Source organism: Indicator indicator, chromosome 23 (genome assembly GCF_027791375.1).
Source record: "Indicator indicator isolate 239-I01 chromosome 23, UM_Iind_1.1, whole genome shotgun sequence".
Lineage (NCBI taxonomy): Eukaryota > Metazoa > Chordata > Aves > Piciformes > Indicatoridae > Indicator > Indicator indicator.
This window is the reverse complement of record NC_072032.1, coordinates 16,025,951-16,314,308: the sequence shown is the minus strand read 5'-3', so window position 1 is coordinate 16,314,308 and position 288,358 is coordinate 16,025,951. Positions and strand designations below refer to the sequence as shown.

At 37.0% G+C, this 288,358-nt stretch overlaps 1 protein-coding gene across 3 annotated transcripts; it reads left to right on the top strand.

Annotated features, from left to right (window-relative positions):
- The first annotated feature begins 75,860 nt into the window (after window positions 1-75,860).
- SLIT2 (slit guidance ligand 2) lies at window positions 75,861-275,474 on the top strand. 3 transcript variants are annotated; one of them, XM_054391584.1, is made up of 37 exons: window positions 75,861-76,036; window positions 77,889-77,960; window positions 79,186-79,257; window positions 90,883-90,954; window positions 194,283-194,354; window positions 199,844-199,915; window positions 203,803-203,874; window positions 206,584-206,747; window positions 208,946-209,084; window positions 221,135-221,206; window positions 221,495-221,566; window positions 222,481-222,552; window positions 223,646-223,789; window positions 223,919-224,082; window positions 224,833-224,856; window positions 228,278-228,428; window positions 232,377-232,451; window positions 235,800-235,943; window positions 237,353-237,496; window positions 238,449-238,615; window positions 239,454-239,586; window positions 240,810-240,878; window positions 243,246-243,317; window positions 243,550-243,621; window positions 244,956-245,027; window positions 247,369-247,532; window positions 250,394-250,518; window positions 250,643-250,740; window positions 252,054-252,193; window positions 261,963-262,056; window positions 263,921-264,058; window positions 264,153-264,393; window positions 264,723-264,853; window positions 268,373-268,527; window positions 270,115-270,403; window positions 273,888-274,099; window positions 275,233-275,474. In XM_054391584.1, the coding sequence occupies exons 1-37, from the start codon at window positions 75,861-75,863 to the stop codon at window positions 275,472-275,474; spliced, it is 4,587 nt and encodes a 1,528-aa protein (XP_054247559.1). The 3 variants fall into 3 exon arrangements, with proteins under 3 accessions (XP_054247559.1, XP_054247561.1, XP_054247560.1); XM_054391586.1 differs by lacking the exon at window positions 224,833-224,856 and adding an exon at window positions 207,225-207,236; XM_054391585.1 differs by lacking the exon at window positions 224,833-224,856.
- Window positions 275,475-288,358: the final 12,884 nt, after the last annotated feature.

Sequence of the window (288,358 nt, the reverse complement as noted above, 5' to 3'; positions counted from 1 at the left end):
GTAGGATGTGACTGGTAAGGGATCTCTAGGCAAGAGCAAAAGAGCATGAGAAGTACCCAGATCTTTTTCCCAGTGAAATGCAGAGCCAATGTAGATGACAAAGAATTTTCTTCCATCAAATTTTGGGTCACTTTATTGATTTGATATCACCCTAGTTCTTGTAAAGGCCAGAAGGAGCAATTTTTCCCTGCTCATTTTCTCCATGCCACTGATTCTCAGTCAACACACTCCAATCAAGCTCTTACAAAACTGAATTTGTGTATAGGTATTCCATCAGCACTTCTCCAACAAATAGAGACTCTGTCCCTAACCTGAGAAAGTTGTTTTCACCTAAGTTATGTATTTGGATGAATCTTAATTTACTTTGTCATGAGTGAATCTCTGTTCACCAAAGGATGAAAAAAGATGACATTCTTGCCTTGAGTTGCCTTGCCTCTTTCACTCATACACAGCTATGAAAAGTCCTGTTTCATTATGAAAATATGGAGAGAAATGGATCCTTTGAATAGAATGTCAAGAATAAATCTTATGTTATCAAGGGCAGCTGTCTCTTGTTTGTCTGTGAAAGTAATCTTCCTTCATATCCTGATATCTCAGACATAAGGAAATGATTCACCTTTGACACAAGAGAAAAATGTGTTTAGTTCTAAGGCTGCATTTTTTTTTTTAATACTGGGATATATGACTGAATCATAAGCACTGGTATTCACACAGCCATATGGGTCAAATAATAAAAGTGATTAACATAGCAAATATTTATATAGCTCATTGCTTTTGTAAGTGTAAGTTTCACAAGTACGTATTCTGGTTTATTTCAAATTCATGCAGTCTTCCTTCCCCCTCTGTCAGGATCTAAAATAAACCAACAATCAAATATTTTAATAATAAAACTTGTCAGAGAAGTGGACTGATATGTATTTTCTGAAAAAGAATACTGTTTAAAAGATAAATCAAAGCAGAGCTCTCTGTCAGCCCAATGGCAGTGTGCTGTCTTTGATGCTATCCACTCCCATCATCATACTAAGGCAGTGAACTGAATTTGATCTCTAAGTCAATAAGCTTTTATATTTGATACATGAAAACTGAAAGAAAATTAATGTTATAAATTGGTCTGTACAATAGCTCAGTTTTCTGTGCTCTTGCTATCAATTAATTTGGAGAGAGAGAGAGAAAGATTTAGATATTACTTTAACGTCACTTCAGGGAACATCCAAGATAGATGTGAAAAAATCCAATAATCAATGATTTTAAGGAAAACATTAAAAAAATACATTTATAGATTGACTTGCAATAAAGACAAAGAAGCATAAATTAAGCATCTGGAGTAAAAACGGTTTTCTGTTCCAAACCAATCCCAGAATGCCTGATAATTTGAAAAAAGCATCAAATGCAAACATCAGAGTTGATTCAATCAGTTATTCATCTTCAGTTCCATGTGAAGAATGTCTCAGGTCTACAGTGTCCAGTTCAGCAAAACAGTCCCCAGTGACCTTAAGTGACATTTTTGGCTGGAGAAAAAATTTATTTAACTGAATGATAATGACATTTTACTGACATTTCATAAGCATTAACCATAAGTCACCAATTAGATCAGAGCAAGAAGTAAATAATGAGATAGTCAGAAAAATATTAACCCTAGGGACATTTTAATGAGGAGTGTGTATTAACAGTGTCATATAGCCAGTCATGGTACAGCAAGAAGCTTCTGGCTGCTGAGGATTGGCAGCTGCATTTCAGCTACAATCATGCTGGTTGATTTTTTGGTTGGTCTCATACAGGAGAAAGAAAGTGAGCATTTCACCAGCTTCCAAACTTACAGCCGTTGTCTATGTTCCCAGCTGATGCTCCCGAACCATTCATCCATGAAGGAGGATATTGGTATTGCCCATTTTGCTCTCCCTTTCCATTAAAAATGTTAGGACTTGTACATTCAGGGTGTGATTTTTTTTTTCTTTCATGTGGCTTCATAAATCTAGATCTAGATTTTTAAAATCTTAATATCCCCTTTTCCAAAATAATTACTGTTTAGGAAATGGTATTCTTTCCCCTTTCTTCATCTGTGCAAATGCAGATTTGCATGAACAGAAACCCAGTGTCTGTAGATTTAATTATTATGTCCTAATTAGTCACACTCCATCAGTCATTACACTGCTATCAGTTGTATTCACACATATACAACTCAGTATTTTACTGCTGATGTCAACAGCAATGCCAACGTCAGGTGAGGGGAAAAAAAGTAGGGGAGGGAAGGAGCTTCATTGAAGAATCATTAGAATCAAAAATATGTTGGGTCCTCCAGAAATGTGAAATCTACTCCTTTCTAATCACTGTTACTTAACTGAGCTGATGGTCTTTTCACTAACCATGAATTATTTTGTAGAGTTTATTTCAAAAGCTTTACATAGACATGCCATCATTCCTGGTGATAATCCAATCACAGAATCACCAAATCACATATTTAAACACACAAACCCCATTGCCCTTAATCAGAACACTGCCAAACCTCATGTTTATTTTCATTAAGTACTTCTGGAATACAATATTCAGTACAGGGACAGGGCAGAGATTCTGTGATTTCTTTTTCCTAAAATCAGACATTATTTAGAGAAAGTCATTAATCTGAAGAAATTATTTAAAAAAATAGACAAGATCAACAGCATTTATTGGATGTAGCTGTCATAAAGCTTAGAGAATGGAAATTATATAGTTTGGTTTAGCTTTTTATTGTTGCCATAGTGCAGAATAGGCTGGAAGAAAAGAATTATTTTCCATGCCAAACAAGTCTCTCCACACTAAACTGTTATTTAGGTTTTGGGAGACATTTTGCCTCCAGTCACACTATTATTTGAATGACTTCACCCTCTCCATAAATGATTAGAGACTGGAACAAATTAACATCCAGCTTCATATTGTTCCTTGTCAGAATATTCAGCCTCTCTAGCCATCTTTCAGTCAGAGAGCTCACACAGCTCAAAACTATTCAATGATGCAAGATACCCTATCTTCCCTAGCACGGTATTAACTAATGATCATAGTGCTCCCTTTTAATGCCCATCTGGAGGGTTTTCTGGAGTCATTAGGCTGTATACTTTCCAAAAGGCATAAAGCTTAAGTGTGCATGCCCTAATTTATTACAGAATCAAGTCGATCTATCTCAGAGTTTCCACATTCCAAATAGCACAGATTTCTTTGTTAATGAATAGTTTCCAACTACAAGTACTTTCTTTTTTTCCTTGTTATTCTTTTTGCCTCCACTTTTTAAGATCATGACCTTTAGAAGCAGAGGGATGCCACAGCTCCTTGCCCCCCAGCCATCAGATCATTCTGTCTTTCAGAGCAGCCCACATTTGCCAGCAGCTCACATACCAACTCATATCAGTATCCCCACCTTCATTCATCTTTACCTCAGCTTTTCAGCACCAGCAGCCTAGACATACCCTACCACTAGCAAGGAAAGAGAGAAAAAGAAAAGGCAACACATGCATACCATGAGACCAGAATTTTTAAAGTGAAAGAAAGAGCTATTCATACAAAGTGAGTCTTGCTGCCACAGGATTTTATGGATACCGCAAGAAGAAAAAGGATACAAAAGCAATTACAGAATTCCAATGAGAAATGGCATATTCAGAGTCTATGTGTGGTAAACACAAAGTCGGTAGTTCACCAACTCTGATAGACACAGATTGCCACAGCTTACACTGAAAGAAATACTGTACATTTTCTTTACACTATTCACCCTGTTCTTTAATTATTTCTCTGAGTGTCTCCAACTAATCCTGCTCTGAGACAGTATGTCACCAGGCATATAGGATTAATTATTTTCTGTGTCCACTGAGGCCTCCTATAATGGAAAAAAAAAGCAGATTTTTGATAGCTATTTATTATAGGACTACTGAATGCAGAATAAACTATTGTCAGCTTCATTATCTTAGTAGAAACAATGCAATGGTACTGGGAATACATCAAAGTATAAAAAGCCACTTAGAACACATACTATAGGAGAATATGCTATAGCTGTATCATCATTTGAACTGAAGACTGAGAAAAACAGTTTTCTTCTCTTTGCAACCAATGCCAAAGAGTTTCAGAATTATATTTCATTTTGTCAGGCTTGCATGGAAATGTTGAGAAATGTCTCTATAACCTGCAGATGAAAGGATCCTAAAGTCTTTTCCAGCTATTAGAATTATTTTCTCAACTGCAGCTCTGGATTCTTTATGCATGACAAAAATGGGGATCCTACAGGAATATTTTCAAGGTTCAGTATTTAACTAATAGTCTTTATGGGAAACTAAAAACAAGACCAAACCTTGCACTATTGAGTGCACTGAAACCTATCTGGTCATTTTTTCATAGAAGGAAAACGTTACAAAAAACATTTTGATGGCATATACTGTTGTTTGTCATAAGTACAACTAACTACTAAATTAAGGATATGTAATATCCAGGGAGTAAAATATAAGTAATTTCCATTCAGTATTACATATTACTATCCAAATATCTGACTTTAAAAGAGGGAAGAAAAGGGACAGTCCTATTATCAAAACTGTATGACAATTTCACCTCTGTCTCAATTGCACATATCATTAATTAGAGATGTGATTGATCCCTGGGGCAATTTAATAGGGACAGAACCTTTTAACATATAAATTGGAGTAATTGATGGGTCAGAGAGTATTTAAAATTTTGTAAAAACAACAACCACCAAACAAACAAAACCAAACAACAATAATTGCTCAAACCATCAGATGTGCAATTCCACTAGGTTTCCTATCATACTCTTAGCACACACCAAGTCTGTGGCAATTTGACATGAGTAATGGGAACAGTAACAGTGCTCCTTGGAGCTAAGTAGGATCTTTTCAATTAAATACATTTATCGTAAAGAGATCAACCAATTAAAACAACAACAAAAATCCCTGTTTTCCTCAAAAATTTAATCATAAAAGGTTCGTGGTACCTGTGATGGAGTCTGTCATCAAAACCAATTTCAACCAAATTACTGGTCAGTTCTTCCCACATTTCATGAGGAATATGGATATCCCCTAGTGCTGCCTTCTCTAACCATCCAGTAATCTTATGCTCTTGGAAAATGAAAATGATGCAAAAGGATGTACTGAAAAAAATAGGTCATAATAGCTAAATCCAGAGTAGTTAGAATACATTCCTCTTCTATTTCCCCTACCATACACTTCCTCTGCACTCTGGTATAAAGCCTTACTGTAGATTTTATCAAGGTCAGAATTCAGGCTGGCACAACTCCAACAAACAACTCTGTTAATCTGACAGGAGTGAAGTGTCATTAAGGATAACACATTCAAAATGCTCAAAAGCACCCTCCACGTTAAACCTTTCCTTGTGTTCCTCTTTTCTTCATCCCTTAGCCACAATCCTACTGTGTAAAAGTTCAAAGTGCAAACTCAGATTTGTATGCACTCTGTTCTTCCAAAGAGCTTAGGCTGTGAAGTTACCATTTCTCTACCAGTATAGTATTTTATGGATTTGCAATGTCTCAGTCTACCAATAGAAAGTTTGAAGAAAAAAAAGCAGGACTTCTTAGCTGTCCAACTTTGATTTTTCCCATGGAGAAGTAGCAAAGGTCTTCTCTGCCCAGACAAAAATCCTCTAATAAGTCAGTCTCAGGGAACAGAGATGAGTTCTGTATCATTCCTGTCTGTGTGAGCTGAGAAACGTATGTCCATTTTAAACCATCAAAAAAAAAAAAAAAAGGAGAAGAGGATATAACCAGGCAGTGTGTACTTAGAAAATCTGTAACGGATGGTGGAAAGCAAAATCCATAACAGATAGAACATTTTACTACTATCTTACTAAAATCCACTCACTTGCAATACAGCCTAAGATATTTCAATTCCTTGGTTTAGTTTCAAATAAAAATATAAAGGCATAATAATATTGTAAAATTTATTTTTACAGGGATTCTTGATCCAGTGCAAACTAGTAAGTTCACATCCCATGGGCATGATAGCACTTTGGTATATAAATTCATTTTTATACGTATGCCAGAGACTGTCCTTTCCCTGAGTCACTAAATATATTTATTTAATAAAACACTTCTATTTCATGAGAGACAGAGAAGATAATTATTTCTAATAATAAATGTAATACAACATGATGAATCTACCAAGCATTAGACTTGCACTTTGGGGTTTGTTTGTTTAATTCTCTACAAAACTAGGGGTCAATAGGAAGGCAGCTGACTGGAAAAACACAGCAGCAGCTCTACCAGTCAGGATAAGACCTGAGAGAAGGAGAGAAAAAGAAGATATTTATGAGGAAGACAAGAATGAGCAGCAGATTCATGACAAAATGTGCAAGTATCTAGCCTGGAGTCCTTCACACAGACATATAAGATATAAGGACCAAAATCAAAGCTAATGAGCTAATTTACATATGACCATTTGTTTATGATCAATACTCTTCAGCAGAACCACAACATTGGCAATAATTAAAGTGCATGTCCAGCCATGCAAGGTCAATGGCAAAGTCATAGCTTGTGTTACATCAGGGAATTATTTGAGTGAAAGACCAAGCAACATAAGGATGTTGAGGAGCAGATCACCTCGCTAGGAGTAGGTAAGGACTTGGAAATACACAGCAGAAGGCTTCTGAAAGAGACTACGCTGAAAGGGAAAAGACATTACAGCAGCTAGGCTTGAGCCTGGTGCTTGGGCCAGTTGTTAGCAGGGCAGAGGAAATGAAACATGAGGGGATGAGTGAAATCTTCATCTTGTGTTGCTTCTGCTGTCCTTCAAGGCAGCCACAGCCGTAACTTGGGTGCTCAGGTGTGCCATGAGCATACATGTAAAGCAGAAGGAAACAGAGCCTGAGTTTCTGGATGTAAAAGAGAAGTGATTTAATAAGGTAACTGGAATGGTAATATAAAAGGGAGGAACTTGTCCTGCAAAGACAAAGAGTGAAAAAGGAAGAGACAGGGACATGTCAATATATATGTATTCTCTCTTAAGAGCACACTGTCTCTTAAGGGCAAAGAAAAACATAGGTGATGCCAAAGGTGAAAGTATTCAATTGCTGTAATGGAACACATGCAGTGTATATTATCAGAGCCAGAAGTGAATGAGTGTTTTTATAAGCAACAACAGAAGTCATCCAAAACACCAGGCTACCAAATAAACAGCCCACAAAACCATGAAAAGGAAAATTGCAAAGGCAGTGACTTTCTGATAACTCATATGCATCAGTAATTACTTCTAAATATAAGAATTGGAAACACCTATGAAAAGGAAGGGCCTCAAAAGGCAAGGAGTGGATAAAAACATCTAAATAGAAGATATTTTGGAGAGAGTGAAATGATCCTTAGGAAAAGAATGAGAAACTATAACAAACCAAAAATGAGGCGTTTATAGAAAGTAGACTCTAGCAACTTCATAGAACTTGTAAATGAGTAGCCCTAGGAGGGAAAAAAAGAAATTAAACTGTCAGTTCTGTAAGGAAACAATATTAAGGTCATGAGTGCAAAGTATGCTATTACAGAGGATAGATTAAAGGTGCAGTGAGAGATGAGCTTGAAGAAACCATAGGCTTTTTGTGAGTTTCAGACAAAAAGATAATGGAAACTAGGTCTGGTTACTAATGCCAAATACAAAAACTCAAATGAGTACAGAGGGGGAGAGTGAGGAGAAGAAGGTGCAACACAAACCTGAAAGTCTTTCACTGGGAAGCCAAATTATAGCAAGAAATCTTTCCATAAGTGGAAAGAATTGATTGACTACATGTAGCAGGAGACTGTTGAAGGCAGAACCAGGAAAAGCGAGGAGCTCAATACTTTTTTACACATCACTACTGAAAATGTCATCAGGTTGTCATAATTAATACAAGTCACAGAGGGCAAGACTTCCTTCTTTAATAAGGAAGGAACAGATCAAACTATATCTAAATGTTAGATATTCTCAAACCATTTGAAATTGTTGGTCTTCACTGCAGTGTAATTAAAAAGCTGGCTGATGAAATTGCTGTATCATTAGCTGTTATCTCTGAGAAACTGGCAAGAACAGGGAGAAAGGCAAATGTACAGTTCGAAGAAATAGGAATGGGAAAAGGAGAAAATAAACTAGCTTAGCATCCACTTCTAGAAAAATATTGGAAGAGCTACCAAAATTGTTTTTAAAAACCTAGAAAAAAACCAGAAAAATGAGTAACAGCTGGCATGTTATCTGCAAGAAATAAAATGCCAAATTGGTATAATTCCTCTCTCCCACAGGACAGCAAACTGTATGGGTAGAGGAGAAACAGCTGATACATAGCTTGATTTCATCCAGTTTTCAGCACTACTAGTGAAAGCTTCAAGAGAAAAACATGTCCTTAATGAAAATATCAGAAGATACAAAGCTCCTTGTGTCACATTCTGAAAGCAGTTGTAATGAGTCCCATGTCAAAACCAAAGTAAGTAATTAGTGACATTCTGCTGGGGCCTCTTCTCCAATCCTCATTACTTAGGGGGTATAGGTTTATGAAATGTGTAGGTCGGATGTGGATGGGAAGACTGCCAGTGTAGCTGAGGATACACTTGGATCTCAAAACAATCAAGACAAATTGGAGGTGACATCTGAAATAAAAACAAGGTGTGCAATAACGGCAAGTAAAAGGTATTGATTCAAGTGGGAAACGCCAGCTCGGCAGGAACAGTAATTAGCTGCTTGCAGCCATTTTTAAACGTACAGAAGTTTGATGTAGGGTGCAGCAGATTTGGCAGTATTCTGTATTCACTGCAAATAGAAAAGGAGTTAATAAAAAAGGAGATTTAGACAGATACAAATAACAAAGTATGGAAATTGAACTTCTCTGAGAAGTTTATATTTTTACATCAGCAGCAATATCTTTAATTTTGACAAACATCTGTCCTCACTGACTTATACAATTTTGCCTTGGACAAAACTATGGGCTGAATGATTTCTTGGAGTTGCTTTCCTACAATTCCATGATTCTGTATCTACTGAGAAGCTATTGCAGCCACCCTCAGCAGCTAAAAGGCAAATGCATACTACTTTCCTATGTGAGAATCCAGCTGAGATGCAGGAATGCATGAAAGGATCACCATATGCTCTGCTCTCTCACAGTAGTATTGACAACAGTTCCTTCCTGCCAGCTCTAAAGTATACTTCACCCCTTCTGTATAAACCATATGCACAGGGAGAGTGCTGATAAGGAGGCACCCTACAGCTAGTGCCAATAGATTTCAGCAGATGATGCTTGCAGAGCTTTGGATTTACATTTGGGATTCTCTATCAAATCTGCAAGTATCAAATACAGGAGCCTGGCTAGGTAAGTCCACACAGACACAAGGGTCCATTCAAAAATTGAAGACAGAAGATTATAGTGACAAAAGAAAGAGCAAGTCTGATGCAAACACAGAGCTCTCTCATATAGAGAGAATGTTCCAATAGGCACAGCATGCATTTTACTTGGCATTTTTATATTCTTCAAAACACCTTTTAAAGTTATTAGAAGATCTGTAGCTATTAGCTACGGATGCAGTAACATGAGAAGACACTAAAAAAAAAAAAAGGAATATATTTGCATTTCTTTTAAAAAACAGATTTGTATGCCAAATCTAACAGAAAATACATGCTATTGCAAGAGATATATCCTTCAAGAAATGTTCTAGTAATTAAAAATGTAAAGGTCTTTGTTTTTTTCATAGATCTCTTACAGGCTACCAGTTAGTGTGGGTACACTTCTAAGATCAAGTAATTAACAAGCCCTAGTATGTCTTTTTCTTACATCCCTCTGATATCTGAAAATTAATAACAGCCAGTCTTAATTTCCTGTGTGAAGAAAATAAACCTCTCTTTCCAAAGGTACTCTGATTTTGAGCTTTAATCTGTTGAAGAACATCTGAGCCCTTTTAAATGAAGAAACCTACAAAACAACACTCAGTCTAGATAGAATCTCTATACACGTGTTGTGATAATGGTAACATGTCCAGTGGGAATATAAATTCACTGCCTGTGACTTTGTCACAGGTAGAAAGATCTTCTGGAGAAGGTAGTACGTCAGGCCTAAGGATATATGACATTTCTTCACCTCTGCAGGAATCAGTTTGTCAGATAATCTGTTCAAGGAAATTCCAGCACTGTAATTTGCCATTTTACTTTTAAGCAACAATGTGATAATGCAGAAGCTACGTTTAATGATTCAGAATGATTTAGTTTGCAGGAAGCCCATTAATTTAACCATATTTTCCCATACTTTTCAGCACCATGTCCTGTCATCTGGAAACAATAGAAGCCCTAGTAGTAAATTCTCAAAGCTAAGAACAGACATTCAAGTACAGTTCACGTGGTATTTACTGGTGTGTTAATGTTAGCCTAGCCTAACCAAAATTAGAGTTTCTTGGTAAACCTGGATTAGCTTTCTAGTGAAAAGGATACTGAAGTGACAATCAAAAGCAAATGTGTTGTAGTTCTATATTTATTTCTATAAGAGCATGAACATAAGCCATGCATCTTGAGTCAAAAATACATAGTAACTGGGCATTTTCTTTTTGCTGCAAAGATGGATAATACTAACTCTGAGTGCAAAATGGAAATAAGAAGAAAGAAAAAAGGGAATTATATTTCAAGTATGACTGAATTTTCTTTACCGCCAACTCTTAAAAATTGTTGCTCAGACAACGTTCTTTTAAATATATGTAATTACTATGCTTTTATTATAAATTTGTCTTCTCTGTATTCTGAAAGGAAAATACCCCATAAAGTATTTGGATCTGCCACTTCACTCTCAGCAAATTTAGTTTCCTCACAACATTTTTCAGTCAGAATATCAGCCTTAAATGAAGCAAGACTTTTTAGTAAAACACATAACAAAACTCACATGTTCAATTCCATAGCTTAGTTAAAAGCAGTAAATATATTTTTAGGTTTTGACCATAGGAATGTGTTTCAGATGGATTTAATGTTCTCTAAAGCCAGTTCTTTTTGTTTCAGATTAGGAAATGGTCAATTAAAGTGAAAAACACTAATCTCTTCCAATTAAAAAAAAAAAAAAGGTGAAAAGAAAATAAGAGAAAAAAATCTTTGCAAACTTCAGGTGCTTCCATTTAAAAATATTTGCAAACTTCCTGGGCCAGTGCTGATGCCCTTTATTTAAGTGAAAGTTAAGTGGCTTCTTGCATTCTCTATGTCTCTGCAAAAGGAGATAGATATATATACATATATACACACACACAGATTCATAGACAGATATGAGTAGATTTTTGTCTAAGAATAGAAGCAGGTCCTAGTTTTCATATGCCAAATGTTTAAATTACATTTATATCTTTGTTTCCTGCTCAGCAACAGGAAGTTAGCTAAAGAATTACTTTTAATCCTGACAGCCATCATGTGTCAGTCTCAGACTCTGAGATACTGGGATCATAGGATTATGTTCAGCTTCAGAGCTAATTACCAGGACTTTGAGCTGGAAGTACAGAAGCAGGCACTGTGTTGTGCTTGTTGATTCACCTACTTACAAGATCAGCAACCCTATTCCTGGGCAGCTCTCAGTAGCTACAATTCCCTGTTTGGTTGTTTTTTTCTCACCCCCTGAAGTACAGACATGCTGATTCTAACCAGCAAAAAAATCAGAAAAGACACTTGTGTATGCAGAACACAAAAACCTAGGCAAGCTCAGTAACTTACAGTAAAATCTGCAAACACTCCAAACAGACTCTGAAGTCAGAATGCCACATGCAAATCCTTTGTCATATACAGTCTGTAATTAAATTTCATCTGGAATTCCTATATGTGCATTAGTATGCCTGGAATATATCTCAGTCCCAGTGCACAAAACTGTTGTATCAGAAAACCTTTTGATCAAATCTCAGAAAACATTGAAGACAGAGGCCAGGTACATTAAAGAGGTGCGCCTTAACACTTTGGTAGACTTCCTTTTAGCAGTCTGCATTTTCCCAGTGGGTTTCTGTGTGGCCCAAGCAGTCCATGAGTGTGGGTGAATCATAGCACCACACTTGCTTAACTGAGTCATTAAGATGTGCAGCTGATTATAGGTTTTAGCCTATAACAGAATTTGGCTTCTTTCTATATCATCAGTAATTTCATTAGCTGTTATTGTTCAAACCTCTCATTATTAATGGACTTCTGATTAGCTAAGAATTTGTACACTGCCTATTAGGAAAAGGCAACTTTTGAAGGTAATGAATGCAAGGCCCCTGCCAGTGCCACTGACTATAGATTCACATGCAGTTTTTCCATTCTGAAATGCCGTGTTCTGATGAAGAAGAGCTCTGTAACTGTATAGTGACAGGAGAACTGGTACCAGGGAAAAAATCAGACTTTTCTCCCTCACACGTTCAGAGTGAAAAATAGAAGAGATTTCATAGCATTTTGTAATGTTTACCAAACCAAATGGCCTCCTTGAAACTCCAGAAAATAAGATTACTTCTACCAGGGCCCAGATCACAGGCTGATATAAAACAAGTGGTGTTGATCATTATTACAGATTATCACTGAAATACTATAAATTTCTTTCAGCTAGGTTTGTCTCTTTGAAAGAGATACATGTGTGAATTTATAAAGCAGCATAGGGTCCTTTTCATTCTTCTTGTGATCAGAAGGAAGAAAAAAGACTTTTAAAAGGGGATATCAGTCTGAAAGCATATGACACTGCACATTATATTTTAAATTAATCAGCTTGGCTAATATGATAATGCCTGCAGTCAGTGTGTCATACAGTCAAGGACAGGATTGTTTTCTGTTTACAATCAATCTGATTTTCCCAGAGTTAAGAATGGTCACAATTCATCTGCAGGCAACTCAGGCCATCACTCCTTCATCCGTCTTTTCTGAACTGTGATTGAGCTTTTATCTGGCAGCAACAAAGAGGAATCATCACAGGGATAATCAGAAGCAAAAAATGCATAATCAGTCTAATGAGAACAGCACACATGAATCTAAAACACACATAGCACTTTGCTGCCATATTTGGAGTCAAGACGTACAGCTATGTAAAATGTAAGGGAAGACTGGGGATCTAACTTGGTTAGCTCTAAGGGAGTAACACCGGCAGAAAATGAGGTAAGAACTGACAATAAAATTAATATTTGATGCAGAAAATTTAATGAACACACTACAAAGGCTTCATAAGTGCCATGGCCTTGCAAATATAATTCCATTATTTTTTATGTGCAGCAATAAAGATTTTGACAGCTAGACAGAGTCAGTGAAAAATACGTATTCAACCCTGAGGTAATTTATATTATTAAAGCACTGCCTCTGATAGATATTTAAGAGGTACAATGGTAGTCACACTTTTCAAGGTAATATATTGCATCTTTGCTGGGATGTAATTACAGAAAAACAACTTGAAGAGCTTCAAATAAAGGAAGTTTTAAAGTGCCTGTGATTATATGTATGTGTTATTATCATGTTCAGAAAATTTCATGATTGCTCTTCACCACTGCCATATGTCCCATTTCCCCATCTGTATACCCAAATACTGCTGATGTGTCTAGCAAAACACTTAAAAACCTATTATTACAGACAGCTGTTAATCTGTTTCCGGCTTTCAATCTAGTTTAAGTTCAAATTTAGGGAAAAAAATGCACAGATTGTAGTGTTCCTATGGGAAGATATCATTTTAATTAACAGAAGTAGTATAAATATATAAATTATATATATAAACATATAAAATAGTATATTAATTTAACATAGGGAATATGAAAGGCTCATTGAAGTTCAATGAAATGGGAAAACTCAGGATTCATTGAAAAAGAAGAAAGGTATGTACTGGAGTAGGCCTCAGAGGAGCAGAGGGTCAGAGCAGAAGTCTGAGGTCCTAATGAATGGCTGCTCTTCTTCCAGCTTGGAACAGAGAGAGTGTCTGGATTCTCTGGGACCATGCTTGCAGGTAATACACAATGTTTTGATCAACTCAATGAAAAAAATAACATGATTTTTACTCAGAACACGGGACTGAATTTAATCACAAATAACATGATGCCTCCTACCGGCTGCCCAGCCTATAGCAGAGGATGGCTTTGATCTTGGGTGAAAATTTAGCATGGTTTGACTTGTTTGCAATTTGCTGCTTCTGCTTTCCAAAAATATCTATTCTAGTTTTCCAGATATATGCTCCTTCTCTGGAAGATGGCAGATATTTCTTTCCAACATATAATTGATGTAGTATTTTCCCTGACCCTTGGGTGTTCCAGCTGGATGCACTTGACAAGCTCCAGGAGTACAATCTATTTGCATGACCTTAGAACTTGATATGTCGAGTGTCTGAACTTCCCCATGATACCGACAATCACGTTTTGATGGATAGGACTAATGAAACATAATTCTGCAGTTATGAAGCCCCCTTGTGCTAATAGTTGGGTTAAATCTCTTTGAAGCTAGGAGGCATAATAGCTCCTCCTTAGAACACATGTAAAGAGATACCGAATGCTTTAATGGAAATAAATAGCTAAAACAACATGAGCCATGACCAAAATATGGTTAAAAGAGAAGATTTCTGTGGAAGCTAAACTGTCTGTCAAATGGTCAACAGATTAGAGAGATAGTTTGGTGGAAAGAAATGTAAATTTGCCCAAGGACACTATCAGAAAAGATTCCTTGAAACTATTGTGGTTCTCAGGGAAAAACTATTGCAGCTTTGGAAGTTAAGCCCTAACTTTAAAGAAAAATTTAAGTACTAAGGAAGAGAGCATAGAATGATGAGAACATAAAGGTTTCCTGCTGTTTTGTTCTTGGGAAAAAACAACAACAAAAAACGTAAACAAGGTCCAAATGGATCTAATTCTATCTAATAGTTCAGCTCAAATTAAAATACCCAGAAGCTAACATAAACAAAAGATAAATGACATGCTAGTATTTTATACTTTTCACCTAGAACAACTCATAGCTAAAAATAACCCCCCAAATAATTTCCGCACTACCAAATGAGATGAAAAAACAACATTACAGATTTTAAGATATAAATAACACCAAATTAACTGATCTACTATGTTGCCAGCTAAGCTTTAAAGCTCAATTCCAGGGGAAAAAAAAAAGAAAAGAAAAAAGAGAGAGAGAGAGATCACTGTTTATTTTACTTTCAATTCTGTCCTTACAGTTCAGTAACCTTCCAAGACTTCTCCTTTTAAACAAGTAGTATCTATCAAAAGATTTACTTTAGTATACAGTTACATCACAAAATATTTGCTAAGTATTTTTATTCTAATTTACCTAAACTGTTAACCTTTAGTTATTGAGTTGCTATTCTGAATAAAAAAATATAGAGATTATTTCCTCTGCAATTGTCTTCAAAATTCTTAAAAGATGAAAACAACAAAGTCCATATTCATCTCTGTCACACAAGAATAGCTTAGCCAGAATAAGGCACCACCTACTTCAAGGTCACATCATGTTTTGGGATTCAATTTACAAGGGTGTGGGGATAGATGTCTGCCATGAATAAATGAAGAACAAGAAATATTCTTGAAGATTTCTCAGTGTTTCAGTTACAGGGAGTGGCACAGAATGGCTACAGTTCAGCATTTTAAGTTTCTTTTGTCTTTGCTGGTAGAATATCCACTGGCAATATTGCTGTTTTTTGCCCTTAGAGAGATGATTTCAAATACAGGATTTTTTAAATGTTTATTTTTATTGTCATTCATTTCAAGTACTAAATAAAATAGAAGCATAAACTGAGCACTAGGCAATCAGCCCTGCTGAGGAAATTCCGACATACTTGTCTCATTAAAAGCAAAGACTTGAACGTGTTCTTAGCTTTTCCTGTAGTGATAAAACAAAAACACCACAACTCACTTCATTTTGCATTGAATTTGTCCACAATACTTTATTGTTGCCTTTTTTTCTCTTGAGAGGCTTGACTGAGAAATGGAAGCTCTGATTCAAAACTAATTACAGCATCTTTTTCAGTCGTGATTTTTGCAATGGAGTGAACATGCCCAAACACAGAAGTGAGTAAATGTTCTGACCCACCGCTGATTTAAATACATGCCTCTACTCACTAGGCTTTGAAGCCTAGACTCTGTGAAAGAGACTCACTGACATTAAGTTTAATCTACATTAAAAAAAATAATTAAGAATCTTTGGATTAGTATCCCTGAATTTATGTCTGTTTCTATTGAACTAAGAGCTCATTTAGGACAGGAGTATGTTGTAGATATGGATGTGCTTCTTGATATGCTAAGCCCTGATCTAGCCTACACAAAATGGCCACGAGGAGGTGGGTGCACGTTCACATCATCCTCACAGAAAGCTGAGATGTATCCAGCTGTCATAAGCTGAGAAGAAGAAGCTGTTAGATCCTGCACTTCAGATACCAGCTTAGCTTAATGATTAAAATGGTTATATAAAATGGAAGGGTCCACCACAGTTGAAAATACAAGTGAGGAAGTGTTCCACTCTGTGCCAGCGTGTCTTAAGTTCTTTTACCACAATCATGTAAAAGCTGAACAGGTCTGATCAGACAATGAGTAAAAGAAACAAAAGGCCTTATTTTTCTTTGGTAAGAGGAGCTGAAGCACTGTGTCGAAATGAGTAAAGAGAACAAATTTGAACTATCTAATTGTGCAACGCTTCTGAGCTGCAGTTTGTGAAGCCTGCAGTAATTTAACACATGTCATGGAGCACTTAGAAATGTAATAAAAATCCTGTTTATTACCAGTGCAGCTCTGGACCAAAGCATTCATGTGAGACTCATATGATACTTATAGTTGACGACTTTAGAATCTCTCCCCATCAGGAAGAAGATTTATTCTTCCAGGGATTTTTTATACCTTGCAATACTTTCACATGCAGATTTTATATAAATATGATTGTTTAGTAAAGCTTAGACTGCTCTGTGTGTCTCAAAATAGCCCTCTGGAGATCTAATATTCTTTTAGAAAATAAGATTCCACTGCAAGCACCAATTCCCCCTCATTTTTCCAGATGGTTACCCTCCTCCTGAGGAGCAGAGACAAAGAATGGATAGGGTTGGATGCCTTCATTCATAGATTTCAGCACAGAAAATTCAGCTGTCAGGTAACACAGCTCTTGCCCTTTGTTCTGAATCTCCTCTTAATTTGTCTTCACAAGAGGAAGATATCTAGCCAGTGTAACATGACTGAATACAAGTGAAAAAACAGACAAATAGAATGGCAGGGGCTTTAGCATGAAGGACTCGTAGGTGAACATACATAGAAGGATCTGCCATCTCTCCACTGTAGGAGAGGAACCACTATAAGGGTCCCTATGTGAAGATGGAGAATACTGATGCAGAATGTACCTGGAACCCATATTTCATCTTCCCACCCATTGCAGCACTCCAGTCATATGAGCTGTCCTTCCACACAATTCAACATCACAGTTGTGTCACTGTGGAGTCTAGTTCCTCATGCTTGTTTCCCATGTTGCATGCATTCATGGGCACACACTCAAACATCTTCACCTTCCAGTTAAGTGTAAACCCAAATATAGCTTAGTACACCACTGAAGGCTGAGTTTCAGCATCTCTAGAGTAACACTTTTTCTTAAAATGCTATTTGATTTCTTCTTTGGTATTTTTTTCCTTATAATGATGGTTCTGTTCAGCGTGGTATGCTAGAACCACTGCTGTACTTGCACTTTAGCTGGAGCCCCAAGTGACAAAGCCTGTTGAAATCAACTGGTGCTATAGTTATTCAGCTATAAAGAAGAAATCCCAATAAACAAACCTATAACTAAGTAATTTGTTGACCCTGAAATGCTCCCTAATAGTGGAACTGATGATTTTTAAAATCAAAAAAACTGGTTTTTGCCTCCTTCCCTGCCTAACTTTAATATAGGACAAGAATCTGAAAGCTTTACCTCATGGGTCTTCACAGAAGTTGCAGTAAGATCAAATTTTAAGCACTCCACTTCTGAATTCTGCCACATATCTCCTTGAGGGGAAGTTTCTAGAGCCTCTAAAGCACATTTTGCTATGCCTTCTATCTTCTGTGTTGCGTTTCCCAGTATAATTTCCCAAAAGAGATATCAAGATGGTGGATGCAGACCTTCTTCCTAGTGACTTTGCAGCTCTGTAAGCATGTCCTCAGGTGTTCCCAATTCTCCTGATTTCCCTCAGCTGCTATAAGGGGTGGTCTTCATCAGGTGCACATTGTTGGGACAATTATGATCAGAAAGCTTGTTTACCATGTTAGCTGATACAAGGGAGTATGGACATGTTGAACTGTTGCTCAAACCTACTAGACAATAACGTTTTGCTATCTCCCATGGAATGTGCAAGAGTTGGACTTGTGCAGCACAGAAGTGGACTTTGACTGGGCCAACTGATGAGCATACAGTTGAACCTGAGACACACTCCAGAAAGCCTTGTGATCTGTTAGGGATGAAAGAAGACAGAACTGGGACAGAAGAAAAGAATGGCAGAATATTTCAATCTATATGATCAAAAAAGGTATAGAATAATCAGTCTTTAAGGTCATAAAAAGGTAGAGCTTCACTTCTCCAATAAAATGCATTGCTTTTTTAAAAGAGAAGCTAGTATCATCAGCTTTTATTGACAAACATAAGCCAGTTTTCTAGCAGCAGTGAAGGACAATCTCAACTGAGAGAAATACATCTTCAAAATCAGAAAAGTATTAGCAGACTTTCACCTTGAAAGGTTACTATAGTGGTCTACATGTTCTAACACATAGAACACAGATAAAAATGAGATGAGTCACATTCTACAAAGGTCCAAATAATTAAAAAACCCCCAAGTTTCATTGCTTTAATAAGAGTGTACAAGTGCAAATACTAAAAGTTCTGAAATTAAACAGGTCAGACATTTAGCAATCTTATATCACTTTCAAGAATTCATCTTTGATTCTGCTTTCCCTCATTCTAAGGTTTATAAACATATATCAACAAAACGCCAAAATAACAGCCGAAAGATCATTTTCTTAAAAAGAAAAAGGCACTGGAGTCACTTGTATACTGAGGAATGCATTGCAGTGATGAGGAGATAAAACAATGCTTGGGCGCTCTATCTGGGTTGTCTGTACCCGTAGACTGTGACCTGCATCTTTCAGTGTCTCCTTGTGTTCTCCTTGCAGCCTTCTTTTATTTAAATATGCCTCACTGGCTGAAGGAAATAAACTGTTATTCTTTTGAATGAGGCAGAGGAGACTCTTCTGTAAGTTCATTACATATTTGTATTTCTACAGTGATGCTGCAGAGTTAAAGGAAAACTTTGAAAGAGACAGAGCTGCACGCTTCCTTACAACAAACTATTTTAGGACAAGAACAACTTTCTTAAGAGATACTACATGTCTTTAACCTATATTTGTTTGTCAACCTACAGTTTAACTCATTTTTTTTTTAAGAAATATCAAGCCTTGTTTCTATGTCAGAATTCTAGTTACATTCTATATCTACAGAGGAAAAAGTGTCCCTTCCTACACCTTCTCTATTCAACTGGTAAGGGTTTTTTTCAAACACTATGTTTAACATTTCTATATTAGGTCATTCCTCTTCCTAAACCTGTATTTTTCAAACTTTAAGTATAGTACTTCTGCAAATGTCTATTTAACCTTTGAAGTAAATTGGTTTCTGTCGGGCTTTGCATATTGTTTTCAGGGAAGCAGCTTAGTCTGGAATTTTTGAGTGTTTTTCTAAAGCTAACATTCAGTTCCTAATCTCTCTTGATTGTTAAATATTAATTTATTGACAGACCACACTCAGCGTGTCATAATATATCTGATACTTCCTGTGCCCAGAGGACCAGCAGAAACTCAGGTCTCAGAAGTAATGCATGCTGAGCCCTGCAGCTACTCTTTTTATATATATGTATGTATGAGTGTTTATATAACTATTGTGCCTAGCCAGGTCAGGACCAATTACATTAAGTGCTATATAAATATTAGCACCCACTTCATCCTTCACAAGGTTCTTGACCACAATGAAAGGTGTGAAAGATCATAAAAAAGGGTAGATTAATTGAGGACCTTGAAGTGATGTCATCATGGTGGCATGCATAATTTACTGAGTAAAGGCAGCACAATATATATGCATAAGATCTAGTCTAAGGGTTGTCCAACTCTATTTTTCTCTTTCTTTTTTTGTTTGTTTAACCATTGTCTGTCATATTAAGACTACATCAAGTGCTATAGCATCACACTAAAGAATTTATTTCTTCTTTTTGCTAGAATATTTTATTAGCTTCTACCATGAATTTGATTCACTTATTGCAATAAACTGTTTTTTTCCACCATCCAATTAAAACCAGCTCTAGTCTGAAAATAACAGTGTTCTTGCCAGGCAAAGCATATCTAAGCCTTTGCTAAGTCTTCCAGATTTACAGGAATTCATAATGCTTAATTAAACTTGAGACACAAACATGAAGTAAAGAAAAAAAAATAAAAAGAGACAAGGAAAAGCGAAGAGCCCAAATTGCTTTTTAATCTGAAAACTAAGGTAAATGCAAAAAATGTTTCTTGTGCACTGTTTATTCTTATTATCTCACACTCCAACTATCCTATGTATTAACTGAAAGGTCATGTAGTTTCACTGCAGCTTTCAAAGTATGACTGCACTCTGCTGAAACTTCCTATAACAACACTCCTCAGTGAATGACAGTATTTTGTTCAGCTGCAGTAACACAGGGAGACCACTTTCTTACTTTTCTTCAGACAGTGGAACAACATTTTCACAAACAGCTGACTGAAGAAGAAAGCTACTTCTCACTGGAAACCACTAAAATTAATTATGCCTTGCACAGTGCTTTGAAAACTTCAGATTGGGCAAAGTTATCCAGAACAGGTAAGTCTCTTTCATGAAATTCAGGGGCAAAGGAGTTATTCTTAGGAGCCTGATCTTAATTAGCTCTCTTCTTTTTCTTTTCTCTCTCTTTCTTTTTTTTTTTAGTTTCAAAATGAATGAAGGTTCCTCAGCTTCCTGCAGTGAAAAATCACTGAATGCATCAGTATATATAACATGCAGTATTTGAAGAAAGCAAAATGTGTTTTATTCAATGGCCAAAAGATTCCAACTTGAAAATTTAAGGTTGTAAAGTATAAATGTTTGATATATTCACATTAATGTTCATGGGGTAAAATAATGGATTTTCGGTTAACTCTTAATAATCACTTCATAGCGCTCCTGTTTCTGCTAGGCTGCTGCAATACCAACTGGAAGATACCAAAGAGAAGATCTACTAGACTACTCTTTTCCAGCCATATGGGCTTTTCAAAAGCTCCTTGCCTCTGCAAGCCAGCCTTCTTGCACAAAGAGTGACTCTTACAGCACTAGGATCCAAACCACAGAGAACACCACCAAAAGAATTTTTCAACTGCATCTGCATGAAACTATGGAGAAGTGTTGGTAGGATTACCAAGGGTGCCGTTCTTGATAATCCTCCTCATTCATGAGAAATAATATTTCTAATATTTCTAATAATGATAGATGGGAACGGTTGCTATGAAGCATTCTTCAACAAATCATGGATGGGGAAGAGCTGGTGTTGTTTTCTGAGTGAGCTACTTATTCTGCTTGCTTGACTGGTTGCTATGGTTCAGAGAAAACAGCAGCTGCTCAAGGAATAGGAGGGGAAACCTCTAACAAAAGGACACAAAACCATTAGTCTAAAAAATTGATTAACTGTTAAGGTAGTGGTATCCTGGGTATATTCCCCTGGCAAAGTTGAGAGAAAACAGAAAAGATGGGGGGAAATAAAGGGCAGAAGCACTTCATTCTGTTCTGATACTAAAACTTTCATTAATGACATTATATCTCTCTGAAGCTTATATGAATAATCAGAATGTGACAGTGGAGCAGTTTGTCTTTTTATGTCCATATTGCTGATAGTTAGGAGCTAAAAGTATTTTGGACAAAATTGCCAATTCCTGTTCTAGCACTAAGAAAGATGTATGGTATTTTAGATGCTGCTGTATGGTCACTGTAGGGAAATGCCATTTGCTTCACAGGTAAATATATCTCTTGTAAACAAATACCCTTAATCTTCTCTTCCCTTCCCCTTCCCTGTATTAAGGCATAGGAACATGAAGCTTCTTTACAGAGCATTTATACCTTTAACATAAAAAAGATCACTCTTTTTCTAAATAACATCTCTAAATTACCTGAATTTTATTCAAACTGAATGAAGTAAAATTTGTCTTACTCAAAGTATTGCTAAGGTATTAGAAATATAAACAATAACTGTCAGTTCCAATATTTGTAGAGATTATATTGTTCAGTATATGCTAGTTTTACCTGTCAATCTTTCAAAATAATTCATGACCTTTGATGGTCAACTGAAGACAACTTCAATCATCTTGATTTTAAAAAATACTCTGAATATTCATATCCTACCTACTTTGAAAGTAGCTTGAGTATATCAAAAGTCAGATGTCTAAATGTCTTCATTTGGGAAATCAAAAACTAACAAAAAAATTACAGTTCTTAAAGTACTGGGAAAAGTTTACTTGGCATTTTTCATTAATATTTTTCCTTAACAAATATTTTAAAAGATTCTCTAATTGTCAAAGTGAATCACCCAGCTGTCACTGCCCAGAATTTGCTCAGTACTTTCAAAGTATTTTTTACAAACAAGTTTGTAATTGTCATGCTGTGTATCATGTTCATTCCACCAAATAACATGATGTAACAGAAGTCCAAGATGATTTGCAGGCTGGCATACTTGCAACAAAATTAATTAGCAACAAGACTAATTAATAATATCTTCTGTAGAAAAGAAATAAACCACAGAAAATTAAGGCCTAGAGTTGTGTTTCTTCCCCTTTTGATTACCCACTCTTTTGTTTAAATTGTTTTTAAAAATATGTTTTCTGTATTTTACAGTTACTCTTGGTGCATTAGCTATTCATGCATATAGATATTGTATCTATTCTTTCTTCTGTGGATTCTAGCACACTTACATTCAAAAAAGGTCTGAACATCTTTGAGGAAGATATTTTTCCTGAAGTGTCTGTCAGAAAGTGGGGGAGGAAGGGGAGAGAGATGAGGGAGGCTTGTTCCCTTCCACATATAGATCTGAACAAATGGGTCCAGCTGCAGCTGTAACATTTGCACAGTATTATGAAAACTAGCAAATCTTTTGTCATTTTTCCAAGGACTCTGTCTGTGCTGTTCTTGCTTCAGTGAAGATCAGCTTTCAGTAATAATTTTTGAGCATTTATAACTGTACTGGCCAATTAAGCTATTTTACTAGATTATCATGACCTCATCCATTCTGGTAAAGCCTTTGACTCTTTACAATTAAAATATTTTAAAAGATATTTTACTTTAGTTTAAGATATCCATATTATGTGAAGAAAAAAAAATGGAATTCACATAACTTGACAGAAGAAGAAAGCACTCACACGTCCTTGCCCCAAAATTTCCAATAAGCCTTCAGATTGTCTTGACGTTTTTGGAGTTTATGTTGATCAGGTGAGATTAAATCTGGGGTTTTTCAGTTCTCAGTGGGGAGAAGCCCTTTGGAGTTCACAGTAAAGACACTATTGACCATAGTGATAATAAAATCAGTTCTTGTAAGTTCTTATATTCTGAAAAAGAGAAACAAGATTTTAAGGAGTCTGCCCACACTGTGATGAAATCCTGGTTTTCACTGCTACTGCTCAGTTATCACTTTTCATTTCTGTGAGAACCATTATCTAAAATGTCAAACCAATTGTGGGGAAGCTTTAGGTAATACAAGTTAGCATGCAGAAGGTAACAACTGAATGGGAAAGGTGTAGAAGATAAATATTTGGTTTACCTTCTAAATGAAATGATTTCTCAGGAAATACTTTTCTGAGCCATGTAATGCTTCAAATGGTTTTGACATTAACCTAAAGCATCTTATTAGAGGAGAAAATAAAGTATTTGGACATACTAGAAATGTTATACTAAGATAAACAGCTTGAATCCTCCTTTTTCTTCACAAGTGTACAGTACACTATTGCTGAGGTATGATAGCTACCATGACTGCCATGAAACTATGGAAAAGATTTTTGGAGAAACTGACCCTGAGAGGAAAAGAAGACGAAACATACAGCTAAAACTCGGGTGGTTTAGCAAAAGTTGGTAATGCACAGGTTCAGAAATGTTAAAGTTACTCTTCAGCTGCTGTAGAATGAAAACTCTGGAAGGACCAGCAGTGTGTTCAGCAATAGTGGTGAAAACAGAAGAGCAAGTTTGAGCATCTTTGAGAACCTATCAAAACCAGACCCATAAATCTGACTTTGAAGAGTGCACTATTTTTAGTCAAAGAGAAGGTTTTGAAGATTTTTGTTTTTCTTTCTTTTTTTTTTTTTTTAACCAGATGTAGTGAAAACTGAGATTACGCAAGACCATTTACAATTATCCCTGGTTAGGAGATGAGAACCTTCTTTTTAACACCAGTAAGGACTGCCAAAATTACTTAGGAAATATAAAAGGGAAATCAAAGATTGTTAAAGTCAAGTGGAGGCTCTGATTTGTGTGCTTGTAATTAGGCTCTGTTTTTGAAGTCTGCAGAACTGTGTTTGTAGAATTTCAGTCTTACAGAATGCTTTTGTTTGGTTTGTGACTCCACACGATGCAACTGTGCAAGCAGTTTCTGCAGGTCTTGCTGGAGCTGTACATGGAACAAGGAAAGAAATCAAAATTTCTCTCGCTACGCTATGATATTAACACAGAGAAACTGGAGGAATGAGAGGTTGTGAAGTGTGAAAAAATTATTCAAAAGGAAATACCACTTAATAGTTAAGGAAGATGTCTCTCGTATTCTCTCCTGCATTAGCCTTAAAACAGTACCACATCATAGGAAACTATGAGAGGCAACAAAACTGATTATTAACTGCTGTTTTGTTCAAACGCTACTGCAGCCACAAAAGTTCCCTAATCTCTTTAGAACTTCTGCATTTTTTTTTTCATTCTTCAACAGAAGTACTTCAGCAAAGACAAACTCATCATCACAGACAGTGATTTATCTTTAGACTCAAATTGAAACTTTCTCACGTACAGTAAAAGTAGGGATTTTGAATCACTATTAAACGAATACACATTTTAAAATATTTTGTACAAATGCCAAATCAGTCCTTAATCATCTTTGTATCTGCTTACTACATTTAATACTGTGGATGCCAAAAGATGTGCCAAAAATGAGACTTAGGGAGATTGGCACCCTTGAGAGCTACATAAATTTAAATAATCTCTTTATATCCCAAAATATGTGGAAGTGGTATTCAGACCATTCAAGTGCAACTATAGTGAGCAAAGAAATTGGAGTTAACTGTGAGGGTGTCTCACAGCAGGAAGGATTGTTTTGATTAATCTGGCCTAGATAACGTTAAAATTCTGCAGAGATGTTTTATTAAATTACAAATAATCTGGGAGAGAAAGGAATTTTTCATGCCAGTCCACGTTTAGTACAGTTTTGCAGTTTCCTAACAAATTAAAATAGGCAAGCTTAAACCTTGTGGCCTGAACCTAATCTGCATTTAATTAAAGTGGAACAAATATGTTTAAAGTGTTAGAAAGCCTAAACAACTATGGTTTTAATTTTTCTCTCCCGTCAAAGGAATCCACATAGACTTCCTGTGCTAAATAAACAGTCCCTGGCTGAGGTGTTTAAGAATGAAAAACAAAAATAATAACAATAATAAAAACTCCTGCCAAGTTAATTGCAAACATCTGTAGTTTGATTTGTATTTCAACTCTTCAATAAACTTTGACAAGAAAAAAATATCCAGGGAACTAACACTTTGGGGCATCCTTTTATTGATGAAACTTGCATCTATGTAACAGTCAAAACAATTTCAAGTATGATTTTCAAATTTCAAGCAAAATAAAATATTGAGAAGAAATGCAGCAATGTCAAAGCAGATCTTCTCACAATGTTAAAGAAAATTTTTTGAAGAGGCAAGGGAAGTCAGGCATTAGAGAGTTCACGTGCATGGAGTAAAACCAGAGCAATGGACAGCAGACTCTTCTCACTGGGACAGGCTGGAATCTACTTGTCTTTCCATCCAGTTGAATACTCTGACAATTACATTGTACAATGTCATTCTTATTCTATTCCTGAATTAATATTTAGTTACATTAAGTGGACCCTCTTCCAAAGGAGACTGATATTTACTCATTCCAGAGTATCCTGCAAGCTAAGAGTTAGCATACTCTCCTGAGATGTAGAAGAGCCAAGCTCAAGTCTTTGCTCTAAATCAAGTGTAAAGAGTTTTGGTCCCAGCACTTCAACACAGCAGGTAAGTGCTCCAGCAGCTTTACAGGCTGTGGGTGGAAGTAGCTACTGCCTCCTCCAACTTTTTTTATGAATGATACTAGTATAAAATTGCTTATGAGGCACTACAGTTCACTTCATTCCACTAAGTTCTTGATTCACTGGGAAAAGAATTGGATATCACCATTGGAGAGTTTTAAAACATATTGGATCTGCTTATTGCACAATAAAATAGTTACACAGAACCATGAGTAAGTACTAACACTTCTAAGGAATTACATAGATTGCCTGGTGAATGGTGCATGAGTGAGGAGTGGCTGTTCCTGAATAATGCTGTGGTTCAAGATCATCACCACAAGTTTAGTAGGTATAATACACTGTTAAATAAGCTGAGTTTCTAAATATAATCCAGCAAGGTTTAGAGAAATTCAGTTAACCTTTTATTTTGAACAAATTAACCAGACATCTAAATTTGCTCATAAACAGAGTAAACACTTCACAAATCGTTTTCTCCTGTAATTCTCTGAGATAAGTGGGGTTGGACTAGATGATCTTTTGAGGTCCCTTCCAGCCCCTAGCATTGATTCTGTGATAATAAACAAACCACCCTAGCAATGAAGCATGAATTTACTCTTTCTTGACCACTGCTCAGAACTGTTTGAGAGCATGAGAACTGTTCAGCCTTTCATTTATCAAGATTGTTTCTTTCTCCTGCCAAGAGATCGTGAATAACTATATGGAAAAAGAAAAACTTTTCACTGAAGAAGAAAGGTTAGATGAGGCTTTAAAACAAAATAAAACAAGGCATTTAACGATGTTAGCACAGATTATATAGTTTGAGATGTTGACTTTCTTGGTAACGGTTGCTATGCAAGGTAATCTGATTTGATGCCTTCAACTATAATGAGTGAATATTTCAGGATTATTGCACTACATTAAAAAAAAGAACAACGCAGAGACTCTAAACAAGTAAGTACAATGAATTTCAAGATTCATATGGGAAGAAATACAATGGTTGCAGAAAGAGAAGCAAAAGAAAAACGTGTGAAAAAGCAAAGATATTATGCACTGACTGCACTTTGGAATGCATTTCAGCAAATTAGACATCGAAACCATTATGAAATGATTGATACTAAACATAAGAAACAAACCATGATTCTGTCCTCAAGCATTATTCCATTAACAAGAAAAAATTATTTGGTGGAAATTCACTGTTCTTTACTCACAGATTCCTTTTACAACATTTCATTGTTCATTAGCCTGTGGATATTAGACTAATATTCACTTCATGCAAGTTCATTAATAGTCTTCCAGTTCTCCAGCAGCTCTTTATGAATGTTCAGCAGATACTGGCTTGACTTTTACAGCTTGCATTTATTCATACTTACCGCTCTGCCATTTCTGTAGAGAACTGTAATTTAGTTACTTTTGATAAGGAGGCCATGATTCACAGGTGATTTTTGTAAACAACCTTCATTAAAGTCAGCTTTTAAAAATCTGTATACATAGCCAAGACAGGACATAAAAGACTCCCAAAACTGGTTGTGAACCTCATTCAACCCAGTATTACAAAATTATATACGAGAAATCTCTCATGAGTAAGCTTTCTTGCAAGATGTCTGTGTCCCTACATTGGTTGTAATATAAAAAAAGATACTACTTCAGAGTGTAATTTGATTCTGCAGATGACAAACCAGGATTCCAGTCATGCAAAGACGTGAAACTAAAATATTGACTGGAAGAAAAAAAAAAAAAGGAGAGAGATAAGCAAATGCTCTCCAGTTTTTTCAGATTGCTGCTGATACTACTTGTCAGCTTTTTTTTTTTAACCATGTCATTCACCTCTATACATTTTCAAATTACAATCTTTTAAGCATCTTACAAATTCTCAATACTTCAAATATTTAGTTTTCTCTAGTAACCTTTTAGGATATCTTAAGTCTAATGTTTCATCATCATTGACCATTCACATACCTATAACTTATCTACATGACTCCTTTCTTTGAAGTAAACAAATACAGCAGTGGTTCTCACTGCCTATTCAAGCAGTATGTATTACAGTGACTCTCAAATTATCCCCTTTCATGAACACTTCATGGTTTTCATATTTTGAAATGTCAGAGTAATGGAGATCCTTTGTTATGGGCATTGCAGTGCTTATACCTCATGCTTTAGATTGTCATTCAGACCTACAAAGTCTTCATAAGTTTCCTATAACTATTTTTTTGGCATTTCCACCTTTCACTTCAGTCCAAATGGCTTATGTTGGAAGGAGATTTGCAAATGTCATTCCTTCCTTCTTATATTCTCCTTTTATACACCACATGCTCCAGTCTTCCTGAACCACTCTTTTTAATAAGTTTTATATCTTTATATTTTTAGGTCTTTTTTCTGACTGAGCCAAAAGTAATTTCTATGTAATTCATCATGTCTTGTTTATTAAAAAAAAAGGAAAAACCAAAATATTCACTTTATACCCATGGTGCAGCTACTATGTTCTCATTATACCTTCTTGTACCTAGAAAGAAGCAATATTTCAAAATGCTTTGGCTCCTTTTCTTTAGGAAACCAACATGGTTTTCTTTCTACTTGTTACTTTTTCCTCCTTACACAGTTCTGCTTCGACAACACTTGCCTGCCATCAATTTCCTTCTGTTTCTTACTTTCTCATTCAGGTGCAGCTCCTATTCAATAGCTCTCAGCCTCTCCCTGTTACTGGCAGGAAATCTCAAAGTACAGCCCTGCACCTTCTTCCCCACAGACTCGAGAGGAGATGTCTTAACCACACTTTCAAAAGCTTGAATCTCCACTCTGTCATTTATACCCACATATACATTAGTTGCCTTCCCTTGCCATCTAAATTATCTTATCACTGAGCTGTCTAGGACTCTCTTTAGTGTAACAATTTCATTTCACAGCAAGTACTGCACTTTCCCTGTCAGCTCGTTAATTACAATGTCACGAAAATTGGGGGAAGTTGAGGAGGAAACTACTCTTTCTCTTTTGCTTTGAGGGTGGAGGTTGTGTGTGTTGGGACAGGGGGAGTGGAATATAAAGGCAGTGAATGCTAAAAACATTTAAAATAAATAAAGCCTGTGTTTTAAAAAAAAGGAGAAAACTTCTTTTTCCTAGCAGGACAACCTCAACATTTATTTGTGGTCTTTCCTGGACTTTGCAACTCTCAAACCCAGAAACCAGAAAAAGAAGTCTGTTTGTCTCTAAAGCCATCCATAGCATTGTTGACTATACAGGTACTACCTACAATTTTATTGACACTTTTTAACTTGTCCATGCAAAAGCAAAAACAAGGGGAAAAAACCCAACAACAACACCAACAACAAAACCCTGCTATAAATGAAAGAAGAAAAGCAAAAAAAAACCCAAACTAACAAACAGCTTCTGGCTAATGTTAATAGCTCTTGAAAATCATTAAATCTGGTCTTCCTTCTATCACACCTTTGGAAAAAAATATTTCTAGATATCAATACTTCATTAATGTTTATGCCTAGAGATACTTTTAATCTTTCCTCTCTTTTGCTTTTTTTCAGATTATAGAAGGGACATAAAATAGACTATTTTGGAAGCCTAAGGCAAGTAGCAAAGCAGTCCATAACTTTGGGGTGTTTTGAGAAAATGAAGCATATATTTCTTTCATCCATGTTTCTTTCAAAGTTTTATATAAACAAAGAACAACAGTTTGATTTAGTAACAGCCTAATATCAGATTGTGCCTGGGGATCTGTGGTAAATGCCTATTAAATCTGTAGATCTTGATCCCAAGCCAATGGAAAGACTCCTGCAGACCTGAAAGCAATTAAGACTGGTTCTGTTTACCTTAAAATTAGGGAGCAGGGAAATGTTTCTTTCGAGGTGTCCTTAAATCCATAAGGCACAAAGTAGGGAAACAGAACAAGCCCAAATAGCAGCTTTATACATGAAGAGCAGGGGGTGAGAAATAATCTGGGCATTCAGATACTCTGCACTCTTAAGGAGCAAGAGCGCTGTGTTACACCACTCAGTTACAGACAAAGAGGATTTGTGCACATCTAATTATACATCAACTCCATATATTGAGTATATTGGGACATGTTGACCTGGTATCCTGAGGTTCAGCCAGATGAAGGTCTGCAGTTTGCCTATTCAGTAAAGTCAGTCAGCAGCATACCAGACTATACTGACAAGAATGGAGCCAGTATGAAGGGGAGAGTGATTCCTCCCCCTCCATTTGGCACCCGTGAGAAAGGACCTGAAGTCCTTTGTCCAGCTCTGGGCTGGACCATGCCATACTGTACCCCATAAGCAGGTGATGGCACTGGCACACCATTTACAAGGATAGAAGGAGAAGCTGAAAGAACTTCATGCTTGCAACAGAGCACATAGGGAAGGCAAAACCAGTCTCTCCTCAGAGATGTACATTGACAGGACACAAGGCAGTAATTACAGGTTGCAAGACAGGAATTCTGGTTGCACGTAAGTACACTGTGAGTGCAATCAAATTTTGGGAAAATTTGTCCATAGAGGTTGTGGAGACTCTGGAAATACTGAAATCTTGAATGGCCTTGGCCCTATTCAGAACAGGAGCAATCTGATGTATGCAGGTCCTGGTCTGGGTACGAGGCTGGACTATGTGCCCTCTAGAGGATACTTTTTACTTACTCTCTATGATTAAATCAGTAGAGCAAGGGTTGAATCTGAGAGAAGGAAGAGGTCTTTTCTGATATCACTAAGCTGTTTGCTTCAAGAAAGGAGAAAATGGAATATTAAGCTTATTCAAAGATTTATGCACTGTCTCAATAGCATACTAGGAAGTGAGTTCATCAGCTATGATTTAGTCCATAAAAGATTTAGTATTTCCTTGTTTTACAGACCAGTGTCCCATTCTACTGGGGATAGATCCTCTAGATATACCAACCACATACTAACTAATTCTAATAAATACATAAGGAAAATAGACTCTTGACAGTTTGAGAAAAATTTGTTGAGCTCTACAATTAGCCAGTTCTAGGGTCTTGCTGTAATATTGTGTTTAAACTACAGCACTGCCTAAAAGGAGTGGCACTGGATAATGGTTTCACATTCTTCCTCCCCTGCAGTTTTTCACCATTTTTCTAGAAAACAAAATATTTTACACCTCCAGTCTGATTCTTCAAGAATTTTCTGTCAGAAAACTAGAGAGTCTTACCCTTTCTAGTTGCAGGATGTTCCTGCTGTCATCCATGTGTGATTTTAAATAGTATACTGTGTTATGTCCTTCATGCTGTTTTCTCTAGTGTAGTACAGTTAAGGGAATATTGGTACCGAGCTTCCTTTTGTAAAGAAGTCCTCTCAAATATGCACACTATTTAAAATCCTGAAAGCAACTCTGCTGGTGAAAGACCAAGATCAAATTGCATAGAAAAAGACTTCTCTGGTCAGCCTCAGTACAATGCTTGGGGAAGAGGGAAAGCAATATTAATAGGCTGGTTATTGTTTTCATTACAGTTCATATTATTGATTGCAGTAGCTTTTTGTAGCATAATAGCGAGCAACGCAACCTAAACGAAGAAAAGCTTTGAAAACAAAAAGCATAGCTAATGCATATAGAAGAAAATACCTACCATAAGAACGTTTTCTTCCCATCCATGCTCATTATATTCATAACATATCTGCTTGATTTATAATTCATTCCTAATGGACTTTACGCTGTCTTTTCTCACATTCCTCAGTTTTGGGAATCTCAACTTGGAATACATCTGTAACTGACCAGAGCAGGCAGACTGGGTGCACTGATGTCTGAATGCTAACACATATGTAATGGAACAGATGTTGTGTGAGTCTATGTGCAAGTGTAACTTAAAATTTAAACCAATGCCACTGTATGCATGAGTATCTGATAAGTGGTGGGGTTTGGGGATTTGTTTTGGGTTTTTTGTTTTGTTTTTTTTTTTTGGGGGGGGTGTGTTCTTTTGGTTTAGGATTTTTTATGTAAACAAGTGTTACTTAGGAATCAAAAATAAGCTAAAATGTCAGAAATAACATTGCATAAGAATAGCAACTGTGGTTGCCTTAAGGCTCTAGTTATCCCATCCCCTAGAGTGAATGACTGGAGTTTAGGCAGCTATGCCAACAGGTAGCCATCTTCCACTTTGTGATAGTTATTCAATATCATCCTGAAAAATGCACTACATTACTCAGAGTAGTATCTGTGAGTTAACTTACTGTGAGAATTACCACTGCCTGTGAGGTAGCTGTGCTGAGCTGTGAGCTGCAAAGAGACTTGCTGTACTCTACAGCACCATCCAGATAGAAAATCTTCTGTCTGTGAATACGTCATTTTCTTCACTTAGTGCTGAATTGGTTTTGTCTCTTGTGGACAGAAATGAGAAGATGGCACAACATGCTTCTCTGACATATGTATGCATCACTAACTTCCTGGAATAACAAGTGCACTGCATGTCTTCACAGGAGCAATGGATGGTTCTTAAAATACACATACATATTTTATGGCCTCATTATAGCAGACTGGCTTTATTTTTCTCTTTTAAAGTCTTGTATTTTTAGTAAGGTATTTCCCCATTGTGACAGTCAGTCTAACAAAATTATGATAACTGGATTTAGCAACAAATCATTTGTTGCCCTCTGGGTGAAATTCACATGCTCTCTAATGAACTGATGAGATCTGAATGGATCACATATTTGTTACATGTGACAGACTCAAGTATTTTCCAGTGGCATAAGTATATACAGTTATAATTATTACACATGATTTTATCTGAAATGTGGGAAGAGTTTAGGTAGAGAAAGAAAATAACTCCACGTACCACTGCAGTTTAAAATATATAATTGCAGTATAAGAAAATCAGACTTACTATGTTGTAGTAGTGGAATTTATGAATGCCGGCACATGATCAAAAAGGTTTTCCTTGAAAATTTGTATCTGAATTTGCTGTCATAACATTGGCACTGCCTTAGGTGCCTTAAATCATATGCTAAAGGTAGAGCTTAGTAGATTCATAGAATGGTTTGGGTTGGAAGGTACCTTAAAGATCATTTAGTTCCAACATGAATTACAAGAATTAGCTTGCTATATCAAGGGACTGACTTCTCTGCTTTAACTCAGGTAACTTCATCCAAGCTGTGTCTGTCATAACTGATAAACAATGATGAAAGAAGAGGGATAAAAATTGATTACTAGGTTGGTGATTTACAGCACCTCTTCTAATTCATAAGGCAGTGAACATGATGTGGTCCTCTAATATGCTTTCTAAGTATAGATTTTTCAAGTATATCTTCAGACTTTTATCACAAGGCAAGCCAGAAGAAGATATCAGGGAAACAGAGAGGAAAGAAACGCTGATATGAAAAATGACACAGAAGTGGTAAGCCCTTTGTCCATGTCAGATATTCTTCAGTCAGAAGCAACTAACTGAGACTAACTGCACCCATTTTTAACCATGAAGTAAATCATGAAACTGGTACAACTACTCAATATATTTCAGCAGTGTAGTTCCATTTTAATGACAAAAAGATAAAACAATGTTTCTATCTTAAAACTGTTTCTCTGTGTTTCTCTGACACTGATAGTTTTGCTTGCAGATGTTCCCATCTGCAGGTATAATGAAATGCTTCGTTAGGACTCTGAACCTTGCCTTGTTTTTTCAGTAGGCTCAGCATCTGAATTCTATACGACATTAGGACTTAGAAATTTAGATTTTTAAGGTTTGTTTCTCCATAGTAAATTCTTGATTGTTGTACTGCATGCTTTTTTAAAACATCATTTGTATTTTAATGCTCCTTCTTCAAGATTTTAGCAAATTTCTTTTAAGCGAACTAATTTTGAATAGATTGAATACTTTGAGCAGGTTCTTTAAACTTCCCTTCTCTAACTCAGGGCCCACAAAATCAGATTTCTTTCTCACAGGACTCCGAAATTCTGTCAGAGTTTCATTTCTGTGCATCTGACCATAAATGGTCAAAAATGCCCTCCATGAAAAAGTTGATGGCAGGGCTGATTACTAACAGCAAGATAGCTGTGTAGCTGCAGGTAGCCACATAAGGACTTAAGGATGAGTGGTATGATAAATCACAGCTATTGCCCCAGAGCTGTCATTCTAACTGCGTTAGAGGAGCAGACAAGCACGCACTTCCTGCTAGAGCTGAGCTGACAAGTCTTATAACATGCCCCCAGTAAATAACTATGGTACCTGATGTTCCCTTACACTTGCTTTTAGAAAGAATAACAGAGCCTTTCCATGAGAAGCTACTTCCCATTGCTGTTCTAATATCACAAAGCTTAAAAAGTGACCCTCAGTGTAGCTGTCTGGGATAAACTCTGCCCTGGGACAGGAGTATCCAGTTCAGACTCAGGTCAGCATCTTTTGAGTTTTAAAAGTGATGATGGAATGTCTTATGAACCCTGAATTGAATCATCTCATAAAAAATGGATTATCAAAATCATCATTTAGGAACATTAAAATCTGCTCTTGAGGAGTACTGGGACAAGCAGAAGTCCAGCTTGCCAGCAAGTAATTGTTCAGGAAAGCATTGTTGTTTAGTTTATTTCATTTGGTATCAGCATATAACTGTCAGATGAGCATTTGCCATAAGTAAGTGCCAATTCATGGTATGAAAAAAGCATTGCCTGAACTACATTATTTTGTATTTTAATAAGATGGGACACACGATGCAGTGCTGTTCAGTCTTAAAATACTCTAAGCATTAAAAATTCATCTAAAATCCAATATCCTTATTCACTCCTCAAAAAAAAAAAAAAAAAACCAAACCAACCTACTCCTGTGAAAATTTGATCTTTAACTGCTTCACAGGAAGAATAATGGCATTTTTTCCCCCTAGTCAGTCCATACAGGGCAGACAGAACTTTGGCTTTAAAACCTTATTTTTAGTAATAAAAAAAAACCAAACAACTTCTTCAAAGCGAATAGGCAACACAAGTCATTAGACACTTTTCTTACGTCCAACTCTCTCTCACAGATAAAGCTGCATGTGCATGGGTTAATACATTCTAATATTTTGTACTTTTAACTTAGTGCTCTGTATAAGTCAAGTGTTGTATACAGGAGGGAGCTATTATCTCTATATATTCTTCATATATTGCAAGGAGTTTCTCATATACCCAAATGAAAGCCTTTTATTAAATGAGGTGTTCTTTTTAGTTACTTTTTTTTTAGAAATGTGGCAAGTGTTTAGTTACTTTTTTTTTAGAAATGTGGCAAGTGTTTCCATATCTAGGTAAGTTTATTTGTTTAAATAGCACCCATATGCAGATGAATGATTTAAAAGGAAATAGGAATGCTTGCTTGCATGATGGGATATGGTTGCTGAGTGATGTCTGAGGGGACTGCTAAGTGTTGATAAATAACTAAGGAATTTGTCTATCAACATTTTGCATAAATGTCAGTCATAGAACTTGTGGCTGAGTTGAGGCAGCCCTGAATGACAATGTATTTCTCATTTATTACAAGCATTAAAGGAGAATAGGGAAACAGAAAACTTATCTCAGAGCAGCATATGCTTTTTTTAAATGTGGGTGTCCTCCAAGCAGAGTATTCTCTAACTGCATTCTGCGAGAATTTGCAGAATCCAAATAATACTCAGATGAACTTAGGCCTTTGGCAGGTTAGCAAAGTAATATAAATGTTTCATGCCCAAAATATTATATTTCAGAGAGTTCTTTACATTAAGTCTGATACCAGAGTTGTCAAGTCTATAGGCTCTCAAAAAGAAGTCTCTGGTTCCAGAGAAACCTAGACAGAAAATACACTAACAGCCTTTTTTTTAGTTTTACACTTACTCAGACAATTAACAAGACACAAGAATCCAAAATTCGCAGACACCTCCACAGAGCTGAAACAGTAGCAAGAAATAAATACTATAGGGGTGGAACAGATATTTTGAACTGTATTTCTTCTAGCTTATATATGTATAGATAGATATATTAGAGGACTCTGAATCAACTCACCCCAAAAGCTCATAGTGTAGCTCTGTTACCCTCCCAGTACACTAAGCCCGCTTTGTCTTAGCTCTGTCTCCAAAGCAGTTAGGAACATGCATATAATGTTCACAAACAGGCCATGGTGAGTTGATAAAGCACAGCCTGATATCATTGCAGATTAGGAGGGCCTAGAGAATTTCTTTAGTATTCATCTTTTCCCTAATTAGTCAATTTAAAATAGCTTGAGATTGGTATGCGAAATAGCTTCATAGCAGCCAACAGTCTCTTTACTTTCAAGATCCCTGGTCAGTGATACATATGGGCTTATCTCTTCTCTCTTTGAAAATGCTGTAAAGCAGGGATAACTGGAGGTCATTTCTTGGTTTACACAAATACAAGCAAGAACCAGGACCAAAGGTCTTACAAGTATTGCCTACCAGACTGCAAAGCTACAAAATGCAGCCACAAAATCACAGAAACTAGGCCCTGCTGTGCCTGAGAAGCTTCAGGAACCTGGGCTATGAATCCTTCTTTCTTTTAAATTCCAAATGTCTCAACACTCCTCTTCTTCAGGTGAGCCCCACCATTTACAAATCCTCAGAAAATTAGCTCTCTGTGACAGTTTGAATCTAATACTCTAGATAAAACTGCACAATCTGCAAAAAGAGACGATGTCAACTTTTGTCAGTTTAGATTTTACTTTGGTTATATTTATATGTCCTAAAATCCCAATACAAATAAAGTTAAATCTATATCATGTGTTAAATAGGGATGGAGGATAATAACAGAGAAGGTGACTACAGGAAAAATAAATGCTGGAGAAATGGCAGTGATCTTATATGACAGGGCATCTTACCTGTTGAGGTAATCACTACTTAGTGCCCTGTTGGATCATTGGAGGATGAGCTTTGCTTTATTGAATTTGCTGGGACTTCAGGAAAATCTGACAAGGGCAGTATATTTTTGGGGGAGGATTTCTGAAAAATTGCAATTAAAGAATTTCATATTAATATATTGCAGACGTCTTCAAAAAATGCTCTTCATCTTCTTATACAAAACTTCAAACTGGAATGAAGCTCTCAGAATAATTTTTTTTTATTAAATGTAGAGCTATAGTGGGATTGATACAGACAGTACTCACAATACAGACTCAGATACACTAACTCAATATAGAGAAAAAAATTATGCCTCTCTGCTTTTCCCTGAACTTCTACAAGTGTTTTATTTTTATTATGTATCCCAACTTCAGTAATTTTCAGCATCTCTAAACTACTTTGTTTCACTGATTGTGATGGAACTATTGAATTTGATACAACAATGATATCTACAGAAAGCTTTTACTTTCATATGCATTACCTGAAGGAACACCTTGGATAAGGTAGTGTTCAGTAACAGTAATGACTCCTTGTACCCCACAGTGAAACAGCTACGAAAGGTAAACGTGCACAAACACGTATGCTTCAGTTTGGCATGCACATCTTAGCCTGGGGAAATTGTGGAGTAATCTGAAGCTTTTGGGAGCAAAGCAAAAATACAAAATTAATTACAATGGAAAGAATAGTTTCTTAGGGTCAGATGCAAAAACTAAAAAAAAAACAAAACCAAAACCAAAACCAAACCCAACCTGTTTTATCTGGCTTCAGTACCATGCAAAATAAGACAATAGCTTCAGGAATTGTGTATAGAAGTAAGCACTTACTGAGACTGAGGAGATTACTGATGTACCTTTGAAGAATAAGCAACGATGTTCTTCTTACGTATATTTTAATATCTCTAGTACAGAGATAAGCCCTAAGCCTGAAAATACTGAGAACGCTTCATTTACTCTGTTCTCTACTTAACACTGTTAACATACTTAGTACTTTTCTGTATTCCTGTCTCTCCTGAAACTCAAACAAACATCAAAGATGAAACAGGAAACCTCTGGAAAAGAGATCTCTTTTTAACGAAGTTTGTGTTCAGGTTTGTTACATTTAAAATACTGAGTCTTTCAGCTGCAGCCAAAAACCCTCTTTAGGAAATGACAAATCACATCACTCTGAAATATAAATTATGATATAAGTATAGTTGAACTTAAAAGCAATTCCTTGATATCTGTGACAGATTAACTGTACATACACATATATAATGCTATTTCATGTCACATATGCTTTCTCCCTCCTCCATTCTGTAGGTCTATATCCCTATAAGTTTGAATCTAGATGCCTTTTCCACTCTTATCTGATTAAGAATTCACATCATCTCATCGGAAAATTGGCCAGGGAAGGAATTATCATTTTCTTAAAACATTCCATCAATGATTAAACATGTCAGCTAAAATACTTAATTATAAATAGACTACTATTTTAATTATATTTGCTTATCCTCAGTTATTTTTTTTAAATCTCTTTTTCCTTTTTCCTTTTTCTTTAATATTCTTCCCTAGACACTGTTCATTGTTCAAATTTGTATTAGCTGTAGTTTTTATCCATTTTAAGTTTTTGGAAGAAAGCCATTCTAAACTAAGAAAAAGAATTCTGTTCTGATCTGAAACTGCAAAATGTTGTTATTCCAGTTGCCATATTCAATATCAAGAATCACAAAGCCAACAGAATGTAACTGGTAACAGCTAGCTTTAGAGAGCTCTTATTGTATTACTTAACCTTGCAGTGAACTAGAAAATGAATGTGGTCATTCCAAACTGGTTAAACCAGAAAATATGTTTTATACAGATGTGTGTTATGCAGTTTTCTGACAGAGGAATGGGTAAAAACAATTATACAAATGCATTTTTAAAATAGAGCAATGCTTTTAAATCTGTTCTTTTTTTTTTTGTCTTTTTATATTTTTTTTAGGTTATACTTATCATCTTTTATTTTAAAAGCTTTTATTTGTTTCCTTCTTTCTCTCCAAAGTCTTATTGTGGTATTAAAAAAAAAAGTATTTTGTTGAGAATTGGAGAAATTATTTTAATCTTTGTACTGATTCATTATGAATTTTTTTTTTCCATAAAGCCCTATGTGTTAAGTATTTTCTCCTTTTGCTACTGAAATCAGACAGAAAATGCCTTTGATTTCCACATGACAATACCCAGCACTTGAGCTATGTCTACCTGCTCCCTCAGAAGTTCTCCCTGTGAAGTATCCCAGGCTGAACTACCACAACTGTGTCCCCACGTCAAAACCTCAGAACACCACTGGAGCCCTGTGCTTGTGTTCATCATTCAGCAGAAATGAGGTTTCCATGTGGAGACAGCTAGCCCACAATCTTCACATATATTTTCACCTGATGTGGCCTTTAGCACGGGCACTGTGTGGGGCTTGTCTGCAGCACACACTGCTCATGACCCTGTGTAAGATCCATGAGGAGAGGATGTTTTGTGAGGTGCAGCTGGGGTCCCCTGCAGGCCTCCACAGCACTATTACAGCAGTATCCTGAGCAAAAAGGTGTGGACATTCATTACCATGACTGATAAATTTCAGTTAATATATCATCCTTAAATATTCCCTTACATGATCCTTTACCTCTGCTGAACCAGCAGTGTCTTACTGATCTGTCATGTGGTGTCCTCCATGGCGGTGGTGAGGTCTTGGCAGCAGGTGAGCTGCAGGGGTGGCCTCTGTGAAGAGAGACCAGGGGCCTGCCCCATAGCCAGCACAGTCAGTTCCACCCAGCTCTGTAATGGACCCACTACAGGCAGAATATTTAAGGAACAGAAAAAAACACCACAGAGAGAGAGAGAGGAAGAAGGAAGGAAGAAAAACAACAACACAAATCCCCAAGATGACAGGAGGGTAGATGGCACTCCAGGCACTGGAGCAGATATTTCTCTGCAGTCCATGAAAAGGACCACTCCAGAGCAGATATGTACACTGTGACCCATGGAGGAGCGCAGAGCAGAGCTGGTGGATATTTTCTGAGGGAATTGCAGCTTGTAGAAAGTCCATGTTAAAGGTGGCTAAAAGTGCAAAGAAGAAGGAGCTGCAGAGATGAACTGATTTATATTAGTAACGTGTCCCCACCCTGGGGGAGTTTTCAGCCAAGAATTAGTGTATTCTTGGTATTACAGAGTTTCTGAAGATGTTCCCTGGGCATAAAGGTAAGGTGATAGCAAGGTACAGAGGTGCAGGCTGTATTGTGTATTAGAAGCCTCTGAGATAAGTGGTGGCAGATTCAAGGCACATCAAACAGGATACATTGTGAAATGGAGCGTTTGCCTTATTTGTGCCACCTAAGGCTTGTCAAGGACTGGGTGCATTCAGGGCTTCTTTCCTTCCCAACCAAAATCAGCCAGGGCTCTTTCCTGGTGCCCTGGAAGGATGATACTGTTGTACATCATCCCATTGACAATGTAGACTGGGCAACAGTGGTTTTACAGCACCTGCCTTTTCACTCAGACTAGGTTCTCCTGTAATCAGGTGGAGTACTTCCAGATATTTCAGATGGAAAGCATCAGGCACTAATTTAGCTTTTGTTACTCAAGACAGCTAGAAAGTACTGAACCAGAACAGTTTGAATACACATTATGCTGTCCTGGCAGTTTAGATGTTGCTGACAGAAGACTCCCTATAAAGAAACATGGTGCTTTGGGGGATCCTGTTTCCTGAAAAGGAACAAGCAATAGCCCTGATGGTTGTATTTAAATGATTTCAAGAGTGGGAGTGTTCACTGGCTCATTCACAGACCTGATATTTGTCTGCCTACAAACTTCTGCCAAATTACATGTTTTATGAACATGAAGTGGAAAGAAGGACTTTATGACTTCCTTTTATCATTTACTCTTCTGGCACCTTGGAATCTCACCTGTCCCAGTCCTGCCCTGCAGACAATTTCCCCATTAATTTATTACATTACTTTCCTTTTTGAAAATAGATTGAATTTTCTGATGTATTTCTGTTGCCTACAATATTCAGCCCTTGAATTCATACTGAACTCATAGCAATCCTCAAGACTCTTGGAAAGATAGTGAATGCACTTGTAACTTTTTCTTATTTCAATTATCTTTTTGCTATATCAATTATATTTTGGTGCATTTTTCATTACTTTTCAGGTGCTACAGCATCAGTCTACCTATTTACATACAAGGAGTATTCTATACTGGCTGATAACAGTGTGCCCTTAGGATATATTTGGATATCAAAGTCAATACCAGAGGCAAGCTTACTTGCTTTTGGTGAGTGCTGGTTTTTAAATATTATTATATTATTTGATTTAAATTCACTGATAGATGAGAGTGTGTTATGATCAATACAGGCATGCTTTGATCTTAATCATTGATCCATTTCTCATAAATATGCAGATTTTTCAGCTGTCTGCTATAAATGATAATAGGAAAGTGCAGGAATTTTTTTCCTATGGAAAAGGAGAATGAAATTATTCCACATGTCTTCAAAGCATGATAAAACTGGCAGAGGTTTTATACTTGCATCACAAAAATATATTAATGTATTCTTGAAAAAGTAAAAATATATGGTTATAGATACTATTTGCTGTGAAGATGTCTATAGTGCCCCAAATCCTAGAGCAATAAATTATTTAGCAATTAGTTTGTTTCCATAAGTAAGAAACCACATCAAAGGCCTTGATGATGCTGTAAAGGAGAGGAACTCCATTACAGGTAATGCAGTTTTACAGTGGAATATTTAGGCCCAGCTGAATATTTTAGATCAAAGGAATCTGCCTACAGGTACGAATCGAGCACTGAAGTTAGTTAGAAAACAAATTTGTATGGGGTTTTATGTTGGAGACATGGATGGAATTACCTGCAGTGATGACAGGAGAGACTTGGTGGTAAAAAGCAGAGGAAATAACAACGAACAAGCCTTGTTTTGGCAGAGATGTGTTCAGCCAGGTTACAAAGTTACCAGAAAAGCTTACCCCAGTGATGACTAACCCCTCAACTGAAATATTCTCATATGGCTTTAAAATGAGATGTATAACAGGGAAGAAATTTCTCCTTGAAGAAAACTGAGGCAGTATCAAATTCTGAAAATAGTCTCAGAATGAAACTGCAAAAACACAATTCTGAAACTTTCAGAGGTGGAAACTACCAGATCTTACTTAATAGCTGTGGCCTACATAGAGAGAAAAGCCGGAGCCAGGAAGCCCCTGTAATGTCTTCATTTCATCAGTACAATCAAGATCTGGGATTTTTTTCCCAACTACTTGACATTTTTTCCTAATGTCTGTTTCCACTGGTGACTAGTCTCCTGTTGTCAGAGCCCTTCTTCTCACTCTTCTTTTCTAAGGTTCCTATGCATTTCACAACCCCCATCCACCCCGTTCTCTTAGGCTTTTCCCCTCTCACTTCAATCCCAATCATTTCTTTAATGTTCTACTCCTTCCATAAACACTCTAACCAAAACCTTCAGTTTACAGAGTTTCACATTATCATTGCCATTAGCTCACCAAAGTACCAGTGACTTTGTTGGTTTTATTAATTTGTTCTGTTGGTTTTATCCTGTGTTCTGGTCTCATTCTTTACACATATTTTCTTTTCTTTTTAAATATAATATTATATTTATTATTTTTTAAAAGAATTTTTACAATGTTCCACATGAAACATTAATTATTTTATTTAGTAATAATAAATAAATATATTAATAATAAAATATCCACACCATTTAGATTTAAAAAAAAAAAAATTCAAACCAATAGTAAATTTAATTTTTTCTCAGTTTTGTAATTTGGAAAAAGACAAATAATGGAGGTTTTGTTCCAAGGAAAATCAGTGTTCAAAGTTTTTCATATATTCCAAGGCTTGAAAAAACTTTGTTACAAGCCAGTATGAAATCATCTATGAATGTTTGACAAGAGCTGGAAGATTTTTTTTAATGAATTGATGTTTTGACTGTATGTTTTTTAGAGGGTAAAGCTTCAAATCTGCTTTTTTAAATGTGTGGCTCAAATGCACATACATCTTATGATGTTCTAATTCTTAATTACTCTCAGTGCTAGAAAAAAAATGTGGCCATGCTTTTTTCTGGGCTGAACTTATCTATTTTAAACTATTAGATATAGGATTTTTAAAAGCATTTATCTGAGAATGAACACTCTAATCACATTCTCTTCCCTGTTAAGTATTTTTACCTTGCTATCAGCTCACCTTGTTAACTTCTCCTCGATAAACTTCAGCTCCTGTACTATTCTTCTGTAAAGAAAAGATTCTGCAGTATCCTTTCCTCCTAACCTCTTCTTTGCCAACCACTTAATTTTTCCCTTCATATTTTATCCACCCATATGAATATTTAAGCTCTTAAATAAATTACTTGAATTTTCAGTATCTTTGAGAGGTCAGTACAAGGTATAGAGACTTGCCTCTTTTCTAGATCAGGCCAGTTATTGTCACTAAGTTTGGCCTTAGGAATTCAACCTGATTCACCCATTCTGAAGAGAGAAGTTGTAGCTGTGTGTTACACCTACAGAAAGCCATGTTCTCTTGTGATTTCACCTGATTTGCATGGGGTTAATTAAGATTTTTTTAAGCAAACTCTAGTTATTGGTCTAATCTCATTATAATGTTCATATTTAATTCACACAGACTCTTCTCTCTTTCACTGGTCTTTCTGCATTACTTTCATTTTTTCTAATGAGGAAATAATAGATCCTAAATTACTTCTACAAAGTAGAAGAGAAATTGATATTAAATATTTTTTCTCCCCTAAGGCTGCTATTTTACATCTAACTCACATGGAATGCAACATTCCAGTTCTAATCCTAATGACGTCCTCTGGTCCAGCTTTGTTGATTCTGTTACTTCATTGACCAAAGATAAATGCATAACTCTCAAGCACTAAATGCATAAGATTAGAACAAGTTTACTTTATTTTGGTGACATCTTGTATTTAGAAGCCAATCCTTGTGTCATCAAGTTAATCTGGAGGGGGGGGCAGGGGGGGGGGAAGAGGGGCAGGGGGGAGGAAAAGAAAAGAAAAAAAGGGAAAAAAGATTCATAACTCCTCTCAGGGAATACAGCTCCAGGACTTTCTCATTAATATGCTATTTTTAAATTCTTTCTATTCAGATCTATAATAGTTGATATTATCTAATCTGTTATCTATGCAAGTCTTAAAACCTTATACTACAGATCAATAAAATTTTGGGCATAATTAAAGCTAGAGAGAAACAAAAATGAGATACAGACATAGCAACAAAATCAAGAACTAATTAGAGCACAAGTGCAACAGCCCAGCAATAGGCTGTGGAGGAACAAATGTTAATCATCTCTTATACATCATTACAATTGTTTTTATGGAGTTCTTCTCATTGAGTAAGTTACCAATATACTCAGGGCAAATGCCCCAGTATAATTTTTCTGTACATATATATATCCAATGGAGGATTGGCTGTATATAAGATACTGTAATTGGATTGGTTTGTTACACTGACACAAGATGACAAAATAGTGCCGTTAAAACTTAACATAACTTAAAGTAATTTCCAGGCTGCTCTGGTTTGGACTGGGGAGACTAAATTGTTCCAGGGCCTCTGGAATCAGGAATGCAAAAGTAACTTACAGGCATTTGTAGCCCTCATCCTCAAATTCTGCATATGAGACTGATAGGACTCAGAGATGGTAACCTTGCCCTAAAGGCACCAAGCTCATGGGATGACTATTCATACCTGCATGCAGCTGGAAATGCATACACTGAGTGTTCTACAAGAGAACCCCCAGTTCAGAAACACCTTTGTATTTTTGTTGTGTGAGCTCTCCTCTCACTGAAATCCATGGATATTTCCCTTTCTTTTAATGATCTGAGCTCTAAAATCCTTTTTTTAAAAGCTTTTAACATAAAAGGAGAAAGAAAAACATTCTGGAAGGCAAGTTGTCTTCACTCACTTAGTCAGTCATACCTTGTGTAGCTTTTATAGTTGTTTGCTTCTAAGGCCGTTGGCTCAGTTCTACTATTAATGTTCTTCTATCAAACATTTAGAAGAATAATCTGCAGATAGACACAAAGCTCCTCTGACACATTATAGTGCCAACATAAGGTCACTTTAGTAATGAACAGCATAAGCAATTTCTGATTATTGTTGGGGTTGAAGTGTGGCAAAAAGAAAAAAAAATCTTCTGCATGTTGTACACCATTAATGACTGATATTTCTTAATTTAGATTTATTTCTGGGAAAATTTCTAGAAATGAGAGAGTGAGGCAAATATCATGAAAATATCTGATAAAACTGTAAGGATGTGAGATTATTGTGTATTGCAATGGCAACCTGACCAGCACTGAGCACATCTGTGTTCTGGAGCCTTCTCCCTGTGTGCCAGAGGTGCCAGTTTCCTTTTTACTAAACCCTCAGCTCTTTTGCCCACTCCTTCTAGAAGCTTGCTTTACTTTGCATTTCCCCCTGCCAGTTTCCATCTGTCATGTTCTCCCTCACATGCCTGTTCCAACAATGGAATCATACAAATCATCAAATCATACAAATGAATATGCCATTGTGCTTCATTTATCCACATAAACCTTACAGATATCCATACTTAGAGTTATCCACATCTGGATTCCCTGCAGTCCTCCCTTCCTCCCTTTTTACTATTCCTTGCTTTCCTTCAACATCTTCCTCGCACTGTTTTCTCCTAGAAATAAATAATTTGGAGACTGATGATCTGTAAAGTGTACGGATAAAGAATTGCAACAGCATATACAATGCTGTTAAGCAACTGGACATTTACAATTAACAATTGATTAGCTGACAATTATGCAGGTAAGTGAAACAGATGGCTGTGCTAATTATGTGCAAGAGTTGAATACATTCTTTTCCTTTCCATTTCTGTTTATAACAAAATTGACTCGATTCCCGCCCCCCCCCTATCTAGAACATCCCCTGCAGCTTTAAAATTGATTAGATAGTTTACAAAATGCACCACCCTACTTCAAGAGAGAAAAAAAAAGGTAACATGGAGCTGAGCCTCATCTCATTTTGCTCTATCAGACTGGAAGGGTGAAAAGTCATATGTAAATAGTTTGATTATGTTTTGCCCTACAACTTGAGAATAGCTAGGCAGCTCCTTGATCTCACATCAATGAGCATTGCATGTGTCCTTATGAAACATTAAATTAATGTATGTACCTACCTAGCATGTGTCCCTGAAGTCAGTGAAGAAATTTCTGCCAAGTTCTGGGGAAACAGGCTCAAGCCATTAATATTATCCATTACAGTCATTGTTATTCATGGTTCTGTATTGATTAACCTGGTTTAAAATGAAGGAGAGAACAAAGTACAAAGAGAATTGTTATAAATGAAAAGCTACTGATTCTAGATTCAGAAATGTGCCTGTGCTGTTGACCAAATCCTGACAAGAGCTGAGTAGCTGCAATGAAGTAAAAAATTCCATCATGAATACCTGTTTTATTTTTTAAGGAACATGGTTGATTTAATTACATCTAAACCTTACAGACACAACACCTCAAAATTAGCTGTCTGACCACTATTCAAAATTATTCAAATAGTGGTTTAATAAGTTCTGCTTTTGTCATAACGTCGATGTGCTGGTTGACTGAGTCATGGAAACCTCTTTCCACCGAGCCAAGCCAGTAGTCTTGTCACACCATGCAATACATCAGATTGACTTCTGTAGTTCTTTTCTGGTTTTTCTATTGTACAACTAGGGAGGGAGGCAGGTGATGAAAAAATTCCTTTGAAGAATAATAAGAATAATGTGACCAGGAAATTACTATGTTAGATTACTCAATTCCAGGTCTTTTATTTTTTCTTGTCAAAATAATTTCTTGCAACAAAGGGTCCTGGTACTGACTGTGAAACAGCAGCATGCAACCTCTGCTTTTGTTTTTAACTCAACTTTTGTGGAAAAAAAAATCAACAAACCAAATGTCCCTTATGTTTGTTTAATGACCTATAACTCAAAAAGCTGTTGAAACTATTATGATGAAAACTTTTTTCAGGAAGATTTCCTTTCAGACTTGCAAAGCTGCGTTTTAGATCTAAATTTGTTCAGTACCTTGAAAACCTCCGTTTTGAATGGAAGTGATTACATGACTATTTTTCTGGTGAACATAATAGGGAGATGTCTCTCTGGAATGAAGAAAACAAGAACAGCACAAAAACTACTTCCACGATGTCCTAACATTTAAATATTAGTATTTCAACTAATCATTCAATTCAGATATTAACCAAAATTTAAAAACCTCCTTTTTTTTCCTGCAATAAATATTGATTTTTTGTAAGCTTCTTAAGATTGTTCTAAAATGTTTATATCTGTGATTTCTGTGTTTTAGAGAGGATAGCCTTGGATCACATAACTAGGTACCTTGAATAAAAAGCTTGTACTCTAATATTCTCTTGTGCAGGCTATATTGTCAGATAAGTGACCTGCACCTCCACACGTCTTCTTCGAATAAATATAAACTTTCTTCTTGGATTTCATTTGCTGACAGATCAGATATTTGGAGGGCAGTTGTAATTTATGGATCAATGGAAGTTTATGCCCGTTGAGCAACTGACCCTAATCCTCCATTTCTCATTTTATCTGAAAGTAAAAGGCTTCTTTTCACACACCAGTTAAGTCTACTAAGTGACAACAGTCTATTTATCTAGCACATCATTTACAAAACCCAAGTGCTTAAAATTGAGGAAATGAAATGTTAAGGATGTCATAAATCTTAGTGTTTACAAGCAGTCTGAACCAGCTTTTACTGAAGTCCTCATGAGTCTTTCCACTTATTTCAGTCAGAGCTGGACTGGGGCCATAATAAACTAGTATTTTGTCATATGTAGGGTCAGGTATGCCACTAAGGGATGCTGATCTGTGCATATGAATGGTCTAACATGTCTGAAACAGTAGCAAAATGGTGGTGTGTTCTAGACATTTGGTGCAAATACAGACTTCATGGAGAGCTCAGGAAAAACTGGTGTAGTCAAAAAGCACCTTTTTCCAAATGCAAGTATCAGCTATCTTTTTCTTCTCTGATTTATTGTTTTACACCAGTCACTTGGAGTAAAGAGTCTGAAACACAAGGGGAAAAGGCTGGCATTTGTTTCTTTTCATTCACCTGGAATCTTTATTATCAGAGGCATGAACGCTCTTTCCCTTTCAACTGCTTGTGTAATCTATGTACTTCATACCTCTTCAAGGAAATAAGGCTCTTTTTCAAATATTTGAGCTGATGCAGAAGTACATATTTAAAAATTGTGGGTACAAAAGTAGTTAATCTTTCTATTAAGTACTCAATTCATGGAACCATAGCATTCCTGTAATAGCTTTCAGTGAAACATTCAAATTTAGCAATAATGAAGCATACGTACTCTCTACAAAGCTGGGTAGCACACACACAAGCTTTGAGCTCTTACAGTAACTATCCTGAACATTTTAAACATTGGCAGAAGCCTTTCATCCTTACTCATTCTATTGCATGACAAACCCACATCAACAACATGATTAAGGAAAAGAGATTTAAAGGACTCTGAGCTTAGCTCTTCTAAAGGAATATAATTACTTCACTTTTTTTTTCTTATTTTTTTCCCTTCAAGAATTCTTTTTAAGATATTATTGACCTTTCTAAATTCAAATACTGAAGCTGTGATTAAAACAAATTACAAATACAGAGTTAGGACTCAGATTCATAGTTTGTCCTGTACATGGAGACTGGATTACTAGTGACACTCTTGAATGAAAACAGGAAATGGAAGTAGGATCTCTACAAGCATTGTTAAAATACAGCTGGTCTATACCTGTGGGCCAGTCAAAAAGTAGATCAAAGAAACTTTTATCAGCCATTGTTGTGGTGGAGTCTTCTTCTCTGGAGATATTAAAAACCATCCTGGGTTCAATTCTGGGCAACCTGCTCTAAATGAACCTGCTTTAGCTGGCAGGGTGGACTAGATGATCTCCAGAGGTCCCATCCAATCTATACCACTCAGTGATGTACAAAATTAGTCCACCATAACTCATATTGCACAGACCTAAAGGCTCTATTTTTCTACTGTCATTTTTCAAAATATCATGGCCTATTTCAAACTCATGTGGCTAATTTTTTTTTTATTCTTCTATGTAAACTGCTAAGAGGTTCAGCAGACTCAGTTTTCATGATTTCTCTTGGAGGAAAAGCTGATATTTAGGAAGGAAAATTACAGAATAAAATATTCTCCAGAGTGTAGTAACAGTAATAATGGTATCAAATGATAACAGAACTGATATTTTGCAGTAGCACTCCAAGTGGTTATATTTATCCAGACAGCAGAGGTGGCTTAAGGCTATGATCTTCAGGACTGAAGTATGTATATGCAGTAGAATAACAGACCCCAACACAATGCACTGAAGAATTCTTATTTTTCTCATGCAAATGATAGAGATGTCAGATACGGCTTATAACACAGGAAATCCAGCCATTTCCTTAAGAAATAAAATAAATTTGGTCACCGGAACTACTTCTAATCTGATTATAGTTTTGATACAACTAGTGAGACAAGAAGAGAAGGTGATGCAACATACACATTCATTATATTCCCAGTTTGTTTACCTCCCACTCATTTCCTGATTTTCTATATTCAGCATATTAGCTCTGGCTCAGTACTAGAACTTTCTAAAGTACAGTTGGCTCCTTAAATCCCTACACAATGTATAACTGTACTGTACATTTTTGGCTGAGTCAGAAAAATGCTAGGTTTTTATCTGCTTGAGCCCAAACAATAATCTTGAAGCACTCATTGGATACAAAGGCAGGCCTTGGTGCGTTGGCTTGGCTGGCTTTTGTCATGCATGTTAATGGTGAGAAAATTGCATCTGTTCCTAACTGCCTTTCAGCTGTTAGTCTCTGCTGCATAGCTGATACCAGAAACAGATGGAGGAGAGTTCCTCTTTTTGTAATCAGGTATTGAACTCAGCTGGGACACCAGTTTGTGGAATTAACAGCAATGTTTCAGTATGCTTGACCTCAGTCCCAAACTCAGCATCCCATAAAGAGTATCAGAGATGGCTCTGGTTGTCTGCACAGTTCTGTACTTCAGCTAATAAGCCTCAATGGAGGTGGCGTTGTTTTGCATAGTTAGTCCTTTTGTGGCAAATTCTGTACATATGGAGCAATTAATCTGCAATCCAGATACACTATCCATACTGACTTGATTGTGTGCATACCTATGAGGGTGTAGATAACCTCATTTGCATGAGTACCAGTATACAGCGGGCAAGATTGTTAGCATTATTTACACTCAGGTTTTCTCAGTTTTTACTGGATCTGATTGAATTTTTCAGGTATTGTGATGGATGATACTCATTCTGCTTGTAAAGTCAGTTTTGTTTAAAGAGATCACCTGGGAAGCAAAGAGGAAAGTTGTCTGTCGAATTTTTTTTAATGTTGTACTTTATAACACTCTGGAGGATAGAACCCCCTGAAAGGAAGAGAAGGATTAGTCCTCTGTGAAGAGTAAAAGAGCATAGAAAGTTACTTCTGGTAAAGATATTTCCAAAGCTTATTGTCCTGCAAGCCGGCAAAAGAAAAACTTTATCTAGGAGCCTAGAGAGGACTCTGTTTTTTGTTTTGATTTGGTTTGTTTATTTTTTTATTTTTATTTCTATAGCTTAGAAACCAATGAACAGTTTTCTGGAATGATAGTATATCTTCTAGAAAGGTCATAGTAAGTAAAAGGTAGACTTGGGTGTTCATTCTGAGGTTTATATTTTGTCTTAACATTATCTCAAAGTTCATTGTGCAACCTATGCTCACACTACACCTAGCTTTAAAGTCTATTGTATATTTTTTGTAAGAGAAAAGGTTATGTATCCTCTTCTAAAAGCACTACTTGATAACACTTTCCTATTTTCAAATCAGTAATTTAGCTCCATTGCTCTTCTGGTGCTGTACTAGTCTCTAAATAAAAGTTTTCCTAGTATCTGATCTGAATTTCTAAGGTTCAGTAACTGAGTTTTGCCCATTATTATATCAAAACTTTATACATGTTCAGAGCTTGACTATCTCATTTGAGTAACAGCCCTTTAAGTAGTTCCAGGGCAGTCACTAGGCCACTGTTACTTTTCTTGTAAGCAAGTCAAGCTTCCACAACCTCTCCTGTGAGCCCATGTGGTCTAAGACCCCAAAGTCTTTGTAGGCATCTGCTGGACCCTCTCCAGTTTCCAGAAAACCTATGGAGCAGGGGCCTGGAGGGAAAACAGGCACATATTCCAGATGGAACTTCACCATTGCCAAATCAAACGTGGCCATAACTTTCTCCAATCTGCTGGCCACATGCCTTCTAATACAGCCCATTATGGGATAGGCCTCACTTTCGATGAGAGTGTATCCTTGCCTTATGATACGCAGCCTGAAGGCCACTATATCCTCCAGGCCCTTTTCACTAAACCCTTTTCAGCCAGTCAGCTCTCAAACATGCACAGACGTATGGGATTTCTTCAGCTCTAGATGCCTGCATCTTGTTAAACTTCAAGAGATTCTTAGGTTGAGACCTTAGATTTCTCAGAAGAGCTCTGAATTGAGGCTCTTGTAATTGTCATGTTAAATTAAAATACTTCATGGGATGCATTCTCTGTGATCATCCAGGTAATTGATGAAAATGCCAGTATCAATCCTCAAGTACCTTGCTGATGGTCCATTTGTGTTCGTATTACTTCATTTGACATAGGAATTATATTTGATAACATTATCAGTGTCTTTGAAGATTTCAGTTACATTTTTGTAGGCATGTGATTATTAGTTCATGGATTTTGGTTTGGCTTGGTTTTTAATTAATTTATTTTTTTATTAGCCAAAGATGTTTTATTGCCAAAAATATTTTTTGTCTTCTCTTTCAGCCTGAAAGTGATTTCCTCTTCTATCACAACTCTCCTTTGTACAAGCTTTACTCACTCCCTGACCTGAGCAGTGTCTTTAGTTGTGTCTGTGGTCTTTAGGTCTTGGATAGCCTTGGGGAGAACAGTCTCAGCTTCTGTGTTACTCTTACTCTGTTCTATCTAAATTATGTCTTTCAGAAGAATGGTTGGCCATTTGGTCTGAGGGTTCCTTTCACAAAAGGACTAAAAGATATTTACTAATGACCTTTAAAATGGCATTGTGAAGTTCAGTATTCATGTGAGTTTGCTGCTTCTTTATAACATAGCTTAAATTTTCATTAAAGCCAAGGATTTCCCTTAACTGGTACCTCAGGGCAAATCACGACAGGCTGAAAAGTCAGGCTGGTTTCTTTGCTTATCATCCCTCAGTATTACCTGTGAAGGCTTTGACAATTAGACCAGACCTCCTTCAGAGTGGATGCTCATTTGTAACTCAATGGTTTTAACAATCCCATTATTAAGGTATTCATCCATTTCCCAGTAGCATTGGCTCTGATGCCCTAAAAACTCCTTAAACTAAAGTTTGAACAGTGTATGCACATATTGGGAATTATAAACTGATTTCTTAAAATCTCTGTTCAAAGTACGATAACATTTCAACGTATATCTGAATTTCTCCTGTGGCATATTTCTAGAAAGAAACCTTTGGATTAACATCAGTCTTCTCTCCTCCAAATGGCAAGCTGTATTGGCCTTTGTTCAAAGAGTTTGTGTTTGAGTGGGATGTTATGTAAGTGACTATAAAGTACTTTGGGAATTTTTGGATGGGAATTACTGTTTGCTAGCTCTACTTTTGAATAATTGGTCATGTTATCCATTGCTGGCCTTTCCTGCAAGTTCACAATGTAATAGCTTCTGGTGTATTTGCCTGATCATTTTATACAAAATTTGTAGGATTAAGTTTAGCCTAACGGTTTGCCTACACATTGAACAGATTTTGGTGGCTTCGACCTTGTCACCTTGATATATATGTTATTTATATACTACGAACGTAGTGCAGTCCCTTCAGATTCCTTCCATGCAGCAGCATTCATATTTGATTTAGGTGAACCATCCAAACCATTTTCCCTATTTTGTACAGCGATTCACCCAGAAACTTTGTATAAGCTTACAAAGAGAGTACTTAATCTACAGCATGGCTCTTAGATAATAGTGAAAAACAAAATATTTTTCTGTGGGATTAGTGCGTTATCCTCTTGGCCTCAGAAAAATAATTGTGAAAATAATTTTCAATCAATTTTTATTTGATTGCCTACTACTTTTTGTTTTCATTTCTACGGTAGTTTTTTATTTCAAGTCTTCAGAGATTTGAAGGAGCAAACACTCTTTTTACCATCTTACTTGGTAAATTTTCCCTTTCTAACAGAATTAATATGTTCTTTGGATAGTGCATCTTTATGCTTAACAAAAAATTCCCCTTCCTTCACCTAGCATTTGTTTACTGAGTGGCAAATTCTTTCTTTGGTAATAAGTTCCAATTTGCAATGAAGTCCCTTGGAGCCAAAATTGTATACAAGTACATGAGACTGTACACAGCTCAGCTGTAGTTTTTTTAAGATTGTGGTTTTTTAAGACGGTTGCATGAAGAAACACAATGAAATATTCTACAGAAAGAGACTTGAGGTTCCCCTCCTTGAGTTAAGCTTTAAAAATAAGAATTCCTGAAAAAATTAATATTGCTGCCTTCTATGTGTACTACAGAGAACATCAATGAGTTTTTTAAAAAATCTGATGGAACATGGCATTGACTTTTGAAGGAATGTTTATATCTGAAGAACATGAGTTCTTTCTTGAGTGTACAACAGGATTGTTTGAGTAAAATGTAGGTATGTGATTTTATGTTTAATTGAAAAGTAATTTTTAGATCCTTTAACTCCTATGCCTGTGAGAAAGTAGAAGAAGAAGGAAAAAAAAGCAACAAAGAAACCAAAACCCTCACATGCTGTATCTGAGCGAGATTACCTGCTTTAGGCTTTTAGAATACAAAAGAAAATAAGGGCTGTGGGTCAAACTAGCTCACTGTCAATGCATTGCAATTCATTGTATTTAAAGGTCCTCCAAGTAGTCCACCTTTAGGAGCATGTCAGAAGAAAACCATAACTAGTGTAAAAATAAGACTCCACTCAATGCAATGTTTATGCCCTGTCCTTGGATATACAGAGCTTCTGATTACATGTCTTTGAAAAAGGAATTTAAGATTGCTTGGATATTATCTAGCTTTTTTCCCTTAGTATTCACACTTCTATGGCTCTGGAGGGATCAAAAACATGCAATGGTGATCAAATTGCAGAGGCATTTAAAATTCTAAAGTGTTTTGGGGAAACTACTTGTTACTAGGAACCTAATTTATAGGGTCTGTTCCATTCATTTGCTTCAGTCTTCAAATGACAAAATGAATATAGTCTTACAGTAGTAGTGTTAGAGTAACACAGTGCTTTGACAGAGATGAGCGTCAACAGAACACGTAACAGAAGCTGTGCCTGTCTCTTCCAGTGGGAATTCTGGCCTATAAGCTTATTTGGGAGGATGTTGGTGGCTGGTTATTTTTAATTAGCTTTGCTGTCTGATTGACTGGATCTTCTGTGAGACTCCTGCCCCATCTGCAAACGCATCACTACAGAGAAGTCAGTGTCCTGGTAGCAGGGGAGGGTCTGAGATCTTTGTCCAACCAAGTATCAGGGTCAGGTGTGCCTGACCCAGGCAGCAGGGCCAGGAGGAAGCGGTGGGAACTCCAGTGAGAGACTCACTGTTGGGATGGGTGGAGTTGTCTGTCTGCCAACCTGACCTATAGGCTAAGGAGGTTTGCTGCTTGCCGATGCCTCGTATCTGGGATGTAGTGGACAGGCTCTCAACACTATTACCCTTGCAAATCTTCAGCTTGGACCCCATCAACATTGTAAGGATATACCTGCAGTATATTAAGTGTGACTGCACTCACCTGGGAGTGAGGGCCGGTGATAAGAGGACCCAGGTGGTCTTCACCTCACTCACGCTAGTGAAGGGGAATGGCTTCAAGAGGACTGGGTGGATCTTGTGGATCAGTAACTGGTTATTGTTGTGCAACTCATGTCAGCAGCAGGGATTTAGTTTTAACATATCCAAGGATCAAAAACCAAACGCTTCTCAGTGGTGGCCAGTGAATGGAGAAGAGGCAATGAGCACAAAAGCATAAGAAATTCCCTTTCAATGGAAGAAAATGATTTTTTTTTTAATTATGAGGGCAAACAAACACTGGAACAGGTTGCCTGGAGATGTTGTGGAATATCCATCCTTTGAGATATTCAAAACCTGACTGGACACCTTCCTAGGCTAACTGCTGTAAACATCCCTGTTAGAGCAGAGGAACTAGACAATGTCCAGAAGCATCTTTGACCATCTGCCACTTGGTGGCTTTGTGAGACCAATCTTTTGCAGAAAATGGCAAAATATGTTTTGACTTTTGGTTTATTTTACAAGCCCATGATCTGAAATAAATTTGCTGAAAATTATATTTGCTTCTCCAGAAAAACACAAAAACACAAAACAAAACAAACCCCACAAACTATTTGAAATTAAAATCATTAAATAGAATATTAAATCTTTATTGAAAAAGCTGTGAAATCATAAAGTAAAATACAAAGTGTCAGTTGCAGCTATACAGTAAATATGAGCAGGCTTTAGTGTATTTTCACCAAAGCATTATGTGGGTTACCATGAATGACTTCAGGCTGTGTCTCAAGATATAAATAAAGCAAGGATCTAGATTTGTTTCACAACCAAAACATTTCTCATTCCTAGGAGACTGTGTGCAGGGATTAAGCACCTGCATAATTTAAAGGAGAAGTAGTTCCATTCACTCATGTTGGTGTACTTAATTAAAGTCACATCTATGAATGTTTATAAATTAAAACTTCTTCAAAATTACAAATACATCATCTTCAACTTTACACCTTGCTGTATACAATTGCTGTATCTTTTTCTCCTGTCAAAGCAGTATCTTGTTGCTAATAATTCAAAAATTCAATTCTAGAATGTTTTTAATAAATCAGTCCACACAACTTTTATTCAAATATGCATCTTGATTTTAATAATTATGAATTAATAGATATGAATTTTAATAAATATTATTTCAAAATGTAGGCTTTTAATGAAAACCCTGCCATAGTTATTTAAGATTTTGTTGTCATAGCTGATTATTTAGCTTGTCTCCTTTTTCTCCATGTGTAATGTGCTCTAAAATAAAATACTGTGTAGAGTTTCAAACTCTATAGAATAGTAGAGCTCAAAATTACAGCAAGGAGTGTCATTCTTTATGTGGAAAAAGCAAATCACAGACTAATGGTGCAAACTTAAACAATTATAATATGCTTCATTGACAACAAAATGGTTTTGCCCTATAAGATAATTTAAATTTCTACAAGCACCATATGCATTTTTTTAGATCCTTTTCCAGTGATGTCTAGCACCTAATTACGCCTAGCAGCTAATCTTATGTACTAGACTGTAAGGTATTAATAAGATCCTAAAAAGCATAACAAAACTAGCTATAATATAGAAAAGTAAGAATAAAATAAGAACTAAAAATAAAATAAAGTCTAAGCTATCTTGCACTGGATAAATAAAGCTGAAGAAGCAATACATTGAATGGAAAATACTATGGGTGACAAATTTTTGTACTGAATTTTGTCACTTAATCAGCGGTGAGCCACATATATTTGTATGTGTATGTTTATATGTGCATGTATTTGCTTTAAACCAGTCAAAACAACTTTGTCTGAGGAAGGGGGGGAGAAAAGCTCCATTATGTTTCTCTTGCACTGAAGTCACAGTTATGGAGAATGTCTCTCCTGAAAACTCCTCCAGACCAGTTTTGACACTAAATTTCTGACCTGAACTAAACAACTCTACACTTTTCTCAAGTACTGACCACTTGTTGTTAGTAGCCCTCAAGGTGAAATGTAGGCATTCTGAGTGCATACATTAGACAGTAATGAACATAGATCTTATTTCATTGCCATGTATGGACCTTGTCACATCTGTTTCACTGTCCTTTAAAATCTAGTTCAAACCTAGTGCATATTGAGTAGTTTGTCTTGTTTACTGCTGCTTTCCTTGGAGCCAGTAGTTGTGAAACCCTGCTTTGCTCTTTATGGTGACCCCTGCCAAAAACGTGAAGTCTCTGACCATGCCAGGAGAGTGGATTTTCAGAGCAGATGAACTGAAAATCTATCTTTCTATTAAAAAGGAAATAACCGTAAATGCTGAACTCAAGGTTTTAAAACTGCTGTAATGAGATCATTACTAGGATCAAGCAGCACTAGTTTTCTAAACACAATAAAGTGCAGGAAGTCTTTGTAAATCAAATATTTTTCAAGAAGAAAAACAAGTGGAACACTCATTTTAAGTCACCTTTTTTCTACCAACTCCTTGTGCAGGAAGCTTTTGGGATAAAAAGAAGGAAATGAGGTTCCCAGCCACTGAAGCCCACTTCCCAACAAAGATTCTTGGGTAACAACAGGTTGCTCAACAGGAAAGGTATAAGGATAGTTTGCTTTGCACCAGCTAGTGTTGAACCAACAAAGATTGAACCTTGCATACTTCTAGCATCCTTATTGAGCTAGATGAGATTCCTAGAAACCTTATGTCTAACATAGGCATTACCATATGGCTCAGAGTGAGGTGCAAGAACTCAGTAATGCAGTGATGGAATAATCTGCTCGTATGAGAATCTTCCTCAGAGCATTTACAAGAGGATGTTCTTAGTAGCAGTTCCTATGTATTCTGTTAAATAATTTACTTTAGTGACATCATCTGGAAAAGGCTTCACAGCTTACATGAACTGGAAAAAAATCTAAGAACAAAAATCCTTTACAGAAAAGTATTACCTCAGTGAATGACTGCACCAAGAAACAAATGAGGTTTCCTGAAAGGACAAATGATGCTTTTATATGTAAGAGGAAATAGGGAGGGAAAAAAAAAAAAGTTGTGTAAAAGGAATAAACAATAAAGTAAGGAAGTATTCTTCTGTTCTTTTGTTTGTGGCTGGTCTCAGACAAACATAGTATAGTGACTATGTCATCATTCTACATGTGACTACTAAAAGATTTATATAACCTATAATTAGATATGAGCATATTTCTAATGGAATAAATGCAGTTTGACTTGGGACATCTGAATCAAGCTGCAGAGTTAGTTTGTTCTAATAAACAGTCATGTAGGAAGACTGCAAAAGGCCTCAAGAAGACAGTTAGCTGATGATTTAATTCATTGCTCTCTTAAATGCCTCTTCCTTCACTTGTCTGTTCTGACACAGTTCTCTGAATTTTATCAGACCTCTTATCCTTAAAATTTTGGAAACTAAAGATGAAAACAGTTTTGAGTAATTAAATTTTCTGCATGGAATTTAAAAATAACCTTTCATAAGAAATCCTTTTTACTCAACCATGCTCCAGTTTTTCAATTATCAAATTACTATAACCATGAGAACAACAGGGGACAAAAAATTCAACTCATTTTCTGGATCAGCCAGAGAATTTGGAAATGGCTTGCTTCACTGTTGCACCCAGAGCCATTGTTACAACATTTGTGATTTTTAGCTACTCAGTCCCAATTCAAATGGAAAATGATAGGATTAATTTGTTACAGTAGTAAACTACCTTGGGAATTTTACAACAATGAGGAAAATTAAAATTAGTTCTGTCATATACTCTTATTCTCTTTGTGAACAAAAGCTCAGAAAGGATTGCAGTATGGAACTCACTGTAACCTGGAGTACAGGTTACAAGCACTCCAGCAAAGTACTCAGGTTGCTGTCAAATGTCACATAAACCTTAATTAATCTCACATAACCTAAGCATTTAAATCAAATACCTGAGATAGAGACGACTCTGGCGTAGGAGTACTCCACTCCTACACTTCCTCTGTAGTCAATGAAGGAAGAAAGACATCACTGAAGCATGACTCAGGTATCAGATAGAGCTTCTCACCTGAAGACAGGTCTTCAACTTTTTATTAACTGTTTAGAAACGTCAGGCTTGTAAATTCTCTGTCTAAGTTTAGGTGAGCGAAATCTCTTAGAAATCGGGTCAGTCAGTAAAAAGAGCTGAACATCTTCACAGGGTGATTACTTCTGCCCTGAGAGAGCTTTCTAAAAACATGTTACTGAGATATTTCTCTCTTTGCAGTGGTGAAATGAAAATATAGATTACTAGCTCAGGCTCCAGTAATACCATACTTTAAATAGTTAAGGTTAGTCTTTTCCTTAGGCTAGTTTCTTACTTAAGTATTTAGGAACATGTTCTTTACCATAGGGTGGTGGAACACTGGAACAGTTTGCCCAGGGAGGTGGTTGGGGCCCCATCTCTGCAGATATTCAAGACAAGGCTTGAGAGGGCTCTGAGCAACCTGGTCTAGTTTAGGATGTCGCTGCTTACTGCAGAGGGGGTTGGACTGCATGACCTTTGGAGGTCCCTTCCAACCCAAATCATTCTACCATTCTATGATTCTATTTTGTTGAGAAAGCTAAAGCTAAGGAGTAGGAACCTCAAACGCAATACCTGTGCTAGAGTGGAATTACTTTATTGGAATAGGTTTGTGTCTTAGTCTAAGATGGTTTTTCACAGCAGCTGCTGATTTTCTGAAGGTCATGCATAGCCTTGCATTTTATTGAATATTCAAATATGTCTGTAATACTCACCAGAAAACTGAGAGGCTAAAAGCTGGACTGTTTAAAGTGTTCAGGCCTCTAAAAATACAGATCCTTTAAAAAGATATCCATAGTCACCTCTCTGCTGCCTTAAAAGTATCACTACCTTTTAAGAAGTGGTTCCATGTGGCCACTTGATACCCTTATACTGTTTCCTCTACTAACCACTTTAATTTTATAACTTTTGAGCTGTAGCTGAGTTTCACTGATGTGAGTAGTCAGGTAGCCAAGAAAGAAAATCTCCTTTGTACAAAATTATAAAGTGTATTTTATTTGTTTTTTCACTGAAGGCAACATTCTTTCCCCTTCTCAGCAAAACAGAGTACATAACCTCCTAACACAGCACTGTGACAGGTGTAGGGCTTCTCTGTTGTCACTTGTAATCCTTTATATGTCACACCTTCAGTCATGCAATGGGCCATGCATTTTAAAGAGAAGTCTGTTTTCTAGTCTGTAGCAACAGAGTGCCAGGACATACACTGTACAACCATATGGGTGCCTATTTGCAGGACATATGTTGTACATCCTTAGGCACTAAAGCAATTAACAAGCAACTGTAAAGTAAATGTGATCTCCTCTGAAAAGCTCAAGAGCAGCTTTCACTTTTTAAAAATATATTGCTAATTTATGCCATGAAAAGATTCAGAATGTCAGAGGCAGGTACAGTGGTCATAAACAAAAGCAACATTAAGAGATAAATAGAGGATTTTTTTTCAGAAGCAATCACAGTACTTTTCATGCTACTAGAGCATTATGAAACTATAGATATCATAAAAAGTAGTAACATCCAACATATAATTAAGCATAAGTAGCCAGAAAGGACAGCAAAAGCAGAATGCAATCATGACCAACAGCATGTTTTAGTTGTCAGTCAGTGTTTATACAGAACAACATGGCAGAAAATTATTTTTATTTTGGATTTTCTACTGCCTTTGAAATCTACTGTTGAATCTGTGAGTGGCTACCACATGAGGCAAGGCTTGTGCCCACCTCTTGTCGTTAATGTGCTGCTTTGTAGTTGCTTCATAAGCACACAGATGGAAATGGGTCTTCCTGGTAGCTGGTTTAGACCTGAGACCTCACTGATAGATGGCCCCAGGACAGTTTCTCCAGTACCTGGCTTGGACCTCCTACTTCCTCCAGTAGCCAACTTTCAAACCTCTTGTCTCTTCAGTATCCAGTTCAGTCTTGGGGCCAGTCCAATAGCAGGCTCTCAAGGTTCTTACCCTATTCCCTGCTGAGTCCAGCTTGGTATTCACCAGCAATCACACATTGAGGTACACATACGAGGCACATGCGCTCTGCTCTCTCTGCTTTTGCAGGGACACTGTGACCCGCAGTCCCCAGGCCAGCTGCTGACACTTAGGCTTACACACACACACACACACACACACACACACGCACAAGGGATAAGCAGATCTTCACCCAGAAAAACAGAGTTTAGCAAGAAGACAGGATAGACAGCAGCCATCAGGCACAGAGAACACTGACCAGTAACCTGTTTGCACATATAAAATTAGAGCATCGTTTTGCCTCTAGGAAAAGCATGGTAGAGACATCAGATCATGTGAAAGATGACAAATATGATTCAGTAGCTGATATTGCTGCTTGGTGATAAAATTAATATTATCAATTGACTTGCTTTACATGTTACATGGTTAGAAAATGCTAGTTTTCAAGGCTGTGAGAAAACAGAGAGATGACTTTCATACCCAAAATGTGCAGAGTACAAAATGTTAATGACAGGAAGGACGTGTGAAATAGGTGCTGTTCTTTTATGTGTTTGAAGCTAAAAAGATGAGAAGAGACTATTATTCACTAGCTTTTCTTCTGATGATGATGAATTTCATTTCCAAATACTAACTTTTTTCTCCAGGACTTCTGGTTTGTTTTCCTCAACCGCAGAGTATATGCAAAGCTCTGAAAGTTGATCCTAATGTTTGCTACAGCTGCAGCAGGACAGACAGATGAGGAACAATTTTCAAATGAAATATGTTCTTCTACATGTCCTTCTATGGATGCTTTTGTAGTTTGAGAGAGACCTGCTTTGCTTGTAGTGACTCCCCTGATGACAGAGAATACTGATATGTCTCCACATTTTATTGTCTGTGGGTTTATAATTATGGAATCTGAAGGTCCACAGTCAGTAGGTTCACAACTCCCAGTGCCCAAACATATGCTGATTAACAGTACTTGGAAAACTAAACCTTCCACATGAAGAGATTTCTGAGGCCTCACTTTATAAGCTTCATTTTCTGAAACATCTATTTTTCGAAACTTTTCACATGTAGCTTTGATTTTATCTGTGTATAATTCATTTTTAATTGCACAACAAAAATGCCCAACTTCCTCCCTGTTATGGGCTGTCTTATACTATTTAAAGAAAAGACTTCTGTATATGAGAAAAAAATATTTACTCTAAAATTAAAAACATGTTTCCACATGGGTGTTCCAGGGTTCTCGTGGTCTGCCAGTTTCAGAAATATTTTGGCTGAGAATTATGCTGTGGCCTTCATGAGGTTTTGAAATTATTAAGATGTTTTCACATTTTTCCATGTTTTTGCATTTCTTTTTATGCATTATTTTTCATTTAATTTTATTTTGCTTTGTGGTATTACTGTGAAAAATTTTCTCCTAGAGAATTGTTTTACGGGAGAATTCTGTACTAGTGAAATGTTTCAAATACACATGGATGTGAACAACAGCTAGACATTAAGGTAAGTACTCTGATGAAATCCTACCTCATGGAAGACAACAAGAGTTTTACCATGGGCTTAAGTGAGGCCAGGAACTGACTCTATCATGAGCTTACATCCTTCTGTGTTACAAGCTTTAAACATTTCTGCTGTGCCAAGCAGGTAAGAACTACATTTAATAACGAGAAACAGAAATATGTTGTATAGTATTTATCCAGTGTTGTATAATGAAGATTAAAAATGGACTTAAGCACTGACTCACATGGTTTTATGACTGGTTCGGTTGAAACCAGCAGGATGAAGTGTAACAGGCCAAAAGAGAGCTAATGGACATGAGCAGTCTACTCAGTACAACTCCTACAGCAGCACAACACTTGGTTCAGCTCTTTTCTCACCTCATGCTGGTCAGTTCCTCAGCTGAGCAGTCAGTTCCTATAAACAACCAAACCAAATCTAAACAAAAAAACCCAAAAAACCCCAAACAAACAAAACCAACACCAAACCCCAAACCCACAATTGCCTGTCTTCTATTCCAGCTACCTCTTGAGTCTCTCTGCCTTATCTTCCAGTTATTTAATTATTATTTTTATTCTTCTGTCCTTCTAACATCATCCCTTGCTTATCAGTCATGACAGCTGAGGACTTAATGTCATTGTTTTTGAAGCTACATTGAAAACAAAATAATTTATAAGCAAAAGCCATGGTATGGTTTACACTATACATCTTCTTTCACCTGAAGTCTACTTCTGTTCAGCAATTTGATGCCCTTTTGCCCTTTCAGCTGTACCCAGTCATCTGCCAGGACAGCTTGTAAAAGGAAAACAGGAGTGGATGAAGAGAGAATGATGTAGATCACTTCTCCATAGGAATGAGATTTAGATGAATACCAGGAATAGCATGTTGAAGTTTCTGGAAAAGAAAAAGAGCTGCCTTTATAAGGAGAAGTGAACACTGACTTTATTTTTATATTACAAGTAGGTCCAGTGGTACCATCTATCATTACAAGGTCTTCTTTAGACTGCCTTATTAACCTTGCCAGATTCCAGCCATGAAACAAACTCTATGGGACCATTTCACACTGCATTTTTGAGCAGTTTCAAAGCGATGCAGGACTTCAGGATTTGGGGTTATGGCTTTTTATTTGATGGAGGTGGAAATAAGGCTTGATCTATTTTGAAAGGTTTTGTCATTTGTGATTTCAAGGGTCTTGAATTTCAGTCTTGGTGGGAGCAGTCTTTTTTAGAGGCATGCCAAGAATATATGTTCTCTTCTGCCTGAATCTGGATGGGAATCAGACATGATAAATCATGGAAAATATCTCTCAGACGGCACTGGATTGCTGCAAACCTTGTCCACTGAGACTCCGAATGTCTAAATGGAAAGAAGGGCTAATGTCTTGTGTGGGACTGCAACCAAGTACAGACAATGTGGAGCAGAAGTGCATAATACTAACAATTAAAGCTTCAGGTCATAGGCATTTCAAGTTGGGCACCCAAGATTTAGTGAAAACTCCAGACCTTCACTTCTTTGTGCATATAGAACAGTAATTAAAACCCAGCTTTTCACATACTTGTAAGAATTGATGAAGTACATCAGATGTTAGAGCAACCAGTGAAGCACAAAAACTCAGGAAGAAATTCACCATTTTGTTTTCAGCATAAGATAACATTTGTGTACATACAAAGCCAACAGAAGGGCTAAGAAAGATCTCTGACCACACGACAAACAATATGGGAAAAGCAAAACACTGTTTAGCAACTTATTTTGTGTGCTGAATGAAGTGGAGCCCTGTGGAGAATGTGTTTGCTTTTATTATCACAACACATATACCTCAAGGACTGAAGTAACAGAGGCACTGGAGACTTTGCCTATGCTTTGAACAACAACAAAAAAAAATATGTGATGATTCAGATACTACTGATTGCAAGTAGGTATTTTTTTCCAGCTGTTAACCTCTGTACTGGTGATCTATAATTCATGGGTCCCACTGAGGTTTTCTGGGCTAGACAGAATATCAGAGTATTGCATTCAAATTGACTACAAAGTGCAGAATACTTTGTCTGTCTTCTGCTGGCTACTGACAGTGAATTTGTGTGTTCAGAAAGGCTTCTCTTTAAATCAACACTCTTGTACAATAATATTGCCCCAATGAGAGACTTTAATAATACAAGAAACCAGCACGTTTAAATACATAAACCCCACAGTAGGCTGGAGAAACCAAAACAACCCAGCAGGTCCCTGCAAGAGCAGCAGTTACTGTACTGAAAGGAGGATCAAGGTGAAGGCTGCCACATAAATTCAGCATTTAGTAGCTTGAGGAAATTATTTAGTATGGCTGAGGTTGCAAAATGAGAGTGAGAGAGGTGGTAAAGTGGAGTTTCCAAGCTGAAATAATACAGGACTCTTGGCAGTTTGAAAATAATTTCTTAAGGCTGTCTCACTCTTGTTCTAATAAGTGAAGTCCTGATCAAAGGAATTGGTTTTTTTTAGATGTTGAAAGACTGATTCTGGGGAAGGCAACTTTCAGAGAAATGGTTAAAAATGGTAGTAGGGGGACCAAATACTTTGCAGTATTTAATTTGTTGTTTACACAGAGTAAAGGTGTCTTGTATTTCATACCATTTTCTTCCTGTTTCAAATGTAGCTGTGAAGTGCTTTTCATTCCTCATCACTGTGTTAATAGAGACATTTCCCTGATGTGGCTGAAAAGTATACTGCACTGATGCCATGGACACTGTGAATTTCTTTGCAAATAAACTGTATGGTTAGGCTGTGCTTGCTTTTGACTGTACAATCTTTATGCACTGATCAAAAGAAGCATGAAGTATTTATTTTCAAGTTGTTAGACTCCTCCTTTGCATTTTATGTTATGTTAGAAGGACAATTACAGGATATTTATGATTCTGTAGATGTTAGCAGGAGAGCCAGAAGAGAAGCCTCTTACTCTGAAATGGAGTGGAAGTGATCTATTTCAGATGAGGCACATTGTTTTGCATAACTGAATTCTGGTGAATAGTACCCATGCTATCAGGACACTGTAGTATTTCAAATGCTGAGGGGAATTATTCAGTGATCTCTAATCCCAGGTGACAGGAATCAGATCTATCTTTTCAGGAAAAAAATTCTGCAGCTTTCAACAAAAATATTCCTATGTTTAGAGCTATAGAAGTACCTTAGTCTTTGAATCACTGAATAAAGTCTGTTTAGACCCTGCATTCTCACCTAAAACCCAATAATAAACAGTTGCAATTTCAAGTGAATGAAATAACCTTTGTTTTCTTATCACAAATTGCCAAAACTACTTGTAATCCACTTTGGCAAAATTTAAGTATTCTTTAGGTACACTTGCAAGTTATCATTGGAAGGAAGCTAACATATAGAAACAGTCTGATAATCTTGTTCATCCAAGGAGCACAAGAATTTTTTTTCAAATGACCTTTTCAAATGCACCTTTGAATCTTATCTGCTTTTTTTTTTGCCCACAGTGAATTGTGGTTCCATAACCATTCTGGCTCTTTTTCTAATATCCCATATTCTTATGTGTACCTAAATGTCTGGTTTCATATCTTTGTTAACCTTTTCTCTCTGATCAAGCTTGTACAAGCATAGAAAATGTGATCTTTTCCCAAGTGTATCTAGAATATATTCAGTTTCATTTTACCCTCAGTGGAATACTAGTACTTTCTCTGTTCTTCATTTTTGTTGATATAAATATTTGGCTCTTAGTTGAGAATTATAAAACATATTGAATTCTGACATCTTTGCTTTCATCTCATTTTTTCTTTCAGATGCTTGTTCATAAGTTTGGAACTGAAACCACTGTCCTTGCTCATTTTTGCATCCTTGGAATACAGACCAAAATGAAGCTGTTCACTTAAAGCAATATCAGGCCTTTTAAAGGGGATAGAGTTCTCAGAATTCAACCAGCTTCATGAACTAGTTTGCTGAATATATCAAATAATCGTATGCAGTTGTTTTTGTTTCTCTTCATCTGAGTTTAAAAGAGTCAACTATTCAATCTGGTGTTATATTCTATGACTATTTTTTTTCTGAGAAATATTTCATTAAACAGCAAAGAAATCTAAGTCTAATCACTGCTCAGTGGTTCAGAAACTGTTAGATGATGAAATCTGCTGCCTATCGTATTGAGGAATATCTGGTTCTCCCCAATACTAGTGGAAAACTACACTAGAATCACAGAATTCTCAGTAGCAATCCCTCTCATAATGCTGAATGTCTTTATCCATTTCTGACTTTCACGCTAGGTGACTGTTAACATGCTCCCAACATGAGCTTAATGAAAACTTCTTTCTTTACGTACTTACCCTAGGCATTATCCAAAGATTCTGCTTCTGGAAGGCTCAGGAAACTCAGTTTATGAACTTTAAATTCAGTGACTATACCAAAACAGGAGAAGATATTTCACATCAAAATTTTGGTTAGTGTGAGGCTTTTGCTTTCTGGATCTTTTTTATTAAATAATGATAACAATCATTAAGAAAAACAAGAAACAGTCAGCCAATCATAATTTCAAATGAAAAATCAAAACATATAGGTCTAGGCATGTCAAACTAAAATAAAGCATCACTTGTTATTTCAGTCAGTGCTGCTTATAAAATCATCTTTAATTCCCAGATATCACATTTTGATCATAAACTGCATTTTACATCGAGTGAACTGTTCATCTGAAAAAAAATCCTTGTATCTTTTTATCTTCACACTGCTCTGTTTTCTTAAAATTAGTTTCACAATGCTTGCTACAGTTGTGGAAAAAAATGTTGATAAGCAATATGGACAGACTAAATATCTTTCAACATGTATTATTCTAAAGGTCTGCAGTGGAATTTGTACTCCACATCCTTAACACATGCCATTAGTAATGGAGATTTGGGTAGTGAAAAATGTTACAGTTCAGAAATCAGTCTTTCTACCTTTCCCTTGGAAAATAAAGGTATACATTTCTGCCTTCTCCTCCACAGACTTTGTTTTCTAGTGTCGTCACATATATCTGGCAGGTATAATGGAGGGGGGGAAGTAGGGGAAAACAAAAAACCACAGTCTGTGATCCTTTCTCTTATATTCTTTTTTTTTTTCCAGACAAGATGAATACCAGATTGGCAGATCCTCTTCTTGAGCATCTTACTGTCCTTTGCAGGACATCTAAGTCTGCTTCATTCCTTTTGAACACAACCTGTTCACTAATGCAAGTGTTAAAGGGCAAGCATCCTAAATATTAATTGTTTTTAAATAAATATGGGCAAGTCAACCTCCTGCTCTTTTTAGAGGATCATTTCCTTTCCAGAACCCTTTCCTAATGGAACTGCTTCTACGGTAAAGTTTCCCCCATTGCTTGTATGTTGTGCTTCCAGACAACAGAGCAGTGTCAGGTACATAAAAGCAATGGAAGAGTGAGAGAGAAAAATATTTCAGTGAAAGCACTGAGTCATCAACATGACTTGGAGGAATGTATTTCATGTTCCTATTAAGCCATTTTTCTTCAAAGGTGGTGGCTAATGAGCCAAAATTTATTTATGAATAGAGTATACCCAGCAGAAATTACCTATCAGCCTTTATAGCTAAATGTTATTTCTCTAGAAAATGTCTTCTAGGTTATCTACGTCGTAGGTTATCTACGAAAGAAACTATTTCCTTCCAGAAAAAAAATGCTCTTACATACTCATTTTTAAGCAAGTGGAAAACAAATATTCGGTAATGTTCTCTCTAGGATTGATATAGTTTCAGTCTCAATGAGACACAATTGAAATGCATTATCTCACCCTATGTGGTGATAAAGAAACCAAAATAAACAATGTCTACATAATAAAAATATCATGTGCTAGAAAGTTTTTGCATGCTTAGACTAACATGGATTATAACATTTTTTCTTTAAGAAAAACTGCCAGAAAAGTTTGAGACATCTCAGCACTCAAAGTATCCTTATCAACTCAGATTTTTACGGTCTCTCCTCCCTTTCTCCCCCCAAAAGTACCCAAACACAACTTTCTTCTCTCCTTTCACATGATATATATGCTACGAACTCCAAACAAATACAGAAATGTCCAGTGTGTATTAGTTTATAGCAAGACTGGTGGGTAGAATTATTTCAACTGCAAGATTTCAAACCAGACTTTTTATTATTATTAATATTATTTATTTTATTAGACTAGAGTTTTCAGAGATATGACAGAAAGCAGTGCAGCTCTGGTTTCTTGATACAGAAGAGTTCACAGTGAACTGACTTTCCTTCACAGAGACGCAAGAGGGAATGACACAGACTGCCCATGTCACTTCATAATATTTCCCCCTTTTATATTTTAAAGAGAACCAGCCATCTCCATTTAAAATTGCAGAAAAATTCCCCTTTGTACTAAAATCAAATTCATCCATTTGATACACACCCTGAAAGGGAAGGAAAAACTATATGAAATCCAAGCCCTATTGTTTATATGTCTTCAGTGATGTTAACCATGAGGTGAACCTGGGGAAATCCTTCCAATTACTTTGGGACAGATGTTTCTATAAAAGTCTGAAGAGAAGCTGAGAAAGACTTGGAAAGGTCATTAAGAAAAGATTTAAAAAATATCAGTTGTGGCTTATTCACTTGTGCCAGGAGTAACTGTTCTACCTCTGCTGCTAGATGACAGTGAAAGCAAGTTGTGAGCTGCGTTGATGGAATAGGTAACAGTTAATCTCAAGAAGTAATGACATTTTTTCCTCAAATTCAGTTACAACAGAGGAAGCCTAACAAATTGAAAGTTGCAAGAAAGTATATGTCCTCTCTTTATAACTACATCAGGGTGGCAATCCTCAGGGAAGGAAAACAGCAATTTAACTTAAAGGCCACATATTAACACTGAAACAAATGTAGCATGACTACACTTGCTGTGAAATTTAGGCTTGTGTTTGCAAATAGCCAAAATGAAACCCAAACCAAATTATGTAAAGATTGAGTTTTCCTGCTCACTTTTGATGGTAAGAGACTAGATCCTCCACCCTGCAAGGACATGATTATCTTGGCACAAATTATCGGCCTTCATGCAGAAATATCAGCTTCAGCGGTCTGTCTCATGCAAAATGTCAGACCTGGTAATGTGAATGATCTTTTTACACTGAAGTGTAATGAATTCCTAGGAATTCACATGCAATAAATTGGGAGTTAGCATTCTCAAATACAAATTCTCCACAAATTACAAAAGTGGTTTTTTAGTTGAGATGAGAAAGTTCTTAAACTGCACAAGGTTGGATGAAGTCCCTTGTGCCATCCCATGCAAGATAATAGAGTTGTGCTCATTAATCTATGTAACAAGAGTATTGAACATACAACAGCTATCAGATTTTCTACATTTGATAGCACCTGAGAGGTCACTGATAAGGGTCAAAGACTGTTCTAGCACAAATTATGAGACTTCTACTGGTACATGAAGATAGACCATAATAAATACTGACTATAATCCACATAAATCTGGGTTTCAGGAAAATGTTGAAAGTAATTGATTTACCTATTGTGTGAGAACTTGAGGAAAGGATTGGCAATGTTGGACCAGTTTATCCTCTGTTGGTTTTCTCTGCTGAAACACTTCTTGTATTTTCCCTTTAAGTTTCAGTATTTCAATTATTTATTTTTGGCAGTTCATCTACTTAATACAGTTTAGGTAGATTTATCAACTTATGTAGAATAACATGACTATTGGACATGTTGGACAACCTTTCATTTAGCTCCTTAATTTGCTAGGAAGCATAAATAAAATTTACCCTGGCTATCCCATGCTGCCACACGAATTCTTAGTGTTAAATGAACAAATAGAGCCTGAATAAAGTAGTGTGCATAGTCTGGATTGTGTGATATATGTTCACCCAGCTCTGACATGAAGTATTGTATGGAGTACTTGGAAGTTCTGCTTGTTGGATATACTGGAATAAATCCACTCTATTCCATGATAATGATAATGGAGTGATTCAAGGTTTTCTTTTTCAGCTCCTAAAACCCAGGAAATTTTTCAAATACATTTCCAATCATACTTTATGGTAAAGCATTGTGAGACTCTAGATAGCTCCACAGGAGCCTAAGGGTTTTACATGTGTGAAATCTGTGACCTTAAAAATTTGATAGTGTCTCTTTGATATTGGATAAACCTCAGGTCACTCAGCTTTAGATTTAAGGACACACTTCTGAAATATTTACTACCAGTTGTAATGTTTATTATGGGTGCTGTTTCAGAGAAGTCAAGAAGTTTGATCCTTGGCTCCCTTGGAGAAGTTGTACAAACACAGACATGGTCCTATACCCCCTTCCTGCCAGCTAGAGTTTGCTTTAATGTTGCATTTAATATGGAGGCATTTCAGACCTGTTCTAAGCTTGTCTAGCTACCAACTAAAGAAGATAGCCAGCAACTAAATAAAACCTTCTCTGAGTTAAAGTATCATGTAGACACACTTACAATTTCCAAGTTGATCTTTAGGCTGCAGTCCATCGTGAAATACCAACACAATTAAAACTCAGAAAAGACAAGCTCTGATTCATCCAGTGACATTGTCACAAGTAGTAAATGTTCAGAAGGATTAAAAGAAGACTACTATTTAAGTTACCACAGTTTCCAGTGGGTTCCACCTATTCCTTTGTCTTCCTGTTGCAATAGATACTCACAGAAAAGGGCTGAAGTGTTTGTTTATTTGGGATGTTGCTTTTACCCCAGAAAAGTGTCCTTTTTTCAAACTTTTATCATAGTTCATGTTTGTTAAAATTTATATTCTTAGTTTTATCCCCTGGAGCCTCTCTGTTTTATTTACAGCATATTTGAGGAATGGTGTCCAAAACTGAACAATTTATCTTGCCCATAAAAGCTGACAAAAGCTTTTATGAAGCGTTAGGGATTGGTAAGCATTTAAGAATGCTTACCTCCCTTATGTAATATATACCTCATCAGAATGAGGTTTGCGTTTTTGTAATGGAATCTCCTTTATCATAAATTTAAGATAATATCTTTTCATCTCCACATCATTCTCTGGACTGCTGCTGCCCAGCTAGTCATTTTGCATTTATGCATCTGAATATTTTTTCTGAATGTAATGATATGTTCATATCTTACTTAAGATTTACTAATTTCATGTGTCTTCTCCAACTTATCAAAATAATTTTGAATTTTTGTTGTCCCTTTCAAACTCCTTATGTCCCTTTCTATTCTGGTATCATCTGTTAATAGTCATACTTAATTTTCCATCATTAATGGAATCATTTGGTGGCATAATTGTCTTAACAGCTTTTAAAAAGAGTCTACTTTCTTTACACGCTGAGACTGACCATCAATCATACTCTGAACACAGAGTTTGAGGGTTTTTACTCAGATAAGTGCCCACATCCCCAAAATTAGATTTTGACTATATTTAAGTACATTACTTAGAAGAATGTTAATGTGCATAGTGGCAAATGACCTGCTAATATTGCCATCTATCATACTTTCCCCTTACCTAAAAGCTAGCTACCTTGTCAAAGAAAGAAAGTAGATTAGTTTATACTGTTTTTTTCTTTATATACCTCTATTGATCATTTTTCTACCACCTCATTGGCCTTTAGTTATTTCCAAGTTGATGAGTCATTTGGTTCAGTATCTTTTAGGCGTACTATCCTTATAAAGCTTTAGTGAAGCTCACAGAGCTCTTGATGTTCACCAGGCTCAGTCAGCACTTAGCTTTGCACTCAGCTGTAGTCTTTGTTACCAGCCTCAGCTGCAAGCAGCAGCTTTTGCATTTCGGTGTTCTGGATCCCATTCTGAAGATGTTACTGATTTGATCTCCTTATACTACTAGTTCTGATCATCTTAGCTTTAGCCCTACAAAGAGTAGAATGTTGTATGATGAAATCTGGGGAGCAGGAAACTGCTTTTAGCTGCTGTCAGTGTTTTCTGAAATGGCTGCAACACACTCTTTGCTCTTCCACTGATGAATGTTTCTAACTGCTTTTAACATATCTTATTGTTATAATTTCCCCCAGCTTCTTCCTCTATAGGAATATTTTCCCTCACAACTTTGAAAGTGGCTTAGAACTAATTCTGCAGGCAAATGTGGCATCCACAGGGTACTCTGGCAGGGCAAGGTTCACACCCCAGCAGTGATACTATACTGTGTCTGACAGAAGGCCTCATCCTCAGACAGCTTCAGACATTGAGAGCTCTCCCATTGAAGAGTTTAGATCACAAAGAGAGTTTCAATGTGCTGGCAGGCAAGACACTCAGGAAAATCAATCTGAATGAATGAAAGGTATGCTTCAAAGGTGGGCATGTTAAAAATCAATGAACCCCCCAAATAGGAATAAAAATCGATCATGCTTGTACTTAGTACACTTCTTGTTGGGGAAAAAAAAAAAAAGACATTAAGACCAGTTTAGATTTCAAATCAGCCTAGCATAGAGTAGTTTTGCAATGATTAACACTTTAAGAATTGAATTATTTCTGAGAATTACTATATTACAAAGAATTATTCCTTCTTCTCATTGCATCTTCTGCAGCACTAGGCACATTGTTGATGTTTGAAACCAACAATGAGAAATATTGAATGGTTAACATTTGTGTTTTCTGGGTTTTGTGTGCCTGGAGTTATATGATAAAGAATTTTAGTAGACACACGAAAACAGTATGTTAGATTAAGTTCTATATTTTCTTTTCTGTTGCTTGCTAGAAACTTCCAAAATCCTTTCTAAATCCTTTTTAAAAACCTAAAACAATCAAATAGGAGAAAACAGTGAAAAGAGTTTATACAAGGAAACGGATGCACTCCCCTTACAGTCACTGAATTCTCCTTCCTGCATCAACCTAAAAAACTGGAGTATCTCAGAAATCTTATGGTTTCTCTGTAAGATATAAGATGCCATTATCAGCCTTTGAGAACAGTGCATCAATCATACTTATGGACTAATGGAACAAAAAATAAAAGATTTTTGTAGGTGTGTGCATTTTAGCATTTTTCATTTTGGCTCACATTCTGCATTACTAGAAGTCAGAAGTAACTTTGCTGGCTTCCATTTCACCAGGTTAACTCAGGTCTAGAAGAGTGTTTCTGCAAAGAGAATTTGTCCTCTTGATAAGGGGCGAAAAGAGACAGCAAGCCTCTTGCAGGGACTCTGCAGCAGACACCCCAAGGGATGGAGAGACTCAGCTGGATTCAGCCATATGGAAGAAACTACGAATTCCCTTGAGCATTTCCAAACTACACCTTGCTGAAGGCTTAATCATCCTTGCTGGGGGTTGCCATCTATGAAAGACAAATAACTTTCACCTATTCCTAGGGTCTCAAGAGCTGTCGTAAATTGCTTGAAACTGACTTCACAAGTGAGGAAAACTAAAACCAGTTAAAATTTAGTTAAGAAACCAATACACTTAGTATTTTCCTAAGAATACTGAAGACACACTGACAATAAACACCAGGAAAATCTATCCAGGCACGTTGTGCGTATTTAGAATACAGTTTTTTGAAATGGGAAGTGTTTTTGAAAGGAGTGCAACAGCGTTCGTGTTGATACTCGACATACTCTAACACAAAGAATACTGCTTGCCCATTTTATTTTATTTTCGAAAATAACTCATGAGAGACTCTAGTGTGTTTCATACTAAAACTGCATTCAACGAAAATCCAAAGAAAATCCTCTTATTCCCTCTGTAGCGACTGCTGCACAGACCAGACGAGACCCTCGGGAAGATGTTTACAAGTGCATCAGGGGATGCTGCAGCCCCCTCCGTCTCCAGGCCGAGCACGCAGAAGCACGGCAGAAGACTCCGGCCCCGCTCCCGCCTCTCCTCCCTTTCCCGCGGGGCGTTTGACAACTCGCGGATCGCGGCTGCGTAAGTAACTCCGCGCAAGAACTCCAGGCTCCGTGAGGAGGAAGGATGGAGAGGGCAGTTCTGCCGCGCTCCCCGGGGGCGACAAGAACCTGCCTCCCCAGCCGCTGCCGCGCTCCCTCAACTTTCATTCATTGTCGGCGTCGCCGCACAGCCTCCGCACTCCCTCCCCGCCTCCTTCTCCCCATGCTGGCCGGGCCAGGGCCGGGCCGGGCGGGGCGGACGGCGACGCAGCCAGTGAGAGCGGCGCGGGGCGCTGCGGGTGGGGGCCGGGGAGGCGCGGTCCCGCCGCCCCTATATAGAGCGGCGCGTGGGGCGCTCTTGGCTCCGTGAGAGCGGGGCGAAGCGGCCGCGCGGAGTTGAGCAGGTAGCGGTTCGGCTGGCGGCCGCTTCTCGGGAAACACTTTCTGTGGGCGACGGCAAGACACCTTGCAGCGGGGAGGAGAGCAGAGCCGGCCTGCGTGTGGCAGTACCATCCTATTGTTCAAGCGGAGAGATTTGGGGTGCGAGGGAAGGAGTCGCCTCCTTTCGCCCTCTTCTCCGCCCGCCCCCTTCACCTCCCCCCCCCCCCCGCCCCCAACTCCCCTTCTCCGCCGTTTGCTCCAGCGCCGGAGGAGTGTCGCCACCGCCGGGGAGCCGAGGGCCGGGCTGTTCGGCACCAGCACCGACCGCTCAGGTGCACCGGCGGGATCGGGGAAAGGGGCGCAAGCCCTTCCCAAGGTGCTGTGCTTTCGCCAGCTCCGGGAAAGGAATAAAGTTGCTCCCTTTTATGCTGCAATCCCAGGAGCTGCGGAAGTGGCTTCACCTGGAAGGACTGAGCAGTTCCTACCTTTCCATCAGGTGCCTTTGCCGCAGCAAAGCCACGGTATCCGGGAGACCACGGGGAGTAGAATAAGGCACCCCTCACCCCTTACGCTTTTGCCGCACATCGCTCGTTATCTGGTCTGTTTCACCGTGCTCCCGGGATCACAGGAGGATCTATAGCTGTGATCTGTCACCGAGGAAAAGGAGGTCGTGGATGAACTCCCTTCCAGCAGGGCAACGAATCACTTCTCGACTGCTTATTATCGTGCTCTAGGACCAGCCCTTTCCTGCTAAACTTGGCTTGGAGCTTACAGCAGGAGGGGGCGCGGGGGGTGGAAAGCCAAGCCTAACATCATCTCGTGTGTTTGACTTTTTTTTTTCTTCCCCTCCCTCCTCCTTCCGTGAGACAGTTTGATGAATGCCTGCGAGAGGGGTATGATTTGCTGAGGCGCCTCTGGCAGGGCGGTGTGTGCGCGGTGTCAGCCCCGCCGCCGCCCCCCGTGGGGCTGTGAGCGGCCCGCGGCGGGGGACGCGCGTGGGAGCGGCTGCTGTGCTGCGCGGCCCGCCGCGGAGGAAGCGCGCTGGTTGGGCGGACGGGGTTCGCCCGTGAGTCACGGCTTTGAAAGGGGCGAGGAGGAAGATAAGGAGCTAGCCCAACTCTATCGTACTCTGGGAGACCGTGGGTTTGCTTCGCTTTCGCAGGGAGCACGACCCGAGTGCCGTCTCTCCCCTCCATCCGCCAGGCTAGCGAGGGAGGGCCCGGCCGGCCCCCCTCTCAGCGAAGTTGCCTTCAGCCGCGGATCAGTGCCACCCACCTCACTTTGCTGAGGTTGTTTTCTTGACTCGGCTTTGGATAGCGAGGACTCCGCTTTCTCCGCACCCTGAAAGTTGCCCGAACGTTCCCCGCGGCCAGGAGGAGGGCGGCGCGCCTCGCGCCTCCCCGGGGCCGAGGCCGGCGGGCCCCGGCCGGGCGGCAGCGGGTGGTGATGATGTGCGGCTGGGGGAAGTTCACCCTGTCCCTGGGGCTGTTGCTGGTGATGGCGGGCGAGGTGGCGCCGCAGCCGTGCCCAGCCCAGTGCTCCTGCTCGGGGAGCACCGTGGACTGTCACGGGCTGGCGCTGCGCAGCGTCCCGAGGAACATCCCCCGCAACACCGAGAGGCTGTAAGTAACCCGGCCGGGGCGGTGGCGACCGTCCTGCGGCTTCCCCCAGGGCTCCCGCCGGCTGGCGTGGCAGAGGTGGTCTGCGGAGACAGCTCGGTTTGGGATCCCGACGCCCTTTGGGTTGGGAGGGGGTTTCCCATTTCCCTCCCCTGCCGCCGGCGGTGCCCGTTCTACGGCGATGCGCGGAGACAAGGGAGAGGGGGACTCAGCTCCCAGCCGCTGCCTTTCATCCTGGAGCGCCGCGGTGAGGAGCGCGGTTCCCGCCGCCGCGGGGAGCGGGGATGGCGGGGTTGGCAGCACCGCGGCCCCGGAGGCGGCAGCGGAGAGGCCTCTCCCCCAGCTGGTTCCAGTTTCCCGGCAAACTTCGCTATTGCGGCTTGTTTTCCCCGAGCCGCCGGGAAAGAAGAGCAGGGCCGCGGCGCCCCGCCGCGTTCCGCGAGAGCAGGCAGGCCCTGGGGTGAGTGGTGGAGCTCCGCGGGCGCGCAGCGCTCATTTCTGCCCTGCCGGCCGCGGGTACGGTGGAGGCTCCGCTCCGGGAGATGGGCGAGGACGCGTCACTGCCCGGAGTGAGGCTGGCGCCCAGCAGGGCTCTGCGGCTGTCGGTCGGAGAGGGCACGCTTGGGTCTTGTAGCCCTTTTCTCACTCCCGCGGCTCTGAGTTATGCCTTAACTGATCCCTCCCCCTCCCCCCCCGCCATCCTCTTCTCGAGACCACTTAGGTGCCCTCCGGCCAGGGGTTTTTCTTGCCTTAAGAGAGGGTAAGCGTGTAGTGGGGTATTTACCATACCAGACTGCCTTTCAGAGGGGTATAAGGAGTGAAAGAGATCAGCACGTTATTTCTTACTCTCTAGTAAGTCATTTAAACGTTGGTTTATGAACACTCGCCTCGACGGGTCAACTTCACCCAGGAGACTATCAGGGACAATTTTCTGTGGAGAATAGTGCACTTTCCTTAGGGTGGTATCTTTGCTGCATGGGATATAAACACCAAACAAATAGATGCGGGTGTGTGGGTTTGTTTTTTTTTTTTTCTTTTTTCCCCCCTTCTAACTCCACGGGAATGAGCTGTAATTGGTAGGGTAGTTTCTATGTAATACCACTTCCTAATGGCTTACCTCAGGAATCGCCAGTCTGGTTTTATTTGTAGTGATTGGACTTGAGGGAAAAACCTTTAAGAAAAAAAAGGCATGTAACTCCAGAAGAAAAACTAGTGCTGAAGTATGAATTGAAATGCTAGGGCCTAAATAGAGTTTTCTGTTGCTTCTGAACGTGCTTTATGTTCTGCAATGAGTATAGTTTCCTGTGCAGCAAGTGAAAAGTTTAATTTTCATAAATTCATGTTTCCCATCACATACCCTCCAACAATATTATGCATGTTTGATTTGAGAGCTAGTGTTTGCTATAGGAGGTTAAGCCCTATTCTGCCTTTGTAGCAGTACAAAAAAATCTGGAAGTTGCTTAAAAATGGTGAAAAGTATCTTGATTTCAGTCACTTTTTTGTGTGTGTGTCAGACAAACACTGTAGCATATATATAGTAGTTTCAATGATTTCCTAAGTGCAGCTATAACCACATTAAGACAGGTTTTGACTCTTCTATACTGGTAAAGATAAATGTATGCTTTATAATGGCAGGCAGAACTGACTTACAAAGTTTGAAGCTACTACTTTCAAGATAAACCTTCATTCACTCCCTTGGAAATCAGGCACTGACACAATGTTAGTTATAGGAATGGTTTACTGGGTTCATTTACGTCTCCTAATTTCTGAAAATGCTGTGCCCATGAATACAAAAGCATTTGAAGTAACTTCTGAATGTTATCATTTTACTGCTTATTAAATTTATTCTTCTTAGGGATCTTAATGGAAATAACATCACAAGAATCACCAAGAGTGACTTTGCTGGTCTAAGGCACCTTCGAGTTCTGTAAGTTTTCTTTCTGTCACTGATATCTTGGAGAATTCATGTTACAGTTTAAAACCATTAGACTAGTTATCTATTACTTGATAAGATGGTTGGGTTATCACTTTTTACCTATTGTGCTACTGCATCTGAATTTGCACTCCCTTTCCTGTGTGTTACACACTTGTATGAGTAACTTAGCAATTACCTTAATTGAGTTTTTTTTTTTTAAATCTCTTCTTAAGGTTATGAGAACTTGGGGTTTTAATTTGGAATGTAGTTTACACGTAAGAGTAGTTATAATAGGTTTATAACTCTTAGAGTGACTTCATTTTAAGATTAAAAGTTTTATCATGTATACTGAGAATGAGTATTCTCAACCTGAAGTATAAAGCAATTAATTCAGGAAAAACAAAGTTATTCCTTTACTGAATTTAAAAGCAAGTCTCAGAGGATGGTTATTGATTTTCTACAATTTATGAGCAAAAAGAAACACTTTAACAGTAAATTTGATTAAGGAATGGTTTGTTTTATTTTTGTTTTTAAATGCTTTTGTTTCAAGCATTATGAAGCTTTTAAAATTCTGTAGGGTTTTGCTTTTGGGGGAAAAAAATTCTAATGTCAAGTTTAAAATCATGTGGAATTTATTTATTCATTAATGCTATTTAATTTGATCAGGTAGCCATATAGAATATATCCCTATTTCTCCCTGAAACACATTGTACCACATTGTAGCAATTTGTAGTTTATTACAAAACTACTAGAGTTATAATCGCTGTGCAATCTTTCACCACTGCTTTTTGCCAGCACCACAGTTCAGTATTTTTGTTGCTCGTGTGAGTCCAATACAGCTTTCACACTGAGATGGAGTCTTATAACTTGCTGAAAAGCAAGGATGTATGTGTGTATGCACACAGCACCTATGCATGTGTATAACTTTCTAAACTGGGACTCTTAAATGCAATGAACAAATGTAATCTCTATTCCTGTTTCTTTTACCAAGGATTATTTGTTGCTTTTTGGCTGCAATGAACAAATGTAATCTCTATTTCTGTTTCTTTTACCAAGGATTATTTGTTGCTTTTTGGCTACATGAGCCCATGTAAAGTGTTCATGACAGGGATCCAGAAGGTTAAAGTGGATGTCAGTCCAGAATAACTGTTGCACTGTTTGCCTTTAAATGACCACTGACAATGCAGCAAGTTCTCAGAGCTATTAAAACTTACATGTACAAATTTCTGTATTTCAGTCAGCTCATGGAGAACAAGATTAGTACTATTGAGAGAGGAGCATTCCAAGATTTAAAAGAACTGGAGAGGCTGTAAGTATTTTTAGTTCTAAATACATGACAACTTTTTGTATCAAGTCAGTTTTGTGTTAAGGAACTCAAGTCTGATTTTTTTTTTTTTTTTTTTAACTTTTATTTGTTAAACTTGGGTTATCAATCCCTATTGTGACACAAGAGAAGTAAGAAATTCTCAAGCAGTATGTGTGAGAGTTGGGCTGGGGGGGAGCTTTCATGGTTGAATACTATCAAATATTTTCCCCTTGAATACAAAAGGGCTTTTTCAAACACAAATATACCTAATTAAAAAAAAAATCCAATCCTGTTTTCTGAGGTAGTGTTGGATGTCAATCTTGGAGATGTTGGATGTCTTATTAGAAGTTCTTGCTAGTTGCAAAGTGTTGTCTTGTTATGTAGTATGAAAGCAGTAATTGAATTCTACTCTTGGTTTTGTGATTAAAGCTTTTACAAAAGCTTTGAAAAATATGCACTGCTAACTTTCAAAAATTAACGTGTTTTGGACTTGGGGAAAAAAAAACAAAGGTACTGTGGGGCTTAGAGGATCTTGTCTGTTGAAGTTGAAGGGCAAACACCTGCTTGGTTACAGTAGGATGTAGAAAATAAATAATTCCCAAACTGTTTTAGCTCTTTATAATAGTTGCTTAGCTTCCTATATGTGCCTTCTTATTTTGTTGCATTTCCTCAAATGAAAATATTTTTTTAAATGTACAAGTTAGGACATCTAACTCATTGAGGTCAAGATTCTGATTGTTGGATATAGTTTTAGTCTGAAGCTAGGCAAGTTTAAGAATGTCATTGTATTATTGTATGACCATAGAAAACGTGAGCGGTGTCTTCTCTATTAGGATCTTAGTTGTTGCGTTTTCATTGTAGCATTTAAGCATGCCTCTGAGGTCTTGTTTAGTTTTTTGTTTGCTGCTGCTTTAAGCTTCATAAAGGTTTTTTTCTATTTCCCTCTATTGAAAGGCAATGCTGACCTAAACACTGTCTTACTGTAGTTGTACTCTGTATCCACAGCTGCTGTATGTTTAAACAAACAAAATTCCAAACAAGCCACAAACCATTATGTTTTGGTTGGTCATATAGACATTCAAGAGACTTAGGAAATATCATAATTACAATAGTGGTTACTATCATAGTGTAAATATCATATGCTTGAGTTAGTTACCTAATTTTTTTTAATTAAACCAAAGCAACTTTTTGACCTAACACCTGAAAGTGTTATTTTATAGTGCAACCTTTTTCAAATAAATTATTAAGGTTGATTTCTCTTAGAAATAATTTTTTTTTTAGTGATGTTAAAACTCTTAATGCATTACCTCTTTATAATGTGTTTTAAACTCTGTACAAAGTATAGGTATTGAGTACAGCCTGTCCTGCTGAGGGATAGATTGGGATAATATATGCAGCTTTGTAAATTTGGTGTTTGCAGCTAATAATATTAAACAGTATTTCATGTTGCCAATATGAAACATTAGTAGACATTAAAAGATTCATGTTTTCACTGTGGATGTGGTTTGACACTGAGATACTTACTAAGTTCTAAACCAGCATGTAGTCAATTTTATTTCTGCATTATTTTGAAGAGAAAACATGCTATGTCATTTATTTAACAATATTTTTTTTAAAATCACATTTTATGCCTTTTTAAAGACATTTAATGGGAAGATCTCTGAAGTACAGAATTGCAGTGCTAGAAAACAACCCCGAACATGTCTGTGTTCACATTTTGCCATTCCATTTTCTGTTTTGTTTTATTTTCCTCTCTTTTTTTTTTAAATCTTCTTTATTTCTCTCTTGATAAATCTGTAAAATCTATGGAAAACAATAGATGATTATTATTATTATTCCAGTTCATAAGATACTAGTTCTAAAGAGACATTCTGATATTTGTGGGGTTTGTTCACCCTTCAGCAGGCAGACATGACATTTGAAAGTTTAGCTATTTAAACATACAAAGTTTGTTTTGTCTTCAGACTTATTTAGCATCTTCTCAAGTACTTGTCAGTTTCTTTAATTTGCTGGAATTCAGTCAGTGTTAGGTGTGTGGGTGACTTGAAATTTGAATATATATGCAGGATGTCTTTAACCTCCCCCCAGCTGTTGGCTAAGAGCAAATATTTCATATTTGTGAGGAAAAGCTGAGAAAATTCCTCTTGTTTACAATTGCCAAGTCCATCTGATGAAGGTACTTTGTTATCTGACAGCCAATTCATCTCCTTGGGTTTGTGAAATTCAAAACGATTTCTCAGGAAACTTGTGGATACTTCCTTCAAGTATTTTCTTTTATGCATTAGATAGCAAGCACTTTAAAGTTGTTTTGTAGATTTTTTTTATTTATTATTATTTCTTCAGTGTGTACGTGTAGGATGTTAGTAAGTGTAATGTGCCAAGCTACTGTTTAAGTATACCAATGCATTGCTTTTAGCATGCCAAGGGAGGATATCAGTGGACCTTACTGCAACTGAAATGAACTCAGTTTGGTTTATAAGAGTATTTCCATATAATACTTGTGATGCTGTATGCAGGCTGAATTTTAAAATGTGTTTTTCTGTAGTTGAGTACTGTCTTTAATGTGAAGAACAGACTCGCACAGTAGTTTCCCTTTTGGGGAATAAATAAATAAAGCCATCTCTCTAGGTTAAGTGGTGCTTTAGGGGTTTGGTTTTGAACTGGAATTTTAGTTGCAAAGTCATTTCTTTGGAAATCAAAGTAATTGGTCTACAAGGAACTGTGGTTGATCATTGAGTTACTTGTTGTGAATACTCATTTATAGATCTGATGATGGAAAATACTGAATATCCTTAACTGCCTCTAAAGGAAGTGAAGACCTGAAGCACCTTGCAAAATTAATCTGAAGGAAGAAAGTCTCAATCTTAGCTTCAGAAGAGCATTGCTTAAGTTATAATGTGATTAAATTTGTGTATACCTCAGTCAGGTGGATACAAACAGTTTTCCTATACTTTAGTAAAGCAACAACAAATACCTAGTATAGTAGACAAATTTAGTAGTATGTGCATAAAACTGTTTAGGTCTTCATAACAGGAATTTGTCACACCACTGCAGTTGTAGAAGTGCAATGGAATCAATACTGCTGTAAACAAGTGATTGTTTCTAGGGTAGCCCTGCTGTGATTTTTAAAGTAAAAATGTTCAGTAAGCAATAAATGCTGGTATAGTAGTGTCTAATGTGTAAGAATTGAGAGGGAAAACAAGCTGGAAACTAGCAAATAGCAACTTACCTAATTAAGGTTTAGGTTTGTGGAAACTAGTTGCTGGAGAGATGAGAGTGAAGTTGAAAGTGATTTTGATGTAAGCCTTGAATTTGGATACTTCTCTGACTTTTCAGTGAAATAAATGTGCATATACTGCAGTGTTCACTTAGTTATGATCTCCAGTAGTCTTGTCTGAGGGCTCAGCTGGAAAGGGTGTAGTAGCTCTGTTCTAAACCTTTTGAAATTATTCCTTATGAGAATATGAAATTAAGCATCCTTTTTAATAAAATTTCATCTTAGGTGTGGTGTTTATAATAGTTTGACATAATATCTTAAAAAAAACAAGATGAACTGAAAAATCTCCATTTCCTGAAAACTTACACTATGGTTATAACGACACAGCTTTAAAAATGACTTCTTAAAAGTGTGGTCAATTGTTATACCCAAGACCACCTCCTTCTGTGGTGTGGCAGTTACTGCTCAAAGTATCCCATCTGGAAGGAAATAAAAAATTGGTTGAAGACAGCTGCTATAGGCTGTTGAATTAGTTCTATTATAAGCTGAAGTCTAAAATTTCCTTATAACTGTGTATTCCAGAAATACGAAGTAGTCAGGTTTTGAGTTCCTAAATATGCTCTTCAGTTGTTTCTGTAGCAGAGCAGGTTAAAAGTGTTTTTTGTCTGATCGGAACATTACTTTCATAATTTATCCTAATAACATTTCTATGTCTAGCAGCTGAGATGCCAACAATGATCATTCTAAAACTATGCTAAACATCCTAAAGATGTTAGGATAGGAAGAGTTTACAGTGATCGTTTGAAAACTACCCACACTTTTCTTCCTGCATTTGTGAATACTCCATTGAGGCAGCAACAGTATGCCCCTAAAATGCTAATTTGGTGTTTGATTCTGCGGACATTTGCCATGTGAATCACTTGGTTTGCATGAGTAGTCCTGCTGATTACTGTTGTGAGAAAGGTTACTTGTGTGATTTGGCCAAAAATGTGTTCAGGCCAAACCCTTATACTTTTAATTCTTGAATTAATAGACATTTCCTAAAATGTTTATTTATCTTAACAGTTCTGAAGAACTGTCAGTGTAGATTTAAAAAAACCCCAACAAACTAACAAAAACACCACAAACAAGCAAACAAAAAGCCCAAAAATTATTTCTGCTGAAAACTAGTGTGAAGGCTCCAGTACAAGTGCAATTTTGGAGTTAGTATCTGACCTAAATATTTACCCATCCCCATAATTCCCCCAAAAAACAGCCGTCTGTTCCCCTCCCCACTGCCCTGAGCTACATGGTGCAAGTAAGCCGAAATCCTGAGTTCAAGAAAAGAATGCTCTAAGGGTTGAACCTCAAGTTGGTACTTGAAATAGCTTTTAAACTGAAAGCTCTCTGTTGTATTTTTCACGCTTCTTACAATGTATTACTGAATGATGGAGAACGAAATAATAAAAAAAAAATGCTTTGTTAGAGTTCATGCATTCTTAATTTTTACAACACGACTCTAAAATAGCAAGCTGAGGAATTGTCTGTACTTGCTATTTGTCTTCCATCTCCACAAGTAGATTAAAACTTGAGGTGAAAAGAGTTTACACAGCAGTGTACTTAGGAGTGTTTGACTGAGTAGTACTGAAGATTATTCAAGTTTTGGTCATGTTAAGGATGAATAAACTTCCAGATGTGTCACAGCACAGGAGAAAGTCTATTTCGGGTTTCAAGGAAAAGTTTCTTTTAACTTAGTGAGCAAACTGAAGTACTATTTTGATTCTTTTTCTGGATATAGATGCTATGTTTGCAGCTTCTGCAACAGGGGTTGAATTATAACCTCAATACATAGGAGTTAATCTTGTCAAAGATGTTAATGAGCTTCTGTATAATAACGTTCTTTGTAGCTGCATTTTGCATATTGCAGGGTTAGAGTTATCCATTTGGGCTCTGACCTGGTCTAATATGTGTGGCAAACTATTAAGCTGTCTCAACAGGTTTTGAAATTATAAAACCAAACCACCATGGTCTCTGAATGTGTAGTGTTTTAGAGAACATCCCATCTTACGAAGGCATGGACTAAGAAATAAAGTGTTCTATCTAGGATAAAAACAAGTACAGCTTGTCTTAGGCAGTACTGCCTACAAAGCCTGGGAATCTGAGAGAATTAACAGTGATTTCAGAATACATTAAGATTTTTGGTGTTTTTGACTAGTGTAGGAAAGGGCCACACTTTTTTATATGTATTATTTTTTATATGCATTATGTGTATGTTATTCCTTAAGGTGCAAACTTACTGTATAGCTGACAAGGTAAAACATGCTTTCCAGCGACTAAAATAAACCTATAGGTTAACTTTTTGATATGTATCATGAGTTTTCAGTTTTATTCCACTAATTTGAGTAGTTCTATCCATAAAATACAAATTCAAAGTAGCAAAATGGTAACTTTTAAAAGCAAAAATAAAGATTTTTCTATGATTCTTTAAATGTGAGCTGTGTCAATAAATTAATTCCAGAATAATTAGTTTTGATCTGAACTTTTCCTTTCTGAGCTTTGAGTCTTTGATTGGCTTATAACCCTTTCAGTTGCAGAAAAGAAGTGTGAAGACCCCCGGACAGCTTTTACAAAGCTACATGGAGCAGGGAGTTCAGGAAAAAATGTCAAATCCTGTCTATTCTTATAATGCAGTTTTAGAGTTTTAACTGAAGTGAAATCTGATTTGCTTTCTTTTATCTTTTACTAATTTAAAGAGCTTTACATGTGATGTCTAAAGTCTATTGTGGAATTTTAGGACTTCAGGTGAAAAAATGCTGCATTAGCAGTGGACTTGCTGCTGCTGTTCAGGAATCATTTATTTCACTATGATAGAAAAAGAGCAGCCAGTAAACAAATGGTATTTCATCTCCTTGTGCTTGTCTAGATGTACTCTCAATGAAAGTAGCTTTTTTGGAACCTGTGCTGAGCTCTTAGAATGAGTTCTTAACTCTAGCTAGAAGTTAATCTCCCATTTCTTTTCTCACTGCATCCTGGTCTTCTTGGTCTCCAAGTTCATTTACTGAAGCCTGAGAATTTTTTCATTCCAGGTACAATCTGAACAGTTTCTGACTATTTTAGTCAGGAAGATCTAAGTTGGAACTGCCTACAACCTGAGGTGCTAATGCGTATGCTTGTTGTTTAAAGCTGACTGATGTTAAGATTTTCTTCCCCTTAAAGCATTGATACTTAATTACTTGTCTGGCTTCAATCTGAATATATGAGCATTTGAAGGGTTAATAGTTTCAGGTGTGTGATGGGTAGAAGAAGAAGAATGAGTTCAGGTAGAGAATACATTTTTAAACAGCCCTGAAGGGGATGAACAGTTACTCCTTGTTAATCATGGATATGAAAAATCCTTCTCTTAGCTAATCCTACATAGTTTAAGGGCAATGCATAGCTCATTCCTCATCTTAGAACAAGGAGGAAACCATGAAGCTTGCAATGCTCATCACTTACCAAAGCAATGTGAGACCTTCTTACATGATTTGTGCTGGGACACCTGTATTTATAGTTTCATTACTGTAGGTTGTTGGTTTTGTTGTTGTGGTTTTGTTTCATTTTTAAATTTGTGTTAGCAAACTTTTGTCAAGTGTCTTCTCTGAAAATGTCCGTTAAATCAGAAACAGACAAAGGCTGTCTTTGAAGACAGCATTTACAAAGAAGAATTATTCTAAGGGAGTTTCAAAAATCAGATTATAGCTCCATTTTGATTGAAGAATACTACAAAATGCTTGATAAACCTGTAAGTCCAAGAGTGATGTAGTTCTTTTAAAAGCCTTGTAAATGCTTGCTATTATTTTTAGGATATTTTATTCATCTAAGCGTTTTTTCTCATGGGACTCCTTTTATAGGTCTAGAAGTCAAATTGCAGTGAGAAGTCCTGTTTGCTCTTTGCAGACCTTTTCACAAATTCCAGGGCAGGAAGGCTGTTTATTTTTCCCACATCTGTTTTGTGCTCATCCTTTGTGACATTGTTTGCTGGATGCTCTTCTTTTTTGCTTCCTCTGAAATGGGTACTTTGCACTGTTGCAAAATGTTGAAACCAAATCTGATTCTACAGAACCGTTGTCAACGTTTCTGTTTCAAGTACTGTTTGGGAAGTTGTTATCAATTGATGCTATAGACCACTGATATTAAACTTGAAGCTATTAATTATAAAAACCATATTTGTCTGTTGCAGAGCTAGTTATGTTTTTTTGTAAAGCAGATTTAAAGTTAGATAGCCATAGGTGAAAACTGAGTTGTCATTCCATTTTAATAGATGCTCTTTGAAATATGCTATAAAATGCCCTTTATCTTAACTGCAGAAGCCCCAGTTCTATCTGGAATTTTACATTTGAATTCCACAATGTATGAGGGATCTTGGCTGCTGTGTGGCTGCCACTTTGGTGACTCATGCTGTTATATTACCTCATTTACTCTGTGAAGGATCTGGTTGAACGTTCATCGGAAGAAATGTTTTGTTTTCCTTTATAGTACATGGTGCATTGTGCTGGCGTGTATTTAATAATAGGCTAGATCAATAATCAAATGCAATGTGGCAAGGTCTCCCTCCCTTCATCTTTAAGATACACTAGCCTTTGTGACTTCAGTTTGGCAGGATTCCTCTACAAGTGCTAGAGAAAAATGCTTGAGTGAAGACTTATTGTGGTAACTTAGTGCCAGAAAGGTAGTTCAAGCCTATCTAGACTATCTGCAGGCCCTTCTTGCCTTTCTAAACAATCTGTCCAAATTTTAGCTGAATTCCACCTAATAGATCAACTTCCCCTCACCTCTTTCTTTTCCTGGTTTTTTTTTCCCCTTTGGAAGTAATCCCAGGTGTTGTCAAAGGTCATCCTTGCTTCATTTCACACTTGATCCTGTATTTGATACTTGATCCTTGTATTACTTTATGGAGGTTTTTTTTAACTTCCCTGTCCTTTGTGGTATATTTTATAGAACAAAATCCAGTGAATTAGCCTCACAGAATTGTGGAGGTTTGAAGGAGCCTCTGTAGATCATCTGGTCCCATGCAACTCATTAATGACTTCTGCTATCATTAATTTCCTGAAAAAAAATAGTGGTAGAATAAAATGCATCTGTGCCTCATGTTTAGAGTTTTAGAAGGTTTTCAGGCTCTACCCATACAGTAGAATAGGCTGTTTCTAATTAAAGAGTACAGCTGATTTATAATTTACTTGGAATAGCTCTTACCTTTCATCAGTTTTCAAGTTATCTTTGAGGACTTATGTTATTTTAGGGGTCTTGTGGCTAGAATTGCATCTACTAGATATAAAACCCATTGGAAGACGACTTGTGGAGAAAAAAAATAGCAGTGTTTCAGAACCTGGGAGGTGGTTATCAGAAAGCTCAAGCCATGCTTGTTGCTGTGGTGAAACAAGCATAAACTGAAATGAGAGATTATGATGAGACATAATGGGAAAACTTCCTCACCATGAGGACAGTTGTGGCAGTTTAGGCTGGATGCCCCCTGCCACTGCTACATGAGATACACCTCTGGTGTCCTGGGTGCCCACCCAGAGGGGTGGACACAGGAAATTGCGTATTTCTACCCATAAATCCTGCGCCCTATAAAGCCATCTGCAGAGTCATTCTCTTCCTCTTTCTTCCCTCTGCTCCCATGGGAGATGTCCTCTCTTATCGGGTAATGCCGGGGGAGTATCCTCAAGGCCTCTTAGGCCTGTCTAGGCCTAATGCCAGGAGGAGAATGGACGGGGAGGCAGTCTCAGACCTGGCCAGCCTGAGACTTGCCCAGCAGTAGGGGGGGGGGGTGGGGGGGGAAGGAAGAGCCCTGAGGGGTTGGGTAGACCCTCAGGTGGGAGGAAGGGAGGACTGGGAAGCTTTTGGGAATCCTGTGAGGGGATTCTGTATGCTTTAGGATGTTCTTTTCCATTATGCTTTGAAGTTTGTAGTTTTCTGTAGCTTCACCAATTCACTTTTCCATTTAAACTTTTCCATCACTCTCCAATCCGTTTGCGTGTGTCATTCTTTTGTCCCTTTCGGGGCAAGAGATGTTCTGGCTGGCCTCAAACCAGCACAACAGTCAAGCCCTGGAAGGACTCAGCTGGATAGAAAGGCTGTACAGTTTCACACAGCTTCTCTGGCTGCACATGATTGATTATAACTGGATCAGAAGCATGTTACTTTGAAAGCTGTAACAAGTCTATGAAATAAATATAGTCCTGCTTGGGAGTTACAGTAGTTGCAGATAATTACACCACAAACAATGTAAGTAAGATTGTTTTGTTTGTTTTTTTATTTTTTTTCTCCCTTCCTCCTCAATGCATGGTTTGTATGGCTCATGATTATTGTGGCCTGAAAACTTGAGAGAGACATCTGAATGGATTGGTGGCATGGCCAGACTGCAATGGGTTAGGAAATGTCACTGTGAGTGTAGTGTGTTCTCCCTGCATTTTACCTAGAGCTCTGTCACCTGCTTATTTTCTGGCTGTGTGCAGAAGACAAAACCCAGACAGGAACCCATTTCTGCAGAGTTAACTGGTTCTCTAGACCCGGAAACTCAAAGCCAATTTTTTTTTTGCCTACTTTACTGTTGTCTGCTTCACAGTATAACCTGTTACTTGTGCATCTACTTTTTATCTGCATAATGGTACTGAGCTTCCTTTAAAGATTTTTTTTTTTTTCACCTGCCCATCTGTCAAAGATTTTCCTTCTTTGTCTTCAGATTCTTCCATGATTTCATTTTGAAGATGCTTTTCATGGCTTTACTGTGTTTAGAAGACTGAGCTCAGGGAGCTTTAAGCTCAAGTATTTAGAATACTTTGTGTACTTCAGGTAGCATGTGGGCTTTGCTTGAATTTGTCATGAAGAGCTCAAAATTCTCTCTGTACCAGTCTCTTGGTTTTCCCATTCTCTTCCTAACTGCATTCAGTTACAGAAGAAAAAAGTTACATATTTAATTGTAAATGTGCCTCCCTTTTGTTGAAGAATTATATGATGCTAGACCCCCATCCATTTATTTCTAGCCACTATCAAGGGACATTACAGGCCAAAGTACTACCATGTTGGCAGAGATTCTCCAGAATGTTTTTGGATGCTTTTGCCACTAACACTTCATCTCTTGCAAACCCTCTGCCTGTGCTTGAGAAATGCAAATGTTCTAGGTCAGTTGGGAAGATGAACAGTAGCAGTATGGACTATCTCACCACTGTTTCTTCAGTGCTTCACCTTGAACTTCCTGCCACTGCTGGGAGAGCAGCTCAGTGGATGCAAATGAAATTTCACTTCTCACGTTGTCCTAGGGAAAACTCTGCCTGCTGCAGTGAGGTCTGTGCCAACACACACTGAGAGGAAAAGTGCTGGAATGTTTCTGGTTGTGTTTACTTAGCAGTAGCTGTAGTTCTTTGCAATCGACAGTTGTGAATTCTGTGATCCATCTGTGCTTACCTCACTACAGCTCCAGGGAGAAAGGGGATCATGCGTGTCTCACTCTTGTTCCATTATGTCTGTGTGTTCTGTATAGGTATTGCTATTTCAGACAAAATTAGGCATGAGATCACCTGAAAAAGTGGAAATATTGGAGAATCACATATATTATTGAACTGTTTTAAGTAGGAATGTGTTTTCTGGACTCCTTGAGAGGCTCTGTCTCAAAGACTGAAAACTCTTCATAGTGACTATTTAACTGGAAGCTGTTCCCTACTGTGATACTAGTCTGTGTATTCTGGATTTGCCCTGCATCCTTTTGTTCATGTTCACTTGTGTGTGAATTCACAGCATTTAAAAAAATGGACCATCTATTGCAGCCCTGAAAAATTCATTTCAGTCAAGTCCAGTTCATAAAAATCTCCTTGTAGGAAACTTAATAGCAAATTGACCACTTTGAAAGCATCTGTTACAACTTGTTAGATGTGAAGAGGAGCTGAAGTCTTCCTGAAGTATGATAAAGGCCATCATTCTCATTGCCTTTGATAATTTTGCTAATGTTGATAGGCATAGGTGATAAGGAATGGTCAGATTTTTGGTAGAGAAAGCTTAGTTCTAAGAGAGACTTCAATGAGTGAGATGAAATTATTCAAAGTAGGAGCTGCAAAATACAGGATTCATTAGAGAGAGTAATTTATTTCACTTGTGTATTCCTTCAGTTCACTTAGTGCTTGCTCAAAGAACAAATGTCTGTGATTGATTTACCCTAGAGATTCAAAATCTTTCATAAAAATAGGTAATGTGGTCTGCTGGGGAAACCAGAAAATGTAATTAGCCCATGGTAAATTCATTGCTGGACCATGTCTCCACTAATGGACCAGCATTGCACAGCCTTTCTGGTCTTCGAAATCAGCTTGTTACAGCTCTGGGAAGCCTGCTCAAAGTGGATGCATTGCATTGCTGTAGCACTTGTAATTTAACACAACTTTTTCTTTTTCTTTCTAAAGGCGCTTAAACAGAAATAACCTCCAGTTGCTTTCTGAGCTGCTCTTTCTGGGGACGCCCAAGTTATACAGGCTGTAAGTAGGCACAACCCAATAACTATTATGGAAAATTTGGAATTGGTCTGATATTTTGGCTTGCAATAGATTTTTTTTTTTCCCCTTCTTTAATTTTGCATTAAACAGGGCTAAAAAGGATGATTAAGTTGAGTATGTTTAAATCTAGATTAGATACTGCTAGTTGTGTGAGACAAGATACTGCTTCATTCATTCTCGCTTCTGTAATGAAGTTTCACTGAAAGGGTACTTTGACTTTCATTTTCTCCTGTGGTTTTGTGTTGTTGGTTGGTTTTTTTGGTTTTCTTTTGGGGGTTTTTTGGTTGGTTGTTTTTTGTTGTTGGTGGTGGGTTTTTGGGTTTTGGTTTCTTGGGGTTTTTTGTGTGTTTTGTTTATTTGTTTTGGGGTTTTTGTTTTAGTTTCCATGTCAACTAAAAACATGCCTGTAGAGATTCTGACCCAGAGCCAGAGATGTAGCACTGTATAAGTACTTTGCTTTTGTGACGTTCTGTGTTTGTGGCTGTACACACTTGACAGAAAAATCAGTGCTGTCACATGGTTGGTCTGTGGGGAATTTGCTCCTGTGTCCCCTCACAAAACCCTCAAAGGTGGTAACTTAAGCTCTGAGATGACAAAAATATGGAATGTTCTACCTTAAAAACAATACAAAATTGAGAAAAAGAGGGTTTGTTTTGATTGTATTTGGTTTGATCATGTTTTACTCTTGGCAATATTGTCCATTTTTAAGTACTGCAACAGAAATGAGTGGATAAAAACACAGAATTAATTTCAGATACTGACTTCTGTATTTGTACACATGGACAGTTATTGTAATAAAATCAGTTTAAGTTATAGTGTATGGTATGGAAGGGACACAACATGACGTGCTTAAGTAGGCTTTGGAAAGGTTGTACAAATTTAACCCTGTTTTAGATAAAATATTTGACACATTTCTTTAGGCTTCAGGTGAGATTTCTGCTGTTGAAATTGATGACTTTATTGCGTTTTACCCCTTATGTATTTGGAAAAATTGAAGGCAGAGGAAGGTGAGGTTTCTTCAATTAATTTCCAGTTTAGTCTATGGAAATATTCCTGAGAACAAATGGTATTATGAAGCTTTTATATTTAAGAGATGATTGCTTTAATATTGTAAAATAGCTCCTTTTGCCTCCTCTTACAGTGATACGAAATGGTAGACTGAAAATGACTCTTTCTAATGTAAATATCTAGTTGTGTGTAGTTTTCTTTCCTTTGCTCTGGATGTATGCTTTGTTTCCAGAACTACCCTGTAGATGCAATAAGTTGTTAAATTACTAGACCAGAAAGCTCCTGAAGGCTATTGTTCTGACAAATAAAAATATTTTACTCTGCTGTAATATTATAATACATTCATATGTGGTTTTATATGTTAACAATCGAGTCTCCTATAATTTCCATCATTCATGACAAAGATATTGCTTCCATCAGGAGGGAAAATGAGAGGGATTTATGATAGTTTTATTATTTGGCCTATAGTGTAATGGTTGTTATCTAAATTCATATAAAATAGAAATGAACCATAATTCACAGGTAAGAGATGGGTTCACACTTCAGGCAAAATCATATTTGAATGTATTTAATTCAGAATTGTGTGTTTGATAGATGCTAGTTTAAATCTATAATGTCCTTTGACATAAAGCACACAACTGCTCATAGCTTATATGATGGAAAGTAAGAGATCACTGGCTTCACAGTATTAAATTTCCTCTGCCTAAGGGTTATTGTTGATCAGACCATGAAAGTGAATGTCTGGTTATAATGTATTCATGTTTAAAAGAAAATATGAGCAATGCTGAAGATCTACAGTCACTTAACACTAAGTTATTTAGAAAAACGTCAGGCCAACAACGGGATTGATGCTGGTTAAATGCTCTTGGTCAGTTTTCAAGATTATATGTAGCTTGATCACTACAAAGACTATAAAATTTTTTAGATGTAGCACTGAATATGCTTACATGTGAATACTTCTAAGTAAATACATTTCTAAGGAGAATGCTCAAAATGTGTAATATGCTTTGCTTTTAGTATTTATTTTTGGCATTTAATAGCTAATCAAACAGTGTGTGTACTGAAAGTTTTCAACATACTCCTGAGCTTCTGTGAATAATAATTACCATTTGACCCTTGGCTGTAAATGAGATGCCAGGTGAAGAAGCACATATGCTTGTTGTGTAGCCTAAATGCAATATGAAAGAAAGAGGGTACACTGTATATGAATTATGATTAGACACAGTTGGTTGCCGCCAGCGGCTGGCTATGCTTTCCCTTTGCTGTCTGCTCCAATTTCTCTTTGGACGGGTTGAGAGAGCACTGCGTGTTCAGGTCAAGATGTTTGCCTAGAAATAGTAGTACAGTTGCAGCTGTGTTTGCTGGAGCAGGAGACTAGTTTAAATAGCATTACCATTTATCCAGTCCATTAACAGAACTCTGTAAAATAATACCAACTCTGCATAAACTACAGGACAGTGTAATAAAATTACAAGCACTTGTTGACAGATGGGAAGTGTAAGTAAAGGAAAGCGATAGGTTGAGAGTTTAAAAGAGACAGTGCATTACTTTCTGTGTCTAAAGACACTTGACTTTCAAAGGTGATTAAATGAATTATTTTCCAGGTTGCCTTTTTTTCTAATTCAGCAGCCTTCCAAGAAATCTCATGGAAGTAGTTAAAAAGGATAATTATTGTCAAAGCAGAAACAGATTTTCCCATTAAGAGTTATCTCCAAAGGTGTTTTGACATAAATATTTCAGTTGGAAGTAGTTAATGCTAAAAATAGTACGAACAGCACTGCAGGGTATATTAATCTTACCTTTGCAAGGTATCTCTCAAAGCACAATATACAGGAACCTCTGTTTTGATCCAGTACTGTTAAAATAAAGGTGCTGTTTTAAATCCACTGGGGGACTGTAAATCCTTGTTCAACAAGTACTTTTCCTACGAGGAAGGGATGTGTTGTTTTCAGTGACCCGTGTGCACTCGTGCTAACTTGCCCAGCGTTGGTGATGGCACTGTAATGCAGAGAACTCCGGCAGCCTAGGGAGTGCTTATCTGAGGCAAATAGATTTTGACTGCTTACTTTGGTTAGATCACAGTTCATTGATTGCTGCTTGCTGCAGGACACCAAGTGCTGGGCCCAAAGCTGTTTGAAAATTCAGTTTTAAAAGATACCTTTACAGCGGCATGTAAAGGTTATTGAATTCCATGCCCAAGGCTTGTCCCTTTTGATTTACATTTCTTGTGCTTGGAATGAGGTTAAGTTTCCTTGCAGACCAATATTTGCTATATAGGTTAGGCAATGTTGGCTTTGAAGAAAAAAAAACCACAATCTTTCTGGTGGATGTCGTCTGATATTAGATATTTTTCTTCTAATATATGCACATGAAATAGTATACACTGTGAATAAGTTTTTTTTCCTCTAAAGGAAAATAAAATCTTAACATAGTCTGATTAATAAACAGTTTTGAGATGTCTGCTAACAATTTAAAAAGATCTTAACAGTTAAATTAGAGGGAAAAAAAATCAAACAAAAAAACCAAACAACATCAACTCCCCCCCCCCCCCACCGCCTTAATCTTAGGCTTGAACAACAGCATAAGCAACAACAACAAAATATGCTGCATGGGGGGCCCATGCAAAAATTCCTCCTGAATTAATTTCTGCCATCTATGATTAAAGTGTGTGATACTAGATGTGTCAGACACCATAGTTCTCTGCTTCATTTTACTCTTGGCCTCTTTGGCCCCTGCCACAATAAATCCCACAATGGTTAGGCAGGAATTGCAGGTTACAGTTGCCAGGGTTACCGTTGTCCAGTCGGACCAACATCATTACTCATCCAGCCGCTCCCCCGAGTGCCGCTGCCTGCACCCAGCGTGGAGAAGGCTGCAGGCGGCTGCTGCAGCGAAGGAACAGGAGGAAAGTTCTCCAGGCAGCTAAGTCAGGATTTCGAGTTGCTGCAAGAGAACCTGTGATTTGCATCATTTGCTGTGCATTGTTTTTTACTTTTGCCAAGAAGGGAAAACACACACAAGAAGAGCCAAACAAAAAACCCCCAAACACCCCAAAAGACCCAACCAAAAAACCCCATACCCCAACATCAGACAGGGATAAAGAAAAAAGATGGTGTATGGAAAATGCTAAACCAGTGACTTAAAATATTTAAGTGTGGGACTCATTGTCAAGATAGCTGCATATGAGGCATAATGCATGGCTTTGTCATATCCCTTTTAACAGTAGTCATGTCAAGTGAAACTATAACTGTAATTTATGTAGATATTTATCTTCATTTTGAATCCTTTTTAACAACTCAATGGAGAAACAGCTCATAAGAAAAATACTTATTTTCCCAGAGCCTCTGAAATCTTACTCCTGCTGCAAACAGGTGGCTCTGGATGCTAAATCTAGTGAGGAGTAAGAATGAGTTTCCCCTTCTCAAAAGGCAATATCAATGAGTCTCCTTTCGTATGTGGACTGCCGAAGGAGCTGCTCTTGGATAAGTGTAATGGGTAGGTTTCCACTGTTATGTGCTGCAGTAACCAGTATAGTGTGCTCCACCTTACTGCAGTAGAGTGCTGGGTGAACAGCAATCGACTATTTTATTGAAACAGGAATTACGAGGCCACCTCGTTGCTACATTCTTCCCAGGAAAGTATGTTGAGCTTTTTTTAGTAGTTTGTTTCAGTTTTGGTCATTTGTTATGGGGCATTCTAGCAGCCTGCATGTCAGGCAACTTTTAATTTTTAATTTTTTTTTAATGATAAACTTGAATCTTACCCTTTTATGAATAGAAACAGGTAAGTCCTCCATACATTGTGTTCATCCTGCAAGTGTTTTGGCTTGGGTTCTTTCTACTGCAGTGGTTTAGCTCCAAGACAAGAATGTTTAAATTTTTTTATCTAAACAATTAATATAGCTGTAAAGTTGGTAAGAACATACCAGTTTCCGTACTAGTTAGTTTTGAAATACAAGCATTGTTTTATTAGCATCACATTTGAACATTGACTATAGTTCTTAGAAAATAACTATCTTTCAAACTTATTTCATTAAGACACACTGTATATAGTGTATGTATAAAAGCAATAAACTGTTTGGGCTTTATGGTATTGTAAGCCAGTAACTAAAAAGAAATATCTAGTTCAGCGTACTAATAATTACTACTCTTGCAGTGTCGAAGCATCATCATCATCATAGCTTTGCTATGTTGGTGTATTGTTGCTAATACAAGGTTTTATTGCCCCAGTCTAGGGGAAATAAGACCTATTTTCAGGGTGAACTTTGGTCCACTACCAGTTACAGTTCTGAGTGTTTTAATTTTTGCTGGAACTGCAATCTGTAGGTGCACATGACTATGTAAAAAGAAAAGAATTAATAGGTGTTTAAAATACGCTTATTAAAGTTCATTACCAGTAAGAAGAAACTAAAGTAACTGAATGATGTTGCCCTTGTGCTAGTGTTACAGTATCTCTTCTCTGGGATTCATTTCTGGTATGGAGGATCTAGGAGATGAACTTTTTGTAAGACTGATTGTTGCTTCTGTTGCCTGCTCATTTTGAATCTAGAGACAAAAGTGATTTAGGACGTTGAATGCGTTATGCAGCTTGGCTTGGATGTACATCTTGTCTCTGATCCTTCCATCAGTTGATTCTACCTTCAGTTCTTATGCTTTGCTGCAATCTTTTAAAATTGAAAACTCTGTCTTCCTTTACAACTTAGTAAGCAGAACAAAACTAACTGCTGTAGCTTTGTTTCAGACCTAATCCCAACTTATGTAGGGATAGAGATTTTTGGAAATGCTGCGAAAAAATTGTACAATTTATCAGGTGATTTTTTCTTTTTTTTTCTTGAGCACAGAGACAAGAATTATGTATGTGTGTTTGGTGTTCAACTTGCAGTAGTTATATCCTAGCAACAGCAAGTATTCAGCCTTAGATTTAGTTGAGTGGTAGTGCTGGTGGAACCAGAATGAACTTGTGAAGTGTACTCAAAAAAAAAGTATTATCTCTGTGTAATTATTGGACTTCAAACTTCATCACTCTTCCTGCCCTTTGTTTTAGAATCACTTAAATCTGTAGGCTTTTCCTGAGCTATGGTTTCTTTTCTGTTTTCACAGCACCTGCCATGATGCTGTACAGGAAAAAAACGGTGTAACAAATACACAAAAGTAAAATTCAATACTGTTACCTGAAGTAATAGGATGGGATTTTTTAAACTGGAAACAAGCTCTTTTTCTTGTGAAATGGGTCTCAAGATGGATGTTCCTATTTTTAATTTTAAAGGTAATTAGGAGGCATCTTTAAATCACAGCTAAATTTGCCTTTCTCTTTAATTATAAAAACAATTTCAGACATTTATTTACAAGCAATTATTACCTTTGCTATGAGATTAAATGCAAAGTGGATGGAGTTCTGGAGCTGTAAACTAATTCTGCTACTGGGCAGATCACTAAATCTGCATAACAAGTGATATAGTTGACTAATTTCAAGGAACAACGTCTGTGGGGTACTTACAACTATTGATTTTTTTCATTAGAACCAACACTCCAAAAGTGTTTATAGTCACTTCTAACCCTAATTAGAAAGTCATGTTAAACACCAAGCAAACAAAAATATGACTTAAGGCAGTTATTTTGGTCCAACATAAATATCTGTGGTATTCAAAGTTTTTCATTTTGTTAGCTGTTGATTGTGTCTAATGCAAAAATATGACTCATTAACAATTACTCAAACCATAGCTCTTTTAAAATAATGTAGTGGTATTCAGAGTAATTGAGAGGTCTACTTTAGCTTTGTTACCTTGACCTATTTGGCCCCAAGCGTAAATAATTATCTTCTGCAGTTTTGTTGATGTGATAGAGGTTGAAGCAGAGAACTAAGATAATTGCCTTTTTAATATAAAAATTAAAGTAGTTGATTTTGGGTCACGTGTAACTGTATATTCACATCCAGTCTGCATCAGTCCCTGGTTATTCCTGGAGGGTCAACCTTGAAAGCTTTGGTAAATTGTGATATAGGAAACCTTTTAGGCAGGAGTTAAGTAGGAAACTGAATCTCAGTGAAGGAAGTAATGAAAAGTAAAAAGGCATGTCAGAGGAAATGCCATTATTATGTGGTGCAGAAACATGGTGTGAAATGTTTTAAGGAGGACATCCGTAAGTCTCGACTTGCACAGAGTGGACATTTAAGTGCAGCCATGCCATCTTGATTAAAAAAAAAACTCCAAAAAAACAAAACAAAAAAAACCTAAGACTACAGCCAACCAACAAAGACCAGAAAAGAGGAATAAATAAGGCCAAGGTAAAATGTGAAAGTATAGAGGCTTGTCTTTATGATGATAGGTTTCTTCTGCAAGTGGAAGATTAAAGCCTAAAGTAACTGAATAGCTGAGGAGTCCAAAGAAATGTTGATTGCTTCCCCTCCAACAGTTCCAATTAATTGAAAAAAAGCCTAATTTAAAGTTCTGTTTGTTTTATGTCTTAAACCATCAGAATTTTCTTTTAGAACTGAGGGAATGCTCTGGAAGAGAAAGAATCCAAGGATAAAAAGTCATTTCAGGCCAACAATTGTTCCTAATCCTCACAAAATGCTGGAGAAATTAAATTTATTCTTTATTGCTCAAAGTGTTACCTAGGTCACTGGGCAGTGGGAAAATTGAACTGGAAGTCGAATAGGCACAATCTTTGTTTTGTGTCTAGATGCTTAACCTTAGACACGACAAGGCATCTTAGCGTGTTGTGGGAACTCGGCTCAGAGTATTAACACCAGGACGTTTATTACCCTGGATTTATAATAGGCTATGCTGTCAGTAGATGAAAATGTTGTGTTTACATTTCAGTGTTAAATGATCATTTAATTAACACCTAAGGAAAAAAAAAAAAAACAAACCAAAAAACCCCAACTTGTGAAATTCTTAGCAGCTTTTATTATTGGTTTGTTTGGAGGTTTTAATATCCAACTTATGCTGCAGTTGTTTCTATAAGTACAGCTAAAAAAGACATTTATGAATGTAGTCAAGAAGGACAGACAGTTTAACCCCTGTTGACCCTTCATCTTGAATGTTGATTTATATAGCATTTTAAATGCATTGAATTTGTTTTATAGCTTCTCTAAATTTATTCATACAGCATTCAAACACATGTATTTTTTTCCTTTTAAAAATATTTCCTGAAGTGTATACTTTGAAAAAGAATTTTTTTTTCCTCTTACAGGATTACTAACATATATCTAGAACAAAAATTTTACTCTAGGTAGAAAAAATAAAAATGTTTTGCCTGTATGTGTTCTTGATAAGAAATACAAGCTTTTATAAAGGAAAAAAATAAGTGGGCTTGGAACAGACAACATACTGTGCAGAGTGTAGGAGCTACTGTCTGAATGCTTCAAAAGGAATAGGAAATTGGCAAGGGAAACAACATTACTACAAAAATGCATATCCACTTTAGCCAGCACAGATCTACTTTCACATGTTCTGTTGTATCAAAGACAGTCAAGGCTGTCTAAAAGCTTCAATTTGCTCTCGATCCTTCGTAATGCTTTTTGTTGTAATGTTGATCTACAAATGGTTTTTGCAATCATGTTGCCCTGTAAAGCACGTTTGAATGAATATATATGTATATATGTTTTACATCTTAGAGCTAAAGTGAGATGAAATGCTCTTTGTTTAAAGAGCAGCTGCTCTTCATTCTTATAAACAAAAGTTACAGCTAGGTTTAGAGATTTTGGAGATTTTTTTTTTTGAGAGGGCTCTTTTTGGGTGTGTTTTGGTTGGATTTTTTTGGTGGGGTTTTTTGGATTTTTTTTTTCTTGTTTGTTTGTTCTAGGACTATGTTTTTCATCAGTCTCTGCTTAGATGATAAAACCTTCAACATTAAAGCATGTTAATAGATTAGTAACAAAAAAATCCCTCACAGATCAACTCAATTATGGATGACCAACATGTTTTTTGGTATACTTTTTGTTTTCACTGATGATCATATCCTTTACACATGTCAATAACTGAGCTGGATAACCTAGGAATCTGCTGATACAGTAAAAGTTTCTTTTCTCCACACAAATGACATAAACCATCCAACACTTGATGAAATAGTACAGCTGCAGTGAGAGTTCTATCTACCAGTGGGATCTCAATATTTTCTCTAACTTCTCTGAATATATTTATTAAGATGAAATTTAATATTCAGATAGAGACTTGTCAGAGGTATTTCCATTTGCTTTTGTCTGAAATATTTTACCATTTACAGTGTATTGCCATCTGAGTACATTCATCAGTGTTTTTAACTGAAAAAAAATAGTCTGCAATATCCATTTCTTGAACTGACATGTTAGATGGAGTACTTAGGATATGCTTGGAATAGATAAAACAGGCTTACCCTGTACCCATGCTTCATAATCTCTCTTCACTTCACAGTCCTGGCAGGGATTTTAGGTTTGCTGAACTGGTGAGTGACTCAGAGCGGTAGTGTCCAAGAAGACACAGGCTGAACTTCCTACATGGCAAGCTGACAGACCTAGCTGAAGCTGTGTTGATCTTTGTGGGACTCTTGAGTTCTGGTGGGCAGTTCACCTCAGTTATCTAAGTACCAGTTAAAGGGCCTCTCCTTACAGGAAGCAAAAGTGCCAATACACAGAGTGGAATATTTGGGCTCAGAAGAACTGAAGCAAGAGCTGCAGCGATGAACTCAAAATGTTGTCCTGATCCTTGTTGCAAGGATGCTGGAGCTGGCAATTTCTTTGGGAAAGGCTGCTTATGAATACTGAGCAGAGTTTATTCTCTCACTCAGACACTCGAGGGGCCTGCTCTGCTAATGCCTGTTCAGATCCACCTCTTGGGGAATAAAGCTGGGACTTGCTGAACTCTTTTCATCTTTACAGCCAAGCCCAGGTGCAGGCCCTTCCCAGCTCAAGGGTATTTAAAGGACCATGCTCTGAAGGCTTCTTTCCATGGCCCTTAATCTTTGGGGGAATAAAAAAAGGGGTGGAAATGGGGGGTGGGGGTGGTAAATCTTCTGGTTAAGTACTCCTTGAGGATTTGTGGGGTAATACATACAAGATACAAAATCCTTGCCTCTTTCTTTTTGTTTCCCCTTCTGTTCAGACAGTTCAATGACATTTTTATTTCTGTTGTGAATGTGTAATCCATATAGCTGTAAGGAAAGGCTACTCGCACTTTATAGGGTAGCAAGTATGAGGAGAGGCTTGAAGGTGGATGTTCAGTGCTTTTACTAGTTCAATACAGGGGAAATAGAAGAAACATTAACCTTTATTTTTTTTGTCCCTTTTGTACTTTTTTTTTTTTGTGGGAGTGGTGGATAGCTAAAGGGGATCTGGATAGTTGATTGACCTTGAAACTGAAAAGGTTGCATCTCAAGTTTGATAAGGCCCACAGGGAAAGGTTGCAAAGATAGAATAACAGTTAATGTAATGAAGGCATAGTTGCAGTGGATGCTTCTTAAAGATGTGGCAGGAAAGCTAACTGGAGAGAAAAGTGTAAATGTGTCTTAATGTGGGAGGAGAAGTTATCTGAAAAGCTTATAGCAGAACTAAAGAGAGAGTTACATGAAGTGAAGAAAGACTCTCAAGCATAAGCCTGTGCTGCAGGAAAGCAGTAATATTTTCTGAGACCAGAGAAAATTCCTGTTTGGTCCTTACAACTTTTGTATTAGTGTTAAATCTATTCCATGACTGATCCTGTCACATGCTGTTTTTTATGAATTGTGCATTCCTTTTACAAAGGCAAGTGACTGACTTCCTTCCTTGATTGTAGTAATGTTTGTGTAAATTCAATAGAGTAAATACTCTTGTGTAACTCTTCTGCACTATAATTTACCAGCATTTTTGCCCCTACAACACAAGAACACAATAAAATACTGCTCAAATTCTGAAAATGAAGAAAACAGAACTCTTACAAAGTGGAGAGTGCACCAGGTCTTCAGAGAAGTGCTTTGCTGGTTGATCTCCTGTATGACATTCATGTCAGGGGTGCAGAAGCCAAAACTTCTTATTGACACAGAGGCCTTGTGTCATGGCTGAGTTTTGGGATTGTATGTAGGTTTGTCAGATGCCAAAATTAAATACCTAGGAAAAAAATATCCTAACCATAGTGTTGTTTTTCCTTTGGCTCACCAATGAGGATAGCCAGACACAGCCATGTTTGAGGATCTAACTGCCATAGCAGGTCACTTTCATTGTTCCTGCTGATAACAGTGGGCTCTATCTGTGCAATAGACTCTTCCACCATGTTGTAAGACTTCTTGGGCACTAAATAATCAGGAAATCGTACATGTGGATCTAAAAAACAATCACTCTGAGTAAAATGTGTTCCACTACCATGCTGTGATAAGATGAAAGTTTTACAACATGTAAGGTACTGTCACATTTACTTTGAAATTTCACTACAAAATCAGGTTTGAAGCTGCTGGAGTGTGGCCATTTGTGGCACCTACCAGTGAAGATTTAGATAAGGCACTGGGGTGAATTATTTATTATTTGATCCATTGTTTTGTAGCCTGTTCTTTCCTGATGTCAGCTGTAAAAAGGAAACAATACTAAGGTGTTTATTTAAACAACGTATGCTGGAATTGTTTGCCCTGTAGATATGGTCTGGAGAATGTGGGAAATGCAAAATAACAACGGCCAGTTGGAGATTGTGATCGCTGGGCAGAAAACTAGGGCAAGAGATGTAATGATAATAGCAGCCACAAATGTACAGTGCAGCATGGAACAATGGATCATGGAATTTCATGTGTGTTTATCAAATACACTGCAGGAAACAGGAAAGAGAATATTTTTAATTAGGCTGTGTAGCTTTGCAAAACCAATGACAAGGTGGGTTTATCTTCTACCTAATGATGTGGGATGTTTACCTCAAATGCAATTCCATTTTACCGTGACATTAAAAACATTTCACTAGTGTTTTGGCTAAAATGATTTTTTTCCCCCTATTCTTGTAATCAGTTTGAAAAACCTATTGTGATTGATTTTTTTTTTTTTTTTTGGGGGGGGGGGGAAGGGGTTATTTGTATTTTGTTGTTTGTTTTGGGTTTCCTTGATAGAATGCTGAACTGAATTTGAGTTATAGGGAAGGCTTTAAAATAGGTATGTACTGTTGGGTTAGTTTTGTAAGGCTGGAATAGTGAGAGAATGGCAGTATTGTGTGCATATATATGGGGGAACAAAGAGCAAAACTGGGAGAAATGTAATTGAATTAGGAGGTTGATTGGTCAAGAAAAGATTTCTGCAGCAATTTGCAAGTCTTTGAGATGGATGACCTAAGAATGATCATTTGGCTTATATTCAGTACTCTAGTTAAAATAATAGTAATGCTTTCAGATACATGAATTCCTGTTAAAGAAATGCAACTTGATAGTCTGCTGGAATTACAAGATTAGGAGTAATAGTGGATGTTGGATTTTCACTGTGGTAGCAGAAAAGCAAAGCTTTTTCTGTCATTTATTCACTCCTGGTCTCTTAACCACTCTGTTACAAGCTCTCTTCATAGCAATTTTTATCCACAAGGATGCCAAGTGTGTTGAACAGCCTAATTCCATTTTGCAGTGTGACAGCTTGCACTACTGTCTTTCATGTAATAGATTTGACTAAGATGGTGATTTGGAGTCAGACAAAGCAAGCATTGATGACAAGCAGTGGTTCTCATATCTAGATAGACCCTAGACAGTGGTAATAGGGACAATACTCTGAAACATGAAAAAGGTAGCACTTACCTGAACCTGCCAAATACTGCATTAGGAATCTGCTGATTGATGATTTATCTTTTTGTCCAGAGAAGACTATTTGTCTTACAAGAGCTGCAGATCACCATGATAGTTTGTAATGTAAAATTCAGCTTTGAGTGCCTTTCAGTGCTGGCAGAAAAGGGTTGAAGTGTTGTCAGCATATTATTTCATGTGCTTACTCTAAAGAAATTTAGATTAAGGTACACAAGAATTGTTGCACACATTAGTAAACAAAAGTAGAAAGCATTTTGTACTGAAAAAAATCATATTGTTGTGTGATTGCTGCTGTAAAAGACTTCAAAGTTTCCTGAAGTAAAGCACTTACTGCTGAAGCACTTAATTTTGCATAATCCCTGCAATAGGAATCAGAGTGTTCATAATTCTGTCATTCACTGAGCAAGGCCTTAGTGTGTGATATTTGAGTATGCAGATGCATTAGCACAGGTAATGCTTTGGGCCTTCATTAGTGATGTTCAAGACGTTAACATATTAAAACAAGCAAAACTTAATCAGAAAAGCACACCCCACCCCCAAACAAACACGTACTACAAAATCAATAAAAACTCCAATCTTTGAGAAGTAGTCAAAGGGAAAATGCATTAAAGGTGGAAATATCTTGAAAAGATTTCTTTGACTTTGTCCAGTAATAAGTAATTAAGAAAAAGTCTGTTAAATGTTGCATTATTATTTAACTAATTAGAGGTGAGCATTTGGAATTTAATATCTCTGTAGTTCCAATTCCTATGGCTGCTTAGAAATGCAAACCTATTTGACTACTTTGAAAATGGAATGATACTTGAGATAGAGGCACTGACCACTGCTACAAGAACCTAATTTTTGCATGATCTAGCTGTGGGTGGGATTGTTTTGTAAGAAACTCTGCTGTTATTAATCTCTCATTTTGTTCACTTTACTTACTTCACTTAATTATGTTTGTGTGACTGTATTTGGCCATTGTGTGTTATTTTGGATTCTGAACTTGGGATGACTTTTCAATTTGCTGCATGTGAATGTTGCAGAAAGCTCTTTTTAATGGTGTAACATCTCATTCTGCACAATAATAATGCATGTCCCATGTGAATTTGGCAGTTATTTAAAGAAAAAGGGAGGGTAATTTTGCTATGCCCAAAGGAAGATGCAGATGGAAGATAATCAATGTGTCCCTACTGCAGAAGTGTTTGCTCATCATGATTTTCATACACCATTGTTAATGAATTTGCCTGGATCTGCTAGGAATATCATTCCTTTTAAATCAAAATATGGAAAACCCTGGGTGTATTTTCTGTGAATATAGATCAGACAAGAAATGGTGAAGAAACAAAAAGCTATGAACAGTAATGAAAAAAAACAACTAACAAAACCCCAAGAAGCACTCTGAAAATGTTCAGTTTAAGTTGGGTGGTCCAGAAGAGTTGAAAAGATATTCTGAATTTGGTTTTAGTTTCTTACCAGAGGAAAATATTACATAACCAGAAATCACATTTTAGTTAATGCCTTGTTTTGCTTTATCCTTAATTACAATATCCTGCTGGGTGTAGTTTTATCAGCAGTGCTTTTCAGATTGTGTAATGTTTAGAGAGGATTATGCTATGTAACATTTTCCAAACTTTAAAAAAAAAAAAAAGAAGGAAATGTGGTGTGAATTAATGGGAATTTTGAAAAGGAACATGGTAAGGGTTTTTTTGACAGTTTAAAACATTTATGAACAATGGGGTTTTGCTCTATATTATGATTTTTTTTTCTTGGATATTGGGTTGGAGATGCAAATCTGTAGAAACTGCTCCAGAAGGCACAAACTGTAAAGGGATGTTAAAGGAAATACCTAATTGTGCTGAAGTTTTATATAGAATTGGTACTCTGAAATAAACCTACGTGTTTGAACACATGGGAATTTCTTAAAATAAACACAGTCATGAAGGGAAAATGTGATAATGACTTGATGATGATGAGTGCCTGCTGTTACGAGTCCAGTGAGATGCAAGTGCCAACACCCCAGCTCTGCACCATGATCCAAATTGTAATGAAGGTATTTGGCAGCTCTGATGCCTTTATGTGAATGTATTACCATGGCTATGAAGATAAATAGTTCCAACTGGAAATACTAACAAACAGTCATTTCCAAGCAGATTAGAATTGAAACTAGGCATAATATGGGAACCCAGCTAAATAGGAAATATTCTAAATAGGAAATAGTCTATGTATATTCCATTGCTGTTTTCCTGGGCTGCTTCATCCTTCTAAAGATTAGTATTTAGATTATATGTAGTTGCTTTGTAAAGGTCACACCCCCGGTTCTTTCTACTTCCTGTTCTCTCTCCCTTTGACTTTTCTTTTACACAAACAGCAGCCCTGATTAAAGCCTAAAACTTGCTGAGAATTCTCTGTGCTGAATGGTAGGCTGGTGGGCTGGCCGGTACCCATGAGCTGTCTGATGAAGCCAAGAGTTCAGAGTTATCCTCAAGGGCCGGCTCCCTCTTGTGGGTGTTCAGTCACTTCCCAGCCTTTCATCAGTTTCCTTGCACTGCACTGGCTTAATTTATTTTTCTCGCTGTTTATTTTGTTGTTGTACTTTTTATCTGTATATAATTCTGAAGTGTCATGGAACACAAAGGTCTTAACTTTTTGCGGTTCGTGTTTTTGTTGCAGCTCAGTCTGCTGCCTCTAGGTATAAACAATTCCCATATAAATTTGATATGTTTGCTTTTTCTAAATGTATTGCTTAGCCTCTCTGCTAAAGAGGTTCATATCCTGTAGTGGATGTCTGCCGTATGGTACTGATACCTGTGGTGAATATCAGCCCTGGCAACCGGCAGATTATTTCTCCAGGATCCCCTGCCAAAGATTAAGGAGGTCTGCATTGCTTGGGTGGAATGAGGTGTCGTTTGTTTGTTTGTTTTGAAGGATGATGCAGAATTTTGCAATGGAATCTGGGCCATGGCAGGCATTAGCATTTCAGAATTTCAAGTTCAGAATTTCAAGGTGAGAATTTCAAACTGCTAAAAATGTTTGTACTTGTCATTTGGCTGACGTTTTCTTGCGAGGTATTTAATGCCGCTCACTGAGTTGACTTATTTACACGGGCTTACGAGGCTTTTCTCTCTGCTCGCTAGCCCAAGCTGAATGACTCATGTGAGATCAAGCTGTTGACAGAGGATATGCTTTTGGAGCTGCAGATGGCACTGCCAGCATCTTAATGAAATCTGGTGCCAAGGGAAGCATATGAAAAACGTAGGAAACAATACTGTAAATTACATGTGAATCTTGAAAAGTAGTGATATGCCTGTAGATGAAAAATGATGTGCATTTTTCATGATGTTGAAGACATCAATCTTCCCCACTTTTCCATTTCCGTCAGTGCCAGGTCTAGCCCTGAAGATTTCTTTATGGCTTTGCAATTAATTGGTCTGATGAATCAGTCAGTGCAATATCCTAATATTTGGACATCGTCTCTGAAGTGAATGACAGGATGGTTGCAGTGTGCTTTTTGAAATTCAGAATTCTTCTGGTCCTTCCAGATTTTTTTTTCCTTTTGTTTTTTGCTATCACAGTACTAGCCAGTACTGTTAGAATGTGCATATTTGGGATCCAGGCTAGGGGAGCTAATTATCTTCAGACTGGTCTCATCACCTAAGTCGTTTTCATGCGTTTCTCAGTGTGAAATGAGTGAGATTACTCTGTAAGGAGGAAGCAGGAGACTGTACCACCAAAGAGTGTATCCTGAGTTGTGAGCCAGCACCAAGAAACCTGGCAAACTATGTAACTCTCTTTGTTGTAGGTGATCATTTGGAAATGCAGATTATAGCTCTGGGAAGTGTTGTTAAGGTATCTGTAAAACATTCTAGAGATGAAGAATTCACCTTGCATGTTGGCATTATGACAGGTCTTGCTTACAAAGTCATCATCAGATTTCTATTTGGAGAAAACTGTGATGGTTTCTCCTGCTTTCATGGACAGATTTTGTTTGGCCAGCTGTTTGAGTTGCAGGGGGTTTTACTTCTTTGGGGAAGTGCCAAACCTGAACCCAGAGTCACAGGGCAAGGGAATATTTCAGTACAGAAATTTGTATTTCCTTACCAGTACAAACTAACTGCTTATTTCAGTCCAACCCATGATTTGACAGTGCTCCAGATTAAGTTTCCTGGGCAGTCTGGAATCCACTAGTCAAATTGTTGGTCAAATCCACTTTTTAAACACCATGGATCGAGGAAAGGAAAAAAATGTGTGCAAAGAAATAGAAGATCATTTAATGGATAAGATAGCACCAATGACACTTGTTCTTCTTGTATAACTTGTCAGAGCTCAGGGGATATCATGTTCAGTCATACTTTTCATTTTTCAGTTACCGGCTTCATCAAATTCTTGGGCACAAGGAAAGCTTTTTGTCTTCACATATTCTTCAGAATAATCTTTCTCATCCTGTCCTGAACCTTGGTGTGACCTTACCTGGTGGCTTTCACTGTAAGCTCAGTAGATAGATGTTCTGCTGTCTAGATTTCTGTCTCTTCTGGAGAAGATTTCCACCCCCCACCACCCCCCCCACCCTTGAACAATTCTATTCTAAATTCTTAATGGTTAGTCTAGTTTTCTTTACCATTAATGATCCTAAGATGCTTTATTTAAAATCGTATTTTCTTATTTATTAATGTTGAGTATGCAGTGGAGAAAACCAACTTACCTGCTGACTGTGAATACACAAATACTTATTAATACAACTATTTTTTAAAGCAAATTAAAATAATACCTGAAAAACAAAGATGTACTCTAAATGAATTGTAGGAGGTTTTTACATGTAAATTTCTTAATTGGAGAAAGGTAACCATGACATTGCTTTTTGTTCCTTGTGCATGTTAGTGAATTTCATTTAGTTGATTTGCTAAATGTGTCTATCATTGTGTTAAAAATTTTAATTACTGGGGTTTGTGAAACTGCTTCCAAATACAAGGGGTATTTGTAGAAAGCTGGATAGATTGACAAGTGATTGACAGGGTAAACAGTCTCACTGTGTTCTGATATCCAATGTTGTGGTGCAATGCTGCCGATGCTACATAAACCTCAGGAAGTAGTGGCAATCCAATTTTTATTAAACTCTTACTGCCAGTGTATCTCTGCATAATTGACTGAATGTATGTCTGTTGCCTTTTCCTTTATTTAGAAAGCTTTGCTGTTATGTTGCATTCCTATAACATCTTGGTATGACATAACTGAATAGTGAGATATTATTTGTATTAATAAAAACAGTGTTGGCAAGAGGTAGTTCAGACATTTCTCCTTCCTATTTTTCTGATAATTTCATTCTCCTGTTATTATAACGTGAAAAAAAGGAATTGCAAAAGCCTTGCTTATTGTAATGTCTGTAGAGTAACTCCTGTTGCACTAATCCAAGACAAGAACTGTCTAAAATATAGCTATCAACATTTCCTAACTATTGACTTTCTTGAACTGCAGCAGGCACAAATTAGCCTTCCTCTTGCCCTATCCTCCCTTCCTCCCCTTCTCTGCCATACATAAGAGAAGGAAAAAGCCAGAATAAAAACTCATCTGGAAACACATAGGTTCAGCTTTGAATGTCTTCACTTTGTAACATGAAGATGACGTTAGTAAACTACAGGATTCAAGGATCATCATGATAGGCTTTGCTTTGCAGCCAAAGATGATCATTGACTCTGGAGCAAAGAAAGGTAACTTGCATGTGTTGAAAGCTTTGCAGCTTTAATTTAGAACTTATATTTGTTCTAAAGTAAGTGAGTTTTGGGGCAATGATGCAACTTAATCTTGAAGTGTCACAAGTGGATCAGACAGACAGACATTTATCACATCATTCACATTTCCTGTTAAGGGAGCTGTTGATGTTACATTTTCTCTATGTATTTGTGAAGTCTGACCTTACTTGTTCTTGTGGATTCAGATGAAAAGGGCAAGGCTGGAAAGGTCATCATAAAAGCTTCTTTCTGACTCTTTAATAAGATTTAAGGAGATGGAAGGAGTGACTATCCCCTACAGTATATTACTTTGGCCAAGCTGTCTTTGCCATCATCTATCTAAATTGTGGTGATTTATTTTTAAAATTAATTTTGTTGCTCAAATACTCAGTGAGTTTGGTAGCTGTAGTCTGCTAACGTTTATATGTAAGTGTACATCTCTGCTTGCAGCTCAGTAGCGCAGTCAGGATGAGATTAAGGCTGCTGAGGACTTATGTTGCTTCTTTCACAGGTGAAATATTTTTAGATGGTAAACCTTCTTTTTCTCTGTTAGTTTCTTCTTGCTAAGCCATAAACTAGGTTATAGAAAAACTAAATTATTTATACTATTGTGACTCCATTCCCATTGCTCTTGTTAATAATGTGAAAGAATGACAAAAATATATTTCCTCATTGTTAAAGGGTCTTAACCAACCTTTTTCCCTCTCAATGGAATTTTTTTTCTTTGATCTGCATATAAGTTACAGCATCACTATATTAAGTGCTCTGATATGTTTCAACTGTGTTATTGAATACATGAACTACTATTCTCTTATTCCACCTGCTCAGTCAATTATATTTCTTTCATTGAATATAAATATGAAAAGCTATAGAATGGCTTTTGACAAAGTTAAAAGGTAGTGTTCCAGGAGCAATAGTGAAGTTAGGTGGCCTTTCAATCCATTCATCAAGCTTCTGCTTTTGAAAGAGAAAACATCCTTAAAGACATTTATTCAGAGTGGTGCAGAAATGCAGGCTTTCTACAGCACTTTAGTAGTGAGTGAATACTTTAAAAGAGGGTAAAAGTGGAAAGAAAGATTTTACAATAAAAAAGAAATGCTTAGAATTTCTCCTGAAATTCCTCAGCTATTCCTTGAGTATGAGTGCAAGTGAATGTCAAAACTTAGGTGGTCTTGTACATAAATGCTCCTATCATATGGGGTTTAGTTGTGTGAAGGATTATGTTGCAGCTGAGCAGGAAATTTGAGAATATCAGTGATATCTGAATATTTGGACCTCGAACTAATTCTGTGGATTTAGCTCTTGGTGTTTCTTATTAATAGATATTATTCTTTAAAGCCCAGCAGCTGGAGTCCTTTTGTACCTAGGTATCTTCATTATTTCATTATTAACATTAAAAGCTTTTGCAGATTGTCATGTTTAAATGATTAACCTGAAGGATGGTGCTATCTTAATATATCCTAGCTGTAAGATCCCCAGATTCCTGTCCTGTTCATATCTGTTTATTGAGATGGAGTGGCATTGGTATCTGTGGAGTTCGTGACATGAAAATGTTCATCGGATCTTGGAAGAATATATTTAAAAAGAAAAGAAAAAATGATCTAAGAATTTAGTGCTAGATTTGTTGTACAGGAAAAAGGGTTGCTCCTCCCCTTACTTAATAAGAACATTTTTCAAAAAAAACATAAAATTTATTTATAATAACATTTCACTCTGTTTTTTATACTACTAATAAAATGCTGGTATTTGACAGAGAGCTTTCAGGTGCTAGATTTATTAAGAACTTTTTTTTTTCTGAAGGCTAGTTTTGGAAGAAGGCCATCCTGAGTTTTATGAGGAGAAATTTGTTACAGTCAAGCCAAGATGTAATATCTGTGATGCAGTGTTAGTAATGGAACCATGAGATAAAGTGTCTTACTGTATTTTTTAGGAATTGAAAGGTTTGGGATTTTTTAAAACACATACTAGAAATAACTTTATCTGTGATTTTGTATGAAATTAAGTGTCTGAAGTTTTTTTTTTTTAATAATGTCTGAGGATTTACAGAAGAGCCTTAGAGTTTCCTTCCCCTCATCCCCCATCTCACAATGTTTTAGTACTTTAAAAATACCATCAGTAAAAAAAAAAAAAAAAAAAAAAATCGGAAAAGCACAGGGACCAGTCCTGACACTTGATTTGTGAATTTCACAGGTAGCCTAATCTGGAGGGACTTCAGAAGTAGGCAGCAGCTCCCATACTCACTCAGCATCAACTGTTCTCTCAGTATAGCTCTCCATGAAGTTTTGTCTTAATTGCAGTTCCTTCTGCTTATGTGAGTGAGATGGTCTGTATGAGTCTACCTTCATATATAACAGCTCTCTTCATCAATCTAAGCAGTCCTACCCAACACTGTGTCAATCTACTTTTCCTCCCAAAATTGGAAATACCATTCTTATGACAAAGGATAATGTTTCTGAATGTAAGTACTGTATCGTGTCTGGAATTTTTATGGCAGTGTGGGATGACTGTGCCGAGCCAGTTAATCCAGAAATGGGTTGACACTCACACGTTTCAAAGCAAATGATACCTTTTATACTGAACAGTTAATTATGCTACTACGACTTTGGACTATGCTGTGCCTTTCATCCCAGGATTTTCAAGCACAGATGCAACATTAGCCTCACAGCATCCATGTCGTTGATGTAGGTAACAGTAATAAATCACTTTGAGGCTCACTTTACTCTTCTTGTAAAAGTACAAAGATGTAACTATCTGATCAAGAACTGCATACAGTCCTGATTATTAGCTTCCATCTGTATAACTTCATGAAATATATGTTCTCAGAGAAAGATTTTTGGCACTTTCAGAGGCTGAGTGGATCTTCTTTTGTGTTTTCAAACTTTGGGTTATCTCTCTACTTTTCAAGTATTGAAAGTACAGCTTCTGGCACTTCAGCTTCCAGCAGTGGGAAAACTGTACTAGACTACACCCAGATGCAATGATTTTATCTACTTTTTTGATAGTGGAAGCATTTGTTAAAAACCAGTAACCAATTTAAGTAAGCCAGTTGACGACTTGCCTGCTCAGACCACCAGAGTTGCCATTGTTAACAAGCAGTCCCAGCGGGTTCATGCCTGGAAAATGGATACATCTCTTAGCAGGACTTGACAAATGGCTTGTCATAATATTGATTCTCTGGACTGGTCTCACTGAAAAGGAGCTTTCCTGTGAATTTAATGGTTGGCTAGCACCACACCTGAAAACTCAGAATTCATTTCATTCAGTGATTTATTCAGTTTTCCAAGTTAGATTGTAGTGATTTGCAGTAGATACTCCTGGATATATTGCATTGACTTGAACTGAATTATTTTGTTATCTTAACAGGAATTTTTTACATTGTATACAATGTGTATATGTATACAATGTACATTCTCATACTAATCAGGTATCCCCCTGCCAGCAGAGATGTGATGTAAACATCACTCTTACTGAGATCCCCCTCTCAGTGCCATTTGAATGTAGATTAGTTGCACATTTGAAGTGATTTGAGTTGACAGGAAGGCTGGGGACAGTGCCTTTTCAACATTTTTCTGGTTCCAGATAATATCTGAGTATGTTTTCTTGTGAAGTTGTGGTATTTTGCCTTAAGTAAGGTGCTTGTTCTCATTGGAATTGCATTGCAAATTCACCCTTTGTCCAAAAAAAAAAAAAATGTTTAGTAGGGACAATCTGAAATGGGATGTTGACCGTACACTTACTTTAGCTGATTCTGTTTCTTTACCTGGAGCACAAGATTTTAAAAAAAAAAAATTGTCCTCTGCAAAACTCTCCCTCAAAAAACCCCAAACAACCATGGAAGTCAGAACATTTTGAGGTAAAATAAGTGGTTTCAACATAGAAGTACAGTAGGTAGAAAAGATGTGCCCCAAATCCAGTGTCATGTACTGAGACAATCATATGCAAGAACATCTGTGTCTGGTTCTAGTCAGAGATGAGTGGTTTTGATCTGAGAACTTCTTTCTTTCTCTTCCTACTAAACAATTCACTCATGTTTTTTTTTTTTTTTTTTTTAAACTGATTGCTCAGGGTCCTGTCTGTCCTGACCTGGAATGTTTCCAGGGATGGAGCATCTGCTACTTCTCAGGGCAACCTGTTTCAGTGTTTGACCACCCTCAGTGTAAAACAAACTTCTTCCTTATATCTGGTCTCCATCTACTCTCTCTTTGTTTAAAACCATGACCCCTTGTCCTATTGCAACAAGGCCTGCTCAAAAATCTGTCTTTTTTATGGGTCCCCCTTACGTACTAAAAATCTGCAATGAGGTCTCCCTGGAACCTGCTCTTCTCCAGGCTGAACAACTCCAGCAGTCTCAGCCTGTCTTCATAGGAGAGTTCTTCCATCCCTCTTACCATTTTTGTCACCCTTTGGACCTGGTCAGGCCCCAGAGCTGACCGCAGTACTCTAGGTGAGGTGTCACCAGAGCAGAGCAGAGGGGCACAGTTGCCTCTCTTGAGCTGCTGGTGACACTTCAAATAGCTCAGGATATGGTTGGCTTCTGGGCTGCAAGTGCTGCCTCCTGTCCTGCTTTCTGCTAGTACCCCTAAGTCCATCTCCACAGGGCTGCTCTCAGTCTCTTCGTCCCCCAGCCTATACTGACGTTGTGGCTTGTCTGAGCTGAGGTACAAGAGCTTGCACTGTGAGCAGAGCAGACTTGTCCCCTGTGCATAAGCAGGTGCACTGGAAGATTGAGAGGTGTGTAGTAATTACTGTGACTTGGAGATAAGAATCTTTCTCCTGGCCTGTGTGGCCAGCAGCCAGATAATGTGTAGCCTCAACTGTAGTGCATAATTACTTGGAAGAGAGAGATGATTTTTCTTGCCAAGTTGAGAATTTAAAGGAAATTGTAGCCTTCATTGCATGACTAACCTCACTATTATAACCAAGATAGTGCCTTCACAGTTGTCCATAGGTGTGTGTGCATCCACACCACGTTCACTGGATTCTAGGGAACACGCAGTGTGTGCACAGGCCTCTTGCACAGTAGAATCAGCTACTGTGTGAACTAAATTTTCAAGAGCACTAATGAATATATTGCCATAAGTCAATGTGTTTTCAGATATAGCATGAAACTGTAGAGAGCATAGAAACAGGAAGGAGAGAGGTTATGATGATGTGCTTCGAATTCAGAGGCTAAGCAGCTCAAAACATCAGGGTAAAAAATAAAGGATGAGAAGAAAAGGGGGGGAAGGTTAATTCTACTATATGAATATGAAAAAGAAAAATCACAAATTTAAGTCTGATGTGAGCATGTTTGTTCAGATCTTCTAAGGGAGTACTCTAGAAATACTAATACTCTAAGGAAGTCTGGTCTTTTAAACAGGCAAATGGAGGCATTTTTGGCAACTGCATCCCATTTGAAGTTCAGAGGATCTTTGATACCAAGTAGTAGGTGCCCAGTTAGAATGGTTTAGACTTGGAGGAGTGTCGGTGTAAGCAAAAAGGGATCTTTAAGATGTTAAGCTATTTATTTTACTTTGTGTAATGTCCTGAAGCAGTACATGTCAAAGATGCGACAAATTTCATGAGGTTTTTAATTGAATCAATCCTAGCACAGAACATTAAAATGGAAATCACTGAAAACAAAACATGTGCAACTGTATGGACATTTATTTATGAAGTAATGATTCTCTATCATTTTCACATTACAAGATAAGCAATCTTGTTTTGTGATTAACTCTATGTATTTTAATTAAATGTTTACATTCTTATCAAGCTAAACCACACTTCATTTGTGGCTTATACAATGCCATTATAAAGTATGTTTGTAGTAAACTTGCTCTGAGAGCAGAGTAACTATTTTTTCACCATCACTGTGTAGTGCTCTGAGTACCATTAGTTATTCAGACAAGAACCATATTTTAGGAGTCATACTTTGCAGAGAGTGTCTGAGCTCTAACTTCATCTGTCTAGCTATTAATATCTATTTAATTTCACTTTATAATAATTGAATAAAATGGAATGAATTGCTACACCATCAGCAGGGAACCTTCTTCTTCCCCTGCAGCAGCAATGTGTCTATTAATGAATGCTGTATTTATTGATCAATTTATCATTTGGTTTTTAAGTACTGTGGAGTTTAATAAACTTGCACTGAGCATGAAATCCATTCTGAAATTTTTCTCCTGCTACTTTTCTATAGCTTGGTATTGAACTGCATAAGTTGGGTCTCTTGTTCATTTAACACTTTGGACTGCTGCTTGGGTTGTGATACGAAGTTCAAAGTTGTTATGAACTGAGAAGACTTTGTACCTTTGCCTTCAGATACTTCCTTACTTTGAACTGCATATTGAAATCATTTGAGTTTACCACCAACATAGCTGAGTTTCCTGGGCAGTGATTAAATGGGCTAATATGCCTTCTACTTTCTTCATTACTTCTTGTCAGTTGCATTTGTTGCATCGTTTGCTATTGTGCATGTAAATAACGATTTTGATACTTAAGTGCACTGTGAACCAAATCCTGAACTCATTCATATGTTGGCTGAATTTGAGATGAGGCAGCATGGAAGGCCTCTACTTCATTAATGCTGTCTTTGGATTTTTGGCTAGGCAGTTAACATCCAGGGTGGGGCAAAATTTTTGGTTTAGGGTGGGGAAGATAGCCGTTGTTCAATTGGTGATGGCTTCCTGATTCCCCTTCATCCAAGAGGACAGTGAGAATTCCAGCTTGTACTGGTGCCATCTGGCTTCAGTAGATCTAACTCCTTAGACTTTGGGATACTGGGGTTATTTCCATCTATTCTTTCTGTTACTAACTTGTCAGGAAGAATCAGACAGTAGTTGTTTCTGCTCAGTATCTTTATTGAGCTAATTTGGTGACTTGTGCCAAGGGATATATCAGTGCTACAAGGATTTTTTTGCTCTTCTGTCCTGTAATGTCTTGACTGATTTATACCTGTATTGTTTGTTCTCTTCACAGTTTAGTTTCTCATTTCAAAGGTAGTTTTGTCGTGTAAAACTTATTTTATTTCTCTATCCCAGGGCCTATGGAGGAGCTTGTTGCTCTTTCTCCTCTTGTTATGAACAACTTACTGTGCTGAGCATTTAACAAAGCCCATCTGGTTCCTTTTCACACAATTGCCAGTTCAGTGGACAGAACTTTCTCTAGTTCAGAGAATTAATATCAGATATTGATAGATATCTAAAATAATAGGCATTTTCAACAGAAATGTTTCTTTTTTTTTTCCCCCCCAACATTGCTTTCTACTATGTAAGTTCATTGTACTCACAGCCTACTAAAATGGGGTCATACTTCCCTAAATGCTAAAATTAAGAAAAGTTTCATTCTTCAGCAATAGAAGGAGGAAGTAAATGTTTTGGTTTTGACCTTTCTCCTTGCCCTTGTAAGCAATTAATGGTTCTGTTGATGTGCAGAAGAGAGGTCTGTACAACTGCTGCATCCGAGTTTTACTTCTAATTGAAATGGATTGATTAGGAAAGAGAAGTATGTTTATTCACATGAGTATTGAAGAAAATGGTTTTTAAAAGAATAATAGGAACACTTGAAGGAAAAACGCATTTTATAATGATGTGTTAAAACAGAGGAGTGGAAACTGGTATATAAATCCCTTTTTAATGCTTAATTTTAGACAACTTGATTTTTTTCATGTTAACAAATAATTAAAAGATTAGTGAATGCAGTAGAATTGAGGTAAGGAGGTGAAGAGTTAATAAATCTAATTACAGAAGTTTTCTAGAAAGATTTTTATCAGTTCATGTATTTTGACCCTTTTACATGTTACTTTGAGAAACTTAATATGCTGCTTAAAGACAAAAGAACAAGACTGTGCAGTTATATTGAAGAGGAGCAGTATGAAGGGGAATACCAATGAGGCAGGCAGTACCTGCACTGTCTCTTGCCATCAGTTCTAGCTCATCCTTCTCGTAGGAACATGGTAGCAAAAGCCCAGGGATGGCTGAAGATCAGTTCACAAGCATTGTGACTTACTGGGGAGAGGGGAATATTGTTGTAATAATTGTTGCTTGTTAATATGTTGGCTCTGAAAAACACAAATTAATTGTATTACCTCTCATCTGTGATGCATGTTTGTATCTAAAAAGCATCCTTGAAAACCCAAGTTCAGGTATTACTGATTTAGAATGATGTTGCGTTTCTGCTTCGCAGCTCCTGCTTACTGGAACACAGGCACCTTATTAATTTGTGTTTCCTTGTTACTCTTCTGAGCTGCTTCCTTGCAAAAACTGCTGTGCAGCTCTGCAATGGTGAGAGGGTCTGTAATCAGAAAAATGAGGGTATTAGGTCAGTGCCAGTGACATGTCTCGGCCTATTTGTGTGTACTGTGTATCAGATGTCAAAGTGGTCCACAGGGCAAAGAATTGATTGCATGTCAGAAAAAATGCTTTTGGCTACTGCAACCAATTTGCTCTAGTCTCAGCAGCTTTTTTAGAAAATGTAGTCAGAGTGAAAGGAAAAGAATACAATGCAGACCAAGTTTTTCGTAGTGTTTGTCCAAAACCTACTGGCTTTTAAGAAATGGCAAATTTTTATCTTTTTAAAAATATTTTTAATTTGTCTTCCATATGACTTAGTTTTCAGTTGAAGTGCTAGAAAAAAGTCTATGTTCTAAGCCAATGATATGAAGCCAAAAAAGAAAAAAAAAAAAGGAAAAAAGTAATACTCAAATTTTACAATTATTCTCACAGTTACTATTTATCTCATCAGTAGGTAGCCAAACATGTTATTTGTTTGTCCTACATGGATGCAATTTTAAGGAAATTTAACTGTGTGTGATCTTTCTGTAAATTTTTTTTTTTGGCTCTTATGAAGAATTTTCAAAATCATGGAAAAGCTAACATATTTGAGAAAGTACTGAAATATCAGTAATGAATCCTTTCCCCTCCCTTAAAGAAGTAAAAAAAACAAAACAAAAAAAACCCTACAAAAACCAAACCAAAACAAAAAACCCAGGCAAAGGGGAAGTTTTGTTATATACCTTGAAAGTACCAAGATAAAGACCAGCTTTTGAACTGAGAGTGGAAGAAAATGAGGCCATGACACCTTATCAGAAATGGGAGAAGGAAAACCTTTAGAAACTTGTATCTATTCTTACTTGCTGGAATATATGAGTTGGGGTGGGTGGGGGACACACAACGTGGAAAGATTTAACCTGTTCTGCCATCTCCTACCTATCCCTCAGAGGATATAAAATCTGAGATACAAAATGTTACCGGAGATACTAAGATCATCCTAATCTAAAATGTTTGGGAATTAAAGTTGGTGTAATGATCTTCCCCTGTTTAAATAAATTGCTCAATTTGCAAAACTGCTGTGAGTTCTCAGTAGTCAGTGTCTTGCAAAACCAACCTCTGAAAACTAACAAAATTCACTGAATTAATTTATCTTTTTCTGTGCGAGGAAAATTACTATTCCATGTGTGAACTTCATTACTTCTGCAGTCATAAAAAGTGTCATTTAAATAATGATACTCTTCTTAAAGTAAACACAGAAGACAAATGTCTTAAAGCCTGTTCCTGTTAACAGTTTAAAAACACTTCAGAAAAACAGAACTTGTCTGCAGTAGTCTGCTTCAGCTATGATTGATGCTAACTCTTAGACTTGCACAAATTTTCAGTAGCTGATCCAATTTCAATTCAGCAAGAGAGAATTAAAACAAAAGCAAGTTATATTTAGAAACCTAAATTGTAGAAGTGGTGGATGATGCTTTCCTGTCTAGTTGGATCTTGGAGAAGCTTAGTGTGGTGCTTATAATAAGCTGGCTAGTAATAGAAAATGATCTTCACTGCTGAAGCAGGTTAGAATGTTTCCTGTAATTTAGCTAGCGTGTGCAATGATTGGCTTCATGTATTCAACCTAATACCGACTGACATGAATTTAATTTCACAACATCAGAACTTTCCACTGCACCAAGGCTTTGTCAGAAAAGTCAAACTCTTATATTTGCAACTAGAAATAGTAATAAGCATTTCCGTCCATACAAGAGTGTTTGGGAAGGGGTTCTTGGGAACAATCTGGGATAGCATTCCGGAATACAAAACAGCCTGAGCCAGGCTCTGTTCTTTTCTGATTTTGCACAAGACGACAAATTTGGTGATGGAATCAGGGAGCATAAGAGGAAGTGCTGAATCCCCAAAGGGGATTCTGTTAGTAGTCTTAAACTTGAATTAATGAAGTTTGAGTCCTGACCGGCCAGATAATTGGGTATGTGTTGAGAAACCTCATATGCCACTGCCTTGAATAGAAAATTGCAGCATTTAGTGCCTTTGAATATCAAGCGCTTCAGGATGTAAAACCCCAGCTTGTTACAGGCGTGTTTGATTCTTTCAATCTTCATTCCTACATTCAAGATAATTAAAGTGGTTGTGCCTAGAATAAAAGAGAAGACAAAAGACTTCCTTTATACCATCTGATCACTTACAGTTATCTGTTCTATCCTTTTCTACAGGTTTGCTGATCTTGTTAGGAGTTCATGATGAACTTTTTGGGGACGCTATGTGTTCATTTTCATGTATTTTGTATGGCTCTGAAAATGTGAGTCTGTATGAAAAGCATGTAGTGTTTGCCTTGTTCTTACATCAGAAGAATTTTTTCTTTTGTCCATTTTATGCTTGTTTCCAAAGGCTTAAAATGCAAGCTTTGTTTCTGCAATAATGGCTTAGTGTAGGCTTACATTGTTGATCCCCTCAGTAGATGCAATGTAATCCACTTTGGAAATGTGAATTTTTAAACAATCATCAGCCTTCCCTATTAACCCTTCTATACTAATGGTAATACCCTAGAGGAGCTACAAAAGAATTTGGTGCTCGAGTTTAACATAAGACTTGAAGGACACTTAGCAGCATTTACATTCCTTAGTCTGGTCACAATGAATTGCAGAACCGCTGTTGAACTTGATTGGTACTGGTTCAATATTAAATAGTTGATTGTGAAGTTGATGCTGAAATACAACTTTGCAGGGGATTTCTTTGGGAAAATATGAAAAATTCTTTGAAAGAGGCTCTGTGTTTAAATGCTACTTGAAGACTCCTATGTCCCTTGTTTTTGTTGGCTGTTTAACTAGGTCAGCAGAGTACTTCTCTCAGAATGCTGGTTATTCTTTAAACTAGACACAAACACCTGCAGAAGGAGGATATGCAAGAAGTATTCAGCCATGTTTTTGTCGAGCTACTTGAGAACAATTTTAGGTTAAAAATAGGACAAATGCTTAAGGCATTCTTTTTTCTTTTTATTAGTCCTGTTGCATCATAGTAGCAGATTAAAAAAAATTGTGGTGCCTAATCAATTTTTTTAGTGACATTTCTCATTTTTTTTTTTTTTTTAATTATTCTTACTTGTTGACTCGTCTCCTTACCTGTCTCCTTGATTGAGAAAGCTGATTAACCAAATAAAAACTGACTTGATTACAGGGTGCATGACATTTATTTTGGAAAGAACATGGATGATTGGGTTTTGTGTAATAGCAATCAGAATTACTGCCCTGGGTATCAATAGTCCCACTGCAAAGACCTATCAAAATTAATCTGTGCTTACTGTTTCCCCTTGGGTGTATTTTGGGTGTCTCCTGTGATGCAGTAAAATGAAGAGCTCTGCTCTGTTTCAGCGCACTGTGCAAAAATCTTGCTGTCTGTTGAGACCTAGGTTTTATGAGGAACCACCAAAGGACTATTAATGGTGTCAGTAACTTCGCTAGCATCCTCCCTGCAAAATCAGGGGCTCAGTTTTGTATCTGAGCTGTCTCACCATTCAAAAGAAAAAGCCACCCACTTGGCTCTTACCTATTTTGAACTCCCAGCTTGGTATGCCTTTTGTGTTTTGGAAGGTAAGAGCCAAGTGGGTAGGATCAGTGTCAGAGGGAAGACTAATTCATCAAGGAACAAGCTCATGTAATGCAGATTTTCACTATGGTCTTACACTGTACAGAGCCACTCAAAACAACATGCACCTTAAACTTTAAGAACAAATGAGCATTGTTCCTTAGCAAGGACAATGCCAGACCAAGGAGCTGCAATCCCCCAGTACCTGAACATAATTAGGTAATTGAAAAGATAGACAAGGTATATGCTAGAAATAAAGCTGGCTTTTTTTCTCTTTTTCTTTTTAATTTTTTTCTCCTTCACACTGCAGTAAAAAGGACAGTCAGCACAAGATAATCAAGTAGTCTGCAACAGAGTTAACTAATAGGCTTTATTTTACAACCTATGTAAATGGGCTGGAAAGAGGTATTACATTGTTTAGGTTTTGGACCCTGTGAAAATGTTATATGTAATGTTAATAGTGTTATGTCTACCTCCTCAATTTCAGGAAATACTAAAATGATGAACTGGGGAATTATCAAAACAAGACCTGAAATTAAGTATAGGTAGAAAAATGTAGAATATTTTGAAAAGTAGTTCCCTACTCTTGCATTATTGCATATACAGTAATAATTAGGGTTTTGTTTTTTTTTTTTTTTTGAAACTTAAGAAAACTGACTTCTTTAAAAGGTAAATCGATATGAAATAAATTCCTTTTAGAGAATTAAAAGTTCTTTACAATAAAGGTGATAAGCATTGAAGTCAGTTACCCAGGGATGTACTGGAGTCTCTATCCTTGGGAATATTCAGTACCTTACTAGATCCGGTCATAAACAGTTTGCTCTAGTTGACCCTGTTTTAGGTCAACTTAGAGGATCTCCAGAGGTCACTTCTAACTTTAGTCTCAATCCTGTGATCATAAATGAACACCAATATGCCTTGTTTACTTTCCTTGTTACTTCCTAGACATGTTACTCTAAGTAGTCAGCCCACACAAACAAAAAATTACCTAATAGTGATGAGCTGGGGTTGCATAATGGCAGGAACTATAAGAAGTTTTAAAAGAAAGGGATAGTTGCTGTCTGTCTTAGAACAAACCAGAGACCAAATCCAGGTGTAGAAGGTACAAAGTTTTGAACTGAACTCACATATGGAAGGAGTAAAATGAAAAATAAAAAGCCGTACTTCGGAAATCAATCTCAAAGCATTAAGAAAAGAGTGAGATTTGATAGGAGTCTGAGAACCACAAAATTGCTCTGCTGCTTGATAAAGACCTCTCTTTCTTCTTCTGCCTGTGATTCTTCAGGAGACAAATTGATACACAAAATGATCTCATTAAATTGAAACTATCAATAATGTTTGCAAATGGGGGAAAAGTACTGTTAAGAAATACATTCCATGAAAAATGCTGTGTTTAAGAGAAAAATGTCAAATACACTTAAAATAAGAGATAATGATGTATGCAGCAACAGTATCCAGGATATTAGTGCATATTGAGCCAGGATGTTATGCAGAAGTGGAATGTTTTTTTCTGTAAATTGCTTTTAAGACTCCAGTGTACAGTATGTGTGTTTCAGACGTAGGCTGGACACAGTTGCCTGTTTATTCTGGCCAAGCTGATATTTGAGGGAGGTCAGAGTACTGTAATCGGTTTCAGTGCAGGTCTTGCAGAAGGATGTGCACAAATTAAAAGAGAAAAACATCTCTGGAGGTTTAGTAAAAGCAGTGAACAAGATACATTTTAAAGAATTACTTCAGAAAATAGAAGCTTCAATGGTAATATAGCAGCTTTCAAGCAAGAAGTCTTGGGGGAAGACTGGTACTTTATGAGATAAGGTAGGAAGGGTATTTGAATTAAATATAAGAGCAAATGCAGGTGATTGCTCGAATAAGCTGCTTATGAGGAGTGCCTACCCAAGTCTACTGAAGGTGGACTCCTCTCAGTAGAGCTGAGCTTAGAAGAGAAGGTAGGAAAACAGGAATTCTCTAGAATGGGTAAGATTTACCAGGATGCATTTGAGTACTTTCCACCTCCTTTCTTTGCATAGTTTTTCTTACTGTAACTTAAGAGTCATAAAGCAGCGTGCTGTTATAGTGATGATTTTGGATTATGAATTGTAATTATATGAATACATATTATGTGCCTGTGTAGGAAAGAATGAATTTTAAAGATATTACACTGGGAGGATATAAAAGTTTGTAGAGAAAATTGGAAAGAGGCCCTCTTAGCTACCACTGAAGAAGAATTATGATATTAGAAACACTTGCAAGGCTCTCTGCTACAGAACATATGGATTCAACATGCCTAGTGTTTTTCTGTCTGGGAGCCTGGCATACTTATTTTGAACTGTTCCTTCCCAAATGATCCAGAGGACCACAGATTGGTTGAAAGTGACTGCTGGTCTGCAGTGCCCTTTTTTTACTAAATGAAGCACTAGGAACAAGCACCCAGAGAAATACTGTCACCTTGAGTTGAAAAGACTCCAAACCCACATGATGACGTTGAATCTATTTGAGGGAATAGGAATCATCAGGACAAGTAATACGTTGGCTGTTTCAACCTTAGATTTTAGGGCTTCCTCATTTATTTCCTTTTAAACTTTGTTCTTTTTAGTTTTTTAATCTTTCTTCTCATTCTATTTTTGCTTCAGCCTGACTACCATGAGATCCTATCTACTATCTCTCTGCTTCTTTTCAAGTTGTACTTTGCTGTACAGATGCTGTAAGTTTAGTTAAACGCTGTGTGTTCTCTAGTGCTACTCTGGTCATTAAATGGGTATAGATTTTTTTCTTCACATGCCTTTGAGGTCAGTGTTCCAGTAGAAAAGATAGGGAACTGTAGCAGTTCAAAATAGGTGCCCATCACAGAATGCCATTGATAGGAATTTAACTTGGTTGAAAGTATTGATGTGCCACTGGTATTGCATAGTATAGCCACCATCTTCATCTGAGTAACAAATGGACCAGATAAGATTGCATTAGTTAAAAAACCCAAAGTATGTGACCCACATAGCTTGCCCAATGATGTGTTCTGTGCCAAAAGCTGGCAAGTTGCTGCTTTGCTTCACTTGCCATTCTTTATCTTGGGGTAGGTATGAGTGGCATGGAACAAACATGGTGGGGGGGAGTTGTTAATTTTTGTTAAGGAATTATAGTAAGCAACTTTTTGCTTTTGGTCTTCCTTGGTCTAGGTTGGAGAAAGTGTCAGTACATTGAGTGGTCTTAGCTTTTTTGTGTGCTTGGCCTTTATTCCCCATATACATTATACAGACAAAGCTTAAACCAATTTTTTTTCTGTGTATTTCCTGTGCTAAAGTGTTGTGTGTTAGCAATATTAATACACTGAAACATATAAATGTAATTAAATTGATAAAATGGACTTGCTGTACTTGTAAACCAGAAGCCTGTTAGGAAGGATGATCATCACTTCAGTTCATGTTTTCTGAATGAGAAGCATCACAGCAAACTTCAAGTAAAGTTGAAAAGGTCTTTTTTGTGATAGTGTGATAGAGTGGTTCCTTCAGGTGGTATAAACCAAACAGAGGAATATGGCATCACACTGCTTTGTACTTTAAAGCATTAAATGACTACCCTTACTTCTGGGTCAGCACGATTGCTTTCAGTAATGTCATTTGCATTCTTGTTTATTGGACACTGAACAATTTTGGATGAGTCCCAATTTGCCTGGCATTAATTTTTCATCCAACAGGAACGGTTTTTGATCACTTCTCTAATCTCTGTCCAAATCAAACCAGCTAATTTTAGAGAGAGAATCAGTGCAGCTGATGAAGCAGTGATCTGATACAGCAGAAACAGAGTGATGAATGACCACATCAGCACTTGTTATTCAGTGGATGAACACAGAAAAGAGAGTTAAGTCTTCACTAAGAAATACACTACTGTGATAAATTCTGTGTCAGGTGATGTACATTTATGATTTTTCTTAAAGAAGAAATAACTACTACAGAACAGCAGGTTCTGCATTTTCTCTTAGCATTGCCTATTAATTAATCATTTTCATGTCAGAAGTGTCAAGTGCATTTTCTGGGCACACAAATGAGAAAAAGCCTTATCAGATGAGTGGCATATGTACCTGAGACACAGGGAAGAGACAGGCATGAGCATCGAAGGCTTGCTAAAGCTGACTTCCATGTTAATGTTTTTAAACAGAAATTTAACTCTGACTACCAAAGATGTTCCAGAAAAGCAGGAAATTAATCTCTTGAGTATGCATGAGTTCTTGTATCTGCCCAGAGTGAGAGTTCATTTACAGGAGTAATTGTGTTTGTGGGTCTGAAAAAGAACCATTATTTATCTAGGACATTTTGCTTGTTCATAAATCTTAAAGAACACAGATGATACATTGTGACTGTTTATTAGAAAGCATAGACCCATAAGACAATAACTTATTTAGTGTGCTTTATGCCTCTGATACCCTTCTCTGGTCTGTGTTTGTCACTACATATAAATATGGGGTGATAAAATTGCTAAATGCCAAGTTTTCATAATACATTTTCAGAACAATGTTGTGATAATTTAAACAATTTGCTGGGAAGTCAATGCATATTTATATAATACTCAGAAGATTTTAAGCTATGAATTGCTAGGCAGTGTGTAGAATCTTTACTTTTAGATTCTGTCTCAAAAAGTAGGAGTAAAGCTGGTGACTTCTCACGTTGGCCACCAAATTTCCCAAAGAAAGAGATTCATCTGTGACACCACCACAACTGTAATAGCTGGATGATTTGGACACCACCCAAAAATGTTTCTGTCTTAGTGACATGCCAAAAGAGACTATATGTTGGTGACTTGTATTTGCATGAGTATTGCTTTGTCAGATGTAATTTATCTGGAGATACTGGGAATAACTCTCCCTTGCATTGCAAGAATGCAACCCAGCTTTTTCCCCCTCTCTTCTAAGCACATGTCCTTACTATATTATTTGTATTATACCAGAGACACCAGTGAGTTTTCAGAGAAATCCACTTTTCTGAGTACTTGGCAGCTATACAGCGAGACAGTCCGTGATCTCAAGAGCATGCATAGATAATATGGGAAGTAAGAGCCCAGGGAAATGTGTTGATTTGTTCAGTGTCGTGATGCTCATTCATGCTGGTCAGAAGTTCTTATGTTCTTCACAGTTTACTAGCCTGACAGTCTACTGTGTTGTCAGATTATCTGGCTGAAAATAATTTATTTCCTCTATCTGCATGAGTGAAACTTAAGGGTCTGGGGAAAAACAAAGGGCTGGGGCAGGGAATGGAAGCAGTATCTATATATTTTTAATGTGTACGCTTTGGACTATATTCTCATCAAGGAGAAGGTGCTTTGGAGGTGGGAATTCGTAGTTTTTCAAGACACCTGGATGGTCTTGATCCAATAGTTGAAAAGATCTCAGTTCTTGTTTCTACTCTTTATAAAGGCTAAAACATTTTCCAAGGTTGTTGGGGTTTTGGTTGTTTTCTTTTGGTTATCATTTTAAACTTTATTTGGAATATCACTGTGTTTTGAGATTTTAGTCTCTATCCTTTGTGTTTTGATTTTTGTGAACCAATAGTGGAAGCCACATCTCCTGGAGGTGGACTGTATTGCACCTTGAAGAAAAGACATTGACTTGTAGTGGGTTGGTCAAGTTAATCTGATGTTTGTTAAAAATATATTCAGGACCATGTCTTCAGGTAATGGTAATTAAAATCTGGGTGTAGTGAGTATGTGGGCTAAGGAAAAATAAGTAAAAGCAACCAATGAAACCCACCCAGCTCAGTAGGATTTTCTAGATGTTTGGCATGGTTGAGATCATTGCGTTCAAATCACATAGTTTTACAGGAGTCTGATTTTAGGCTCCCACAGCTGATAAAATGCCAATGGCTGAGCTCGTGGAATGCGGATATTGTTAACATTAAGTACTCTCAATGGATTTACTTTACTTTGTGATCACAGAGGGGGCTTTTTATCCTAGCTGTACAGGTTAGGGACATGCCTCCAAATCCTCAGCTCCATTATTATTTTTAACCTTTTTATTCTGATTCACTGATCTTTTTTTATCTTTTATTTTGTAATACATATTTCTTCTCTTTTTGTTAGCGTTCCTTTACTTGTATGGAGGAAAGAAACTACAGTTTTCTATCTTTTTCCGGAGTATCTTCTTGGTTCCATTTCCTTGCAAATCTATTCAGGAAATAATTTAACCTAATCTAATCTTCCACTGTGCTTATGTTCAGGACAAAAAAAATCTGCAGGATCTTGTGAGGAACTCAGGAGCAGACCTGATTATACCAGTAGTCTTGTTGATGCAAGATAGAAGAAGCTAATCTAAAGCATCACTGGTTATTAGAATTACTAGAATACAGTGTGGCACTGAAACAGTCATACTTTCCTGTCTGTCACTTAATGCATGTTAGCCTTGAATAACCAATTAAGGCTAATGTTCACATTGGCTATTACAACAACCAAATGGACTTGCCCTAAGCTTTTAGTGCTATGGGTGGACTGTATTACTGCCTTAGATTTGTTTTTATAGGTCTTGGGTATGTCAAAATTCCCTCAAGTTAAAATCAGTGAAGCAACCAGGGCACGAAAAAAAGCCAGCCCCTATAAAACTATGCTCTGGTTCTTAGAGCATCTGTTTCATCTGGTATAAATGAAAATTGTTTTGAACAAATACTTAATAATTTAATAATTCTGAAAGTGAAGACATCTCTTGAGTGTCTTTCTTTCCATCTTGAAAGACAATTTCTGAACCTTTCAATGTATTACTCAGATGAAAGCTGATGGTTACAGTTGAGGTTTGGTGTCTAATTTTGGAATTTTGAATAAAAATGTTTGTGTATTCAGGTAATGGTTCTTCTAGCATATCCTCTTTCTAGGGGAAACATACTTGAACTGTGTACCTCTTTGACAAGGCTTTTATGTTTGGTATGTTTGTTGTAAAGTTTCATGAAAACGAATGGTTATAATCAGACTTTATTACAAGAGGAAAAAAAATACACTGGAAAAAAGTAAAGGCATGCTAAGTAAGCAAACTTCAGCTAAAAGTCACTATGTGTTTGGAACCGACCCCCTTTTTAAATCACCAGATTAAAGAGAGGTTATCTTTTATATTCATCTCTGTAATTAACAATGTTCTGCTTAACAGCCATCTGAATGTTGAAGGATGAAAAATGTTTAGGAGGTGAAAGTAAGAGCGAGTGTGTCTCAGGACCTGAATTTATTTACTTTTTTTATAAGCTACCCTCTTGAAGTTGATATCCAGAGACAGACAAAAAAACTTAGCACTGCTGTTTAAATTAGGTAAGTGCTAATAGTGACATTAGTGCTTTCTGATTGCTCTTATTTAAGGAGAAACAAATCAAACTAAAAATATTTTGTCTTGTCAATTGACAGTAAGTGGTCAGAATGACCCTGCCAGTGCTGTCTTCCTGCAAAACTTCAGGGATTTGGAGGCTCCCAGTAGCAGGTGTTAAGTTTGTAATTTTCCCTTTCTCATTCCTAGCCAAACTGTCAGTTTTGCACCCAGCTATTTTGACTTGTTTTAACAATCTTAATTTTCACTCTTAGTTTATAAAGTCACCTAGGTTGAAAGAAGGGTGAGGTTCTACCAGTGAAGTGAATACTGCTCTTGATTTGGTCTGAACTGCATTAGCTTTTTCTTTTTGATCAAATGTTCCTTATTGTTTCATGGGGTAAAACAACTTCTAAAGAAAAAATCTGTGCTTGAATGTTTTGTTAATTAATCAGTGGTATTTTGCCTTTTTTTTTAAAGAAAGCATATTCTGGCTTGGAGCCCTGTATGGAAAATCAGAGGTGGTGTGCAAGTCTCCTTGATGTTGGCTGTGGGGCAAAGAATTAAATGGGGCTCTCGATCTCTTGGAATGCTGATGTCTGTTTTCATGTTCCTCATCTTCATAGTCTATTGCTTGCAGAAGATGATGTGGAAACTTGACAAAACTCTTACCTTACATGGCTGAGCAAGCAGTCTCTTGCGTTTATCACTTACTCATCCTTTCAAACATTCATCAGCTTCTGGCGTGTCTACCTCATAGCTCAACTTACAGGACATTATAGAGCGTTTTCTACAAGAAGAGCTTCCTGGGAATTTGCATGGCTGCTTGGTTCCAATGCATTTTCACCTTATGAAGATGATCTATGCCATTAAAAGACAATTACATCATAAAGGTATAAAACTGTAATAAACAATGTGATTGAGTGCATGTAATGATTTGGCAGTGTTGGCAGCCTGGGATGATCATAGCTGACTCTTCCATCTACATCTACCCCTGTAGTTCTTAATGTTGTTGACTGGTTGCTTTCAGAAGTTTCTATTTCTGAAACATTGGTTTAAACATCTTACAGATACCTTTTGAAAGGCTATCACCAACTTACTCTCTCTGCTTCCTATGGAAACCATTGACTTTCATAACTTCATACTGCTGTGTTTTGGGTTTTTTAAACATAGGTGGACTTCAGTGCTGTATCTCATAGAACATATAAAAAATGCATACAGTGAAGGCTTCCTCTGTCAGCTGTTTGTACTTGCATAGTAGGTTCTAGCATTTAAGGTTTAAGAACAGTTGTACTAACACCTTTAGAGAAGTAGAATACAAAGTAGATGCATACTGTCGTTCTAGTTTGCCAAATATAAATAAAACAAATATAAATGCTGTCTATAAAAATATTTGGTGTTTATCCAAATATTTATATAGTATACATTCATCTGAGCTGTTCTCACCATCTCCCTGCAAATAACATTATATTTAAATTAATTTTATATTACTTTTAATACCATATGTATAGCTTCTACTTGTAAAGCAACACATTCAAAATCTGGTTAATAAATGTCTCTTTATTACAGTACATGATCTTGCATCTTTTTGCCTATTTCCAAGTCTTTAACTCAACCCTGCCCCCATCGATATATTACCAGTTCAAATTCATTATTTACTTTCAGATTTAAAAGTGTGAACTTCTATCCAATTGATTACCTTATTTTGTTTGGATTTCTTTGTATTTTAATGTACTTCTTTGCAGGAGTTGGGAGAGTAGGAACCGGCCTCAGTGTTTGTCATTCTTTATTTAGACAAGAATTAACTCCAGTAGAACAGCAAGTGGATAAAATGAGCTGTTTTCATCCAGCCGAAAGTTTAATCTAGCGGAACACTACTGATTGTATTAACTTGACAGGGTTAGTAATTATGCTTTGGCAAGGCATATTCTTTCTTTCTGCCATGCCGCCAGAAAAGGAAGTTTTGTTGATTATTGGTGCAAAAATTGGGCTGTCTTTGTATTGTAATATTGTAACAATAAAAGAGAAGGTCCTGGTGGAATCTGATACTCTCTGGACAACTGTTATGGTCTCTAGCAGCTGATGTCACCTAGATTTCTGAAATGATGTCCGTCTGTTGAACACCCACAACTTTCAGACTTTTTTCCATTTTAATGAAAACCAACTGTGTCATTCTGTTCTCCCTCCCTCCTCCAGCCAATAGTTGCTTTCTCTTGCATGATTTATGAGTACCTGTTGTAATCTTTTTGTGTTGATAATGTTTACCCATCTGGGCCGTCTTAATTCCAGCCCAGCATAATGTGTCTTTTGGCCAGTGCTCTCTGTGCTGCTGGTCTCTGTTTCCTGAAATCAAAATGCACAAGGAATTTAGCACCTGTGAAGTGATTCCAGAAGGGAGTAACATCAGTGAATCCGTTACTTACTTTTGTTGTTGTTGCAATAAAGTAATGCTTAAGATCATGAAAAAGCCCAGACCCAAGGATTTAACAGTCAGTAGGAATAATTTAAAAGAATCAGGATTCACATCTTGTTTAACGTACCTAAAGAAACAAAGCCCTTTTCTTCTCATGAAGTTAAAAACATTTTCTCTGCACATTTCTATGTTTTCCTTTTTGTAGTCTATGGGGAAGGATATTTACATTGAAGGGTGTTTTTCTGTTCTGTGAAAGTTCTGTCGATTTTACTAGAAAATAGAAGAAATTTATAAAAAGATGGAATGCACTCTAGTTAAAAAAGCAGCTTTTCACACTCGGAGGTGAATGCAGTGAGACAAATTACATTTAGAAGACAAGAGATTTATATATCTCTCTTAATTTGCAAACTTATCACAGGCTCAAAAGTCATCAAGATAAAGCAGTCCTTGCGTTTGAGTGCCATTGTGTGTCAGAAATTAAGATCTCGTTAAATGGTGGTGGGTAAATACCATCTGCAAGTGCTTGTCAGACCAGTAACAACTGGTGTTCCTCAGGGTCATTGTGGGACTGGTTTAACATCTTTGTTGGTGACATGGACAGTGAAATTGAGTGCACCTTCATCAGCCTTCATGATGACCTCAAGCTGCACAGTGTGGTCAAGAGGTGGGCCCAGGCAAACCTGATTCTTTTGTGATGAAAACTTGTCATGTGTCTGAGGAAAAAAAAATAGTGCTTTCTGCCCTACCCAGAGTGTAAGGACTGTTCATGAAGTGTCAGAAATTAATTTCAAGTAGTGCACACAGCTTTTGAAGCAAAAGCAGATACAGAATGGGTAAGACTCCATTGTCATTGTCTCTGAAATGAGAGCTATTTTTTCTGTGACTTTTACTGTGGTGCTTACAAGCTTACAGATGTAAATACTGGAGATCAAGGATTCCAGTTAAGGGAATAAAAGCTTCGATCACTAAATGAACAAGTTGTAAATAGGTATACAAGTTGGATGAAATTTTGCTAAATAGGTTGTACTGGTTTTAACTCAGCTGGCAGCTGAGCCCTGGCAGTCCACTTTCAACAGGGGCCCTTTCTGCTTTCCCCTGAGCCCCCTTCCCTCTGTGTGGGCGAGGAGAAAAGGAGACAGAGGCCCAGATGTTAGCCGTGAGATAAGGGTAATTTACTACTGTGTTGCAGGGATATCAGATTACACAAAAGGAAAACAAACCAAAACAGGAGAAAAGGTACCAGCGTACACAGCAGATGAAACTGTCAAGGGCCTTGCTGCCAGGAGCCAACCAAAACCAGAACGAGGCACAAATCCCAGCCCAGAAACCTGTGAAAACCAGAGAGAAAAAACCAAACAACCCCCCCAACAAACAAACAAAAACCCCCAAACAAACAAAAAAACCCCGAAAAAACCCAAACCGCCAACCAAACAAAAACCCCCACCTGAACAGGAACCTTTAAAGCTATAGGATATATTGCAAGTCCCATAAACCCTGGCCCAAGCCCTCTGCTGCCATGCAGTGCATACGATGCTAGCATGGTGTAGAATACATGATCCAGCTTGCTCTGGTGCTTTCTGCCACTGCAGGCGTGGGTTAGCCCCATCCCCTGTCCCTTATCCCTCCTAGCTTAAACCAATATATTGATGAATTAGTAGGAAACAAGGACACTGCTTTGTAATTACAGGTAATGCATTGACACCTTGAGTAATCAACCCTTATGTTTAGCTAATGAGTTGAAAAAACACTATGGTGTCTAAATGAACAAGCATGAAAGTTAGCTTGCAGAAAGTGAATGGTCAAAGAGGCTGTTGACAGACTCTTTGTAAACAATAATGCATTCACTTCTGAAAAATGTTTGGTGGTTTGTTTGGTTGGTTTTTTAAAAGTAACTTAATGGGCTGAAAACACAAAATTTGTACAGTGAATTGTTAACTAAAAAAAAGCTCTTCCAATTCTGATGATGGCCATGGGAAGCCCCCCCACTCCTGTTACACGCTTTTGTTCTTGCTTCACTTCTAAAGCATGAAATACTGTGCAGAGAATAAGCAGGAAGTGACAGATAGGTTGACAAATATAGCAAAATTTGGGCAAAAGTGTCTATGCTACCTATTTATTTCCTTATTTTTCTTATTTTTTAAATGGAAGGTTAGCATTAAACACAGGTAAACACTTCTGAGTGGTACATGCAAGGTACATACAGCTGCAGATGCTGCTAAAGAGTGGGATGCAGCTGGTTTCCTGATCTTGTCTGTGTTAGATAAGAAAGTGGTTTTCCTTGGAGAAGAGGATGTATCTTCTAAACCAGAAAGGAAAACTAGATCCAGATTTCTTTCTTACAGACAAAAAGGGCTTGCATTGGGTGTACAAAGAAAACCCCTAACTGCTCTGAAGTAAAAGCTATGAGCAAAGCTATAATGCCATATACTTTTATTCTTTGCCAGATTTCCACATTCTAATAAAAGCTGTGGTAAAGTTGCCATTATATTATTGTAGTTTTATTAAGACAATATGAGCTCTCTGTTACTTAACATATATTTCTTTGTGTCACTTTAAGTTTGTCACAGTGTTTTTATGAGTGTGTTTGTGTTACAAAAGAAGAAAAAGTTCAGAGTAAAGACTCTAATTTCTTCCAAACATGGAATGTAAGTTTAGAGTATCTGACAAAGAACACAATATAATAGGTCTCTGGGACAAACAAGATGTGTATACATTGTAAAAGTAATGCCAGACACGTAGGATGAGTATTCATTGAAGTATCCTCATCTTATTGCATTATCTGTTCTTCTGGGCCTCTGGTAACAAATACACACTTACACATCTAATAACTTTTAGTAGTTACATTAAAGTTCCAACTTTGTTCCAAATTTTGTTCATGATATGAAAAGTACTGCTGTGGGTGTGTTTTGGTGTTTGAGGAGGAGGAGAGAAAGCATTTTGCTTTCTATGGTCTTTTTTTTTTTTTCTCCTTTCTCCTTACAAATTTGTGGTCAGTGGGTCCCAGCAAGGAGTCTCCTTTTCCTCCAGATGGTTGTGACATTTGAGTAAACCTTGGGGGATTAAAGGCACTCTAGTGAGCACTCACTGTAAACTCCTGATGTAACATGACAGTTCTAATCTGAGTTTTGGGCTGATTAGATGGTAAGAGCTCAAAGAGAAGAAAAATAATCCAACAGTCCAATAAGCATTTATGCTGACGAAGGACACTAAAACTTCCTCCCCCCATCTTAAGTGCAGACTAAAGATTCAATGTATGCACTAATTTATGCAAGTTAAGTTTTCAAGTGCAATAACTTACAACTGCCTGAACAATAACTTGAGGTTGTGTAAAGCTTTTCTGTGTGCCTGAGTGAGCACAGCTTGATGCAAATGTCTTTTCTGTATATTAAAGACAGTTTGCCAACAACCTAAATGGTTAAATGAAGGTAGAAAACACAGAAATTGATCTGAATGAGACTCTTAAATCTGATTATGCATCATCACCATCTGCTGTAATAGGATAATAGAAAGGCAAAGAAAGATATTCTACCTTTGTTTGGTATAATAAAAAAAAATACATGTTTCACATGTATTATTTTGCATGGAGAACTTGTTTGCATAATGAGAATCTCATCAGAAATTATTCTGTTTATTGCCCAATGTAGTTCTAAAGAGCTAAGACAAATTTTCAAGAAATTATTTTGATTTGAGTAAAATAAGAAAGCAGGAGTTAAAAATCACTTGATTATTCTCCCCCCAACTGAAATTTTAAAAGTAGTATATTGAGCTTTCAAAAACTTTTGTGGCAACAGGTGTAATTATGTACTATTACATGTCTTAATCTATTTATTTTGGCTGAATGACTGTTCAATTGTAGTGCTCAACACCTCTCCTGGTACAAGAACAATGGCTTGCAAATTGGCCTCACCTATCTATAGATTACATTTACTGTGCAGCAGCTGAGTAATTTGTTCTGTTATGCTTTTATTGAGATCTATCAGAGCATGACAGAGAGTCCAGTAGCTTATTTTCAAAGGAGAATCAGTGATATTTTTAGTTTTGAAGTCTCTACCTTCCCCAACTATTTCACCTGCTGAAAACAGGAAATATAATTCATTATTTATTCTTGCAAATGTAACTCCATTGACTTCATAGGGAATAAACTACGCTGTCTAATGCCAAATATGAAACTAACAGTAGTACCAAACATACTGTGACTTTTCAGTTCCTTGTTTGGCATTATAAGGTTTTGTGTTTCTGCAAAGCTCAGAAAATCCTTAATTATGGTTGGATATTTGCTGAAAAGGAAATCGGTTTCATAGAAGCCGTGAGAGTTCAAAGGAAGTCTGCTCAGATTAATTTATTTAATGAAATCTTCTAAATTATTTTTCTACATACCAAATTTCCGTTGCAAACATTTTGATTAAAGCGTCAGGCTGCTTTTTTAAAAAGAAAGAAACAAGCTTTAAGGTTTGTGCAAATTGATCATAAATGCTAAGGGTAGAAAATTGTAGGATTTTGTATTAGGTTGTCCTACATAACATAAATAACTTGAATGCAGTGTTTAAAAAGTAATGATTTTTTGGCAGTTTCATTAAATATGGCTGTAAGAAATTATAATAATGGGGGGGGGTGGGGGGTGGGGTGGAATCACCTATTCTAAATTCCTCAACCTGTCTTGCAAGTCTAAAACCATTGAGTAGCTGTCTGACATCCAAGTTGCATCTCTTCAGAACCACTTCCAATTCACTCAGAATGGGCTAGATTTTGTAGATTTTGAGTAATCTGTAAAGATGAGAGAAGAATGTGAAAAAGACCAAGCCTGACCTACCTTAATGTCACAGCAAGGATCTAAATTACAGCTTTAAGGGGCTGAACTAGTAATGCACTGTGAGACTGGCAATTTCACACCTAGTTATGCTTGCTGGATGTCAGGACTGTGCTTAGGCCAAATCTTCAGATGTATTAGAAATATTACAGTACAAAGTTTTGTGCTTTAAGCAATGTTTTAAAATCTTTTCACTATGTTCTGCAAGAACTGGAGTTAAAACAATGCCAAAAGTTGGTGGGTCTGCACAGCCCCTCTGCTCAACCCATTCCCAGGTTTGTTTTCCTTTTATTTCTTATCCTGTTTAACGCAGCCCGTATTTATAGCTGCTGGTGGTGGGAATACAATGATGTTGCTGCAGGCTTCCCTTTAATGGATCCTTGCCAAAGATAGCCATTGTTCCCATTGCTTGAGGCTGCTCAACTGTGCAAGGTTGCTTGGAAACCCTCTACTGAGCAAAACCTTCCAGTCACTTTCCTTTACCTCCCAAGTCATAATAGTAGAGTGCTTAGGGATTCAGATGAGGATCACAGTCAGTGTGGTTGCTTTTTGTGACCTTTTTCATGCTAAACCAATGACCTCTTAAATGTATCACTGTAGCTGCATATTGTAGTGTGCATGGCTGTCTAGCTAAAAAAACAAACACTGCACCAGCCAGCAGGTAACGTCATTGGATACCTGCAAAGGCAGTTAGCTGACGATTTTGAAAGTCCTGGAATATGGAAAAAGCCTAACCTAGAAGGTTATGGCTTAGGTTATACCACTGAGAATAGCATTACCTTTAAGTTGTGCTGTGGTGGTTTGTCCTTGTAATTAATACTAAAGCAATGTAGTCTGGCCCCAAGACTCAATCTATCCAGGTTTTCCCTAACATGCACTTCCTTTTATCATGCAGTTTCCTTTTCTCACGTTGAAGAAGTCCCCTGTATTTGATACACACAGCATTATCTTGTGGAAGCTGACAACAGGATCAATCAAATCTTGTGCTTACTTCTAATATTTAATGTGACCCGGCTTTCTAAATAAGTGATCTAAATAATCTCACTTGCTCTTTGTAACATTAAACCAATGACTGCATTCTAATATTTTCTGCATGCTAAATATTTTCAATTGTTTTACAGCATGTTATTTATATATGTGATAAATGCTGGGGCATGCAATCTGAGCATGGATGGCTTCTTGGTAGTAGATACGTCCTAAATACAAAGAATGCAAACAGTCATTACTATTATTATTGTTGTTGTTGGCCGATACTGTATTTTCTTGCTGAGGCATTGAATGTTGCTGTTACTGCTCCCCAAAGCAGCATGAGCTAAAGATCTGTGGGGAAAATGAGAGATTGCTGTTGCTACATGACAATTGAATCTGTTTTCTGTTCTGATGGTTTTCAGTTGTTTCTCTGATGCTGTTTTGAGTTAATGATTTAGGTATTCAATTATAAATATATGTTGTGTTGTGTATCAGGATGTCACTGCTCACTTTGCTTCATGAGATTCCAGGATTTACTTCACGGACCTCAGAACATTTTGGCTTCTTCGGAATGTATTTGCCCTGTGCCTTTTTCTTCTTCTGACACCAAACAATCTCCTTTCTTCTTAAAGCTAGACTTCTGCTGATCTAACTGGCAAATATGTATTTATTATGCATCCCTAGTCCTAATATTTTAGGAACACTTCAGGATGCTGTGCATTGAGTTGTGAAATTATAAACAGGTAAGTGACTAAGGCTTGAAGGATTGGAACTAAAGGATAAATAACATATATTGCCTCTACTCATCTGCCCCCAGACTTTTTAATTAGTTCAAAGAAGCAAAGGGGTTGGGTCTTTTCTCAAAAGAAATTAAGTCCAGTTGTAAACATAAGATAATAAGTTGAACTGAAACAGCAAGACTTCTCCAGGGTATAAAAGAAGAAAGAGCAGAGTGACTCTGCATGAAATGAAAGAAATAACTAGACTTAGCATATGCCTCTTTGTCATCCCTAATAGAATAATGGTTGTGACTTGGGGTTACTAGCCCCTGAGTTTCCATAGTCACACATAGTCTAGCATATGTAAGCCAATAACTATATAACAGAGAAAATACTTTTTAAAATGTTAGAATAATAATAAAAGAATAACAGCATAGCTAACTGTCACACTGCTAGAGCTCTGGAAACTTTGTTCTGCAGTTCCTCATCGATGCAATTTAATATGATACATGGGGGTCCATAAGTTGAGCAAATTCAGTCTTGCTACAGAATGAGATACACAGTTGTTGTATCAAATACCACTAACTTCTCAAATCAAAAAGCTGTCTTATAAGAACATCTTCTGTGTCAGGAAGAATCCCAAAGTGATTTTGTTATCTACTGCCTGGGAGATTGCCTGGAGCATACCTCCAGGTTATCAGGATAACCAGCAATTCCTGTAAACGTGCATGGATAAAATGCCTCTTTCTGTTTTCTCTTCTCATTTTTTTTTTAACAGTGTAGTGTAGTGCTGTTAGTCTACGTGTAGTAGAAGCTTAGTATTCTGTTTTGCTATAGATAAAACAAAACTTACAAAATATTTATTCAAGTTCTTGAAGAACAGTTGTTCTTTCAGGCACTGTGAAAATAATAACTTACCATTGTGGTGTAACAGACAACTTAATGAACGGAACAGGTTGTGCACAGCTGGAAAAAAACAACTATGACATTATAAAACTGGGATCTCTTTGCTCTTAAGGGGTCCAAAATGTCACCTATTTCTCTCTGCTTGTTTTATATATTTATAGGATGTAACCATGTTTATTTCAGTATCTAAATTAGTTGTAGGACCCAGAAACCATTACAGAGAAGTCAGCTAAGTGGGCAAAAATCCACTGTTATTTTTGCCTCATTTGGAATTTTGAGGGGGGGGGGGGAAAGAGAACTACACTGGAATGCAGACTCAGTAGGGCTTAATAGGAGTGGAAAAGAGGAGCCACAAGCACCTCATGGAAGCTTCATTTGGTATACATCTCTTATTTGTCTCTGCAGAGAACCGTAGTGTCAATTTTGTCATTCATTGTCTATATTACTATTGTCTATATTACTATTAGTTGTTACCAAAAGGCTGTCTGAGAGCACTTGATAATGTAAGCAGCTCTATCTTAATAAATTTAGTATCAAAGGCTTCACCCCGGAGTTTAGTGGTGCACCAGGCAAGAAGAGGGGGACATGTCATGTGCATCTACAATAGGGACAGAATGATGCATTGAGACTGAGGTCCAACTGAGAGAGGAATAGTGCGGGAGGACAGCTGTCAAGGTTGTGGTATAGGAGGGTCTAGGAGAGCACAATGAGAGAAATCTGAAACTCAGAAAGAATAGCAGTATGTGTAAGAAGGAGGATATTAATGAACTAGGGATTAGAAAAATGAGGTAATATAGCTGACCCCGTGAGCGCTGGGGAGAGCAGTACTGTTTTGTGTTGGGACTTGAGTCACTTATTATGACTTTCCAAAAAGGAAACTGTGGTTTCCACTGCCCAGACTCACACTTTGAACATTGAATGTTATTTGTCTGCATATGTGTAAACACATAAGAATAAAAGCAGCATAGCTGTGTAAAAATGCAGGAGAATCTGTCTTTTTGCCCGACTGTGCACCGTAGGAATCAAGCCCTGTTTAGAAGGTAAAGCAGTATTTTAAGGCGGCCTTTTATAGTCATACCTTAATCATTACCCTAAAGATATCTTGGTGTTGGGTGATTGCTTTCAGTTATGATCTCATACACCTCAGGTCTTTTATTTTAAATACTTGCTTCTATAGTTCTCACAGTAATGTGTAATATATATATGATCATATATATACATATATGTGTGTCCTGAGTTTCCATAAGAATTTCCTGTCATAAAGGTTCTTTAGCTCTCTGGTATTAGGTCTTAAATGACATAGAGTCCCTAGATGAATTGACTTTTATTGTCAAATGCAACCTTTGAGCAGTACTGTGTATATTTATGCAAGCCAACTTCGTTTCTGATCATCTATTGAGACATAGTAGGAAAGTTTTAACAATGTGCAAGGAGGCTTCAATCACACTTTATTAACACTTGTGAAATTCTCACATGGTACGTGCTTCACGGTATCCACAGACAGGCTTGGAGTCTAGTAAGAATAGGTATGTAATGCTCTTGAGTTTAAAGTACAAGTAGAAACCAGTGGATTTCAGTCCTTAACTTCAGCAAAGACTGGAATGAGCATCAGGGTCATTGCCCTGAGCACAGACCGGTCTGTCAGTAGGAGTCTAACTTTTCAGTGAATGTGCTGTTGCACTGATGTTGCATAAAGTCTTAATCCATTGATTCCAACAGGATTACCTGAACATGCCAAGGAATCACTGAAACAATAAAATTCTTTTATTTCTTATGTAGAAGAAAACATCTACTGAAAACAAGTTCAAGAAATGGAAGTGAAATCATGGATAGCTCTTTGGGTTTTGGTTTGTGGGGTTTTGGTTGGTTTTTTTTTTTTTTGGTGTTGGTTTGGGGTTTTTTTTTAGTTGGTTCTGGGTTTGGGGTTTGTTTGTGTTTGTTTTGCTGTTGAATTTTCTATTAAACTTGACCTGCACTACTAGCTGGAATTCTAAATTGCATCTTACATCCTTGCAAGACACAATGAGATCAGTATGAACACTGGGGGGAGAAATAACATAGAATATTATCAAACTATCACCAAAAAATCAATAAACAAATAGAATAACATATGGATTTCATTTCAGGAAAAACAGAATCTTCTAAACTGTAGGTTAGTCACTGAGTTTGAAATCTTTGTGCTAAAGAAATTAGTCACTGCACCTAAACCAGAGTTTCTGAACAGTTATTATTGCCTTGCTTTAAACTACTATAACTCTGTATTGTTATGAAGGAAGTTACGTTAAGGTCTGCTTTAAAATGCAGCTGTAGTTATATGCCAAATTAAAAGGTTCATTTTAAAGTGGAATGATTGATGTCAAAGGCCAGATCAAAGAATTGTCGAACTCTATTCAGAGACTAGCATTTTATTACACGATTCCTGCGTTTAACTGTATTCTGTACTAACAGTACAGATAAAGCAGTAGAAATGGGCCAAGATAAGAGTTTTCAATTAGCCTCCTTGTCTTTTTGTCCAAAGGAAGAGAAAAGCCAGTGTGTGCTTTTAGGGCTGGGAAGTGGTAGTTAAATGCGCACCACCCCTTGAAACGGTTTCTGCTCTCTAAGCCTCCGTTGTCTGAAACAGTGGGAAGCAAGATTTTCAGCAGTCAAAAGATATAAGTGGGGAAAAAAATCTACAGTAATATAGATTAAGTAGCAGTGAATAAAAACTGAGCATGGATTTTGCTCCTGGATTTTGCCTCCATTAGCTGGAACCCATTTGAATTTTTTAATCTCATACTTCTGTTTTTATTGCCAGCCTTGGTACTGTAAGGAATCTTTCTGATGGAGGTTAATACAAGCAGTGCAGACTTGATGGAAAATATTTCTTTAAACGTGTGTGAATGTAAACCAACTAGCAAATGGATAATATGAGCACTGAAGTGAAAGTGTGGATAGCTGTTGCTCAGATGTCTTGCATGAGTATGAAATGTTCCACTTAAAAAATAAAAGGAAATCTTTAGGATTGAGTTTTTTATTAAGTGAAGGAGAAATATTGGAGAACTATTAGCTGTACAGACTAAACAACCATGATACTATAAAACAGAATCCAACATGTGTGGTAATTTTTTTATAATGTAAACCACTTGCATAATGTACAGCACACTCAGTAGGTTAAAAAGAAAATAGAAAAAAAAATGTAATCTGCCAGTCTGTACCAAAAATGAAATGAGGAAAGAGTTGGAGTCATCATTGCTTTAGATTGTATGATAGCAAAGAAAATAAACTTAGGAGAATTTGGATCCACTTTTCTTAATTTTGTTTTGTTTTTCTCTTGAGTTTTAGTTGTGTCCCAGAATGATGAGTAAAATTGGGGCCACCTGTTTGCCACTGGGCCCTTTTTAGTTTCTACAAGTTTGTAATACAACATGCAAGTGTTCCTGTCTGAGTTCTTTGGGAAAGCTGTTGTGAGTTACTACGTATTCAATACATGAAATAACCACTCTTCCTAGGTGGCAAGGAAAGCCCTACAAAAATGATTGCCTTTTGGTGTAAACCATTGATGTTTCAGACTAAATTTGTTTAGTGGCATACAAATGATTCAGGGTGGTTTTAAAGTTATGTCAAACTGTGTTGTTTTACTGACCTGGGCTCTTTTGCTCTAAAGTTGCCAAGGGTGCAATGTGAAGCTTACAATTTGCTTTACTTTCAGATTTTTTTTGTATTTCTATTCACAAAAGCTTCAGTTAATGTCAAAATTCAAAAATCTGTTTTCATTGATTCTTATGGTCACACCCAATTTTGCTGACAATTTTAGTTCCAGTTTTACTTGCTTTCCTCTAATTGGAAATAAACAGGTTCTGTTTCTTTTTTTTTTTTTGAGGAGAAGAATTGGTCAACTAATGTTTTATTTGACAAAGTGATCTGTGGACTGAAGAATAGCATTGTTGAAGAGGGATTTCTAGTTTAGCTACTCTTTACAGATGTGTATCTGTATAAGGCTGGCGACTGGAAATTATTGAGCTTGTCCATGAAATACTGTCAGTTCCCAGAATTTTCCTCCTGGTAAATATTTCCTGGTAAATTGACAGAGGGCTTTTTATGGAAAAAGCTGAGATAACAGTGAGAGAGTGAGAACCAGTTTCCTGTGCTGTACTGTATTGAGACAATAAATTTGTTGTTAGGCAATAAGTAATTATTTTTACTGAATCTTGTACATGACAGGAGATGTTGTACCTCCTGTGAAGATAATCAGGGAAGTTATCAGGAAGATATTTATATGAACTGGAGTTGACTTTAAGCAAGAAATTATGTAGGACTATCTTCCTCTACTCTTGAAATCATCCCACATTGTATGCTTAGGTATTTGTGGTCTGGGTGTTTTTTTTCATATAGGTTATAAAAGCAAATACCTCTTGGGAGGGTTTTAGGAGAACAGAAATGGGAGCTAATAAAATTAGTGGTCTTGAAATGTGGTTGCACTAAGATGCATAATGTCAAAGTTCTATTGAAATCAAATAAAAGTTCCATAAATAAGTGATTTTGTACTTTGCAACTGAATTTAATTGCTGGATTGGGAGGGTAAGCTCTTGCAAAGCCTGTGGAACAGAGTTGTTCTCTGCAATAAAGACATCTGATTTAGAGCTATTAATTTATGCTCCCTTTATGACAGGAGTAAAAGGAATTGAAGGTGTACATGAATAATGGACATAGTTTGTGTAATACTAAGAAAATCTGAAATTGTTTTGACCATTTGCATCCTACAAATTTCACTTGTTCTCTGACTACATGGGAAACACAGATTAGTGACCAGGTAGAAGTCCCTTTTACATATGCTGAAAGCTCAGTGAAATACCTTTGCTTCTACCTCATTTTCCTAACTAAACACCTGATTGAACTTAGATGTCTTATTTCCCTCTGTAAATATTTGTTGGTTTTTTTTTTCTTTTTTTTTTTCCCTGATCTGACACCAACTCAGTTTTCATATAAGCTTGAATTCATTTGTTTGTTATAAACTCTTCTCTTTGGAATGCATAATGTGTGGACACTCAATGTTCCTTGTTTTACTTACTGAAGAGAATAAAAACATTTTTTGACAGGAAAAAGAAAAAGGTTTACAGATTAATCTGTATTGAGTGCAGAAAATTAGAGTCCACCTAGCAAGAGAAAAAGAGGGATGATATATAGTTGTTGATGTCATGGTAAAAATACCATCTAGTATCGCACACACAAAGAGTTCACTGGAGCATTCAGGTATAAAGAGCCAGTCTGAATGCCTGTTAGAGGACTAAGTACTGCTGCCTCTGGGATATTTAATACATGCCTTGCATTTTCTCATTTCAGCAGTTCATATGAGCTATATCTAACCCCTAGGGTTTAAAGAGAGGAGGTTCATTCTAACTATCAAGTTTGAAGATTAACAGCCTTTTGAATTAGTGGATATCCCGAATGCCTTTGCCTTTATACGAGGTGTTTTTATTGCTCCATAGTTAAAGTTCCACTTGGTTGCATAAGTGATTAATTTACTTAATCAGCTCTTAGTTCTGTGCTCTATACATTGTGCCAACAAAATCCAGTTTTCTTTAACCCCAGTGTTTTTTCTGTTCCATTTTGTGGCGAGTGCATGTTGAATTTCTTACTGGTATTTTCAAAAACTTTTAGTTTGGTTTTGTGTATAAGGGATTCACATCTATTAACTAGCAAACTCCTCCTAGCAAAGGGAGGAATGTTTGGGAGTGAGGGTTGACTTTTGGTTACATCCTTACCTAGTTATACTCAACTTGCTCAACAATGAGTAAGTCAATGCTGATGATAAAGAGTTTACAGAGACTAGACACATTAATTTTGTGCTTTTTGTGCTTCTTAGCTCTGTATTGTGGCCACAAGTCTATGTCATGGGAGCTGGCATCGCAAAGTTTTTTTGGCTCCTTCTGCTTTTGAAGGCTGATACGCTTCCATCCCAGCTCCTTGATAAGTCATTCTGTCCTGGCACAACTTAACTCTCATGATTTACAGACACCCAGAGCAGAATCAGCGAAAGAGACAGCAAGTGGCCTTCTAAATCTCAAATGACATTGAGTGTTTACAAGTTGCATAGTTCAGAAACACATAATCTTAAAAATGTCATGATCTGTACTTTAAACAGTTACAGGTCTTATTCAGTGGTTGCCACTACCTACCAAACCCTGACTGAGAACCCCTTACATTGTTTATTAAACACTAAAAGATCAGTGGTGATCACAACCTGATCTTCCTTTCAGTGATAGCAGGATGGTGGTAAACTACAGCTGCTAAAAACGTGTATTTTTAATCTGCAAGCCCAGATTGCTTGCATCTAAGGTTTTGAGTACTTGGCTAAGGAGCTCTTGCAGTAGGCAAGCTAGTTTTTATAAGTGGACTTGCACTTATAATCAAGATTATAAGTGGCATTTCTCCTTAGGACTGTGAAATTTGCAAGTAAATCCTGAGGATGGTGATGGAAAGGACTGAGAAATGTGAGCTTTATACCCTGAGAGGCTGTGTTTCAGGATGATAGAAAGAACATGGAAGACTTGTGCTTTTTTAATAAAAGGCACTTAGACTAATTATTAACTTCTTTCATTCTGATGAAGAGTGAACAGGAAAATTAGAAAGGATCTGATACGTGAAACTATCCTGCTAATAATTTGTGGATCTTTGTCCTCTAGTTATCTCAAAGTCAATTTTAGTTAATATATTTGATAGTGTTTCAAAGACTACTTAATTGTCTGAGAGTTGTCTGATCTTCACCTCTGTGTATATCTGGCAGCGTTACAAAACATTATAACAATGTGATGAAAAGTTTAGCAGAACTGATAAACTCTACCCCAAAAGTATAAATTGGAGATAAACCCAATTATGTATCTGAAAACACTTTAACCACAGGAAAAAAAAAGGCAAAGAAAAAACCTTAGATCATTAGATTGTATTAATTGACATAGCTCCAGCAAAGTCTATCAGATGAAGATAAATCTTCCCATAGGACCTGAGCTTCTTGACTGACCCGAGGAAAAAAAAACAAAATGTTTTCACCAGTGAAAATCTCATTATTTGCAATTCTCCTAGAGCAGCATCAGCTAAATTGTTTAAAACAAAATACAGATCCTTTCATCAAGCATTTACTGCCTTTATGTTATCAGCAAACTGTATTGACAAAACATCCTCAAATTTAATTACGTGAGGCATGCTTCAGATAGCCGAGAGGCCTTTTCAGCCTCTCAGTAACATGAAATGCAATTTGTTTTTTTTCCTGCTTCATGTCATGTTTTAGCTCTTCTCAGATCTTAAATAGATCATTTATGTATTCCCAAATGCTGTGGAGCACTGTGAGACACCCATTAGCTCCTTCCTAAATGTGCAAGGGAGATTTTACAAAGAAATAAAGGAAGAAGTATCACGATATTTTCTACAGAATTCCTCCATTAGACTACTTTGACTTCTATGACAATTTTCAAACCTATGACATCATAATCCTAGGAAAGAACATGACAAACCTATGACATCATAATCCTAGGACAGAAGAAAAACAGAAATGCTGAATCAAAAGACCTTGCACATTTGTAATTCAAGATGGGGGGTTTATCTTTTCTTCTGAAGGTATTCATATGTGGTGTACAATCTGTTTGTTGCTGGGGGTTCTTAAACTTCTACTAAATGCTCCAAGATAATGATACTTCTTTTTATCTTCAAGAAAACAATCTCCTTTTGGTCTCCACAAAGAGTTCCTTTAGGTGCAGTCATTCGTGAGTCAGTCAGTAGGAGTCCCAGGCACATAACAGGAACGTTTTACACATGGTCTATCTATATCCTTTGCTAGGAGAAATTGCAAAAGGGAAGCATTTTGGTTAGAAAATTTAGAATGTTACTAAAATGTTTGCTTTTAAATAGTATAATGGAACTTCTTCAGTAGGAAAATGATTTCTAAACCTAATTTTATGTATCTTCTAGTTATTTATTTTTTGAAGCACTTAATTCTTGCTGCTGACAGAGGAATTTGCTGGTGCAATAGGAAAAAGCCCTCAGGCTGCTTTTATGTAGGCAACTATAAATGTACTGATGGACATGTAAAATATCTTTTACTGGTATAACCTAAATTTCCATATTAATAAAGGTAAATGGTTAAGATAGTAAAACAGATTTCTGTGTAGCTTTTGGATTTGAGTCATACAGTCAGTGTAATTATGGCTCAGACAAGTGAAGCATTTCTAATTTATGGTAATGCATATAAACAAAAACAGATTGTAATTATTAGACACTTTTGCATATTTACAGGAAGACAATTTTTTTTTGACACTTTTAATCCAAGTAGGTTATTTCATTACTTGCTTCTTATTTCTCATGTCATGTCTTCCATAGTGGCATTCATTGCACACACAGAGCACAACTCAGAGTCAAGTGGCACGTAGGCAACTATTTATGTTTGCTGATACGCTCATTTTGACTGTCTCTAAGTGTAGTGTAGTATAAACTCATTTACATGGTTGTTTAATACCCCACCCCTGGGCGTTTCATATAAAAAGGTCTCAGATTGCTGACTTTGCATGTTCTTTTTTGGGATCTTGCATTTTCAGAGTATCAGCTTGTAGAGAATTTTGGTTTTGGAAACAGAATTGACTGTTTTTTTCCATTCAATATTTTGATTAAAACAGCAAGCACACACAGCTTCTACACATGCCAGTGTGTCACCAAGTCTCTAAAAGTATGCAGAAGGAAGAATTCTATGCTGTAAGCTGCTGGTCTCCAACATACTAATAGTAAAGTACAAATTGCTCTGAAGCTGCTGTTGACAGTGATGAAACTTACGTGTTAGTACAGCAGTGATCTCTTAAATTGGATGAAGATCTTACAACTATCTTTTGATTTACATTTCAAAAAACTTGGGAAATGCAAAGGCTAGTAAATCCACTGGGCATATCTACTTTTTTTTTTGCTCTAGCTTTCAAGTGGAGACTTGAAAAGACCATTTCCACTTGGATTAAATAAATAAAGAAATAAAAATTATTTGTAGAGTGTGCTGTATTCCTGTTCCCTGGAGACTGAGCATTTGAACTCAGCTACCATTGTTATGATAGCTGTGTCCCTTATCTGATTTCTAAAGGTTAGTTTGTGTTATCTTTATCTCTGCAGAGATTTCCTAGGAAGGATCACGACATGGTTCAATGATCACAGTGGGGTTTTTCCTTCTACAATTTGTAATATTAAAAAATACCAGAAGATTACTGTATAGACTTTATCTATGTCCTTTAGTATGTACAAAGAATAGCGCAATTGTGGTTGTGCATTGGTGTGCAGTGATATGAAACTTGAGCAGGATTTGAAAAGGTAGCATTGCCACAAGGAATCTGTGAAAAAAATGATGCATATGCATCAGATATAGTATTCTGGTAATGTCCTGTGGCACTAGTTTTCATCTGTGCATACAATGATTAATTAACGAATAACTGTGAAAAACTCCGTTAATAATTTAATTTTGTTTGTTCATTGTACTAGGACCTCAAATCATTGGAATAGAGTTTGTTAAATCCTTACTGAGTGAGGATTACATCCACGTACTGGATATTTCCATTGTACCTGCTGGGGAGTTTAGATCTTTAAATGACAAAAATTGCTAATGATTGTTTGAACATGTGGCCAAAAGCAGAGGAGTAAGTACTGTGGTTTTTCATAACTCACTTGTCTTTTGTAGTTGTTGTGTGCATCGAAAGCTTAACTCTGGAGCAACTAAACTGAAGTACACATGGGCTGCAATGTCTCCTTACTGTGGGGTTGTTTTAGAACTGGGGTTTTCTTGAATAGTTTATGATGTGTGTTTAAATCCTGCAGAATATTTTCAATATGTAAGGCTTCAATATTTTAAAAATTTTGTAGGAAGATTGTAATTCTATGTATACAGAAAGTTTATTGATCTTTTCAAAGACTTCTGAAGAGGAGTACAGCATGAACAGTAGATATGTTTGCACAGAAAATGTCCCTGGAAAAGTCATTAATGTGGAGGGGAGGGCTTCTGGGATTAGTGGGCACCAGTTTTTTGCTTCAAGCAAAGCAGCTGAGTTCTGGTTTGGGTCAGTGGTGACAGAAACACTTACTGGAATCTCACCCTGAGCCCACTAAAATCGATGTTGCTGTGTCACAATTTAATTGGTGTAAGGATGAGGCCTCTGATGCAGCACTCCTGTGCCTGTGTGGTGGTAGGTTCTGACAGCTCATCATGGCTTTCCTTTTTTCAGCTCTGCAAGTGCAGAGCAGACTACACTTGCTACAGTACCTGTTATCAGCCTAACGTTTTTAGAGTTACTTATTTCACTGCAGCGTGATCCTCTCTGTAGAAGTTTGAAATTTTCAATAACTGTTACCAGCCTTGTGTATTTCTGTAATCAAAATAGTTTGATAAGCCTCCATGTCATATCATGGATCTGGTTTGTGTGCACTTTTCATGAGTAGTTTCCTGAGTTCTCTGTTTCTGAGAGGTAGGGCAGTAGAGCAATGGAATTGTGTTCATGTGTGCACTTGGTCAGGGCTTTAGAGCTGGGAGCAGCTCCCTTGAGAATAAGATGGTGTGTGAAGAGAGAAAGTTTCAGAATTCCTGTGCAGTTTCTGAAGAGTGGTGGAAGTCATTCTGCTCTTAGGGGCCCTTGCCTGTGTCGCCTGCTTGTGTTATAGGCCAGGCAGAACAGGCTGGGAGCTTCATCAGAACAGGCTGGGAGCTGATATTGCAGGGCACTGGATACTTGGTTGCTATTCCTTTGGTCCATTTTTGATTATTTTGAACAGCTATGTATGTTCTGTAGCTACCTGATGGGGAGAGCTGAGCACTTCAGGGAGAGCTTGTTACAGCATCTCAGCTGGGTATTAAAAATTAGACTTTGTGGCTTTGTTTTCTTCTCCACTGTTGAGAGGAGCTGGTTTGGGTCTTCTTTTCCACTTAAGTTTTTCCCTTTTCTGTTATTGGCAGGCTTTTAAAAACTCCTGTGTGCCCTCTGTTTTCTCCTCTGGAGAAGATGCTGTGCTGTCATTTATGCCGTTATTGATTATTCCATGAAGTCTTTCCCATGAGTATATTGGCTTAAATCCAGACACTCAGGAGTCAAAGACAATGTGATCTCCCCCCCCTCCCCCCAGCTTATTGGTATTAACAGTTCTCAATGTACATTTTAGGTACTGATGCAAAAAAAACCCCACCTAAATTCTGTTAGAGGTTCAGACTGTAAGGTATAAGCAGGGTAAAGGCTGGATCAAGTTAGGCACTCACAGGAGAATTAGATCTGCTGGCATTACCTGAATAATGTGCTTTACGGCTGATTTCAGAAAGAAAAGGATGGAAGTCTGTGTGGTCCTGAAGCACAGTGGATGATGCTCTAAGTCTTGGTTCTAGGAAGAGCATTCAGGGATAACATCATGAGCCCAGCGGGTGTTAGCACATCGTGGTAGTTGATCCTGTGTTTGTGTGATTTCCTAAAACATATTCCTGTGGCCAGGTTTTGGTATGCTGTTCAGTTCAGTTTTGCTGGGGATGTATTTCCCATGGTGGTGGATCCTAAATAAAGGCATTTAGCTTCTAAAAGGTGCTGTTCCTCTCTCTTCACAAGCACAGGACGTGGCAAGCACTGAGCTGGAGCCACAGGCAGTCCAAAAGAAACCATTCTCTGGGTCAGCAGCCTGACCAGACCGACGTCTGATGCAGGGAAGGTGGCTTGTATGTACTGGATGGAGACTGCAGGGAGCAGGCCACAGTGAGGCAGGATGAAGCATAGCATGAAACTTTGCACTCTGTTATCAGACAAAAGCTGCAAATAATTAGTATCATTCTGTCAGTATTATTTTGCATACTCCTATTTATATTGTAGATGTATATGTCCTTCTACAGTGTTTTGTGATGTAACAGTGAAACATACAAATACGTTTTCCAACAACTTGGAGGTTTTTTTACTGAGAATTTTTAATGTGCCTCTGATTTCTCAGACTGCCTAAAACATAAGGTCAAGGATGTTAGGCATTTGAAAGGTGATCCTAAGCCACTTCTAAATGGCTCTGAAATATGTGTTAGTGTTTTATATTTATAGGTATTCAGTTGATATATTAGCAAAAAAGGAGAAGTGGGTTACATAATTTTCTGCCTCCAGTTATGCAGCATGTGTTTGAAGTATGTACATAGGTGCTGCTTTTTGTGGGATTTGGGTGGTTTTTATTTTTTGTGGGTTGATTTCAAAGCATATGTGACACTGTACTCTGTAATACGTAGACTAAATGATTCCTTCTGGAAATGCACAAGCCCTATGAGGAGAGGCTGAGGGAGCTGGGACTGTTTAGCCTGGAGAAGAGGAGGCTCAGGGGAGACCTCATTGCTGTCTACAACTACCTGAAGGGAGGTTGTAGCCAGGAGGGGGTTGGTCTCTTCTCCCAGGCAACCAGCAGCAGAACAAGAGGACACAGTCTCAAGCTGTGCAGGGGAGGTTTAGGCTGGAGGTGAGGAGAAAGTTCTTCACAGAGAGAGTGGTTGGCCATTGGAATGGGCTGCCCAGGGAGGTGGTGGAGTCACCATCCCTGGAGGTGTTCAAGAGGGGATTGGACGTGGCACTTGGTGCCATGGTTTAGATAGTCATGAGGTTTAGGGTGACAGGTTGGACTCGATGATCTTTGAGGTCTCTTCCAACCTTCTTGATTCTATGATTCTATTCTATCATTCTATGATTAGTGTTAAGCTAGAGGAAGCTGTAAGGTGGACAGGCTGTTTATGTCCCTTTATAAATTTAAATTAACCACTAAAATTTCTGACTTAATCCTATTGGGGTATTTTGGTTTTTTGGGGGTTTCGTTTGTTTGGTTTTTTGTTTGGGGGCGGGAGGGTTGTTGCTAGACTAATGTACTTTCAAACTCTAAGTTACTTAAATGTCTAGACTTGAATACAACTTTCAGTTTTGCATTTCTGCCTACACTTCCGTATCAGCCTGCAGAATACTTTTTGCTAACCATGGTTAGGCTTTTTTTTCCCAAAAGAATTGCATCAGTCATGGTTTGCATTAGATTTTTCCATTTTTCTGTTCCATGATGCTTTGTAAACCACAATGGCTGCACACAGAGAAGATCACTGGGAAGAGGCATAGTGGTGTTTGTTTTTTGGTTATAATTACTCAGCCTGCTTCTGGAGCACACCATCAAGGGCCTGAGAGTATTATCTATCAAGAAATCATTACTCTTACACTGAGTATGGCCTCCAGATGGCCTTCTGGCTTTGCAGCTCTTAAGACATGACTGCAGGAAAGAAAATTGTTGGTAGTGGAAAGTGGATTTCTGTCTGTGTTAGAAGTGGAGATTTCCCATACATCAGCTGTATATGCTTGCACCAACCTTCAGCCAGTTTTCATGAAGTCTTTGTCACTAGTCTGAAGTGACAATGTGTCTTCCAGTAGTAGAAGAAAATATTTGGAGACAATTAATGAAGTTTGGCAAGAGGTAGAGCTCACATGGGCAATTGCCCAAAAGAACAGAAGGCATGGTTGACAGGTGAATAGGATTGAGTGGCATTATTTGCAGTTCTAGGTGGAGGCTTTATTCTCTAATGTGTGCCTTTTGTCAGTCTCCCTTGAAACTACTTGATAGCAATAGTTAAAACCTGTTGATGTGAAATGTAGTATTCATTTCAATCTTTACAGTTCTATACTGTTCACCAAAAGTGCACACATTAATAGATACAGCCAAATGTGATACATTTGATAAAATTCCATTTCTATTAAAATGCAGAAAACTGGCTTTTAAAATTCATATGTATTAACTAGAAACTTCATATTGGCTCTACAAGGAAAAATAAAAATGAAAATTAAAGCTTCAGAAGTTTTATTCATAGCGATTTGGTTACTGAATACTTGGTCCTGTCAGCTTTTAAGCTGGTAACAGCTATCCTCTAGAACCTCAAATGTATGCAGCTTTGGCAGCATTTTCCAGCTGCCCAGCTTTAGATGAGTTAATCATTGGACTAAATTACTTGAATAAATTAAAATTAAGGATTTTTATATCAAGCAATGGAACTTCAAAGACACAGTGCATAGTAATACCTGGGTGCTGCAGCATCTTTGGATCCCAGGTGCTTACCTATAGTTCTCAACATTTAAAATTTCAAGTGCAAACACACAGATATTATAGTGTAACTTCACTGACAGCTGTTGCCTAAGAAATTCAAGGAGAAAAACTTTTCAGAAAGATGCCTGTCTTGTTGCTGCTGCTTGTAGAGGTGCTCTCTTCTGTACGGGTTACAGTATTGCAGACTTTACCCAGGTTTTCAGTTTCTTGAACCCGTGGAGGGTGAGCCACAAGAAGCTTTACAACCTACACTGCCCTTGATGTGGCATCATGGAGCTCTCCCCCATCCCTGTTCTTGTTCAGATTGCAGTCAAGAATGAGATATCTGTGGTATGAGATTCAATTGTTGGCTGTAACTAAATATTATAACCTATTACAAGTAGGTTGTAATAATTACTTTCTATAACTTGATCAGTATCCAGTGACAGAGCATAGAGACCAAGGTTTCCTTTACTGTTTAGTGTCTTTAAGGTTTTAATGTCTGTAAATACATTTATTGGAAGCTCAGGTAACTACAAGAACTGAAGAATAAAACATTGATGCTTTTCTTGTAATAATTTAATAAGGATACAATTCAATAAGGTTACTCTTAAACATTAATAGTAACATGCTCTTTCTTCATCTCTGTCGTAGCCTGTGTTAGAGTAAATACAAATTTTGCATTTAGATTTGGCTGAAATTTCTTTTTGAGAATTCTCACTAAGCACAGATTGTCCCTTCCTTACATCTCAGGGCATCAGTTCAGAGGAAGCTCTAATTTGGCACTTGTACTGCTCTTCTGCTATTGTATGTAATGACCACCTGATTTAAATGAGTAATAGGATTTCTTCTTTTAAAGGAAGGGCACTTCAGTTGCCATTTGCTATGAAGACTACATAAGGTGCAGGGAAGAAAATACAATTTTTTTTCTCTTTAAGAAAAACAAATTAGAATGCAGAGATAATCTTCCAGCCACATCCTATGCTCATGGAAAAGCAAGTCAGGATTGTTTCTCTTTCCTTTTTCCATTTCTTGGTAGGAAGAAAAGCCAACAAGAGTTAGAGAATCTCCTGTAATTCTATACACAAATACTCATGTCTGCTGGCATGTTTCTCAACATATTACATACCTGAAGTAAATAAATATTTAATGTAGTCAAACCCTCCATGGTGTGGAAGTGCAAACCTGAAACAATTATTCTAACTACAGGCACTGATTGTTTTAGAGTTAAAGCAAACTTCAAGTCTCTTTTGGAAAAACCATTACCATTAGACCAGTAGAATCTTTCTCCTATAAAGCTTCAGTTGGTGTACACTGCTGTGTACATAAACATAGTAAAATGCTGCACCATTTCATTTGCAGTGTCACAAGATGTGGACTGTGAATGAAGAAGCACACACAGGTAGGCACACAAATGCAGACATCCTCCTGATACCAAGGGAGGAATGCAAGGATGCATGCAATGTGTTCTTTGATAACTGCTGCTGGTACAGGGCTTCAGCACATCAGTTTGAGTTCTAAAACCACCTGGTAGGTTGTGTTTAAAACCTTTTGAAAAATACATCAAAAAGTTGCTATGGCACTGCAGGGGCTACTTATGCATAGAATAAAAGAACCAGTGAATGTTCTGTTCAGCAATCCTTCATCCAAAAACCATTTCTGAATTCTAAAAGTATTTTGACGCTTCTGTGTTAAAACACTACTCGGTGTTAGTGCTAAGCGTTTTGTCTAATTCTTTTAAAGTATAATCAAAGTCAAATACATAGCAGTAAGTTTTCTTCTTTTTATTTCTGCATCTTTAAAAATATGTCGTAAAAAAAAAAATTTTGGATAAGTGCACTGGTTCCTTTCCTGAAAGGCAATGTGGGTGACTCTGAAAAGTAGTAATCTTCTGCATTCTTTTAATAGAATTTTGATTATATTGTAGGGAAAAGGAAAAATACAAGTACATACATGAAATCCAGGGAGAAGGGAGCTTTTATCAAGGCCATATGCCAAATCTATCTGAAGATTGCCAGGGACCTAATTACAGAGCTGTGTGTTTCTATCAGCGAGTGCAGGTGTACTGTGTAAGTCCAATTTGAGATGAGCGTGAGGGAGACTTGTGACATCTGCCTGTGACATGTCCAGTGGCCCATGTTGTTTAACTGAAACCCTAAAAATGACATCAGTTGTTACTCTGCTTTATTGATAGCTTCAGAAAGTGCAGATGATGTTGAGATTTTATGCTGGGTTTTTGCATCTTCTCTGCTTCTGCTCTGACACACATGATTTTGTGGAGGTACTTTTGGCTAAAATTTGAAAGTGTCAATGTATATTAAAATATTTTTAATTCTAGCTCCCTTGTTAAAATTTCTTTTTTAAACAGAAATAGAATGAAAAATCATCTAACAAAAGCAGATATTTGCTGTATTATATTATGAAATCATATCTGTATCCCAAGCTGCCATTTCTGTCAATATTTCAGTCTTCTCTTAAATTAAATGAGTACAATGTTCATCCCAGAACCATCACAACATTGTTGATAGAGGAAGTGGCTTGTGTGAACAATAGGGACACTGTGTGATATTGACAGGTAGCAGACAGGAAGAAAATGAAGAGCTAAGACCACCAAATGAAATCCTGCTAACCTCATTGCTCCAAAAATGAATAAGCATGACCAATAATACATTTTGGCATCATGCTTATATTTCTGTGAAGAAGTGGGTTCTGTTTTTCATTGTGTACCCACTGCTGTTATTTTTTATACATGGCAGCTTTACTGGACATTTTAGATAAAGAGCATAAATTCTCATAATCAGCTAGTGGAATGTTCTTAAGTACCTAAGTGGTTCTCAGCATGTTTTGAACAGGGATGTTAAAAAGAAAATTCTATAAAAAGAGAAGCTGGGTTCCTGTAAAGACTTTATGAAAAGCTGCTTTTTCCCCAATAGATTTTCCAATTTCTTGCTTTCTCTGGGTTATTTATCTTCAGATTTGAAGTACAGGATCATCTTTTCTTTTCTTTTTTAATAGTGTCAGTGTTCAATTAACCTTCAAAACTTCTGAGTGTTCAGTTTGAACATCAGAAGTATTGTCATGACAGAGCTGGCTTTCTATGGCTTGTTTCATTTTCTCTTTCCCATTTTTTTTCAGCACAGTGTTTTAAAATGTTGGAACCAGAAATAGTGTATTTGCAGAAGAGTTTCTTTTATGCTCCACGTCAAAGAAATATCACTGCCTGCATTACACAGAGTTTACAGAAGTCTCTTGTATTAATTCTGCTATCTTTGTCAACTGAGCTGATGAATCTATCAGACAGGATGTTTTGACAAATACTTACTTTTACCAGAGAGTCCATTGATTGGAAGCATTCATCACGTTTGCATTCTTTATATGCAATCTCTCTGGACATTTTACTGAATTTGAAGTCCACAGTCAGGTGAAAATTTGTGGTCATTGTTGAACAGGACAGAATCTAGGACTTAAAGCATTTTCTAATTAAGTGGCCAACATCCTGTGATTATCTCGTTATTTAGAGCAACTACTCACTTGCTGGGTTTCACTGTCATTTAAAGTGATGCCAAATGCAATCGAATGATGGTCTGGAATTTGAGAGATGGTTTCAAACTGTTGTTTTGAGTAGTTCTCACACCAAGCTTTTGAGCGTGGAATCCATTGCAGACAGAAATGAAGCTATCATCTGAAGTCCAGTGAGCTAATAATTGTTAATGGGCACACAAATGTGAAGACTGTAGGGCAATAATTAGTGTCCCAGCAGCTGTCATATGGAAGTATCATCAGACTTAAAGGGCACTTGCATCTTCTTACATAGTTTCTGGTATCTCTCTTTCTCTGTCGTGTAAGAAAATGTAAGAGAATTAATAGTAAAGAAAACTTGTGGGTTTGTGTACTGAATTTTTTCAGTTGAGGAGAGAACTGGTTCTCTCAGGCTGAATGTAATAGACGTCAGCTTACTACAGTATATGAAAAAAGATCAGCTGCCAGGATTTGTACTTGCAAACTAAGCCATCAGCTGATGTCAATTAGCAGTATAACGAGCTATTAGCGAGAGCTTTCACACAAATTGCTTGTGTGTGGCGCAAACGCTGTTAGCTCTGCTGCTTTGGTGGTGTCTGGAAAACTTTGGGACTGGGATTGTGATATACAAATAAACATATTTATATTACTCTCTGTTAATACATGGGAGGCACTCCAGGTTTATAGTCTCAGTCCCACCTGACAGTCTCACAGCTGACAGCTGAGCATGGTGTCTAGGAACACAGAAGAAATGGTTACAGCATATAAGTTTAGGAGCTAACCTTGTAGTCTTCCGACCTTCTGCTCATCATCTTGTGAGCACTGTCACACCAGTCCTCCTAGAGCATCATACAAAGGGATTGAAGTCAGTAGTTTTTTCCTCTCTGAAAGGTAAGTATTCTAAACAGCTCTTCACAGAGACCAGACTTAATGGAATGTGATCATTAGTGGGTTTTCCTATGAGGTTATCTTGTTTTCTAGCTTCAGTTTTGTATCTGATAATGCTCTGATATCTTCTGCAAGACAATTTTACCAGCAACAGTATTGCCATAATACTCTAAGTGCTGGTGCTGAGATTAAGGTGCATTATCTTCTTGTGATTGTTTGGACAGTCACATATATTTGCTCTGTAGAAACACTCTGATTATTTCAAGATGCCACAAGTAAATAATGGCTTTTAAAATGATAATAAACTAATTAAAGAAACCAAAAACTCTAAAACTTCTACAGGACTGATAAACAGTGTCGTTTCCAGAGACACAACATAAACTCTTCACTTACACACTTCAGTGCAGGCTTTAAATTTAAGTTAAACCTATTCTTACAGCAATAAATTTAAATGTAATAGTATTAAAGATAGTTTTCTGTGAATAGAAGTCATAGTTTTAATCATTCTTTCAAAGGAAACGAGAATGCATTGTCTCATAACTAGACTGCATTACTGCTCTGTCTGCACAGTCTCACAGTATATCAGAGATTGGAAGAGACCTCAAGAGATCATCAGGTCCAACCCCCCTGCCAGAGCAGAATCACTTACGGTAGTCCACACAGGAATGCATCCAGGTGGGTTTTGAAAGTCTCCAGAGAAAGAGACTCTACAACCCCCCTGGGGAGCCTGTTCCAGTGCTCTGTCATCCTCACTGTAAAGAAGTTTCTCCTCATGTTGAAGTGAAATCTTCTATGTTCTAGTTTGAACCCATTGTTCCTTGTCTTATCACTGTGAACCATCCAAAAGAGCCTGGCCCCCTCCACTTGACACCTACCCCTCAGATATTGAAAGACATTGATCCAGATCCCCTCTCAGTCTTCTCTTCTCAAGACTAAATAGCCCCAAGGATCTCAGTCTCTCTTCATAGGGGAGATGCTGAAGTCCCCTAAGCATCCTCCCGGCTCTTTGGATTCTCTCCAATCCATGTGACCTGAGAATGCATGATCAGAGTTCATAAAAAGGTAAAGCTTAATTTTTCTTCCTTCTCTTTCTTTTTAATGCTCTATGGGACTGAATGCATTAGGAGCCAACCAAAGCACATCTGTGGTGGTGTCCCTCCTGACTGGCAGCATACAGTACATTCAAATATTGCAGCCAGAAGGCGTTTTACAAAAACTGCTTTCAAGATGTGCTCTTGAAATGCATTTGTGTACTCATTATGCAGCGTGATCTTTTGTCAGTGGGGAGGGCTGTAAATAAAGCATCAAGGTCTGATGTCGCAGTAGCTGATAGCAATAAAGTAAACTAGAACTGAATAATCCTCCTTGTGCAACTTCCTCGTTGGCATCAGCGTAAAGGAAAAACTCTCCAAACCTGATTTTTTGTGGTTATTTTTGTAAAGCCTTGGAATATCTAAAGTGTCTCTGCAGGAGGAAGTGCAATAATTGTTTATAAACTTAACAGGATTGACAACAATCTGCTACTTTACTGCCTCCTGTTTGACCTATTGGAGTAAAACAACTATTTTGCATTAATATATGCAGATGGAAGGAGTACAGCTGCCTGGAATTTATAGTCTTTTCTGTTCCCAAACTCAGAAGAATTGTTAATTCCAGAGTCCTGCTGTGAGATTGGTAAAAATGAGTTCTGTAATTCAGATTCTGTAGGTTAAGAAAACAAAATGGGTGCTTGAATATTCTGGGGACATTCATCAGACTACAGGTGAAAGTTTGAGGTTTAAACAGTCCAGTAGATCTCTTGTGATTTTGAAACACATTCTTCTGACAAAACTAGTGCAATTTGTGAAACTAACATTGACGTATGATGTTACATTCAGAATAAGAAGGTGCTCTAAGTGCTGCTTTAGAAATGACTTTTAAATTCTGTTACATTACAGTATAGTTGGATGGCATTGTAAGACAAACTCACTATTAATTATTTTTGCCACATATTTGTAAAACAATGCTATGCAATAAGCACAGAATATGAACTAATACTTAAGGTTTCAGAATGTCAAAACGTTTAGAACTAAAAACCCAACAGGTGCAGCACTGCACTTGGACTTTTCAGAGAAATGCTTGCTTAAGGGTACTTCCCTCTTCAATAACTAATTTAAGAAGGAAACATTTTGATGAGATGAACTTCTTTTGTACATGGAGTGTTCATTAGAAATCTTACAAAGGTGGACTGCTTCTGCTGCATTCACGTGAATGAGTCTAGCAGTCCAGGAATACCCCTTGGCTTTTCAGTGCTCCTGTCCTATTTTTATGCTTGGTAAATGTGCTTTTGCTGAACCTAACAATAATATCTACTGGAGACTGCCTTACAACTGGGCATTGAACTTCACTTATTCAAAGCTTTGTTGGTGGGACACTGTTTTCTGGATTGCTATTCTGTTAGCATGATGAACTAATTGACCTAGCAGGACTCCCTGTGGAATTGCAGCTTCTGCTTAGATCATCAGGAGTACAATTTGTTGTTTCATTTCCTTTTCGAGTCCCATCAGGGAAATTGAATTGTGAAAAGACTACCTACTGGGAGCATTCAGCCCTCATGACTGAATAAGTAACTTTATTTTTTTGGTACTGTCTTAATTAACAACAAAAAAGAGACTTTGTTACGAGGGAGTCTGCTGTGATTCTGATACAGATGACTAACTCCGGCTATAGGAGCACTTGATCCACATGGCCTCCTGGAGCCTGGGGGCCCTGTGCAGGTGCAAAGTTAACACAAAGCTTCAACAAGCTCCAAGTGCTGTATTCAGGATAATATGTCAAGTTTAGTGGACCAGCACCAAGACTGAAATCTTGCAGGTATTAACTGTTTGGCAAAAATATTCCAGGGTGAGAGCTCTGGCTTGTCTAGACTGTTAATTAGTAACATTAATTGGTATTAATTGCTTGGAGCAGTTTGTACTTATCTGTGAAGAGATAGTGCCCTTAGTTCTCTGTGCTCTGACATCATAAGACAGTGATGAGATCTTCTCATTAAAAGGGCTGCCTGGTTTCTATTAACTGGACACACACATTTGCATACCTCTTGCTTTTCCTGGCTCTGAGCTATATTCTGTTAAAACATGCTGAAAATAAATCTCTTTAAATTTATATCTTTGCACTATTAGACTTATTTTCCCCTAGTCTTTTCAAGTTCACTTTTGTATATGAGTGGAAAAGAGTGATTTTGTAGCTGTTCAGCAAAAGGAAAAAGTCTTAGGCTTTTTCTTCATGAAACAGGTGAATAAATTCTCCTTTTTGACCAATTTCCAAAGTAAGAAGCATAGGAAAAGTAATACTACAGAAAGGTATCATGATGTGGAGGCAGTTTCTTCAGTATGTGTTCTCTGTTGTCAGTTGTGAAAATTTGCATTTTGAAGTAATAATAACTTTAACTCTACAGCTATCCCTATTTCAATGTAGGAAGCTGAAGGCTGAGGAAAAATGGCTTTGGAGAGACTATCCAACATACAGATGTCTTCACAATTACATGAAATCCACAGGAAGGAATCACATTTTATGTTTGTTTGTTACAATTTCATATTACGAAGTTTTATGAAGTAAAGAAAACAAATTTAGTGTTGTGTGATTTTTGACTTATGTGTTGATTTTAGAGGTTCTGGGACTGAGTCTAGTGACAGAGCGAGATACTCCCTGCAGTTCATTGAGGGAAGGCTTTGCTGTCATCAAAGAGGGCAGGGTAGATCCTACCAGCATCTGCAGAAAGACGGTAGCAGCCCTCCTTAACTTTGCTCTGTGCCTGAATTTGGTCATCACTAATGTGATGTTGAGTTTTGAAGTGAAAAAATGCTTTCATTTTTCCTAGAAAACTATAAAACATAGCATCTCTTAATTCCCCTTTATTTTGTGCTTCATTCTTACCATGCTTTTTAATAATATTGCCACATTATTTCTGAATTAGCTGTGAATGTGCACAGAGAATGCTGAAGCGCCTGCAGAGGGCACTTGATTGACTTGTCCATCACCATCAAGATGATGTGCAGAGTGCCAGACACTGTGCTGGCAGAAGGACCAGGACAGTGGGGCTTGGTGGTAGGAAATGGGGCAGTGCAGCATTGCGGGTCCAGGGCAGCAAAAAGGAAGGAAGAGGTAGGATGGTGAGCAAGACCAGGCTCATCTCTGTGTTTTAAAGAATCATATTTTTTTTAAATATTCCTGCAGGAAACAGAATACAATTTTCTTCAAAGAATAAAGATATAGGTTAGCTTCTGAACACAGCATTATTTTGCTGTGGTTATTGGTCATGGCTCAAAATCAAATGCGCTTATTTGGATGTTACAGTTCAAGCAGTACCATACTTGGAAATTTGTTGATAGCCACTCCGTGGGTTTCATGTTCATTCTTTCCCTTGATTTCTTGAGTTTCATCCATAAACTATACAGACACTTCAAAGCAGGGGTGTATCAGGAAAATTTGAAAAGGATGGAAAACTGCCTGTAGTGCAGAAGACAGGATTAGAATTTTATTGAAAGTAATTTAGCAACGGCTGTAGTGGACAGCTTTTTGTGGGTGTTATGACATTTCCTCTATGTTTGGACCTTTTGACTAAACTGATTTTTGTTCTGCTTTGTGGTATATACAGTGATCCACAAATGCAACACACAGGCAAACCTTCTGTTCAGAGAGAAACATTGGAAGAAGTTAGTCCTGGGCCGTGATGAAAGTTCTTCCCTGCCTGAGTTACAGAGAGTTTTATGTGGACCACTAATCATGTTCTTCCCTTACAAAAATTTCCCTATCAATTTCTGTGTTTGAATGGAAGTTACCTTAAAAAAATGACATTTCTTTCACTTCTGTGTGAGGAATAGGTGTTGGAGAAATTATGCATGTAGAAAATCATACAGATAACTGCAATCCAGTGGGTTGCTTGTAGGAGGAAATTCACATCAGTTTTGTAAATATTAGCAGGACTTTTCACTCTTGTAAATGGGTACCTTGGTTCCATCTCCTTCTCATGCAGCTCCCAAACTGAGCTGGGCCCCTATTTGGTTAACTCACTGAACGTCCTTTAGGATTTTAGTTTTAGGAAAGTTGAGCAGGTATGTCTAGAAACTTGTTAAGCAGATCTATCCTAGGCTGAGAATACAATTAAATCAGAGAATTTCCCTTTTTTCATTTGGGTAATGTTGGTAGTCTTCTCTTTCCAGGAAAATGTATGTATGTGTGTGTGCATGCACATATAGCTAAATGCATATAGACAAACACATGTATAAACTGGACTTTTTGCTTATGTCATGGTATTTATCAATTTCATGGAAACACTTCACTGTCTGTACATTTTCAGTTGCCAAATTAAATGTTTCCAGGCAAGTAGATTAGCAATCCAAAATACCCCTTTGAGAGCTACAGGTCCTCAGGCTCAGTCAGCTGGGGAATCGATACACATTTCAATGAGGAATGGTGTCTTTAAAACATCATTCAGGTGTCCTCAGTGATGGATACTCAGAGGCATGACTGGTCTTGGTAGAAGCCAGGGAAGCCACTGTGTTCCTCAGCATTCTGTTGGCTGTGCTTCTGTCCCAAGTAGTCGTATTGCTAATACATCTGTCTCTGTGTGCTGGAAATCTTGAATGAGGCTGAGAATCTGGCTAGCAGTACTGTACTGATTCTCACTGAGCTACAGAGACATTTTCCTTCCCAATAGTTAATTCAGTCTACATGCTGCATTCAGTTTACAGAGGTGCAAAAAAAAAAAAACAAACTGCAAGAAACCTCCTTGGGTGGAGTTTTGAAAAGTATTAATATTGTTTGCATATATGATGGAATTTTCCAAATTGTCTCTTGTTGGTGCTGCTGCAGTTGTTGCTTTTTGTGTTTCCTGGTTTGGTAGAAATCTATAGTTGAAATTTTGATGTACTTGTGCTTTACTTTATGCCAGTAATTAATTTTCAGGTGCCAGGATAGGAGGCTCTTAAAAATTACAGAGGAAAAATGAAGGCAAATACTTGCTATTGTTTAAGAGCAGACACTAATGTAAATACTGCTGTGAAGAAATCCACAATGTTTATGCACATGGGAGGTGTTGCCAAAGAATTTAATTTTCAGTTCTCATTTTCTTTTTCACTTAAATCAGATACTTTGATCAAAGCAGGTGGCCTGCCAGGTAGCTTTTTATCTTATAACAGGAAAAAAACCCCAATGTAAAATATCAAGTAATTAGATTTGAAGCACCTCATAATGAGGTGAAAAACTGCATTCAAGAGGTGCTGTGAATGAATTAATTATTCATGTTCATGGAATAATTGCATTACCTTCTGTGGCAAATATTTGTAGTCCTGTGACGTCAATGTAATAGTAAAAGTTATCAACTCTTTTTTTTTCTTCCAGATGTTTAATGTTTCCTTTCTCTGTTTTTATAACCGTATTGTTGAGGATTAGAACACTGCTGCTTTGAAAGAGAAGTCAAATGAGAGAGGCTTGTTTATAATGTGTATTAAAATGGCAGCTTCCTTCCTTATAAAATGTTTTGACTGTGATTTTGCTTTCCTCACCAGCTCTTCTGCTAGACAGGATAGCATTCCTGCAAAAAGAGAACTATGTAACTTAAACAAAACAAAACAAAAATTTAAATTCACCTTGTGTGAGTGGTAGTTTGTCTGAGAGGACTTTTAAGATGCTCCATAAACATCTGTGCAGTGTAGCTTGTCATTACTGGGCTCTCTTTTTACACATTTCTGCCTCAGGATATTTTTTAATATTTGCATAGAGAACATTAATAGTAACTCACATCCTAATGCTGGAGATGTATAATTCTGAGGTGAGTCATCTGTATGCAGACCTAGCAGAGTTCATATAATTGTTTCTTAGTGTATTTGATACAGTAGACAGGAGAATCTTTCAAACCAGGGGGATTCCCATAAAATTGCCTTTCCCTTATTCATTACAAGTTATTTCCCAGATCAGAATTTCCTGCCCCCCTTTCCCCTCATTCTTGTCTGTTTCTTTTTTTCGTTGAGCCTCCCTCATGCCTTGCTGGCAAAAGAACATTAGCAACATTGTGATTAATTTATATATAATAAAGAAATTGAGTTGTGAAGTTGCAATGCCCATGAGAGTCATGAAGTCTTTTGAGACTGGGCAGAGTAGATACACCACAGTGATGTTGTCTCCATTCAGATACAGTCCTTCTGTAGTGTGGCAAATTTATTTGCTTAGTGTTATCACTGATTCTGCTCGGAAAAAACATTGGACAAATAGAAGCAGCCCCACACATAATCTGTGTTTTTTGTACTTCTCTTATGTGACTTCATTGTCAAACTGTGTGGCCACCTTTAAACCTTTTGTATGCTAATTTCTATTCCCTTAAGATCTGCTAATTTTTATTCAGTATTTAGTCAAACTTCACATACTAAACCCCACAGGTATTGTATTGTTTTGTATTAGGTCTTAGATGCTTAATGTATAAAAATTTTGGCTAACCTTTCATAATCAGATTAAAACCAAAGAATCTAAATGTTATTACGGATGTAAAGAAAATGACAAAACAGTTTCTTAGAGTCATTACTTTTACATGTTTATTATTTATTAACTTGATTTGATTTTTGGCAGGGTTGAAAAAGAATAGGTTTAGAAGAGGAGAGAGATACAAAGGCAAAGGGAGCTTCAATCCAAGTTTTGCTAAATTAGCAGCAGCTATTGGTTTAAATTGCGTTGTTCTCAGTGGAAACAGATATTACTACTTGTATTAACTGGAGTTTGTGGTATGTAAGAAGGCATAGTGCTTAAGCAGGAAATATTCCTGAGTTCATGCAGACTAGCATGGAGAGGTGAAACTCCTCAAATGTCTTTACATTTGTGACTTGGTGTGTGCATGTTCTTTCATTTGAGGCCTTTTTGGTTGTGATTTTCTTGCATGTTTTTGCTTGAACTGAACATGTTTCTTTCATGTCTTCCTTCAGCCTCCCTTAAACAACTCCCTTTTTCCTTTTGTCCCACAGTTATTCAGTACTGAGAAGATCCTCCTTAGTTGATCTGATGTCATGTGCAGTATCCCCTGTAGCAAGATCAAGTTCCTGCAGATTCATACATCATTCATACTGAAATAGGTGGTGCCCACAGATTGTTCTTTCATTTTCTGTACTTTTGGTAGATTGTTCTGTACTTCCAGAGCAGTGCTATCACTTATTTCATTGATTAACTGATGCTTCAAGCTGATTGAGTAAATCACTAAGATAAGCATTTTAACAAGATTTAATTTAAACTCCAAATTACATTTTCATACACCATTAAGTGCCTGTTGCTTTGTGAAATAATTCTATGCTGGAGATTAATTTGTTTTAAGAATGCATTTGAGGGCAGTATTACATGTGTAATGCAGTGAAGTGTATCTGACGTAGTGTGCTACTCTTTCTGTAGTGCTAGAATTTTGTTAGCCCCTTCGCATCTCCAGGTACAGCTTTGACACAAGATAGTTGCATTTTGAGCTTTGATTCTATGGAGAGAGTCAGCCTAGATTGAAAGGAAAGTTTAGTGCATGGTGCTTCATGGGAGAGGCACACGTGAGAGCTGAGAGTCAAAGCTGTCTGCTTAGCAGGTATAGTACCATAAAAAGTTGGGTTGAATTCGTGACCATCTTTGAGATTTCTGGCACAAACAAGTTCAGTTTTCTTTGCTACTGCTTCCACTTTATTTTTTCCCCCCCTCATCTACCTGAATCCCTTCTTCACTATGCATTCATTAGGTGCCTCCAGGCAGATCTGTCCTCCTTTCAGTTGTGACCTCCAGATACTACTGAATTCAGGTGAAAAAAGAACACGTTATTTATAAACAGGAATACTTAAGTAGAAGCCAGCTACCTCAGAGCTACATTTGAAATACACAGTATATGTATAGCTACATTAGGAATCAAGACCACTTGGTACAGAACTTTTCAAACGGTACTGACTATCACTGGACCTTATTAACTGTGCGAGGAAGAGTGTTAAGGCAAAGCAAAGGATTAGCTTGGTACCAATTTGGCCTAAAATGTATATTTGTTAAGCTGTAATTCAGTAGCCAAACTTGGATTTCTATCCATCTACCAACTCACCTAACAGCAGAGGACTATAAACCATTAACTCATATTTGTATTAATCCAATTCCAAGTGCATGCTACATATTTTTGTAGCAATAAATATTAAATAGTATATATTTTAAAGAGCAGTGTGTGTCTTAGCATTCTTGGTAGGAAAAAGGAACTCATAAATTTTAGTCCTGGCATTGATGTTGATTCACAGCATTGCTGTGGGCAAGTCGCTTAACTTCTGTCTGTGTTTCTTTAGCCATAAAATAGAAATAACAGTGCTTATTTTCTTGCTTCCCACAGGAATGAAATGAAATTTTAGCATTGGTGTAACTCTTCAGAGAATGTTAATTTAATGTCCATTTAAGCTTTTAGCTGTATCCATGATAAATGTACCCAATAGTTGTTTTTTTTTTAAGAGATATTGTTTACAGCATGCTTTTACAAATCTATTCTGTTTGATATTTTACCCAAGTTACACTCTTTTCGTGGGAATAGAACATGTTGTTTCCTTGCAAATAAATAAATAAGCTAATTAACTCAAGGGGAAAATGAACATATTCATATTTTATGAATTAATTTTTTAATTAAAAAATAAATTTTTTAAAAAATTAAAAAGTCAAGTTTCTGACATGTTGTATCCACTCCTGTAAATGATGGTTGTGTAATTTATGAAGAGTGTGACCATACAGAGCACTATGTATAGAAGAAAGATCAACACTCCCAATGCATTTGAGAAATTTCTTTTAAATTGTTGACCTGACAATGGATGAAAATGACATTCCTGTTATTCATGCAGATTTTCAAAGCATTGTGTAATGCTTATGTCTTTCCTAAAATATCTATTAGTAGTGAAGAGATTAATTTCACCTGCAGCTGGAGATGGAGAAAGGATCATGAGGAAGATTCTGGAAAGTTTGTGTGGGTTTTGACACATGTGAGTAGCATAGCAGTTTGAGATCCACATATACACATAGAGGGTAAAGGCAAGTATCAGTAAGATGTCACAGGTGGGGTTGGATTAGTAGAGTGAAAATTTGGCCCTGGAATTTATATTCGACAGAATGAGAGCTACAAACACTTGAAGTAACGTGAAAGGGTATGTTGAGCAAGCAAAGTTATATCTTGAGTAGGAAGCCCTCAGTGTGATACCAGATGAGATTACCACAAATGCTTGCCTAAGAATAGCCTACCTGTGGCAAAATTAATAGCTTTATAATGGAAATAATACCGGAGCATGTGAGAATAAGAAAATGTGGATCTAGTAGCTGAAAATTTGTGTTCCAAGGAATTGGCTATGAGAATGCTAACGCCATAAGCTTAGAAGATTTCGGGAAATAATTTTTTTTGCAAATCATAAAGTCTGAACTGAACAACAGTCACTGGAAAGACTGAAAATCACCTTTGTGAACAAAATGCGTTTTAAAATTTACTAAGCTGAGCACATTAGCAAATCTAGTTCTGCAAAAGAGTAGGTTTATTTGGGGGGGGAAAGGGGAGAGAAGGGAAGGGGGAAGAGGTAGTTAACATGAGTTGATGAAAAGAGCTCAGTATACTAGAAAGACAATCTACTCCATTTGTTTTTATGGGAAAATTAAGGAGGGGCAGAAGGAAAAGTATTGTGTGCTTATGTTTTTATTTTTTAGACCAGTTTCTTGAAGCATAAGGATTACAAAATTTACATTAGGCTTCAACAAAGGTGTAAATTTTCTTCTCTCAACCTTTGCTGTAGTAGAAATTTGGTAAGTCATGTCCTGTTACACCTGCGCAAATCCAGTCACAGAAGTGTGGCTGGAAACTATTTCTGTGACTGGAACTAAAACTGCAACTAAATAAAGGAGCAAGGAAGTGAATGCCTTCTCCCCATTGTTCTGTTAGAATTTTGTAGCAGAATTTGCACTAATAGTACTAATGAGTATATTGTTCTTGCAAAGTTATATGAAGGGGCCTAAAATTAGCTGCTGTGGTTAATCCAGTGTAGCTGCTGTGAATCAGAGGATGAATTCTTGATTCTATTGATTTCAGTAATAGTCCTGTTGAGTGCATCCAATTAACTACCTCCAGGATTAGGACACTCAGAAAACATTTAGAAAATTTGTACATCTCTCTGTAAGGTTTCATTTGATGCCACATTTGCAGAATGTTAGAATTAGCCTGTATTGGAGAGTTTTATTGTACCAAGGTTTGCTTCATCTGCTGTAACTTATTTTTGGCATAGCTAAGGCAGTTAACCACTTTCTGTAGCTCTGAGATTTTCATACTGAACTCACTGGCTTACTGGAGAAGGGTATAGGATGATGGGGGTGAGTGAGAGCAAAAGAACAAATACTATTGCTAAAAAAGGGGTGGGTGGGTGGGCAAACAATGCTATAAATCAAATTGTGTGTGCCTGTCATCTACCAAGCATTTTTAAAGCTATCAAATGGTAGCAAGAAAAAAATGAGCTGACTTTCAGAGCACTAAGCACACACTCTTCCTGCTGACTTCACAGAAAGCTGCAGGTCTCAGACTCTTGGTGAGTAGTTGACTGGGCAGCTGTATGTCCAGCCTTCTTTACCTTAAACCTTGATAATAAAATCTACATTCAGGTAAAAGTTTCTTCTTCCACAGCACATTTTTTTCCCTCCAAAAAAGAGACAAAATCCTTTTAAATTGGTGAAGATACTGCAGCTAAAACACTCCACTTTCATGAACAAATAATTTTATATAGAACATCCAAAGTAGTTAATTTAAATCTTAAATGGTGCCTTGACATTAGTGTTAAAACAATTCCGTTAAGGGAGTCTTTATTTACCAAACTTAAATGTAAATGCATCTAAGTATCCCATGGAAAAATTGTCACTTTTCAGACTGGCTTGGCACCAAATGAGCAGATCAGGCTACCTCACCAGTCTCTTTCCCAGACTCACTGGGAATGCCTGGTTCTTCTCTTCTACTCGTAAAAGGAATTGCGTGTAGTGCTGCAAACAGGAAACATTTTCATCCAATCCTAATCACTACTGAAGGTGGAAGGAGATAAATGTTTCTAATTTATCCTTGTCTGGCCTAACTGAAGTTGTGTAAAACTTCAATGTTCTTGAAAGTTAAATCCTGGTCACAGTCCAGGTGCATGGGAGAAATGCAGGATCTTGGATGAGAGGCATCGGAAAATCTGCAAAATTTGCCAATTGTTGCTGAAAGTTCTTGGTGAAGTTCATAGAAAGTAATGGCGTCACAGATCAATCTTGGATCTTTAGGGGAGCCTAAAAGCAAAGTAAAAATATACTGAAAGTCCTTGCAAGCCCCACCTGATTTCAGTTTTCCCTTCTTGTTTCACAATGATACGCAGTTCTGAGAAGCTACTTCCATTCAAGTTTAACCATGATGAATAATACTTAGAAGAAACAGTTTAAAAACAAATCCCAAAGTGTAGAAATAATGAGGCTTGAGCATTACTTGCTGTTTCTTTTAATGAGATGATAGTAATTTCCAATTGGTAATAAGTAATTTGTAATTAAATGTTTAATTTATTTTCTGTTAATATATAAGCTTACTTCCAAGTAAGACAAAAGCTCATGTGTTGCTTTTGCTGTTCAATTTAAAGTCAATTCATCCTTGTCATGAAGTTGGATATAGCAAGAAAATAAAAAGAGGGGAGAGAAATTCAAAATAGGCCTTGTTCTGCAATTTTTGTTTGTGGCCAAAATAAGCTATATCAAGGCAAGTTTTGCATGTATCAGGATTAAAGATCATGTCTTAAGTCAGAGGTGAGATAAAAGTGCATAAAAATGCTCTATCAGTCCTTTTCAGCTAACCTTTAATGTCTATCAGTGTAAATACTGTAAAATCAAACAAAAAATTAAACTCTATTTCAGGAGCATTTTTTTCATTCTCATAAAAAATGGAGAACTATTGCTCATAGATCCGTAAGGAAATTTGGTTGTTCATGGTTACAGTAGCACATATAAAAGACCCATACAGAACATAATTTAAACTTGATTTTTATGGATGCAGGAAATTGGCCTTTGAAGTCATCTCCATAGAGATCCTATTTGGCTTTCATAATATCTTGTGGAATGGTTTCCTTAATGTCTTATTTATCTAGTGCCTAAAAGATGTGTGGTTTGGATTTATTTAAATTCTACTGGTGCCTTACCATCCATAGGCTTGTTTGAAACATTTTTCTTTATGACCATACATAACAGTTTATTAAAAATTAGTAATTAGTATTTTATTTTTCTTTAGATCATTTTTTAAACTTTACTTATGAAAATAACATCTGAATGACGATATAGATTTTCAAACATTTTGGAGGATACTAATGTTGTCTTGCTTCTAGGGAATATTTTAAAGCTGTCCTTCAGTCTTTTCAAATGTATATTTCTGAATCCAAAAGCTGTGGCTGGGTTTAGGCTCCTTGTTAGAGAAAGATCACACCAGAGGAAATTGAGTCTACTTAGCTAAGAGAAGAGCAGGTGAAGGGAGGCCTTATTGCTATCTGCAACAACCTGGTCAGAGCGGGCAGAGAGGATGGAGCTATGCTCTTCTCAGAGGTGCACAGTGGTAGGACAAGAGGCAATAGAGAAATTGAATGTATGCAATTCTGATACATATTAGGGAGCAAAAATTCGCTACAAAGGATGGCTAAACACTGGAGCAGGTGCCCAGCCTGGTTGTGGTCAATTTATTATAATAGAAGTGTAGCCTCCTCCAAGCTTGCAGCAATGCTGTTGCCTATGTGAGCTCACACTCATTATGTATTCAGTGCCTGAGCAAGGAACAGTCTTTGGGATCTCTTTGAATGACCATGGTTTGAGAAGCGCAGTGCCTCAGTTTGTATCTTAGGAACTGATGAAGCTTGTAGCAAAGGGAACATAATCTGCTTCAAATCTGTCAAAATATGTACTGCTGGAATTGATATAATGAGGCTGTAGAGTAGGAAATGAGAAGGAAATTTTGAAGCCAAGAGCAGTTATTTCATTCAATCTAGTAATTGGTATGGATGCACAAAGACAATACACAGCCCAGGCGTTAGAAAGTATTAAGAATTCTCTCTTTAGAAGTTGTTTACCTAATCTTTAACTACTAAGATGGATATGCTATTGCTGACTTCCAGTAAATGCTCACATGGCCACTTGCAAATCTACATCCCTTAATGAGCACTACTCCAGTTATTTCATGTATGTCTATAAGCGATACAAGTTTGCTAAGCCAGCAAAATAACTGCTGTAGCTTCCAGGGGATTGGCAATGAAATGCTTGCTTTGAATACTTGGCATAATACTATTTCCTGTTCTTTGAAGGCATAGCAATGCTCATGGTAACTGTGGTAATGCAAACCTATTATAATCTGAGAATTCTCAGCCTTCTAGTTTTTGGCACCCGGATTCAGATGATGAGCTCTCTGACTCTGAGATGAAGGATGAAGGCTTCTGTTACAAAGCCTGAGCAGAGCTCCTGCTCAACCGAAGCCTTCCAAGTGCTGCATGAAATCATTTATGTCCAGCTTCCAAGAAGTGCCCTGAATGCCAGATACAAGATAACCTCCTAGAGACTGACATTTTTGGGGGATGATAGGTGTTTATTTCTTTTGGCGTATGCATTGGCAGAGACAAAGATGGGAACAAATTATAGCAGGCAACTTTAAATACTAAATTAAATAAAATTGCGTGACCTATTTCTCGAGTAGCTGAGGGACTGAGATCTTTACAGCTACTTGGAAATCTGTTTTTATAATACATAAATTTTTTCACTAGGATTATCTAGTGAGGTGAAAATTCTGTCTTAACATATAGAAAAGGTCTACAAATACCATCTTAAAATCAAATTCTTACTTAGATCTCAAAAGATGCAAGTCATTAATGGTAAAGGAGTGACAGCTCTTTTGTGAGTTCACCAGTGTATACATTCTGAGGCAAAATTTTCTTCAGTCTTAAGAGGAGCATGAATCCTATCTCAGCTGGTATTTTAACTCCTGCAAGTCCACATCTTAAAGAAATATTATTTTCTGTTCATCAGTTCAAATTGTTCCAGTGGCTTCTACTCATATAGACATCCTATGAGGAGCAGTGTAAATCTGAAATGTACTAATAGTTGATAGAAAAGCCCTATTTATGTGCTGGGGAAACTGTCATGCTAATATATAAACCCCTTTTCTAGACTGTATAACATTCATATAAATAGGACATATATAATTAAACAATTTATGTAATCCCAAAGCATGTTCTTCTCTGTGGGGGATTTATCATCCTGTTCAAGGTCTCCTTTGTTAGTCAGCCACTTGGTCCAAGTTGAGTGGCTTTCACACATAACATCTTTGTAAGAGGGGCAGAAGAGAACTTGCCAGTAATTATAAATACCACTAACCTGAAGCTTTGTAATCACATTGATTTGTCTCCCTTCTTTTTCCTTAAATTCAGCTGTAAATTCTCTGAAATAGTGGCCATATTTTTTTGCATGGCAGATTTGTGTGGTGTGTAACATGGTAGTAACAGCTCTGGTTTAGAGTAAGGAAGGGCAAGACTAAATAGATACAAGAATATTGTGTAGTAGCTGTGGCGTGTAAGTGATTTCTGGCTGCATACACAGTGCAGAATTTCAGTCTTCCATGGTGATGTGAATTTGTTAATGATGTTTTCTCTCCATGATATTGATAGGGACTGTCTAGACAGATGCAATGCAGTAGTATGTGCCCAAGGAGCTCACATGAGGGAAATAAAATCAACAGGAAAATATTTCTAATGTAGTAGAGCTTCTGTGATGATAAATCATTAATGTTTTAAACACGTTTGAGGATTATCAGATAAGGGCCACAATGTAAGTGTGAAGTAATAACATATGTATGTATATTGATAATGTAAAATACATTAGTGCAGTTCTGTTTCCATTAACTATCTTGTGTATGTGAAGTATTTTCCATGGGGAAATTAATCTTCATTTCCATTCAGTGCTGGCATGAAATGTTTCGATTTTATTTAAGTTAAGGCAGGATCTGATGAGTATTCTCTTCCTGAATTTAAAACTTTGCTTTTAAATAGTGAAGTAAATCCATGTGGTATATTATTTTTGGAGAATAACTGTGAATACAGTTAATAATGGCCAGGAAAGGACTTTAAAGACCTTACAGTTATTTTTAGAGGCAACTCTTTGTAATAAGGAAAATAATACTAAAAGTGTTGTGTAATTTAGTATGGAAATTTATAGTTTGAGTCAGTAGGAATTTGTTATAGATTTCCTTGCTACCTGCTTTCGTTCCCACTTTGATATATGAGGAGGCATTCTGACAGCTTGGAGAACGACTCTGACAGCTACACTTAAATGATTTCCATGGAAAGGTTTGCAAGGGGACGCATGTGCTTTCCCCCATTTTCCTCTCCTTCTCATTCAGCCTTGAGATATCTCAACAGCATAGTGAAATCAAAAACTGTGAAATTCTGGCTTATTTTAGGGAATAATGTGAATTTTGCAAGACTTTTTTCACTTAAAGCTCATCAGCCTTTTGAAGAGAGGGCTGAGGGCTTGTAATTATCCTCCAAAGAACTGTTACTTTTGAGGACCTGGTATCCATGATCCTGGTGTTTTACATCTCTTGCCCAACACATTCCCTTGGAGCTTAAAACCACAGTCCCACTCAAAGACTGCTTTTTCGATGTATTTTGTGGTCCACAGCAGCCCCCCCAGGAAAAGTCTATGCTTCTTTCTCCCTTGGACCTGTCTTGTTCGTGAATTTTTTCCCATGCTTCCCTTTTAGGTTCCGTTAAACAAATACAGGGAACATGAATTTACTTTTAGTTAATTCCTTTCAGTCAGGTACTTCCTGGGGATGCAATCTAGGCTTCAAGGAGAAAATACTGAAATATGGCATGATTGCCTCTTCCTAGCAATATTTGGGCTCCTGGAGACAATGCCAATGAATCCCTAATACTCTGTTGCAATGGCATTTTGATGGATGACCTTAATTACCTCCTCATAAAAATAATGGAGTTGCATTGTTTCCTGAATGCTTATTGGAATGCTAGCTGTCACCTAATGTTTTGATGCTTTGGGTAATTCCTGCATAGGTGTTGCTTGTGTTTCCCTGACAACTTCAGAATCATTACTTCTCTAAAAATTATGTTGAAATAATAGAAATAACACTGTGGACATACATGTCAAAATTAGACCTTTTTGTTATGAAGCAGCATATTCCTGACAGTTGTTGAAGGTGTTAGCATGACTGTTGCCTTTTTTTTCCCCCCTTCTCTTTCCTAAATAGTCAATCAACATGCCTCAGTATGGGGTTATGAAAACAAGGTTCAAGGAATAAGATGTATACACACAGTTGCCAGCCTCTTGGGATAGAGCTCTAGTCACAAGGCAGAGCTCAGTTTAAACCATCACATAGCTTCTGATACCGCATTTGAAATGTAAGGGCAATTAGTTTAACATTGTGCAGATAGAAGGGATAATTATGCCTTGCAGTACTGCTGAAATCTCCAAAGTGCTTTCATGCCAGGGTCCCTGAAAAGTTGATTGCTAACATGTAATAAGTAACAAAACAATTATACATAGGAAAACAATAATTATTGAAAAAACCCTCCTAAATTTTCTTAATGATATTTACTCATCACCTCTCTGTGAAATAACTTCCTGTTGCTGGTTAGAATAGGAAATTGGGCTGCCTTTACTCTATAAGACTCTAGGTTACCCAGAAAGTATATTCACATGATTGTTGTGATATCTGTGGCATGAAACATAATCCTTGTGCAGGTGAGCACGAAGGCATGATTGGTGGATAGCAGATTCTCAGTCTTTGCTTAGTCACTTGTGTGACAATGTATGTTTCTATTGACATTTGGATAAATAGGCTGAGCCTGCCTGCTGGTGAGCTGCATGAGATGGAATTAGCATCCCCCCCAATGGAGGTGCCTGCTTGTAGTAGTTGCCCTGATTTAAGTCTAAACCCAGGAAACAACTCAGAGGGATAACGCATTAAAGAGGGTCTGTTCTTTCAACTGTATTTTCTCCTCTTGTTCAAGGTTTGCTCGAATAGGTGAATGATGTTAAATCATGTATGAATTAAAGAATTAAAGCATTTTACATATGTTTATTAGGAATTATATTTGCACTTAAAAATAATGGAAATGTAGAATTTTAAGGAAATTGCCCTATGTTTACAGTCCTGTCGGTTTGTGGACATTTTGTTCATTATCTTTTTATTGAGCTTAATCAAGACTGCTTTCAAGGAGCCCTCCAACCAGATTATGAGAGTTAGTAGATACAGCCAAAATAACTTCATAAAATATAACACACTTGCTTTTGTAAAAAAAACCCATATTTCAAAGTAATAGACTGGGTTTGTTTAATTAATTAAATTTATAATAACTGAACTCATCACTTTAGCATCATATATACGAAATATATCCTGCTTGGCCTTGCATTACAAAGGATCTGTTTTCCAAAGAAGATATTTTCTTATCACATCTTGCATGTGATGTATAATGTAATTATGAAATGCTCTGTTTCATTCCTACAAGTGTGTTTAAGACCTGGAATCCTTTTATCTTTGAGACTTCCATTACAGAGTTAAAGTCTACATTTGGTTAAAATATAAAAATATTATGGAACCAGTTCAAGATGGTATTTTGCCCATCTGTGGCTTCCTATTCTCATTACCAGTGGCAAAGTGCTTTGAATTCTAAGTAAAGAGTTGTGGCCCATTTTTACCAAGCTTAATTAAAATCCTTGGGTTATTTATACAGAAGAAATTGTAACAGACTTGCCTTAAATACTGACAACTTTTTAGTCTAGAACGTCCTGCATTCTGAGGAATGGGGATCTCTCCCTTCAGGGGTGCCTGTGTGATAAAGCTGTGTATTCATGGGGAAGATGTGTTAAGAATTAGTCCAATAAGCCAAAAACAAACAGAAAAAAAAACCCACAAACAAACAAACCCCTACAACCAAGTAAGCACACAAAACCAACCAAATGCACCCCCTCATATTTTCGTGACATTTCATCAGAAAAAAATGTTTCCCTAAGGAGACAGCTGGTGCAGTGCAAGGTAAAGGATAGGTAACAGGTTCTCTTTATTAAGTAGTCTTTTTGGTCACCTTCATGTGCAAGTTTACACGGACATTTAACAGCATTGTAATGTCTGAATGTTAGCAATTTCTCATACAGGTAGAATTCATTTGTTAGCAAAGGAATGGTGTTGAGCCTGAAGTGGCAAGCAGCAGAAAGTGTTGGTTTATGTGTAAATTGATTTGTATTCTTAAAGTGAAAGGGGTTTCTGCCTCTGTTGTTTTTGTGTGTGTGTGTGAGCCTTTACATTGTAGGTTAAAAAAGCTGAAAGCATATGGTAGCAATTTTTTAACCTCTCTACATGAGGTGCTTGTCAACGGAGGTCCATACGTCCAAACCTAGTTAATAACAGCTGCAGGCCAAAGTTCCTTTAAGAGCTATTGCCGTGTTCCAAGATTCTCAAAGACTTTGAACAAGTGAAGTTGGCCACAAGGGAAAGCAGCAGGTCTGCATTCTGCTTGTTAAGTGAACCCTGTTTGAACAGAAAAAAAATGTGGCAGAAAGTCAGAATTTTCATGCTATAAAACTTGACCATAAAGTATCAGATAGGATTGGCTGATAGGCTGCTGCAGTTTAGCATAAACGAACCATTTGCTTCAGTCTAAAACTCTGTTTTGCTGATTGCTTCAATGAACATATTGAAGATTTTTTCTGAAGAAAATGTGGAAGACTGATTATACCAAGTACTTCTTTTTAAAAGAATTCAGAGAATCCTGAAACATAAGAATATGGCTCTGTTTGTGTTTATGTTTTGTATATATAAAATATGAAGTAGAAAAGAAAGAATGCATGTGAAGAAGTAAAAATTGAAATTCTCTTGACCTCGTGCTGCTTTCTCAGTTTTATATTAATTTCCATTTTTGCTGTGTTCTTTTCAAATCTATATTGAATTATAATTAAGAGAATTCCCTCCAGACAGCTTTCCAAGCAGTTTGTAGCTGCTTCACAGTTTGGAAGAAGTCCAGACTTAAAATGTGAAATCCCTTTCTCGAAAGATATGGTCTGTGTATTTTTGCTTATTGGTTGAAAACCTTCATGGTATATTAAAGCCTTTATCAGAAAAAGCTCTTTAGAAGCATTTAGAGGGAACAAGGCTGTCTGGTTGGTTATCTGCCAGTAATAAAGTATCAATAAACAATCCTCATCATTGTTGTTCAAGTAGAATACAAGGCAGGATGCATGACAGAGAATATGTTTTGCGCTCTACACCAGAATGGTGCGGGATCAAAACCGGAGGTTTGTGATACATTCCTAGGACGCTGAGTGCCCCTAGGTGGCCGCAACTAAAAGTACAGCAGGAACAGATTTCCCCTGCTGATGGACAGCTATCCTCTGCTGGGCACTGGGCGCTGTTCTCAGCCTCTGTGGCACAATTTTGGGAGCTGTTGCTATTAAAGGAGCACTTCTCTTCCTTTGATAGTTCTCTGCTTTACAGCAGAACATTTGTGTGGTATTAATTTTAATCTGTAAATTGCTGACATACTGAAGTGGCAGTCTATCATCATTCCCACTTATGGCTCCAATTTAGCCCTTGTCATTGCAGTTGTCTGTACCAGTTGGGGATTAGATGGGTTTATGGCACTCAGAGTGGATGGTCAGTGGATCAGTACCACTTTTAATTCCTTTTTAACATAGTCTTTTTATTGTCAAGCGCTTTGATACAGTTTTATTACTGCTTTTTAGTTTTTATATACATAAAATGTTTTGCGGGTGAATTGCTTCTGGAAATGGTTTGGAGTTCTCTGCATTCCATTTCTCTACTGTATTTGAAATGGTAACACTTCCAAAATACACATTTCTGAAGTCAGAGTCAGTTTTGAAAATGCTCATTTATAATACATTGATCCTTAGAAAACATATGCAGTGTAAGACTTAGCCTTCCAACTTCGGCACAAATGTGTCATTCATTTGCCATTGTAAGAGAAGCAAAAGTTGTACAAATAATGGTAATATGATTTCCAAATATTGTAGACCTAGTTTGAAACATTAGGGTTTATAAGCCAAATAATGGAATGCTATGTAATAATGCAGTTTATTTTAATCTTCATCTGATAAACCATGTCTCAAATCTTTAAGGACAGTACATGACAAAACAAACTTCACTTGTTAGGTTAGGTTTTTCACTGACAGATATTTCTGCAGGAAAGGAGGAGACAGAAAGGGAAAAAAAAAAGGGGCAAATTTTTCTCTTGCTCTCTGAGAATTCTCGTGAATTTGCTTCTATGGTAACCAATTAGCCAGAGCTTATTACTCATGTAAAACAGGAAATGTTTGCATTTTTAAAACTTTCATTTGCAAAACAGCATGTCTAAATGATAAAGTTAAATTTCTTTCCCAAGACCACAAGTTGTCTTTGTAGGTGGAAACTACTAAGTTTTCAGTTAAAAAAGAAAGGGGAAAGGCGCTCCTAGGCAGCGGCATCCATCCACGCTAAAAACAAATATTTGTTTTTGGAGGAGAGAATGGCTGTCCCCGGAGCAGCCAGCTGAGCAAAAGCAGGAATGGAAGGGCAGAGCTCATCTTTTATGGAAGTCAGATAAATTTCATGCTCTTTAACATCAACTGTGACTGCAGGCTTTTCACTGAAGCCTGGCTCCTTCCCCAGAGTGAACAAAATAGGGAAAGTGATTAAAGTTCACTCAGTACTGGACAGCAGGAGGCAACTGCTTCAGTATCTTCAGCTGAGGGAGAGGGCGAGAGGGCTCTTTAATAAGACTTGTGAGGCTTCTTTGAAGAAAAGAAATAAGACTTGTAGGGCCCATAGATTCCTCTGCTAACATTCATTCATTTCCTGTACTTCATATGGCTTCTTTGACACATTGTAATATTGTCATCCCCTTCATCAAAATGTTCATTATGAAAGGGCAAAGAGAGAAAATGTAACTCCTAACTGGAGTCAAGGGTCAGCAAGTTCTGCTGTGAGCAAAGGGCCCTGATCTGCCTCAGATAATAGTGGCAGCTCTAGGGCAAATGTGACAGACAGAAAAGAAATACAGACCTTAACAAATTGTCCTGTTTAGTGTCCCGTCCTATGATGGATGGGAGTCTTGAGTGTCCTGACAAGTCCCAAAAGGCTGAAGTGGCTAGCAGATCCTCCTGGATCCTGCCTTTTGGCTTTTCACCCTCTGTCTGTGTCTCTTTTTCTGTTTCTCCCTTTTTTAAGTTGTGCAATGGGTATTCACACATTCTTATAACTAACAGGATTAGAGGCGTTGCGAAGGGATTTGAACAAGATAATTAGTTTACTGCTTAGCCCACAATATAACAGGCAAAACCCCTCTAAGAAAAGGCAGACAAAATGGGTCAGAAAATATGTGGGAAATGAGGTAAGGCCTCTTAAGCAGGGCCTCAATCAGCTATACCATTATGAAAGGGTCCTGGAGTATTCATTCATTACTGCAGACTGTTGACTTTTTTGGCTTGCCCACCAGTGGTATCAAAGAAAGAGACTGAGCCATACAGGGGGAAGTGTTGCTGGACACCAAGGAGTCTGCTTTCAAGTGCTTAAATGCAGTTTCACGTTCCTTGCCACCACACCACGGAGTGCAGTGCTGGAAAATTAAAACACTCCAGCACGTTACTGGAGCTGAGGCTGGACAAGCAAAGCTTCTTGTAAACCTCGGTCTGGATCGCATGCTTAGAAAGAGGCAGGCAACTGAAATACTGCATCAGGAAACTTGGTTTATGTTTAATATTATGTTCAAGCCTCTAGCAGCGTTATTTAAACATAAATTTTCTAGGAGTGGATTGAAGTGTTCCATTTAAATATATTTTTTTTTTTTTTTAAAGATGTGCCATGCAGAAAAAAGTCCCAAATCCAGTCCCCCAAGAGTGATACCGGTATGGGAGACGAATGACAAAGTGGTGGTACTTGGTTTCCAAAAGAGCAGCAGGAAATACTTCAGAGTTCCTGCCCTTTGTTGTTTTGCCTGTGAATCTCCTACGAACCACTAGCCTGATCAAAGCTGCCAGAAGTTTTTAGGAGATGTGTCAACCTGGGCTTACCTGTGTATGGCAACTTAGATGTGCCTACTCTTCAGTGGAAGAAACAGCAGGAGCTGCTCTAATGAACTGTCCAGCAGCTCCAGCTTGCAGTGTATATACAACCAGAGGTGGGAAGAGGTTAATCCATAGGGAAACTGGTTAAGAGAGCAAAGTGGAAAATACCAGGAAGTTGTATGACAAACTCAACTTGAAGTCAGAGATCGTTGCTAACATTTTCAATTTGTTTTAAAGAAATTCTCCTTTCAATCTCTTGCTTTTTGTGTCACCTTGATAGCCCAGTTTCTGTCTTGTTCTGCAGAGATGCAGAACTGACACAAAAATCTGAAGTACAGTATTATCTTGAATGATCAGTCCTACTGACACATACTGACCTTCTGCCCCAGAGCTTTCCTCTACCTGGCCAGGAGCTGGAGATGGCTATCTCTGATCAAAATCCTTTAAACATTGTCATAAGGAGTGCCAGGGAGAAGCTTGTGGGGACTTCGTAATTTCAAAAGCCTGATTTTTTTTTTTTTTACAGGGAGTAACAGAACTTGGCAAGATCCAGCCCCACCCCCCAGCACCAAAATCCTGAGTTTTGTTAAATATAAAAGGTAATTTTATTAAGGACTCATATATAGTCCAGTAGAGTTCCTGTGCAACCCAGTCTAGGAGAAGCTGCTTTAGCTGGGGAGTTGGGTTGGAGGATTGCCTGAGGTCCCTTCCAACCCCTGCCACTTTGTGATTGTTTGAAATACTGCCTTTTTTTTTTCTTTTTTGTCACAATGACAGTTCATCATAGGGTGTGATGAAAATTCATAGAGTGATTATGGAAAACTGTCTCCTTACTTCTTATTCACTCTCTCCACCTGAGATAGATTTTATCTTTGTTCATCTATGCTTAAATTAGGGAAAGCTGTAATTAAAATGCATTCACTGCTGGTTTTCAGTAAGTAGTTTGTGCTTCAAAGATGTATCTGATCATGTTTAACACTAAGCTTGTGAGCAGTTACAATGAATTCAACAGGACTTAAGCATATACTTTAAATTGTACATGCTTCGGTGCTTTCCTGAATTGGGATGAGATTATTTGTATGCTGTTTAATAAGAGCTGTGTTTAGCTAAGTTAGTGTGATTTTCCATCTCTGAAGGTGCTGTACCATAACCTATACGCTTCAAGTTGTTGCAGTCCACCTCACAAGAGTATAATAGATTATATATATATATATATATTTTATCTGCTAATTAAGAGCTTTGAGGAGTAATAAATTTCCTTTCAGAATTGGTGGGGATGAAGAGCATGCACTTACATATACTGCATCCCTATCAAAATTAGGGTAAAAAGAAAACAAACAAAAAAAAAATCTAGAAATTATCATTAGGGTGCTTGGGTTCTGTTCTTTGGGGGGTTTGGGGTTTTTTTTGAGGGGTTTTGTGGGTTTGTTTTGGGTTTATTGAATGTCTCTAGGTAAAGGATTGGCTCAGGTATATCTGGAGGGTAGGGGAGATGATGTGCAATAAGTGGGTTTGCCCACACTGTTGGAACATGCATTCATTAAAAACAGGTACTTGCTCTCTAAGAGGTGTGGCAGAAGCTGCGCACAAAATTTTCTGCCTCTTTTCAAAACAGGCATTTGTTGTCTTGAAAAAGCTTCTCCAAAGGAGGCATAAATATTGGTAAATAGTAGATGTGTATAGAAACTACTTCCTGTGTCCATCTCTATTCCACATCACCATAAACATGTAGAACAGATAATTCAAACAAAGTAGTGACCTGAATTTACTATAAACACTTGGGGTTTAAATCAGAAAAATCAAGTTGTGTACTTCTTTTGGTCTGGTTAAGAATTAAAGCAAGAAATCATGCTGACAAGTGAAGTGAATAGGAACAGGATACAGAGTTACTCTGTGATTTAATACATTGTCCTAAGTATGTTAGATGTATAACTCTATAGAAATTTTAGCTCTTTCCTGCCATAAAGCCATGACTTTCTTACATGATGTATCTTCAGTAATTCTGCAGTATTTTGATTCATAAATGTTGAGTATATTGGAAGGGGTTTAAAAAATGCATTTTAGTAGGCCTTTTGACAGATGTGATTTAAAAGCTTAGAGAAAGCCATGCACCTGTCACTTTTAATTGCAGAAAGCTTTCCATCTATTAAGTTTATTTTGCCAGTCTTCTAATGAAAAAGTTCCAGTATCTAATTTAATTTAATTTTCTTTGGGTTTGCCAGAAAAGCAATTAATTTTTAAAACTTCCAACTATGAAGCAGTCTCTCTATCTTCTATACCATTAAATTTTATCATACACTTGTCATACCTTAGGAACATCTTGATATCCTTGAAGAATTGTGGCAGTGAAATGTAGACATATTGTCTGTAGCAGTAGGTAGGGTTTACAAATACAAATGTTCATATGATTGGGTTCTTTCTATCCATCATTAGATTGCATCTCTCTGGAGCTATAAGTACATCTGTGCCTGGGGGGCTGGTGTTATCACCAGTGCATATGGGGACCATGTGTCAGTCTCCCAACAAAGATATATAGCCTTGTGTAGAGGCAGGATTGGTTATGCTTGTATTTTAACCTCTAAATCAATTTCTGGGACCTCTACTACAGATGTTGGAAGCCGCAGGTCTGTAAAACAGTACACTGTAATATGAACTGCCACAGAAGAACAAGCATGAGAGGGAATGAACCATATGGCAAGAGACAGCAAGTGCAGTGGAGCCTGCACAAGAAGCAAAGCCTCACACCTTCTCAGCTATCTGTGTAAATATTGCTTGAATTCGATCACCTCAGAGCTCTGAGCTCGTCCTGTTGTCAGAGGAGATCTGCTCTTACTCAGCTAAAAGACTGAGTACAGATATATGTGCTTGCTGTTGTAAAGATACATGTCCCAGGGTCTTTGGAGCTGGCAAAGCCCTTACTGAATTCCTTAGAAGTATGAATGGATTTATAGTGAGTGCTTTGGCAGGAAGGTGGGTGGTGTAGTGCTGGGATGTTGTTCTCTGTGACAGCTATTATTAATACCAGTGCAATGTCATGTGTTCTTGGAGCCAGCCTTATTTCTTGAATCCTGGGGGTTTTTTAATGCATGCTTTAAACAAAATGCAACTATTTTAAGTCTTCAGATCTCTCATAGTACACTTCAGAATTAGTCCTTAAGCAATAGGGAAGCATAACCATTGTTTGTTAAGCATTTTTTAAAGTGCATTTAACAGCTCTGTCTTCGCATTATCCTAACTTCAATCCTCAGTCACTTCAATGCTACCTAGACATCTCTGCCCTGCAGTCATCTGTTTACTCACACAAGAGTGGTGGAGTTTCTTGTGAAAGGGAGACATCAGTGTCACCCTTATTAATCTTAAGTATCCTTCACTCCCATTTGATTGCAATTACTTAACTGGTATCCATCCCATCTAACTTCATACCCTCAGATAGCAAAACAAAGCAATCCCCCTTGTTCAACCAAAAGATCTCACCACACCACACACAGTCACTTTTTATCCTAATTATGACAGCTTCTCAGTACAGTTTTCTCAATATTTTCTTGAGCAGAAGCTCCACCAGCTACTTAGAAGAGTCTGGAAAATGATTGAAAGGAAAGAATTTTGCAAGGAAGTAATTTGGGAAAAAAAAATTGAAAACCTACAAATAGAGAGGGGAAAAAAAGTCTGAAGGAAGGAGGAGAGATGAGGTTTAAAGTGCAATTAAGAGCAGCCACTCTTTGATGATGTCAGTGGAAAAGTGCAGTCCTGGAACAGAAAATCTGAGCTTTGTGGACTTTAAGCTTAAAAAATGTCTGAAAGAAAATTATTACCAGTACAATCTTTCCCCCTTTCATTTTTTTTTTTTTTTGTGAGGGAAAAAGAAAGAGAAATATGGAAGAAGTAGAAACACAATGTAAGCTTTTCTTTGTGTAATATTCAGCTTTGCATGGATTATTTAATAGGTGCGTTTTCCAGAATATTTAAGTGTGATTTGCATACTGGTATTGTGGCAATAGCATGCAGCCAGGGCTGTAACATGCAATGGTATTTTTCATACTCTTACACTTGGGAGCCCTCTGATCCGGGGTTTTGTCCTGGGCTGTTGTTTTTAGATTGCTGTTAATGCAAAAATTGGTTGTGATCAGTTCATTCTGGAGTTCCCAGTTTCCTTTTCATTGCTTATGTATGTTTTTACCATTTTTGCAAGGGTTTCCTGTTGTAAATGGACCCTGTGTTCAGCTGGGGTACACTGTTCTTGTTTTATAGACCAACTGCCCTGCCTCTGCTATATTCTCAGCTCCTTTTACAACAGGAAGCCATCTCTTGAAATCCTGATTCTTTGCATGGCATTGAGGAAAAAGATTGTGGTGAAAGGAGTTTGGGATAAGTGGCTTGAAAAGCCACAGAAAGGGGAGGCAGGCTCAAGAAGAAATTGAAGCCTGGAGCCCTTGGACAGAAAATAGGATGCTGCAAGACTTGAGACTTTTGAGATGTTCAGCTCTGAAGTATTAAATTCAATTAATCCTGATCAATGTTTAGTTTTAGTTCCAGAATACTTACATACTCCTATCAGTAATTACCCTGAAGTTTCCCAACATAATTTTTTGCCTCTTTTTTCCAAAGAACTTTTAATTCACTTTTGTTAATGAGCACATACACAACACACAGGAAAGAATGAACAAAAAAATCCATTCAAAATATCTATCCAGTTACTCAACCTAAATAATTGATCTTGTTCTTATAATTTTGTATTTTCTTATCAGAAAAGTGGAGGATAATATGAACACACATGTTTCTTTTATCCTTTCCATTATTAGTTTACTCATACAAAACAGCTTCAAGTTGTAGTTCTTCAAGCCGAAAACCAAATGGTGGTAGGCACTGTGTAAACACAGAGTGGAAGGGAAAAAAAAAAAGAAGGAGAAAAAAAATCAACACAGTGTAAAATAAACCAAAGTGTTTCTGTGAAAAATATTGCAGTATGAGAAATGACAGATGGTTATAAGCAGATGGGTGAAGCCCAGGAAAACAATGATATAATATTGGTCATCTTGATAAGCAGTAATTAGGATGGTAGATTATCTGTTGTCAATTTTTTTTAAATCATCCACGGTAATCCTTTTATGATTTGCTTTGGTTTCTTTTGCTGTTCTTAGCAGACTTTTTGGCACTGAGAGGCAACAGTCTCAAAGCCTGCAGCATCAGTGCTTCACGTGTGTTAGTGACTATGCACATACTGTATGAAGCTAAGACTGTACCATAAACCTGTCTTGTTAAGCAGTCAGCCCATCTCTGGGGACAGTTCCCAAATTGCACCATTCTTCTACTCAAGTGAAGGAAGAGTGAGCACAGTGCCATTCAACAGTAATGATCTGCACCATCATTTCTAGTTTACCCTCCAAACTCTGGCTGTCCCTTGACGAACTGTTCAAAGTTGGCTTTACTGCTAGGAAGCACTTAGCATGCTCAGTTTATCATTAAACTAACAGTTTGGGCCTGTGCATGATGAAAAATGTCTGTGTCCAGAGATGAAATTACTACTTGCCTGTACTGGAACAGCAGCTATGAGGAATGGGGTTGGATCAGGAATCCACTCTTCTCTCTTTTGAACAAAGAGAGGAATTGCCATGGTTCACTGAGTGGCATTTCAGAAGAGAGTACAAGGGTTAGAGAGTGTGAATCAAACTAGACAACACACCAGACAACCTTTCAATCAGTTCCTAGAAGTGCTTACAGTTTCAATTCCAAGGGAGGTGAAACAATACTAAATATTAAAGACATGTTGACAGCTGCAAACTCCTGTTAAAAAAGAATTTTTGTTACTGGGAGAAGTAGTGGTAGATTTTTCATCTACTGTTGAAGAGGTCTTTTGGGAAATTAAGTATGCCATCTCATCTATTCTTAATGTGAGCAGATCCCCAAGCCAAATGGATGTTTCAGCCATGCATATGCTGAGTGTGTACCGGACCAGAAGTGAAAGTTACCTACCAGCATCTTGCTTTATCCTTTTTTAAGTCCCTAACTTGTAGTGCATTTTCAAGTCTTATCAGGTGTGATAGTTGATTAAAAATGAATCACCAAATCAGCTGTCAGAGACTGCTGGAGTTAAAACAGCAGAATCTTCACTCTTTCCTTATAAAGGAATGGTATTTTATGGCCGTGTGTGAAATAATAACATAAGCTATTTTCCATTTAGCCTTTTTTTCCAACCTGGTTAAATAAAAAGGATGGAAAAATGCAGGAACAGAAACCATATATGCTTTACAAGTTATTGTCTGGACTAAATGATCATTTTTAGAAATACTGCATGCAAGATACAGATCCAACAGCTAAAAGTCTTCTCCCCCTCTGCAGACAGCAGGTAGGGTTGTAGGTGAAGGATGCCCTCGCACTTCACAGCTGTGCTGCTGCCTCGGGCACTGTTAGGGTGCAATAGTGCCAGCAGAAGTGCATGACAAGCAGCAGTCTATAACTCTCATTCCATCCCTTCCTTTGGCTCGCCCGGTTTAAGGCTCTGTGAGGATAAAGAATTGGTGGCTATTCCTTTGGGGTGGGCAGAGGTATTCTTAAGAGCAGCAAGTTTTTCTTTCTGGGATCCTTTTCTATCAAAGCCAAGTTTGAAGTAGTATGGCAGTTCTCTCTCTTTGTGGGTGGTCCTCTCCTCTGTAGGAGCTACAATGTGTAATTATTTATATTTTTTTGGTAATCCCAAACAAAAGAGAATTACATATTCATTTAGTGGAACAGACAAATAAATACTGCTTTGCTTTTCAATAATAATTTCTATGACTCCAGTAAAATGAATGTGTGGTCCTCATACTCCTATTTTGTTTCACAATTAGCATTTGCTACAGTAGGACACACTAGCACAATAAAGAATAAATGGTGAATCTCCTTAAGCACTTAGTTTTCAAATGGTACCAGACTACTTAAATTAAGTGCACTTCTGAAGCATAGAGTGGAATTTATTTTGGGACCCATAGGTGGATTTTCATGCCAAGACTGAGATTGGAGGGTTTGGCTTACTGCACACACAAAATATAACCATATTAAAGCACAAGAAGGCCTGTACTTGAATTCTGTGCTATTCTCATGCTGCAGAAATTAACAATTGCTATTACTCAAAATTATAAACTAGTCAATAGCATATTATAATTCCTCAGACAAAAACAAAAAAAAGTTAGCACTGATTTCCATCATTTAAATTTTTGATGATTTATCCTAAATGTCAGGGTTGAAGGTACTGATAAACTCTGGAGATGACCAAGCTCCCTATGCTCCTATTGTGTAATGTGTCTATTTTTCTGGTTTGCTCTATGTGTTCTATACTGTATGCTTAAATAATTTCTATCTATGCTTTAATAAATAGATGAAATGGATAAAAATATCTGCTGCTTAAATAATACAAATAATAATTACCAAAAGCTATAATAAGTACATTGGCCTGCATCAGGCATAGTGTGGCCAGCAGGAGCAGGGAGGTCATTGTACCCCTGTACACAGCACTGGTTAGGCCACACCTTGAGTCCTGTGTCCAGTTCTGGGCCCCTCAGTTTAGGAAAGATGTTGAATTGCTGGAGCATGTCCAGAGAAGGGCAACGAGGCTGGGGAGAGGCCTTGAGCACAAGCCCTATGAGGAGAGGCTGAGGGAGCTGGGGGTGTTTAGCCTGAAGAAGAGGAGGCTCAGGGGTGACCTCATTGCTCTCTACAACTACCTGAAGGGAGGTTGTAGCCAGGAGGGGTTTGGTCTCTTCTCCCAGGCAACCAGCAGCAGAACAAGAGGACACAGTCTCTGCACCAGCAGAGGTTTAGGCTGGAGGTGAGGAGAAAGTTCTTCACAGAGAGAGTGGTTGGCCATTGGAATGGGCTGCCCAGGGAGGTGGTGGAGTCACCATCCCTGGAGGTGTTCAAGAGGGGATTGGACGTGGCACTTGGTGCCATGGTTTAGATAGTCATGAGGTGTAGGGTGACAGGTTGGACTCGATGATCTTTGAGGTCTCTTCCAACCTTCTTGATTCTATGATTCTATGAATTCAATTACAGATTTATATGGATAACATTTAAAAAACCTGAGGCATTAAAAATGAAAGAAACTTCAGTGATACCATTGAAAGTGGTATCCTTAAAAGAGAAATGAAAGTGAGCAGGGAAATTAAGTCTGAATCTTTTTGGAAGAATGGAAGATTCATTCCTTACCAAAGGAACTGCTGTGAGTCACAGAATTCTGTCCACGTCACAGTGATGGTTGCCCTGTATTGTGAAACATAAAATTGGCACTAGAGCAATATAGCACACCATGGCAGAGGGAATAATCCTCCTTTAGCATGAGAATAAATTATGTCTGCTAACAACAGCATCTGAATCTCTGGGGAGTCAACAGAGCAAATGGAAGTTAGTGATGCAGAGAATCTGTGTTTCTCTGATCTAAATTTTTCTCATCTTCTTTGTGCTCCTCAGCATGGTACTGATACGTGCTATCAATGATATATACTGGCTCAGTTTCTCCATCTGTTAAAAGAGGTTAGAAGTACTTTTCTTAGACATGAAGTTTCATCCCTGTGAAGGGAAGCAACCGGGAAAGATGATACAACCAATGATAATGATTTACAGAACTTAACCATTCGTATCTGAGATCTTCACAAGGAGAAAATAAGTGTCTAGAGATGTATCAGCTGACAGTATTGGACTCCTTTTGTGTCTTTATTATGAAGAGGAATCACTGCATTGTATGTTTTACTGAAGAACAGGGGAAAAAGTAATCAAAATTAATAGGAGGCTAAATTGCTTATTTTGTAGTCAAAGAATAATGATTAGGACAGTTCTTAAATTTGAGGTTTGGGGTTTTTTTCCATAATAAGAGTTTATTCTGAATTAAAATAACTATTCTTTCAGTTTTCATTGATTTGTAGACCTACCAAAAAGCTATGCCTTTCTGAAACCACATGAGAAACCATTTGAGTATAAGATGATCTTCATAAATAAGAGATGTAATAGTGTAACTTGTTATATGGGAAATTTATAAAGCCAGACATATGTCTGTATTGAAATAATTAACTGGATTAGCCTCATTTGACTGATGGGAAAGGTATATACTTGTTTGTATACCTTAATATATGAGCTGAATATGGGGTAAAATCTTGTTGTATTAGAAATTAAAACATGAATGTTTGTTTAGTAGGCTCATGCTAAAATAGGATGTATTTCTACCATGATGGATTTCCAAATATGCTTCAATATGTTCAGTCCAACTGAGCTATTAATTTTACAGGAACTGTCTCCCTGGGATACTCTCCCTGCAGTTATACCACAATATAATAGTTCATTAGCATCTGTACTCTCGAAAACTTTGGATTTGATTCTCATTACATAGTTCTGAAAATAATTTTCATGCTTACATACCTTATCCTAATACAGTAACAGTGGTGGATGCCAAAGCTTGCTTCTGTAGCATTCAAAAAGTTCTTAGAGTAAATTCCTAGTCACACTGAAACTTTGGAAGTGAAGAGTATGGTGGTGTGATGATAAATGAAGGTTCATGAGCTGTAAAAAAAAAAAAATGTGATTGAAAGTTTTCCATGATGATGCAAGCCACCTAATGCAGAGTAAAAATAGGTATTTATTATTCAAATTTAGAAAGAGGAAAACCGCCTGACATTTTATGATTGAAATCCAAATCAGAGATCCATCAAAATGCAAGAAAAAACCCCTCCTTTGCCATTTCATTCTGTCCTCTTTGTATCAGAAAGCCCAGTGCTGCAGCAGCTTTTGCAAACAGAGGCAGCTGCCAGGGTGAATGATAATATGAAATAATCACTTTCCATCCTTCTCTCAAGACGGATCAAGACAGAGTTGAAACTTGAAGCCATGGCTCACTTCTCTCATGCCATCCCATCACTGCCTGTTCTTGCCTTCTGGGAGCTCAGGTTTTACTGCTGGTGTCTTCAGTACCTTCCATTGAGGCAGAGTACTTCACTTTCCATAATGTCAAAGCCAGGGGCATAAGTAATAGCTCTTGCAAACCAGGGTCTTGCTCTGAATTTGGTACAAGGTTTTAGATGGCATACCTCATTAAGGTGACTGTGGCTGGAGAAGTGTCTCAGGCCATGCAAGACCTCCTTGACATCTTAATGAAGGCCAAAATCCAGTGAATAGCCTGCACTGCAGCACGTTTTCCAGGTTGTCACTGCAGTGAGAAGTAGTCTGTCTTCTCCCTGCCGCCTAAATGTCTGTTCTTTCTAAGGGATACTCCGATACAGATACGTTGTAGGAACACTGAACAGTACCGAGGAAAAAGCACATCATAGTGAAAAGAGATGAAAAGGAGAGAACCATTTGATATTCAGAAATTAATTGGTTAGTTTTGTTATTTTGGGATAAACATTGAATTAATACCTATGTGAATAAAAAGGAGCTGTTATATGTTCCACTGGTGGTCATCACAGGTCCCTTCCAATTGAGCTATCCTATCCTGTTCTAAAACAAGTGTATTTAGTTATTTACCCCTGTTAACGCTTTTGTGTTCCAAGTGAAAATCCCAGTGTCCATATATTTGGTTTTAAGTCAAATAATTTAAACAAATTCTCATTCTGGTTTTTGTTTTGGTTTGTTTTGGTTTTTTTCTTTGAATATCTCATTATCTACAATAGTTTGCCACCTTGTATGGGCATGGGAGATTTCATGCAGAATATAGTTAGCTAATGTCAAAGTTGTTGATTTTGAGTAAGAACTACTATGCAAGGCTTACTTTGTTCATGTCAGATATATTTAAATAATTATTAAGGATGCTGATCATGGAATAGCCACCTTCTGAGCTTCTTTTATGAACTAGCATAAATGAACTGATAGGTATTCAATATTGAGTCTGGCTCAATAATTCTGCCTTTTCCTTTAAAAATCAGGACACATTATTCATTCCCAGTACTCAGTGTTTTACAAACTCGAGAATGGCAGTATAGATTTATGATATTGCTGGTCAGACACAGAGGGAGGTTAAACCATAGAGGAAAATAAAATTACAAGTAATTAAATTTACAAGCAGGTTTGCCATCTTCAAAAGATTTATTGTTTCAGAACGAACAATGGTTTTAGCCACACAAGAAAACTGTAACACAGCCTTAACAGCATATGATATAGATATTATATGTGGTGTTTCAATTTATATAATTAAAAATTTAGCACTCCTTTTAAGGATAAATGGGATATTCAACTGGGAACCATACATGGTGAGTAATAAAATAGCTGCAATGCAGTACTGCCTGCATTTTTTACGAGCTGAAGCACACTGTCAGGCTTATTAATATCAGGCTATCTGAGGGCTTTATCAGATAAAAAAATCATGTATATATGTTGTTGAGGTTTTCTGGGGGAATAGGTTGTTTTATTCTGTTGGTCTCAATTTCAGATGTTAGCAGGATTCAGGGTTATTTTTCCTGCTAAACTTCTATCTACTAACTAGTAAATATGATAAATAGAAATGTAATATTTCCCTTCTGTTTGTAGGAATGATTCAGGAGTAGCAAGGTTTTGGCAAGGTCTTTCTGATATTTCCATAACGCATTGTGATTAATAATATATGCTGAAAGAAACAAAAATTACCTGAATACTTAAAATGAAGCTGATTTGGGGAGGGAGAGTGTGGTGATATTGGATTTCTTTTGTTGTTGTTGTTGTTATTTTTTTCCCTACTAAATTGGTTTGTGAAATGTGGAAATCTAGATTCTTTCAGGCATAATTTAACTCTAGCAGGTTTTAATCAATTCTGCTGTTGCAGAGGTATGCTGGATTTTGACACAAGGTCTTGGGCTGTAATAGTAATGGAGACTTACTTGTTCCAGTTAAAATGTCTCAGTGAGATTGTTGGTTTCAAATGTGAAAACAGGTTACTTCCAATTATAAAGATTTGATTTTTAATAAGTAGGATGTTCTGTTATTTAGTGGCTTAAATTTTATTGAAACGCTTGAGGTTTCTTTCCTTGTAGGGGTACCAAGTGCCATCATAAATTTATACTCAGTATTCAAATGCTGCCTCTTGTTGAAATGGAAGGTGAAGTTCACATAGTTATTAGTGCAGGAAAACAGTGACCATTAGGCTGTAAAGGAGGTTTGCACCTTTCCTCACTGCAGAATATAAGCTGCAAAGTCAAATCTGTGTAACATACTGGCCTGCAAAATTTCCTGGGTTTATCAACAAGATAGATTCCCTGCCCTCCCCCCCCCCCCTTTTTTTGCTCACAAAGTTACAGTGCATACTGTACCACTTGTGACAGGGATGTTTTTAGGAGCTCAAGAATTGCAGTGGAAAGAGTTAAAGCATCATAAAAGAGGCCACACGGCAATTTCTTACTGAGTTCTAGGTCTGCAGAGTGAAATTTAGGCATAATTTACGCACAAAGTCAGCTGTTTGTATAAGCCCCTCAAGATTTTTATATAGAAACCTTTTCAGAACAAGCAGATGAAAACTTGAAGCAATCAATAAATAATTACTGAAAAGTTTCCTGCTATAAGTAGGCCTAATTCATGTGTTGAAAATCGAATTTTTTATGAGGTAGGAATTTGCAGTGCAGAAATTAATAAATAACTTTTACTTTTGTTTTATAAACAGTTCCAAGAAAGTTTTGAAAACCAGCAGATGTGTTGCAAAAAAATAAAATGTTTTGGAAAATGACATTTGACGACCCTACTTGGCTCTCTGTGTTTAGATGGATGCCTTAATCAGTGCTTTGCACAGTAAGGTTGGGAAACCTTTGCAGTCAAGTAGTTTACGTTTCAAATGTGCTAAAATTAGCAGGAAATATTGTACTGTACTCTACATAAGCCTGTGCTACTTAAAAATGGTGTTGACTATGTGGACCCAGCAGTAAATCTAACAAGCAGTTAGTCTGCTCTCTTTTGCACACATATACACACAGATGTACACATGCAAACTCAAGGCTATTGCTTATGGAGGAACCTGACTCAATAGCTGATACTTGTAAGTCTTTGAACTTGTGCTAAGATTTGCCTTTAGTCAAGGGAAGAAAGATTTTGATCGTTCACATTTTTTTATCAGGTTTTAAAAAAATAATAATATAGGTATTGTCTCAATCTTTTTCAGCTTCCACTTTTAAAAATTATATAAAATGATGAATGCTGATACTCTGTTAACTGTCATAAAAAGTGTCATGCCCCATTACCTATTACCTCCTGCAGTCTGTATTTATGAGGCTGGCAGTGGTTTACATGGATATATACATATATCTTTGTTATAAACTGATCACGATACGAATCACTAGTGCTAACTTAACCACTCTACACACAGTTTTTATATAGGCAAAATGTATTAGTCAATTAAAGAGAAATGTAAATATAGCTATTTCCTGTTTAGACTGATAATGGAGGTTTTTGTAAAGGAAGGAGGCTGTTAAATCATATTACCGTAACAAATGCTGAAGGCTGCTTTTTCATTCATTGTCATTGAATTTATTGTCAGAGCAGCACAGTCATATCCCATTTCAAGATTACTTAGATGGCTTGAAAATTAAATCACAGTTCACAGATTCCTTTTTTTTTCCACACACAGTTAATAGTAGTGAAATTTGGTCTAGTTTTGAATATACATTGCAAGAAACTGCAATGCTGTAAGATGCACAAACTATCAAAGATTTAATAAATAGAAAGTGATGTGGATAGAACAAAACGTTGTCAGTGATGTAGAATTCTTTTCAAAAGAACGATGTAAATTTTGTAGAAGTTGGAAACTGTGAGGTTTAATAAAGTCCTCAAATTATTTTATTGAAGTTCATAAATCTTCATGGAAGAGATCTTCAGGAGTGCTTACTAATAACTGGGAATATGAGTTCATGCTAGATTACATTTTAAGGGAAGAATATATCAAATGTATGACTGTTGATATCTAAAATACTAAATGATTCTTGCTTATTCACATCATCTTGAGCTGGACCTTTTATTTCTGTGCTTCATTTTGAAGTGTTGCTCCTAAGAGCTGTTTCTGAAGTGGTCACCTAGATGTCTCTAAGAAGCAAGATAGTTGTTTGCCATAGCTTCTTACTTTTCTTTTTGCAGGTTTTCAGTCTTGCTTGCATAAAGCTGAGCATACTATCAACCACTTAATGTCACAGGTTTGGACTGGGTTGAAAAATGAAATAGCTCAGTTAAAAATCCAATCAGTTTGTCTTTCATTGTTAAATTACTTAATGCTCCTGCTGTTTCTTTGACATATGTATTGTTTGTAAAGGAGCTACTTAGTGTAACACTGATAAACTAATTTGACTATTATTGCTGATTCTTCTTCTTCAATTACAAATCAGTTAAGGTAATAAAATAAACTTCATTGGAAACATTGACTGAAACATAATGACTAAAATTACTTTCTTGTGTGTTCTTTTTGTTATACACAGAAAGAAATATATATGGCAGATTTTAAGTTCCATTTAATTTCTTTTTTCTTAGTGATCTTAGTGAAAATCAGATTCAAGCGATACCAAGGAAGGCATTCCGAGGAGCAGTAGACATCAAAAATCTGTAAGTATTTTTCTTCTTCTTGTATTTTTGCTGATTATAATGCTTTGTCACTGCACTGTCCTTTTGTTGTATCAGGTATCATTCTCCTAAGGACTTTCATAGCTTCTTAAGGAAACCATGTATAAAACCAACACAATTTCTTTGGCAACATATTTTAGCATATCTTGAGCATTCTAGAATTGCCATATATGAGATCTAAAACAATAAATGGAGCCAAATACAGCAAGCCATTTTAAATATTTGTTTATGGTAACCTGAGTTTAATATCTGAATGTTAGGCTATTTTAAACATTTCACTGTTACATATGGAAAAAACCAAAATTAATTGTTGTACTACTTCAAAACCAGCATGCTCTGTGATTACCAAGGTGGCAACATGTTGTTGCATCCTCAGCAGGAGGCGGCTGGACAGGAAATTTTTTGTGTTTCTGTCTTCCTGTGATGGACTCCACTCTGCTGCCCATTGCTCTGCATGCAAATTGGTTAGGAGGAGGATGGTATTTTTCAAAGATTTGAAAGAGTGTCCAAGAGTTTGGCCTACTTGGTAAGACATTTAGAGATTCTGGAGGTTTTTTTCCTATTTAACCCTATTCGTGATATGGTTCTTTCCCACAGTGCAATCCTACCACATCTAATTGGAAAAATGCTTATGTTCAAATTTATTATGTTCCAAAACATGCAAGCTCTTCTCAAAGTGGCTTTGTTACTTTGCATAATGGATTGAAAATTGGAAAACAGCTACAGAAAGAAACTTTGGTGGTAAAAATAACAGCATCATTAATTACATCAATTTCAATATAAATTACAGAGATGTTTCTTTTAAATGCAGTGATTGATAACCCTCCCATACAATAGCTCTCTTAAGATTTTCAAAGCCAGGTAACAAATCTCACAGAACTTTTTCTGATTACACATTTATGTTCCTAAATGGAGACTCTCTGTTCTCTCACTCACCTGAAGTCCTTCTCCATCTGAATCAGGAGTTGGGATAATTTGGAAATCATCTTATTGTATGTTCTTCTAGTCTTTGCAGAGAAAAAGGAATTAGATGTTAAGTAAGATTATCTGAAGGATATCTTAGTTTCCGCTATGGTTGATGATATCAATATGATCTTTTGATTGCTCAGAGGAAGCTGTCTAGCTTCCATTAAATCTGGCCTTCATATTTCTTTTCAGGGCATCTTCTTAATAATGTTCACAGTATAGATTCTGTAGAAGAAAAAAGCAAATTGGGCAAGTCACTTTGAGAGTTGACAATATGGGCAAGCTGCCACATCTTCAGAGTAAAAAGAACAATCATCAAGCCTCACAAACCTACTACATCCTCCTTTTCATGGCATTCTTTTGTTTCATTTTAACTTTTATTTTTATTTTGCTCCTTGAAGAGCCAAGCATAGTGATAGACAATTTTGAGAGGAAGGAGCAATGGAATTATAAATCTGTTCTCTCTTTCTTCTGGTTTATTTGGTAAGTAAGCTTTACTTGGTAGTATTGCAAGTATTTTTACTTTGGGGATAAAAGAAAAAGGTTAATAATTCGCTACATTATGTAAATTAGGAAAAAAGTATCAATTCAAATTGCTTTACAGGGATAATGTAGCAAAGAACAAAATGAACTACATTAGCAAGATAAACAGCAAGTAGAATAAAGGAACTTGACTTACAAATAAAATAATATTCACAATAAATAGTAACTGTCATGGGAAATAAGCAGTTCCCTGAAGTTTGATAAAAACTTAGAAGAAATTCTTACATCTTCCTGTTTTACATCTTTCTCAGCTAATGCCTCTAAAATTATTGATCCTCTTGAAACTGAAATTGAGGAGGGAGTTGAGAAATAGGAAACATAACTCAGTTATGGTGTAAAAAATATGAGGCATTAAAAGCAGTGCCTGTTTCCAAACATTGTATTGCTATGATAAGTACCATGCACTGTTCTTTTCCCAAGGAAAAGTTGTAATGATATGAAATCCAGCTTGCAATGTGCTAAAACCAGAAGCATTTTCTAAATTTTTTGTGGAGGAGGAATTACTGCAGGGATCTAGAAAGGCTTCTGACCTTATCTGATGACTTAGTATTTGCCGTTGAGTCGATACATGGAGAGAATGTAATTATTTCTGAACAAAGAAGATTACATTGCATGGTATGTCTCTTGCATGGGACCACAAAGTGTCCTCAAGCCATGAAGAACAGGAGGGTAAAGCAGACATTGATTGAAATTGTCCCAACTTTCATCACAGCCTTTAGGAATTAATAAAGAAGGTTTTTTTTCTGTCAGATGCAGATAACAGGGTGTTTTCTTATTTATGAGGGTAGTAGCTTTCAAATGTATGAAACATCTTCTGTTAGTCATTAAATGCTCTTATTGTGGTATAACAAGACTTATTTTTAGATATTTATTTATCTGGTAGACAACATAGGCTAAAAAGCCAGAACATACAAATACAGTGTAAGCTGTATGAACTGTAACAGCAATAAATACAAAGTTTAATGCAGACAGATTCTTATTTAGTTGAATGGTTTTTATTTAGTTTTATAAGCTGAGCTGACATAAACACTAACATTTTTAAAAGCAGTAGATTAGTCAGTATGTGAAATACCTGGGCAACGCTGCAGATATGGGTGCAGAATTTAACTCTCAGTGCAAAGATTTGGAAGTGACAGCTGTTGTCTGGTGTTCTGTGAGCTTTCCCAGAAACAGCAGTGCCAAAGGCAATGAGCCGCTCTGTGGAAGCGGGGACAGAGATGAATAGTGACTTTCCAAAAGGATGGAGAGACCCAATATGGAGATGGGGCAGAGGGAAAGATGATGAAGAGAGAGACTCAGGGGAGGAAGGATGAGAATGGGACAGAGTTGCTGGTCTGATCAGCTTCTCTTGTTAGGGTGTTTTAATACTGCAAAAAACTCTCAGGAAGAGGAAAAAAGCTTTGTATAGTGCAGTTAGGTTTGTTGGTATGCTCAATAATGTGTTGGTGTGAAAAGTTTCATTACTGTAGTGTAGATTTCTGTGTGTGGTTTTGAAATTCATTATGCTGAAATAAAAATATAAATATAACTTAGAGAAGTATGTTGTGGGGTGGGTTTTTTGTTTTGTTTTGTTTTCTCTAGCATTCTTGCTTATGTCTTAAGCTTTAGCTCTCACACAGCTTTCTATCAGACACTGGTCTTATCCAAAAAAATACAGGCTGCTTCAATATATCTGTTAGAGAGACATCATAATCTAATGCAGCTGATGTCTTTATCTTAACACAAAACCCACAAAGTGCTATTCAAGCCAGGCACTTAGGCTTCAAAGTCGTGCTTAAAAAGCATAAAACATGCCAATTGTTATTCCTGGTTGTGTGATCATTTTGTACCATGGTCAAAACTGAGAGAAGATCATCTAAAACATGAAGACAGTAGAATCTTTTTAAAAGACAATAATTTACAAACGTACAAAGTATTTTTCCTCTCCCACCTGCAAAATTCCCTTCCGCCAGACCGAGACCAATTAATTAGTTCAATGCAAAGTACGTAATCTTTCTGGTAAGAAGATATGAATGAAAAGAACTCACCCTTCACTAAGGTAGTGGTCATGGTGACTCATTAAAGGAAGAAGTCCAAAAGTTTTCGGGTGCGTCACAACTGCTGCCAGGCTAGTGGAAGAAATCCACCTTTCAGTTTGTGTAGGACAAGATTTGCTCAAGTACTTTCTCTACTGTTAAAAGATTTCCCTTTGTGTATAATGTGGATGATTTAGTAGAAGCTGTGTCAGCACTGATTTATACATTGACAGCTAAGGATAATAAGATATGGGCAAACATACAGCTCACCCTTTTACAGATTAACCTGCAGACTGCATTAGGCAAATTTGATGGCATTAAAAGATTTTTCCAATTTGTCTGGAAACAATTTCTCTTTTGTATTGTGTCAAGGGTAACATTTCATGCCATTGTACTAATTTAAATAGCTTTGATAAATTGTTCAAGAGGTTAGAGAATTGTACTGTGTATATATTTTACCTCTTTAAAATAAAAAAGCTATTAACTTAATTGTTAAGTGAAATTCATTAGTAAAAATTGAAAGAGCTAAGAAAGAAGGCTTAAATATTCCAACACTGCAGAACTGGTGCTGTAACATTGCACCAAAATGACTAAAGATCATACTCAGGAAATGATAGTTTGCATTTAGCTTCCAGTACACAGAAAACCAGACACTGTTACAGTTATTCCAGTGTAGTAGTAATTCAGATGAAAAATGTGTATGAAACCAGAAGAACTTTATAGAAGTTGGTACATTACATTCAACAGCAGGTGTGATGATCTATTAATAAAGTAAAATGTTATCAAAGAATCACAGAAGATGCTTTGGTAAAAGTCTCATTAGCCCTCCTAGCTAATACATAATTGAAGGCAGAAGGGCAGAGTTCATTTCTATTTTGTTAGTTTTCTTAGTATGGTTCATACATATTTACTCATATATATTATGACAAGTTACCAGCTTGGAGAAGAATCTTCTGGTTATTTAAAGTTTGCAAGTTGTGTCCTGAAATGTGTATGTTGTGTTGCAGTATTTACAGGAAAAGCTTTTATCAGCAAAGAATCTAGGATTTTATATTTGTAGGGTAGGTATTTTGAGCAGACTTTTTTTAATTGAGTAGTATGTGCTGTATCAGTGTTTTGAATTGAAAAGGTAATATTCTTCAGAGAAACAAATGTAAATTTTTCATAACTTAATACTTAAAGATTAATAATGTATGGGAGGGATTGCTGATTTTTATGTTGAGAATTCAAGTGCTCCATTCCAACCTCCTATCTGCATATAATTGCACAGAGCACAAAGTAGATGCAGAAGTGCACACTGAAGGTTACAGCAGAACTACTAGTTTCCTTTGGAGCAGTAGTAAAGGAGATAAGTAACCAAGTATGTAAAACCTTGGACACTATTCTTTCTACGTATAGAAATGCTCTTAAAGGTAATATTCTAGATCCTGCCCCCCTCACCCCTGCACCTCCCACCTGGTTGAGGTGACCAGAGAGACCCCGAAAAGGGGTGCCTCTGGCCGGTCCCTGCTGCGGCGGCTGGAATTAACATGCAGCTGGGCTGCTCTGATAAATGGATTTTGTTAGGTCACCGAGGGGATGCGTGTGACATTAAGTGATTTACCGTCCTTTACCTTAATGAAATTGTTTCAGCAAGATGATGCTGAGAGCTTTTAATGGATAGCTTTTCTTGATGTAATGAAATTGCATTCCTTTGGCATTTAATATAAGGTGCAGTTATTATTTACTGGAGCTTTCCCAGCGCTGCTGTTTTACGCAGACAGTTGAGAAAAGGACGGGATTTCTGTGGCAGCACCCAGGCCAGCGTGCTGTCTGACAGCCTCACACGTACCAGAGCGTTTCAGAGAGCGTGGCCTAGCTCAGGCAGCCCCTCAGCAAGGCTTTCTCTGCACCTAACGCTGCCAGTGCTCGTCTCCCTTACAAATACATTCCTAATCTGTTTAACAGGCAACTGGATTACAACCAGATCAGCTGCATTGAAGATGGGGCGTTTAGGGCTCTGCGTGACCTGGAAGTGCTGTAAGTATCCCTTGTATCTCTTACTTGTAGAAAGAGCTCAGTGTCTGGGGAGTACTAATGTAAAAGCTTATCTGCAAGCTGCAGCCTGGTGTCAGGATGGTCTAGTGAAAAGATGTCTTAAAATAACCTGCTGCCATGTGCTAGAAAATGGTAAAAAAATGCGGAGAGGCAGAGATACTCCTTTAGTCTGTCAGACAGCCATTAAGCACAAGTTTAAAGGAAAGAAAGGAAAGAAGCAGATGGGACATACTGTAAGAAAAGAATGTATTTCCCTTTAAAATGGGGAGGGCAGTATTGCTGAATCCAATTAATTTTGTAAATTATCCATCACTGTTGGAGAGCATTTCAGCATTGCCTTTGTTGTATCCTCTGACATCAATTTGATCTTTCAGACTCTGCCTAAGAAACAATATACAATATCTGTTTGACTACCTGGGATGTTTTCTAACAGGCACTTTTCTGTCAAGCACCACTGTGTGTTAAGATGTTCAGTGTCTCCACATGGATTTTTCTTTAACATTTTTAACATTTAACATTTTTAATGTTCAATATTCTGAGTTGTGTGCATCAATATGTGTGTAGCAAAATGTCTGTCTTTATATCCCTGAAGGCTGGCATTCCAATACTCTTTTGCACACTTTTTCTCACTGTCTCAAAGTGGTCATCAGTGAGGTTAAAGGGAACAAAAGTTATCATCAGTGACCCCTGACCTCAGAAAAGATACTGTGATGAGCAAAGTGCCTCAGTTCCCAAAGAACCTGAGGCACAGGACTTGTTCCTGAAATACTTGTTCTGCCAGTCAAAATGTCACCTTTTTTTCCTGGGCTTTCTACATTAAGAGAAGTAAATGACTTTGAGCATCAGGGAGTTACTTCATGTTAGTTTGAATCACACTTGGTAAATGACAGCAGCTCGAGGAAGAGGAGGGAGGGGGGTTTGGCTGTGTTTTGTTTAGCTTGCTTAAGATTCTGAAGTTTCTCTGGCTATAGGTAGTGTCTATATATCCAAGAAGCTAAAGAATATGTGAGCCACTTGTGGGAAGGATTTTATTATTAAGCAATAGTTGGTCTTACTTATGAGTAAATGAATCTGACAGCTCCGTTTAATTTTTGTACCCTGCAATCGTAGAGTAACAAGCCTATTGTTAACTTATGGCATGAAGCCATGTAAATTGTACTGTAGCTTCAAGATTACATCTAATTGTGAAGTTGATGGATTGTTGATTGTCTGTCAGTAAACCTGATGCTCTGAGATTTTTATCTTTGGAACTCACGTATATGAGAAAATAACTTTTCCAGTGATGGCTTATTCTGGTGATTATATTTTTTATTGCAAGCCTTTCTTTGCAAGTGAGTGTTAAATGTATGTTTAAAAATAAACTAGTATTTTCTGCAGTTTTTAATGCTTGCCATTTCTTGATGTTCTAAAGAATTCATCCTTGCCAGATGAAGTGGTAAAATTTTCACACTGGTTTCAATGAATAAAAAAAAAAGGGTGGGAACTGTTAAAATAATACTCTGCTGAAAAAGTTGGTAGTTAGAATCTTATAGTAGCATTATTCAAATACACAATTCAATGTTCAGTATCTTATGTGATTATGTTGTGGGATAAGTAATGATGTCAAGATTAAGTTCTTAAAAATTGAGATAGCTATTTCAAACAGCACTTAAGAGTTTGTATCTAATAGTTTCCTTGCCAATGTGGCTTAAAGAATGTAGATCAGACCATACTGAATATGCACTGAGTAGCAAAGAAGTCTACATATTTTGTTTTCATTTGGAGTTAATTATTCTACTTAAGCACAGAATGTGTATATTACTTCACAACTGCAAGTATAAGTTAAAGCTTCTAAATCGATTGTAATCCTCTTCAGTGACAATTTGAAATGTTTGCCACTGTGACAGGCTTAGATGTTGGTTAAAGAATTGAAGAATCCTAGTGGCTGTTGATGTTAAAGATACAAAATTAACCTGAAATCTGGACAATTCTGAAATGCAAAATCATATAATGTGAACAGCTATGAAATTTAAATTTTCCCTTTTTTTTTTTTTCTTAATTTTTTAAAGAGAAAACCTGCTGTACTAGGGGAACAGACTATGGGAAAATATTTATTGCTGTCATATTTTAAAAATAGAAGCATCTAAGAAACTAAATAATAAGTGTTTCAGTCATTGTAGTCCTTGTGGTAGTACATAGCACTTAGGTAAAAGTATTGAGTCAACTTTTTTACTTTTTTATAATTATATCTCTGTAATGAAATCAAACATTTCCATCTTTAGTTAGCTAAATTATTTAATTCCTTATGTATCCCTAATGTCTCCTCCTGATACTTTTCTGTACCCTTGCAAAAATATGTTAATAGCTCGTGCAAGACAAACACCAAAAATCTGAAATTGAAAGCAAAAACATTTGTAGGTACACCTTTTTTTAAATAACTAAGGACTGTGGAAATATGCACTAATTTCCATTCACTTCACTGAAAATATATTATTTTAAAACCTTTTAATAAGTTAAAATGGAAGAACACTGGTAAGTGTCATTTACCATGTGGACATGGTAAGAAAATGCTGCCAAGATTTACTTGTAGTCATTTATCCATTCATACATCTTTTGTGGATATACTCATTTAGCCATTTTCTGTTGTTTCAGGTTTTGTTCTGTTTTGGAAAAGGCAGTGATTCTCTCTTTTTCTTTGCATAATTCCCCTTTTTGTTTATGTAGCCTTAAGTGCACACAGGGAAGAGCCTCTGTGCACAGTGTAATAAACATTTAGGACATGGAATGAGTAAGCACAGAAAGGAAAAATGCAGCCCATTGCACCAGTTAGTTAATTGCTTGGTTACTGTGGATGTGTCTAGCTTGATCCTGTTCAGGGTGCTGTGAATTTACCTTCCTGTGTTTCAGGATCAGAAGAGTACTTAAAAAATTTATTCAAGATGAGTGTAAATTAAACTTTGTGGGTGTTTTTTGTTTGTTGGTTTGGTTTTTTAAAGGAAAAGATAGGGAAAAAAGAAACCACTTCATGTTTAAAAACAGAAAAATGGTTTGGTCAGTGGCATTTAATTTTTAGTAGTGCTGTAGTTACGTGTTTAAAATCCCATTCAGCTCGAATTAATAACCTCTATGTCAAAACTGTAAATTTAATCACTTGTTTGCTTGTTCTGGAGACAAGCTTGTTTGTATTTTATTTACAGCCTAAAGACAATATTAAACTGCAGAATTGTTCATAAGGTTTCATTCTCATTGCAAATTCCACTTCCTGAGTATAACAGGTCTGTGCTAGCCAGCAGTTAGCAAAGGTTTGTGCCTATTTCAAGTTCCAGGTACCTTGTCTAAAATTTAAATTATTATTTTGCTAAAGTGTTACAATTCCTAACTTCTTCTTTGTATAGCACACAGTTCTGGATCATCTACAGCAATTTTGTTTCATATAAAAGCTAGTTGCAGCCCAGAGTTAATATTTTCCTAAAATTTTTGGGGAAAAAAAAGAGTCAGATCTTGAACTTGTGTCCTCTGTCAAAAAATGTGGCCTATCAGAAGCCAGAAAGAGAAAACAGAGTCCTAGAATCAAGGCATTTTCTTCAAGAACTCTTTTTTTTTTTTTTTTTACATCAAGATAACAGTCTTAGCTTGAATGCCGTATATGTTCTTAATATTAGTGAAAGGTTTGTTTGAGTGAATAGATGACTGGGACCTCAGATTATTTGGGATTATTAATGGAATGGTTTGAACAGGAGAAAAAATATATCTAAAAGCGTGGTCTTATTACCTGATACCTGTCCCTAAAAAAAGTACCCCATGTTCTTCATTAGGCTATGCCTTTTTTAGAAGTGTAGTAAATGTGACATAACTGTGACACATTAATGTGCTTCTTCTTGACTTTGCAGCACTCTCAACAACAACAACATCACACGACTGTCCGTGGCGAGTTTCAACCATATGCCCAAACTCAGAACATTGTAAGTAGTCCCACTGCAATGAGCTGCCATTTTAATTGGTCCAGTATATCATTTATACCTCAGTGTTCTATAAATACACAAGCAAAGAAAACATAAGCTCAATTTAAACCTATTTTGAGGTATCATGAAGTTGGTAAGCGTAGTCTGTGTGTTTATGCCAGATAATTCTGAAGGGTAATGCTAACGAGTGACCCCAAAGCTGACACTTGGAGCTCAGGAGATAAAGAAGCAGTTGCATCCTTCTCCATCAGCTTTTTTAGGATGTGGAATGAATAAGTCAATAATAATGGTTTCATGGCCTTTTCCCAAATAGTGTTTTCCTTAAAGCACTCTTCAGCTGCAGGAAAGCCTCACCTTCTAATGAAAAAGATGAGGACAGGGGAGATTCTCCTTCATATGTTACAGCTGTAAAGAGAAAGAAATTGATGTTTTTTGAAAGTCAAAAATTTGTTTTACTTTGAGCTATTGAATGGGTCACATTTCATTTAGGAACAGGGAAGACTCTTTGATTGGCTGTCAGATGTGATAAATGGGAAATCCGTATGCTTTTATTACTGTACCCGTAGCAGACCTAATTAAACTAAACTGGCTCTCCAGCATTCTCTGTAACATAAAATTATAGCACCATCCGGTAGTGCTATTATAATTAAGGTTGTGTCAGCATTTACAATAAGGTCCCCCTTTTTAGAGGTTATGACTTTCATAGAAGACCACTTCAGGCTTCTAATCCAAAATAGTTTGGGTTTATTTCTTTTCTATGCTCTGAACTAAGAATAAATGTATATCGTGTTGAGTGGCAAAACCAGAATATATCGAAGTTTAGTCCTGAAGAGTCAAATTTTTCAGTGAAATGTGGGAATCAAAATGAATGGAATGTTTCTCTCAGAGTTCAAGAGTAACCCTTTCTGTTAAAGAACTTTACAAAGAGCCTGTCTGTTTTGTTTCTCAAACGTTGGGTTGCACAACCGTTTTGAAAGTAGTAGGGCTATTTACCTAGGTTAGCATACCATTGGTAACTGAAGGTGAGCAGTTCTCTTGATTTCATAATGGAATTGTAACTCTTCTTGCATAGACAAATACAAGAGTACTCAAATAATGCTGACCATGGACTTTTGGTGGCCTCAGTTATATTTTGAGGATGGAAATTTCATTCAGGTTTAAGACTTGAAAACATGAATGTCTGTACCTCTTTCAAACCTTCAAATACAGTTTATATGCTGCACCACAAATTGCAGTGAATCGAATTAGCATCATTTGTGGGTTTTTTTTTCATGAGGTACTTAATCTTTGGAAAATTTATTTGGAACCAAAAGAAAATGGAGGCATAGAGCCCTAGATTATAGCTGTAACATCTTTTTTGCAGTTTGAATATGCTTGTGTAACCATATTGATTTTGGTAGCATTAATTCTGATTTGTGATGGAGTTGTTGCCCACAGCTGGCTACAGACTGTACAGAATTGTGTGTGCTCTACTGTGAGCTATATTTGCAAAGCACCCAGTCATTTATGGGGGGGAAGGTGAGTTAGTTAAAATCTTTGGTTTATGTTGGTTCCACATTTCATGGAATGTGGATTTATTCCATGAATAAATGGAATAAATGGATTTTTTTTTTAATAGATTTAACAGAATTGTCTAAGCTCTGATTTTCTTGCACTTCCTTTCCAGTTAGTTAGTATTGAGTGCATCAGCTAAAAAGGACCCAAATGACATTACTTTGTTATGGATGATTCTGAATAAGAATTTGATTAATAGCTGTGGACATCCTTTTCTGTAGTTTCAGAAAATGTAAGAGCCAGAGAAAAGTAATTTACCTAATTTAACAAATACATTTGTCTGGAATTTTATCAATGGCAAAGTGCTTTTTGCCATTTGGCAAGGAGCCATGGTCTTGTGTCAGACCCTGCCAACAAAAGAGGCAACTTACTTAATTCCATCGCTTGCTGCCATTTGGTCTTTTTAATTTCAGGCATTGCTTAGAAAGTAGGTCCCTAGGAGCCAAAAGCACTTAATCCCCCTTTCTGTGATTAAACAAAAAGAGAGGAAATCAGAAAAGGGATGTGAAAGAAGGTGTTTTATATTGAGTTATTACTCTGTCTTGTTCAGCAGAAAATGAATTTGACCTGTTAAAGGGATTTTGCAGGCTGTTTCTATAGAGACTAATAATGGCCAGACTTACAGATATATCTAATAGGAAACGAAATCTTCTGTTAACTCTATTTTATTTTACTTTTTTCCCTCTTACAATATATTATCACTTTAGAGCAATTTACTTGAGACGTTTTTCTCTTATTCACTGTTTGTACAGATCTGGAGTAAAGAGTCTCACGGCAGCTTTCAAACCGTTATATATTTACTTCCTTCTTTTAGACAAGATAAAAGAAACAACAGATAGGTTACTTTATTAGGAAGTCTTCACTTTCCTTCCAATTAATTAGACCATGAATAAAAAGTGATTTTTCTGCTTGTATAGTTTGATATATTAGCATTTAAATCCCAGACTTTCAAAGAAAGATATGAAAAATGGATTCCTCTTTAACAAATTTTATTATAAATTATTATTATATTTATTATTATATTTATATTATAATGAATTATTATATGAATTTGTATAATTGCTTGCTGAAAGGGGGGGCTGGGCGAATCGGTTGGTAGTTCTTCTGTTTGTTCCTCCTGCTTTCAAGGTATTGATGTGTTTCTTTCCAATGCAGTCGTCTTCACTCCAACAACCTCTACTGCGACTGCCACCTGGCCTGGCTGTCTGACTGGCTGCGGCAGCGGCCGCGGGTCGGCCTCTACACCCAGTGCATGGGGCCGGCCCACCTCCGGGGACACAACGTAGCTGAGGTCCAAAAACGGGAGTTCGTTTGCAGCGGTAAGGGAAATAGATTCACTCACCAAGTCCTCTTCTGAAACCTTTTTCCTAATGCAGGCATTAATGTTTATTTAAAAATTTAACTGATCATTTCTATCATTGTTTGTATCCTGTGTGGGAGTGCTTCTGTCCTGACAAAACCTGTGCAAATGCTGGTTTCACACAGATTATAGCGCATTCTACAAGGGTATTTGAGGGGGAGAGGTGCAGAAAATGAAGTGAAAGATGCACTGATTGAGAACATAAGGCCTTTAGTCACAAGGCATTCCTCTCTTTTGACTTTTCAAGTTGTTGCTTTTTCTTGTTGTTATCATCTGCAATTTAAATAATACTCTGATTCACAAGTAACTTTCTGCATGTTATTGGTGTCCCTTAGTGCATCACGTTATTTTCTAATATGAAATAATGACTAACAGTTCGTTACTAATCACATTTTCTCTATTCAATTTGTTTTTTTCCTTCATTCATATCTTCTAGATGAGGAAGAAGGCAAGTTTATTTAAATATTTTTTCTTATTTAAATATTTTTACACTCAGACTGAAAATTTTCTGTAAACTTGGTCTACTGTTTCACAAGTTTCTTTGGAAACACCAAAAAAACCTAGCTGGAATATAGCTATCTGTCTTTTCAGTGATTCAGGAGGGTTGTTTCCACTCGTTTATTTTCTACAGTTCTCCAGAAATCTATTGCAAAATATGTCGAAAATTTGCAGAGTTCTATGGTTTTACAATAGAGCACAATATTTTGTCCCTATTAAATAACCTCCGATATCTAAGTGCCGGGCACTGTCATAATTGCATGGCAAATGCCAACAGTGTTCTTAACATTAATTCTTTCTTTATGTAGGCTTAAAAGGGCTCCTAATAAGATCACTTCATCTATCTTATTTGCAAATCATAAGGCTGCACAGCCTGTCTCAAGAACAGTTTTATAATTTGGCTGTAACCGTGCTGATTTTGAGGAAGGGGGATAGTCATGTTTTCTCCCTGAATTGCTGTATTTTTGATTAAGGCAAGTGAAATATTCAAGCCTGTTAGTGTAAAAAGAATAGTAAGTGGTATTAGTTTTGGCAACTGTTTGTACTTCTATAACGCATACATAAACGTGAAATAGAATCGTTAGATTGTAAACTGCTATCTCCAAAAAGCTAAGCTTTTTGGTAATTTAAAACTGGAGCTGTTGTTACTTGAAGTTGTAAGTAGGAACAGCACTGGCTATAATTACATTGTCAATATAACTTTCCTGTGTTAGCACATGGCATTAAATATAGTGAGAGAGATATTAGATTAAGTTGTGGTTTCATAACACAGATTTTTTTCCCCTGACAATTTCAAAACAGTCTCTAGCTCTTCTAGAAAGAAAAAGAGGGCTTCCTGCCTTCCTCATCCCTTTGTGCCTTTCTGTACAAAACAGCAATTCTCTGTCATTAAAATTATTGCATTAATATGTTAAAAAAGTGCAATCTATCTATTTGCAGGAAAAAATGTAAGTTGTTTACTTTCTAAAATATGCAGAAGTGATTATACTTAAATGCAATTATAAATGCCAAGATCAACATACAGCACAAAAACCTGGGGGAAGGAGTTGTGTAAATCTGTCACATGAGTTTGTAAGACTGGTAGCTTGTGGGAGGAAGAAGTCTGCTGAGCTAACACAGAGAATGAGATATGAGCTGTGAAGTCAAAGCTTTTATTTATATTTGTGTTACTATATGAAAATATCATAACTCTAAAATGTTATGTAAACAATATATAACTGATAGATAAATAAGTATTTGCAGATCAGAACAGAACTAGTGGGACACTTTCAGTTCATTCGTTTCTGTTGGCATTTTTAGTACTGTGCAAAATTCTGAAAGCTAAAAAACCTGTAATTAGCTTTTAAAACCACAATAAAAAATACACTTAAAAACTGATCACTTATACAAAAAGGATTTAGAATGGGATTTGCTAAAGAAATGGAACAATTATGTAGTAGTTGAGCATTTGTCTTCCATCTCTCAGCACTGTATCAACATGGTGTTGGGTATTTAAATTAATGCAGTTCAAAAGTATTGGTAGGCTGCAATGTTTATTTTAGAAGTTCTGTCTTAAATTTTTCAAGGAAGTGTAAAATGTGCTGGTTTACTGTTGAGGTAAACTGGTCCTGCTGATGGGCAGTATCATGTAATTTTAGGAGAAACAATTTTCCCTTGCAGGTCACCACTCCTTCATGGCCCCCTCCTGCAGTGTCCTGCATTGCCCCACTGCATGCACCTGTAGCAACAACATTGTGGACTGTCGTGGGAAAGGCCTTACTGACATCCCAACCAACCTGCCAGAAACCATTACTGAAATGTGAGTAATCTGACTTTTTTTCAATTAACTTCCAGAAAACAGGTTTTTTCCTATGTATTCATTCTCGGTATTTCCATAAATTCACATTCAGATGTAAAATGAATATGCAGCTATATGAAAATAGTTAAGACCTTTCTGTTCTGTTCTGAGTTAGTTTTGGAGGCACTACTCACAATCCACAGATACAACAATGAATTGGTTTAAAAGAGTTTGGGAATATTGACTTTTCTACAGGCTATAAACCCTGTTGCCTTCAGGGCTGCTGGTTTTGGCTGGGATAAAAATTTTCTTCATCGTAGCTGGTATCTCTGGTTTGAATTCACTTTGTTTTGGTCTTCTCTGCTTGATTGAGATGAGATTGAGATGTTCTTATATTGTTATCATACAATAATTAAAAAGTGTTTTAAAGCTTCATTTTCAAAGTGTGTTGCTTATAGCAAACCCTTGAGATTAGATTAGAAAGAACAATTGTATTCCATGAAATACTTGGTTTTTCACTTAGTGTTTATGTGATAATGTTGTCAGTGTGCCAGAATGGTAGTTGACAGTAAACATCTGCAGAGATGAGACCATGCTGTCACAGCAGCGTTGAGAAGGCTGAGGAGCTGCTGAATGCAAGGCAGAAGAGCACAGGGAGTGCTGTATTTCTGCCACCATTATACAGTTCCCACACACATGGCTTTATTATCTTAATCACCATTTTAAGCACATGGTTTGGCAGGAGCTCCCCAGTTCCCAGGGAGAAAGGAAAAGAGAAATGAGCTGGTTCCCTGTTGCTTTCTGAAGGACATGCAGGCTTTAACAGACAAATTATTATTACTTCATTGATTTTTATAATACCACCATCAGCAGATTCTTAGATATGCCACAAGAAAACTGACCTTACATTTCTATTTCACGTGGGCTGGATGTTGTCCACTCTTTTCAGTACTTTTTTATATTTGTCAATCTTTTTCTTCATTTTCAAATGAACGTTGGCATCTGATTTTCTAAACATACTTAATTGACAGCAACATTTGAAAAATCTGTAATACTTCCAAATTCCCTTTCTCTGGGCAAGTTTCTCTGCCCTACAGAGTTGTCACCTCTTTGTAGGCTGTATTTTCAGAATCCAGGGCTGATTACTACCATCTTGTCACGTCATACTTTAGCCAACCTCATGGTCCTCTGGTGCTTGCATCTTTCTTGCCTTTTGTGTTTGCTGTGTTGTATGTCATGTGAATAAGCTTTTCCTGTGAGGCTGACATTAAACTATATTCTCAGCCCTCAGTTAGAGAGTTGTCTAAAATCCGACAAGTTATTTCTGTGAGATATCATTTTTTCACTTCTTATTTCCACTTCTTATTTCTTCTTATGTGTGCAGCAGGTTATAAAAATATAATCTAAATTTTCTTTTCTAAGATCTGCAATCCCATTGTTTTTTTTCTTGAGGTTCTTGTAAGGTTTTGCTTTCAACACATACTTGTGAACTTTGTGATGTTTTGTGGTGTTTTCTATCCATTTCTTCCATCATTTCTGTTAATGGGAAGCCTGACTTCATTCAGCTCCTCAGTACCCTGTGAACTACAGATCCTCTCCTCTTTGCTTGAATAGGCTTCCTTTAGATAAAATGTCTGATCTGTTTCTGCATGAAAATACTTTTGTATTTGTTACATTGTCAGTCAGTCTAGGACAATACTGTGTAAAATCTAAATGCTGTTAATGTTTTCATTCTCTGCCCTTTTGGTGTATATTTTATATTTTATTAACCCACAGGTTTAAAGTCCATATTCCATGTCGACAATATCATGTCTGTCTTTTTTTTTTTTTTTTTTTCCCAGGGAGTTGATAAATTAACCTGTATCTAAATAGTATCCTTTAAATGGAATATGGAATTTCCTGAGTATTAAACATTGGCAGTTTCAATTGCACAAATTTTCCCATGTTGAAACTCTGAGTTAGCTCTTCTGGGAAAAATAAAAGGCTTTCTTTTAGAGTCTGATACTGATGTCATGACTTTGCATTGTCTTGATAGTTCTACTGAACAACTGTTTTGGGATGACATTTTAAGTCAGTAGGAGCTGTCTTTTCTGCTGATAGCTATTGCTTCTGTAGCAGAGATTGCAAGGAGAATATTCTTGCAGTGCACTGCAGCCTCGCTGTCTCTGAGCTGGGTGCAATAGCCTAAACCACCGAGGAAAATGATTTTGCACTGGAAGCTGAAATGGTTGAAGAACAGGCATGCATTTTGTGGTGGTGGGAGCAAGAGGAGGCAGAGGCAGTTGCTGAAATTCTATTTCATTCCAGTGCAGTTGGATTTACCAGTGAGCATCAGGATGTTGATGTGAGGGTTTTGCCGTACTGTTCTGACTTCTCCTTTGGTACAGAAGTCAGTTGGCTAAAGCCAGCAATTCCCGATGCGTGAATTCAATGCATTGTCTGCCAAGTACCTCTTGGGAAGATGCCTTCAGTAACAGGACTGCTTATCTCCAAGTAGCTGCCAGTGAAAATGGAAGGAGAATAAAGCCTGTGGTGTCCTCTCTTTTTCTCCTCTGGTGTGATAAAGCTCAGTGCAAAATTAAGTATTCAGCATCCCAGTAAATGTAATTCTTAATCTTTGTTGACTTAGTACAATTGTATCTGTACCAGTTACACCCTTCATGCAAAGTTAATTCTCCTCTATTATCTAAATAAACTCACACACAGTTGCATAAGAATACCTAAGCTTTTCTTCTCAGAGTTTCTCCAGTCAGAGTGATGTTACTGGAGAAAGAAGTGTTCCATGTTCCATATATATTTTTAAAACAAAATAATTGGTTGAGCATCAAGACTCCCCCAGTTTTAGTACACCTAGTAATCCTGCAGGAAGCACGAGATTAAGAAGATGCACAGATACACCTATGCCTTTGGGCCAAATGAAAACTTTTTCATATGAAGAATGACCCGGGAACTTAAAAAAAATTCCCATAATCCTATTATTTTACCATCTGTATTGTAATTGTTAGGAGGAAAATACATTGCCCATAAGTGTTACATATTAATAGATTTCAAACTTTTGTTATTTAGTGTGCCTTGCTTTAGCTTCTCTTTTGACTTAAGCAAAGCATAATACATGATTAGTTCATTGGAAAGATCATCATTTGAGTTGATTTAGATTTGTTGTTGAAACCTCTCGCCTTTTCCAGAGTTTTTTGTGGGATGCAGGTTAGCATGTTCAGCCTATGGAGCTTCACCAACTCCTGTGGTCTAATGGACCTAGTGCTTTCCTCTTTTGTCATACAGCTCATATATTAAAGGCATTAAAGGTCATTCTTAAGGTTCAAAACCATTACTTTAATTGGTTTTAGAAAGTATAGCCTTTCTAATGGCAATAGCATTTATCAACCTCTAGTCTTTCACATTTCAGTTTTTCAGCACCGTTAATCTCTTTTCACTTTGCTGCATTTTAGAATTCACCTTCTGCGTGAAAATTCTTTCAATGATCAGCAGAATAACTCTGATTCCCTTCAAATAGAGACTTGTTGGCACATGTTCAAACAGACTATCAGAAGCCTTACAAATAGCGATCCAGCAGCAATTCTATTAATTGTCGCAGTACCTTCTCGCAGAATGATGTGAGTAAGTGACAGGCTTATTTCAAAAGAAGAGGTCAAAAAGCCATTAATGAGCTAGACTACCTCGTGCAAATGCTGCTCTTACACTCTTCTAATTTTCTCTTCTGTGGCTTGAACTGCCAGTCAAAGTGGTTCTCAAAGCCCGTTCCTTACTGCAACATTATGAATAAAAGAAAATAAATACAATTGCGTAAGCATTTCTAAGGGTGGGGGGAATTACCTGCTCTGATGATCACAGCTTTGTGTAAGTGATTATTTAAGCAAAGAAGCAGGGAAGTAAAATGATTTCTTCTTAAATTTTGTTTATCTTAAAATGATTTAAGTAATTGAAGGACTGTATTAAATTCACTTCTTTTTTAGGACAGCAATTGCTACAGTGGTTTTTTTGTGGGGAAAGATGAAGTTTTGCTGGAAGGGACAGGCGGGTTGCCACTGTTAACTAAGCAACAGTTAAATAAACAATTGTAGTCTTTGTGAAGGGCAGGACAGACCCTTAACCACATAATATATGAAATGATAAAAATGTGTAGGAGTCAGGCATTTTAACGGCTCACCTTCATAGTCCAGCATAGTGAAAAGTCACTGTCTCCCTAAATTCCTCTGGCCTTGAAGACAAGTTTTTCTTTCTTGTGGGTGGAGCTTTCTGATGTTTGACCTCCAAAAATAGAAGCGGTAGGGTTATTTCATGATAACTTTATTTACATTTCCCATGAGTTTCCTAGATTGTCCCCTCAGTCATGTCTTATCTTACCTTCCTGATTCCTACTATTTCTTTCCAGGTTTTCATCTTCTTCCATCTCGTTCTCCTTTCTGCTTTGTTTTCATAAGTCTGTTGATTAATGATGGTGTATTATGCTGAGCACTCAACTACATCTTTGTGAGCCATGTGATATTAAGCAGAATTCAAAGCTCCTGAGATTGCTTCTCACAGTAGCACTCAAATTATATTAAAGGAAAAGGAAAAAAAAATAAAAGGAAATGAGAGAAAGGGTCAAAAGAAGAAAGAAAAGAGGGGAAAGGAAATGAGATGTGACAGAACCGAATGTGACAGATGGACCTAACCAAGACAGAGTGACAAGTGACCTGATCACACTGGGGAAGTACTTTGTGTAACTGTGGGATTTTATTTGATACAACTGGGGGCTCCATCTATGTACCTTTTCCAAGCTAAGCCTGAAAAAGTTTCACCATTTCTGTCTTTTAAAAGTCACCCTTAGCTAAAAGTCCAAAGTACATCCTTAAATAAATAGCTGCAGAAGAGATAGACTCTTACAATGAGATACAAAGGTGCTTTTAAGGATGACCCTTTACAGAGAAATGTCACTTGGGAAAAGCTTAGGCACATTTATTGAAGACAGTTCAAAGACTCCCATAGCAGGAAAACTCTGAAACGTCAGAGATAAGGCAGCTTTCTCTATTTTTAGCAGCTCAAAGTGTGATTCAGCTATCTACAGTAGCCTGACAGAAACGAGAGCAAACCCTGCACCTTCACAGCTTGAAAGGAATGGGTCCAAATGCTGGGGAGAGGATGTAATAAGTTACAAGACATTAAGTTGTTGTGGGTTGTTTTTTTGGTTGTTGTGTTGTTGTTGTTGTTGTTTGGGGGTTCTCTGTTGGGGTTTTTTGTTTGCTTTGGAGGGGTTTTTGTGTGCTTTTGTTTTGTTTTGTTTTTTTTCCCCAGTGTCTGTATTTGCTTCTGCTTTCTGGTTTGAATTAAATCATTGCTCTTTTTAGGACTTGCACAGAGTGTTAGCTCATAAATATATTTTACTTCTTAAATGGTTAAGCTGCCAACCAGAAGTCTTGCACATCCAGAGAAGTCGTGGAGAGGTTTTGCCAAGTTAATTTCTATATATACATAAGTATATGTAGTCATTGGTCCTGTTGCAGTGATGCAGTGATAAGATTTTTACTGGGCTGCAAGAATCCTCTGTAACTATATCTACTTCCAGAAAATGTGTGTTAACCTTCCAGTGCTACTCTAAATAGATTGATCCCTTTGGTCTCACTATAAAACGTCTCACGGCCATTTAATCATTCTTACAGCTCTTTGGGAAACTTTTACAATATATCAAATCTTTTCTTGATTCCTGACATAACAAATGTGTATAATTCTGCCAGTATATGCAGGTGCCAAGTGAAAAGATGATGTCTGCTTACATGTAAAAAAAAAATTAAATAGTTAATATGGTGTTCGATTTCTTATGAATACTGATACAGACTTTGAACAGTCAGAAGCCAGAAAAAATGTTCCAGATTTTGAATTTTCAGCAATTGCTGGGTTGAAATAAAATGCATTAAGGGATACATAATTAAGTACCTTATGGAGATGTTACTCTTTGCTAAATGCCCCTTTGACAAATTCATATGGTTTGACTAATATTTTCCCAGCTCTTAATCTAAAATTCCAAACTTTTAATGAACTTCATATAGTTGCCTTGGTTTTAAAATTGGCTTTTCTTGTATATGTTTCTTTCTCTTCACTTGCACTTTTCAAATCTTTTCTTATATTCTTCCATTCCCAAAGGTTTTTGAGGTCAATGTTATTAAGAAAATTCCTGACCAATGTCTTGGAGTTGCTATACAAATTTTTTACTGGTGGAATGGAGAGGAATTTGGATTATTCAGTGGAATATTTTGCTTCTGTTTTGCTTGACTTGCCACTCCCTGCCATAAAGGATGCTCAGTTTAGACTGTTCATCAATGATGCAAATGCAGGTCTCTGTGTGTGCTTTTCTTTGATATTTCACTATTATAATAATCAATTATTATTTATTGGCAAAACAAATATGTCCAGTGCAGTCTAAACCAAAATGGTTTGTTTGCTTTATCAAAGATGAAGAAATTTGCAAAAAACTTAACCTCTTTCATAAGAGATGTGCATATAAACACACAATAATTACACATGAATAATGAAGACCGCATTATCCTGGAGGCAATGTATTGAATAATTGTGAAACAAATTAAAATTGGGTAAAGGGATCTCTTGAGGTATTAGCTTCTTTAACTAAATATATTTAATTTACTGATGCAGATTTCACTGAATCACATTTAGTTTATCTTTGGGATTCCTACTTCAATATTTCTCAAGCAAAACTTGAAATATATTCCATTTGTCTGCCTCAGAAATAGATGATTTTATTAATTCAATAGCTAATCCTGTCTGCTTAACACAAAGAGAGATGATTTGTCATGCTCTTACTCAAGTATCTTCCTAATCTGACAATTACTAGCAAATCAGGTGGGCTTGTGCCTCTTTTTTTTTTTTTTGCTCATTTTTTGTTAATTTTATTATCTTTCTTGCTTTAGTCATCATACATTTTCAGAGGTAGACTCTTTCATCTGTTCTTTCTTAGCATGTGTTCTATTCTTCCATTGTTCACATTGTTACCTTTCTTTATACCCTTGTGTCCTATCCTAAAGCCTAATTACATTCAGAGGACAGGGGATAACTTGAGCAGTCAAGAGGATGTAGAGAGACAGAACGCAAGAAACGTGTGAAACCAGTGCTGATTTCCAGAGACACTGGTAAAAAAGCATTGGCCAGAATGAAAACTGTTCTGCCTGTGCGGGGTTTGTGCAAGTTTCTGGTGGATATTGAAATAGAAGAGGAACCTTGAGGGACCTCTATGACTGCCAAGGGAAAGAAAATAACTCAAGCATGGAATAAATGAATATTTTATACAGTATGAGGAGAAGCTGGAGAAGGCTCATCTAGCTCTTCCAGAAAAACCCTTATAGATCTCTGACAGCTGCGCCACACGCCAAAGGTGGTGTTACTCTTAGAATTTATTTTCATATATGGTTCTTTACTACTGGGAAGTTTTCCTCCACAATAATGTGAGTGAAGTTCCTGTAATAGAAGCCATGGATACTGACTTTTCACTATTTTGTGTTTCATCATCAATGGAATGCCTTCTTCATTATTTACATGCTGCTAAATACATGATGCAGTAAGCAGCAGCTACTTAGGAAAAGCATCCTCCATTAAAAAAACCTCATTCAGGTTTTTGTGGCAAATTTCTGGTGTAAGGCCTGCATTGTTTAACAGGTAGTAAGGACTTCTGCCACGCTGTTGATCGCACACAAAGGTAGGATTCTCTCAAGTTGGTATTTCTGCTCAGTGAGACCAGGTGACAAGTCAGTGCTTGTGATGAGCCAAGAGTATGGCAGGATCGCTTTTCTATTTAGTGAACTCAACACAGGTTCTGTGAACAGCTCAAGTAGTTTTTGTGGTATAACAACTCTCATCAAAAATAGGCTAATTAGAGAGGCTTTAACTTGACTCTAGGTTACTCAGGCTAATTGTGCTGGAGCCACACTGACAGATGCAAAAGTACTGAGCAAATAACTCTTTAAGAAGAGGTGCATTTTGCCTGCAACCTGAATCTGTAACAATTAAGGAATGTAAAGCCTATCATCATTAATGGTCCTGGGTTCAGAGCACAAGATGCCCCTTTCTGTGATGAAAAATTAAACAAATACAGATTTGGGACTAGCTTTTGAATAAAGGCAATGAATTGTTTAATAGCTTTAGAATGACAATTCTTGTTACTCTTTTTGATGTAATGCAGTCTAAGGAGTCATCTGTCATTTACAGTCAGTCCCCTGAGGAAATACTTGATAGAACAATTAGACTTGATGTTAACAGTTTGGCAAGCTTTGGGGCAGCATTGACAATGATTGTTTATATGAAAATATTTAGGAAACTGTCAACCAGATTTATTAATGCACAGAATCAGAGCCTGAAATTCTAAAGTGCAAGTAATATAGTCATTCAAAATACATCTTTTGTTTTGTTAGACATGGATGATATCACAGATTTCAACAGAATTCTTTTGCCACTAATGTTAGAAGTGACATTTAGTGGATATAAGCACTCTGGAGGTGCAGCTGTTAAGAAGGGTAAAAAGGTACTTTTTTAATAGCCTCAAGGATTCCTGTAGCAAAGGAAGATCATTAATGTTTCCTGATTTTAAAAACAAACAAACAACCCCCCTACCAACCCTGGCAGATGTTGTATATGATGAAATATGTGTTGGCTCTGTATTACAGTTCTTCAGATTCAGGAGCTGCACTGAATCCCACGACTGAAGTCTATTTTCTGACAGCTGTTTTTGCCATTTACTTTCAAAGCAGATGGGGAAAATGCAAAGAAGAGCTGTCAATTTTATTACCATGTATAATCAGCATCTGTGCAATACATCAGACTCATTACACAGCTTACACTTTCTTCTCTGTAGTAAAAATTCTTTTGGGGTTTCTTGACAAGCTTCTTTCAGACTTTTCTTAAATGAGTAGATGCTGAAATTAAAAGTACAGATTAATTAAGTGCTAAAGCCACGACTGATGAGGTTTACTTTTTTTGAGATGTTATGTTCAGATTGTTTAATTATAAAATATATAGCTAATTTGCTGCTTCATATTAAAATTTGTGTTTACTTAATATTATTTTACTTTACTGTTACAAAGTACTTTTTTAAAGGATATATTCTGATCCCTTAGATTTGGGTGCAGCACATCTCTGTGTAGCATTTTTTATGTCTCACTACTGAGCAGGCTTAGTATATTGTACCCCATCTGCACAATGGGGTACATAAAAATGAGTCTGAGGAGAAAATAGAGTTCTTCAGTTCTCGTCTGTCCTCTTTTCTGGTGCAGAAGTCTTCCATAGAAATGACTTTGTATAGTAGGAAAATAAGCTAGTTTGAAAGTGTCAGTATAAATAAGCATGTTGTCTGTCTCTGTAAGAGTGGAAGTAGTAATCAGTAATGGTGTGCTGCAGGCTTATAGTAGAGAACAGCATCCTCCTGGAGAGTGTCAAGTGATTTATATGTCACAGGGCTCTCTGGGGGACTGGGTAGGAAGAATCTATCTACTGGCTGGGGACCTACTTTGATTTGATTTGATGAGGCTGGAAGTCACAACTGCAGAAGCACCTTTGTTTCTTAGAATAGTAGGCGATTGTATGTTACTGTGTCTGCAGTGATAAGCAGCAGGGAAAGATTTAGAAAAAGAAATGTTCACAATACATTTCCTAGATGGGAGAGATTAGGGAATAGTCTTCAAATAAGGTTTCAACCAGTTTGGCAGTGTTAAGACAGTAAAACACTTACACATTGATGCAGGACTTCTTTGAAGTGAAGCACTAAAAGGAGCAGGAGACTTAATACTAGGAGCATTAATTAGCATTTATGGGGTGATGGGCAGAGGACTTCTTACACAGGAGGCAGTGCAAGCTTTGATGAAGCATGTACTTAACTGTCTTCCTCCACTGTCATATCTTATTAAATGTGCTACTGAAATTGACTGTGGCTTTTGAAAAAGAAACCACCAAGGCACTGTTTATGATACGTAGATCATCATTTATAAAAATAAGAATGACTTCTGGGATGACTTTGAAAGGAGATGTGCACAAAATTTCATGCAAGTGCCATGGAAAACTACTGCTTTTTGTTCTTATGTAATATAATGGTACTCCTGGCCACGTCATTTGTGAGCACTAAATAGCTGATTTTTTTCAGTCATAGATAACTGCAACCTATCCTATTCCAGAATGAAAAATGTTTCATTTAATAAGAGGAATTACTATAAAGGGTTTTTTAATTACTGTAGAGATTTATCAGGAGAATGCAAATTTATTTTTGATACTAGTCTATCTGTGCTTTGTGACCCCCATAATATAACTAATTAGATTTTCTCTGGAATAGTGAATGCAAATTTGCACTCTGAAATTCAGCTGATTTTACGAAGATACAGCAGAAGATTAGACGATAACAAAGATTGGAAATGTTAATTTGATTTACTTTCTTTACAGACAATGTGTATAAAAGATTCTTCTATATTTATATAGTCTTATTTTTCTATTCTTATACTAATCTCACGTGCTAAAACGTGATGTCTTTTAGCACATGCACTTTGGCATGAGTTAAGAAAAGACTTACTTAGATGATCCTACTATAACAAATCCTTGATCCAGAAGAGCTTGTAAATTTATCCCAGTACTGCACAGTCTGTCTCTTAGATTATAAATTCCTCACTGAAGGGAAATGTTAGCTAAAGTTGACATGCAGTTCATTTTACCCACCAGTGAATTGCTAGTTCACTCTATTAGAACTGCTAGAAAATTGGCTTTTAGAAATATACTGTAATAGGTCTTCTTCAGGTTTTGGGCCCATATAATTTGTAGAAAAATTGGACAGCAGTAACACAAATCTGCTATTCCATCTTCTCATTAAAAAAAAGGCATATAAGAATCCTGTTAGATACTGTACTTTATAGTATCAGAGGTTGGAAGGGACCTCAAGAGATCATCAGGTCCAACCCTCCTGCCAGAGCAGGATAGAACTAATATACTTTTACAGAGTAAACTGGAAAATACTTTTTCAAGTTTCATGCAGTAAGTAGACACACACCGTGTCTAGTTAAGAGTATTATGCCTTTAAAGATAGGTGAACATAGACTGGAGCCCCCACAGCACTACATCACAAGTCTACATCATGGGTTAATAAGAAGCATTTATAAATGAGACTTTTGACAGCTTCATGTGGGAGCATTGCTACTGCAGTATCTGTCTTTTCCATATACACAGAGGGATTTTTCCTCAGTGTCTCCCTCTCCAGCAATTCAAGTCCTTGTCTGTAATTATGGCCTATTCCCTCCCTGTCCTTTTTACCCTCCCTCTGCTTTGCAGCTCTCTGCATATGCCCTGTGTGTTTCCCTGTGCAAGATATTCTTTGGCTGGTTTTCAAAGCTAGACATCTGATAAATGTCTGGTCAGGCTGTCCCTTGTGACTAGGCACTTGGTTGCTGCCAAATAGAGTGTGTAACAGGAATGGATGGATGGCTGCCATTCCCTTCATGGCTGGGTTAATTTGGTTTCTCAACTTCTTCCCATTGCTAAAACAAGGAAATTTTTAGACATTTATTATCTGAAGGTTTTACCTCTCTTTGACCTAGCCAGCTGAGTAGGAAACTATCTAGATGATAGTTATACATAATTTTTATTTTATGGAGAAGCTAATCTAAAAATGTAGTGTAAGCAAAGAAAATACTTGGGTTTGGTGTAGCTTTGTGCTGACCTTTAACTTTATCAGTTTTTTTTTTTACTCATTCAGATATTTGCCTGCTGCATGTACTCAAGTTCTCTGGAGGAGAGTGACCTTGCTCCTTTATAGCTTAGTCAGTACTCCTGCTCCGATTGCATGTGTTTCATGGGCCCAAAAGGTGAAAAAAGTGTATGAAAGAATTTTGCACTTGTGGAAAAAGTTAACAGTCTTATGCCGTGGGATTCCCTGCAGTGTTCAAAATATACCTGAAAATTGTAGCAAGGAGACATCGTTTTCCTAGTTACTGACTTCTTTAAAACAGGAACCCTGTCTGTTCCACTTTGTTATGGCTTTAGGTTGCTGTTTGGCTTGGATTTTATAATTTTATGTCATTGCTATTCTTTTGCAGACGGTTAGAACAAAACTCAATCAAGGTCATACCTCCTGGAGCTTTCTCACCATACAAAAAACTTCGAAGAATGTATGTACCAAATAATTTATATGAAGTTTTTATTTTCAGATATACATACACACATATAATTTGGTAAAAAATAAGTCAAGGTCATACCAGAGAACTGCAGTCAATGTGTGAGTATTTAAGAACGTTTGACTGCTGGAAGATTAACTGATATGGCAACCTGATAATTATGACCATATAGCAACTTTGTCACATTAGTAATAACTGATTTTTATGAGTGTTGAAATTATGTAATATGCTTCTGCATAGCAGCAATATGCTACTGTAGTGAACATTCTATGTTTATTTCAGTGACCTGAGCAATAACCAGATCTCTGAAGCAGCTCCAGATGCATTCCAGGGTTTGCGTTCACTCAATTCACTGTAGGTATCTGTTTGAACTATAAAAAAAAACAGAAGCGAATGTCTCATATTTGTACAGTGAATTTTTCATATAAATTTGATCAATTCTGAAAGCTGTAAAAATAATTTCAGAATATTAGAGTGATAGTTTAGTATTTTATCGCAGCTGGCCATAACAAGCCATTAAAATGTATGGGTGTTTTTATAAATGCATTCATGGCAAGGACTTGAACAAAATGAAACTACAGTTATTTAGCCTGGAGAAGAGGAGGCAGGAGGCTGTGGGGACACATCATCACTCTATAACTGCCTGAAAGGAGATTGTAGTTAGACAGGTGTTAGTTTCATCTCCCAAGTAACAAGCAATAGGACAAGAGGAAATGGCATCAATTTGCAGCAGGGGAAGTTTAGACTGGATATTAAGAAAAATTTCTTCCCCAAAAAGGTCATCAAGCCCTGAAAGAGGCTGCCCAGGGAAGTGGTCAAGTCCCCATCCCTGGAGGTAATTAGGAGGCATGTTGCTGTGATGCTGAGGGACATGGTTTAGTGGTGGACTTGATAGTGCTAGGTTTGCAGTTGGACACAATGATCTTAAAGGTCTTTTCCAACCCAAACAATTCTATGATGTTGTGATAAACATCTTTTGTTCCTCAGTTAGCCATTCTTGCAAACTGCAAATCTGCTTACCGAGGTCCCTTGGTAAGGATGTAAACAGTGAGGTGCTGATTCTGCTCAGAGCTGTTTGAGCAACAAACCTATTGGGAAAATGCTCAGTCTTGTTACCTCACAGGACCAGAAGCATCTTTTAGTGATCAAGTTGTTGCTGTCAAATTCCCTTCAAGAAAATGAAAATGCGTGTATTTTTGAAGTCAAAGTCACATTGTTTATGCCCTTCATAATGGCAGCTTCATTTGCTTTATTATTTCTTGATACAGTGTCCTCTATGGCAATAAAATTACAGAACTCCCAAAAGGCCTTTTTGAAGGACTCTTTTCTCTGCAATTGCTGTGAGTATGTTTTTAATATTTATTTTATTTTGGGATAGCTCAGAAGGGTAAACATGATCAGAGATTTATGCCTGGAGAAGAAGCGGCAGGAAATCCTGTATGTAAGACCGGGCCATAATAAAAACAAATTAATGTTAAAGCTGATGGTGTCAAGATGGTTGTAGACTTGCCATTCATTCACAGATTTTGTCATAACTGAGTTAATGGCTCAGCCTAAAACTAAACTATTTTCTTGTGTGGAATGTATAAGAATAAATTCTAGATTAAAAATAAAATGTCTGTAGCATGATCTATTTTGCATAGATAATACATTTCAGTCTAAGAAACTTTTACTTGTATGGTGAAACTTTTTATCAGAGCATTAGTTTTTTGATCCACCCTTCCATTCAATTTCTGTCTGGAAATTGTGAAGAAAAAAAAAAAGAGAAAATTTGGTTATGAAAATGCATCCAATTGAATGACATTTTGTTGTTTCTCTTCAAAAGCATAGAAGAGTTGATTTAGATTGGCTTGTTTGCTTTAACTTTAGAAGTCTGGGAGGTGCAGGGAAGAAAAGGTTCCCTTTCAAGATGGAAAGGAAAAAGGATCCAAGACAGATTTGGATATATTCCATGCCACCAGCTTTTACTACAACTCTGTTAATGCGGCAGCATGCTGATTAGTAACATATAATTGAAAGTGCCACTGCACATCTCTTCCAGCTAACGAACACAGTGTTCAGTTCCTTTTCTGTTTGTTTATTTATCTGGCAAAAGGAGCTAGTTTTCCTTGCAGATACTTGATTATTTTTTTTAAGCTTGTTTCTTCGCACAGACAAGTACCACATACACGTTGTACCAGCCCATATAAGAAATGTGATTTCATCTAACTAAAATCACGCATTTCAACTCCAAGTTGCAAATACTTAGGGATAATTTCCAAACACCTAAGATATTTCAATTCACTGAAATGCTTTATGTCACTGCCAATTAATATTTGTTTCTGCATCTCTTCTTCTGGTTGCAAATGTACACAAAGGATTAGCTGCGAAAACTGAAGCTGCAGCAACACTGAGCGGATTCTTTCATTTTTATAATTGTCTTCCATTGAACAGATTATTGAATGCCAACAAGATCAACTGCCTGCGAGTTGATGCTTTTCAAGATCTGCACAACCTGAATCTTCTTTCTTTGTATGACAACAAGCTCCAGACAATTGCAAAAGGCACCTTCTCACCCCTACGTGCGATTCAGACCTTGTATGTATGCTCTTGTTTATGGTTGTCTTTAGCATGACTTCATATTCTACAGTCTATTAAAAATAACAGGAACTGCTGAAACCAGAGGGAAGTAATGTGTGAAATTATCATTCTTTTTCCTCGTGAAAGGCATTTGGCTCAGAACCCATTTATCTGTGACTGCCATCTGAAGTGGCTGGCGGATTACCTTCATACAAACCCCATTGAGACCAGTGGTGCCCGTTGCACCAGCCCCCGCCGTCTGGCAAACAAAAGGATTGGCCAGATCAAAAGCAAGAAATTCCGCTGCTCAGGTAATTTTCTTAGTTCAGCAGCTATTTTTCTTTCATGGGCAAAACCAGTGGTTGTAGAAGTTCAAACGAAGGCAGCTGGCTTTCTATGGAATTATTAAACATTGCAGAATCCTTTTGAGTTCTTTGATTGAAGAAGGGGAAGTCCTGGAAGTCATAGACTATTGGATCACGGAACATTACTATAGTTAAAACATTTGGCACTGTTTTTGAGTAGCATTAAACCTAACAAAAGAAATGCAATATATAATACTTCAAAATGAAATGCTGAAGTTATTCGCTACGAGTATCACCCATATTAATCATTTTTTAAAATTTCCACAAGGCTCTGGAGTGTTTGAAAGACCTAAAAATTTCTAGCTAAATATAGGAACATGACATATTCATTTTATACAGGGACCTTACCTCATACTGAAATTTACTGGTTTTTTTTTTTCTCATCTCATTCCATTTCCTACTTATATTTCTCTGAATCCTAACTTTCATCGTATGGTATCCAGCTGTTCCAGGTGCATTTCACATTCTACAATATATTCAGTCTCCAAATACCAGATGAGAACCGTTTGTAACCCATGTTCCGGATACGTTTATGACTACTCACACTGTTGTTTATCAGCTCTTGTTGTGAATACACATTTTTTCACTTAATTATCTGTAGTTTACTATAGTCCATACTTAATCTAATAAAACTCATTCTTTGCTTGCTGACATTCAGGTGCATCTTCTATTTTTTTTTTTTTTCTCTTTGTTTAGCTAAAGAACAGTATTTCATTCCAGGTAGGTTTGGCTCTGCAGTAAGATTGACTAACTGCAGATACTCTCTCCTTTCCCCCTGAAAAACAAAGTTTGTTATATCTTTTAGGAAACCAATGCATGTATATTAACACTAGTCAATTTCTGTAGCTAGACATAGTTTTCCCTTGTAGATCACTAGTTCTGTTTTCTGAATATAAGAGCTTAGCATGTAGCTCCATTTCCTTTTTGTTTCACAAATTTGCACACCTATAAGAATTATACCTCTTAAATTCTACCCTAAATTATTTAGAAGGTTGCACCTGCCAGCTCATATTTGAATTGACACCTTTACTTACCTTGCACCTTGCCTTTCTGCTGCTACTGTTTTTAAAAGGTAGCTCCTGAGCTGCTTTTAAACACAGGAAAACCACACTAACATCAAAGAGCTAGTAAAACTTTTAAAAATGTTTTACAAATTAGTATTTTCTTGCCTTGCTTTCATGCTCTGTGCTAGTTGCTGCTGCTGCTTGCTCACCCTTCTTTGTGTTTACAAAAACACAGTGGAATGCTCGGAAAAGAAAGCTGATATTCTTCATTAAAGGCATTCTGTGGTCACATGCATACAATGAATCAGAAATGTTTTCCATGAAAGAAAACGTGACTTTAGAGTTGAGGTGAAAACAGCAATTTATACACTACGTTAAGCTACAAGTCTATGATGTTTTCACAAAAGATTTACTGATGTTGGCCCTAGCTCTTTGAAATATGTTTGTTTCTTTTATTATACCTTGCTTGTCAGGTGTGTGCACTGATTTCTTAATTAAAAAAAAAAACAACCAAACAAACCATGATGCACTTATATTATCATCCTAACTGATCATAAACGATTGATTGGCAAAAGAAACAGGAGAATAATGAATCTCTTGATGTATTGCAGTATGTAATTTGCAAACAGGCTTTTCTACCATGGTTTAAGGTCTAGAAAAATATCTACAGTAATTGTTTATGACACCAGTGCACTTGTTCTCTCAAGTACTACAGGTACATTTTCACTCTGCATTGGTCTTTGTCTTTTGTTTAACAGCTCTTCTAATGCTGTGTGATGTATCACTTAAATTTGCAGCAATCATGAAACGCACATTAATAAGTTGCTTTGAATATGAAGAAAAGACAAAACGAAATACAAAAGAAGGTAGCAATTTGTCAGCATTGGCAGCCACAAAAATGTGTTTTAAAATAGCATAAACCAGAGGGGGTTTCTACTTCTCAGTTGCTTAATGAGTAGAACAGCTGTATTCCTGCCATAGAGTGACTTCTACTCAACCTTGCCAGCACAACTTTTGTCTCTTGGGTTAGCAATGGTTTTTTGCCAGCAAATATCTTCACAGCCTCTTTATAATATGGCCACACAGGCAGTTGAAGTTTGTTTGTATACCCTTTAAAAATGCTATTCTTGGGGAAAAAAAAAAAAAGGGAAAGGAAAAAGCAAACTAATTTAATCAAAAAGTGATATAGACTTACTTCTTGAAATACAGCTTCTGTGCTTTCTCTTTCTATCAGATTAGCAGAGAGATGCTGCATAAAATTATTTTAGTTGTTGGAGCCCTTGTCCCTGAATATTTCAGTTGTTCAAACTGCTAACAGGAAGGAGGAGAAAAAATTACTTGTAGCCCTCCTTATTGGTTATTTTCAAGTTCTAAACCCACTTTTTAACAATTCAGTAGCTACTGTAAAAATATTAGCATTTCTTTAAACTATAAAAATATTTGTTACATGTCTGAAGACACTAGGAATTCTTAGTGGAATTTCAGTGACTAAATTTGGGAAACTAAAGGTTGTAGAAGTACTATATCATTAATTTGAAAGGATATGGTTTGTCTGCTAGCTCACAGAAATAATCCATGTAGGTCTATCACATGTATGACTTCTTAAACATTTACAAACACTAGGTAACATAGTATGTGACAACTGTTGGGATTTTATATTCCTCCCCAGAAGAATTTGTTTTTCCTATTTCTTAGGTTTATTCAAGTTTTAAGTGGCATAGCATATATATATATATATATACACACATATGTTCAAAGGAGCAGCTTTTAAAGAATACATTCAAAATAGTGAAGAATAATGCATAAAAGGCTTTATCATCCTGTTTGAAATCTGTAATTAACCCAAATATTTTCTTACTTTATTACCACTTAAAAAAATTATTCATTCTCTCTGCTGAAGTTGGTACTCCTTAGCAGTATCTTCTAATCAAACTAAAATTGAGTAGAGAACATGAGAGCTTAGTTCATGTTTTTGTCTTAATTGGGATTACTCTGTCTTTCTTTCCTTCTTGGCTATCTTTACTTTTGCAGGAGTTCACCATTTTGGCTGTAAGTAAAGTTCAGTGTCTGAGCTAAATCACAATGTACCTCCCAGCCCTGATGCACCTTCTACTAGTCTCAGTCTTTTCACCTTTGTCCAAGAAGAACCCACAGGTCCTTTCAGATTCTCTTTGTTTTCTTTGTCACCCACCCCCAGTTCCTTACTGGATGTTTTCTCCTGATATGTTTAGGACGTTTTCTTTGACTGACTCTGGGAAATGGTGGAGGAAACTTTCAATGTGGGGTTTTGTTTGTGTGTTTGTTTTTTACTTTAACCTACGACAGTAATACTGTTACTGTGACACTGGACATTCAGTAATAAGAATGCCATGTCATGTAAGCAAGTATTAAACTTCACATGCTTTTGTAAGTTATACTACTCCTTCCTCTTTTCCCTTGCTCTTATCCTTGGCCTAGTGGATGCAGTTTTGATAACGTAGCGAGATTTTCTGTTGTGCTTGATCTAACCATGTGGTTGTGAGGTATGAGTAAAACATGGTTCTGTCAAGCACCATGGAACGTCACGCAGCTTTCTACAGCATGGCAAGCTGCTGAGGCTTAAGTCAGGATCACACATATTTTAAATTAAAGCTGAAAACAGGGCTTTCAATCTTACATGTTTCAGATGATGTGGAGTATCAGGACTATTTAAAAAAAAAAATCACAGAGGTTAATGAAGTCCAGTCAACAGTACAAATTTGTAACAAGAGAAAGAGAAAAGGTGGCATTCAGGATCTGTTTATTATTGATACAGAGAAAGAAAATAAATTCTAAAAGAATCAGTGTGTGATTAGTTAAAAACAAGGCTAGATTGGCTGACAAGATAATCAGCAGAAAGTACAGCTGTGAAAAGCTCAAGTTAATGTATCCTGTTATGTGAAATTGGTCACAGTTTCTTTTTCCAGCATATCTTAAGCCCCTATATTTAACCCTCTCTTGAAGCCCTTGTGTCTGTTCAGTATCACAAAGTTTATCATGCATTACCCAAGTTGCCCACCCGTTATCTGCATTGCAGACATCTGTTCCACCTTCTCACAAGAAGCAGATCTTACACTTCATTGACTCAGTATCTCTATTTTGACTTGACTCTTCCACAGGCACTGAAGATTACAGATCCAAATTAAGTGGAGACTGCTTTGCAGATTTGGCTTGCCCTGAGAAATGTCGCTGTGAAGGGACCACAGTGGACTGCTCCAATCAGAAACTCAACAAAATTCCTGATCACATCCCACAGTACACAGCAGAGTTGTAAGTTGAACCCATAATAACACATTATTTGCTTATGGAAAAGCTGATCAACATTTTCAAATGTAAAACCATAGCATTACTATTTTGAACAATAAAAATTAAATTACTTCTGTCATGCACTTCAAAGGACTAGATATTAATGGAAATTAATTTTGAATCATGTCTGTATCACGAAGGCATAAATACTTATCCTAAATAGACAAAGTTTTTAGTTCTCCAGTACAGGAGCTACCCACTTAGAGGTTTGTTTTTTTTTTTTTTAAAGACAGTGGGGTTTATTCTGCTTTTTATTTTAACCTCCAAAGCAAGTTTGACATACAGTAACCAGAGGTCTGTCCTAGAAAACGCTACCTAGATGTATAATAAAACAGAGCGGATTCTTCTTAATGCAAAGCACACATTTTGTGTGTCAGGAAGGAGACCAGAGGAAGATAAAGCAGACAAACAAGACAGAGTTGGGTTAAGAATAGATAATAATATAATGAACAGAGATGAGCAGAAAAGAAGTCACAGATGATTACTTGCTTAATAAGTGCCATATGGGAATGATTTGTAGGCATTACAACTGAAGTGGTCTTCAAGGAGAGACTGAAAGATAAAATTAAGACAGCTTTACAAGGTTTTCCCATGTGCAAAGTATGCTATGAAAGGGAATCCAGAGATGCTTGAAGGATCAGCAAAAGACAGGAGATAAAAGTGGCTCTCACTGACAGAGCAAAGGAAGGAGGGAATAGCTTTTTTTCCTAGGAGATTCAGTTTAAAGAACAAGGCAGAATGTTGAGGGACAAAAAAGAGGGACTGTGATTTGGTGTAGTGGAGTGCGAACAAAGATGTGGAGACAAGAGTACTGTGATCCAGCTGTGACCCACAAAGGTGAGATGAACAGAATTATGGCACATCTCTTAGAAGGTAATGGGTCTGCAGCTGGCATCAAAGCAACAGCACGGCAGTGAAGGTATGAAATTATGAGACCATGCTTAAGTATTTTGAATATCTGGACAAGAAAAGGAACTTGAAACTGAAATACTGTGTAAATTTGTCTGTCTCTCAGCTGTGTGAAGGAGCTGAACTTAGTAATGTTCTAATTACAGGTATAAGTGGTAATTACAGTTGTGCCCAGAATAATTCTTAGCAGGATTCATGTTTAATTCTGTCTGCTCTGAAGAGATAATAATTTAGTATTTAATTGTTGTATTTCGTATTCATTTACTTGCATGTGGAAGATAAACTGTCAAGTGTTTTCTTTCCTAATTATGATTCATAGATATTAAATTCAGAAGAAACAATTAAATCATCAAGACTCATCTGCTGTGTATCCTAAACTCAGAAATTTCAGTCAACAAAAAAATTGTATTTGATAAAAACATAATTCATGTTGGGTTATAGTACTTCTTTCAGAACACATCAGTCTTATTTGAAGGTATGAGTGGATTAAAAAATCCCCTGTTTCACTGAGAATGTTACAGAATTTCATCATCTCCCTTTGCTTCTATTGAAATCTTTTAAAATGTGATCTTCTGCTTCCAGATGGAATCTGCCTCTCTTCAACTTCCATCATTGCTTCTTTTATACTCTTTGTCATTAAAACCCCTTTTCTATCAGGACTTTATCCAAGTAAGATGGTCTTTAACTGTAACAAAGTCACTATTCAACCTTCTTGATAAGATGTATAGATTGTTCTTCAAGTCTTTTGGTGTAATAACCACTTCAACAGCTTTACAAGTATTCTAGATTCCATAAAGGAATCATTTCTGCTTTTTTTTTTTTTTTATGTCCTCTAAAAATACAGTTTCTCTAGCTAAATATACTCTTCTGGTGTTTGCTTCACTAATGCAAAAGTTACATCTCTTTCTCTTGCCTCCTTCTGTTGTTTCCAGTCTTTGATACACTTGCCTTCGTTGCTCCTCTTGAGACTTTCCAGTCTAGTTCTAGGACCAGCCTGAATTCCAGTTCACAACACTTACTGGTATATACTAGAGGAACAGCTAGTTAGCTTTTCTTTTCATTTACCCACCAAATCTGAGATAAAGGTACTTGTTAGAGTCAAATGGCTCTGATGTTTTTATAACAGTTACGAGGCAGACTGGATTATTTTGTGCAGGATGCTGTTTGGAGCTGAGACAGAGCTATGAAAAGAGCATCCATTGTGTAGATTGCACCAGTAATAATATCCCATAAAAACACTGTTCCTTCAGAGTAGCTGTTTTTAAAAATTCTTAATTGTAGGAGGTGGAAAATTCCATAAATGAGCCAAGTGTTGTTTTAACTGTTTAAATTTTGGCACTTGCTCAGAGTCTTCCAGAAAACCAGTGAAAGTTCTGTCTGATTTGCCATGGAATTATTTGAGATCAAGTACAAGCTTGTAAATGCACATCAGCAAAAAGAAAATTCAGGTATCTTTCTAATATATAAGAAAATTCAAGAAGCCATTTGATAAATTACTCAAATAATGAAAACTAAATAAAAACAAATTTAGTCTTGTGTGTTCCATTTGTGTATTGATTTTACAATAGCTGATATGATACCAGATCCTAACAAGACAGTTTTACCATGGTACTAGAATGAAAGCTTCTTGCACAAGTATTTTACAGTTCTAAAATCTAAAGCCAGTAATCCTCAGCCACAGAAATACCATGTGATCCATTTGGTCATTCCTTTGGCCACAACTCATAATTTGCAAATCCTGATATCCTTCTGTTTGTGGATATATCCTTGGTGATAATGCAAGATTTGTGATGTTCCTTGTACTTAGTGTGGTATGCAAATGTTCCATGTGTATCAAAAAACCTCCTTCTGTCTTCTCTTAGTTTGGTTCCATGCTGAAACTATTGTATTGCAGTACTTCCAGATTTACAACCTTCATTTTCCTTCTGGCTGTCATTGAGAAAGAGCAGGAAGGAAAGATGAATGAGCAGCTTTCTTTTAGTTTCTAGGGTTTGGGGTTTTTTTAATCTTGTTTTGCAGTAATGCCACTCTGAAAAGCATTCTGTGTTTATTATGCCAAATTTCATTTCACAATGATCTTATCAGTGATCTCTTTTCCTTCCAATTTAAGATCTCTAAATAAAGGTTGGGCAGAGTCTCTTCCATAATAAGATGACTTCATTAAACTATACAAAGAATCAAAGATTAATAATTCTGTTTTCTTTTCAAGAGAGGATATAGGCAATACTGGACCAGTGAAGGTATTTTTTAAATTATAGATAGTCCCCTAACCTAACAGCTGCTAAAGACATACTATGCTGGAGCAGCCTCGATGCCTGGGGTAGGAAAGATCAGTATCGAGCTAATATTTGTTGCTCATTGTATACCTTCTTGTAGTGTTGCAAAGCAGAATTTAATGCTTCCTCACACAATACATGTGTTAGGTGTAGTGGTCTGAAGATAAACCATGGTCACAGAAGTGTTTTTAAATTCTTGGGATGACTTATGCAGTGTGTTTCAGTCCTATTCAAAAGAAGCAGTGAGCATAAAGTAATTATTTTATTCTTGTAAATCGTGTTGTGTGAGCACCTCCAGATGTCTGGCAGACCCCACCTGATATCCTTTAAAGAACAGGAAACTAATCCTCAGTGATTTATATTTATTAAAGATTTTTATTTTGAAGTTACCATGGAATCCTTCCTTAGTTAATTTTTTTTGTTTTCTTCCCTTACAAAAATAAAATAAAAAAATTAAAAACTATCTTATATTTCTCTGCAGTTATAGTTGTGTGATATTTTGTGAACTGGTTTTGAATCTGTATGTCTTATGCATGCATAAATTTAATGAGTGTTCATTCTCAGGAATTACCAGAATTAGAAATGTCACTGTCTGTGGAATTGTTCTTCAGCTGCCAGTTAAACGCCAGCTATTGAGTTAAACCAGTCTGAGAAGTTCACTTAGTGTAGAACTTTCTGTACCAAAGCCTGAATATTTTTTTTCTGAAATGGATGTCCTTTCTTGTAGGCGACTAAATAACAACGAGTTTTCAGTCCTGGAAGCTACTGGAATCTTTAAGAAGCTTCCTCAGCTACGTAAAATGTAAGTGCAACTTCAGTGACCTTGTCTGTTCAGATAGCACGTTAACTCCTTGCTGTACTTCTCCACCTTTCTTACTTCTTATCTATCAAAGCTTCAATATATTCATATAAGAAATCAAGAATGGTTTTAAATCAATAATTGAGGTAGATCAGAGCTGGCAGTTCTTCTTTATGGACTAGGCACTGCCAGAAACAACTCCTCATGGCGTACAGCTCTGGCACCTTCACTGCCATGTACAGCCAGCTGGTTTCTTATGCAGCCACCACGGGGAGCTCGCAGTATAAGGTTCCAGTAATCTTTTGTAACTTTCTGCACTACCCCCTAACCAGGCAGTTTTGCCTCTTTCAGCACATTTGAGACATGGCTTGATTTTGTGCTTCATTAAGCTGTCATTAGATGAGGGGAACATCAAAATTAAATGACTGAGAAAAAAAATGGTTTGATAGCTCATCCATGTAAGTCCATGTTCACGGTTCATGTTCTAGGAGTTTATAATCTTACCAGTCGTAGTTGTTACCAAAAATAAATCTATGAAAAGCTTTTTTTCTTGCTCATGTAGAAGACATATTTGAGGGTAGATCATTTAGTTAGACTTAGTGACTCTATGCTCAATCTTTCGAGGATTAAATCCAAACATAGAGGAAGTGAAGGAAAATGCAAGTAAAAATAGATTAGATGAATGAAAATGATGTACTGCATTGTAGTCACCAAGTTACTATGATTTGTAAAAGATCAGTCTCCAGTACCAACGAGCAAAACCTCAAGGGGAGCAGGAGTGTTACTAAAACTATTGTTAGCCTTACTCAGATCCTTGCTGGCAGCTGTCACGATCGCAATTAGTTAAATAGTTACGACTGACTTTTTTTCCCCCCTTTTTGTTAGTAAGCAAAGATTTAAAAACCCAAAGCAAAATTCAGCTTTGCTTTTGACCAGTCTACTTGAGTACACCTTGCCACTTCTAATTGGGCTGAGATACTTCAAAACAGGATGTAGGAGTTTCTGACACGGCACTGTTCTGGTGCTGTATAGTAGAGTTTTCTTTGTTCTTGAAGTATCTCAGATTAGGTCTTCTAATAGCTACAGAGTACCTTTGAAATAAATAAAATACTTGATGTGCCATGCTTACATATGAACACACATATATCAGGTGTTCATATTTAAGGAAAACAAGGAAAAGAGAATATAATGTCAGTAATTGCATGTTTTCAGGTTATAAAGGCAGCTTAATAAACATTTCATGTCATCTAAAGCTAGTTTGCTGCTTTTTAGTTGAGAAGGTGTTCAAGACAAAAGAAAGTAAGGAAGGAAGAATATTAATCAGTCTCACCATAGCTATCTGCTGGGACTCCCAAGAGCTTTGAAATCTGCATAACTGAGGAAAGACAAAATTGAGAAAACATTAATGAAAAGTTAACATTTCTAATAATACTGCTCAGTAAATTCCTAATATAGTTACCAGTTATTACAACATTTTTCAACTCAGACAATAATACAGTGACTGGAAAGCAGTAAGGCAGTGATGTTACAGAGACCCCAACACAAATGAATTCTGTATTTTCTATGGAGCTCCTATATCTTCTGGAGGTTCAAATGGATGCAAAGGTCTCTCTGCACAGAGGACATTGAAAAATTAGGGCCTAAACGTTTAATTGATTTGATAGTTCATCAGTAATAAAGCATATGTATGTGCTGTATCATTGATTAGCCATGCAACATTAATCCTTAAAATATTCCTGTGAAGTGAGTGAAGTAGTATCCATGTTACACGAGGAACAAATAAGATTTTAAGAAACAAAGCGTTTGACAGAGGTAAGCCATCTGAGATGAAAAACAATTAGTTTCTTGTTTCCAGTTTTTGCAGCACTTTACAGGAGACAAAGCAGCTCCTGTGAAACTAAATGGAAGTGATGATTGTGAATGTTGTCTGCCTAGACTTTAATAAAGCCTTGGATACTATTTTGCACAGCATTCTTCTGGAGAAACTGGCTGCTCATTGCTTAGACTAGCAGAAGCTTTGCTGGGGTAAAAATTGACTGGATGGCCAGACCCAAAGAGTGCTGGGGAAAGAAATTAAACCCAGTTGGCAGCCAGTCACAAGTGGCATTCCCCAGGGCTCACTGCTGGTGCCTGTTCTGTTTAATATCTTTATCAGTGATCTGGACAACAGGATCAAAGGCACTTTCAGTACATCTGTAGACAACATCAAATTGGGCAGAAGTGTTGATGTGTTGGAGGCTAGGGAGCCTCTACAGAGGGATTCGAACAGGCTGGATCAATGTGCCAGTGCCACTGGGATGAGGTTCAACAAGGCCAAGTGTGGAGTCCTGCACTTGGGTCACAACAACTACTTGTTTTCTGTGTCTTGGATGATGACACCCATTCAGTATAGCAAGTGTATGAATTTTTGTTCTAACAAATCATATCTTTCTTGATCTGAAGAACTGAAATGCTGCTCTAAAAATTGCATCAAAAATGTTCGATTTTCTTCCCCACACCATTACTTTCATCAAATAAAAAAAATTAGCTTTACTTCATTTAACATGGTCTCAGATCATGTGTATTTCAAAGTGCTTTAATGTGTAGATATGTACTTCTGTAATATGGGTAAGCAGTTAGATGAAACAAAGGAGGGCAAAAATCATGCTAAAAATCTTTAAGGAAATATTGAGTAGGGATGTTTTTGGATATAGAGTACAGATACTACCCATTTGGGATGTAATTTCCATATTTCCACGTAAAACCATAAACATTTTTGCAGTATTTTAGGTCCTTTTCCCACATTTTGATTTGCTTTGCATGCAAATTGCAGATAAATGAACAATCATGCTTATAAATCTTCCTTTTTAACTAATGTCATGAATTACTAACATGTTGTATACTGTTTGTATTCACACATTTCCTTTACATATGTTGCTGTTCATGCTGTTTTCTTATATTTGTGTCTACCAAGAAGAAATGATGAAATTGTAGTGGTTAGTTGTGCAGTTACTCATACAGTACCATTTTGTTATTAACCCAACTAATAGTGCTACAAGTAATGGAGGCATGAAAAAAATGCAGTCACTGACAAGGTTCAAAATGATGAAATGATGTTCTTGGGTTTTGGCAGCATGGACTGGGTGATCGCCATTATTTAAAAACATCTTGCAAAGATTGTTTTAAAAATCTTTACTTAGCAGGGCGTTGAATTTGGTTTTTACTAGCTTGACGTTGAACAATATAACAATATATTCTTTGCTGCTTTTAAGCAACAGCTGAGTACCTTGAAATCTATGCAGTCTGCAGCATTTGTTTAGGGTATTTAAAACAGAAAATGTGATTTTCTCTGTTTCTGTTAATGCATGATAGAAACCTGAGCAATAACAAGATTACAGATATTGAGGAAGGAGCATTTGATGGAGCCTCTGGTGTAAATGAACTCTTGCTCACAAGCAACCGCTTGGAAAGTGTTCGACACAAAATGTTCAAAGGACTAGAAAGCCTCAAAACACTGTAAGTATTTGCATACTTTTATTCTTTGTTTCTGCCAGTTATTTTTTTAAAGTAATATTCTATCTGTCCTAAATATATATATATATATATATATATATATATATATATATATATGAATGAGGATTAGCTATGGATTATTCAAGCATGTCTTAGTTTTTCTTCCTTTGTATAAAAATATTATCATACATTATATGAATTCATTCATTACCAATTACAGATATAATGTAGATGAAATTTTTGGTTGTGGTTACCTAAATTACAAGTCTTATAAAATGATGAAGAAATTGAGAATGAATAAACATCCCCTTCAGAAATGGAAATGAGAAGAATAATCTGCTTCAAAGTAACAGAATTTTGCATGGGAATTACACATTTTACATAATGGAGTTTGATTCAATTCAGCTCAACAATTACTGGAAATTTTGCCAGAGGGGAAAAAAATTATTCTGGTGGATATTGAGATGTGGGAAATAATTCTCTCCTAAATAATGTTAATGTCATTTCAACAATGCAGAGAGAAGTAAAAGCACTAAAGCTTCATTCTTTCCATGAAGGCAGTTTAGCTCTTTCCACTGAAAAAAAAAAATATACAATCCACAGCTCCTTGGCATTTTTCAGTCAGCCTGTCCTGATCAGCAAAGCAGAGACAAAATTCAATGGTCCTTAGGGCTGCACCTATCCATACCATTAGGTATTTTTAATAAATCAGACCTACCATTTCTAACTTTGCATTTAAAACTGCTAAAATTCAGAAGCAGCTGCTCTTAGACAAGAGCATGGGGAAAAAATATTCATTTATTGATGGACAGATAGAAGAACAGCAAACTTCAAAACTTGTGTACAGAAATATGAGAGATTTTTCTGCTTAGTATTCTGAAAGTTTTACTAAATCTTAGAGTCATGCTGAGGAGGAGGCAGGGTAGCCTGATTTCATTTAATTGAAATGCTTGAGAATGTAATAGAGGTGGTTTCTAGAATTTATCCAAAGAAAATCTGAGTTGAAGGGACCCTGGGAAGAGGTCAGCTGGTAGAACCTTCTGCTCCATGTAACTAGCAGTTCTGGAATCATGAAGCTTGGAAACATGAAGAGGGGATTGATGTGTATCTCTGATTATTTACTGTCAGTTAAGAAACTCAGAATTACTAATTCTGGTATTGAAATTAAAAAAATGCTTAGGGGAAACATTTCTTGTCTCTGTGAAATCCACCTACCCACCTTTCTGGTTTCCAGTCCTCTCCACACACACTGCACCCAGTCCCTTCAGTGAGGTGTCAGGCAGCGCAGGATTCACTCTGCTCATGGTTCCTTCCCTGGCAGCATTCTCTTTAGAGTCACACTGCTTGGCCAGTGCTTCTGCTCTAGCCCCTGCTGAGACAAAGCTAAGAAAGGCTGCTCCTTCCTTTCTCAGGATGCTGAGGAGCAACCGTGTGAGCTGTGTGGGGAACGACAGCTTCACAGGGCTGAGCTCAGTCCGCCTGCTCTCGCTGTATGACAACCAGATCACCACCGTGGCACCTGGCTCCTTCGATACACTGCATTCGCTCTCTACCTTGTAAGTCCTGGTCATGTTTTACCTTACCCAAGAAAACTTATCTTCTGGATCATCTTGGACACATGAAGAGGATGTTTTCATGGTGCCCTTTGATGGAGCATTAGACTGGTTTCCAGAAGAGCCTGAGAAATGACTGGGATCTGGTGGAATCTTCATGTTGTCTGTCTTTCTGTCCAATGTCATCCAATTATTATCTTAAATTTCTCTAGCCTACTGAGAATCCATGCATGGTTTATAATGAAGATTCAGGCTCATTTTCTGTATATATATGTTAAAAAAAAAAAAAAAGCTTCTTTTTATTTAAAGGTGATGTCATTTAAGGGAGGGGGAAATGGTGAGCAAAGCTGCCACTCAATTTACTGAATAAATGCTTTTTGTAGGCAGCATTATTCAGGAAAGTACTTAATCCCCTTTTTATTTAAAAAGTGACACTTTGCACCAGGTGACTAATTTGTGCATATTAAGGGTGACATGTTTATAAATAATGGAATTGTCAATAGGTTTCTGCTGAAATAAGGAGATGCCAAAAGTACTGAGGCTTCTAGAAGTAAATTCATTTTTATAACTGGCATGTAATCAACTTAGCTGTCACTTTAGATAGGAAACTTATTCTCTGGAGCAAATAAAAGATGGAAATCTTGAGATGATGAATTAATGGAATGGCTGTTGTCAGGTTAAAGCTAATAATGTAAAGTAATCAGCCTTCATCTCAATATGAAATTATTGCATTATCAGTACAAAGTGGCTTGACAACAAGTCAGGACTTTGGCAGTTTTAAATTATTTCTAAATGAGCTATATCAAGATTCGCCACACAGAGCCAAAATGACAACTTTCACCTATAGATGGTGGATAGCATTGTTTTAAAAAAGTATATTTAAGCCTAGCTTTTTGAAACTAGAGTACCTAGGATGAAACAGAATGGTGTCATCCAAAGTAAAATTTCTTCTCAGAAACCTCTTGGCCAATCCCTTCAACTGCAACTGCCATCTTGCATGGCTTGGAGACTGGCTAAGGAAGAAACGCATTGTGACAGGGAACCCTCGCTGCCAAAAGCCCTACTTCCTCAAAGAGATTCCCATCCAGGATGTGGCAATTCAGGATTTTACATGTGATGACGGTAAGAAAGTTAAGGTCTGAACTTCTGATTGTTTCAATGTTCTTATGTATAGCTATGTGATTCCCATAGATCCCAAAGTACTGTGCTTTAAATGACTCCATCTGCACTTCAGAATCCATTTCTACAGCAGCTTTAAAATCCTCCACCCGCTTTTGGATGATCAGCAAGCACACAGCTATTGTATATATACTTTCAAAAGTTTGTCTTGCCTCTGTTAGAACTGTAAATCATAATTTAGAGAGACTATAAAAATTAAATTGATCACATGTTGTAGTTCCAGTGATACTCTTTTCAAATGCTTATATCAAGCACTCTTTCAAGTCACTTGAACAAATGATATGCCATTCTGCTTAGTGTATCACTTCCTCAACACTTAATAAAAATTAAGGCTGCTATCTTGCATCTCTCACATGTGCTTCCATGTATTTTGTTATTGTCAGTTTTCAAGGCTGTAACTTTTCTTTATAGTGATTATTTTTACTGATTTGTTAATTTTGAAAACCAACACATATTTTGCTTTATTAGCTTTCATTTTAAGTTTTATTCTTTCATTATCAATACTTTTTTTCCATTTAATATTGCACTAGTTTAACTCAACCCATGACAAATAGGGGAATAATATCATTTTTACATAGAAAACCAGCACTGTACTAAATAAAATGTCACCTGGATTATGAATTCCTGGAGCAGTGGTTTGCAGAAATGGCAATGTTTTCCCTACCTAGAAATATCATAATGCAGAACTCTCATGTTTACTTAGAGGAATTCCAGGTGGGATATTACTGATAACTCTGAAGTGACATCTGTATAGCAGAATCTCTTTGTTTTTATTACCCAGGAAATGATGACAATAGCTGCTCTCCACTGTCCCGCTGCCCTGCAGAATGTACTTGTCTAGACACCGTTGTACGCTGCAGCAACAAAGGCCTAAAAGCTTTGCCTAAAGGCATCCCAAAAGATGTAACTGAACTGTAAGTGGCATGCTTTTCTCCCTTTTGTGAAGGCCATTGTCAGATTTTAACTGTCGGGTTCAAGAATGAGCAGAGAAGAAGATGAAGATCTTGACTCAGAAGGCCAGATGAAATGTGTTAATATACTGCTTTATAAAGACTTGCAGAGTGTCTTGGGAAGTTTGAGGTTGAATTTAAATTAGCAGTGCTCTGTAAATCTAAAAATGAACCATGTTACAGAAAAGCTTTGAAAATATGTATATATATATATATATATGTATAAAAACAAGTGTGCCACTAGGTTAGTGCTTAATAGTATCCAAAGGGCTTGAGGCATTAATGAAGAGAGATTATGAAGAACTTAAATTAGCACACAGCTATATAAACCTGTATCTTACTTCATTAGGTTGTGGTGGTGCTGTTTATTGTTTTGGTTTTTCTTATATAGAAGATGACTTAATTAAATGTAGTTTGGTTTTATAAACACAATGCAGTAATGTAAGGGCATCAGTGCAATGTAAAATTATGGAGCTAAAGAGAGATACTTTTGGAATTGCAAGTGGAACCCCGACTGTGACTGAAAACTCGTTTGTGTACAATTTTGTATGCTTTAATTAGTCTCTAAGCATGCAATTTAGCATATTTTTCAGAAGGATGATGGAGGTGGTTCCTGTTAGCAGTTGCATACTGATTGATTCTTCTTGTTCATTAGCATGCATAACCCTTCCAAGATGTACTCTTCATGTGTTTTATAAAATATCTTAATAGTTGCTTCATTTGAACAAGGAGGGCTTTTTATCAGCCAAGTGGATACTTGTGTACTTCAGTACTAATGAAGCTAAAGAATCTTCTCAGAATACTTATTCCTTCACAAAGTTTAAGTGTTGTTCATTTCTTTTTAAATAGTTTAGGAGCCCATGGTCCATTCACCACCATTTATGTAATTCCATTAACACAGTGTAAGCATCAAACTTCTGAGACACATACATTGGATTTGGCAAGCAGCCTTAAAGGAGGCATGCTTCATGGGGGAAAAAACAAACAAACAAACAAAAAAAACCCCATAATATAACCAAACAGAAGACCAAAAAAATCAAAATTTGTAAGCAGGGATTCTTACATAATGGGGATAGTATGTGTTCATTTGTTATTAATTTTGACTGTGGGATTGGAAGATTAGTGGATGAAGATGCTACTGCTTTAATGAAAATCATAATGCTCTGTGTTTTAATTTTCTGTTTTAGTTATTTGGATGGAAATCAGTTTACCCTTGTTCCAAAGGAGCTTTCCAACTACAAGCATTTAACACTCATGTAAGTAGTTTTAGAGCAACTGTCTCTACTGGAATGAAAAAAAACCCCAACACCACAAAACAAAACATCCTACTCAATTATACTTGGTGCTAGTTACATGAAAATAAACATAAAATTTATATTTTAGTAAATATGTCACCTAGCAACATTTTATAATGCAGGCTATTTTATTCTACTTAACACATCCTACACATAATTTTTTGTAAGAGGTATTTCATTCCAGTGGTTACACAAAATAAATAAGCAGAAATTATAGTTAACCTGAGAAGAGATGGAACATCTCATAAAGTTAGGGTAGCTGGGGCAAGGTGTTAGTGTAATACAGCATTTTGTTATGCAGCTGCATAAAGGGACTAGAATTACTTCATTTACATAGGAAAGTCTCTGTGATACGCTTCACTCTGTGGTATGTTTCACATGCAGCTGTTGGAACCCTTGAATGTAACCCCTTCTGTCTCTCACCACAAGATACATTGCTTAATGACTCAGGAAGAGACTTTGTCTAGAATGCCCTTACTCTCCACTTTATTGCTGACTCACTCTGTGATTTCAGGCAAATCACTAGCTGCTCTAAAATTTATTACCTCTGTTTCATGAATTATTTGAATATGATTTCCGTACCTTGTAATGGTACAGCAAGAGAAACAGGAAGACTGTTGCTGTATATGGCTGTGATTGCATGGCCTTTGTTAGGACTATAAAAATGTATACCAGCTGAGGCTGAACTGTGCAACATTCTGAAAGCAGTTTGTGGTTTTGTTATAATCAGAGTAAATAGTGGAGAGGAATAAAAAAATCCCTAAAATTTCTTTTTGACTGAGTTTAGAGCTTTGCTGTAAAAATTGAAAAGGGTTTGGCATTCAAAACCAAGAACTTGATTTCCTTTATTTTCCTCACTTACTTAACACAAAAGTGGTCCAGATCACAAATTTAGGCTAAAAAAAAAAGTTATTCCAAGCCTTTTGTATTTTGCAAATAACATCAGGAAAAAACCCTTTCAGTACTCTCAAAGGTATCCAGGGTAGAACCTATAGGAAATCTTTGTGGCTTGTTTACAGGAGTTATACAAGATCTAACTTGCACCACAGAAGATACAAACTGTGGAATCTCAGTACAAGAAGCAAGTGTAAAGACTGGACTGTGCAGTAGCACTATTAGTGCAGACTGCTTCTGTGTCTGGAGATAAGTTTAATTAGAGGCACAGTGGCAAGGCTTCCATCACAGAGACTAGATCATGGTCTATTTCTGACAGATACATCCAGAAATCATCTAACTTTACCTCCTAATCAGAAAATACACAAAACCAGTTTAGCATACAAATATAATACAGTAAATTATAGATTAACAGTAAATAAAATGCCAATAAAATTAGTATTAACAGTAAGACCTGTCAGGCAAATTGTTATAATCTCTTCTGAATGTGTCCTCCTACTGCTGTTGTGAAGTTGAGAATGTTCCTCAGCTGTGTGTGGAAAACCAAACCACTATGTATAGTTTCTCCTCTAGCCAAACAAGGAATTACATACAAGTTTCCTGAGTTGTTTATTTTTAACTTTTTCTTTTTCTTCTGAATAGATCACCATGTTTATTATTATGAGTCCGTTGTCCTAAACACTTTCAGGAAATTCGAAGCAGCATAGCTGTTCAACAGTACTCTAGTTAAAATACCAAGGTCCTGTCAGAACCAAATGCTGTATTGCACCACAAAATATAGTAAACAATAGAGGGATAGTAATAAAGTGAAAACTAAAGCACAGTATGAAGATAAAGGAAAAGCAGTAGTGCCATGTAATGCAGCTTTTTTCAAAGCTGCTTTGAAGCTACCAGTGTTCCACTCCAGCTTCCTTCATACTTTTGCTTAAGATTTTATTAGAATATTGAACAAGTAGAAAGATGTTAAGGCTTTCTCTATAAATCTTGGATAGTGTTCTTTATAATAATAGCTCTGGGCTTTGATGTCTTCAGCATGTAAGTGTTAAGCAAAATCATAATACTCTACTTAGGTGTCATTAGGGACATGACTAGAAAGATTTCCAATCTCAAACATCACTTTCATTTCTATACTTGGGTTCCTGTAGCACTGCATTATTAACTCAGTAGCATGATGGATGTTGCTGTTGTGCAAGAATGCATTGCGCTGCTTTTTCATCTGTGTTGAAATGAAAATGCTTTTCACTGATCAAGCTGAACATTTGTGGGGCTTGTATATGGCATGTGAAAATAAAAGTATGTGCTGCTTTAAATACCGATGCCCACGGTGATAATACCTCTACTAATAAAAATAATGTCTCTGTCAGTTTAACTTGCAGTGGTTTAGGACTGGGGCAGTCACTTTATGGTCTGAATTTCTACATTTATTTTTTATAGAGATTTAAGTAACAACAGAATCAGCACTCTTTCTAATCAGAGCTTCAGCAACATGACTCAGCTGCTCACCTTGTAAGTTCAAACATGTAACAGTGACTCTTTGGAAGCATTATGGAGTGTTTGGGGTTTTTTTGGTCTTGGACATAAAGGCCATTTAGTTTATATTAAAGCTTGCTTATTTTGGAGGCTGTAAAGTAACTTGTTTGCTAGCTAGCTATGTGTGCAAAAGCTGGATGTGGTGGTGCTCTGCATTGCTCCTGAGTGGCTGATGTACTTGCTGACAGTATTCTGTGTGTATTTTCAGAATTCTTAGTTACAACCGCCTGAGGTGTATTCCTGCACGGACTTTTGATGGGTTGAAATCACTTAGGCTGTTGTAAGTATTATGGTTTAACCATTACTATTTTCCAGATTTTTTTATTTGTGTACTGCAGATAGCAAATTGGTTACTAGATTTTAAAAACCTCTCAAACACTTAAGAAGTGATAATTACATAGTCCTAAAAATCTAAGCTGCTTCATTTCGGGGAAGTATACTCTGAAAACACTTCACAAGAAGTTATGTGACCCTGGTCAACATTGTATATACAAACACACATTTCTTACTTTTCTGCTTTTTAACCTTGGCTGTAATTTCTTTTTTTGTGTGTTATGTTCTTCCTTCTTACAAGCATTGAAGTGTAACAGAAGTGCCGTAAGAGTAAATTCATCAATATATATATATATGAGGGAGTTTTGCAACTGAATTTTGAATATTTTTATTCCAACAATAACTTTCTTTGTTTCTTGTTTCATTTAATATGGGAGTATTTTCAAAACCATGACATCATGGTTAACTATTGAAAATCAATAGCTGAAAAGGCACAAAAGTGGACAAAGGGAAATAAAGAGCAGTCAGTCTAGTTTACAGCTTCAGTTTGTCATTAAGAAAAAAAAAAGCAACAAAAAAACCCTAACAATTATTTTTTGTAAGTCTCCAGCAGAACATGTAAATTTTGCCTTCATTTGGGTAGTTTATAACCATTTAATTGCTTAGTTGGGTGAAATATCATTTAAGCCATAACTTCAATTGTTTTATAGATATGTGAATAATTTCAATAATCATAATTCTATATGTTAGATGTGTATTCATGTAGCTGAATGACTTTATAGAATAGGAGATATATTTGTGTGCAAGTTTGCTATAGGAGAGATAACACTAGTCCAGCCATTGATGCTTAATAAGGTCTTTAATTCTTTAACTTTACTATTAAATTAGGACAAGAACCCTAATACTTATATTAAGAAACAGTCAATGCCTGTATTTTCTATGAATCCAGGGAAAGATTTTTAGAAAGTAGAAACATAATTAATAGGAATTTCAGGGAATTGCTGACAGAGTCAGAAATAACAACTCTTCTGCTATTTCTAAATCCAGTCAGGACTTTGCAGAAGTGTACCTGCTTTTACTGACCTTTATTATTTCAGTTTAAAAAAATCATAGTCCAAAAATTTATTATGAAAATTCAGGAATAAAAAGATATAAAATTATGAGTAAACTTCCAGTTAGAGCTTAAAAAAAAAAACAAAACAAACACTCAAACCCAGCTGGAAACACTGACAAACTGGAAGAGGAAAAAGTAGGAAAAGCTGAAAGCTTTGTACAGAAGATGAAATTTGCAACTCTAACTTGCTGATTTTTATACATATATATTATTCATTTTCTTTTAAGGTCTTTGCATGGCAATGATATTTCTGTTGTTCCTGAAGGAGCTTTTAATGATCTTTCAGCATTATCCCACCTGTGAGTATTCAGATGGTATTTTTTATGTTACGTTTAGCAAATTTCATGTAGCTGAACAAAGACAAAATGTAAAGGCAAACCGCGCATGTCTGCCATGTGCCCTTTGGCAGTGAAGGCTAAAGATGCTCTGGGCTGAGTTGGAAAGCATGCATCCAGGTGACTGAGGATAGTGGTTTCTCCCTTCTGCCTGACCCTTCTAAGGCCACATCTGGCATATTTGTTCAGTTTCTACAGTGCAGAGCAGATGTGTATGAACTAGAGCAAATCCAGGAAGGGGCAAGCAAGATGGGGAGGGAGATGGATCATATGAGCTGTGGAGGAGAGGCTAAAGGAAGTGAACTTATGTAGTCTGGAGGAGGAGATGTGGATGGACCTAATAGTCTTTAAGCCTCTAAGGGATTGCAACAATGATGGAGACAGTTTTTTCTCAGATGTACACGGTGAAGGGTAAGAGTCAACAGTCACAAGCTGCCACAAGGGAAGTTTGAACTTAAGGAAAAATTCTTCACTGTGAGGGTGGTTCAGCTTTGGAGTAAGTTTCACAAAAAAGCAGAAGAATCTCCATCCCTGGAGGTTTTCAGTGCTTAGCTGGACACAAGCCCGAGCAACCCTGCTCTGAATTTAAGCCTTGCTTTGTGCAGGAGGTGAGACTAGAGAACCTCCAAGAGTGCCCTAAATTATTCTGTGCTTCTGTGTCACTGTCCGGTAAGCTGACATTAAATAAAAGGCATCTGATTTCTAAATGTGATTTTCAGTGAGTACATAGATTAGAACAAGGTATCTATCTGTAGAACTAATTGTGTTCATGGATAGTTGCTAATTCTTTGCTTGCAACTGAGGAGTAAGTTGACTAGTGTCTTTAGATACATCTGGGGTTTATGTTTCTGAACAGCTGCAGTTAAAATTTCACTAGCTGTTTATATAATTTATATTTAATTTGCCATCTCTCATAAATTTGATGGTACTGATTAAGCTTTAAGTCACTGATAATTCATTCAAATGCTACTATTTAACTAGCTTATCTGCATGAAATATCAGTAAAACTTACATAGATTTTGTTGTTGTTATTTTTTTCTTAATGGTGACCAGTTACCCCTGCTAACACTCTGATTTTAACATACCTCAGTTTAGGCTAATATTCAGTCCTGCAAATACAGAGTGGACAAATTCTAGGTGTTTCTCCTTGCACGGGAAGTTCCTTATCACTATGTCTGACTTTTATTATGGCTCTGCCTTAAGCTGGACTGAACAAGTATATCTCTTTTCTTGTGTTCAGCTGTACGTAGCAATAATTAAGAGAAGGCTTCCTGGTCCATGTGGCAGAAAAGAGCATTTCAGCAGTGGTGCTTTCTACTGCTTTTGCTTGCTTGCCAAAGATTTTGCTCTGTCTCTAGAAATCCCAAAGTTGTGGAACAGCCTGAAAAAAAAGTACTGAAACATCTGGTGAAGGAGGATGTTCAAATGCTGCCATTTGACAGAGTGTGCATGTCAAGGTTATGTGCTGAAAGTTTTCTGATGATTGTATTTCTTAAAAGAAATATGAGTGCCTCTTTATAGAATAGCACAATGCTGCTATCTTCCACATTAACCACACAGTATATCATTGTTCTCTTAGTTTTAAGAGTATTTATAGTATCTAGCACAGAAAATAGAAGCTTAAACAGCCTTTACAGAAATTACTTCTGAAAATGTCTAGTTAAATTATTTTTTAATTCTTCTTTTTATTTCAAGAAATGGGTTTGCTCTCAGAACAAGACAATCCTTATGTAAGGACCACAAAGCCAGGATAATGTAGCTTTATTTACATAGGCACTGGAGGCCTCTTAGAGAATTCTGTGCATAGCTGTGAGTTCAGTGGGAGAGCTCCAAGGAGGAAATAATTAAATCAAAGTTGGAAGCTTAGAAACAGATGGTTTGTACCAGCCTGGGAGCCATAAACTGAAAGGGAAAAGTATCAGGGTGGAAGCCGCTGGGGTTGCCTTGGCTGCTTGGGCACAAACACTTTATTCTCACTAACTTAATTTCCCAGGATCGGTTTCACTCTGCTGGTGCAGCGCATTGGCCGTTCCATACCAAGAGGGAAACAGACCTAGTTACTATTAGCTCTCCAAAGTTCACACATAATGCAGCTAAGAATAGCTACTTTTTTTGGACCAAGTTTACTGCTAAAACTATCACTTCTTGATTTAGAACCCAATCCTGACACTTCATGCTCTTACAGTCAATTTGGTGGAGTTTGTGGTTTGGAATTTTTTTTTTTTTGAGAACCTGTTTTCTAGCTTCTCTTCTTAAAAGCAACCATTGATGACTTTATTCACTTTTTATTGTCTGCTTTCCACAGGGCTATTGGAGCAAATCCTCTTTATTGTGATTGTAACATGCAGTGGCTATCTGACTGGGTAAAATCAGAGTACAAAGAACCTGGTATTGCACGTTGTGCTGGTCCTGGAGAAATGGCAGATAAACTTCTGCTCACAACTCCTTCTAAAAAATTTACTTGCCAAGGTACTGTGGTTGATTTATCTCTTTGAAGTGTCAATTTTTAATTTTTACAGAGTGGAACTGTGAAGTAAGAATCCCATGTGCTCTAAATACATGTATAATTAGCACTTCTTCACTCAGCCTTGCCATCATTCCTCCATATACTTAGGGGTGTACTCATTGGTTCCATTCAGGAGCTATCTTTATTTTAAAGACTTCAACATCAATTTCTTTGCAAATAGATGGAGGAAAAAGGCCTTTGAACTTGCAGCACAGTGTTCCTTAGCACACAGATGTACAGAGATGCTTGGCACTCAGTCCTGAAACGCATCCTAAGCCTCTGCACTCAGCGAAAGAATACATGCTTCCTTCAGACAGTCTACCCTAAAACCCTAAATACATCCATAATCCTTGCAGTCCACCATTAATTGCATCAGTGCTTCCTTGGATTTTTCAGAAGAAAGGATGAAACAAAACCAAAAAACCCCAAACATGTAGATAGAGATGTGATTTCCTCTAGAAATCTAATTTTAAAAGGTGTCTCAGGGCTTGGACCAAGAGTATTTGTCTTCATGTTGGTACCAATGTTGCTGGCATTTATATCACAATCTATATTATTGTCCATTAATTCCTAGGTTTATTTTCTGAATCTTGCTATTTTTGGTTAGAAAAGTACCTTTTTTCTTAAATGGAGAGAGAACTTGGTTTGTTTTACTGTTTAATCTTTCTCTACTCCATCAATTTCCCCCTTATAAAATATTTTGAAAGCATAGAAAGCTTCTGCTCTACCTTCATTTCTCTTGGTTCTGATTTATAATCGTTAAAATCCCCAACTGAAAGAAAAGAAACCATCCATCTTTTTATGTGCTTATATTTGTAAGCCATTACTAATCTTATGTTTTTTCTGAGACATCAGATAAATATGATCTTAAGTCTTGTAGAAGTTACTCATTCTCGCAGTCTAGGCAATCTTTGATTTGACTTCATCTGTTAATGTGTCTTCAAAGGTGAGGTTAATCCCTTTGTAATTTCTTCCTTAAAAAAGCAATGGGACTTTGTCAGAGTGTGTCTCATCAGAAGTTTTTCTTTACTGTGTGTTCATCCTATTTTAGTCTTCTTTCCTTAAGCTTTCAGTCAAAAACTCCAATCCATTTTGTTGCTTGTGATGCCAATGGCTTGTCTCTCCCTTTAAAAATCCTTCTGGCAATTTTTCAACAGCACATCTCTGAGGTCAGGCCAGTGTTCAATGCATATGGCACCATGTGTTGCGAAGTCTCTTAGTCTACGTTCAGACAGGACATTTGTTAGCCAGTCTGATCATCTTCTCTGCAAGCATCCACTGAACATTATTGCAGATATGTTCTTAGGGCATACTGTTACAGGGATATTAGTGAAAGAATATTTGCATGGACCTGTTTGGTTATTTTCCAGTTCTGTCAGTTTTAAACCTGCATCACCCCTGCTTACAGTCTTTGTTATGTTTCTATCAGACAATCCAGAAAGTATATCTTACTCCCTCTTGCCCATCAGAAAATATCCTTTATGTTATTATGCAGGGTAAGAACTGTATTTCTTTCGCTTCCAAGAGTGGAGATCTGGTATTATGGATACCTTTGAGAGAAAATTATTTTCCTGCCACTGTCCTATGAAGATTCTCATAATTACAGATTGCGAATAAGCAGCTTTTCAGTAACATGATGGCCCTGTAAGACATTATGTGTCTGTTACTCAAAGATAAGTAATTTTATCTTTTGTTTAAAAATGGACTGCTGAATAGAAATTAGGAGGATGCTATATTCCTATTAGAACCAAAATGTTAGGCTCTGATGAATGAGAAGGCTGTATTCAGAGCATCTTTTGAAGTTCTGCTATTGTATATATTTACAGGAAGAGAGTAATGTGTAATTCCCTCTTACCGGTATCTCTGGATTTAGCTGAAAGTGAAATGGATGCTTGAATTTCACCTACGTAATGAATAGTTACCAGTGAAAAAGAGCATTTTAAAATGAAGTCTCATCTCGGTTGTAAACCCCCATAAAATCACTGTACTTTAACTTGATGAATTTCTTTTTAATCCAAGAATCATCCCTTAGTATTTTTTTTTCTTTCAGTTGTTTTTCTACATTTATGGGTGGGTTTTTCCTTTTTTAACGTGGCCTCTAACAGATTCTCAATCTTTTACTTTTAACCCATTTACCATCCATGCCCTGCTTCTAGAGATTCCAGGGGCTTGTGGTTTTCTGATACCAGGTAAGGTTATAAAGGAATCTGAAATGGGTGATGTGATTAAAAATGGACCTTCTGACCTTCCTTTTGTGTCCCTGAAGCAAACTTTTTTCCTAAGACACGCATGTTCACTGTTTGTTTTACCCTGTGGTGAATTTACAGCTGACTCTTCATTATATATCATTTGACAAATTGTATGAGTTTGAGGTCTGAAAATTATCTAACTGGATGTGTTTAAAGGTCATTTGGATGTGGTGCTTGGGCATATGATTTAGGAGTGCAATTTGTAGAGTAGGGTTAGGGGTTGGACTTGGTGATCCTGAGGCTCTTTTCCAACCTGAATGTTTCTGTGATTCTGTAAAAGTGCCCTGTTATCTTGGATCAAAATAATACAGGTTTCAGATAATGTGATGTGGGAACTACTTCAGGATCAGCTTCTTTTTTTTAAAAAAAGGTGATAAATAAACCAAAAATCCTACCTCAAATTTATTTGGTCACGTCAAAAGAATTAAGGACAGTCAAGCATTCTGTTAATATAGAAAACCCACAAAGACTAAAATATAATTTTCATTTTATATTTAAAATTTAAAACAACGTGGCAGATATAGCCTGTCAAACATAAATTGTTTGTTTCTGACTATCCAATTTGTGTTTTTAAGGGCCTGTTGATGTTAATATTCTTGCTAAGTGTAACCCGTGTTTATCAAATCCATGTAAAAATGATGGAACCTGCAACAATGATCCAGTTGACTTCTACAGATGTACTTGCCCATATGGTTTCAAGGTAGGTACTAAATGGAGAGGAAAAAGCTTACTGAAATGTAAGCATCTCCTTGAAGTTTCAGTTGGTTTCCTTTCAGTAGCATTTACATTCTCTTCTGAAATTGCAATTGTTGTTCCCTGCACAGGGTCAAGACTGTGATATTCCCGTTCATGCTTGCATTAGTAACCCATGCCACCATGGCGGAACTTGTCATTTGAAAGAAGGAGAAAAAGATGGTTTCTGGTAGGTAGTTTTAAGTTGTAATATGCTGAAATAGTTTTGTTGTTAGTCTTGGGTGTCTTTGTGCTCGCTGGTGAATGCACCAAAAAGGCAGATTGTCAGCGCTTCAGAAGTTTTCAGAACAAGCTGCTGTCCTTGGAAAGCTTTTAAAGCTTTGAAACTGTTAAAAACAGTAATAAATGATTGTGATTAGTTGAGGCATATCAGGTCAAGACAACATAGTATTGACTCCATTATGGTAATTAATAGCTAGCTAGATCCCTGCTGAAAAAAATCTCACAATTCATCTGTTGTCGTGTGTGTTACTTCCACAGACAGCATGTAAATGATAAAATGTAAATCCCAGTGAAACAGAAAATTAATGATTCATTTGAAACTCACTATGCCAGCAGATAAACATGCTGTGAGCATTTTTAATCTTGAGTTATTTAATCACACAGTACAATTACTCCAGATGTACTTCATGAATTATGAAATAAAGTTCTGTAGCATTCTTACGTGGAATTATTAGGCATTTAATAATCTACACCTCGAGCTTGTTAGAAACGACACTTCAGAAAGATACAATTCATTATCCTGCAATTCATTATGACATTATTCTCATTTTTTAAATCCAAATTCTGCCCAGAGATTCAATAGTCTTCTATTAAAAATTAAGCACATAGATCTTAATACTGTGCTGCTAGAATTTCAAGTGCCATAGTCGTGTCTCAGAATGTGACACTTTTCATATATTTGCTTAAACACTACATATTTTGAAAATCAAAATAATCTCATCATGAAAGCTGCAGAAATTATAGATAGTGCATATTACATGAGAATGTATGTGCAGTCATGTTGGAGTGATCTTTTACCTTTACTATCCATTTTGATGTTAATGTCTTGTACAAACAAAGGCAAAAGAAACTCCTGCCTTGAGGAGTTTGTGCAGGCTTTTCTTTTATCTACCAATGCATGTATAGTGCATGGAATGGCAAACAGAGCTTCACATTGGTGCATTTAACTGTGTAATAAAGAAAAAGATAATTTTCCATAAGACATCTAAACTAATTTATAAAGGTAGCACATTTTTTAAAAGGCATGCTCAGTGATTTCATTTAAGAAGCTCCTTAAACTAAAGATTAAGACACATGTTTAAAACCTTTTTGAAGAATATTTTGGTAATGTTAATTATATATTTTTTTTTCACATAATATAAATGATGTTTCTTTATGGTATAGTGACTATGAATTATTGTATCTAATAATTACAGAACTTTTTGTCTGGTCTTCCCAGCCAAAATGCCCAGGTGGTTAGTTTTGTTTTCTGTATTACAGGTGCACTTGTGCAGATGGATTTGAAGGTGAAAACTGTGAAGTAAATGTTGATGACTGTGAAGACAATGACTGTGAAAACAATTCTACTTGTGTGGATGGAATTAATAACTATACTTGCCTTTGTCCACCTGAATATACAGGTAGGAGTATAAAAGAAAGTACAGGTAATTCAAGAATTCCTAGCAAAACAGTAATATTTTCCAGTTTGTAGGTGAATTAGCAGTTATTTTACAATTCCTTTGTTACTGCATTTTGATATTTAAAAGCTCATTCAAAATGTGTCCCTCCCTACTGTTTATCTTATAAAGATGCCCCAGTGAAGAACCTCTTTAGCTGCACAGATTGAAAATTATCCTGCTTTTATCCTGTGCACCTCATGTTAGTAACAGGGCAGAACAGGATTTGTCTGTGCCAGTAGGAAACTGAAATGGGTGCCCCTGAATTCTGCCCTGCCTTCCATTAGCAATGCAGAAATAAAGAGTGTGATGCTTTCTGTTCTAGCACACACACAAAAATCATTACAGAGTATCTAATTATTGGTTTCTATTAGCTGGCAGCCAGGCCAAAGCATTCCTCTCTTTGAGACAGAGGGTCTCTTGCTTGCTGTCATCACCTCTATGGGAATAGAGGGTGGATAGAACAGCAGCATAGAAAGTAGGATCTATTGTTTACATTGATCTTTTTATAGTTTTGCTGACTAGACAGAACTATTTTTGTCTCACTTAACCACTAAGAGAACACATCTTAAATTCACAAAACTATGATTTCAAATGCATGAAAAGGAAATGTAAAATCCATCATAATGTGGGAATTAACTCTACTCAGTCATCCCCTATCTTTATTTTAATCAGTCAGCCAGATCTGAGCTCTGGAAAACTGAGAGGAGTGATTAACTCCAGTGTTAATTTCATTTACTGAAAACACAGCTAACTTCTTTTTAATCCCAGGTACTTTGATCATTAATTCTGCAACCTATTGAATTGCATGAGTGTTTTATACTATTCAGATTTAAAGTCAGTATTTAAACCTTGGAAGCCCTCACTGAGTGAGCATGAGGGAACACGAGTATAAGAAATACAATCTCATAAATCTAACATATATATCCATCAAGTACTTATGCTGGGTAAATGTTTGGTAGAAATTTCTCATACAGAATAAGCTACAATACCTACCTACAGCATTACAGATTAAAAATAGTCAGAATAAGGTATTTGACAGTAAGTGGATGGTCCACATCTGTCAGAAGAGACCTAATCTTTTGCTTAAATAAAATACTATTTTGCCAAGTACTGTTACCTTAATGCCTGAAAGCAATTGACATTTCAAGCCTTAGAAACCAGTAACAGGTAACAGCATCAATAAGTAGAGACAGGTGTTCCTATTTCTCCCATAACTAATATCTCAGGTGTATGTGAGATACCTGGCATCAGCTATCTCCTTTAAAAATGGGATCAGATATTCTGCTGTGTAGGCTGGAAGAAAGCAAACCAGTCACATCAGTCCAGTACTCCTGTTCAGTGGCTTCATGCTAAGAGTTTCCATATATCTATCAGATAGCAGACAATTCATTTGCAAGTGCATTCCTCCTCTGCAGCTTGGCAGGAGTTTCTACCTGTGTCGTTCGTTTCGACACTGCTCCGGGTGCGCTTCACTGCTCAAGTCAATAACTTGCTGCATTCACAGCTTGCCATGGGAAGGACTACTTGTAGGCTTGTTTATATGTGCTTAAGCCTAAATCTTTGATTAAGTGTACCTGCTGTATTTTACATCTGCAGCTGAAATAGCAGCTGTAGCATTTCTTTATACATCCATGCGGTAAAGCAAAAAGGAGATCATTATTGGTAACATTTTAAAAGTTTGTGTTGCAGTTGTGCTTCTTTAGTCAAAAGATAAGAAGAGCTATTCTTTAATTCATAATTGTGCATAATTCTGAAAGGAAAATAGTGTGAGTTTATATAGCAAGTGTTTTTATTTGCTAACTATAATTATTTAAAAAGAAGAGATTTACTTTTACTGATGCAATGCCTACTCGTAAATGCTCATAATGGTCTCACCAGTTCTAAGATAAATCAAAACAATCTACTTATAATCAGTAAGTTTAGTTGTTCTGGGTTTTTTAAAAAATGTTAAGAGTTCCCACTGTCTCATCAGGTTTTTACCAAAACCAAAGACAGATGTATTGTTTTCAAAATACACAATGCCAGAACCTCAGCTCATTTTTTAGATAAGTTGGGCAAGTCCTGTAGCAAAAGTTCAGGTGTTTCATTCCACAGAATGAAGTACAGAATTCTACAATGTGCTATCTTAGAAAGCATCTGAGGACTGGACACAATGTGTGCCATACTAAGTCATTTTTGGAAATTAATTATACAGAGAAAATATAAAGCAATGAACTAATCAAGGGATCTTCATGTCCATCATCCTTGATCTTGCTTATTAATTAACCTTCTGGGTTAAGAGTTATACTGACCGTGGTCTGGAGACATCGGGATCTAGAAAAGGTAGTGTCCAGAATATGCAGTAATCTTGGAGCTGTCTCAAGTGCATATGAGGTACCAAATTATTTATAGGATATTTTTTATTCTCTAGCAATAGCTTGACTTGAAATATAAATAGCAGAATGTCTGTCTGGTAAGAACAATTTGATTTTCAAGAGGAGCTTCGGAAACATTTGTATTTTAGTATCTATCCTAACAGATTAAAATCAAATATGTATATTGCTATTTTTTTAAAATGAAAGATATTAATAGGTTAACTATTAGGAAAGCAATTTGTATATTCAGTAGGCAAAAAGATTCTGAAATTCAGATGTATTCTCTCTTGTTCAGAAACTTCCTGAGCTGTAAGTTGCTGGAGGCTGGGACGTACCAGGAAAATTCCACCATAGATTTGTCCTGTTCTCTTTTAATTCCATTGGCAATACTTTGTATTGTCCATGTTCGAGGTGCCACAGTATCTATGTACTGAATGTGGAAGTGCACCAGCCCAGAATATTCTTCTGGGTGAATGGTTATCTGCAAACATGCTTTATGTTTCAGTAGCATGGTATAAGGAAGAAGGCATCTGAAACCTGCTACTATGAAATGTAAATCATTCCTCTTTAAAGTTTTATTTTCATGTGGAGGGCTTATTAGAATCTCAAAATAACTCTAAAAGTACAAATACTAACAAAAAAAAGTTGTAAAGAATATTGCAGTGCAAAACCAGTCACACTTTGACTTCTCTAATAATCCCTTGAAAAACCTCACTTCTCAAGCATGCAGTGTTGATTTAACAACAAACAACAAAGGCTTATTTTGTTGTTGCTTAAGAATTGGGAATCCAGATCCTTTGCCTGTTTTACAATTGCCTCCCCAGTTACAGGTGGAAAAACAAAGGATGGTATTTGCACTATCCTATGAGCTTTCATAAGAGCACAGACTGTAACTGTGAAAGAGGAGTAAGCAAATGGAATCAGCGGACACTCAAAGTGTCTGATGAAACCTTGAGAAATAAAACATTTAAAATACTTCACTATGTCCTGCACTCTTTAACCTTGCTATTCTCTTAACATTATCATTTCCTTTATTTTAACCTCAGTCTAGAGTAAACTTCAATCATTTTATGTGCATTCTACAGATTACAGATGATCATTTCTCTTGCTCATTATCATCAGCCATTAGATCACAGATCTAACTGATCCAGAAATAAAACCTTTCTTATGCCATCAGTGGCATGTACTTTTTACCTTCTCTGTTTGTTTTGCTCTGCTGTAGGTGAGACTCTGAAGCTTGCTTCATTTTGCTATATCAACCTCTCTGCTGCTATAGTTGTGCGTTAGCTTAATGTGCTATGCTGTTGTATTACAATGTAAAAAGTCTCTTGTCTCTTCTGTCTTTGTCACTGCAAGCTGCTAATCTGAATGAAGTGGAAAAAGGTCAGTTGTCTTTTAAGCCTATTTTCACTTACTTTAGTTTCTCACTTTCCTTTTCTTAAAGGTGCATGGATTTCAGTTCTTACAAATGACCAAATAAATTGTATATAGATATAATTTTGAAAGCTCACTGCAAATCTTCACATTAGGCACTTGGCTCTTGCTGTGAATACATGTCAAAAGAATGTTGTTGAAGATGCAGATGGCCATGCAGGAGTGCTTTAAATACTACCTTCTCTGTCTTTTTTCCAGATGTATTAAAAATTTCTGCAGCCACTGACAGGTTTAACAAAAAAAGTTTACATGGTCGTCTTCTGAAATCTTTATTCTCATCACCTGAAAGCCATACCTTGGTTCTCTCTTCTAATGTATTCTCTGTTTTATAGTACTGTTTTATTTTGTTTTCTTTGTGAGATTATGGTACTAAAAATGGCAAACTTCTTGCTGATCATTGATATTTGCTATCAATATCTAAAGAAACTGAAATGAACACGTTAAGCTGAGGCTATGGTACAATAACAGAGAGATTTAAGACACTAACAGGCTGTTCCTGATTTTACATGTGCTTTTAAGTTTCTGCCTATCACCTCTCTCACTTAAAGAGTTAAACCATTTTCTGTACAGTCTGATCATCCATACAATATGAAAGCCAACATAAGCAGTGAGGATGTATTTATGAAGCTACATATTTAGTTTTAAAAGCAAAGGAATCACCTCAGCGTGTATTTGCCATTGATTTGATAAAAACATTGTGCAGTGTATAAAGCAGTATGATAGTACTTAGTAGTAAAAATATATTCATTATCCATTAAATAACATGTTGAGCAAAGCTGCAATTATACCATCTATGTTGATTAATTTAGACATTTGATGAATAATTCTTACAACTTCAGCTCAGAGCACTGACATTTTCCAACAGTTCCTACATTCTATTGGGTATTTGAGTCAGAATTAATTAAACAGAGACATCCAGTCAAAGACTCAGATAACAATACCTAACTGATAAACCACAACTACTGCAGAAGTTGACTCAGTATATAGCAACCAAACTCAGAAGGTGGAATGGACATAGAAGTACAAATAGAAAATCCTGCTATTCTAGCCATTACCAGTAAGTCTACAATTTATTATTTTAGCTTTGGAACAGCAAATAAGTCTTGCAGCAAAACACTGATTTTGAGAATTAAAATTGATCATTTTTTATTTTGCATTCTATTTCTAGTTTTTATTCTAATATCATAATAATAGTGCATCATTTGGTGATGCACTAGTGATTTTAAGCTTGTTCCCCTAGTAAGCTTTCCTGGAACTTTTAGCACACTTTCCTGTGCTATTATATTCAGAAGCCCATGTCCATTTCTGTTAGAGCTCTTCTCTTCATTCAGAAATAGAGTGGATGACATTGCTTTAGTTGACTGTATTTTGAATTTACTGCCCAATTATTCAAAATCAGAGCTATGTAAAACCTTTTTCACCTCATTGCATTGTTCCTCGTTATTTGTTACACTACATGTCTTTTTATTATGGGAAATCCGGAGTTAAGGGTCTGTTCAGCCTTGAGAAGAGAAAGCTTAGGGGTGACCTTAGCATCATGTTCCAGTGTTTAAACGTTGGCTACAAAAGCTCCATTTTTTTACAAGGAGATCACAGTGAGTAATGTGTACAAGTTACTCCTGTGGAGATTCTGATTGGCCACAAGAGGAAGGACCATCAGCCATTGGAATACTCTCCCAAGGGCAGTGGATTCCCCATTGGATGTCTTTTAAGATGCAGCTGGTCAAGGTGCTGAGCCATCTTGTCTAGACTGTGCTTTTGCCAAGGACAGTTGGACAAGATCATCCTTTAGGTCACTTTCAGCCTGGAATTCTTACATAAGAGTGAGTTAAAACACAGAAGAAGTATAAACTGCTTGTGAAAGTAGCAAACATAACTTTGGTTAGCTACTCAAGGATTACACCCAGCTGGTCATCAGTGTTTGATAGCAATGTCTGGCTGTTTAAATCCAAGCCACCCTCAACTATCTAGCTGCAAAATCTCAGTGAATATTCCAGTCTTGACCTTGGAGGGATGTGTTCATTTGAACTCCTGTCAACCATGCAGAGTTCCACTGGTTGCAGTGCTACTCCATCCCAGAGTCCAGACTCCCTAGATTAATTAAGCAAGATGGCTAACAAAAAGAGCTCTGCTGATTCTAATTCAGCTTTGGAAGCTTTTCATAGGATTTCTGACACTTTATCCACTGCTTATTTTTAAACAAGCTAGTCTGTTACTTATTTTCCTGAATGCAGAAATGTTCCCTTTTTTCAAAAATATAATTACAGAACCAAGCTCTTACAAAAGCCTCAGCTACAATATTATTAGATGAACAGAAGAATGTATACACACAGTGGTGTCAGACTTCCTTGAATTGGGACATTTGTTCCACAATCATTTTCATTATTTTGAAGTGTTTTTTTTAAAGCATTATATTATGTTATCCAGGCCAAGGAGCCTGACTTGGTAAATCTGGTATTTCCTTCACTTAGTGTTTCACTTCCATCACTATAATTTCCTTTTAACAAAACTACTTTCTCCCCTTCACCTTGACTCAGGTAATTCTGAATGGCACATTGGTTATTCATTGCACTAAAAGAAATGTTGCTTTATCAGGAAACCATCCTTCAGTGGTTTCATATTTTTACTTACCTTTTCTATTAAATTTTTGCAAAGTTATTTTTTGGTTGTTGTAACCATCCATTCAGAATATAGATCTGTTAACAGTACAAATGAAAACCTCATACTTGGGTTATTTTGATTTTTTTTTCTTCCTTGTGGTATTTATATTTTCGTTCTGAAATTCAGTTTTTGATGTACATATTTGGATTCCATATTTTGGATTTTTCTGATTTTCCTTTTACTGATCCTGTGAGCCAGTCTGCAGTGTGCTCTAAGTCATCCTGTGTTTTATAAGTACCTGCAGGGAAATGGAGGGGGATAATTAAAAACTGGACAGGCTGAGACACTACTCAATAAATCTGCCACACAAGAAATTTCAGAGGTCTGTGCCGATAATAATCTAAGCCATGGCCCAATTACTATCCTGTAGCAAAATCAATACCAGTTCAGTAAAGTTGACAGCAATGATGAGATTTACTTATTCCTGTTATTCCAGTTCTAATTTGCCTTTTTCTAAGTATTTTGGGAATTTTCCACTGAATCTTTACTATGAATCTATCTAGAGACAGCAAACTTTTGGCCCTGCCTGAATGATAGGCTCAATATGTCACCTTCAGAAAGTCTCTGATATACTGTTAGAATTAATAATCTTGGGAACGTTTAGAGGGGGTTTTGTCCAAGTCCTGGAAGTACTGAACAGCTGTATTTTTATTAGTTGTGATTGCGGTGCCATGTATTTTTCAGTTCAGCATGTCATTTAATTTAGAATATATGCTGCAATAAGATATTTGGAGGTGTGTGTACATTTTTATGCATACACATCTATGTAGGCACAGGTACACATTTCTAAACCATAAGAAAGTTTACCAACTAGGTTTACAAGCTCATTTTTGCTTATTCACTGTACATTCCTGAAAATCTGAATTCTTTGTTCCCGTATTTATATCTCACTCTTAAATTTTGCTGGCCCTCAAACTGATTTTAGCTACTACAACAAATTCTGCAAACTGACTGGATGCTATATGAAGAATTACTTCCTCTTATATATGTATTGCCTTTAACAAAGTCCTTTGAAGAAAGAAAAAGATCTGGCTTTTGTTTGATATATCCTGGGATGCAAAGAATTTCTGGTATTTCAAGATTCTTTGTGCACTGACCTAGTCATAACAGTTATACATTTCCAGACTAGTAAGTCCATTGAGAGTTCGATGAGGCTTTGAGGGTAGAATTAAAATCCTTTGTATTAGTCATCTTCAGTGGCCTGCATTTGATCTTTATTCAGTTTCCTACATATGTTGACTAAGTCACATTGTTATTGGCAGTGTTCCTGAGGACTGTTAAGTAGTCTCTGCTTGAAGGCCGTTTTCTTGTGTTAACTCAAGGATTTATTTGATTTTGTAGGGAAAATGCCTTACTTGCAAATTGGTAATGTACTATTAATCTACTTTTTATTTGCTTTATTTTTTTAAATCATTTTTTGTGTAGAACCATTCTGGATCTTTTGGATGGCTGCAAAGTACTTGCCTAGCTGGTTTTTGGCTTTTCCTCTCATTTTTGAAGACTTAGAGGTCCCGTATCTTATCACACTTAGCATACATGTTTCAGATGTGGTTTTATCCATCTTTTGGCTCTGGTTCAGCTTTGCCTTTTTCTCTGTCCTTGCTTTCATGTAGACTGTTCCTCAGCTGTTTTCTTTTTTTGTTTATTTTGTTTTGTGGGGTTTTTGTTTGGGTTGGATTTTTTTGGTTTTGTTTTGCTCAGTTTGTTTGGTTTTGTTCCTTATTTGCTCTATTGAACCTGTTGAAAAAAATATCAAAACCAAATGCACCTTTAACCATCTACTGTTTTTAATTTGTTATGATGTGTCACTTCTGTAATTCTTCAGAGAAGGCAAAGTAAGCAAGAAGATAGCTTGTGTGTGGTGCTAGGTACTTGGCAAGGAGCAGTGTAAAATGTCAGAAACCTTAGTGCTTAATGACAGTAGTAGCTGAGGAACAGATACACACACACACACACGTGTATGTAATGTGGAAGATATCTTCATTCATATACTCTCTCCAAAATCTTCATTATGGTGTTGTCATCCTAATCCTTTCTCCCTTCTTCCAATCTCCTTGTTCCTGGTTGTGTCCCTGCTTTCCCTATACCGCATTCACGGCGGTGCCATCCTCAGTACTGTGTTAACAGTTACAGGAAAGAGGTGAAGCCATTATATGTTTTAATCTCAGGCTGCCCTCCAGCAGATGCTTATTCTTCTGCTCACTACACTGCAGGCCACTCAGATGAGTAATACTGAAGGATACCAAACACTGTGCCTCTTTGAAGAAAGGTCAGCTTGAGCAGTGAAAGGATCTGCTAAGCAACTTGTGCTCATTCCTTCCTAATTTTGGTGTGCAGCTCAGAAGCTCATGTCTTATTACATGACAAATGTCAAGGGGCAACCCTACTCCTTCCATAGTTTTAGGGCCTGATAAACCTGTAAGTCTCTGGATTCATCAGGCACAGCCTTTATACCTGTTGATTATAAATAGATTCTTCCTGTGGATGCTGGATTGCAGATCTGTCTTACCAGTGACAAACCTGCCAGTGCATTATTCATGGGGTCTTTTGATTAGTTAGTCAGGGAGCAAGACATTGTTGATCTTTTTACACACCTGTGTTTCCTTGTCATAGAGTTGCAAATAAAATCATGTTTTGGCCATATTCAAATATTCTATAGATTGTACAGCCCATTAGAGCCAAATCTTCTAACAGCCAGGAAGGGTAAACATTTGGCACAGGTATTTCTTTTCTTTTCAAAAAACACATCACAGATAATTGTGTAACATTAACAAATGCAAGAAATTGGAGAGTCCTATTTAAAAAATAGTAGAAAGTAAGTTTTTCATTTTGGGATGATTGGAATGATATTGACGTGCAGAGATATTAACTTTTTTTCAGGTAATAAATTATTTACAGGGCAAATCTGTATATTTCTGTGTGTAATATGCTTAAAAATAAGTAAGAGAAAATGATATTGATGGCTTGTTTGCTCTAGTGAGAAGAGATTCCATCAGTGTTTTGCTTTTCAGCAAGTATAGATTGAATATTACAAATTATTTTTCTTTTTTTAACAGAATTATCATTTTTATCCATGGATAGATGATTGACATTGAACTGTATCTTTTCTAAAGGAGTTACCAGAGGGATTATTATTTATTATTATTATTTAGCAGTATGTGTTATGAAAGCATTTAGTATCAAGAAGTATGCAATTTTCAGTGATAACAACAAAAAGTTGTAGCAGTTGTTTTCAGCTCCCTGCTATTTTCAGCAGATTGACAGCATACCTTATATTTCAGGTGAGCTCTGTGAGGAGAAACTAGATTTCTGTGCTCAAAACCTGAACCCTTGCCAGCATGACTCAAAGTGTATCTTGACACCTAAAGGATACAAGTAAGTCTAAAATATTGTCACAGTCCAACTGAATTTAAATTTTTATTCTTTTTTTTGTCCTACTTCTTTTTGTTCTAGGGGAAGCACGTTCTAGTCTCAAAATAACAATTGAAGTTCTTTTTGAGCATGACAGCAGAAGAGGCCATTCTTTTTTAGTAGTTCTATGTTATTATGTGTATTATATATTGCTGATCCTTTATGGTTCTAATCCCAATCAGATTCTAAATAGGAGCACAGGGTAGAGCAGTTAGTCTATGTGACAAAGCTCTTTCAGTAGCTTGGACAGTAGGAAAATAATTGCGTTTAATTGACGTGGAATAATTATACTGCTCTCTGAGAAGTAATTGTGAAAGAGATTACTAAGAAGGCACACTGGAAGGTATAAAATAAAGAAATCCATCCCCAGGAAACTAATCTTTAATTACACCATGTCTTTATCATAATTAATTAGTATGCACAATTTCAAGTGTCAAGGCTTTAGGTTAATAAAAACAAGAAACCTGCAGCTTTCAGTTGTTGTCATAAGCACCTGTTCCATGCACAGTATGCTCTTGTGTTCAAAATCAGATTATTTATTATCATTCCCACTACTTACAAATTGACATTTTATTTAAAGCATAGAAAAATATTCAAATAGTTAAATATTCAAATTAACGTGAAACAAAATTATTTTTTATTGTGTGTTACCTTTATTTTTTTCATGCCGCTTGAATAAACATGGTTTGGCATCTTATGCTTAACTACCTGGTTTGTTAATCTTCCATGTTACTTTCTGAGATTTTAACCAGAAAATAGCATATGCAGGAACTTCAAGAATGTAATTCGCTCTCTGCTTTTTTAATAGCATACTTTTTTTCCCCGTGTGTTTGTATATGTGGTTGAATAAAAAATTGAGACCTATCTGATTGAAGAACTTAATTTATAGTTACACAGCAGCTATTTAAAATCCCTCTGGGCCCTTTAGAGGTAATTTTTGATACTAAAAAAACAACACCAAGTAGAGAACCACAAAATTTGGTGACATCAATTATTTATTTATTTGTTTATTTAAAAATCAAAATTAATTCATGTGGATGCATGAAGTTGTAATCTTTTCCATTCATTTTTCATAGAATTCTGGGCATTGACTCAGTCTAGTATATGAGAATTTTCTGAAGAAAAGCCAGTAGCATTAACAATGAGAATTGCATGAGGGAAGAAACCCACCAAAACAAAACAAAAGCCATTACGTACTGTCTTGAGGATATGCTGTTTCTAGTTCAGTGGGGCCTTACAACAGGCAGAGGATGTATTTTGAGACTTCTCTTAGTTCACTAACCATAGAGCTATTTATAGTAAATCAGGCTGGTGGAACTTCAAGGGGAAAAAAAAAATCTGTATAACCTCCAAAGTGTTTAAATGGATCATTGCTCTATTCATAGCTGTTCAGAAGACAAAGAAAATATCCATCAGCATAATACAAGCCTTGGATTATTTGTCTCAGTTTCAGCAACTAAGCATATTGTTTTTTATTTTTTTTAATGTTCACTGCCACTTACAACATCCTGTAACATTCTGCATTACTCATAAATCCCAAGAACTGTCAGAATGATTCATGAGGGCTCTCTAGATTGAAACCACAATTCTTCAATGTAATGGCAGGGGACTAAGCATGTATAACTAGCAAACCTGCATTCATCACACATGTAGATTCCCCGTATAATGACATAATTAAACTACATAATCATTACATGCAGTGTCACAGTAATGAATGTTGGGTTTTTTTTCTTTATTTTTGCACAATTCAGTAGTTCCTTAACTTTGTCATAAGCACACTGTCTTGTTGAAGACACTGTGCTGTGCCACATGCTTTTCTGTTTCCCAGATGTGATTGCACACCTGGATACGTAGGTGAGCATTGTGATATTGACTTCGATGACTGCCAGGACAACAAATGCAAAAACGGAGCACAGTGCACTGATGCAGTTAATGGGTACACATGCATTTGCCCAGAAGGATACAGGTGAGAAGTCTGCAGACAGTACCAACATGTATGTTTTCTATCAAAGTTGCTTTTATTCCAAAATACTCACTTTGTTGTTGTTGTTTGTATTTAGTGGCTTGTTTTGTGAGTTTTCACCACCAATGGTTCTACCTCGCACCAGCCCTTGTGATAATTATGAATGTCAAAATGGAGCCCAGTGTATCATAAAAGAAAATGAACCAATCTGTCAGTGCTTATCAGGCTACCAGGGTGAGAAATGTGAAAAGCTGATCAGTATAAACTTTGTCAACAAAGAATCCTATCTACAAATCCCTTCAGCTAAGATACGTCCCCAGACTAATATCACTTTACAGGTAAGATTGCTTGTGTTGTAGGTTTAGATTCTGGTCTAGAAAAGGGTATAAATGACTGTCATAAGGCAGAAAATTAGTCAAAGTTGTCATTGGTTCACTTAAGAGCTTTTCACAGCTTGAACTAAAAATCTAGTCACTGGAGTAACTATATTTGTGTTGAAGTAGATGGGCTTACTTATAGGGAGAGAGAATTTTGTCAGGTAGCCTTCAAAGAAGAATATAACAGTGAATGGACTGTGGCAGTAAATTCAGAGGTTCACTCAATAGAGTATTTTAAGTTAATATTTATTTTTAGTTCTTTCTAAATGTTTTTTCTTTCTTTTAACCAGATTGCCACCGATGAAGACAATGGGATCCTGCTCTACAAGGGCGATAAAGACCATATAGCAGTAGAGCTGTACCGGGGTAGAGTGAGGGTCAGCTATGACACAGGATCCTACCCAGCCTCTGCTATTTACAGGTGAACCCAGATGAAGCAAATTGCCAAACGAAACAAAACATATATGAATTCCATGTATCAAAGCCATCCTTTTTTAGTAGATGGTTAAAAGAACTACATGCAAATGAATGGTTTTGATCAGAGGTTTAAAACCTATTGCCAAAAGACATGATTTGGCCTAGAAAAGAACTGTAATGCAGATATGTGACAAAGATAATATGTTATTTAATCCATTAAAACTGAATAAGAATTAACTTTCAGCAGAATATACATTTGTGTGAAGCTCACCTGTGGAAGAGGAGTTTTATCCATGAGGATACTGCCAAATAATTCGCTAGAGTGCAGGGTAAAGTGCAAAGCTACATTGTGTGAGCAGAAATGAAATAGAAATTTCTCTTCTCTTTTGTGTTAGGAAGTCATATAATGTGACTTTTCCCTGGCAAGTGAACAGAAACCTGAAAATTTGATTTTGAAAAAAGGCACTACCCTTCAAAAAGAAATGCTTTTGCTTCCAAAGTCATTAAGGGACAGAACCCACATCTGCTTCTGGAGTGTAACTTTGCAGCTTTTTTTTTTTTAAGCCAAATTTCTCTTGTGTTCTGAAAATTATCACCTGAGTTTCCAGGGAAGCTTTATGTAACTGATGAATAATTTACAGACAGACATTGCAAAAATGAGCAAAAAGATCACAAGCATCATTTCTTGGCCTTCATTGCCTTGTTGTTGTCACAAATAAATTTAGAAGCAAAGGGGAAATGTTAAATTACTTCACCTGGAATCTTCTTTTTGGTCAACTTATACCTTTTATGTTGTAAAATTACATCTAGTTTATATTTATTTGCTGGAGTTTGTAGAGCTGGCTTTGTTCTGCATCCTATTAGGGATATTAGGGATATTATTGAAAATAATCTTTAGAAATTATTGCACTCAAATGGCAATATAAAATCAAAGCTGATAAAGTGGGGAAACAATGCTAAACTTTGTTAGGTAATAACAGCAAAGGAATTGGGATTTTAGTAGAGTAGTAAAAGCATTCCATAGGGAAAAAAATATTCCTATAAAATACAATATAAAATTGTTTAGTAAAAACATAGGTTTTTTACAATAAGCATCCTTAAGTTGCCTTTTTTTTTTTTTTGGTGCAGTATGTATTTCATGAGGTTTCTTTAAATGTGGGAATAGAATGTGTATTTTAATTGCCTAAACTTTCATGAGTTAAAAATAGGACAGTGAAGTATTTCATACAAATTTCAAATTGCACTAAACATTCACTTTCCTCAATGACTACGATTCAAAATGTGAAGAAGACGAAAGAGCATTTAAGTTCACAATATTGAAGAACAATGTGGTTTAAGAACAATTTGATAGCAAGGTAAATAGTTTGCAAACTAAGATGGGAAGTTGCTTACAATGAGAAGGGCAGAAAGGAAACTAGAAAACTGAGAACTTTGTCATTAAGGAAGTGAAGATTCATTAATAATATAGGAAAAAGAATAAGACTAGTCATACTCCACTGAACAGTGATGAGATGCCTGAAACAGATGCCAAAGAACAGTCCACCGAGAGATTCAGTTAGAAGTTCTATAATATAAATGGCAGCCAAGAAACAGTGTGTTGAAAAGGAGTCAAATGGGAGCTGTAAAGCCTACAGAGGTGCTTGCAGTAGCAACAAAACAAAGTTACAAATAGATGAACTAATGGTGATAAATATGGGGAATCAACAATAATAACTGCAGTCTGGCTGTGTAGAGTGAATGAGAGCTGCTGTAGCAATGGGAAGGAGTGGAGAGCGAGCCATCACCCCTAAAGCACTCATCAGTCCCCCCAAGTAACAGAGGAGATGATGGCAATGCCCAGACCAATAAAGAAAATTAATTCATTGGATGTGGTTACTTGGGAAAAGTTGATCCACCTGGGTTTTGTTCTGACTGTACGTCCATTTTTAAGTGTTAAATGTCTTTTACAGAAAAGCCACAGCTACCTTTACCTTCTGTAAGCTAGTTTTCATCATATATTTATTGGAAGTATGGGACTATTTCTTCCAAAAGCATTATTTCTCTACAGAGTTCCAGAAGCTTTAAATCAGTTTTTCTTACAGCTTTTCATTAGGATCTATGCATTCAGCTCTCATTTCTCCAATGGGAAATAGGCTAGAAGTAATGTAAGTGCATTGGCAGGAAATATTGCACAGATAAGCCTTGTGTTTATTTCTTCTTTAATTTAAACCACCCTTCCTGGGGAGGGCTCCTCTTTCTGCCATAAATCTTTACCAGTAAAGCAGTTTAAACTAGAAGCTTTTAATAATCATTCTTAACAGAGACACATTACCTTTACACATTATATTTTACATCTCCCTGGAATGACCTTTTGCTATAAAAATGTGTGTTCTCTGTACTCTCATCCTTTTAAATGCTGTTGTATGAGAGGTTGATAAGCTGTATGATAACATCTGTTTCCTTGGAACAAGAATATTTTAGCAGGGTTTCAATGCTTGAAACCAAGAAGTCAAGAAGTCATATGCATTTTGATTTCTTAACACAATATTTTTTCCTGGATTCATTGAAATGTGTTAAATTAATCCTGGCACTTTTGTTATCACTTGATCACAGCAAACAAACCTCTTAATACCTTGAATAGACTTTATTCTTTAGGAATTGTGAACCCTGACCTTTTTCTTCCCCCCCACAGAACTTTGCAGTCCCCCCTCCTGCCACTCCTGAAAAGTGTTTATTCTGCCCGTGTCTGCTCTGTTGTGCATTTGCACTTTGACATAGGGCTGAGTTTATGTAAAGTGTGCATGCTACTGTGCTGAGCTTTCATCCATATTGAACTGAGCCTGGCTGCATAGTTAGAGCTGGGAATAAATAGCTAAGAAGCTATTTAATATGTCACAGTTGTAAATGACCATGTGAATGCTTCTGACCTGGTCCAGGACAAAAGCAGTTAGGTTAATTAAAACATTGCTAAGGATGTTATAAGGTAATTTGCTTGATTTTTGCCTTGAGATTTAGGAAGCTAATCCCTTTCAGCTATACTACATTCCTAATGAGAAGAGCTGACTGCTCAGTCCATCTCAGACCATCATAGAACTGATTTGTTTAAATAACTTTTCTCAAAGGCTTAAGCTTACTTATTTGATGGTGCTCTGAAGCAAATAAAGGCTCTCATGGGAATGGTTATAATGTCTGGTCTCTAGACTACAGCTCAGTGTCGTAACTTCCATCTAGTCATATATTCAGCTCTTAATTCTCGAGTGGAAAATGGGCTAGAAGTAATATGTGCACAAAGATATATTCAGTCCCAGAACTGAGTAATAATATTTTTCCTCTCTGATTTACTTTGTGTTTGAGTTCTGTTTGAGTAGAGGTGTTATATTGTATTAGCTCTTAAGCATACATGCATGTCCTTGCTTAAAATCTAGTTTTCAGGAGGCTACTCCTGAAGAAGTTCTGTTCTGAAGCTGTATTAACTCTTAAAGAAGAACAAAAAAACATTCTAACCATGCCATCAACTGTTTAATATTAATGTTTATTTTTTCAGTGTGGAAACTATTAATGATGGCAATTTCCACATTGTGGAGCTGCTAGCTGTGGATCAGATTCTGTCTTTATCTATTGATGGAGGAATCCCCAAGATAATTACCAATTTGTCCAAGCAATCCACTCTCAATTTTGATTCCCCACTGTATGTAGGAGGTAAGAGGATCTTGCTGCTTCTTATTAATGGTATCATAGATAATTTACTTTGGTAACATGCATTAAAAAAACACATGGTAAGAGACTCATTCATTGAGAGAACATCTTAAGAGGAAACTTCAGCAGTTAGTCTCAACAGTTTCAATTGTAACAGTCTCTGCGCCAGGGGAGGTTTAGGCTGGAGGTGAGGAGCAAGTTCTTCACAGAGAGAGTGGTTGGCCATTGGAATGTGCTGCCCAGGGAGGTGGTGGAGTCACCATCCCTGGAGGTGTTCAAGAGGGGATTGGACGTGGCACTTGGTGCCATGGTTTAGATAGGCATGAGGTGTAGGGTGACAGGTTGGACTCGATGATCCTTGAGGTCTCTTCCAACCTTCTTGATTCTTGAAATAGCATGTCCTCAAGTTGCACCTGTAGCTTTTATATCACAAAAGGTATTCGATGCCTACTGTAAAATTCTGTAATTTTCTACTGTTACATGGCTTTTTCTTGTACTGAAGAAGCATGTTTATAGCTTTTTTTTTTGTACTTAAGAACTGTGGTTAATGCTGTTTAGCTACCTGAAGATTCACTAATACCTCTTCTGAAAGTGTAGAATGGTTGCATTCTATTTCAGTCATGTTCCACATTTATCTTTCACTGGACAGGTATCTGCAGTTCCTTGTGTTTATGTTCTTCCCATTCAGGCTCCAAGCAGACAAATATTTCCACTGTCACAGAAACTGGGCCAAAACAGAATGAAAACCATTATTAGAAGTACACTATTAGAAAATAAAGATAAAAAGCCCAAACCCATTAAGTTGCTGTTCATCTCTTACTTTTGTGGGTTTTATCTGTTTGTCTATTTATGAACTGTAAAATTCTTGAGACAGTCAGATTTCACTCTTGTAACTTTTTATTACCCATCTTTTTGAGATTCATTCTTTTTTTTTTCTTCTTATCCAACTATATCTAGAATTTTTAAAGAATTTGATCACACATTTCCATCAGTTAAAGACTCAAATTCTCACTAGGATTTTATGCAGTTTTTATCTTTGCCAAAGTCTTAGTTTGACATCTATATCATCATGTAGCTTTCACTTACTCTTATCACCTTTCTGCTAAAATGGCATTTCTGGTAAGAATCACCTCAGCTGGCAGGATGAAATTCAGACTTGACAGCAAGCCCTTGTATGGTGTGCTTGCTCTTTCTCTTTCTCTCTCATTCTCTCCCTCCTCTTTTTTTTTTTAAACAACGTTATTTTTGGATCACAATATTTGGGTTGGTTTGGAAGGGGTAACTGCACTAGGTCACAACCAGGCCTGTGTCTGAACCTTTTCACAGTTATGAGCTTCCTGCATGAAGTCCTATGAACACCTTTTTGCTTGACCCTAGAGACATACAGGTTTGGAGCTAGTTCACATGCAATGCATCCTTGACAGTCAGGGCAATTTCCAAACACTAGATTGCTGCTCGTAGTTGTAAGGTGAATACCTAAGAATAATTAATTATCAAGAAATGTTTAAAAAAAAATTAAACATTGGATAAAACAGTGCAGAAACTTGTACTAATGATTACTCTAAATATTTGCTGCTATTAATTTCCTAGGCATGCCTGTGAAAAATAACATAGCAGCTTTGCGACAGTCTCCAGGCCAGAACGGCACCAGCTTCCATGGTTGCATCCGTAATCTCTATATCAATAGCGAGCTCCAGGACTTCAGAAATGTGCCACTGCAAGTGGGAATCCTGCCAGGCTGTGAGCCTTGTCATAAGAAAGTCTGTGTGCATGGAACATGCCATGCTACCAGCCAGTCTGGCTTTTCCTGTGAGTGCGAAGGAGGATGGACCGGCCCCCTCTGCGATCAACAAACTAATGACCCATGTCTTGGCAATAAGTATGTCCTGCCTCAAGACACAACAGTACTGGAATGTGCTTGTGTCTCTTGTCATGTTTTGTGTTGCTTTGGGGGGGGGGGGGGGGGTTTGTAAGAGTTCACACTTTCTTCAGCAAGAAACAAATATCCTGGGCATGTAAAATAGAGTCCAGATTACAAACTTTCCATAAATGTAATGAGAAGTGTCCCCAGTTTAGGGGAGCACACATCTCAGTGAAGTTCTGCCTAAAGCATAGGAAGTGCTCTTAGGTGCTTCTGTATGGGCTTCCTCTGTAAAGAGTTACACTGATGCTAGTGTTGGTGAGACACTTGGCACAAAAGTAATTTGTGAAGGAGATGCAAATGAAGAGAAAAATAATCTATTTGCTTATTTATGATTTTATACAATGAGGAAATACTATTATCATTCTCTAATGTGCCTTTAAAATTTGATACAATAGTTAAATTTACTATTGTTCTATTTTCACAGTACCCCAGGTTTTAGGAGAAAAATGCATTTCTACCTTTATGGTAAAATTCTGTTTGAGTCTTTGTGTGCTGATTTGACTACAACCTTTAGGTCAGATGTTTTGTGTGTGTTTATAGACATGGTCGTGTACACAAGTGATAGAGCATGGAAGATATGTCTGTATGTGTGCCTGAGAGTGTTGCTATCTATGCATATTCATAAATTCAATTTACTACAGAGACAGATTCAATGTTTTTGTTATGGTCTCCCAGCACAAGAAGATCAGAAACTTCAGAGTTCTGCAGAGTTTATTGGTTGTGGGCAACAAGATATCATTCTGTTTGCCCTTACCACTGTCTGTACTACAGTTTGGCAAACTTTTTTTTTTTTTTATTGTAAAGAAATCCTGTTAACTCTTGAAGGTACTTATTGGGTTTGTTTCAGCAGTATACAGTGCTGTGAGCTTTCAAGAGGAAAAAAACAAAACTTTTGGTTTTTTACTTGGAGTGAGGGAGGGTTTTGTTCTTTAGTTCTTGAGGATTTTAATTCTGTATTTCTTAATTCATCTCAAAGTCCTGTTTACAGAATTTTGTCCATCTAATGCAGTATAACATTCCACTTAATCTGAGGAATGGGCTTGTCACTGTCATCTCTGTATCAATAATGTAGAGGACCTTTCAGAGCTGACTACACTCCATAAAAAAGCTTAAGGATTAGATTGATTCTACCTAAATCTAGGTGCTTGACTAGGAACATGGTGACCCAAGTCTTAAAGTGCTCTAACTGAGCTTATGGTAATTATACATCAAACTGGAGTGCCTGACGTAGGTACCTAAAATTAGATAAAATGAAACTGTGCCCAAGAGTTTGCGCTTAGCTTGATGTTCCTTTCAGTACTGTCTAAAGACGAAATGTAGGGCTTCAAAGAAGAGGTGGAAGCAAAAGTATGAGAGTTGGCATTAGCTAAAATTTAATCATCTTTTAAGTCAAACAGAACTTTAGCAAAGACCTGACACAGCTTTGATATCTAAACCAGCCTGTATAGAATATGTCATGATGTCAGTGTCACCTGAATAATTTCATAGATCGGATGTCCTGAAAGTGGTAGTTTTGTGAATGATGAACAGATCAAACACTGAACATAATGAAAACTAAACAAAAGCTATTTGCCTTATGATAGTGCCTAAGCCTTCAATTTTCAGTTCCTTGATCTAACAGTCTTGCTAGATCAGACTTAAATCACAGGAACGATTTGGAATTTTCAGGGAACATAGCTGCTGCAAAAGTACAGACTCTGATATAACAAGGAAGTTTAGGGTGCTTAAGCTATTAGTAAAGTTTTATATTTGCAGTTTTTAATCCCAAAATGGATATGTGAATGGCAGTGCTGTGCCTTCCATTTAAATGCCCTGTGAAGAGAATGGTTTCCCATATTCTTTTTTTCTCTGAGTTACACCATATTAAAATTAAGAGTACAGATGGAGAATTGTAATGTAGATTTCATTTATGAGTGGAGCTTTTTGATATTTATAAACTGAAACCATTTTAAATACTTAATGCAGGTTTGTCAAAGTTAAAAAATGTTATGCATTCCTTTAAATTCTACCAAATTTCTTACTTTACTGAAGGAGTAGGGTAGAAGGCAAAACCAAAAAAATACAGATTGTTGTCTAAAAAATTTCAGATTGAGATGTTGTTATTAATAGAATTCTTTCCTATGAAATACAATTTTATATGGGGGTTTTTTCATCTTTAAATTGAAGCAAAGGATTTTCTTTTAGATCAAATGGTATTTTTTTTTTTTATCTAAAGCTTTTAATTTATTTATATATTTCTGTAGGTGGCTGCCACAACCTACTAAATATATTGTGGGCTAAGAGATCTTGCAATACAGCAAGGAGAAACATTAGGGAGGGCGACTGTGACCCTGGACACATCAGGATCACATTCCTCCTTGCAGAGGAATCTTCTCCCTGGGAATCAATATGTAGACAGAAAACTTGTGGTGTATCAAGACAAGAGTTAAGGAAAATCACATAATTCTAGGAAGAAAGTTATTCACCCTGTGCTACCAAATGAACAAAAGGGGAGTGATTTTATTCCAAATCATTGGTGACCTTTTTAGATGATGAATTCTCTTAATCCATAGGTTTTTGCCTAGGAGCAAGTAATTAAACATCCTCCTTTTGGGAAACACCACCTCTTTCTCAGGAGAAATAAAACCAGCTAAGTGTTCCCATACTGCTGTACGTCAGCACTTAGCAGATGCAGCTTAGCATGCAACCATTTTTGTCCAGCAACGAGATTTGAGCCTGCCACAAAGGTTTTACCAAAGCTCAACTGAGAGGGTGTAGCCAGTTTAATCACTTGGGTGAGACTTGATAATATGCAGCCTCATCTAGTGTGAGTTTCTGCATGAGTATTAGATGAGTGCTGTTGGCTTTCAGCAAAGACCTGCCTTGTGCATTTTATTACCACGCTGCTGGCAGCTGGCAATGCAGACTAATATATTTGAAGGGGGAACATGCATTCAGATTTGAAATTGCCACTGCTTGGGTCAGAAAAATTTCAACTGGGAAGTGCCTGACCTGTCTTTGTGCTGGGAGCCCCATGCTTCATAAGTGACATTGTGGTTGTCTTTAAATGATGGACCAGAATTTCAGGTGAGTAGCCTTTCTCTCTACTTACATTCTAGTAGATGGCATTCGGGTTTGGTTTTGTTGTGTTCTTCTCAAAAGCACACTGAACATTTAGGCAGATAGGAACTGTTGGTGTTAATAAATGTGGGCTGTAAAAGTCTTCCATAACACATCTACAGTGGCTCTTTTCTGGTGAGATAGAGTTCTCTACTGCAGCTCGTTTTGTGTAAACCTGCATACCAATTATAAAGCACTTCACTGCATCTCACTGAAAAAGTCCATTAGAAACAAAAGCAATTTCTTCTGACTACAGTCCAAAGTATTGTAGTTAATGTTGCTTAGCCTGAACTTTGATGAATAATTTATTTTTATTCTCTTGGGCTTGTTTCCCCTGTAGATGTGTGCATGGTACCTGCTTGCCAATCAATGCATTTTCATACAGTTGTAAATGCCTGCAGGGACATGGGGGAGTCCTCTGTGATGAAGAGGAAATGCTGTTTAACCCCTGCCAGTCCATCAGGTGTAAACATGGCAAATGCAGGCTTTCAGGACTGGGGAAAGCATATTGCGAGTGCAGCAGCGGATACACGGGGGACAGCTGTGATAAAGGTAAAAAAAAAAACAATTTAAAAATCATATGTTGTTGTCTTGGTCTTAGAAAAGAGGGGTTTTAATTAACACATGGACAGCCAAAAACATTACCAACTTTTTTTCCCCCCACAATACACACATTTGTTGTTTTTTGGTGGTTTTTTTGTTTGGTTGGTGGTTGTTTTGGTTTTTTTTTTACCATAAAAATTTATCTCAGTGAGACGAAAAATCAAACTTTTCCCATGAATTTATTTACATTTTGAGGATTTTTTTCATCAAATGTTTTGCTGTGAAAACATTTCTCTTTTTTTGCCTTTCTTCAGAAACACATTTTTCATATATTTAACTATTACCTTTTACCTGCTGTATCTTTCTGTATTGTTTCTCTGCCTTCTGCAACTGAGAAGCCAAATCCAATGATTCTGCTCCTAGTTTTATCACAAACTCTACTTTTGACCTCTCAGCTTCAACTGATTTATCACAGCGAATTATGCAGGTGAGATGGATGAAAACAGGATGACTTTTCCCCCTACCTTTTTCTTTTTCCTTTGTCTATCAAAGCTCTCTCTCTCCCCCTCCTTCCCTTAACCCAGATGGCATTTATTTTGTATTGTGCATAGATGTGAGTAGAATAAAAGACTATGGTTGTAGAACTTTTAACAGATGTCTCATTTTTAGCTGGTTTTATACCTCAGTAATTTATGAAGTTAGTGGAATGTAACTTGTATTAAATAACAGTTTGAATAATATTAAACTCCAGGTCTAATAAATTAAATTGCATGCTCTCTGAGACATTTCCCTATGGTAAATAGAACCAGCTGCAAGCAATGCAGGAACAGAAGATGTGTATTTTTATAAGAGGAAAAGATTTAAGCTTCCAATTTTCTTGTCATTCTAATAGCTTCGTATTTATGGTTTACATATACATAATGTAAGCTTTTGTGAAAATAGAAGAGGTAGGAAACAAAACTCAAACTTCATCAAATTATCTTTGGTAGAACTGCCAGTTTCCAACGTACGAGCTAAGTCACACTTTCAATTACCAACACCACCTGCAATTAGAAAGCACAGCATCTTCCTTAGGAGCGCCAACCACTCCTTGACCTGTGTCTCAACAGCCTGTGTCTTGTTTCACCTGTTGCTTTCTACAGAAGTCTCTTGTGGAGGGGAACGAATCCGAGATTACTACCAAAAGCAGCAAGGGTACGCTGCGTGTCAGACGACCAAGAAGGTATCGAGACTAGAATGTAAAGGAGGCTGCTCCGCCGGGCAGTGCTGTGGGCCGCTGCGGAGCAAGAGGCGGAAATACTCTTTTGAGTGCACTGACGGGTCGTCGTTCGTGGACGAGGTGGAGAAAGTGGTGAAGTGTGGCTGTGCAAATTGTCCCTCCTAAGCCTCCCTTCCTGTCACACTTGTCTTTTGAAAATGTTGTATACTTACTGACCGTGTCGGACTAATTGATGCTTCATAGTGGAAATATTTGAAATATATTGTAAAATACAGAACAGACTTATTTTTATTATGAGAATAAAGACTTTTTCTTCATTTGAGAGAAAAAAAAAAGATTCAAGTGCTTGAACTGAGACTTCTCATAACCAAGAGGAGCTTTGAAGAGGAAAAAAAAAAAAAAAGAGAGAGAGAGACCTGGTAACATTACAACAGAGATGGGAAACTTTAACTGCTTTTAACATGGATTCTTCTTTATAACATGCTGAAGATACACTGACACTATACACATGTGACTTGAAACTTCTAACAGCTCAGAGATGAAACATTGACCAGAACAGGAGGCTTGGTTTTTCACTTTGTGTATTTTGTTATCTTGACAGACCATACCAATCGCTTACGTATGGATGAGGAAGCAATTATGAGTGAAAAAAAGAATCAGGTTATACAGAAATAACAATTGTATGAAATACATTTTATCTTTTGGAATTATTAAGCATCTTGGAGAAGATGGGGTCCCATTAAATGGATGGGAAATGGGAGATATGAGAATATACTATAATCCTGAAAATCTCCTGGTGATGTATACTTTTATGTCAGCATGTTAGCAAAAGAAGCATTAAAAAAAAAAAAAGTGTTTATCTGCCCTTTTCCAGTATTAATTTTTTGTAATATAAATGTTTGGGGGATGATAAAAATAGATTATTGATGGATAAATTAGTAATAATATGGATTTCTGTTTCTATGAGTTCTAAACAACTCTATACAGTATTCGGTTTCATTGAGAAATATTTATTGTATCAAAGTACATTGTACTTAACCCTTTTAGGCCATCCCTTTTACTGTTTTTCAATGCTTTAATATATATTAATTTATATTTGTCCCAGTATTTTTGTAATTTTTTTTAAAGGACTTAAAAATCAGGATCTTTTGCAATAGAACTAACGTAGCATGTCGTCTTGGGGTAAATGTTTTTAGTCTGTTTTTCCCTCTCCTTCCCCTTCTCTTTTTCTTTTCCTTAGAATCTGACCACTTGGTGTCACTGAATCTGAAAGTGATGACAATCTGCAGTTTTCACATACAGCAGATATTCAGGACACCTTCCAAGAACCTGTAATGTATGACAGAAATTCTTTACACTAGGTAGAAATTGTAAAGAAGTTGATTTTTCCCTATATACAATACTTACAGAAAATAAGATGGCGTGTAGGAAATGACATTAGAAGGTAGATCGTCATAAATTAATATTCCCATGGAGCTCTTTCCCTTTTTTTACAAAAGAGGCAAAAAAAAAAAAAAACAGGCTGTCCTATCAAGAGCTGTGACTTTCCCCAAATAATAAAACTACTTTACTGCCCTAACGTTCCCCATGTTAACATGTTGCTGCTAAATTATAATGTAGAATTGGTAATCAATAGTGGGTTGTGTTCTTCTTTCAGTAAAACCCAGGGTGCCCTGTAAAAATGCAGATGGTTTTCAATTTTATCTTATTATTTTTTTTACAGAAAAGTTAGATGTACATGTGTAATGCAGTGTGCTTTGTCTTATTTGGACTGATATCAGTAATGCTACTGATGTTTGTAAATTAAACAGATATTTACTTCATTAACAGCTTTTATTTGTATTCTTCTGAGAAGTTTAAATTGTCTAACAGCCTTTAACTAAACATCTGTAGTTGCAAAGAATGTTTGGTAAAAACAAAACAAAAACCCCACCCAGAATAAAATCCAACCCTAGATGTAGCATATTCACTGCTGAAAACCTGAGGAATGAATTAATTTGGAATTGTCACACCTGCAGGCAGTGACATCCAAAAGTGTCACTCTGTTACAAACACAGCTGAACTCATAGCAGGATTAACAACAGTCATGAATAAAGTGCACTTCATCAAAAGAGAAATTCAGGCTATCCAACTATTTCAGTGGTTATACAGATGGCAACTTGACAGTGGTTTTAGCAGGCAATTTGATTCTTCAGAGGGACTCATTTTCAGTAATCTTGGACTAAGTATTTTAAATTCAAGCAATTGGATGGGATGGTCCTTAAACCAGGGTTCTCTTCTGTGATGTAGCTTTTGCAGATAATTCTGCTATATAAATACAGGATCTGCTTAGCCTACTTTAGAATTTGCCTAAATATCCAGTGGAACAGCCTTTGGCATGAGGCCTTCCTTGCAGTTTCTATGACTTCTAAATAATACTTTGAGGACAAAAGAAACCATTTGTGCATAGCAGTATTTATGTAGCATTCTTGGAGAAGCGTGTGTACAACCAAAATCTCTGTACCAAGGGTCTGGAGTTGGACTGCTTTCTGCCCTCATACTGACAGAGAAAAAGGAACTTTGCACTGGTATTCAAGAAATGCTAGCAGCTACTGGTGATCCTTAGGCCATCAAGACAGAGACATTTTTTGGTCTCTAAGCAGAACCAAACAAAAACCTATGAATGAAGCAAACAAAAACCAAACCAAAACAACCAACCCCTCTGGACCAAATATAAGGCACCTACAACAAAAAGTGACTCAGCTGACCTGAGAGCGCTGAGCAGCCCTGTGTTCTCACCACTGAACCTCCTTAGCATCAACAAGGTGTGCCACTGTGCAGGACAAAAGATAGCTTTCTCAGCAGGATGGATTACCTTGACACCTTTCTCATGCCTAAATCAAGTTTCTTGTAGTACTACTATAACAGGCTGCCTTGGACCTGTATGCTCCAAAATGGCAGTGAGGATCTGAGGGAGCTGTAGCTTTTAGTCACAGCTAATCCATCGGAGAATTTAGTTCAGTGCAGAACACTCCAGACACACAGGTCTTCATCCAAACCATAAATTATGCAGCTTTTAAGACAGTGCTCAGGGATTAGTTTCCTCTCCTAGGGTCTGCTGCCTGCTATAGGAACCACTCTCATGCAGTCTGCTTTTAATGTGTTGAATAAAATGCATAAGCAGCACTGTATGAAGGATATGACTCAGTACAAATGAACAAGTTCCTCAATTTGAGTTAACATTGAGTACAATTCAAATTCTTTGGTTTTTTTTTCATTAAAAATGAAGAAAACTGCAAATTGCAGATTCCATCATTTTCTGCCAGCATTCTTTTAAGCTTTAAAAGAGAAAGCACATGGATACTGCTTAATTTGTGCTGGCTTATGCATAGCTCCTACTGTCATCACAGAGAGGATAAAGGTATGAAAGAGCATGGAAAAAAAAAGACCATTCTTCTTGAATGAAACAGTATCAAAAGTCATTGCTTTTTTGTTTAGCATGAAAGACAGTTCAGAACTTAGAACCAGATTCTGCAGCCTGTATTAAAGTTTCTGGGAGAGATGGATATATGTGAGTGATATAGAAATACTGATTTAAGCAAACCAACGATGGGCTCTGAATAAGAGTTGGGAGACTTTATTTTCTGAGCTCTACTGAAATAACTTTATCTTGTATTTAGAATACATTTATTGCTGTGTGGGGGTACCATGAAACTTAAGTGTTACAGGAATTGCTGCAATGTGATGATGCTCTAAGTGCCATGGTCAGTATATTATTTATGTGATGTTAAAAAGGCAGATGCCTGGAAACTCCAAAATGCAAAGTTCTTGTTGAGAACAACAAATCTGGCAGACCTGATGATCCACAGAATACTTGCAGAGACAGCAGCAAGGCAACAGAGGAAAAAAATGGATGTCACCATGTTAGTTTTGATAAGTAATGATGAAGAGATGAGGGGGAAGAGTGGTATGCTTTGGAAAGGAGCTTGTTGTTGAGAAGAAGATGCCCAGAAGTTTTGAAAAGTGTCAAGAATGTTGGAGGCTGTTTGCATGGAAGCTCTGGGTTTTAAGAGCTTTATCTGCACTTGCTTGAATCCTATGTATTTAAAAGAAACCTCTACAGTTCTGAAAAATGCATACTTGATCTTTCTGTCTTGAGTTATTAACGGTATTGTTTGAGGGAAGGTTTCTCTTTTCAAAGAAGTTCAAAATTCCATTTTTTGGTTCCTTTCCCTCTCCTGTAGAAATGAGTGTTATTCCACAGTAGCTCATTAGGCATGCAAGTGTCTGTGCTTCAGCTACCCCACCTTACAGAGATGGAGAGCCTGGCACTGAATTTCACTTCCCATAAAGTGCAGTTCCCCAGCTGAGCCATTCAAGATTCTTGGCTTTTAGAAGAAATATTTATACACTGAGCTGGTATCTTCAATCTATTTAAAATTCCTGGAGTGGAAATCAGAGAATTGTTGGTAGTTGTGGCTATCTAGGGGCTGTCAGGAGTAAAGTAAAAGTGAAGTGTTTTCCTGCATGCCTGGAGTGCCTGGCTCATCCTGGAGAGCCTACCGTTTTACTGTGTTCTTTATGCATTGTGTGCCTGGGAGAGCAGGAAGTTGTCCTGCTCATCCTTTCAGAAAGTCTGAGAACAGAGGGATTTTGTGTCCTTTTGCGAATAAATTGTCTAGGCTGGAAATCATAGGCCTCCCTGGCCTCCAGCCAGGTTAAACTGTATGTATACCTTAACATCAACCATCATCTTGGACACCAACAGCTCTTGATGCTAAAAAAGTGAATAAATCTTGATCTCGGTTTAATAAAACACAGATGGGAAAAGCAAACCAAGCAGAGAGTTAACAGCTCTATTCACTAGTCTCCTGGGCTCCATGTGATTCAATCAGAGTCAGAGGGTATGTTCCTGCTGCTGCTGTTCTGGCCAGTGTCCGTAGGGGTGATGGCCAGCAAAGGAGAAGTATTCTGTCAGTGCTGCATGTCATCTGTCAAGCTGAGAAAAACCAGTCAGCTCACTGAACAGCAAGAGTTCTGGCTGTCCACAGCACCAGCAAATATGCTCCAGCTCTATAGCATGACACCCATCTTGCAGGAATTTCACTCAGCCATGGGAACAGACTTTAAAACTGCCTCCCAGATCACAGCTTGATTTCAAAACGTTGATCTCGGTAATGCTTTCTGGTCTTTACAACTCCATCCTTTTATTTCATTCCAGTTCAGAGGTAAACTTCTTTAGTTCTAAACACCAAGCCTCAGTAATCTCAAGCGCTGCCCTATACTACATACAGGAGATTAAGTCTTGCTTTTTGTTCCTTTTTTTAGGTATTTGCTAATGTTTGTAGAGGGATCAGAAGACCTGCCTTAAAGAAGTAAAGAAGAGACAGGTTACACATCCAGCTACAGCAATCAGACATTTTCATGTCCTTTATAATATAGAAAATGTTACTTTACCTCCTGTGGAACAGTCTGGCGTCTATAGATTGATATGAACTTACATATTTTATAGCTTTATAGGCTTGGGTTTGTGTGCTAGAATTACCTTTCCCCCTTTTTTTCATTCCTTTTAGGACACTTTCCATATCACAAGAGACAAGTAAAGACAGAATTAATGTGCCTGGGTTGCTTACTCTGTCATTGAAGTTCCTTTAAAAGATTCAGTAGCCTTGTTTCAGGACATTTTTTTTCTATCTCATAGTTGTTCACATTCTAGTTTTCAGTCTGTTGTTTCTGTATGAAACTTTTATTTAATTTCCAGGACAGATTTAACCCTTCTAAAGAGAAGGAAAGGATACTTTTTTTTTTTTCTCCTGCAGCTGTGCCTAAAATCTCTCACAGCAGATCTTTAGAAGTATGTTTTCTTTCAAACTCCTCTGAGAATAGGCTAACTTGAGCTGTTTTTTCTGCAAACTTGGTTTTTTGCTTCTGATTAGCTTTATTTATTTAATCACATTTCTGTGTTTCTGCTATGGTAACAGCAATAAGAGCGGTACCAGCTGACCTGTGCTTTAGAAGTTGCTTGCTGTTTTGAAATGGCAACTTTAAAGAGTTTGAAGCTTGCCTGTTCTCTCTCCTTTTTTTTTTTTTTTTTTCATTTTTCTTTTTTTCTGGAGAGAATTGGGTCTCCTTTCTGTCCCTTCCCTGTCAGGTAACATCTGTAAATAAAAATGACCAGAGAAGACACACAGATCTACCAAAAAAAAAAAAAAACAACCTAAAAAATTGTTTCTAAACTCTCAGAAAAATCAGAAATTATTATTCATTAGTTTTTACTTTCTGTTTTTGTTGAACAAACTGTTACATGATTAATGAAAAAAGCTATTAAGCAGCCTCCAAGTACACCCCTAGAAATAATGAATGCAGTGTGTCCAGGGCTACAGAAGGAAGAAAAAGGGACTTTATAGCTAATCCGAGTACACCTTTTGTGGAGAGGAAGGTTGGACATCTTTCTGTGGTTGTCCACAGTAAGACCATATGGCATTGCAAAGACCCCACTGTAGAAAACGGTTAACTATTACCCTAAATTAAAAAAAAAAAAAAAGAAACAAACTTAAACTTTGCAAAGCAGATAAATATTAGAAACAAACTGTTTGTTAAGTCCCACTTGATCAAAACAGCATTCATCATCCATTATCACAAACCACAGACCAGCTTTTGGCATTCACCCCTTCCCTCCAGCTCCAGACACGCCAGATACTGCTTGCATCCCCCATTGCTTCCCACCCACTGCTCCAGACCTGACCAGGCTGCCATTCCCACAGCCCTCCCACAAGAGACACTTCTTCCTTCCCTTTGCAGTAAGTCACAGTAATCACCTTCCTGTGCATGCATTCATGAAGATAACTGGAGGCAGCTGGTAGGGACAAAACATCATGCTGGTGACGGAAAGAACACTGTCCACCTAATTAATATTTGAGCATTTAAAAATCAAGTATTATTTATTAAACTGTTACAGGAAAGTGCTTGCACCAGTCAGCAGAAATGATGGCTGGTGAAATGTGTATGTAACAAAACTCCCATTCTGTGTGACACAGAGAATGAAGTCTTCGTTTTCATTCTGAACATGTGCATAACTTCAGGTTAATTGAAAGGAAGGATATAGAGCCTAGTGATAGGTAAAAATTCAAGAGCTACAAACAAACAAAAAAGAGGCTCCAGTTTGGTTTTGTTTCTTTTTACTAAAAGAACATTCAAATAGGTGCCTGAGAAATAAGAATGCCCAAAAGGCACCAGTTCTGGCTATACCAAAGTGCTGGTCAGTGAACACACAAGGGAATTAACTGCTGCAATTGCTTGTGGGTAACAAATACAGCCACTCATTTTCAAATGTTTAGAAAGGACACTTAGAGCCCAGAAAGTAGTGACAAGCCACACAGTCATCTTACTGTTACTTCATGGTGACATGAAAGACTCATATGGTTATACCCTCTTTTAGCAGAAGTGATCACACTTCATTTGAATGTCACATGGCAATGCACAGGCTTGTAAAATGCAGAAACCCAACAGTATTGGACCAGAATTACAGATTTAAGACATCCAGGGCTGTATTTACTCTAGGCTCAAGCTGCTTCATGCTGTTTCAGTGATACAAAGCAGACATAAACCTAACTTAACTGACCTGGAGTAACTAAAACTTCTGTCTGTTATAAAAAGGAGTTATTGGCTGCAGTGCACCAAACCTGGGTTTGGAGCTGGGGTCCATCCTCCAGCCTGTTGGCTAAAGGAGGCATTGCTTGTGTTACTTTGGAAAACCCTTTCTGCCCCTCTCACTCAGCTCTGCTCCTCTTCCCCAGGTAAGCGAGGATCTGTGGGAAAGGAGCTCACTTGTCACTGCTGCTCTCCAGACTCCAGAGGAGCAAAGAAAATTGGCAATTCTTCAGCAACAGCAGTCACAAATGAAAGATGGGAGGCCTTTAACAAAAAAAAAATCAAATGAAGTGAGTACTCTTGTAGCAAAACTGCTTCTAGTGAAGTCATCCCTTGAATACTCACTTTTAAAGACTCATTTAATTGTGGCTCCATATAAAAAGTATTATGAGAAACAGATTCTCCTTCTAAAATTCTTTCTTTAGTGTATGTGCATACATATATATACATATAGAAGTAGATAGTATGTTTGGTTATTTTATCTTTCAGATCCCCCTGAGCAGCTCTGAACAGCAGCAGGTACAATTAAGAATTCAAGGTAGCTGGTAGTGAGGAAGTTTGACCTAATCTATCTTGACTTTGCTCTGTGTGCATTTAAATGCAGCAGTGCTGAGTGGCACACACTGCACTCACTGGGGTACAGCACATCTCTTTTAGTCACATGGACACACTGAAATAGCTGTGTGCACATGGAGATCACTTCTCCTTCTTTTTGTTTGCTTTTAGCCAAATTAGGGCATCAAAGCCATGTAAAACCTTTTGTAATGAAACTTGAAGCCACATGTAATGAAACCAGATAAGTTTTTCCTTTCTGATCTAAAGTCTTTCCTGTTTTCAGGCATTACTATAAACCTACATCTTGGTCCAGCCAGTAACTTGGTCCAGCTTGGATTAGATTTGCAAACAGTTTGATGAATCTGGGATGATTTATAGTTTGACGTAGAAAGAAAACAAACAACTGACTTTAAAGTTTGGCCTGCTTTAGGCTCAAAATCAAGCGTAACCTCCTACTGACTCCTTTGGGATTTTTGTCTGAGTCCTAAATCCAGCATGAATAAGATACTGCAGTGGTAAATGTAAAAGTGAGTGTAACAAATAGTCTTTCCTTTTCTGGGAAATTTCCATTTAGACTTAAATGAAGCAATTGTACAGAGGAAGATTAGGGAAAATATTCCTTGCTTAGTACCAAATGCTGCATGTACTGATTTTGTTCAGAAGACAAGAAGTGTATCTATCAAAGAGCACTTTATTCATGCCATCCACAAACTTGTTCATTCTCTTTTAATTCAGCTAAAAGAGAAGATGACAAACATCAGCAGGGAGCTATTTAGCTAAAGGAAGTGTAACATTCAGAAAAATCAATACAGATTTGCAAAGACCGTGGTTTAAACTTAGCATGAAAATGACATGAGTTACTAGGAGCTCCAAGGCTTCCTATTTCCTATCTACTTTGAGTTATAGTGAGTCTAGATACAAGAGATGTCTTCAGAGTATAAGGGGATGTCTGTGAAAAATATCCTGCACCTTCATTTCAGAAAGTGGATTCTTCAAAAAAAAAATCTTTACGGGTTTAAAAGAAATCCATAGGGCCAAGTCTTAGTTCAGAAATCATGCTGACTGGTGGTATTTGTGCCTGCTACAAATGAATATGCACCAGGTGACCCTCTTAGCTGGGCCAGGCCATCATTGCTCAGAGCATCAGCAAACAGAGGAGAAAAACCAATCCCACAAGAAACAGCTGTGCAAAATATGCCTTAAGCAAAATCTGAGTGAGCAGATCCTTTGCTCTGTGGGACTGGTGTCAGTGACATTCTGCCCCACTTAAGAGAGAAGCTCTAACAAGGAGCTGGCTGAAACTGTATGTGTATCCCAGCATTTGACCAGAAGAAGTGGGGTATGGATTTTGAGCCACCTTATTTTCCACATAACTAGAAAATATTAGTATCAACAATTGCAGATCTATAAGAACATAATCCTAAAAGTATCTTTGATTCTGATTAAAAAACCCAACAAAATTGAAAAAAAAAACCCACACCATTTTGTGCACACAAATAAGATTGTAGAAGCCTGAAACCACAACTCTTTCCATTATCAAGATTAAATTTCTTGGCTAAAAGGAATATGTATCACATGACAATATATTCAATATATTCAATATTTAAATTCTCTTTTTTATTTAAATGCATCCTAAAGAAGAGATGAGTGTTTATGTTCCAACAGGTCATGTTTCCCGTTATTATCACAAGTGGTACTCTCAAAGGGCAGATGGACAGTTGAAATTCAGCAACCTACCCATGAAATCTATTCATACTTTATGTAAGGTCAATCATGCACAAACCCATTTAGCCACCCTTTAAAATGAACTCTTTTTTTTTTTTTTAATTCAATCTAGATCAAAATGCTGTTTTCCTCCATCTGAGGCATGAAAATATATATAACAGATTCAGAAAAATTCCACATAATTATCCTGGTTGGATGTGAAGTTTCCTTCAATCTTTGATCTATAATGTAGTAATGTGTCAGCTCAACCAAAGTAGTTTTATGTGCAGGAAATAAGACAAGCTGAGTAGCTTCATGGTTAATTGATTAAAAGGTTCTAAAGAAGGTGCAAGATCAAAGAGCAACTTAATGGTTTTATGTTACTCTAGAGAACTGTTGGTCCACTTGTCTGACAAGACTGACCTTGGGCAATGAAGTAACAGGCAATTAAAAAAAAAGGTAAAGTTAAAACACAGATCATATTTATCTAGTTCAGCATCCTTATTTCCTTAGCAGGTAGTAGGTGGCACACCCAAGTGCTATAAGACAAGTTGCACTTTATTAGCTTTTTGCTCCATACAGTCTAGATACTGAGTACACAAAATTGACTGTTGCTTATGCTTGAACTAAAAAGAAGGGGGAGGGTGGTGGTAATAGGGTTCAGAAGCTCAGAATCAGAGGATGCCATGCAACTAGTTAAAAACCTATGAAAGTAAACAATGACAAGCTCTAACTGAAGGACAGTTCCCTGTAGAGTCCATGGTCTGCGGAATCACTGCCCTCCCTCAGCCATCCTCACTGGCACTGAGACACCTTGTAGCTTACAAGACCAGCTCATCTTGGGAAGTATATCAGCAAATGGGAGCTGCTTTAAAGTAATAGAAGTGCTTGCAGTAAAGGTGAGGGGAAAAAATTAACACATTGATTCTTAAATAAAAATTTAATAAGGCCATTCTCTAACTGCCACTTTAAACCAGCAATACTTTCTGGCTAGGCTGTCATCACAAGGCTGCTCAAGACTCTCATGAGCACAGTTTGGTTTATGTCTTCTGAATTTGAGCACTGTACTTACAAAGAGATAAAAGAGAACTACTGGAAATATTAGGTGAAGGAAGGCAAGAACCTCACACGATGGAATTTCCACAAGCTGCACCATGACCCAAATTAAACTTTTTGTGAGTCCTGAGCCACTGTGATATTTTGTGCCCACAAGTTAATAACATTTTGCTTTACCTGAACAATTTGGATAACCAGTTAAGGCACCAACATTAATAAGACTGGAGTTAGACTCAGCCTGGCACTTGATTCTACCAATAACTCAGTCTTCAGAGCTTGAGTTCCTAGAAAATGCCATTCCAGATGCTTACAAGTGAGATTCAGTCTCCCCTTCATGCAGCAATGGCTTCAAAAGAACCAGAGTTACATTTAAAAAACAAAATAAATCACATTTTTCCTGTTCTGCGTTAATCCTCTTCTCACCAAAACCAAGGTACTGTTAAATGTTTTTCCCTGTATTTTCTAATGCTTTTATAGAGGCTCTTACCCCTCACCAGTAAATTCTCACCTCATTACTGTGAAATAAGGTCCCTTCCTCAAGCAGTCCTGCCACTTGTTCCACCTTAGCAAACAAAAGAAGTCTTTCTCTAGGCATTTATCTCCCTCCAATATCATCAGGGAACTCTGGCCATGTGACAAAAGATAGCAAAAGTTGCTCATCACTTAGAGCAAAACTAAGAAAGCATTATAGTCTGGAAACTACTTCCCTTGAAGTAAAGATACTCAGTTAGAGGCATCTAGCAAACGACTTGAGCAGTCTGAACTACTGCAAATAGAGAGAGATGGTCACAGAAAGCATCACAAGACACAGCAGCTTGGGAAGACTCCCCTTATCTATTGATTATAGATTAACACATCTGACCAGTGTGTTAATGACACTGTAGTATGCTCTACCATTAACATCTTCTATTTACACTAACATGACTCTCAGGTCAAGGATGTAAAAGTTCCCTGTTGTTCTATTTACCTAAAACAAACAAACAAACCCCTGCTACTGCTCCTGCTGGCCTGCCTCCCTTCACAGAGTCCACCCCCCCTTGGGCTGCCCAGCTGACAGCTCTGCTGAGTGCCTGATAAGCTGCCTTCCCTGGGTCACCACTGAGTGGGAACTTCTGAGCTGTGTAATGGGATTAGCTTTCCCACACCATTCCCGGAGAGCCCATTGTGAAAGAGGAATAGTTTTATTCATGGCAACAAGTCAAACACAAACCCTTGGCAAGTTAAACTGACCAAAAATAAACAAACAAATGGAGTTTTGGCAGAATCTGGGATTTGCCCCATTGGAAATTTCTTTGTAAAACTGATGGAGAAGTTGACTGATCTGGAATGGACCACTACATTTACAATGGAGCTAAAGAGTGACTCCTTAAAGACTCCTCTTCTGTTTTGATAAAAGATCTTTCATTACCTCAAAGCCCTGTCCTTCACAAAGGTCAAAAAAAAAAAAAAAAAAAAAAAAATCTGTCCCAACCCAGCAGCACATCTTTAGGATGAAGGAGGAAAAATACTTTCTGACGTTCTGAGGAGTCGTCTTGAATTAGTCATATGATAGTTTCACAAGTACAAAAGCCAGGGAATTGTTGTGATTCAAGGATATAATAATTTTCAATGTGCAAATTCCCTTTATTGGAGCATAAATGGTGCCTTGAGGGCACATAAAAGCACTGAACTAGGCCTGGTAGAATTGGTTTTATTGTATTCTACTGTGCAGAAACAATTACTTTAGTCCAAACTGTCATATGCCATTTTTCAGCCTGATCAAGTTCAGGCATGATTGTAAATTACTTTTTAGTTGAGAGGTATATCCAAACATCTGTGGTTAATACTGTCTGGAACCTTTCCTTTTATAATCTAAAGTTCTTCTCTTTTTTTGTTTTGTTCTAGCCATGCACACTTTTGTTCCCATGTAAAGTTTTACAGTCATACTTTCAGGCTGAGAATTTCTCACAAGTATTTTCTAAATCTCAATTCCATTTTCCAAATGGTTCTGCTTCAGTGCTTTACAGTACTTCAAAGAGATCCACTGGAACTGTTACTTTTTTTTTTCCCCTAAATCTTTGTTGGATCTGATGTTTCCAATGTATTATCAAGAGGTTGTTACTGAG

Bases quoted from the DNA above. Each gene is read 5' to 3' on its own strand.
- SLIT2 (XM_054391584.1), top strand. From the start codon at position 75,861: ATGATGTGCGGCTGGGGGAAGTTCACCCTGTCCCTGGGGCTGTTGCTG. The intron at 223,790-223,918 runs GTATGTATGCTC...TCCTCGTGAAAG, and splicing joins CTACGTGCGATTCAGACCTT to GCATTTGGCTCAGAACCCAT. The intron at 224,083-224,832 runs GTAATTTTCTTA...CTCTTTGTTTAG, and splicing joins CAAGAAATTCCGCTGCTCAG to CTAAAGAACAGTATTTCATT.